The sequence below is a fragment of the Amblyomma maculatum genome, chromosome 7 (assembly GCF_055883805.1).
Source record: "Amblyomma maculatum isolate TAMU_Amacu chromosome 7, ASM5588380v1, whole genome shotgun sequence".
NCBI classification, from domain to species: domain Eukaryota; kingdom Metazoa; phylum Arthropoda; class Arachnida; order Ixodida; family Ixodidae; genus Amblyomma; species Amblyomma maculatum.
The window spans coordinates 109,429,466-109,717,823 of NC_139350.1; the positions used below are offsets into that span (position 1 = coordinate 109,429,466).

The following is a 288,358-nucleotide window of genomic DNA, read 5'->3' on the forward strand; positions in this document are numbered from 1 at the left end:
ACTATCAGTTTGCTCAAAAAGACGGTTCGTTTTATTTTCTCAAGTAAAGGCGAAAATTACTTTTGGACGTTACATTTATAATCAATAAAACACACAAAAAAGTATACTTGACACATAAACGACAGAGGAACGGGTAACTTAATGAATGGCATAACTTTGCTGCTTTTCATATTGAACAACCCTACGCAGACCGTGAGGGTTAACTTTTTCATATTTGCGCTATGTAAAGCAAGGCGAGGGTCGTGGATGAGCAAACAGGTCAGTGCGTTGAAAAGAAACAGGTAGAAAGGTGGTGAAATGAATTGAAAAAAAAAAAAAGAAAAAAAAAAAACACGGCAGGTATAGAAAGCACGTTAAATCCTAGGACACTTAATGTATGTTAGCACGAAGAGGGAAATGGAGGTAGGGCGTGGTTAGCGGAATATCGGGAAGGAATACGGGACCTCTACAAAGAACGTGCGCAAAAAAAAAGACAAGGAAAAAAGTTCGAAAGAAAAAGCCCGGAAAAGAGTAAAAAAAAGAAAAAACTGCTGAGAGGGCGAGGATTGTAGCCGTGACGCAGGTTCAACGTTACCCTTGTCAAGTGATAGTCCCGTGGCACACTACTACAATGCGATCGGAGTCCGTGACGCCACTTGCGAGACTCACGGGAATGGTTTCTTGCCGGAAACGCGCGAATCGCTGGGACTTTCTCCGGTACGAACTGCTTGGGGGCACGAACTCTGCACGCTCAATCGCTCAATACGCTGCAGTGCATTGCCGCAGTAGAGGAATGCGAGAAGTTGGAAGGCTGGTGAGGTGGCGCCACCACCCGTTAAACATGTCTATTAGCAACACTGAGACATACGCCAGCGTGTTGTGCGAGTTTGTAGCCTATTTTGTGCACATATAATGGTCAGTAGGCTTCTACAAAATAGTTTTGAATTAACAGCTTGAGAGTTCGCAAGAAAACATTTGTTATTCTCCGGGTGGACAAGCAACACGGAGCAGGGAGAGGCACGTTCTTTTATTTCCCAACGGTCGTAACTTGAGCAGAAGGCGGTGTCTCTGTAGGTTGCCTCCGCGGCAGAGACGTCGTCCAAGCATACTTACCTGGTGCCGAGGCTACCGTGATCAGCAAGGCGGTGCCTCCAGGGAGAGGTGCGGGCATTGCACTACGCTCGTGCTGACCCCTGCCACTACCCCAAACTGGGGCAGATGGGGCATGCAATTTTTGGTAGTGGGGGACTGCGTTCGCGCTTTCCCCCTCGCTATACCATCAAAAGTCAGATTTTATAACTCATCGGCGGCTGTTTTGGTGCTGCTCCGTTGCAGGCACTTCGGTAATGCGAGGTCGTTCGCTTAAGGAGAGTTTAGTTACGTAATAATTCAGATCATAAATAGACAAACCTCGTGGAATGCACAGGTTTGCTTAGTAAGAAATGACCTTCAGCAGTCTATTTCGGATATTAAGTATCAGGGGAATCCCTCCTCTCCTCTATCATTTGCCTCTTATCGGCGTTAATTAGTCGCACTTTATCCGCCTAGAGCAAGTTTGTAGGTACACCATCGCTACTGTCGCTGGAAGAAAAAGGCGCAGTATCTGTCACACTTGCTCTGTGTGACAGATAATAATAATGAGATTCTTGTTGAGGGGGGAAGAGAAGGGGGGGGATTACACGGCCCTATAACTGTCTCCTGTACTTGCAGGGATACACCGCTACGGGGCCGAGTAGAGGGTAAGGGGGAATGAAAGAGGGGAGAGGAAGGGGGAGCGAAAGCGTTGTCGTTGGTAGTCAATGTCGAGGACCCCTGGAGAAAAATGCCAAACATGGAAGGGCAAACACTCGTACAACAAGGATTGGTGGATTTTGAAGCGGGGACGTGCCGCGCAAAGGAGAAAGCCTTCATGACATATGTAGAGATAATTATGAGGTTTAAAGAAAGGGAAAAAAAAAAAAAAGAAAATCTGATAGGGAGATTTGGAATGTCATGGATGCTTATGCTAGCAGTTGGATGCGCGCGGTGGGAGGAGTGGGGCCTTGCAGAAGGGGCAAAGAGCCTTGTGGGATAATATAGGAGGAGATAAGATAATAATAATAATAAAAAATAATAATAATAATAATAAAAAAGTAGTCTGAGGGCATATTTGAAATGCGACAGATAGGCTGGGAAGGAAGGGCCTTTGCAGAGGTTGCATGGGACCTTATGGGATATATAAAGGAAGAATTGATGATAATAAACACCACAAAAAAAAAAAAAAAGAAGAGGGAGAAAAAAAAAAAGTCTGAGGGGATTATTTGAAATGCAGGAGATAGGGCCTTTGCAGAAGGTGGATGGGACCTTATGGAATATGTAACGGAGCAATTGATGATACTAAACAGACAAAAGAAAAAAAAAAAAAGAAGAGAGGGAAAAAAAAAGTAGTCTGAGGGCATTAGTTGAAATGCAACAGATAGGCTGTGAAGGAAGGGCCTTTGCAGAGGGTGGATGGGACCTTATGGGATATATAAAGGAAGAATTGATGATAATAAACACCACAAAAAAAAAAAAAAAGAAGAGGGAGAAAAAAAAAAAGTCTGAGGGGATTATTTGAAATGCAGGAGATAGGGCCTTTGCAGAAGGTGGATGGGACCTTATGGAATATGTAACGGAGCAATTGATGATACTAAACAGACAAAAGAAAAAAAAAAAAGAAGAGAGGGAAAAAAAAAAGTAGTCTGAGGGCATTAGTTGAAATGCAACAGATAGGCTGTGAAGGAAGGGCCTTTGCAGAGGGTGGATGGGACCTTATGGGATATATAAAGGAAGAATTGATGATAATAAACACCACAAAAAAAAAAATAATAATAAGTGGAGGGAGAAAAAAAAAAAAAAGTAGTCTGAGGGGATTATTTGAGATGGAGGAGATAGGGCCTTTGCAGAAGGTGGATGGGACCTTATGGAATATGTAACGGAGCAATTGATGATACTAAACAGACAAAAGAAAAAAAAAAAAAGAAGAGAGGGAAAAAAAAAGTAGTCTGAGGGCATTAGTTGAAATGCAACAGATAGGCTGTGAAGGAAGGGCCTTTGCAGAGGGTGGATGGGACCTTATGGGATATATAAAGGAAGAATTGATGATAATAAACACCACAAAAAAAAAAAAAATAATAAGTGGAGGGAGAAAAAAAAAAAAAAGTAGTCTGAGGGGATTATTTGAGATGGAGGAGATAGGGCCTTTGCAGAAGGTGGATGGGACCTTATGGAATATGTAACGGAGCAATTGATGATACTAAACAGACAAAAGAAAAAAAAAAAAAGAAGAGAGGGAAAAAAAAAGTAGTCTGAGGGCATTAGTTGAAATGCAACAGATAGGCTGTGAAGGAAGGGCCTTTGCAGAGGGTGGATGGGACCTTATGGGATATATAAAGGAAGAATTGATGATAATAAACACCACAAAAAAAAAAAAAAATAATAAGTGGAGGGAGAAAAAAAAAAAAAAGTAGTCTGAGGGGATTATTTGAGATGGAGGAGATAGGGCCTTTGCAGAAGGTGCATGGGACCTTATGGAATATGTAACGGAGGAATTGATAATGATAAACACACACACACAGAAAAAAAAAAAAAAAGATTCTGTGGGCATTACATAAATTGGTAGAGATAAAAGTTAGACGATTTGCGGGCAGTTGGTTGCGCGCAGGAGTGAGAGAAGGTCCTTGTGCAAAAAGGCCTTATAGGACTTAAAGAAAAAAAAAAAACACAAACAGAATAATGATAATAAAAAAAAAAAAAATGGAACTGGTGCTATGCGGGGAATAGCGCGGGAGTGGCACACTGAATTGGTGAGAGTTGCTGGCAATAATTTGCGCACTAGGGGAAGATGGAAAGTGTTCACAGTTTTGCACTTATAGTCCACTGTCCCGTAGGAATAACAGGAGCACTTTTAGGGCACTTTGCACTTTGTGGGGAGGGCCAGACGGGTGAAGGATCTCACATGTGTTAGCACAGGGAAGTCCAAGATTTCGGTAACCTTCCCGAAGGAGGTGTCGCGGTTGCGAGTACACAGGGCACATACACAGAACGTGTTCGAGTGTTTCTGCGTCACCGCACGACGCATACAGGGGAGACATTCCTCGTAGTCGGCTAGCGCGCACACCGGTCCAAACACATCCGATGCGGAGGCGCAACAGCAGAACATAGTCTCTCCGGGCGAAGAGGCGAGTATTAACTGCACGGAAGGGGTGGCCGCTGGCGATGCGAGGGTCAGGGTGGTGGGAAATGGTGTGTCGCGCGATTGCAAGACGAGCACAGTCATATGTAGTGTTGTCCGCGCACATGGGAACGGACGGGTGGTGGGCTGATCGAGCGAGCTCATCAGCAAGTTCGTTGCCCCCTATCCCACAGTGCGATGGGATCCATTGTAGGACTGTATCGCAGCCGGATTCGGCGAGGCGTTGGAAGTTGCGTGCGCATACTTGCAGTAGGCGAGGTCCTTTGCTAGGCTGCGCAAGGGCCTGAAGCGCTGCCCTCGAATCGGTGAGAATGGCAGCATTTTTAATTTCAGGGCTTTCCAGGAGCAGGGTGGCTGCCAGATTGAGTGCAGCTATCTCAGCTGTTTGTGACGAGGAAGGGAAGTGTAGCCTGCATAATTTAGAGGTGTCCAAGTCGGGAATCACACATGCGGCAGCTGCGGATTTTTCTTGCTGACGGACTGACCCATCAGTAAAGATGAGGGTTCGGTGACGAAAATCCGTGTGAATTTTGGATGCGGCCTCTTGCTGAAGGGCGCATACGGGCGTGTTTCGTTTGCTCTTCACCCCTGGGAGACCCTGATAGATGCGGGGCGGGCAGATTTCATGTGGGGGTTGTGGAGCAGCAAGGGGCGGTGGAGAGGGGCCCAGTATCTCACGGAAGAGGCACATGACACGACCGATGCGTGTGTTAGGTTTGGCTGAAATTCTGCGAAGAAGTTCAGAGCCATCTTGTGCTCGGTGAAGCCGCTCGATGTGGTTGAGGGCAGTTTTGAGTGCTCTTAGTGAGAGGGGGATGTTGCGGGTTTCTGCATAGGTCGCTGCCACCTGAGATCCGTTGGGGAGACCATATATGTGTCGTATGGCGTTCCTATGGCATGTGTCCAGCCTTTTCCATTGGAGTGGGCTGAGGCTGAGCAGGGGAAGGGCATACAATGCTCTGGCTGAGGCGATCGCTTCATGGATTCTTGCACAGAGCGGGGGAGAGGCTCCTTCACCTTTGGCAAGGAGACGAAGCGCTAGTTTACCTATGCGCTTGGTGTCTGCGCACACTTTATCCACCGCAAGGCGCCAGGTGATGCGGGCATCAATTTTGAGGCCGAGGTAAACAACCGTTGTGCGCCAAGGCAGGGGGGTTCCGTCCAGGCGAAGAGGGCGTGTTTTGTTGCGGGCTGCAGCACCACGGGGATGGTAGAGCAGGGCTTCAGTTTTTTCGGCCGACACTGCGAGGCCGACACTGCGAATAAACGCGGTGACAGCATCGAGCGCACGCTGAAGGTCGCGAAGCGATGAGGCGTTGCTGCGGGTTGTTGATGAGGCGAACAGGGCAACATCGTCCGCATATACACACACACGCGCAAACTCGCGCTCAGCACGGGGGAGACACAAGGGTAGTTGGGCCAGCACGATGTTGAATAGGAAAGGGCTCAGCACACTTCCCTGAGGGACACCGCATGGCACTGGACGGGGGGCACTACAGGTGTTGCCCACCTTCACGGAGAGTGTTCGCTCGCTGAGGAACGCACTGACGAAGTTCAGGAGGCGGCCGGTGGCACCAATGTTTTTTAGCGCGTCGATCACTGCCCAGTGAGGAAGACAATCGAAGGCGCTTCTGATGTCGAGCAGGATGAGGTATCCCACTTGGCTGGTGTTGCGGGCGTTTTCAAGGGTGCTGACAACATCCGCAATGCAGTCAGCAGTTGCTCGTAAGGGGCGAAAACCACTCTGCTGAGGCGCCAAGCACCCGCTTTCCGTAGCAAGCCACTCCAGTCTGCGAACTCTCTGAACTCTCGCGAATACTCTGACTCTGAACCGCGCCGTAAGGGAAGGGAGGAAGGTGGGAGTGAAAGTGGAATGAGAGAAAGGGGAGCCGTTGTGGAGGGCTACGGAGTAATTTCGACCACCTGAGGATCTTTAACGTGCGCTGACATCGCACCAGCACACGGACGCCACTTCGTTTTGCCTCCATCGAAAAACGCAGCCGCCGTGGTCGGGTTCGGACCCGGGAACTCCGGCACAGTAGTCGGGCGCGTCTTACCACTGCATCACTCACTCACGGCGGGGGCCGTCTACGCCACGTGGTTTATTAGATTTGTTTAAACTGATAGGAATTATATTCGGAGCGAAGCGAAATACACGCAGATTTGCATGTGCTTTTTGTTAAATTGCCGAAATTAGGGTACTGTTTAGTATAGTACGAGAGACGCAGAATGCTCTAATTTCATTCGAAATAGTAATTGTCGTCTAAGCCAAGTGGTTTATAAGGAAAAACAAAAAACAAGTAAGCACGTATGCGTGCCACCTCCACAAGCTGCGTTGCCTGCTCGATTTCTGACGCTGCTTTCCCCACGTAGTCTTTGTACACTGTCTCCGAGTATGAAAGGGAACTATCAGTTTGCTCAAAAAGACGGTTCGTTTTATTTTCTCAAGTAAAGGCGAAAATTACTTTTGGACGTTACATTTATAATCAATAAAACACACAAAAAAGTATACTTGACACATAAACGACAGAGGAACGGGTAACTTAATGAATGGCATAACTTTGCTGCTTTTCATATTGAACAACCCTACGCAGACCGTGAGGGTTAACTTTTTCATATTTGCGCTATGTAAAGCAAGGCGAGGGTCGTGGATGAGCAAACAGGTCAGTGCGTTGAAAAGAAACAGGTAGAAAGGTGGTGAAATGAATTGAAAAAAAAAAAAAGAAAAAAAAAAACACGGCAGGTATAGAAAGCACGTTAAATCCTAGGACACTTAATGTATGTTAGCACGAAGAGGGAAATGGAGGTAGGGCGTGGTTAGCGGAATATCGGGAAGGAATACGGGACCTCTACAAAGAACGTGCGCAAAAAAAAAGACAAGGAAAAAAGTTCGAAAGAAAAAGCCCGGAAAAGAGTAAAAAAAAGAAAAAACTGCTGAGAGGGCGAGGATTGTAGCCGTGACGCAGGTTCAACGTTACCCTTGTCAAGTGATAGTCCCGTGGCACACTACTACAATGCGATCGGAGTCCGTGACGCCACTTGCGAGACTCACGGGAATGGTTTATTGCCGGAAACGCGCGAATCGCTGGGACTTTCTCCGGTACGAACTGCTTGGGGGCACGAACTCTGCACGCTCAATCGCTCAATACGCTGCAGTGCATTGCCGCAGTAGAGGAATGCGAGAAGTTGGAAGGCTGGTGAGGTGGCGCCACCACCCGTTAAACATGTCTATTAGCAACACTGAGACATACGCCAGCGTGTTGTGCGAGTTTGTAGCCTATTTTGTGCACATATAATGGTCAGTAGGCTTCTACAAAATAGTTTTGAATTAACAGCTTGAGAGTTCGCAAGAAAACATTTGTTATTCTCCGGGTGGACAAGCAACACGGAGCAGGGAGAGGCACGTTCTTTTATTTCCCAACGGTCGTAACTTGAGCAGAAGGCGGTGTCTCTGTAGGTTGCCTCCGCGGCAGAGACGTCGTCCAAGCATACTTACCTGGTGCCGAGGCTACCGTGATCAGCAAGGCGGTGCCTCCAGGGAGAGGTGCGGGCATTGCACTACGCTCGTGCTGACCCCTGCCACTACCCCAAACTGGGGCAGATGGGGCATGCAATTTTTGGTAGTGGGGGACTGCGTTCGCGCTTTCCCCCTCGCTATACCATCAAAAGTCAGATTTTATAACTCATCGGCGGCTGTTTTGGTGCTGCTCCGTTGCAGGCACTTCGGTAATGCGAGGTCGTTCGCTTAAGGAGAGTTTAGTTACGTAATAATTCAGATCATAAATAGACAAACCTCGTGGAATGCACAGGTTTGCTTAGTAAGAAATGACCTTCAGCAGTCTATTTCGGATATTAAGTATCAGGGGAATCCCTCCTCTCCTCTATCATTTGCCTCTTATCGGCGTTAATTAGTCGCACTTTATCCGCCTAGAGCAAGTTTGTAGGTACACCATCGCTACTGTCGCTGGAAGAAAAAGGCGCAGTATCTGTCACACTTGCTCTGTGTGACAGATAATAATAATGAGATTCTTGTTGAGGGGGGAAGAGAAGGGGGGGGATTACACGGCCCTATAACTGTCTCCTGTACTTGCAGGGATACACCGCTACGGGGCCGAGTAGAGGGTAAGGGGGAATGAAAGAGGGGAGAGGAAGGGGGAGCGAAAGCGTTGTCGTTGGTAGTCAATGTCGAGGACCCCTGGAGAAAAATGCCAAACATGGAAGGGCAAACACTCGTACAACAAGGATTGGTGGATTTTGAAGCGGGGACGTGCCGCGCAAAGGAGAAAGCCTTCATGACATATGTAGAGATAATTATGAGGTTTAAAGAAAGGGAAAAAAAAAAAAAAGAAAATCTGATAGGGAGATTTGGAATGTCATGGATGCTTATGCTAGCAGTTGGATGCGCGCGGTGGGAGGAGTGGGGCCTTGCAGAAGGGGCAAAGAGCCTTGTGGGATAATATAGGAGGAGATAAGATAATAATAATAATAAAAAATAATAATAATAATAATAAAAAAGTAGTCTGAGGGCATATTTGAAATGCGACAGATAGGCTGGGAAGGAAGGGCCTTTGCAGAGGTTGCATGGGACCTTATGGGATATATAAAGGAAGAATTGATGATAATAAACACCACAAAAAAAAAAAAAAAGAAGAGGGAGAAAAAAAAAAAGTCTGAGGGGATTATTTGAAATGCAGGAGATAGGGCCTTTGCAGAAGGTGGATGGGACCTTATGGAATATGTAACGGAGCAATTGATGATACTAAACAGACAAAAGAAAAAAAAAAAAGAAGAGAGGGAAAAAAAAAAGTAGTCTGAGGGCATTAGTTGAAATGCAACAGATAGGCTGTGAAGGAAGGGCCTTTGCAGAGGGTGGATGGGACCTTATGGGATATATAAAGGAAGAATTGATGATAATAAACACCACAAAAAAAAAAATAATAATAAGTGGAGGGAGAAAAAAAAAAAAAAGTAGTCTGAGGGGATTATTTGAGATGGAGGAGATAGGGCCTTTGCAGAAGGTGGATGGGACCTTATGGAATATGTAACGGAGCAATTGATGATACTAAACAGACAAAAGAAAAAAAAAAAAAGAAGAGAGGGAAAAAAAAAGTAGTCTGAGGGCATTAGTTGAAATGCAACAGATAGGCTGTGAAGGAAGGGCCTTTGCAGAGGGTGGATGGGACCTTATGGGATATATAAAGGAAGAATTGATGATAATAAACACCACAAAAAAAAAAAAAATAATAAGTGGAGGGAGAAAAAAAAAAAAAAGTAGTCTGAGGGGATTATTTGAGATGGAGGAGATAGGGCCTTTGCAGAAGGTGGATGGGACCTTATGGAATATGTAACGGAGCAATTGATGATACTAAACAGACAAAAGAAAAAAAAAAAAAGAAGAGAGGGAAAAAAAAAGTAGTCTGAGGGCATTAGTTGAAATGCAACAGATAGGCTGTGAAGGAAGGGCCTTTGCAGAGGGTGGATGGGACCTTATGGGATATATAAAGGAAGAATTGATGATAATAAACACCACAAAAAAAAAAAAAAATAATAAGTGGAGGGAGAAAAAAAAAAAAAAGTAGTCTGAGGGGATTATTTGAGATGGAGGAGATAGGGCCTTTGCAGAAGGTGCATGGGACCTTATGGAATATGTAACGGAGGAATTGATAATGATAAACACACACACACAGAAAAAAAAAAAAAAAGATTCTGTGGGCATTACATAAATTGGTAGAGATAAAAGTTAGACGATTTGCGGGCAGTTGGTTGCGCGCAGGAGTGAGAGAAGGTCCTTGTGCAAAAAGGCCTTATAGGACTTAAAGAAAAAAAAAAAACACAAACAGAATAATGATAATAAAAAAAAAAAAAATGGAACTGGTGCTATGCGGGGAATAGCGCGGGAGTGGCACACTGAATTGGTGAGAGTTGCTGGCAATAATTTGCGCACTAGGGGAAGATGGAAAGTGTTCACAGTTTTGCACTTATAGTCCACTGTCCCGTAGGAATAACAGGAGCACTTTTAGGGCACTTTGCACTTTGTGGGGAGGGCCAGACGGGTGAAGGATCTCACATGTGTTAGCACAGGGAAGTCCAAGATTTCGGTAACCTTCCCGAAGGAGGTGTCGCGGTTGCGAGTACACAGGGCACATACACAGAACGTGTTCGAGTGTTTCTGCGTCACCGCACGACGCATACAGGGGAGACATTCCTCGTAGTCGGCTAGCGCGCACACCGGTCCAAACACATCCGATGCGGAGGCGCAACAGCAGAACATAGTCTCTCCGGGCGAAGAGGCGAGTATTAACTGCACGGAAGGGGTGGCCGCTGGCGATGCGAGGGTCAGGGTGGTGGGAAATGGTGTGTCGCGCGATTGCAAGACGAGCACAGTCATATGTAGTGTTGTCCGCGCACATGGGAACGGACGGGTGGTGGGCTGATCGAGCGAGCTCATCAGCAAGTTCGTTGCCCCCTATCCCACAGTGCGATGGGATCCATTGTAGGACTGTATCGCAGCCGGATTCGGCGAGGCGTTGGAAGTTGCGTGCGCATACTTGCAGTAGGCGAGGTCCTTTGCTAGGCTGCGCAAGGGCCTGAAGCGCTGCCCTCGAATCGGTGAGAATGGCAGCATTTTTAATTTCAGGGCTTTCCAGGAGCAGGGTGGCTGCCAGATTGAGTGCAGCTATCTCAGCTGTTTGTGACGAGGAAGGGAAGTGTAGCCTGCATAATTTAGAGGTGTCCAAGTCGGGAATCACACATGCGGCAGCTGCGGATTTTTCTTGCTGACGGACTGACCCATCAGTAAAGATGAGGGTTCGGTGACGAAAATCCGTGTGAATTTTGGATGCGGCCTCTTGCTGAAGGGCGCATACGGGCGTGTTTCGTTTGCTCTTCACCCCTGGGAGACCCTGATAGATGCGGGGCGGGCAGATTTCATGTGGGGGTTGTGGAGCAGCAAGGGGCGGTGGAGAGGGGCCCAGTATCTCACGGAAGAGGCACATGACACGACCGATGCGTGTGTTAGGTTTGGCTGAAATTCTGCGAAGAAGTTCAGAGCCATCTTGTGCTCGGTGAAGCCGCTCGATGTGGTTGAGGGCAGTTTTGAGTGCTCTTAGTGAGAGGGGGATGTTGCGGGTTTCTGCATAGGTCGCTGCCACCTGAGATCCGTTGGGGAGACCATATATGTGTCGTATGGCGTTCCTATGGCATGTGTCCAGCCTTTTCCATTGGAGTGGGCTGAGGCTGAGCAGGGGAAGGGCATACAATGCTCTGGCTGAGGCGATCGCTTCATGGATTCTTGCACAGAGCGGGGGAGAGGCTCCTTCACCTTTGGCAAGGAGACGAAGCGCTAGTTTACCTATGCGCTTGGTGTCTGCGCACACTTTATCCACCGCAAGGCGCCAGGTGATGCGGGCATCAATTTTGAGGCCGAGGTAAACAACCGTTGTGCGCCAAGGCAGGGGGGTTCCGTCCAGGCGAAGAGGGCGTGTTTTGTTGCGGGCTGCAGCACCACGGGGATGGTAGAGCAGGGCTTCAGTTTTTTCGGCCGACACTGCGAGGCCGACACTGCGAATAAACGCGGTGACAGCATCGAGCGCACGCTGAAGGTCGCGAAGCGATGAGGCGTTGCTGCGGGTTGTTGATGAGGCGAACAGGGCAACATCGTCCGCATATACACACACACGCGCAAACTCGCGCTCAGCACGGGGGAGACACAAGGGTAGTTGGGCCAGCACGATGTTGAATAGGAAAGGGCTCAGCACACTTCCCTGAGGGACACCGCATGGCACTGGACGGGGGGCACTACAGGTGTTGCCCACCTTCACGGAGAGTGTTCGCTCGCTGAGGAACGCACTGACGAAGTTCAGGAGGCGGCCGGTGGCACCAATGTTTTTTAGCGCGTCGATCACTGCCCAGTGAGGAAGACAATCGAAGGCGCTTCTGATGTCGAGCAGGATGAGGTATCCCACTTGGCTGGTGTTGCGGGCGTTTTCAAGGGTGCTGACAACATCCGCAATGCAGTCAGCAGTTGCTCGTAAGGGGCGAAAACCACTCTGCTGAGGCGCCAAGCACCCGCTTTCCGTAGCAAGCCACTCCAGTCTGCGAACTCTCTGAACTCTCGCGAATACTCTGACTCTGAACCGCGCCGTAAGGGAAGGGAGGAAGGTGGGAGTGAAAGTGGAATGAGAGAAAGGGGAGCCGTTGTGGAGGGCTACGGAGTAATTTCGACCACCTGAGGATCTTTAACGTGCGCTGACATCGCACCAGCACACGGACGCCACTTCGTTTTGCCTCCATCGAAAAACGCAGCCGCCGTGGTCGGGTTCGGACCCGGGAACTCCGGCACAGTAGTCGGGCGCGTCTTACCACTGCATCACTCACTCACGGCGGGGGCCGTCTACGCCACGTGGTTTATTAGATTTGTTTAAACTGATAGGAATTATATTCGGAGCGAAGCGAAATACACGCAGATTTGCATGTGCTTTTTGTTAAATTGCCGAAATTAGGGTACTGTTTAGTATAGTACGAGAGACGCAGAATGCTCTAATTTCATTCGAAATAGTAATTGTCGTCTAAGCCAAGTGGTTTATAAGGAAAAACAAAAAACAAGTAAGCACGTATGCGTGCCACCTCCACAAGCTGCGTTGCCTGCTCGATTTCTGACGCTGCTTTCCCCACGTAGTCTTTGTACACTGTCTCCGAGTATGAAAGGGAACTATCAGTTTGCTCAAAAAGACGGTTCGTTTTATTTTCTCAAGTAAAGGCGAAAATTACTTTTGGACGTTACATTTATAATCAATAAAACACACAAAAAAGTATACTTGACACATAAACGACAGAGGAACGGGTAACTTAATGAATGGCATAACTTTGCTGCTTTTCATATTGAACAACCCTACGCAGACCGTGAGGGTTAACTTTTTCATATTTGCGCTATGTAAAGCAAGGCGAGGGTCGTGGATGAGCAAACAGGTCAGTGCGTTGAAAAGAAACAGGTAGAAAGGTGGTGAAATGAATTGAAAAAAAAAAAAAGAAAAAAAAAACACGGCAGGTATAGAAAGCACGTTAAATCCTAGGACACTTAATGTATGTTAGCACGAAGAGGGAAATGGAGGTAGGGCGTGGTTAGCGGAATATCGGGAAGGAATACGGGACCTCTACAAAGAACGTGCGCAAAAAAAAAGACAAGGAAAAAAGTTCGAAAGAAAAAGCCCGGAAAAGAGTAAAAAAAAGAAAAAACTGCTGAGAGGGCGAGGATTGTAGCCGTGACGCAGGTTCAACGTTACCCTTGTCAAGTGATAGTCCCGTGGCACACTACTACAATGCGATCGGAGTCCGTGACGCCACTTGCGAGACTCACGGGAATGGTTTATTGCCGGAAACGCGCGAATCGCTGGGACTTTCTCCGGTACGAACTGCTTGGGGGCACGAACTCTGCACGCTCAATCGCTCAATACGCTGCAGTGCATTGCCGCAGTAGAGGAATGCGAGAAGTTGGAAGGCTGGTGAGGTGGCGCCACCACCCGTTAAACATGTCTATTAGCAACACTGAGACATACGCCAGCGTGTTGTGCGAGTTTGTAGCCTATTTTGTGCACATATAATGGTCAGTAGGCTTCTACAAAATAGTTTTGAATTAACAGCTTGAGAGTTCGCAAGAAAACATTTGTTATTCTCCGGGTGGACAAGCAACACGGAGCAGGGAGAGGCACGTTCTTTTATTTCCCAACGGTCGTAACTTGAGCAGAAGGCGGTGTCTCTGTAGGTTGCCTCCGCGGCAGAGACGTCGTCCAAGCATACTTACCTGGTGCCGAGGCTACCGTGATCAGCAAGGCGGTGCCTCCAGGGAGAGGTGCGGGCATTGCACTACGCTCGTGCTGACCCCTGCCACTACCCCAAACTGGGGCAGATGGGGCATGCAATTTTAGGTAGTGGGGGACTGCGTTCGCGCTTTCCCCCTCGCTATACCATCAAAAGTCAGATTTTATAACTCATCGGCGGCTGTTTTGGTGCTGCTCCGTTGCAGGCACTTCGGTAATGCGAGGTCGTTCGCTTAAGGAGAGTTTAGTTACGTAATAATTCAGATCATAAATAGACAAACCTCGTGGAATGCACAGGTTTGCTTAGTAAGAAATGACCTTCAGCAGTCTATTTCGGATATTAAGTATCAGGGGAATCCCTCCTCTCCTCTATCATTTGCCTCTTATCGGCGTTAATTAGTCGCACTTTATCCGCCTAGAGCAAGTTTGTAGGTACACCATCGCTACTGTCGCTGGAAGAAAAAGGCGCAGTATCTGTCACACTTGCTCTGTGTGACAGATAATAATAATGAGATTCTTGTTGAGGGGGGAAGAGAAGGGGGGGGATTACACGGCCCTATAACTGTCTCCTGTACTTGCAGGGATACACCGCTACGGGGCCGAGTAGAGGGTAAGGGGGAATGAAAGAGGGGAGAGGAAGGGGGAGCGAAAGCGTTGTCGTTGGTAGTCAATGTCGAGGACCCCTGGAGAAAAATGCCAAACATGGAAGGGCAAACACTCGTACAACAAGGATTGGTGGATTTTGAAGCGGGGACGTGCCGCGCAAAGGAGAAAGCCTTCATGACATATGTAGAGATAATTATGAGGTTTAAAGAAAGGGAAAAAAAAAAAAAAGAAAATCTGATAGGGAGATTTGGAATGTCATGGATGCTTATGCTAGCAGTTGGATGCGCGCGGTGGGAGGAGTGGGGCCTTGCAGAAGGGGCAAAGAGCCTTGTGGGATAATATAGGAGGAGATAAGATAATAATAATAATAAAAAATAATAATAATAATAATAAAAAAGTAGTCTGAGGGCATATTTGAAATGCGACAGATAGGCTGGGAAGGAAGGGCCTTTGCAGAGGTTGCATGGGACCTTATGGGATATATAAAGGAAGAATTGATGATAATAAACACCACAAAAAAAAAAAAAAGAAGAGGGAGAAAAAAAAAAAAGTCTGAGGGGATTATTTGAAATGCAGGAGATAGGGCCTTTGCAGAAGGTGGATGGGACCTTATGGAATATGTAACGGAGCAATTGATGATACTAAACAGACAAAAGAAAAAAAAAAAAGAAGAGAGGGAAAAAAAAAAGTAGTCTGAGGGCATTAGTTGAAATGCAACAGATAGGCTGTGAAGGAAGGGCCTTTGCAGAGGGTGGATGGGACCTTATGGGATATATAAAGGAAGAATTGATGATAATAAACACCACAAAAAAAAAAATAATAATAAGTGGAGGGAGAAAAAAAAAAAAAAGTAGTCTGAGGGGATTATTTGAGATGGAGGAGATAGGGCCTTTGCAGAAGGTGGATGGGACCTTATGGAATATGTAACGGAGCAATTGATGATACTAAACAGACAAAAGAAAAAAAAAAAAAGAAGAGAGGGAAAAAAAAAGTAGTCTGAGGGCATTAGTTGAAATGCAACAGATAGGCTGTGAAGGAAGGGCCTTTGCAGAGGGTGGATGGGACCTTATGGGATATATAAAGGAAGAATTGATGATAATAAACACCACAAAAAAAAAAAAAAAGAAGAGGGAGAAAAAAAAAAAGTCTGAGGGGATTATTTGAAATGCAGGAGATAGGGCCTTTGCAGAAGGTGGATGGGACCTTATGGAATATGTAACGGAGCAATTGATGATACTAAACAGACAAAAGAAAAAAAAAAAAAGAAGAGAGGGAAAAAAAAAGTAGTCTGAGGGCATTAGTTGAAATGCAACAGATAGGCTGTGAAGGAAGGGCCTTTGCAGAGGGTGGATGGGACCTTATGGGATATATAAAGGAAGAATTGATGATAATAAACACCACAAAAAAAAAAAAAAATAATAAGTGGAGGGAGAAAAAAAAAAAAAAGTAGTCTGAGGGGATTATTTGAGATGGAGGAGATAGGGCCTTTGCAGAAGGTGCATGGGACCTTATGGAATATGTAACGGAGGAATTGATAATGATAAACACACACACACAGAAAAAAAAAAAAAAAGATTCTGTGGGCATTACATAAATTGGTAGAGATAAAAGTTAGACGATTTGCGGGCAGTTGGTTGCGCGCAGGAGTGAGAGAAGGTCCTTGTGCAAAAAGGCCTTATAGGACTTAAAGAAAAAAAAAAAACACAAACAGAATAATGATAATAAAAAAAAAAAAAATGGAACTGGTGCTATGCGGGGAATAGCGCGGGAGTGGCACACTGAATTGGTGAGAGTTGCTGGCAATAATTTGCGCACTAGGGGAAGATGGAAAGTGTTCACAGTTTTGCACTTATAGTCCACTGTCCCGTAGGAATAACAGGAGCACTTTTAGGGCACTTTGCACTTTGTGGGGAGGGCCAGACGGGTGAAGGATCTCACATGTGTTAGCACAGGGAAGTCCAAGATTTCGGTAACCTTCCCGAAGGAGGTGTCGCGGTTGCGAGTACACAGGGCACATACACAGAACGTGTTCGAGTGTTTCTGCGTCACCGCACGACGCATACAGGGGAGACATTCCTCGTAGTCGGCTAGCGCGCACACCGGTCCAAACACATCCGATGCGGAGGCGCAACAGCAGAACATAGTCTCTCCGGGCGAAGAGGCGAGTATTAACTGCACGGAAGGGGTGGCCGCTGGCGATGCGAGGGTCAGGGTGGTGGGAAATGGTGTGTCGCGCGATTGCAAGACGAGCACAGTCATATGTAGTGTTGTCCGCGCACATGGGAACGGACGGGTGGTGGGCTGATCGAGCGAGCTCATCAGCAAGTTCGTTGCCCCCTATCCCACAGTGCGATGGGATCCATTGTAGGACTGTATCGCAGCCGGATTCGGCGAGGCGTTGGAAGTTGCGTGCGCATACTTGCAGTAGGCGAGGTCCTTTGCTAGGCTGCGCAAGGGCCTGAAGCGCTGCCCTCGAATCGGTGAGAATGGCAGCATTTTTAATTTCAGGGCTTTCCAGGAGCAGGGTGGCTGCCAGATTGAGTGCAGCTATCTCAGCTGTTTGTGACGAGGAAGGGAAGTGTAGCCTGCATAATTTAGAGGTGTCCAAGTCGGGAATCACACATGCGGCAGCTGCGGATTTTTCTTGCTGACGGACTGACCCATCAGTAAAGATGAGGGTTCGGTGACGAAAATCCGTGTGAATTTTGGATGCGGCCTCTTGCTGAAGGGCGCATACGGGCGTGTTTCGTTTGCTCTTCACCCCTGGGAGACCCTGATAGATGCGGGGCGGGCAGATTTCATGTGGGGGTTGTGGAGCAGCAAGGGGCGGTGGAGAGGGGCCCAGTATCTCACGGAAGAGGCACATGACACGACCGATGCGTGTGTTAGGTTTGGCTGAAATTCTGCGAAGAAGTTCAGAGCCATCTTGTGCTCGGTGAAGCCGCTCGATGTGGTTGAGGGCAGTTTTGAGTGCTCTTAGTGAGAGGGGGATGTTGCGGGTTTCTGCATAGGTCGCTGCCACCTGAGATCCGTTGGGGAGACCATATATGTGTCGTATGGCGTTCCTATGGCATGTGTCCAGCCTTTTCCATTGGAGTGGGCTGAGGCTGAGCAGGGGAAGGGCATACAATGCTCTGGCTGAGGCGATCGCTTCATGGATTCTTGCACAGAGCGGGGGAGAGGCTCCTTCACCTTTGGCAAGGAGACGAAGCGCTAGTTTACCTATGCGCTTGGTGTCTGCGCACACTTTATCCACCGCAAGGCGCCAGGTGATGCGGGCATCAATTTTGAGGCCGAGGTAAACAACCGTTGTGCGCCAAGGCAGGGGGGTTCCGTCCAGGCGAAGAGGGCGTGTTTTGTTGCGGGCTGCAGCACCACGGGGATGGTAGAGCAGGGCTTCAGTTTTTTCGGCCGACACTGCGAGGCCGACACTGCGAATAAACGCGGTGACAGCATCGAGCGCACGCTGAAGGTCGCGAAGCGATGAGGCGTTGCTGCGGGTTGTTGATGAGGCGAACAGGGCAACATCGTCCGCATATACACACACACGCGCAAACTCGCGCTCAGCACGGGGGAGACACAAGGGTAGTTGGGCCAGCACGATGTTGAATAGGAAAGGGCTCAGCACACTTCCCTGAGGGACACCGCATGGCACTGGACGGGGGGCACTACAGGTGTTGCCCACCTTCACGGAGAGTGTTCGCTCGCTGAGGAACGCACTGACGAAGTTCAGGAGGCGGCCGGTGGCACCAATGTTTTTTAGCGCGTCGATCACTGCCCAGTGAGGAAGACAATCGAAGGCGCTTCTGATGTCGAGCAGGATGAGGTATCCCACTTGGCTGGTGTTGCGGGCGTTTTCAAGGGTGCTGACAACATCCGCAATGCAGTCAGCAGTTGCTCGTAAGGGGCGAAAACCACTCTGCTGAGGCGCCAAGCACCCGCTTTCCGTAGCAAGCCACTCCAGTCTGCGAACTCTCTGAACTCTCGCGAATACTCTGACTCTGAACCGCGCCGTAAGGGAAGGGAGGAAGGTGGGAGTGAAAGTGGAATGAGAGAAAGGGGAGCCGTTGTGGAGGGCTACGGAGTAATTTCGACCACCTGAGGATCTTTAACGTGCGCTGACATCGCACCAGCACACGGACGCCACTTCGTTTTGCCTCCATCGAAAAACGCAGCCGCCGTGGTCGGGTTCGGACCCGGGAACTCCGGCACAGTAGTCGGGCGCGTCTTACCACTGCATCACTCACTCACGGCGGGGGCCGTCTACGCCACGTGGTTTATTAGATTTGTTTAAACTGATAGGAATTATATTCGGAGCGAAGCGAAATACACGCAGATTTGCATGTGCTTTTTGTTAAATTGCCGAAATTAGGGTACTGTTTAGTATAGTACGAGAGACGCAGAATGCTCTAATTTCATTCGAAATAGTAATTGTCGTCTAAGCCAAGTGGTTTATAAGGAAAAACAAAAAACAAGTAAGCACGTATGCGTGCCACCTCCACAAGCTGCGTTGCCTGCTCGATTTCTGACGCTGCTTTCCCCACGTAGTCTTTGTACACTGTCTCCGAGTATGAAAGGGAACTATCAGTTTGCTCAAAAAGACGGTTCGTTTTATTTTCTCAAGTAAAGGCGAAAATTACTTTTGGACGTTACATTTATAATCAATAAAACACACAAAAAAGTATACTTGACACATAAACGACAGAGGAACGGGTAACTTAATGAATGGCATAACTTTGCTGCTTTTCATATTGAACAACCCTACGCAGACCGTGAGGGTTAACTTTTTCATATTTGCGCTATGTAAAGCAAGGCGAGGGTCGTGGATGAGCAAACAGGTCAGTGCGTTGAAAAGAAACAGGTAGAAAGGTGGTGAAATGAATTGAAAAAAAAAAAAAGAAAAAAAAAAAACACGGCAGGTATAGAAAGCACGTTAAATCCTAGGACACTTAATGTATGTTAGCACGAAGAGGGAAATGGAGGTAGGGCGTGGTTAGCGGAATATCGGGAAGGAATACGGGACCTCTACAAAGAACGTGCGCAAAAAAAAAGACAAGGAAAAAAGTTCGAAAGAAAAAGCCCGGAAAAGAGTAAAAAAAAGAAAAAACTGCTGAGAGGGCGAGGATTGTAGCCGTGACGCAGGTTCAACGTTACCCTTGTCAAGTGATAGTCCCGTGGCACACTACTACAATGCGATCGGAGTCCGTGACGCCACTTGCGAGACTCACGGGAATGGTTTCTTGCCGGAAACGCGCGAATCGCTGGGACTTTCTCCGGTACGAACTGCTTGGGGGCACGAACTCTGCACGCTCAATCGCTCAATACGCTGCAGTGCATTGCCGCAGTAGAGGAATGCGAGAAGTTGGAAGGCTGGTGAGGTGGCGCCACCACCCGTTAAACATGTCTATTAGCAACACTGAGACATACGCCAGCGTGTTGTGCGAGTTTGTAGCCTATTTTGTGCACATATAATGGTCAGTAGGCTTCTACAAAATAGTTTTGAATTAACAGCTTGAGAGTTCGCAAGAAAACATTTGTTATTCTCCGGGTGGACAAGCAACACGGAGCAGGGAGAGGCACGTTCTTTTATTTCCCAACGGTCGTAACTTGAGCAGAAGGCGGTGTCTCTGTAGGTTGCCTCCGCGGCAGAGACGTCGTCCAAGCATACTTACCTGGTGCCGAGGCTACCGTGATCAGCAAGGCGGTGCCTCCAGGGAGAGGTGCGGGCATTGCACTACGCTCGTGCTGACCCCTGCCACTACCCCAAACTGGGGCAGATGGGGCATGCAATTTTTGGTAGTGGGGGACTGCGTTCGCGCTTTCCCCCTCGCTATACCATCAAAAGTCAGATTTTATAACTCATCGGCGGCTGTTTTGGTGCTGCTCCGTTGCAGGCACTTCGGTAATGCGAGGTCGTTCGCTTAAGGAGAGTTTAGTTACGTAATAATTCAGATCATAAATAGACAAACCTCGTGGAATGCACAGGTTTGCTTAGTAAGAAATGACCTTCAGCAGTCTATTTCGGATATTAAGTATCAGGGGAATCCCTCCTCTCCTCTATCATTTGCCTCTTATCGGCGTTAATTAGTCGCACTTTATCCGCCTAGAGCAAGTTTGTAGGTACACCATCGCTACTGTCGCTGGAAGAAAAAGGCGCAGTATCTGTCACACTTGCTCTGTGTGACAGATAATAATAATGAGATTCTTGTTGAGGGGGGAAGAGAAGGGGGGGGATTACACGGCCCTATAACTGTCTCCTGTACTTGCAGGGATACACCGCTACGGGGCCGAGTAGAGGGTAAGGGGGAATGAAAGAGGGGAGAGGAAGGGGGAGCGAAAGCGTTGTCGTTGGTAGTCAATGTCGAGGACCCCTGGAGAAAAATGCCAAACATGGAAGGGCAAACACTCGTACAACAAGGATTGGTGGATTTTGAAGCGGGGACGTGCCGCGCAAAGGAGAAAGCCTTCATGACATATGTAGAGATAATTATGAGGTTTAAAGAAAGGGAAAAAAAAAAAAAAGAAAATCTGATAGGGAGATTTGGAATGTCATGGATGCTTATGCTAGCAGTTGGATGCGCGCGGTGGGAGGAGTGGGGCCTTGCAGAAGGGGCAAAGAGCCTTGTGGGATAATATAGGAGGAGATAAGATAATAATAATAATAAAAAATAATAATAATAATAATAAAAAAGTAGTCTGAGGGCATATTTGAAATGCGACAGATAGGCTGGGAAGGAAGGGCCTTTGCAGAGGTTGCATGGGACCTTATGGGATATATAAAGGAAGAATTGATGATAATAAACACCACAAAAAAAAAAAAAAAGAAGAGGGAGAAAAAAAAAAAGTCTGAGGGGATTATTTGAAATGCAGGAGATAGGGCCTTTGCAGAAGGTGGATGGGACCTTATGGAATATGTAACGGAGCAATTGATGATACTAAACAGACAAAAGAAAAAAAAAAAAAGAAGAGAGGGAAAAAAAAAGTAGTCTGAGGGCATTAGTTGAAATGCAACAGATAGGCTGTGAAGGAAGGGCCTTTGCAGAGGGTGGATGGGACCTTATGGGATATATAAAGGAAGAATTGATGATAATAAACACCACAAAAAAAAAAAAAAAAGAAGAGGGAGAAAAAAAAAAAGTCTGAGGGGATTATTTGAAATGCAGGAGATAGGGCCTTTGCAGAAGGTGGATGGGACCTTATGGAATATGTAACGGAGCAATTGATGATACTAAACAGACAAAAGAAAAAAAAAAAAGAAGAGAGGGAAAAAAAAAAGTAGTCTGAGGGCATTAGTTGAAATGCAACAGATAGGCTGTGAAGGAAGGGCCTTTGCAGAGGGTGGATGGGACCTTATGGGATATATAAAGGAAGAATTGATGATAATAAACACCACAAAAAAAAAAATAATAATAAGTGGAGGGAGAAAAAAAAAAAAAAGTAGTCTGAGGGGATTATTTGAGATGGAGGAGATAGGGCCTTTGCAGAAGGTGGATGGGACCTTATGGAATATGTAACGGAGCAATTGATGATACTAAACAGACAAAAGAAAAAAAAAAAAAGAAGAGAGGGAAAAAAAAAGTAGTCTGAGGGCATTAGTTGAAATGCAACAGATAGGCTGTGAAGGAAGGGCCTTTGCAGAGGGTGGATGGGACCTTATGGGATATATAAAGGAAGAATTGATGATAATAAACACCACAAAAAAAAAAAAAAAGAAGAGGGAGAAAAAAAAAAAGTCTGAGGGGATTATTTGAAATGCAGGAGATAGGGCCTTTGCAGAAGGTGGATGGGACCTTATGGAATATGTAACGGAGCAATTGATGATACTAAACAGACAAAAGAAAAAAAAAAAAAGAAGAGAGGGAAAAAAAAAGTAGTCTGAGGGCATTAGTTGAAATGCAACAGATAGGCTGTGAAGGAAGGGCCTTTGCAGAGGGTGGATGGGACCTTATGGGATATATAAAGGAAGAATTGATGATAATAAACACCACAAAAAAAAAAAAAAATAATAAGTGGAGGGAGAAAAAAAAAAAAAAGTAGTCTGAGGGGATTATTTGAGATGGAGGAGATAGGGCCTTTGCAGAAGGTGCATGGGACCTTATGGAATATGTAACGGAGGAATTGATAATGATAAACACACACACACAGAAAAAAAAAAAAAAAGATTCTGTGGGCATTACATAAATTGGTAGAGATAAAAGTTAGACGATTTGCGGGCAGTTGGTTGCGCGCAGGAGTGAGAGAAGGTCCTTGTGCAAAAAGGCCTTATAGGACTTAAAGAAAAAAAAAAAACACAAACAGAATAATGATAATAAAAAAAAAAAAAATGGAACTGGTGCTATGCGGGGAATAGCGCGGGAGTGGCACACTGAATTGGTGAGAGTTGCTGGCAATAATTTGCGCACTAGGGGAAGATGGAAAGTGTTCACAGTTTTGCACTTATAGTCCACTGTCCCGTAGGAATAACAGGAGCACTTTTAGGGCACTTTGCACTTTGTGGGGAGGGCCAGACGGGTGAAGGATCTCACATGTGTTAGCACAGGGAAGTCCAAGATTTCGGTAACCTTCCCGAAGGAGGTGTCGCGGTTGCGAGTACACAGGGCACATACACAGAACGTGTTCGAGTGTTTCTGCGTCACCGCACGACGCATACAGGGGAGACATTCCTCGTAGTCGGCTAGCGCGCACACCGGTCCAAACACATCCGATGCGGAGGCGCAACAGCAGAACATAGTCTCTCCGGGCGAAGAGGCGAGTATTAACTGCACGGAAGGGGTGGCCGCTGGCGATGCGAGGGTCAGGGTGGTGGGAAATGGTGTGTCGCGCGATTGCAAGACGAGCACAGTCATATGTAGTGTTGTCCGCGCACATGGGAACGGACGGGTGGTGGGCTGATCGAGCGAGCTCATCAGCAAGTTCGTTGCCCCCTATCCCACAGTGCGATGGGATCCATTGTAGGACTGTATCGCAGCCGGATTCGGCGAGGCGTTGGAAGTTGCGTGCGCATACTTGCAGTAGGCGAGGTCCTTTGCTAGGCTGCGCAAGGGCCTGAAGCGCTGCCCTCGAATCGGTGAGAATGGCAGCATTTTTAATTTCAGGGCTTTCCAGGAGCAGGGTGGCTGCCAGATTGAGTGCAGCTATCTCAGCTGTTTGTGACGAGGAAGGGAAGTGTAGCCTGCATAATTTAGAGGTGTCCAAGTCGGGAATCACACATGCGGCAGCTGCGGATTTTTCTTGCTGACGGACTGACCCATCAGTAAAGATGAGGGTTCGGTGACGAAAATCCGTGTGAATTTTGGATGCGGCCTCTTGCTGAAGGGCGCATACGGGCGTGTTTCGTTTGCTCTTCACCCCTGGGAGACCCTGATAGATGCGGGGCGGGCAGATTTCATGTGGGGGTTGTGGAGCAGCAAGGGGCGGTGGAGAGGGGCCCAGTATCTCACGGAAGAGGCACATGACACGACCGATGCGTGTGTTAGGTTTGGCTGAAATTCTGCGAAGAAGTTCAGAGCCATCTTGTGCTCGGTGAAGCCGCTCGATGTGGTTGAGGGCAGTTTTGAGTGCTCTTAGTGAGAGGGGGATGTTGCGGGTTTCTGCATAGGTCGCTGCCACCTGAGATCCGTTGGGGAGACCATATATGTGTCGTATGGCGTTCCTATGGCATGTGTCCAGCCTTTTCCATTGGAGTGGGCTGAGGCTGAGCAGGGGAAGGGCATACAATGCTCTGGCTGAGGCGATCGCTTCATGGATTCTTGCACAGAGCGGGGGAGAGGCTCCTTCACCTTTGGCAAGGAGACGAAGCGCTAGTTTACCTATGCGCTTGGTGTCTGCGCACACTTTATCCACCGCAAGGCGCCAGGTGATGCGGGCATCAATTTTGAGGCCGAGGTAAACAACCGTTGTGCGCCAAGGCAGGGGGGTTCCGTCCAGGCGAAGAGGGCGTGTTTTGTTGCGGGCTGCAGCACCACGGGGATGGTAGAGCAGGGCTTCAGTTTTTTCGGCCGACACTGCGAGGCCGACACTGCGAATAAACGCGGTGACAGCATCGAGCGCACGCTGAAGGTCGCGAAGCGATGAGGCGTTGCTGCGGGTTGTTGATGAGGCGAACAGGGCAACATCGTCCGCATATACACACACACGCGCAAACTCGCGCTCAGCACGGGGGAGACACAAGGGTAGTTGGGCCAGCACGATGTTGAATAGGAAAGGGCTCAGCACACTTCCCTGAGGGACACCGCATGGCACTGGACGGGGGGCACTACAGGTGTTGCCCACCTTCACGGAGAGTGTTCGCTCGCTGAGGAACGCACTGACGAAGTTCAGGAGGCGGCCGGTGGCACCAATGTTTTTTAGCGCGTCGATCACTGCCCAGTGAGGAAGACAATCGAAGGCGCTTCTGATGTCGAGCAGGATGAGGTATCCCACTTGGCTGGTGTTGCGGGCGTTTTCAAGGGTGCTGACAACATCCGCAATGCAGTCAGCAGTTGCTCGTAAGGGGCGAAAACCACTCTGCTGAGGCGCCAAGCACCCGCTTTCCGTAGCAAGCCACTCCAGTCTGCGAACTCTCTGAACTCTCGCGAATACTCTGACTCTGAACCGCGCCGTAAGGGAAGGGAGGAAGGTGGGAGTGAAAGTGGAATGAGAGAAAGGGGAGCCGTTGTGGAGGGCTACGGAGTAATTTCGACCACCTGAGGATCTTTAACGTGCGCTGACATCGCACCAGCACACGGACGCCACTTCGTTTTGCCTCCATCGAAAAACGCAGCCGCCGTGGTCGGGTTCGGACCCGGGAACTCCGGCACAGTAGTCGGGCGCGTCTTACCACTGCATCACTCACTCACGGCGGGGGCCGTCTACGCCACGTGGTTTATTAGATTTGTTTAAACTGATAGGAATTATATTCGGAGCGAAGCGAAATACACGCAGATTTGCATGTGCTTTTTGTTAAATTGCCGAAATTAGGGTACTGTTTAGTATAGTACGAGAGACGCAGAATGCTCTAATTTCATTCGAAATAGTAATTGTCGTCTAAGCCAAGTGGTTTATAAGGAAAAACAAAAAACAAGTAAGCACGTATGCGTGCCACCTCCACAAGCTGCGTTGCCTGCTCGATTTCTGACGCTGCTTTCCCCACGTAGTCTTTGTACACTGTCTCCGAGTATGAAAGGGAACTATCAGTTTGCTCAAAAAGACGGTTCGTTTTATTTTCTCAAGTAAAGGCGAAAATTACTTTTGGACGTTACATTTATAATCAATAAAACACACAAAAAAGTATACTTGACACATAAACGACAGAGGAACGGGTAACTTAATGAATGGCATAACTTTGCTGCTTTTCATATTGAACAACCCTACGCAGACCGTGAGGGTTAACTTTTTCATATTTGCGCTATGTAAAGCAAGGCGAGGGTCGTGGATGAGCAAACAGGTCAGTGCGTTGAAAAGAAACAGGTAGAAAGGTGGTGAAATGAATTGAAAAAAAAAAAAAGAAAAAAAAAAAACACGGCAGGTATAGAAAGCACGTTAAATCCTAGGACACTTAATGTATGTTAGCACGAAGAGGGAAATGGAGGTAGGGCGTGGTTAGCGGAATATCGGGAAGGAATACGGGACCTCTACAAAGAACGTGCGCAAAAAAAAAGACAAGGAAAAAAGTTCGAAAGAAAAAGCCCGGAAAAGAGTAAAAAAAAGAAAAAACTGCTGAGAGGGCGAGGATTGTAGCCGTGACGCAGGTTCAACGTTACCCTTGTCAAGTGATAGTCCCGTGGCACACTACTACAATGCGATCGGAGTCCGTGACGCCACTTGCGAGACTCACGGGAATGGTTTCTTGCCGGAAACGCGCGAATCGCTGGGACTTTCTCCGGTACGAACTGCTTGGGGGCACGAACTCTGCACGCTCAATCGCTCAATACGCTGCAGTGCATTGCCGCAGTAGAGGAATGCGAGAAGTTGGAAGGCTGGTGAGGTGGCGCCACCACCCGTTAAACATGTCTATTAGCAACACTGAGACATACGCCAGCGTGTTGTGCGAGTTTGTAGCCTATTTTGTGCACATATAATGGTCAGTAGGCTTCTACAAAATAGTTTTGAATTAACAGCTTGAGAGTTCGCAAGAAAACATTTGTTATTCTCCGGGTGGACAAGCAACACGGAGCAGGGAGAGGCACGTTCTTTTATTTCCCAACGGTCGTAACTTGAGCAGAAGGCGGTGTCTCTGTAGGTTGCCTCCGCGGCAGAGACGTCGTCCAAGCATACTTACCTGGTGCCGAGGCTACCGTGATCAGCAAGGCGGTGCCTCCAGGGAGAGGTGCGGGCATTGCACTACGCTCGTGCTGACCCCTGCCACTACCCCAAACTGGGGCAGATGGGGCATGCAATTTTTGGTAGTGGGGGACTGCGTTCGCGCTTTCCCCCTCGCTATACCATCAAAAGTCAGATTTTATAACTCATCGGCGGCTGTTTTGGTGCTGCTCCGTTGCAGGCACTTCGGTAATGCGAGGTCGTTCGCTTAAGGAGAGTTTAGTTACGTAATAATTCAGATCATAAATAGACAAACCTCGTGGAATGCACAGGTTTGCTTAGTAAGAAATGACCTTCAGCAGTCTATTTCGGATATTAAGTATCAGGGGAATCCCTCCTCTCCTCTATCATTTGCCTCTTATCGGCGTTAATTAGTCGCACTTTATCCGCCTAGAGCAAGTTTGTAGGTACACCATCGCTACTGTCGCTGGAAGAAAAAGGCGCAGTATCTGTCACACTTGCTCTGTGTGACAGATAATAATAATGAGATTCTTGTTGAGGGGGGAAGAGAAGGGGGGGGATTACACGGCCCTATAACTGTCTCCTGTACTTGCAGGGATACACCGCTACGGGGCCGAGTAGAGGGTAAGGGGGAATGAAAGAGGGGAGAGGAAGGGGGAGCGAAAGCGTTGTCGTTGGTAGTCAATGTCGAGGACCCCTGGAGAAAAATGCCAAACATGGAAGGGCAAACACTCGTACAACAAGGATTGGTGGATTTTGAAGCGGGGACGTGCCGCGCAAAGGAGAAAGCCTTCATGACATATGTAGAGATAATTATGAGGTTTAAAGAAAGGGAAAAAAAAAAAAAAGAAAATCTGATAGGGAGATTTGGAATGTCATGGATGCTTATGCTAGCAGTTGGATGCGCGCGGTGGGAGGAGTGGGGCCTTGCAGAAGGGGCAAAGAGCCTTGTGGGATAATATAGGAGGAGATAAGATAATAATAATAATAAAAAATAATAATAATAATAATAAAAAAGTAGTCTGAGGGCATATTTGAAATGCGACAGATAGGCTGGGAAGGAAGGGCCTTTGCAGAGGTTGCATGGGACCTTATGGGATATATAAAGGAAGAATTGATGATAATAAACACCACAAAAAAAAAAAAAAAGAAGAGGGAGAAAAAAAAAAAGTCTGAGGGGATTATTTGAAATGCAGGAGATAGGGCCTTTGCAGAAGGTGGATGGGACCTTATGGAATATGTAACGGAGCAATTGATGATACTAAACAGACAAAAGAAAAAAAAAAAAAGAAGAGAGGGAAAAAAAAAGTAGTCTGAGGGCATTAGTTGAAATGCAACAGATAGGCTGTGAAGGAAGGGCCTTTGCAGAGGGTGGATGGGACCTTATGGGATATATAAAGGAAGAATTGATGATAATAAACACCACAAAAAAAAAAAAAAAAGAAGAGGGAGAAAAAAAAAAAGTCTGAGGGGATTATTTGAAATGCAGGAGATAGGGCCTTTGCAGAAGGTGGATGGGACCTTATGGAATATGTAACGGAGCAATTGATGATACTAAACAGACAAAAGAAAAAAAAAAAAGAAGAGAGGGAAAAAAAAAAGTAGTCTGAGGGCATTAGTTGAAATGCAACAGATAGGCTGTGAAGGAAGGGCCTTTGCAGAGGGTGGATGGGACCTTATGGGATATATAAAGGAAGAATTGATGATAATAAACACCACAAAAAAAAAAATAATAATAAGTGGAGGGAGAAAAAAAAAAAAAAGTAGTCTGAGGGGATTATTTGAGATGGAGGAGATAGGGCCTTTGCAGAAGGTGGATGGGACCTTATGGAATATGTAACGGAGCAATTGATGATACTAAACAGACAAAAGAAAAAAAAAAAAAGAAGAGAGGGAAAAAAAAAGTAGTCTGAGGGCATTAGTTGAAATGCAACAGATAGGCTGTGAAGGAAGGGCCTTTGCAGAGGGTGGATGGGACCTTATGGGATATATAAAGGAAGAATTGATGATAATAAACACCACAAAAAAAAAAAAAAAGAAGAGGGAGAAAAAAAAAAAGTCTGAGGGGATTATTTGAAATGCAGGAGATAGGGCCTTTGCAGAAGGTGGATGGGACCTTATGGAATATGTAACGGAGCAATTGATGATACTAAACAGACAAAAGAAAAAAAAAAAAAGAAGAGAGGGAAAAAAAAAGTAGTCTGAGGGCATTAGTTGAAATGCAACAGATAGGCTGTGAAGGAAGGGCCTTTGCAGAGGGTGGATGGGACCTTATGGGATATATAAAGGAAGAATTGATGATAATAAACACCACAAAAAAAAAAAAAAATAATAAGTGGAGGGAGAAAAAAAAAAAAAAGTAGTCTGAGGGGATTATTTGAGATGGAGGAGATAGGGCCTTTGCAGAAGGTGCATGGGACCTTATGGAATATGTAACGGAGGAATTGATAATGATAAACACACACACACAGAAAAAAAAAAAAAAAGATTCTGTGGGCATTACATAAATTGGTAGAGATAAAAGTTAGACGATTTGCGGGCAGTTGGTTGCGCGCAGGAGTGAGAGAAGGTCCTTGTGCAAAAAGGCCTTATAGGACTTAAAGAAAAAAAAAAAACACAAACAGAATAATGATAATAAAAAAAAAAAAAATGGAACTGGTGCTATGCGGGGAATAGCGCGGGAGTGGCACACTGAATTGGTGAGAGTTGCTGGCAATAATTTGCGCACTAGGGGAAGATGGAAAGTGTTCACAGTTTTGCACTTATAGTCCACTGTCCCGTAGGAATAACAGGAGCACTTTTAGGGCACTTTGCACTTTGTGGGGAGGGCCAGACGGGTGAAGGATCTCACATGTGTTAGCACAGGGAAGTCCAAGATTTCGGTAACCTTCCCGAAGGAGGTGTCGCGGTTGCGAGTACACAGGGCACATACACAGAACGTGTTCGAGTGTTTCTGCGTCACCGCACGACGCATACAGGGGAGACATTCCTCGTAGTCGGCTAGCGCGCACACCGGTCCAAACACATCCGATGCGGAGGCGCAACAGCAGAACATAGTCTCTCCGGGCGAAGAGGCGAGTATTAACTGCACGGAAGGGGTGGCCGCTGGCGATGCGAGGGTCAGGGTGGTGGGAAATGGTGTGTCGCGCGATTGCAAGACGAGCACAGTCATATGTAGTGTTGTCCGCGCACATGGGAACGGACGGGTGGTGGGCTGATCGAGCGAGCTCATCAGCAAGTTCGTTGCCCCCTATCCCACAGTGCGATGGGATCCATTGTAGGACTGTATCGCAGCCGGATTCGGCGAGGCGTTGGAAGTTGCGTGCGCATACTTGCAGTAGGCGAGGTCCTTTGCTAGGCTGCGCAAGGGCCTGAAGCGCTGCCCTCGAATCGGTGAGAATGGCAGCATTTTTAATTTCAGGGCTTTCCAGGAGCAGGGTGGCTGCCAGATTGAGTGCAGCTATCTCAGCTGTTTGTGACGAGGAAGGGAAGTGTAGCCTGCATAATTTAGAGGTGTCCAAGTCGGGAATCACACATGCGGCAGCTGCGGATTTTTCTTGCTGACGGACTGACCCATCAGTAAAGATGAGGGTTCGGTGACGAAAATCCGTGTGAATTTTGGATGCGGCCTCTTGCTGAAGGGCGCATACGGGCGTGTTTCGTTTGCTCTTCACCCCTGGGAGACCCTGATAGATGCGGGGCGGGCAGATTTCATGTGGGGGTTGTGGAGCAGCAAGGGGCGGTGGAGAGGGGCCCAGTATCTCACGGAAGAGGCACATGACACGACCGATGCGTGTGTTAGGTTTGGCTGAAATTCTGCGAAGAAGTTCAGAGCCATCTTGTGCTCGGTGAAGCCGCTCGATGTGGTTGAGGGCAGTTTTGAGTGCTCTTAGTGAGAGGGGGATGTTGCGGGTTTCTGCATAGGTCGCTGCCACCTGAGATCCGTTGGGGAGACCATATATGTGTCGTATGGCGTTCCTATGGCATGTGTCCAGCCTTTTCCATTGGAGTGGGCTGAGGCTGAGCAGGGGAAGGGCATACAATGCTCTGGCTGAGGCGATCGCTTCATGGATTCTTGCACAGAGCGGGGGAGAGGCTCCTTCACCTTTGGCAAGGAGACGAAGCGCTAGTTTACCTATGCGCTTGGTGTCTGCGCACACTTTATCCACCGCAAGGCGCCAGGTGATGCGGGCATCAATTTTGAGGCCGAGGTAAACAACCGTTGTGCGCCAAGGCAGGGGGGTTCCGTCCAGGCGAAGAGGGCGTGTTTTGTTGCGGGCTGCAGCACCACGGGGATGGTAGAGCAGGGCTTCAGTTTTTTCGGCCGACACTGCGAGGCCGACACTGCGAATAAACGCGGTGACAGCATCGAGCGCACGCTGAAGGTCGCGAAGCGATGAGGCGTTGCTGCGGGTTGTTGATGAGGCGAACAGGGCAACATCGTCCGCATATACACACACACGCGCAAACTCGCGCTCAGCACGGGGGAGACACAAGGGTAGTTGGGCCAGCACGATGTTGAATAGGAAAGGGCTCAGCACACTTCCCTGAGGGACACCGCATGGCACTGGACGGGGGGCACTACAGGTGTTGCCCACCTTCACGGAGAGTGTTCGCTCGCTGAGGAACGCACTGACGAAGTTCAGGAGGCGGCCGGTGGCACCAATGTTTTTTAGCGCGTCGATCACTGCCCAGTGAGGAAGACAATCGAAGGCGCTTCTGATGTCGAGCAGGATGAGGTATCCCACTTGGCTGGTGTTGCGGGCGTTTTCAAGGGTGCTGACAACATCCGCAATGCAGTCAGCAGTTGCTCGTAAGGGGCGAAAACCACTCTGCTGAGGCGCCAAGCACCCGCTTTCCGTAGCAAGCCACTCCAGTCTGCGAACTCTCTGAACTCTCGCGAATACTCTGACTCTGAACCGCGCCGTAAGGGAAGGGAGGAAGGTGGGAGTGAAAGTGGAATGAGAGAAAGGGGAGCCGTTGTGGAGGGCTACGGAGTAATTTCGACCACCTGAGGATCTTTAACGTGCGCTGACATCGCACCAGCACACGGACGCCACTTCGTTTTGCCTCCATCGAAAAACGCAGCCGCCGTGGTCGGGTTCGGACCCGGGAACTCCGGCACAGTAGTCGGGCGCGTCTTACCACTGCATCACTCACTCACGGCGGGGGCCGTCTACGCCACGTGGTTTATTAGATTTGTTTAAACTGATAGGAATTATATTCGGAGCGAAGCGAAATACACGCAGATTTGCATGTGCTTTTTGTTAAATTGCCGAAATTAGGGTACTGTTTAGTATAGTACGAGAGACGCAGAATGCTCTAATTTCATTCGAAATAGTAATTGTCGTCTAAGCCAAGTGGTTTATAAGGAAAAACAAAAAACAAGTAAGCACGTATGCGTGCCACCTCCACAAGCTGCGTTGCCTGCTCGATTTCTGACGCTGCTTTCCCCACGTAGTCTTTGTACACTGTCTCCGAGTATGAAAGGGAACTATCAGTTTGCTCAAAAAGACGGTTCGTTTTATTTTCTCAAGTAAAGGCGAAAATTACTTTTGGACGTTACATTTATAATCAATAAAACACACAAAAAAGTATACTTGACACATAAACGACAGAGGAACGGGTAACTTAATGAATGGCATAACTTTGCTGCTTTTCATATTGAACAACCCTACGCAGACCGTGAGGGTTAACTTTTTCATATTTGCGCTATGTAAAGCAAGGCGAGGGTCGTGGATGAGCAAACAGGTCAGTGCGTTGAAAAGAAACAGGTAGAAAGGTGGTGAAATGAATTGAAAAAAAAAAAAAGAAAAAAAAAAAACACGGCAGGTATAGAAAGCACGTTAAATCCTAGGACACTTAATGTATGTTAGCACGAAGAGGGAAATGGAGGTAGGGCGTGGTTAGCGGAATATCGGGAAGGAATACGGGACCTCTACAAAGAACGTGCGCAAAAAAAAAGACAAGGAAAAAAGTTCGAAAGAAAAAGCCCGGAAAAGAGTAAAAAAAAGAAAAAACTGCTGAGAGGGCGAGGATTGTAGCCGTGACGCAGGTTCAACGTTACCCTTGTCAAGTGATAGTCCCGTGGCACACTACTACAATGCGATCGGAGTCCGTGACGCCACTTGCGAGACTCACGGGAATGGTTTCTTGCCGGAAACGCGCGAATCGCTGGGACTTTCTCCGGTACGAACTGCTTGGGGGCACGAACTCTGCACGCTCAATCGCTCAATACGCTGCAGTGCATTGCCGCAGTAGAGGAATGCGAGAAGTTGGAAGGCTGGTGAGGTGGCGCCACCACCCGTTAAACATGTCTATTAGCAACACTGAGACATACGCCAGCGTGTTGTGCGAGTTTGTAGCCTATTTTGTGCACATATAATGGTCAGTAGGCTTCTACAAAATAGTTTTGAATTAACAGCTTGAGAGTTCGCAAGAAAACATTTGTTATTCTCCGGGTGGACAAGCAACACGGAGCAGGGAGAGGCACGTTCTTTTATTTCCCAACGGTCGTAACTTGAGCAGAAGGCGGTGTCTCTGTAGGTTGCCTCCGCGGCAGAGACGTCGTCCAAGCATACTTACCTGGTGCCGAGGCTACCGTGATCAGCAAGGCGGTGCCTCCAGGGAGAGGTGCGGGCATTGCACTACGCTCGTGCTGACCCCTGCCACTACCCCAAACTGGGGCAGATGGGGCATGCAATTTTTGGTAGTGGGGGACTGCGTTCGCGCTTTCCCCCTCGCTATACCATCAAAAGTCAGATTTTATAACTCATCGGCGGCTGTTTTGGTGCTGCTCCGTTGCAGGCACTTCGGTAATGCGAGGTCGTTCGCTTAAGGAGAGTTTAGTTACGTAATAATTCAGATCATAAATAGACAAACCTCGTGGAATGCACAGGTTTGCTTAGTAAGAAATGACCTTCAGCAGTCTATTTCGGATATTAAGTATCAGGGGAATCCCTCCTCTCCTCTATCATTTGCCTCTTATCGGCGTTAATTAGTCGCACTTTATCCGCCTAGAGCAAGTTTGTAGGTACACCATCGCTACTGTCGCTGGAAGAAAAAGGCGCAGTATCTGTCACACTTGCTCTGTGTGACAGATAATAATAATGAGATTCTTGTTGAGGGGGGAAGAGAAGGGGGGGGATTACACGGCCCTATAACTGTCTCCTGTACTTGCAGGGATACACCGCTACGGGGCCGAGTAGAGGGTAAGGGGGAATGAAAGAGGGGAGAGGAAGGGGGAGCGAAAGCGTTGTCGTTGGTAGTCAATGTCGAGGACCCCTGGAGAAAAATGCCAAACATGGAAGGGCAAACACTCGTACAACAAGGATTGGTGGATTTTGAAGCGGGGACGTGCCGCGCAAAGGAGAAAGCCTTCATGACATATGTAGAGATAATTATGAGGTTTAAAGAAAGGGAAAAAAAAAAAAAAGAAAATCTGATAGGGAGATTTGGAATGTCATGGATGCTTATGCTAGCAGTTGGATGCGCGCGGTGGGAGGAGTGGGGCCTTGCAGAAGGGGCAAAGAGCCTTGTGGGATAATATAGGAGGAGATAAGATAATAATAATAATAAAAAATAATAATAATAATAATAAAAAAGTAGTCTGAGGGCATATTTGAAATGCGACAGATAGGCTGGGAAGGAAGGGCCTTTGCAGAGGTTGCATGGGACCTTATGGGATATATAAAGGAAGAATTGATGATAATAAACACCACAAAAAAAAAAAAAAAGAAGAGGGAGAAAAAAAAAAAGTCTGAGGGGATTATTTGAAATGCAGGAGATAGGGCCTTTGCAGAAGGTGGATGGGACCTTATGGAATATGTAACGGAGCAATTGATGATACTAAACAGACAAAAGAAAAAAAAAAAAAGAAGAGAGGGAAAAAAAAAGTAGTCTGAGGGCATTAGTTGAAATGCAACAGATAGGCTGTGAAGGAAGGGCCTTTGCAGAGGGTGGATGGGACCTTATGGGATATATAAAGGAAGAATTGATGATAATAAACACCACAAAAAAAAAAAAAAAAGAAGAGGGAGAAAAAAAAAAAGTCTGAGGGGATTATTTGAAATGCAGGAGATAGGGCCTTTGCAGAAGGTGGATGGGACCTTATGGAATATGTAACGGAGCAATTGATGATACTAAACAGACAAAAGAAAAAAAAAAAAGAAGAGAGGGAAAAAAAAAAGTAGTCTGAGGGCATTAGTTGAAATGCAACAGATAGGCTGTGAAGGAAGGGCCTTTGCAGAGGGTGGATGGGACCTTATGGGATATATAAAGGAAGAATTGATGATAATAAACACCACAAAAAAAAAAATAATAATAAGTGGAGGGAGAAAAAAAAAAAAAAGTAGTCTGAGGGGATTATTTGAGATGGAGGAGATAGGGCCTTTGCAGAAGGTGGATGGGACCTTATGGAATATGTAACGGAGCAATTGATGATACTAAACAGACAAAAGAAAAAAAAAAAAAGAAGAGAGGGAAAAAAAAAGTAGTCTGAGGGCATTAGTTGAAATGCAACAGATAGGCTGTGAAGGAAGGGCCTTTGCAGAGGGTGGATGGGACCTTATGGGATATATAAAGGAAGAATTGATGATAATAAACACCACAAAAAAAAAAAAAAAGAAGAGGGAGAAAAAAAAAAAGTCTGAGGGGATTATTTGAAATGCAGGAGATAGGGCCTTTGCAGAAGGTGGATGGGACCTTATGGAATATGTAACGGAGCAATTGATGATACTAAACAGACAAAAGAAAAAAAAAAAAAGAAGAGAGGGAAAAAAAAAGTAGTCTGAGGGCATTAGTTGAAATGCAACAGATAGGCTGTGAAGGAAGGGCCTTTGCAGAGGGTGGATGGGACCTTATGGGATATATAAAGGAAGAATTGATGATAATAAACACCACAAAAAAAAAAAAAAATAATAAGTGGAGGGAGAAAAAAAAAAAAAAGTAGTCTGAGGGGATTATTTGAGATGGAGGAGATAGGGCCTTTGCAGAAGGTGCATGGGACCTTATGGAATATGTAACGGAGGAATTGATAATGATAAACACACACACACAGAAAAAAAAAAAAAAAGATTCTGTGGGCATTACATAAATTGGTAGAGATAAAAGTTAGACGATTTGCGGGCAGTTGGTTGCGCGCAGGAGTGAGAGAAGGTCCTTGTGCAAAAAGGCCTTATAGGACTTAAAGAAAAAAAAAAAACACAAACAGAATAATGATAATAAAAAAAAAAAAAATGGAACTGGTGCTATGCGGGGAATAGCGCGGGAGTGGCACACTGAATTGGTGAGAGTTGCTGGCAATAATTTGCGCACTAGGGGAAGATGGAAAGTGTTCACAGTTTTGCACTTATAGTCCACTGTCCCGTAGGAATAACAGGAGCACTTTTAGGGCACTTTGCACTTTGTGGGGAGGGCCAGACGGGTGAAGGATCTCACATGTGTTAGCACAGGGAAGTCCAAGATTTCGGTAACCTTCCCGAAGGAGGTGTCGCGGTTGCGAGTACACAGGGCACATACACAGAACGTGTTCGAGTGTTTCTGCGTCACCGCACGACGCATACAGGGGAGACATTCCTCGTAGTCGGCTAGCGCGCACACCGGTCCAAACACATCCGATGCGGAGGCGCAACAGCAGAACATAGTCTCTCCGGGCGAAGAGGCGAGTATTAACTGCACGGAAGGGGTGGCCGCTGGCGATGCGAGGGTCAGGGTGGTGGGAAATGGTGTGTCGCGCGATTGCAAGACGAGCACAGTCATATGTAGTGTTGTCCGCGCACATGGGAACGGACGGGTGGTGGGCTGATCGAGCGAGCTCATCAGCAAGTTCGTTGCCCCCTATCCCACAGTGCGATGGGATCCATTGTAGGACTGTATCGCAGCCGGATTCGGCGAGGCGTTGGAAGTTGCGTGCGCATACTTGCAGTAGGCGAGGTCCTTTGCTAGGCTGCGCAAGGGCCTGAAGCGCTGCCCTCGAATCGGTGAGAATGGCAGCATTTTTAATTTCAGGGCTTTCCAGGAGCAGGGTGGCTGCCAGATTGAGTGCAGCTATCTCAGCTGTTTGTGACGAGGAAGGGAAGTGTAGCCTGCATAATTTAGAGGTGTCCAAGTCGGGAATCACACATGCGGCAGCTGCGGATTTTTCTTGCTGACGGACTGACCCATCAGTAAAGATGAGGGTTCGGTGACGAAAATCCGTGTGAATTTTGGATGCGGCCTCTTGCTGAAGGGCGCATACGGGCGTGTTTCGTTTGCTCTTCACCCCTGGGAGACCCTGATAGATGCGGGGCGGGCAGATTTCATGTGGGGGTTGTGGAGCAGCAAGGGGCGGTGGAGAGGGGCCCAGTATCTCACGGAAGAGGCACATGACACGACCGATGCGTGTGTTAGGTTTGGCTGAAATTCTGCGAAGAAGTTCAGAGCCATCTTGTGCTCGGTGAAGCCGCTCGATGTGGTTGAGGGCAGTTTTGAGTGCTCTTAGTGAGAGGGGGATGTTGCGGGTTTCTGCATAGGTCGCTGCCACCTGAGATCCGTTGGGGAGACCATATATGTGTCGTATGGCGTTCCTATGGCATGTGTCCAGCCTTTTCCATTGGAGTGGGCTGAGGCTGAGCAGGGGAAGGGCATACAATGCTCTGGCTGAGGCGATCGCTTCATGGATTCTTGCACAGAGCGGGGGAGAGGCTCCTTCACCTTTGGCAAGGAGACGAAGCGCTAGTTTACCTATGCGCTTGGTGTCTGCGCACACTTTATCCACCGCAAGGCGCCAGGTGATGCGGGCATCAATTTTGAGGCCGAGGTAAACAACCGTTGTGCGCCAAGGCAGGGGGGTTCCGTCCAGGCGAAGAGGGCGTGTTTTGTTGCGGGCTGCAGCACCACGGGGATGGTAGAGCAGGGCTTCAGTTTTTTCGGCCGACACTGCGAGGCCGACACTGCGAATAAACGCGGTGACAGCATCGAGCGCACGCTGAAGGTCGCGAAGCGATGAGGCGTTGCTGCGGGTTGTTGATGAGGCGAACAGGGCAACATCGTCCGCATATACACACACACGCGCAAACTCGCGCTCAGCACGGGGGAGACACAAGGGTAGTTGGGCCAGCACGATGTTGAATAGGAAAGGGCTCAGCACACTTCCCTGAGGGACACCGCATGGCACTGGACGGGGGGCACTACAGGTGTTGCCCACCTTCACGGAGAGTGTTTGCTGCTGCTGCTGCTGCTGCTGCTGCTGCTGCTGCTGCTGCTGCTGCTGCTGCTGCTGCTGCTGCTGCTGCTGCTGCTGCTGCTGCTGCTGCTGCTGCTGCTGCTGCTGCTGCTGCTGCTGCTGCTGCTGCTGCTGCTGCTGCTGCTGCTGCTGCTGCTGCTGCTGCTGCTGCTGCTGCTGCTGCTGCTGCTGCTGCTGCTGCTGCTGCTGCTGCTGCTGCTGCTGCTGCTGCTGCTGCTGCTGCTGCTGCTGCTGCTGCTGCTGCTGCTGCTGCTGCTGCTGCTGCTGCTGCTGCTGCTGCTGCTGCTGCTGCTGCTGCTGCTGCTGCTGCTGCTGCTGCTGCTGCTGCTGCTGCTGCTGCTGCTGCTGCTGCTGCTGCTGCTGCTGCTGCTGCTGCTGCTGCTGCTGCTGCTGCTGCTGCTGCTGCTGCTGCTGCTGCTGCTGCTGCTGCTGCTGCTGCTGCTGCTGCTGCTGCTGCTGCTGCTGCTGCTGCTGCTGCTGCTGCTGCTGCTGCTGCTGCTGCTGCTGCTGCTGCTGCTGCTGCTGCTGCTGCTGCTGCTGCTGCTGCTGCTGCTGCTGCTGCTGCTGCTGCTGCTGCTGCTGCTGCTGCTGCTGCTGCTGCTGCTGCTGCTGCTGCTGCTGCTGCTGCTGCTGCTGCTGCTGCTGCTGCTGCTGCTGCTGCTGCTGCTGCTGCTGCTGCTGCTGCTGCTGCTGCTGCTGCTGCTGCTGCTGCTGCTGCTGCTGCTGCTGCTGCTGCTGCTGCTGCTGCTGCTGCTGCTGCTGCTGCTGCTGCTGCTGCTGCTGCTGCTGCTGCTGCTGCTGCTGCTGCTGCTGCTGCTGCTGCTGCTGCTGCTGCTGCTGCTGCTGCTGCTGCTGCTGCTGCTGCTGCTGCTGCTGCTGCTGCTGCTGCTGCTGCTGCTGCTGCTGCTGCTGCTGCTGCTGCTGCTGCTGCTGCTGCTGCTGCTGCTGCTGCTGCTGCTGCTGCTGCTGCTGCTGCTGCTGCTGCTGCTGCTGCTGCTGCTGCTGCTGCTGCTGCTGCTGCTGCTGCTGCTGCTGCTGCTGCTGCTGCTGCTGCTGCTGCTGCTGCTGCTGCTGCTGCTGCTGCTGCTGCTGCTGCTGCTGCTGCTGCTGCTGCTGCTGCTGCTGCTGCTGCTGCTGCTGCTGCTGCTGCTGCTGCTGCTGCTGCTGCTGCTGCTGCTGCTGCTGCTGCTGCTGCTGCTGCTGCTGCTGCTGCTGCTGCTGCTGCTGCTGCTGCTGCTGCTGCTGCTGCTGCTGCTGCTGCTGCTGCTGCTGCTGCTGCTGCTGCTGCTGCTGCTGCTGCTGCTGCTGCTGCTGCTGCTGCTGCTGCTGCTGCTGCTGCTGCTGCTGCTGCTGCTGCTGCTGCTGCTGCTGCTGCTGCTGCTGCTGCTGCTGCTGCTGCTGCTGCTGCTGCTGCTGCTGCTGCTGCTGCTGCTGCTGCTGCTGCTGCTGCTGCTGCTGCTGCTGCTGCTGCTGCTGCTGCTGCTGCTGCTGCTGCTGCTGCTGCTGCTGCTGCTGCTGCTGCTGCTGCTGCTGCTGCTGCTGCTGCTGCTGCTGCTGCTGCTGCTGCTGCTGCTGCTGCTGCTGCTGCTGCTGCTGCTGCTGCTGCTGCTGCTGCTGCTGCTGCTGCTGCTGCTGCTGCTGCTGCTGCTGCTGCTGCTGCTGCTGCTGCTGCTGCTGCTGCTGCTGCTGCTGCTGCTGCTGCTGCTGCTGCTGCTGCTGCTGCTGCTGCTGCTGCTGCTGCTGCTGCTGCTGCTGCTGCTGCTGCTGCTGCTGCTGCTGCTGCTGCTGCTGCTGCTGCTGCTGCTGCTGCTGCTGCTGCTGCTGCTGCTGCTGCTGCTGCTGCTGCTGCTGCTGCTGCTGCTGCTGCTGCTGCTGCTGCTGCTGCTGCTGCTGCTGCTGCTGCTGCTGCTGCTGCTGCTGCTGCTGCTGCTGCTGCTGCTGCTGCTGCTGCTGCTGCTGCTGCTGCTGCTGCTGCTGCTGCTGCTGCTGCTGCTGCTGCTGCTGCTGCTGCTGCTGCTGCTGCTGCTGCTGCTGCTGCTGCTGCTGCTGCTGCTGCTGCTGCTGCTGCTGCTGCTGCTGCTGCTGCTGCTGCTGCTGCTGCTGCTGCTGCTGCTGCTGCTGCTGCTGCTGCTGCTGCTGCTGCTGCTGCTGCTGCTGCTGCTGCTGCTGCTGCTGCTGCTGCTGCTGCTGCTGCTGCTGCTGCTGCTGCTGCTGCTGCTGCTGCTGCTGCTGCTGCTGCTGCTGCTGCTGCTGCTGCTGCTGCTGCTGCTGCTGCTGCTGCTGCTGCTGCTGCTGCTGCTGCTGCTGCTGCTGCTGCTGCTGCTGCTGCTGCTGCTGCTGCTGCTGCTGCTGCTGCTGCTGCTGCTGCTGCTGCTGCTGCTGCTGCTGCTGCTGCTGCTGCTGCTGCTGCTGCTGCTGCTGCTGCTGCTGCTGCTGCTGCTGCTGCTGCTGCTGCTGCTGCTGCTGCTGCTGCTGCTGCTGCTGCTGCTGCTGCTGCTGCTGCTGCTGCTGCTGCTGCTGCTGCTGCTGCTGCTGCTGCTGCTGCTGCTGCTGCTGCTGCTGCTGCTGCTGCTGCTGCTGCTGCTGCTGCTGCTGCTGCTGCTGCTGCTGCTGCTGCTGCTGCTGCTGCTGCTGCTGCTGCTGCTGCTGCTGCTGCTGCTGCTGCTGCTGCTGCTGCTGCTGCTGCTGCTGCTGCTGCTGCTGCTGCTGCTGCTGCTGCTGCTGCTGCTGCTGCTGCTGCTGCTGCTGCTGCTGCTGCTGCTGCTGCTGCTGCTGCTGCTGCTGCTGCTGCTGCTGCTGCTGCTGCTGCTGCTGCTGCTGCTGCTGCTGCTGCTGCTGCTGCTGCTGCTGCTGCTGCTGCTGCTGCTGCTGCTGCTGCTGCTGCTGCTGCTGCTGCTGCTGCTGCTGCTGCTGCTGCTGCTGCTGCTGCTGCTGCTGCTGCTGCTGCTGCTGCTGCTGCTGCTGCTGCTGCTGCTGCTGCTGCTGCTGCTGCTGCTGCTGCTGCTGCTGCTTTTGAGTGTTGTTTTCTCTATACTGAATTAAGATTATTATTTAAATGCCAGAATAAAAAGGAACACTCAAAACATATTAGAATTGTGAAATATTAACACCTTGAAATAACCTAGGCTCTGAACAAAACTGCATTAGATAGCTCCACATAAAACTACCTGGGGTTCTTTAATTGGAGTTTATTAGATTGAATATATTTACAAAGTGCATAAAAATACAAACGAGGGTCCCATAGTCGCGACTGCACTGGTACCCTCGTGTGCTCACTTTGCACAGAACACTGGTGTCTTATTAGCCTCCTTCGAAATACACCTATCACCAGCCAGGATCAAATCCAATGCCTCTGAATGAGCAAGTGAATACCAAAACTACTGATAGACTGTGTTGGGTCCACAGGAGGCATGTTACTACAATAAACTGTATTGGCTGTTTCAGAACCCTATCTGCAAACTTAGTGTGTAGGGGTTGCAATAGTGGGGATAAATGCGTTTTACCTGGTTAGTCACGGCTGGCAGTCCAATCTGCTGACCCACGCAGTGATCGCGTGCGCTACGGAGTGCGCGTCGACCACAGAGCCATGCTCTTGGTAACAAAGGACCAACACGTGCCTATAACAAATAGGCATTTATTGTTGCAATAACTGCAACACCAGCTAGCAATAAAACATGCTAATGAATCTAGATTGTCCGACTCAGCAGCAAGGTTATCGGCGAATGTTCACCCATGCTAGGGCAGAGAATATACTTCGAGGCCGGATAGGACGGGGAAGTGGGAAAAGTTGCCGGTGACTGCGGAGTGCCACGAGGATGCGTCTTCTCACGACCCATTCCCGATGCCGAAGCCTTAACTTCCCCCCATGTGCAGGGACGCGGCCTTCCTTGGTGCTCGTGCTGCGTGCTACTGGCGCCATCTCTCGATAGGGGGATAGGAGAATAGTGTTTGTCTAATGCCCGCACCACACCATTCTAGCGAGAAATTCCCTATACTCCGTTTCATACATCAATTGCAACACTGCCAATGCTACAGCCCTTGTTTGCGCTCTCCGCATCCGCGATAAAAAATAGTGCCTACTCTTGACGAGAGCAAATAATAGTTATTTTGTCTGCAAGCTTAATACGTCTTACATTTGCGATCAACTTCATAAAGAGCATCTTTTTTAAGGAGAAAGGATCGGATTCACTGAATTTTTATGTTTTTATGTCGTTTGCGTTCGTGTCGCGTTTTCGCTGCCCCGCAACCTTGCCAGCTGTGCCACTAGATGGCGCTGACTGTGCCCTCTGCGCTGCGCATTTCGTTTTGAGAAAATGGTTCTTCGGTGCGCATTTTTTCTATAAGATCTGCACTGCGAAGATGTCTAAGCACGTGAAGCAAGTTATTGCAAACTTGTATGCTCGGAATACAGTCCGTTTCCGCAAGAACCACTCTACCACAAAACGAGCGTGTAGTGATACGCCTCCATTTTTTTTTCTTGCGGACTACTTGCGTAGCTTTCACTGCGTTGCACCTGATGTATGAAACAGAGTATAAAAGTGGTAGCTGTGATGGCATGACCACATGCACTCGCCTCTCTTGGTGCACTCACCACCTCCTCTGTGTTGCGAGCCGCAGCATTGGTGGTGGAGGCTGTTGCCGCAGTTATGCTATCAATGTGATCATGAAGAGTTTCTCTGCATACATGACTTTGAGTAATACGGGATTTACAGCATATTTTCATGCTTTCTGCTTTTAAAATCAGATGTATGCGGTAAGGGGCAAGGCGGGCAATGTCATCAGGAATATGGACAAGATAGTCAAAGTAGCTGACGAGTTCTATACTGATCTCTACAGTAGCCAAAGTAGTCAGAACTGTAATGAGATTGGCGGTAGGGAAGAAGTCAGACGGCCACCAGTGACGAAGGACGAGGTCAAGAAAGCAATAAAAACTATGAAAAGGGGGAAAGCAGCTGGAGAGGATCAAATAACTAGATTTGTTGAAGGACAGGGGGGATATCGTGCTAGAAAAACTGGCCACCCTGTATACGCAGTGCCTGGTGTCATCGACAGTACCGGAACCATGGAAGAACGTGAACATGATCCTCATTCATAAGAAAGGGGATGCTAAGGTCCTTAAAAATTACACCAATCAGCTTACTGCATTATGTATCAGGTATTTACTACGGTAATCGCTAATAGAATCAGGACCACCTTAGACAACCATCAAGCAAAGGATCAAGCAGGGTTTCGGAAACGGTACTCTACTATCCATCATATCCATACCATCAATTAGGTGATAGAAAAATGCTCGGAATATAACCAGCCCTTATACATAGCATTCATTGATTATGAAAAAGCATTTGACTCAGTAGAAACTTCGGCAGTGATGCAGGCATTGCGAAATCACGGGGTAGACGAGCCGTACGTGAAAGTACTGGAAGATATATACAGTGGCTGCCGAGCAACCATAGTTCTGCATAAAGAAAGTAACAAAATTCCCATAAAGAAAGGTGTTAGGCAAAGGAGACACGATCTCCTCAGTACTATTCACAGCTTGCTTAGAGGAAGTATTCAGACTTGGAATGGGAGCGGTTAGGGATAAGGGTAGGTGGAGAGAATACCTCAGTGATCTACGATTTGCTGATGACATTGTCTTGATAAGTAACTCAGGAGACGAACTGCAAATAATGATTGGTGACCTAGACAGGAAAAGTAGAAAGGTAGGCTTGAAAATCAATATACAGAAGACTAAGGTAATGTTCAACAGCCTCGGGAAGGAACAGCAGTTTACGATTGGTAGCGAAGCACTGGAAGTAGTAAGCGAATATGTCTACTTAGGACAGGTAGTAACCGCAGATCCGGACCATGAAAAGGAAATAAGAAGAATAAGATTGGGATGGAGCACATTTGGCAAGCACTCTCAGATTATGACGCAGCTTATCGGTATCACTCAAGAGGAAAGTATGCAACAGTTGCATCTTACCTGTACTCGCCTATGGGGCTGAAATGTGTAGGCTAACCAAGAGGGTACTACTTAAGTTAAGGGCAACGCAGAGGGCCATGAAACGAAAAATGGTAGGGGTAACATTAAAAGATAGGAAACTTGCAGAGTGGGTCAGAAAAATAACTCAAGTTACTGACATTCTATTGGAAACAAAGAAGAAGAAATGGGTATGGGCAGGACATAAGCGAAGAGAGGATAACCGATGGTCACTTAGGGTAACAAACTGGATTCCAAGCGAAGGAAAGTGTAGCAGGGGGCGGCAGAGAATTAGGTGGGCAGGTGAGATTAAGAAGTTTGCAGGGGTCAAGTGGATGCAGCTAGCACAGAACCGGGTTAATTGGAGAAATATGGGAGAGGCCTTCGTCCTGCAGTGGGTATAGTCAGGCTGATGATGATATTTTCATGGTAGTTTCACCTACACGCATCCTTATTTTGGCTTACATTCTGTGTTGTCCTTTCGAGTCTTCACGTGAAACAGCACAAAACAAAATCCTGGAATGAACAGAAAGTCGTGGACTGGAGCATTTTAAGTAGCATCAGGATTATTTCGTGCAAAAATAGATAATGCTGCCACAAAAATTAAGTGCCACAATGAGCGCTCATCATGGTGAAGAAATTATTTTGGAAAAAAGAACAAAAATTTTGCCGCAATGTGCGGTACTACCTGACGCTCTGTAATTCATAAAATTCCAAGTACAAACAGTCGTCATGCACTGCTTCCGGCTTCTAAGTTTAGAGGAATCATAGCAGAGGTGGTGATGGTGGAAGACTTAAGCCAAGAGGATAGACATTTAAACAAAGGCACGATGCTTGCTTTAAATGGCAGCTCCTGGTGCAGCACTGGCAATGCAGCAGCAGTCTTCATTTATGACAGCTTATATAATACAAATTCAATGCAGTCATAACAGAAGTATAAAAGTAGAGAGCATAAAAGTGTGGGTAGGTAGGTGGGTGGGGGGAAGCGTGCTCCTAAGCCATGTAATGGGTTCCTTCTAGTATCTGAACAGTCAGAGGGGGTTAATATGAGAGTTCCCCTTGCCTTCAAGAGATGTGTTATGAAGAGCCACTCTGCATGGCCCACAGGGAAATTCCCTGGGCTCTTCATTTTCGAAATGGCCACACCAAAGCTCAAGTTGTGACTGCTTGATGTAGTATAACTTACCGCATATGCATTTCAGTATAGGTTTCGGTCTGCATAAATCTGTAGAAGTCCATGTTTCTATCTTAGGACAGGACATAAAGACCATGCAAATCAAAAAGCCAAACCCAATCCCACCAAGGGAGCACACTTATTGCATAGCACTTATTGCTGTCCACGATCTGATTGGTAACATTCGTTTATTGCCCCTGTAGATAACAGCTCCATATGCAGTTCCAAGTCCCACCTCACACTTGAATCACTCTCTCAGTTATAACACTATTCACATATTACAGTCCTCCGGTTACAGAACCCGACCATCTTGGCAACAGGTTGCAGGCTTCCCACCTGAGTTGGCTACACTTGAATATATGCCACTCCACTGGTCAGCAGTTTGAGCATCAAAAAGACCAATCCTCCTATTCAGGCCGAGATGAACAGGCCCCTGCGGAACATGAGCCAGGCGAAGACCACCCACAGTGCAGTGCCCCACAGGTTCATGAAGAGGTAGCACCAATGAGATTCTGGGCACTGCCATGCCCATGGGAATGTGCCATGCATCACCTCGTGGCCCACATACACGACAAGGGAGTTCATGCCTGCATGCAAAAGTGATTTGGCTTAACAAGTCTCAAAGCAATTAAAGTTGTGAGAGATGCTGTAGTGGAGGGGTCGAAATAATTTCGACCCTCTAGGGCTCTTTAATGTGCACTGGCGTAGCATTTGGCCTCTATCAAGATGCAACTACAGCTCAATAAGGCAACAAGCTACAAGTAGTTACTGCCACACTCATAGAAACTAGGCCAGATTTCTTGACTGAGCATGAGGTATTCTTTTTAAATTCAGAGAACTTGTTTTCTTCACAGCAGAATATTTCAATACTGGTATTTATCATCACCATCATTTTATTATATGCTCATGGTAGGGTAAATGGGTCATCATGGTTTCTGCTTTACATCTCAACCACCACTGCACATTTCAAGGTGAAATTTTATATTCACTGGGGATGCTTTTAATCTTAATGTGGTGTAATGTTTATACTGCAGCCTTTTCTAGTTAGTTTTTTTAGTGTTAGAGAGGCTTTAGCAACTTTTTGTTGTTCCAAGGCAGATAATAGAGAATTTTCCTCGAATTTTGCAATGAAGCTCAGAGGACCTAGCTCATGCTTACAACTATGAAATTAATGATGCTCTAAAGCAATACACTGGTGCTAATGTGACCTTTAACAGTGCCCACATAACATTGTTGTCAACAGTGTTCTCGAACCATATATGTACCAAACAATTGAAGAAATTCGCATTGATTCCTCTTTTTGTTCACACAGGAAAGCTTACTGTCCTCATGCTGCCTTGTGACAATGGGATTTGGCAATTATCACATCAGGTTTGGTTGCAAAAAAAAATATATTAACAGCTTCATTTAATACAAATACAGCCCTAATCATGTCATATTTACAAAATGCATTAATTAGAAAACACAGCAAAACTTCACTAAATAGTTTAAGAAAAAAAACTAAATAGGAAAAAGGCACATTACACAGCAAATTATCATCCAAAGCCACTAACATTTCCAACACAGTGACAAGAAATTTCTGACAGTTTTGCTGGTTAAAATGCTAGTAAGTGAGACATAAGGTCTAAAAAGCTTTCTCACTTCGCCACTTTATCTGGAAATGCATTGCCTTAATAATTCCCAGTCTGGAGACTGCAAGGGCAATACAGTCAAACCTCGTTATAACAAAGTCTCATTTTGCGCGGAAATTTGTTCGTTATATCTGATATTCGTTGTAAAAGTACACACAAATTCCTACAAAAAAAATTCTGTTCATAAACCCAAGTAAAGGCTACTCTGAATGCTGAAAAAAAAAAGCATTTTTTTTCTTTAAGCTACATACCACAGCAAAAATTATGGTTCTACCTCCATTGAAGGCAGAGATTTCGCTTCTGCAAATAAGCAAGAAGTCAAGAATCGGTGTTTTGAGAAAACGAGAAAAAAGAGATTGGCTCTCTTTTAATCAAAAATGTAGAGAAAATATTGCAATATTTTGCAATGTAAGTGACTAGAAGGCACCAGAGATGGCCACCCAAATGGTGCTTTCTGAAAGCGTGCTGCATGTCCGCAGTGGTCTTGCACTTGTTTGCAGATGCCACTGCTCGGCGGTGGTCTTTCTCTGCCATGCACTTCATGCTTGGCGTCCCAGGGTTGAGGTGCAGCTCTTTCAATATTGCTGCAGAGGAGTTTTGGCAACCAGCATTAAATCTTATAACAGCCTCAGCCACAGCAGCTTGCACCGTGAACAGTGAGGCATGCTGTTCTGCGGTGATGAGGTTCCGCAATCTCTTGCCCATCCGTTTCTGTACATGGTTGATACAGTCTTCTTTCTCAACTGAAATGTCACCATACAGCCGGGCATCCTGCAGCGCAAGAAAAGCGCGGCTGTCACCATCTGAGAGTAGGGTGGTGTATCTCAGTTTGTGCCGTTGCAGTGATCTCTGAAAGAGGGTGAGAGCAGCTTCAACTTCCATTTTACTAGCCTTCTTGGTGGTGTTTTTCTGGCATGCATGGGTCTCCTTCTAAGCCTTGTATGCCGGGTCATCTTCGCTTGGGGCCTACTCGCAACCAGCACAAAAATTACTCAGGACCACATAATCGAGAACCAGTCCTGTAAACAGCTCGATGAACGTGCCGACGCCGATATGGGACGAGTGGCCGCGCGTCATCCAGGAACCGTCGTATGACACAGCAATGTTTCCAGGATTCGCAACCTGCAACTCATCATATAGATCCTGGACCGATTGCACGCAGAGAAGTTTGCTTCTCGGCATCAAGAGCTGCCGCAGGCGCCAGCTTCTTCTTCACGTACCTTTGCCAAGTTTTGTTATGGAGGCCACGGTGCAAATTTTCATGGTCGCAAAAACATCATTGAGTGCCGTTTGTCGATTCCTGGTAGCCTGCATCGCGCGTGCAGCAAGGACGTTCACAATAAACGGGTTGCACTTCTCTTTTCCGTTCACACGGGGCAAGCTCCACGCCGACGCAACATCACCGCAGCACGCGCACTCAATAATAATCTTTATGACGAGGCCATATTCACGTTCACCTTCCCCTATCGTCACGCTACCGTCGCACACCTTGCACTTCACAAATGACATCAACGCGTTCACTGAGTCCAAACTGATGACAACGAAACCAGTCTCGATGTCCGATGGCGCAGCCGCAACATCGTCAGCGCGAGTGAAAAAATCCATCTTTCACTTGGTGGCCGGTGTTGACAAAAGAACTTGTAGCTTTTCTTGGGCTTCCATTTCTCTCTGCAACCAACTCCGTACGCTGCAATATTTCGGTGTCGCGCCGAATGCGGCTGCTGTCCGGAATGCATTCACTCGTCGGTGATCCGGTTAGGCCTAAGTCCACTTTGGTACTGTCCGCGGCTTCGACATCACTTGCTGTTGGCGGCGGACTATTCTCGACGCCGGCCGAAGGAACTGAGCGCTTCTTGAAGTTGTAGGTCGATCGTTTTTTCTTTTTGTCAAACTTGTGACTTGGCAAACTTCGGCGTTGCTTCCGACATCGTGCCGCACTCGTCACAACCCTACGACTGAACAAGGAGAGACGCGTTGCCTGTGGAAGAGCAGACGACGGGAACTTTGTACGGCCAATCACGTGTGCTAGCTCGACGAATAGAACCGCGCGTTTGGACTTTTTTTATGCTCGGATCTCAACGTCACCAGTAAGCCGGTAGAGGCACTTGTGGCGGGAAATGGGAAAAGAAAAGCCGCTCTTCCAAAGAGACCAAGATGGCTGCGATCGCGCGTGTAGAAAACGACCTATGTGCCTCGGAAAAAAACGTTTTTGCGCGGATTTCAGCTGAGAGTGATGCTATAAATTGATTCTGTGGCCCAAATACTGCACCGCGAGATATAAAACCTGGCGAATTTAAAGAATAATAGCTACAGATTCTGAAAATGTCAATTTCAAAAAATCGATTTTTTCGTCTCAAAGAGTCGTGTCCCTTAAGACAAGCTTCTGATAAATGAAATTTCCTGGTCCCTTCATGTTTGTCTTAAAAGCAGTCCATCTTACCAGCGTGAGCTGCTTTGTGACATGGTGCCTTATTTCCCGTGGCATTCTGCCATCTAATGTTCAAAATCGCATTCGAGAAAAATGCGAATGATGGAACCCATGTTGCCATCTATGTTTTATGCGGTAAAGTACCGTTTGACGAGCTGGGCTCGCCAAAAGCCCCTTGAAACATTGCGGAAAAGCCATGACGACCACAGCTCATCATAAGCAAAAAAGTGCCGGTCGCTTGCGACAAGCTAAGCTCGTCATAAGCCCTTAAGGGGTTACCCTCAATACCGCTGCTTGCCAATTCTTGGGCACTTCTAGGTAACAAGAAAATGAAGAAGAAACGAGCCTTTCGCTAAACTTCAAAACTCAAACAGATGTTTCCATTTGCCGCAAAGGTGTCAACAATGTGCTAGACATGTGGCAGTATAGCAGTGACTATCAGTTTCAAAAACTAGCTTACAGCATCTTCCAGCAGCTTTGCTAGCAAAAGAGGCCATCTTGCACCACATCAAGGAAAACAAGAGTTGTTCTTCATTGGAATGTGCAGAGTATACTACGAGCCCACCTGGGTAAGTGAGTGGTGCCCCCGACCACCATCCACGCACATCAATCAGGTAGTAGAGGATGACCAGAAGAAAGAAGGCCGTGCTGGCTGTAGACATGATGAATGACACCGACCTATGGTGCGGAAAAAAAGACACATTGCTCACCCTTGTGCCATGCAATTACATGATGCAACTACACTGCAAAGGCCTACGAAGAATGTAATATAAAGAACATAAAAAGCAAACAAGTGCACACATGCCGACTGTGCATAGAAAGTAGCTCGGTAATTACACGACATCTACAGTCGAACCTCGATATATCAAACAGCGCGGTGATTGCAAAATAGTTCGATATAGCCGGAATTCGATATACAAAATCACGTAGAAAACGCATCAAAAACTAGTACAAATCAATCAATGAACCAATCGTGGCACAGTGGCGCAATAAATACTCACTTGAAGTTTCAAACAAAGTATTTATTCCTTTGGCTTAAAGTACTGTAGCAGCGTAGCTTGCTTCAAATTGGCAACCGCGTGCTTAACCACGGCGTCCTCAACGTAGTCTAAACGGTCCACAAGCGATAGTCCAGCGCCTTCTATTGCGCCGCAGTAGCGGCGTACAAGGTCCAAAGCAACTACAGCCTCAGTTGCAGTCGGGAGCGGGGCAGCGCTTACGGGATCAACCTCGGCAGCGTCTTCGTTTGGCCGCTCAGCAATAACTTCCGCCGCAATCTCTACATCTGTCAACTCCGCCACTGTTCCGGTGCTGTCATCACCGCCAACGAAGTCATCAATGCACATGCTGTGTGGCTCAGCACCGACAAAGCGCTCCAACTGGCTCCAGGTTTCTTCGAGCTGGCATTCTTCCTCTGTGCCGTCGTCCAACGCTGATTCTTCATTTGCTTGCTCGGAAGCTTCTTCAATGCGGCTTACAAAACCCGCATGCCGAAAGCAGTGAACTACTGTCGACTGCTTGACGCTGTCCCACGAGGCTTTCAGCATTTGAATGGCACCCAAAAGGTCTATCTTTAGCTCTTGGCCCATCCGCAGCTTGAGAAGCAAAATGTCAATCAGCCGACGTTTATAAATGGATTTGAAAGAGCGAATAATGCCCTGGTCCAATGGTTGCAGCTTCGACGTCGTGTTCGGCGGCAAAAACTTAATTTCAATGTTGCTCAGCTGGACATCAGTGTGGTGTGCTGTGCAATTGTCAACGATGAGGCAAACCGTCCGGCCTTGACGCGCCAGCTCAGAGTCCCATGCCTTCAACCATTTTTGGAATATCTCCCGAGTCATCCACGATTTCTTGTTCCATGCGTATGTCACCGGAACACTGGGGCAGTTGCGCATGCATCTCGGGGTTTGGAACTTGCCTATGACAAGTGGCCGCAGCTTCGTGCTGCCGTCCATATTCGCAGCCAACAGAACTGTAATACGAGCCTTGCCTTGCTTGCCGCCGTGGCACTTGTCTCCGCGCGTGTAGAGCGTTTGTCGCGGAAGCATTTGCCAGAACAGGCCAGTCTCGTCAGCATTGAATATCTGATTGGGCTCATACTTGACGAGAATCTTAGGCCACTCTTCTTCAAGCCACTTCTTGATCTCGCCTTCATTGGCGTCCTCACTTTCCCCCGAGACTGTCTTCCCGACAATGTTAAAGCGGGCCTTAAAACGTTGCAGCCAACCACTGCTGGCATTGAAGTTCTCGGCACCGAGAATGAACGCAAAGTTCTCGGCCTTCTGTTGTATCATCGGTCCCGATACAGGAATATTCCGGGCCCTTGCGTCGATGAACCATTTGTGCAGCGCCTTCTCAACGTCTTCAAAGGCAGCTTTGCGCATCCGCCGCGCGCCTGAGTGCAGGTTTTGTTCCGCCTTGGCCTTTATGTCACTCTTGTTTTTCAGCAGAGTGCTCAAAGTGCTCCTTGGTATGCTGAAAGCTTCGGCGACGCTTGACTTTTTTTCACCATTTTCAACGCGGCGGATCACTTTCAATTTCGCAGCAAATGTCAGGGTCGTCCGCTTCTTCGCGTTTGCGGCCATTACAACACCGACCACGCCGTGACAGGCCTAGGCTGCCTAGGCCACACACGATAACGACTGGCGCAGCACAAGTGGCGGCGCCGAGACGCGGTTAGTCGTTGACAAACTACTAAATCAGGCTAGCCACCCTAGCCCGGCCAAGCTGCCGCGTGCATACGCCGTTACGTTCAAATGGCGCCCTCGGCGCGACCGATGTATGCAGCGATCGTGCGCAGCAGTCGGGAACGCCCATCGCGCCGCCGCTATCTTCGAGGGAAAGCTCGCCTCCTGTCAACAGAGTGCACATGGTTTGGGGTGGCGGAGTTTGATTTATCCATTTGGCAACCGACGCCATTCGAAATAAAAAATTAAAAATGCATGCGATTTTCCGCGTGATATAGAAAGCGTTCGATATATTCAATAATTCGATATATCCGTGTTCGATATATCAAGGTTCGACTGTAAATTCAACTCAGAAATGACACTTCCGATAGGGTTCATTCAATACATCCAGCCTCACTGCCACCATTTACCTCCAAACGTTCAATAAAAAAAGAAAAATTACAAAACCACTGGAGCACCACTTAACGGGTGTGACAAGCTGCAACACATTTCCCATGAGTTGTAGCTACAGTAGAACCTGGGTGATATGAACCTCACGGGGTCGCGAAAAAATTCGTATCGTCAGAATATTCGTATCAGCAAAACAAAAAAAAGAAGCATTAGAGGGTCTCTTAGATGTCTCTTAAGAGGAGAATGACGAAAGCCTATCCTTCCTCTCCTATCATTGCCTCTCATTGTTTGCCTTCTGTCGGCGTTCGTTGGAGTGCTACATAAAATTATAATTGGTTTAGAGGAAAGGAAAGGTGCATTATCTGTCACGCTTTCTCCGACAAGTGTGCGTTTGGAAAGTACACCATCACTCCTGTCGCGTGGCATTCCTTGGCGGGCGTTCAAGTGTGCGATTGCAGATGGCAGGAACGCTAGACAAGATGAGACTTCTGGTTGGTCGCTTCTAATTTGGCGGATGGTGATGTCACTTCTCTGTCAACCAATCAGGTGGTCGAAATTTCCAGAGTCCTCCACTACGGCGTCTCTCATAACCTGAGTCGCTTTGGGACGTTAAACCCCACAAACCAAACCAATCAGGCGCGCCGCTCGCACGAACAGCTTTTGTCGACGACAGTATGAGCCATTAAAGGCTTTTGCCTTATACCCCTGCCACACGGCAAATTTAATGCCATTTCCATCGAATGACATTTGTTCAAAATGACATTTGTTTGCTGCCACACGGGGAAATGTAATGACATTCGATGAAAACGACATTAGGCACCGAATGAGTTTGAGGAACTCATTCGAATGCGACTAACAAGGGCATGTGTTATCTCAACACCAGACTCAGTGAGAATATGTACCCAAAATAAACTGCAAATGTGCCGCAGGCATTATAATACTACTGTGCATCTACAATTCTGTAGCTAGTCATTAAATTATGTGAAACATGCCAAATAGCATCGCGAAAAAATAAATCGACCCTCGCTACCAGCCAACCAGCCACCGTACTCAGCGCGAGCGGCAATGGCCGCGGCTGCCGAAGTCCATGGGCGCAGGCACAGCAGTTCCGTTTAGCCACCGTCAGAAAACATGTCAAAATCTGCTGACCTTAAATCATACACGGTTAGATAAAGGAACCTCAAAAATACCCTTGGATGAGGATCGGTGATAAGTAACCAGAGCGATTTTCTGCCCACAGCCCCGTAGCAGCCGCAGCGCCGGTGTGAGGCAGCTCATCCGATCTCGTGCTGTACTAATACGTAGCTCCAATGCTAATGCGTCGCCGAAATTACACCTTCCGTTTGCCGTCAGAAAATTTATGACACCATTGAAATTACAGTAAGCAGCTCCACGAATAGGAAACTGACTATTCCCAACGGGCTGTCCGCTGTGGCTTCGATGCGAAACCGTTTAGGCCTATTGACGACCAGGGCGTAGCGCACGGCCAGAGCACCGTCGTCCACCGCTCTCGCGGCCAGCACCGTTTCGGTAAGGTCGCGGGATCCGGCGCAGCAAGTGATGCTATTTTGTGTCTGCTTTCTTGATGAGGCTGGGGTCCGGCATTTTTCGACGGGCATTTATGCCAAGCAAACCATCTTGCGATGACGAGACTCGACGGGGCTGTGGTGTGCTATGCCGTCGGGCAATACTCGAAAATTCAATAAAAGCGTTGTCGGTCAATACATTAGCCGCTGCCTATTTTACATGTTGCACTTGGAGTGTGCAAAATGTACGTTGTTGAAACAATTCGTCCGCTTTCCACACCCAGGCACCGACGCGCGCACGTTCCCTCCTTTCGTAAACAAACGCAACCGGCGCAGTCGCTAACTTCGTAATGGGTAGTCGTAATCAACAGGTTGGTTACGAGTCATGCAAGACATAAATATGATTTTAAAGGCTGCTTTCGTTCACAGCGCTCATCATTCTCGCAAAGGCGCATCAACATTTGTGTATCTATCGCAATTGCCATCATTTGCAAATGACATTAGTTTTGGTCATGCAGCAGCGCGTCGAAAAAATGACATTAAACTGAACGAATGTCATTCGGTGGAAATGACATTAATTTTCCCGTGTGGCATGGGTATTAATAAGTATGCAGAGGCATGAAAAAGGCAGTCGTGCCAATCTGTTTAGGTCCGAGAAGGTTTATTATGGTCATGCAGTCACAGCTCGTCAATCGCGGCGCACACAGCACGGCTGGCTATCGCGACGTCGGCGACATGCGAGCCGCGTGCCTCCACAAACTTCTCGCGGCGCCGCCGACTGCTCGCGATGTGTACAGCGTGACTGGCAGTCATGTAGTCTACGATGTGCAGCCCCTGCACGCCCGCTGCTGACTACTACTCATGGCCGTGCGCTGCTGCAAACTTTTCGCGGCGTTCAAAATGATCGCGATGCCAGCAATGTACGGTCCGCCCGCCTCCGCTTACTTCTCGCGGCGCAGAGATGGCGACATGCGAGCTGCGCGGCGCCGCAAACTGCCCGCGGAGCCAGCGATGTGTGGTCTGCGTGCGCCCACCACATACGCTGCCACCAGCTTCTGCGGTTGCGACGTCTGCGGTTTCCACGTGCCGTTGAAAGCTTTCCACGGCGTGAGCCCGACAATTGTGACGTCGGTGAGGTGTAGTCCATGCTGCTCATGGTGTGTACATACAGAGCGGCTGGCGATTGCGGTGCCAATGATGTGCGGGCAGTGTGTACATAGTGCTCAAGGTTTGGTTGCAGTTCGCGTGTTCGTATCATCTGTAGTGGTGCGGGAGAGAGTTCGGAGCATCCGAAATTTTGCACATTGTACACAATGCACTCTGGCCAGGGAATTTTGCGAATTCGTATCATCTCGAAAGTCGTATCAACTGGATTCGTATCACCGAGATTTTACTGTATTAGAAAAGCAGCCCTTTTGCAAATGATATGCCATGACCAAAAGGCTCCCCTCATGTGATTCAAGTGCACAGGACCAGCAGAAGGCAGCATAAAAGTGCGAATGCCTCAGTGATGCTTCCTTTTTCTTGTAGGGGGTTACAGTGGCAATGTGCACAGCTGGTGCACTTCTCTGGAAATTTGCTGCAATTCATGAATGGCTGAGAAATAAACTCTCGAAGCCGCTAATAGCCAACTGGGTACAGATGCCGTCATTTCAGAAGTAGGCATCCCGCACCTCATGAACTACTAGAAGCATAATCATCTGGCAGGTGCTGCCAACTCGGGGCTCTCCTTTCATATGGGAGGATAATTTTACAATCAGTCTACCAGGATCCTTGCATTCTGAATGAAACACATTACGCCTAAGCCACACACACATTTATATGGCTTGGTTAAAGCGGGGCTCTATATGTTGCGTGGTAGTAGCCTATGCTATCACAGAGTTGGAGTTAGACTTCGATATTTTGAAAAGAGAAAATGGTCGAATACTTAGGGGAATCCCCCAAGGTGGAGTAGATTTGTAATAAGGGAGTAATTACTCACTGACATCCGCCCATGCGCAGCCATAAGGCTACAAAAGAAAGGGCTTTCTCAGAAACTTTGTGGTTCTGAAAAATTCGTCTTAGTCTAAGAACTGAACCCAGGACCCCCGCCTTTCCGGGACAGTTGCTCTAGCAAGTCACTTAACCAGGAAGGCCTTATCCCCGGACCAGGATGAATTTTTTGTAACTACAAAGTTTCTGAGAAAGCTGTATAGCTTTCCTTTGTAGCCGAATGACTTGCACTTAGGTGGATGTCAATGAGTAATTACTCCCTTATTAGTTTAATGCCTCAACGTGCCAAAAATATGATTTTTATAAAACCAGAACACCAACTTTTTCATAATTTGTTTTGGCATTTGAAGACCTGTGTCTTCCCTTAATAAGGCCCGACTGTAATTCAAGACACAGGAAGAGTTGAAGTTGTCCACCTCCTGCTCTTGAACGAAGAGGCCTGGACAGAATAACTGAGCATTGTGGGGACTGCGCCAGCCACATTTAAAGGCCGCGCCACATCCCAGCATTCCCTGTGCGCTGCCCGTTTTCCTCTCGTTCTGGGATAACCGGTCCCGCGCGAGGGTGATAAAGGAAGGCGCACGCCGTCGCCTCTTCTCTCTTCACTCCTGGACGACCCGCTGGCTGCTCGCTGCCTGCCCTCCCAGACGACGACCCCGCTGAACTCCCGCACCACCATGGACGAACCCTTTCTGAAGTGAGATAAAGATGTTTCTCACACGGCCCGCTGTGTGTATGTGTCTTGCGTATCCCTCGGGCAGAGAATCGCCCACAGCGTGAAAAGTAGGAGGCATGCAAACAGTGCATTTTGTGTGCAGTCAATTCTTTCGTGCACATTTTCAATCTTGTGAGCCTCAGAGATCACTAGTGGCCCAATGTCATACACCTCTTCTGATCAAGGTATTTCTGCATTGCAAAACATTAGAAAGCCCTGCATTCATTATTTCCCTAACAGCGCCATCATTTACCATTTGCAGCATCAATTCTTAAGCTTCCTTAACATGAACAAGGTGTGCTAAATATAACAAAGCACCACAGTTTAGCTACAAACCCTATTGCTATAGTATTCTATACTGTAATGACTAAAAAACTGACCATGTGCCAGGATAACAGTATCACAAACCACAAGCTAAAGGAGCTGTTATTTGGATAAAAGAAGAAAAGCCCTGCAAAAAGGAAAAAAAAAGGAACGATACTGTGACACCAGGTTCTGCTTACCACAAGTTCTTGTTGACAGGAATCCAACCTTCCTCTTTTGAGAACTTGCACAGCACGCCAGCCACAACACCCTGAGAAGAAATAGCAAAGTATTGAACCTTATAGCCTCTACACAACACAACATTAAATGAGCAAGAGTTGAAGAATATTAAAAAATTTAAACATATTTCTATCTTGAGTCTTTGCCTTCTACTGTGCTGAAGTCTTGGTACGTTGATGCTTACCCCCCCCCCCCTTTTCAATGTACGAACTCCCCGATCACTCATATATACTAAATTTCACAATGAGTCAACCATCTACTGGCCTGACCATGCCACATCAACACCATGCCATATTTACTTCATTGATTCATTCGAAGAAGCAATATATTTATAATATCAAGCTATGAACAGCACATCACAGGTTCAAGCATCAAACCATCTCTCAACTTGACTTCACAGTTAAATGATTGTGAAATTGCATAACTCCAACCTTTTCATAACCTCTATTACAATTCCTCCCAAATATGCAACACACTTCTACTTGTGTCCCTCTTAACGCTGTACTGCCCGCTTTAAATCAGTTCAGTGTTAATGTGAACAAACTGAACGTGACTGCACAAGCACCTTCAATACAGTGCAGTCCACTTACAACGATACCAGATATAACAATCTATCACTTATAGTGATCAAATTCGTGGGATTTATCAGTTTTCTCATTGCCCCTACGTAAAAATAAATCAGACATAATGATCGATTATAGGCGGTACATCGGGTACGACAGCTTTATCACCGCCCGGTAGATGCTTACCACAAAAATTGTCTCATTGTTTGATAAAGAATAAAATACTAAGAGAACATGAAAACTCCACATAAGGAGCGAAAATGGACTGGTGTGAAGAAATCCACAAGGACCATTACATGCGGTTAGGAAATGAGTGGCTATCATCATCATAACCACTGCCTGTCACCGCGCAAAGGCTGTGGATGTATCGTCATTGCCATTGCCGATTGTAGGTCCGCGTGGCAGATGGCACCGACCACAATGGTGCGATAGCCCTCAAGATGAAACAGCAGATTCATTAGGATTTCTGGCAGTGTTTCACGGCTGGAAACCTTGTGAAAAAATATGAGCATTTGCACTCTACGATTTTAATGATCATTTAGGTTGCGGATGTCCTGCAGTTCATCCAGTCGCTGATCGGTTTTGTGCCCGCAAAAAGAACTGCCGCCAGTGTATGCACTACTGGAAGTGATACAGCGATTGTCAAGCTTCAGCTGCCGCTCAAGCGAGCGCGAATTTCCGACTTTTTTTAAGTATACGCAAGTTATTTCATGGCTATTGCAGGATCTATAATAAAGCGTTTAGTGCTTTACGATAATTAGCATTATTCAACCCGATTCACTCATCGCTGGTGCATAAGTGAGTAAGAAAATATGTAGGTGTGTGCTTTTTTTTGTTTGTTTTTCCTCTTTTCTTTTCACCTGTCCACAGGTATAACTATAATCAGTTATAACGATTGAATTTTCAGGTTTTCTCAATATCGTTATATGTAGACTGCACTGTATATTCTTTTCGCCCTCTGCCACAGAACCATGAAATGAGCCACCATTAGCCACTTGAAAGGGTTAACAATTGATAGTCAACACTAGTACAGTAGAACCCCTTTATAGTAAATTCACTGAGACCGGCAAAAATCTTTACTATATCTGGGTCTTTACTGTATCAGTGGTTGGTGATAACATGATTGTGCAGTTGCCGTTTGGTAACTAAATGGCTACTTACTGAACACATCATCTTGCTTAATGAAAAAAACACTCTCAAATAGCTTTCATCTCTCTTTTATCATCTCTTCGCCCAATTTTTTTCAGTTACAAGAATTTTTTGTTTACATTCTGTGGAAGTACTTCTTAAGCATGAGGGCAACGTGGCTATGACTACAACTGCGTTTGATTTCATGTGAAAACCAAAGCCTTGCATGAACATGGCATCATCGTTTGCTGTTTCTGTCGGTAAGAAGGCAATAGATGAGAAATGCGTGCGGCAGTCAAGTGCTGCAAAACCGCACATGCCATACCTCCAGTTCTTGCCACTGCTGTCTTGTGCTGCACAGTGGTGTAAATGTTAGGTCGTTTCTTCCCTTCCCTATTTGTCGCTGCACTTTTACTCTCCTTTACTTTCTGAAATGGACCACACTGCCTTCTTTCCATGCTTGTAGACAGCTTTACTTTTCTTTTTTTCCTATGCGCTGCATGCTTTCTCTCGTGGCTCCAAGGCTAATATAAAGTTGGCTTCTCCCGAGTCCCGAGTGCTACTAAGCCCACAGGTAAAGCCATTTAAAAGTACACTGTGTTTTTGTTTTTAATTGCTTTGCTATAGTGCCTAGAATATACTGGCTAGTGTGCCGAGGGCGCGCGCTTGCGTAGTCCCCGCAATGATGCCTTTCCGCCGCCACCGCGGGGCGGCGCTACCAATAGCTAAGGTGCCATCGCTCCACGTTCGCGGCCTTGCCAGCATGGGCGGCATAGGTCCGGATAGTCAGGCGCTGCACTTTTCACTGCGAAACCTGTCTCTTGATGGTTTGAGTGCACTTTTTGTCCAAAAACAGTCTTGGTAAACCGTCCTAGTACTGTGCGGAGAAAATCATACGCTGAAATAGCGCTCGAGGAAGCGTTTAACAAATACTGTCGGGTCCAGTCAGCTATATTTTACTGTTTTATTTATTTTGCTGAACTGGAGAAGGTCTTAAGTAGAACACATATTGACTGCCTGATATCCAGCGAGACAAACAATTTGAAACAACCACCTAAAGTTGACACGTTGGTTGCAATACTTTGTTTTGATTAAATGATAGAGTCCGGGCCGGGTTCAATATGAAATATTCCGATAACGATTTTATCTGGAGCCAGTCGGTTGAGATCCACGCATCGCGATCGCGGATGTAGGGTATCGATGCATCTTTCTTCTGAGTGAGCGCTCAGTCAGCTCATATTCCAGGTGGTTGGCCCGAGTTATGGCAACTACTAATTGCGATCTAACCCGGAATGGACCGACGACGACTGTTATTGGTCGTGTGACAGGTATCAGAAAATACCCTTAATATTTTTACACTGTTCATTAATCCAATTTTGAATTTCATTTGCTCTTTGGTCTTTTTTTATGGTCCATGGTATATCGATGCCGCAGTCAAGTGCTACGGACGTCAATACGGGCCTCATGCTTTCAGATAGGTTAAGTCGACGTTTCTGCAATTCAGTCATGCTTATCGCTAAGGTGATATATATCAGGTTGCTGACATTCCACAGCGTCACATATATGCCACAGAAAAGCAGGGCAATCTTGCTTTTTCGTAACATGTGGCACGCGCATGTTTTCAAAGATCGCATGCGACAATAAACACAAGCAGTCTGAATCGGACTCTTCAGTTTTTGTTAGTACTCTTTATTCATGTGTTTTATTAAGAAGTCACTTGTTGCTTCATACATAAATGATTACAGTAAAACCTTGTTAATTTGAACTCGGTTAATTCGAACTTACGGTTAATTCGAACTGACGCTCGGGTCCCGGCATGGCCCTATGTATTTCAATAGGAGAAAACGCCCGATAATTCGAACATGCCAGTATCCACAACGGTTAATTCGAACTAGGAGCCCGTGGCTCACACAGCTCCTTGCAGACAGAAGTCGGCCCATACCGTGTACAATGCGCAGAAAGATGACTAAAGACTCAAAAAACAAAATCTTTCAAATCTGCCCGCGCGCGCGAGACGAGGTGCGCACTCGACAGTCACAGCGAGCATTCTGGTGCATGCCGTAGCAGGTTTTCGCTGCCGGATGCCGCCAGGCTCCGTCACACCAACGGTCCGGCGCAAGTCGTTGCAGGTTTTGGCTGCACCGCGGTTGCTGGGTGCGCTTTTGACAAGCCTTTTTTCTTTTTGTCCTGCGGTCACGTTGTGTGCACAACGCAGTTGTCGGTGTCGTGCATTTGTTTGTGCCGCGATGGTCCAAGTTTTGCCATTTTCGTTGCCTCACCGCTTTGCCAGCGACGACTCATCGATTGTGACAACCATGGCAAAAAGCGGTAAATACACGGCAAAGGACCTCAAGACGAAAATGGAGATTTTGAGTGAGGTGGAATGTGGTGTCCTATCCAAGACGGATATAGCCAAAAAGTATGACATCAAGAAGAGCACGCTGTCAACGTATCTTAGGAACAAGGAATCGATCAGTGCTGCCTTTCGTAAAGACGTTATGGAGCCCTCTCGCAAAAGGCTACGGACGTCGGCCCATCCCGAAGTGGAGAGTGCCGTAATGGCATGGATAAAAGAAGTTCGCAGCCAGAACATTCCATTAAGCAGGCCCATAATTGCTGCGAAGGCTGCAGTCTTTGCCAGCCAAATGGGCATCGGCGAGTTCGGCGCGTCGGAAGGCTGGCTGTCGCGTTTCAAGGCGAGTCACAGGCTGACATTTAGAAACGTTTGTGGGGAGTCAGCTGAAGTCGACAAGGAAACGTGTGAACAGTGGGTCTCCAGTGAACTGAAGGAACTGCTCGCTGATTATGCGCTCAGCGATGTATTTAATGCTGACGAGACGGCGCTGTATTTCAAATTGCTCCCCAACAAGACCGTCACTTACAAAGGCGACACTTGTGCTGGTGGAAAGAGAAGCAAAGAAAGAATCACCGTCATGATGTGCGCAAATGCGACGGGCACGGAATGGTGCCGCTTGCTGGTGATCGGCAAGGCAGAGAAGCCTCGCTGTTTTAAAGGCATTAAGACGCTTCCTGCTGATTACACCGCAAACAAAAAGTCGTGGATGACACGGGAAATTTTCACCGACTGGCTGGGCAAGCTAGACAGGAAATTCACTGCACAGAACAGGAATGTTCTCATGTTCGTGGACAACTGTACAGCTCATTGTGACATGAGTGGACTGACAGCAATCCGCTTGGCATTTTTGCCTAAAAACACGACTTCTGTGCTCCAGCCTATGGATCTTGGAGTTATTCAGAACTTAAAAACGCTTTACAGGCGTCACCTCCTAAAGAGACTTCTTTGTTTGGACAGTGGCAGGTTGTACGCTATCGATTTGCTTGGAGCTGTCCACATGCTGGCATCATCGTGGAATACCGTCAAGCCGGAAACTATCAAAAATTGTTTCCGCAAGTGTGGCTTCGGTGACGCCCCAGAAGCATGCAGCGCGGAGGTAGCGGAGGCTTTGTCTGATGATGACTCCATCGTGCTCGACTGTGGCTACGCGGCTTTGTCAGAGGGTGTCGCCTTTGAAGCCTACGTTGACGTTGACAATGGTGTGGAGACGTCTGGGCCCTTGAGTGATGAGGATATAATCGCGGCTGCATGTGCTCCACAGGGCTCATGGGTGGCGAACACAGCTGAAAGCGATGAAGAGTCCGACGAAGGCGACGATCCGGTGCCACCCCCTAGTGCATGTGAAGTAGCATCGGCGCTCGATCTCGCTGCACGATACTTCTCCGCCGTTGAGAATTCGGATCCTGCGCTGGAGCTCTTGGGCAAGCTGCAGTCGATGCTTGTGGAGTCGCGGCACAAGAAACGCAAGCAGACGCACATTACCGATTATTTTTCCGTGTAAATAAACATGTTTTGTAGCTCGCTACTCACACGAATGCATTCCGGTTCTTGTTTGCAGCGCATGACTGACCGATTAGTCCCGTTCATTCGCCGTTGCGGCTCGATTGCAAAAATTATCGGAATCGCCCTCCGTAAACATGCAGTAGCGCTAGCCCTTTTTACTCATGGTAATGAGTCAACATGTGGGCTCGGCCAGCACGGTGGGCCATGATGGCGCTCATTCCAGTGCCCAACTGTTAATTCGAACTCCGCTTAATTCGAACAACTTTCTCGGCCCCTTTGAGTTTGAATTAACGAGCTTTTACTGTATTATGCGGTGTGCTTCTGCTTGTAACAGAAGGAAAGGCAAGAAACAAAAGTGGTGATTGTATCATTGATTCTTTATTTTTACAAAGTCTACAATACAGTAAAATTTGCAAAACCGCACAGCAAAAAGCAAGAAGCAAAAAGGCGCAGCAACAATCAACAAGTAAAAATGTAGAAATGCACTGCTAAAAGTTTTTAACAAAGGCCACACATGACACCGCAATAATTTTAAAGTAGTATAGAGACCAATTTTTGGTGGTATTTTTCTTGCTAATGATGCGCAAGATATTCCTGTATAAGTATCTCCATGTGGTTTTTCGCCTACTACCGCTAAGTAATTTATAATTGATGTTACTTTCTTCATCAGTTTCGGCTTTAGTTTCAGCAGTCGAACGGTTGATGTACGGTCACAATCAAGTCTATGTCACGCGCGGGATTTAAAACAAAGCTTCAATCGCAGACTCACTTAGCGCCTCATTTTGTGCCTTCATTAGAGCCACTTGCTTCTACACTTCAGCCAGTGTTCTCTTCGCTCTTCTGAGAGCGCGAGAAATGTTGCTGCATTTCTTTGGCTGGTTGCATGCTTTTTTCTTTTTCCTGCGCATCGTAATTGTTCTGTGTAAGCCTCCGCTGGTATTTGCATTGAGCGCAGCTATCCCCTTCAGAGTCGACGGTCAAGCAACACTTTTCTGCAAAATACATTCCCATGAATGATATGTGTTTTCCTGAATCAGGTTTCAGGCCACATCCGGAACAAAGACCCTCCAGTGCACTCTGCCTAATGAGCTCTTCAGCCTTAGCTGTTGTTGTTAATGTACGTGCTTCTTTCTTTTGCGAGAATATACACTGTAGCGTCCCCAGAACTGCGTTCAGGCATCAAGCTTCCAAAAGTTACAATTTTTTATATGTAAAAAGTGGGAAAGATTTTTTTTTTCTTCGGCTAGATAATGCGCGTAGGCTACAGAGCCAGCAGGTGCTTCGGTTAATTTGGTCCAAATTGCAGGGATTAAAATTGAGTCAAACGGATGCTAAGGTTCAAAACTGCATGTCTGCTGCTGCGGGCATGAGTTCTCGCTCAGCTCTTCAGCTGCTGCCAGCTCCTCCGAAGCATTATCAAACATCCTTGACGGTCCATGGCTCCAGTCTGCACCGGCAGACATTACCGGCTCTGCACTTTTGTCATTTAGCGGCCGGTTGGTCACAGAGGTTCCTCGCCTTCCTTTTTGATGTCTTCTTAGGCAGAAGATGGTTTGAATAATGGTCGAATACCATTGGCACGGCTTTGGGTTTAAGGCGTGGTCTATCTCTAGCGAGCTCTTTGACGATGCCATTCACCGTCACTTTGAACGTTCTCTCGATGTAGCGCTCCTCAAAATGTTTTTCGCAGACAACCCACGTTGGAGTCAACTTGCGGTCCTGTCTTTTAATCAGCCGCTTCCACTCTGCAAGCTGCGCAGGGTCCGATGGCACACCGAACATAGAAACCTTGTCCTGATTCGAGTGGTAGCCACTCTGGCAGAGTGGCAAGAAACAAGTCTTTTCCCTGCCCTGACGCCTTATTTTTAGCACCATTAGTCGTTGCAAGTTTAATTCCCTCACATGAATGAAAGGAACAGAACGACTAAAACAAAAGAACTGCATAGACACGTCCAAAGCGCTTCAAACCACTGAAGACACGGCCAGCACAACTGCGGCAAATCAAGGGCGCGCCGTCGGCCGACGGCACCTTTACGATGAGCAGCGCCCCTGGCGGCCAAAGTTGGAAGGCATCGCCGGCGCGGCCACCTGCTCCCATTGGGAGACCCCTCCACATGGCACACTAGCAAGTATATTCTAGGCACTACAGCTTCGCGAATCTAGGTAGCGCGCATGCAGCGATGTCATTTTGTGGGAAGGCGTCGCCGTGCCGGATAAAAGGGGGGAAAATGTACAGTCGTCTATGGAAGACGAATTGGGACTTCAGTTTCACTTTACTGTAACCAAGTTTTTACTATATCAGAGTTTACTACAGCGGGGTTCTACTGTATTTAAGACCAATAAAAATGAAAACAGAACTGCAGCTTGCAATGCGTAGAAGACAAGAGTTGCTGGGGCTAAATAAGCTTCAAGCTTTTCTCTGACTGGGGTTAAGATTTCAAGTATGCAGGGGGTGTCCATTGTACTGCCGATGTACACAATACAGCTGAGCCCACTTACAACAAACTTGACAGCCGCACAGATTCTGTTTGCTGCATCCGAAGTTCGTATTAAGTCGACTGGCGCCATTTTAGTGAAAATATGCGAAGTTTGGCCAAGGTGGCATTTATTTCTTGAAAACGTCTCTTTGGGGCGCCGCTTTCTTCAAAGCAGACAACGCCAAGCCCCGTTCATACCTCTCCAGCGTGATACACTGCTCCTGACCGAGACACTTTTGCGATAATAGAAACAGCTATTGAGGCTTTCACGGCATCTAGTGGTAGGACATCCAATGGTAGTATTCTGTACAAAGAAGCAATAGAAAGCTATCATCATGGCGCATGTGCACACAAGATACACTACATGTCAGCTGCCTGTGCACTGCCTCCATGTGGCAATAGCGCAGAAGGCAGAGATCAGACTCTGCCAGTGACAAACATCCCTGACCGGGCCAGCGAGCCAAACCTCGTGACCAGTGTTGTGACAGTGGTTGATCACTGGCCATGTGCAGCAGTTTCCCTTTCAACGCTGCCTCTCTGTCGCACTTCTCTTTTGCAAACAGCAGAGCGTTAGGAGTTATGAAGCGACCGTAATAAGCAGGTACTGTGAAACCTCGTTGATATGTTCCCGGTTCATACGATTTCCTGTTTCATATGTTTAAAATCGAAGGAGTAATGCATCTGCCATAGAGTTACACTATTTTTCTCTCGGTTAATACGTTCTCAGAAAACACGATTTCTCAGTTACTATGTTCAAAATTTCGACAAACCATAGTCGTATAATACGTCCGCGATCAACCGGACATAACCTAACGAGCACTCGAGACGTGAAAAACTTGCTTGAAGTTGCTTTCCTGCAGTGCATAGGTGCAGTGGGGCGAAACACCAAAGAACGCCAACAAGCCAAAATACGAGGCGCCCGTTTCCGCAGAAACATGACTTCATGAGGAGAAACTATATTTCTTTTGCGGTTCCTTAGGGGCATATGGATGAACCATTTGATAAATACAACTACAGTGAAAGCTCGTTAATTCGAACCTTGATAATTTAAACTGCGAAATTCAAAAGGGTAAACACACCTTGATAACATGTTATTGCTGCGCAGCATCTTGGTGATTACCAAGAAATTTGCGGTGAATGCGATAGTGACGGCGTAAAACAGAGAGTGCGCTAACAAACGTTGTTTTCTTTCCCTTTCTTTTTTTTTCCTTAAAACCTTCACTGGCAAAATTTTTGGGGAAGGGGGGTGAAAGTCTCAGTTCTAAATGCCTTTGTACATTTAAACCTCGATATAACGAAGTCAGTAAAAACGGCACTTGAATTCGTTACATTGAAATTTCATTACATCGAACTTATGCTCTTAACATACAAATAAAATTCTCAAATGGTGTTGATGGTGCAAAGCACACACGGAATAACTTTTATTTGTGGGTAAAGTAGTCCGTCACTTTCTTTTGAGTCTTCTTTGCATTCAACAACGGCATTACAATAGGCCCACAATGACCGCATAGCCTCTTCCTCTCCTGTAGAGCCCGCAAAGCGCCTCAGTACGTCAATCGCATTGACTACTTCGTCGTCAACGAGTGAGAACGTCGTCACACTCGTTCCGATTTTCCATTTCGCCGTCACTCTCACCTTGCAATTCTTGAACCACAACGTTCAAGATGAATTCAGTGGTCACCTCTTCTGTCACGAGGACACAGGAATCACCAAGAACAAAATCGTCGATCTCAATGTCCTCCGGCACAGCACCACTGCTGCGAAGGCGCTCCCAAGACTCCTGGAGTGCCTGCGCTTCTGTTGTTTCAAGCGTGGACAAACCACCTTCAGGTCAAGCTGCAGCGAACGCGTCTGCTCCAAGGCCTGCTTTTCGAGTTTTCTATGATTGTCTTCGCCGTTACTTTCCAGGATGCGGACAGCATCTCGAGCGCTTGAAACAAATCAACGTTTATTGACCGTTCCAGCCGAATGTCGAGGAGCAGCTTGTCAATTAATCTTCGGCGATAGGCACATTTCAAACTGTTAATTATGCCCTGATCGAGCGGCTGTATGAGGGATGTGCAGTTGGGTGGGATAAACCTTAGCTCCACATGTGCATGCTCCAAGTTGTCAATGTGATGCGCGGAGCAGTTGTTGAGGGTGAGGCACACGTGGCATCCGGATTCTTTTATGTCCTCTTCAAGATCTTGCAACCAACTGCAGAAAATACTGCGGGTCATCCATGTTTTTTTTGTTCGATGTATAGAAAATCTCGAGCTGTCGCGAATTCTTAAAACAGTGTGGTTTTTGCTGCGCCCGATCACAAGCGGCAAATGCTTGTCACTTCCATCCATGTTGGCGCACAGGAGGACTGTGATCCATAGCTTGCCATGCTTGCCGCCGTGGCAACGATCACCTTTCAAAGCCAGTGTGCGATTAGGCAGCATCTGATAAAACAATGCCGTCTCGTCCGCGTTATAGATGTCTGCCGGATCGTAGCGCTCGAAGATATCTGGCACTGCGTTTGTAATCTAAGCGGCCGATTCTGTTGCATCAGCCGATGACGACTCACCACTCAGGCTTTTGCCAACGATCAAGTGTCGAGCCTTAAACCTATGCAGCCAGCCGCTGCTGGCCTGGAAGTCGTCGCGACCAAGCAGGCATGCGAAATCCTTTGCTTTTTGTTGTAGGACCGTGCCACCAATGGGAATGTTTTGCGCCCGGGTTGACATGAACTACATGAAAACGGCTTTATCCACGTCATCATAGGCCGTTGCCTTCAACCTTTTCCGCTGGCTGCTTGTCCCCTTTTTTAAGGAGTCGATAATGGATTCCTTGGAGCTCAAAATAATGGAGAGTGAACTTTGTGGTATCCCGAACTTTGCAGCGACATCTTTCTTCTTTTCGCCCTACATGACGGCTTCCAGTATGCTGGCCTTCACTTCTAGAGAGCACTTTTCGTATGCCACTCATGCTGCTGGAACGGAGCCACCAGACAAGCGTCATGACTACGACGACGCAAAGAGACAGGTCACCAGTCACGTGACAATGCGATAACAAACGCTGCACACCCAGTGCGCTGCGCAAGAAATAGGCATAAACTGGGTAGAGAGCTTGTATGCTGCACTGCGGCGCCTAAACTGGGCCGATGCTCGTGCCGCCTAGTAGAGTTGCTCAACACTATGTTTGCGCCTCCCGCGCACTAGTACATCAGATGGTGCAGCAAATGTCACGTCGTATCATCATCATCATCATCACATTTTTAAGTGTGTTCGGCTCTGCGGCGCCAAGGTCGACCTACCTTAGCAGCGCTGCGCTTGTTTTCAGGCTGCGTGCACTTTGGTGGGCGCTGCTCTCAACCGCTCATGTTCGGCTCTGCGGCGCCAAGGTCGACCTACCTTAGCAGCGCTGCGCTTGTTTTCAGGCTGCGTGCACTTTGGTGGGCGCTGCTCTCAACCGCTTATGTTCACAGTACACCTTTATTCAAGCATTGAGCCTTCAACTAAATTTCATTACATTGAAAGTTCGGTGAAATTTACTTCGTTATAGGGGGTTAAAAATACATTGTGTTCTATGCGCCCAAAGTTACAGAAACTGAACTACTTCGTTCATTGGAGATTTCGTTACATCGAGGTTGTACTGTATCTCATTCAGTAGTTCATTTTTTTTTTATATATTATTTTACTGTATAACACGGCTTCTCGAGTGTCTGTACGATGCTCTGCCAATATGGTCACAAATTTGTGAAGGGAGCGAAAGGTTGGTAATGAAATATACTCTATTTTAAATCTTGACCTTTCCCACAATCGATAATACACGTAAGCACAAAATGAGTTTATTACTGGAGTAACATACCAGATGCGCCTGAGCACTTAACTGTGTGTTTTTTTGTTTGTTTCTTTTCTTTTTTTTTTTTCATTTTGCACTGTTGACCTGTAACATGTCATGCTGATGGATGATGCCACGAGGCTTGTGGTGTTTAATTTCGAAGCTTCATTTAGGTTCAATTTCGTGTTCTCCTTCATTAAGGTACCAAGGTCACCGGCGGTGTTCCAACAGCGGGAGCTAAAAACATTTCATTCTTCATTCATTTCATGGTGTTGAAAGTACACATATATGGTACCGTGCATATATGATACTGTATGTACATGATATAATACAGCACGATATGCGGGGTTTAACATTCCAGATCAACTCAGGCTATGAGAGATGCCATATTGGGAGGCTCTGGATAATTTCCACCACCTCGGGTTTTTTAGCATGCACTGGCATCGCACAGCATAAAGTTACCTTGAGTTTCACCCTGTTCAAACCTGGGTATGCTGGCTCAATAGCCAAGTGCCTAACCAATAAGCCACTGTGATGAGTCTGCTACTGGACACATCAGCATGCTCACACATACTTTTTGGGGCACTTCTATAAAACAAATACATTTTTATGGTTCCCTGAAGTACAGCTCAAAAGTAATCCACTGTAACAGCCAATTACACATTCAATTTCAGCAGTCGAGTGTACTTTGTTCCGTTGCGAGTGTAAGTTTGGTTGGTTTGGTTTGTGGGGTTTAACATCCCAAAGCAACTCGGGCTATGAGAGATGCTGTAGTGGAGGACTCTGGAAATTTCAACCACCTGGGGTTTTTTAACATGCACTGATATCGCACAGCACACTGGCGCCTTGCTTTTCGCCTCAACGAAAAGTGGCCGCCGAGGCCGGTGTATCATATCAGTGCCGGTGCCCGTTTGTTATCACCAGCTCATGTGAAACGTGCTACACTGCCTCCTCTCTTCCTAACCCTGCCTTCTCTCCCCACAGTCCTATATATGCACGAGCCGTAATAAAGCTGGTGGTTGTTCCCTGACGGTCCCGTTCGTCATTCCGGTCGACTGCTCGATACAGCCGGGATTCGATCCCACATCCTTGGAACAGTAGTCGAGTGCCGTAACCACTGCGCCACCCCGGCGGGGTGCGAGTGAAAGTGCTATAATAAAGAAACAAAATCTGTTGCTCACACAAGCCAGGCCCCAGCAGCACCAACGAATAACCCGAGGCTTCCACTCGGTGAACGTTAGCAAAATTTTGCCAGCCTGCAACAGAAAGTAGGAGTCATTAAGGTGCTACACATGAGACAATCTTCAGCAAGCAAAAACTTGAAATCAGCGAGGAGTTTCAGAATGCCTCAAAGCAAGGCAAAACAGCCGCTGTATGATCCACACGAGTGCTTAGTGCAAGGTGTCCTCCGATTCAAAAAGCTTTGCTGGCCAGCATATACCAAGATGCAATAAAGCGCCGCAATGACAGTACATTTTCACATGCCATTTTCTACACTATGCATATTACAGCTTTACATCTTTTTGTTACGTTTTGTTAATATGCTATTCATCTTGAAAGTTATTTTTTTATACTTCTGGAAGTGCAAAAGAGATAGAGCTAAAAGACACTTGCACACATGACCACGTGCACTCACACCTGTCTACTGCAAAATGAATATCAGCGAGGAAGAAAACTGAAACCTAAAACATGCAACTGCAAAATCACGAAGGCTGAACTAAGCAAAAAAAAAATAATAATAAATAAACACTGAAGAGTATTCACTCAATGCATTTCTTGGACTGGGGTTCCAATGCAACATTTATGGATGGTAAAAATTTGTATTGCAATGCAACATATACAAAACTGCCAATCTGGCAAAGGTAATAGGCGAGTTTAATGTTCCCTAGTGACACATGAACTATGTGAGACGGTGGTGCTCAGGATTGATTTAGACAGTCTCGGATTCGCTGATATTCACTAACATTGCACAATCCAGGGGCCGTCGGAATGCAGCTGCGGCAGCTGCATTTAGGTTCCACAACCTTTGGCAAGAAAGAAAAAAGGCAGCCAAAGTGGCTATTTTGGCACCTCCAAAAAGTGCTTAATGAATTCAATACCACCACCTAGCTTCACCAAAAATGAACACCAAAGCTATTATGCAGATCAAATGGCATTGACATTCCTGCATGCTGACACATGGCGACCATGTAATGCACATTTTGGTCATTGCCTCAGGTCCCTCATCCACAAGGTAAGCAGTTAAACAGGTGTACACTAGGATAACCAACTGAAAAAAAAAAAAAAAAAAACCACGCAGCCCTTAGAAGTGAACATGAGACTAAATGCCCTTTGATTTTGATCAAAACTAATGATGGCAGCAATAGCTAACTGACGCTTCCGTTCCCTTTGCCTCGTCCATGTCCCAAAACGTAAACAACAAAAGGCTTCAACTTCCAGGCTCAGCTCGGTGCCTAAATTTGGAAAATATATGCTACTTGGAACTATGCAGGGCGAGGGAAATAAAGGATTACAAACCCGATGCATGGTGAAAAAATGTCATGTCTCAATTTTTTCAGCCTCCCAAACTCAGTAAATACAAATGACATCCATATTCAAGATTATCAACTAACTAGCCCTAGTTTCAGCAACGCCAAGCACCAGCAGCCTTACTACAAAAGTGATTGCCATTGCAGTGGTCATGCTGCAAGCTTAGGTATTTTTTTTTTTTGTCTTCACCTTACCACCATGGACCCTTCGTATAGCGGAAACTCTGTACTTCTCCCAGTGGTGCGTTCACCTTCCCATCAACTTTACCCAAGCACGCCCGCTCGTTGATAACAGTGCAGTGGAGAATGGATGACAGCAGCTGTCACGCTGTTATCTGATAGGGCTGATATGTGAGAATGTGATAAAAATTATCAACCACATCTGCTGCAGCAATAGCAGGAGGCTGAAACGAAAGTTTACTCCGCTGCACTGTTTTTTTGTTTGTTTGTTTGTTTGTTTTCTTTCTTACTGGGTCTGCGAGATCAGACAATCTATGATGTCTCACTAAGCGCCAGTATATTATTGGAGCACAACATGATAAGGTTGCAATGCAAAGGAATAGAACTGGTGTTAAAACAGCAAACCCCCCCAAAGCTCACCAATTTGCGGAAATAAACGTTCCGGAACTACCTAGCCCAATTTGTTGCTTTCCTGGAAAGATATCACAAAATTTCCCATTTCAGCGAAATTACTTTAATATAGTAAACTTTGCCTTTGAATTGAACTAATATCTTTTTTTCAAGTGCAAGGAACCTTAGTTTGAATGGAACATGAACTGGTTTTTCATAAATTGAAGCCAAGAAAGGAATTAGGTAATGACAATTTAACACACAGAGCTTCACATAGCTGTACCCAGTGAAAAACATACCACATTATGAAACACATCAGCTTACTGAATGCAGTCATGAAAGGAAGTAAGCTGCTGAACATGTTCTGCCCTTTACGTTTCCTTCAAGCAAAACGCCTCCAGCCATGCCACCTTTCCTCTTTCCTAGGCTATTCAGAACAAGACCAAAAATATTGGCTAGTAAATAAAGGTATCAATCAATCGTCTCCTTGAGAACTTAAAGATGGCAGTGGTTGGAGATGCCAGTAATAGTGGACAGTGCTACTCCTTGCTGAAGTGGGGATGTAAGCGGTTGCCACCGGAGGGATGGACCACAGGTAAAATGCTGCAGTGTGAGTGGAACTGCTCTTTCCATGCTGCCTAGCAATGCCCCAATGATGAGCAAATGCATACCCGCAAACAAGAGCAAATCTGCGAGCACAGAGTGTCAAGCAGCTCGCATCCCTTCATGACAACATTCAGAAAGCTAATAAGTCATAAAAAGCAGTATCATTTCATATTTTTTATGTAGTTTTCTGTGCCAAAGTATTCCTCTGAGCTACCATGAGCATTCCTCTGAGCTACCTGAGCTACACAATCATATAGCATGCTGTACGAAAGTAACACTAGCACATATAAGCTGCATAAATCTCCTTCATTCTCTGTTAATTTTTTTCTTCCTAATCTTTTCCACTCACCCGACTGGGTACCAGAAAATCTTATGGGTTCCCTGCAAATGCCTCGCATTTTAAAACATTTGCTATGCAATAAATCTTTTTTTTTTCGTTAGATTTTTTTTTTTTTAAACAAAAGAGCACTTGTTATATCCGCTAACATCGTTGATATCTTTGAGTGGCAAGTAGTATTTACTGTTCATGCTCATTTCTCAATCAAACATATGATAGAGTCAACTAACTAAACTACTTACTTAATTTCAACATACCATTTATCTAAGTGGACACTGAATCTTTTAATACAGCATGCAATCTGTTCCCCATGAATTTAAAACACTGAGTGTTAACTGTACTTCACACCTCTAATAAAAATTCACCTGACAAGGGCAATTCACATGGTAAGACAGAACCTGACCTAAACATGCAGTACAGATCAGTGAGCTGCAAAGGACCAGCTTTAAGAAAATGTTTACCATGGAAGAAAAACAAATACTACCCGCCCATACATTTATTCACTCATTTACACAGCTATATACCTGCAGACCCAAGAAGACAAGGAAGATGGATGTGAGGCATCCCAGTGCACCCTCAGGGTCATAAGGCTGATGTGTGTGGTAGATGTGCTGCAAGAAGCATGAGGTCACGTTGTAATTAAAAGCACAGAGAACTTCCTGTTGGCCTAAAAAACTAATTACTGCACCTCAGGCATTACAAATAACAACAAAAATGAGAATCTTGTTGGCATGCACAGAAGCAATTAATTCCAATTACAAATTAACAACCAGCACACAACCTGCAGCTGTACTTGAAGAAAGCACTGCCCTTTTGACATTCAGGTGCAGAGGTGCTACTGGCAGGTCATGTGCAAACACCACAAAGTGCCTTGGTGCCTGATCGTTACAGTCTACAATTAGGAATGGAAAGTTGCTTTCTACCTCCTGTTTCATCGATCTTTTTTCTGTATATGCTATTCAATTAACTTTCCTTACTGTGCTTCTCTTTATCTGCTATTCACAAAGCCCTGCTTACCCGTAAGGCTATCTATCCTTTGCATTATCTGTAGTCCTTCACAACTGATACCACTGTTTCTGTGTGGAAAAGATCATAAAACTAATCAACAGTGTTTCTGAACTCATTCGAATAATGGCCAGAAAGAAAAATTGCATATCTAATAACCTACCAAAGAAGTGCCCCAAAAAGCCAGACATCTCACATGCACGTCAAATGATCTTCACAAAGGTGCCTAGACGATCAGCCTGATGCAAATGAAAAAAGTAATAAACGCCCCTACTTTGGAACTCCCATGTGTTCTGAGGCTTGCGATACAATTATGCAAACAAAGGATAAATTCACGTTCAATATGAATCACCCAGTCTCGTGGCTCTTCATTCGCTTTGGTTTGGCAGTCAATCTGCATTGCCACTGCCGGTGTAACTGAGCGAAACAGATTCGCCAGCCAAAGAGAATTTCTCAGAAGAGAAACTTGTTCGTGCCTGTTCTTTCTTTTCTTCTGAGGAATTTCCTTCGGCTCAGCAGTTGAGCCGTGTTGCCATTGGTGCCATTGCCGGTGGAACCGAGCAAAAGAGAGTCACGGGCCACGAGAGAATTTTGAGTGCTTTGTAACTGTACGCACATACATACAAGCACCTCTCAAATTCTTAGCTTCAATGTATTACAAAAGCACTTAGTACACTGTGCGTAAATGTGGTTACTCGTTTGCCATGGTGCATGAATGTCTCGCTCCTCTTAGTTCCTAGAGGCTATCACTATCGATATCTCCGACAGTGTAAGGGCACTGCCCCATTTGGTGGAGCTGCGAGGAGCAGTCAATGCTAAGCAAACGTCACACAAATTTCACATTCAGGTGGAGCACACTTCCACTGATCCAAGCCTGAGAACATAAGCAAGAACAGTTTGAATTGAAGACACACTGCACTACACAGACACGGTTGAGCAATCAATAGCATTACCAGATGGTGCCACGATAAATGCTACAGTTTTCACCCTATCCAGCTAATGCACTGCACAATAAACGCAAGCCTCAGGTATTGGCACAGATTTGTGCAGTGCTCAGTTACCCGCATGTCAGGCATCTGATAGATGTGCTCATTGCCAAAGATGGTCCGGTCAATGTAGCCAGCTGCACCCCCTGTGCAGTTGGTGAAGCTGCTGTTCAGGTGCAACCCACCAGGACCCAGGTAGCCCCTACATAGATGAAGTGAACATTACTGATGTCCTCACCATTTTTCAAGCACAAAAGCAACAAGTCACAATAAACACAATGGCAAAAGCAAAAGGTTCTAAGTAGCAGTGAAAAGTAAAAAAGTGGAGGCCACATTGGTAATGGGCCCCACTCTAGAAAGAGGCAACAGTTGGGGTTATGCAGACGAATGTATGTACAAAATGAATTGCACATCAACATTCAATAGCATCTTAGCTTCAAGAATAAGCACTCTAAAAGCAACAACAGCTAAGCAGCAAATTCTCCATGGTTACATCGATACCACAGCCTACCATGTTCCCCGATAGGTCTATTGATGCTATTCCCTGCACTAAGCAATTTGCAAATAGCACAGCAAATTAAGCAGGCAACACATGCTGATGCAAAACGACACTGGATCCTCAATTCTGTGTTGGTGCATATCGTGCGAAACTCACCTTTACAGTGCTGTAGCCTGAGCAGCACAGCTTTTTCCTTCATCACCACCACCATTATTATCAAAACCTTCACCCGCAATGGCGGCTTGGGGAATCGACTCAAGACCACAAATTTTGGCGGAAAAGAAATGCAAGAACACCTTCGTGCTGTGAAATGTCAGCATGCACTACAGAACCTCAGATAGTTGAAATTACTGCAGAAACCCTCACTACGGTGTACCTCATATCCCATGTATAAGCTTCACGATGTTAAACGTCGCATATCATACCTACCATAATGGCTGCCATCCCAGCCGTCCCTCCCCACGCTATGTAAATTGCATTAAAAAAGCCTTACACTGACCCCCACTTAAGCAAGGCACAGCCTTATTTATACTAGCTGTTGGTGGGGAAAAAAGGAATCAGTTGTGGTCCGTTTCCCATCCTTGAGTTGCTTTGCCACAAAGTAAGTGTGCATGTTTGATAGGCTCAAAATGAAATTCTGCACCTCCTTCGTGCTCAAAACAGTGCTGTAAAAGTACAACTACATTTCTATCTTCATTGTCTGGCACTGCACTAGGCATACTAGTCCTAACACTCATCACTGCAGGAGAGCCGATCCTCGGCTTGCACTCCAGTGCTCCTTTCCTCGCTATGGGTGGTCACGTTTGCATCCACTGCCTCATAGTCCTATCGCGAGAGAGAAGCAGAGGGCACTTTTTGACTGAATATAGTGTCGACTTCAGTATTGTCAATAGTAACTGCCTCTTCATAGGATATGGGTTTGTGTGCTTCAAAGCCTGCATGGTAAAAGTACCTTCTCACAGTTGCCACCTGCGACTGTTCCCAGGCAGGGGCCAAAACATGTACAGCCGACAGTGAGTCACTGCTGTAATCCTTCCCGCTGTCAGTACACAGCAGCATTCAGTGAAGCAACTGGTGGCAGCAATGGACCTTGACATTCTGGACTATCCTTTGATCCACTGATTAGATGACTGCTGTGGCATCGGTGGGCAGGTAGTATTCACAACTGATTGACATCAATTCTTTCACCTGGCCATGGGAAGGAGAATCATCCACAGTGAAGAATGTGCTCCTTACTGTATTTACCACCTGTACAGGCTTTGGCTTTGCAGATGCAAGCATTTGATGAAAGTGCCTCATAAAATGGCCCATCTCATCGACATTCACGATGCCTTGTGACTCGTAGCGGCTTAAAACCTCCAGCGGTGCCCCTGTAGCCAGTTGGTGCAGATGTCTCTGTTCACTGCAGCCCATTCACCAGAGATCATCTATAAGACTAAGCCATGGCAACCATCCAGGCTCAACCATCCATCATCGACGCTGAAATTTCTTGCTCCCACTTGGAGGGCTACTTTCCATGCCTTCTGCTCCTAAACGGGACCACTTATTTTAAAGGGACACTAAGACACCCAAATATGCTATAAAAATCTAATAAACGGCCTTTGGTGACACTGTCGGCGCATATCCGGCAGCAAAAAATCGAATTATTGCTGAGATATTGCGATAAGAAGTTGAGGTTTTTTTTGTTCTCGCCGGTCGAATTCAAACTGTTTTCTCTTACTACGCAGTCGGGTAGGATGACGTACACTATGATGCAAGAGGAGACTCCGTGATTGCCGCCGCGCGGGGAGCGGAGAATACTGCGTAGGTGTGTGCCGAGAGGCGCATCTGCTGCTCTGAGCTCGTATTTAAGGCGTCGCAGGCCCAAACCAAACTATCTGAGCACGCACGAAGTGCTTGAGCCGGAACATAACCGCAACTGAAGTGGACGCCTGTAGTGCCCGTAGCACCGAGTTAGCTTAGTGTTCCTGACTAACGGCATCTACCGACAAGCGGAGGAAATGAGTGTATTTTTATATTTGCCTTGCAACATTTATGTTGTCTTTTCGCCATCATTTACGTGTGATAGAAGCATGTTATTATATTCGAGACAAAACCGACTACCGCATTAAAACGGTCAACGTAATTCGCATTTGTCAGCCTCCGGGATCCCTTGCGTGTCACGTGATTTGTAGTTGCGAGCCTTGGCGGCGATACCTGTATTCCTATTCTTCCTCTTTACTACCTTATAACAGCTCTGTTATCAGTAAGAGTGGCTTTTTTGTAACCAGTAACTGGCATTCTATCAATGCAAGCCCACTTCATTTTTCTATTTAGTGTCCCTTTAAAGTTGGCAAAGTTGGAAAACAAAATTGGAAAACAAGTCTTGGAGAGACTTGCTTCTGGCTTAGACTTCTGTAAATTATTCAATTCTACAGCAACGAAGATGCTAGTGAGGGCATTTCGGCGGCCACCGCGGCAGAGCAACGAGTGTCTTCCCCCCCCCCCCCCCCCCCCCTCCCTCTCAACCTTGGACAGCTCTTCTAAGAACCGGTACTTTTTGGTTTTAACCAATTTTGCAATTTTTTTACCGGCGAATGTTTATCAAGTGTTTTTTGGTTAAAAGCAGAAAGTAGGCAGCCTAAATATAAGCGAGTGCACCTGCACACACTCTGCTAATAATTTAAGACCTCCTTATTTTTCAACAGCTCAGACAGTTCGAACAGCTTGAACTTAATGAATAAAGAATTTAACAGTACTTTATCGATAAAAAAATACTAAAAGCAAACTAGAGTACACCAACCGACTGGACAATGATAATGGCAGCACATTTTTATGTTTCTTATACTTCGTCTACCTACTGTTTACTTTAGAAATGCTTTTAGCACCCTAATTCAACCGTATATTGTGAAAGAGACCATTTTCAAATATATATTCAATTTAACTTTGGAAGCACCCTTCGCAATGCTACAAAAGTGGGCATGCATTCTAGTCAGGCCTGGTGCTGCAAGATTATCGAACTCCCTTTCAAAAAAGTGCCCTCTGTAGATCGTGTCCTCTGTGGAGAGTCTCGAGAAGATGTTTGCCTGATGTGACATGACTCACTTACCGGGGACAGTGAGGCACAGGCAGAAAAAAGGTGAGCGCCAGGTGGAGCCCCAGAATGGGAATGGACAGCAGCCACTCCGGCCAGTAGGCTAGCACGTCTCGCACAGGGGCCCACACCTGCACATCAGGTTATTTGTCAGAGAACACTTTTGCAGAGACATCCACAGGAGTGGGATGGCCAAAACATGTGCTTTGGAGCAGCTAAGGAGCAGAAAATGAAAGGAGATGACATGTAGTCAATTTATAGCAGCAATACCAGTATTTTGGAGAAACTTGAAAGCATGAGGTCAAATCTTCATTAAAACTGCAAAGGCCTGCGTTAGCCTCTTCGCAATGCAACGCAGTAGAAATGGTGCTGCTTACAAATGGCCCTGTCGCGTTTTGAGAACACTTCCCTGTACTGACTGTAAACAGCACACAGTTTAAGCATACTAGAAGCAGCACATGGAAGCAAGCCAAGAGAATATGCGTAGGTGCTACAACATGTGACGCCGTCCACAGCTAAAATTAAAAGACTACTGTAAGTCGACACTATCGGAAAAGTGGAGGGGCCACTATTTCGGAACTGCACTGAAATTCAAAATCAGTGCAACAAATTTTTCCGCCAGAAAAAAAAAAAAAAAATAAATAGAATATAGAGCGCAGTGAACATAAAAAATTCATTTCTCTGATCAGGCTTGGAGGTGGCCACTGGGACATCCCTGCGCTGCCGCCAGTGTTCTCATTAAGCGGCCACCGTCATTTCTTTTCGGCGTGATTCAAATACGTTAGCGATCGTCTTATAACTTATTTTGCCGCTAGCTCTCACCTAGACAATGGCCATTAACTCTGGCGAGAGAAGGTCTTCTCTCGCTCGCGGGGGTCAACACACTCTCCATCAGCCTTAGGGATTTGTGCATGTGCGCATCTGGACACAAGTTGGCATTGTCAGGGTGCCGCTTTTGAGAGTTGCAAGTGGATTCTTGGATTCCCTTATTAATAATCCACTGCACCCTAGGGGATTCCCCTAAATGTTAAAGATGTTGAATGTTTATGCTTAAAATTGAACCTATTTGGGCATGTTTTCTTATTGTATGCAGTATATAGACCACCAGAGTCGATTCCCGACCTTCTAATAAAGCTCAGAGATCATATGAGGGATTACAGTAAACACAAGATGATATTGGTTGGTGATTTCAACCTTCCGTGCATTCATTGGAACCGCTTGTTTTCCAGGCCCGACTCTGAAAATGAAGCCAGTGCTATGTTCGATATCATGTTTGAAAATAATCTCGTTCAAATTGTCAATGAGCCTACGCGTGTAGACGGTTCGTCTAGTTCTGTCCTTGATTTGGTTTTTCTTGATCGTTGTTTTGATGATTATGTTGTGTCGGTCGATTCAGGCTTATCCGATCATAAAATAGTATCTGTTTGCTTGGAATTTGTTTCCAAACGTGTAAAAAATAATCCAGTGGTTAGAACGGTGAAGGATTTTGAACGTGCCGATGATGATGCCATTTTAGATTACTTAGAATCGCAGATTACTGACTTCTCTCAAGATGATGCTGCTGTTCTTTGGATCAAATTTAAGAAGATATGCCACTTTTGCTTGAGCAATTTTGTGCCTGATAGAACAAAGAAAACAGGCAAATACACACCATGGATGAATAGACATATAATACATTTAAAACGAAAGGCCAAACGCCTACGAAAGAAAAGAACAGCATCTCATGCTTTCAGCGAAGCTCGCGCAGCTCTGTCTGCTGCCATTGTACGTGCAAAGTCTTTTTATTTTAATACTACTCTCCCGAACTTTATTTCTGAGGATCCTCAAAGGTTCTGGAACTTTATGAAGGAAAACAAAAGGAGTGTACAACAAATATCTCATAACGGTGCAGTTTTAACTAATCCTAAGATTATTGCACAAAACTTTAACCAATACTTCCACAGTGTCTTCTCTACTTCAGCTGGACCTTCACTTTCTACTTTCCCCTCGCATTTCCTCAATGTTACCGACTTGATTTCAAACGAAGGGGTATTGAACATGCTGCTTAGACTAAAAGTTAAATCTTCTCCAGGACCTGATGGTATACCAGGCGCATTCCTTCGCCGTTTTGCTGAAACACTGTGCAAGTTTCTCGATTTGATATTTCGAGCTTCTATTAGAACTGCATCCATACCTGAAGACTGGAAGACTGCGCGTGTGGTGCCCGTCCTGAAGAAGGGGGACCCACTTTTATTATCTAACTACCGACCCATATCTATATTATGCTCTTCTTGTAAATTCATGGAGCATATCGTAGCCGACCTCATTTCTAAATTTCTCCAAGATAATAACATTTTGTCGGAACACCAGCATGGCTTCAGGAAAGGGTTTTCTACGGTCACACAGTTAGTCACTTTATTTCACTTTCTTGCTTCCGTCGTGGATAGGACCGGCCAGGTAGACTTAATTTTTTTGGATTACAGCAAGGCGTTCGACCTAGTACCGCATAACAAACTAATAGAGAAACTTCAAATGATAGGATTGCCCGATTTCCTAGTTGCCTGGGTTTCTATGTATTTATTGCAACGCAAACAGTATGTTACAATTAACGGAGAAAGTTCTTGTGCTCTTCCGGTTACATCTGGTGTCCCTCAGGGCAGTGTTCTTGGGCCGCTGCTGTTTTTGATATATTGCAATGATATTGTCAATATAGTTAATGAGCCTGTGCAGATCCGCATGTATGCTGATGACTGCATTATTTTTAATGAGATCCGGTCAGTTGACGACCAGGTAGCACTAAACATGACCCTTAACAACATATTCACATGGTGTTGTAAATGGGGAATGAAACTAAACTCGGAAAAGACGGTGTTACTACGTGTTACAAGAAAACATAATCCATTAAAATACTCTTTTTCTTTAGATTCAGGTCTAATAGCTGAAGTTAACGAATTTAAATATCTTGGTGTGACATTAACAAGCAACTTAAACTGGAATACTCATATCTCTAACACTTGCTCGTCTGCATTTCGAAAACTTTGCTTGTTGCGCCATAAGCTAAAGGATGCCCCTCTCAAAGTTAAAAGATTAGCATACGAAACTTTTATAAGGACTAAATTAGAGTATGCCTGTATTGTATGGGACCCGTATACTGTCACCAACATAAACGCTCTAGAGCGGATCCAAAGGAAAGCCGTCCGTTTCATGTTTTCGCAGTACTGTCGAACAATCTCTGTCTCTACACTGATGCAATCGAATTCAATACCTACCCTTCAATCCCGGCGAAAATTCCTTCGACTGAAATTTTTATACTTATTGTTTAACCATAAACTTGGAATAGATTCTTCACCGTACCTGCTAGTATCGAACACCAGACAAACCCGACACTCTCACCCCCTTTCTCTTACCCCGTACTTTGCTAAGACTAGGTTATTTCAACACTCTTTCTTTCCGCAGACCATCAGTGATTGGAATAACTTGCCAGCTACCTGCCTACAGTCTCTTGACCTGATTTATGACCATGTTTAGCTCTGGTTATGCTGTGCCATTATCTTTTTCATTTACTGCTGTTTGTGCTTTGTTTTGTTCGCATCTTGGTATTATTGCTCACTCGTAATAACTGTTTGTAATCCACTCCTGCTTGGGCCTCACGGCCTGCAGTATGTACTAAATAAATAAATAAATAAATAAATAAATATTGGACCAAATGTGAAATTAGCAGTGCAGTTAAAAAAGTGGGAGGGGTGGGGCTTGCACGGGTGGAGGTGCTTGCCCGGAATTTGACAGTAGTGATGCGCCAAGCAGCATCTGAAATGGCAAGACTGGCCGATGCGTGCGCCTGACCACAGTCGTGGAATGGCGTGAAGTTAAACCGAACCTATGGCACTGCACTGTCCTTTGGAAGTGGGGGACTCTAATCATTGTTGTACCTGCCTGCAATTACACACACAGGTTCCTGTACACCAATTCCATTATAATCATATTCGGGAGGACTATATCAATGATCATGGGCCATACCTCGATGCAACCCCCTCCTCCTCCCCATCGTCCAAATCTTCGCCGTTCCATTGCCACTCGCTGATTATGCTGTGGCTCGGCACCATGACGTGCCATGCTGCACCACATCACCCACGATGTGACAGAGTTGTGAAATGCTGCACCCAGTGAACGCCGTTTGGAATCTGCGATGACTGGCCACAAGTTCAGACGCATAAAAAATCTCGTAAATTCTGAACATTCACACTGGTTGAATATATACACAAGTGAGGTGCAAATGGCATAGCAATTGCTATAGCAAGCCATTCCAAATGTTTCTGACACCTCTGGGAGCTGCAACATGTGAGTAAAAATATATATATATATGTTGCCGCATTTGCCTGGCATCTTTGGCGCAAGTTGGTGCAATTTCGGTCAGTTTATTGGTTTTGGTGCAGCATGGCACAGAAAATTCCATTTGTATCAAAATGGTGCAACTGGCGCAGCTGTCCCACCCCTGCATCCAATTAACACTCTCTCAACTGTGATGCTGTACTAGGTCACAAGAGGAAGGGATGAGCACAGCACATAGCATTATTCATCAGCTTCCAGTGGTTCTAGTACCTCATTCTCAAGTTTCCTGTCCAAAAAAAGAAAATGTAATACATAACTGCTACCCAATGAGCACACTAAAAAAAGAAATGAAAACTACTTTTATTTGGCTAATGGCGGCTAAATTTTAATCTATAAAACCACTTACTCTTACTACTCAACTTCACATTACAAGTGCAGTTTAAAGTTTGGTGGGCACGAACCTTGAAAAAAAAGAAATCTCAAAAGAGAGGAAACTGTACATTTCAAGGATGAGAAGCAATTAGAGATACACTAAGAAAAAATTGATATTGCCCAGTATCAATCCCCAACCACATTCTAAAAATGATGAGCCTACTTATATTGTATGCACATCTTTGGCTAAGCAAAATAAAAGAAGTCACTGCCGTCGCACACCGTTCCAGTAAACTCAGGAGAGTGACTTCCATGCATTTTCTTGTTTTTGTTTGGAGATCTCTGAAACTAATCAACACCTCCATCCACATCCAGAGGATGGTCACAAAGTACTTTTCATCATCAAGGCCACATGTTAAAATCAAACTTGAATGAGCTAGCCTTTCCATGCCGAAAAAACAACACAGCCACAAAAAGCCAGACGATTTTGCCAAGACAAATAATTAGACGCAGTCTCCCCGTAACTTCAAACTAGGAACAGAGGTGCCGTCTACAGCAAGCATAGCAACAAACGTAACTCAGTCGCATAGTTTTGGTTTCACTTTCCTTAACTTCACGCCATCTCATGGCTGCAATCAGGCGCGCATACCAGCCAGTTGCATCGTATTGGTCACTGCTGGCACGTCACCATGCTTTTATTTTTATTTTGGGATGGTGTCAGATGTTTTAACATCTACGCATATATCCCTCAAGTGCACTCACATGCTACTTCCAGTACGCTGAAACTGTTCACTGATAGCATATAGCTGCACCGCTCTGCGCGCTTCACTGCAATGTGTCACCACGTGAACTGTTGAGTGGAGCACCAAAATGCAATGGCGCCATTTGCGAAGAGACATTACTGCTACTGCGTCGATGATCTCAGAGCAATTCTTCCAACATTCTTGACAACATGTGCAAAGCAAAGCAACTGAAAATCCGAAAAAAAAAACCCAATCTTAAGTTTCATCTCAAATCAACACAAATTTCTCACAGGTGTTCACCAGAAAAAATTTCTGTGATGCAAATGGTTTTTGTCAGTCTTTTTGAACTTCTGGCTAGTTCGACCAAATTGGAGGCCAAATTAAGGAGACTTCATTTACTGTAGTGGCGCTGTATATATGGCGCTGTATATTTTACAAGTACAATATGCCAAACAAGTATTGCTTTGGTTTAATTTATAGAGTTAATGTTCCAAAGTAACTCAGGATATGAGGAACGGCATAGTGGAAGGCTCTGGATACTTCAACCACTTGGGGTTCTTTAATGTGCACTGGCATCACGCAGTAGATGGGTCCCCTTTTCACTTATATTGAAAAGCAGCCGAAGCGGCCAGGCCTACTGAACACGGACAAAACATTAACTAGCCCAAGTACTTGTTCTTCTTGCCATGATTTCAAGTTCGCAGAGCTAAAGCTAAGTGTTCCAAACCCTACCACCTGTCCCTGAATTGTATCACCACACCAAATCGCTACCTAAGAAAGATCGCACATCAATGCAATGCTGTTAAATAAGGCATTTGCTTTCCCGCAATTCCGTGAAAAAAGTTTGGATCTAAGCATTTTTCGTGAAGTTGTCCGTCAGCAACAATATTCATTTTTTGTGCTGCTATTATGGACATCAGCAGGAACAACAGAACAATGGGAGAATGACTAATTTGCCTTATTTGTGTGAATATGACGTGATGGAGGAGTTTAAGAACTCGGAGCATTTTAAAAGAAATATTGTTATGATTATAAAACAATCTCAAACTGTTCAAGCCAACTACGACCGAGAGCCCTTCTCGAAGGAACGGCACGCTAAAATACAGAATCATCAGATACATCCACACTGTCTGAAATGCAATGCATCAGATGCCTGCTTGATAACACAGTCAAGTGAAGCAAAGTCTTGCAGGTGGCAAGCAACAGTGGCCTCTGTCACAGTTATGACCCAGTGTTTAGAGTTGGCCAGTCCTGCTCCCCTTTGCCCCTCTTCCATTGCTCTACCCCCTTCAACTCTTTCAGTGCCTTCATTATCTCGACATCCCATACCGCCTTCTTTTCATATTCACAGCCATTTTCTTTGCAGCTGGATTGCCACATGCTTAACCCAAGACCATTGATAACCTGCCTTCTTATAGTGGCTTGCAAGCCCAGTGGCAAAAGTCACTTTAGTCGCCTTGAACAGCTGGTATCTATATGCATGCCAAGGTTCTGAACATAATGCAAGAAGCATTCTGAAGCACTTGATGTCTTCCAGGGAACACTGCAGATTCTTTATTTCCAGTTTGTGGGATTTGAAATTTTCCACTCAAAAAGAAATCTTACCCTTTCCAATGCCAAGAATGCCGGCGGTTGTCAGAACATCTTAGAGAATCTGCAGCATACTTAAAGCAGAAATCTGGCAGCAAGTTAGACTGAATCTCAACTCAACAATGCAAAATCACATCTCAGCTTGAAGAGAACAATTGGACAATTTTTGCTTCCATGTTCGGAAAGAAAAGGTTTAATAAGCAGAGCGGCCAGGGCACCAACAACCTTTGGAAGATAACTTAGTACTACTTAGTGGCTTACTGTTGATACTTGAACAACCAGTACTCGATTGATAATGAAATGAAAAGCCACGGAATGAATTAATCTAACCAGCATAGCAAGATCTCTGTCTTAGTGCATTGTTTGCTTGCTTGCTTATTTAATACGTTTTCACGAACTTTCTGGCTTGCTTACAAATTTAGTGCCACAAAGGCATTATTGCAAAAACCAGAAAAAGCAAGGAATGCAAATGTATAACAATATACGGTAGAGACAACACCAAAGTTTCCAGAGATACTTGTGACGATCAATGCCATAGTGGATAGGAAAGAGAGATAGACGCCTGCATCCTTGAAGACCTAACAGGCCACACCTCTCGAATGCGGTGTGCACAAAGTGAGAACTTGTGATGCTAGGTAAGGGACAAATCAAACTGATTTATAAAACAAAGTTTCTTCGCTAAAGATGAACTTCATAAAATGATAATGCCTGTAAGCTGGTTTCCGCTACTTGCTACCTGTTGCAAAATTGAAGCTACTTCTCTATGAGCTGCAAATTTGAAGGTCACAAAAGATGTCGTTTTACCTTTAAACTGGAGAAGCGACTTGGTGTCATACCACGTGACTTGCTGCAGCTGCAATAGTCGCCACCGCTTCGCTCCGCCACTTGCCTTATTACGTCGCTAACCATGTTTTAACCAAGTGATGCGCCGCCACTTCATGGGTCGCCGCAGCTGCCACTTCACCATCGTCACGGCACCGCCAGCGCAGTATATAAGCGCAACAGCTAAGCCAGTACCCTGTCCGCACAGCCATGGAGGCCGGGCTTAGCGAGAGAACGGTTCAGTACAGAAACCAGGCCAAACAATGTGCAACCTAGCTTAACTAGAGCTCCCGCTCGTCTCACTAGGCACTATAACAGAGCTAAACAGCTGCCAAATTTTTTTCTGCACTCTGCACAAATGGTGAAGTGACCGCCTATTAATTGGTGGTCACGTTTAGACACCACACCAACAACAAAAGTTATTTTTGTAGTTTGAAAGGTTTGTATGTGTAATACACCCATGGGCTCTGTTCAAAACTCTTCAGCTTCGCTCTGAAGCAGGAGAAAACAGTGCCTGTTTCTATAAAGGCAGTGTCCAGAGTACTGTAAAAAGGTGCTCTTACTCAGCACTAAAGCACCGACCACCGTTCATTGAAAGCCATTCTTTTTGATGACCCGGACATGATTGCACTTAAGTGCTTCTTGTTAGCTTATTATCTTTTTATTTATCCACAACAGAAAGTCCTGATATGGCAACTGACTACACGACCTACTTCGGTAATATATATTTTTTTGAAGCTCCACTAATTATGTCACCAATAATGTACCGTAAAAAACCACATATAATACGAGGTTTTTTTTTCCCCGATTTTATTGTCTAATTTCCGCCTCGTGTGAAATGCAAATCTGAACAAATTTCAGCCTAAATTCACAGTTCCGGCCTAGTTATTAATCAGCGCCAGCAGCATAAGGCTTCCAGCGAGAGCAGGCACCATCTAGCGGTGGCGTCAGCTGACCATTTCGATGGTCTCAGTTTCAACCCGCTGACCCCGCGATTCTCGCGGCCATGGTGTCCACGACACACATGTGACCGGAAGAAGGCTGATCGCACCTCGCACGATGTAGGGATAGCAAAAGGGTCACTCGGTACATTGCACGGGTCCCTCACGGGCCTCTCCTGCCATGCTGGCCACGCCTTACTGCCAAATTGGGGACACTTGACCATCAATTCCAAGGAGCTTCAGCCATGCCTTCGAGAAATGCGGGATACCAAGCCCTTTTAACGGTAATGAAGAGAAAGATGTCTTTGGCAAGCAACTCCCGCCAAACGATACACCGGATTACAACAATTGCAAAAACCCTGAATCTGAGAACGCTTCCTGGGCGTATACTCCACATGCCTGCGCGCGGTGCTAGATGCAAAGAGACGCGAACACAGTGCATGATGGCCGGAAGCTCGAGCTCTGCTGCCCCGTGTCCAAGCTGGAAGCAACCTGCTGGTTTTAGAACAATAGAAGCTGCAACTGGCAGGGTGAATGTGAGCAGCTCTTCTCATGAGTGAAATTCTCCAATCTAGCATGTCAGCGCTTAAAGAGAACCAAACCAGCACTGGCATACAAAGGTTATATGAAGGTTTGTGGCACTGTTCTGAGCCTGGAGCGGGGTAACGCTGAACGCGAAAGCGCGGAGAACATACGCCTCGTGGGGCAACCGTGAAATGTAGTGAAAATAAATACTTTCCTTGCGCAGATGAAAACAATTTTTTTTCCCTTTCTTTCTATCCTCAAATTACACCTCGTGTTATATGCGGGGATTTATGGCAATTAATTTATTATTATACATTTGCATTCCGTACTTCTAGTGTAATTCTCGTTTCTGCAATAATGCCACTGTGACAATAAGTTTGTTAAGCCAGTGACTAGGTTTGCGACTGAACACACTGAGAAAAAGCTAGATTAATTAATTCCACGACTTTTCATTCACCTGCCCTTAAGACAAGTAAAGAACATGAACAAAGGTAAATGCAACTCCCTCAGACCCAAGGAAGCAGCAACATGTCTAGTGGTTTGCACAAGCTAAGTGACGAGCAAGTCATTTTTTAATCTTGATTATCAGAAGGAACACTTGCTGCCCACAACCCAAATGCACAGAAGCTGGAACTAGTTGCAAAAGTATCACCAGCGAGCACAAAGCCAGCAGTGCTGCCATCCGAAAGAATTCCACAAAGCCTGCACATGCAAAGTGAAGACTAGAGTGCTAAGATGATCATCGGCAGTTGCAGGCACTGTCTCAACTTAAGTACTGTTTATCTTGTGCCTATTGTTGGTGGGCACGCACGTGTCCATCCAGGCACAGTTGATATGTGAAGTTATCCCACACTATGCCTCTAAGGTAACCCGAGACACTTGAAAAGGCAAACAAATGCTTCGAGCTTCAATAAAATGTCCGATATATGCCACTGACACAATCCCACCTGGTTGATATGGCACATGACAATGAACTAAAATGATGCTCATCAGAAGATGCTTTTGGTTGACGCTGTTTCATTCCTCCCTTTGAGAGTACTATGTGCAAACTAGCAAACTGGCTTTTTTTTTTTACGCCCTCAATATCCACTACTGCCACAGCTATTGTTTGTTTTTCTAAATGTTCTTTAGAATAGTGAACTTTCCATGCTATCCTACTGCTGCACTGAGAACGAGGGATAAGGGAGAGCCTATTATACTAAGCAAGGCTTGACAGCAGGCAGGCCAAGTTCCAATTTTACCTTGGTGGAGCTTGGAGGTCATCTCGATGCAGCGATGCATTTTACGGGCTTGTGCCCGAAGTAGTAGAGCTATCAATATCAAATTATTGCTCACCAGCTGCCCTTCATGTGGTTTCGCAAACAGAAGATGGATTGTGGAGGCAACCAGGTAGGTGAAGGCAAGACGCTGCAGCACGCCAGGAATGCGCAGAGTACTCAGGTCATCTGCATGCAGAGGAATGCATGACTGCACAGCATGGGCAATCATAGATGGCATGTATTCCAACCAGGGTTCTTCCCTGAAAATTTTGAGAGCTGGAAATTTGAAGAATGAGGAGGGGAAGGGGGGGGGGGGGGGCAGCAGTACAAACCGAACAATTCGAATACTCGTTACTTTGGCCCTCATGAAAAATGTTCGAATTACTGAACAGCCCTAAAAAACTGCCTAAAACCCTTATCCCAACGGCCATTTTATATAATAAACGCCTGAAATATGAGTGTGTATACGGTTTGAGATGAAAGCTATGCGACGATTTTTCGTGAATTCGTCAAGTGCACACTATCGAGAATGTCGAAGAACTGCTGCAAAATCACAAGTACCACTTTGCAGTGCGATGCCGAAACAGTGGTGCCTCGTTACAAATGGCCTCTTTGCGTCATGGAGATGCTTCACTGCATAGACAGACACTCGTGCGGTGAACCACCCTCAAAATGCAACGGTTCAGCGTATTCGAGGAGAAGAGGCAGCGCAGGAATTTAAAAAAGAAAATACAAGTAGGCGTTAGAATGGCGTGATGCCGTCTCGAAATAAAACTAAAAGACCAGTGACATGCACTGCAGCATATGAGTGGTATGACTGGTCACATTATAGTCATAGAAAGTTGTGAAAGTATCGCAAACCTGAAGCTAAAGAGGTGGGTGGTGGTGGGTGGGTAGTCGGAAAGGTGGGCGGCAAAACCACTGCCACCAACCGTGGGAAGAACCTTGATTCCAATCCATGTTTTTGTTCATTAGCAAATAGGAACACACTTCAGCAATGATTTGATATATCTATCTACAGCTCTCACACAGCTGCCATACCTTACCCACCACTATGACACGTCCAATGACTGAGAGACTACATCAGATATCACAGATCAAGAGAGGAAGTTATGGCGGCTCTGCCCTCACAGCTTTGTAGGCCTGACTACTTAAAACCAGAGCTTTTAGATCATACTGGTTTGATTCTATAGGGTTTAACCTCCCATGCAGTAAGGTAGCGCTCCGAAAATTTTGACCGCCTGCACTGACATTGAACAGGGCTTGGTTGGGTGCCATGCTTTTCGCTTCCATCGAAAAGTGGTTGCCGTGGCTGGGATTCAGTCCCGCATACTAGAGTACAACAGTCCAGTGCCCTAACCACTGCACCACCACGGCGGAACCTTAGATCATATCAGTTGGAAACTGTTTCAAGTAATGAATAGCCCCAGGGCCAACTTTGTGGGGCTTACAAATGGTGGCACCATCTGGAAATACAGTATATGTATAGTATACAGAGTTCAATATCTTAAAACAACACCAGCTTGAGGAACACTGTTGTGGAGGGCCCCTGTAATTTTTGACTATCCAGGGTTTTTTAATGCGCACTAACATCGCACAGTACACAGGCGCCTTGCCTTTTACCTCTACCAAAAGGGGGTCACCGTAACCAAAGACAAACTTGCCTCCTCGAGCTCGGCAATCGAAAGCCCCTACCGCCAAGCCACCGCAAAAGGAGCCATATGGAAGTGACCAATACAAGCTATCGCCATTATCTTCTAAACAGCATTTTTGTTTTTTTGCGTGTTTTACTCATTGCTCAGGCTCACTGTTTGTTTTTGCCAGAAGGTTGTTTGTTCAACAAAACTTCCGAAGGTTTGCAACTTCTGTCAACTTCTGTCAACCACTTCTGTCAAAGATGTTCACTTTTGCTACATCAGCCAATCAGTGGGTGTCCAAGGATCAGCCCTCATGTGCCTTTAAGTCACCATGTGGGCCTGATCAAGAACTTAATACAGCACACAAAACTTGGCATTAGAAGTTTCAAATTACACACCAGTACCAAAACTTGCTCAGCCTGAAAAGCCAAAGCTATGAATTTCTTGATGGTCACCACGTTAAGTGATACACAATTCCATCTACTCCTATGCTAGAAAAAGACCACGCCTGGAAACGTTGGGTGTCATGCGAAGAACAAGTCAGTGCACAATAACCGCAAGTGAGGGGCAAGCAGTCATAACTCACTGGCACCAAACAGTGTGTTTGTCATGATGCCAAGCCCAAAGAGGATCAGGGTTCGCTTGACAATACGCAGGAGTATGTGGCCCCTAGTGACAGACTTTCGAAGCAGCGACCGTATGGTCATGGCCATCGAAACACCCATGATCCACACAAACCTGCACAGTTCAAAGCAGAGAATGCGGCACTTTAATCACAAACGTGCCTTAATGCCGTCCAGTGATAGTTGCGTGCTGCCCATCTGTAAGTGTCAGAGAAGCACAAAGAAAACTGGAGAGGAAAGCCTAGAATATTGATGCAGCCAAGAACATGCATTACAACACATACTAATTGCTTGCATATACATGCACATGAATATCCACTCAAAACAGAAATGTGAAAATGGTCCACAAACTCAAAACAAAAAAGCTGAAAGCTGAGTTGGCAACCATAGAGCTCACGAGCAAGAGCTTAGTTGACAGTCTCTCTTTGACTAGCGGTCTAGCATATGGGCTTTTCCACATTTTGCACGCTTCCTTACCAAAATGCAGGAAAACTAATCTGTAGTAGAGAGCTTAATAAAAATTCCTTTTTTAGTTAGAACTGAAGAAGCTGCGACTAAGCAACACTGTCACACATGAGAGTTTAAAGGAGACTGTATTAAAGTGAAAACTTGGTTATTTTCTTTTCCCCTATGGGAACACAGAACAAAATATTAATAAAAAAGTCTATAACCGACAACAGTGGCATAAAAAATATGACGTGCACTGAACAGTTACAAGTGAGCTAGCAAAAGAAAGAAAGCTGAACATCAATCTTCAATCTGCTACAATTACAAAAAGCCGGGTGCATGTGCATCGAAGCCCGTGCTTTCGGGCACACCTAACTGGTCCACAGATAACCGTGATGGCTGAGCAAGACAATATCATAATGCCATGTTGAAAATCGCAGTGCGCTGATACTTACCATTTATTCGTTCTATAGCGTGCATTTACTACATACTGTTTTGCTAAGCTTACAGTTGTACCACCCATTGTATGGACTACAGTGGAATTTCGTTGACGCAATTCTTATGGGGACTGAAAATTATAACACATTATCCAAAACGGGTCCCAAAAGGTCACAAATGAAACACTCGGTAAACAACTTACTTTTATTACTGTGTTTTGAAAAACCCGTCATTTTCTGCCGGACTCGTTTCTCAGAGTCCAGAACCAAGCTGTTCTGAAACTACTAGTAAAAATAATTCGCAGTTTTATTGCTTAGCTCTGCCCCTGTAGAAAAGAGCGTCTAAAATTTGGCGCTCTCACTGAGAGCGTCACCCCTGCGGGTGATCTCGACAAGGGACAAACGCGTGGAGGCGGTGTGCAGCATCATGGCAGGCTGCCAAGGTCAGTGCTGTGGAATGTGACAGGAAGGGTGCAAAACTGAGGAACCAACTAAGAAAATGTGAAAAAAAAAAAAAAAAAAAGGAAATTCTCAATTCAAAAGGTGGGCGGGGAGGTTAATTGCACAAGCAAATAAATAGTACAGAAACATCAGCCATGAGTGTTATCATTATTGCGACTACTATCACCCCTGCTACCATTTTTTCACTACCTCTTGGAGGGAAATTGAAAACCATGAGAGTCTTTAATATATTTTGGCGATCACATAATCCAAACCCGTATGAAAATACAATCATATTAGCCGTACAGAAATGCATTGCTTCCACAAAAATCATATTATGCTGAAAAATATGTCAAGTGGAATCAAATCAAAGACATTTCACTGTATTTGTTCCTTAAACATTGGTATGATGCCACTGTGAGAAAAATGTTGATCCGATGGAATGAAACTCCATTTACTACAGTGGATTGCTAGGCATGCACATCATTAATATCAGGAGTGGGTATGATGCCTCAAAAAGTATGCTCAGTAATTTTTAAACATAATGGCTTTGAAAAGCACTAAACTTCTCTCCCATGCCAACAGTGATAATAGTATAACAGTATACTGCTCTGTTTTTTATGCAGGTCAATCTATTTATTACCCGTGTAATGAATTAGAATAAAGAGTCTAAGAAAAGAAGTCCAGTCTACAGGCAATTTGTCTACTGTACACTGTACTCAAAAGAGGCATTTGGTCTCTCTGAATAAAAGGGTAGTTTGATTATTCTTGAAACTGCAACAGTAATTACAATTTTGAACCTGAAAATTGAGCAACAAATAATGGCACTTAAAAAACTGTGTTGGTAACACAAAAAAAAAGTTAAAAATAGAAATCAAGAGAGTCTGAAATTTCAGAAAACTGAAATTATAAATTGGTTGGTGACGCATACAAATGAGACATGGTTTAACAGTGCGAACAAGCAGGGCAGAAGTGGGACAGCACGGCACTGTGGAGACACATCACCGTGTTGTCTCACTTCTACCCTGCTTGTCTGGTTGGCGATTTCATGCACTTTCAAACTATGCCAGTGCTTTAGGAGTATGACTGTAAATAAATTGCACAGATAACTCAACAGGCCATGACAGCCAATATGGAGGACACAGGCAAAGACTAAGGCTATGCCTGGAAAAGACTGCAAACGAGTGACCACAAATACCTGCTGCGATAAGTTATTTGAACTGAGACAACACTGCTCCCGGTTCAACAATACTGCGTGCTTTTAACAAATCAGCCAAACCATGCGAGTAAAAATATGCAAGTATGAAACCGAGAATAAGCAATTGGCTTAGATGGTGCATAAGTATGAAGAATACTAACTAACCACATTAAATAATGTTCCTTACAAAACAGCACATGAATGCGGGACTAAGAAGAGGGAAAAGACACACACAGCACTGATATACAACTTAGAAACTGACATATGATAGCATCCGCACTGACCATGGGAAGACTAGGTCAGCTAGGGTGAGCCCATTCCAAGGGCTATGGTGGAAAAACCAGTACTTGCCCCCACCATAGTTGACAAACACCATCAGCACCAGTGAAAGCCTGCACACAGAACAGAGCACCACAAAGGCAGTATCAGCACCGTGACTGCACTACCAGGGCACGTTACACACAAAATAGAGGGAACACGGGAGCACGTGGCCTCCACGCTTTCAATGGCGCTGTCACCGACATGTGATAAGAATCAGCGGTAAAGGTACATACAAAGTAAGCTCGGTCGGCTGCTCTTTCCGAGCCTACCCCTGGTGCCACCCATTTCTCGTCTTGTGCTGGTGGCAGCGCTTTCCGAAATGAGAAGGCCACGCGCTTCTGTGTTCCCTCTCATATTGCTTCTAGCTGTACTTGAAAAGGCCAAAATAAAAAGCTATGACTAGGATAAACACTGATTCTCCAATTTTTTTGTAGCGAAAGCTACACTGGCCCCTAATTTGCGATTTCGCTGTGGCGGTACTCCGAGAAGGCATAGAATGACTTTGAGAATTGGCATAGCAACCAGTGTAGCTGGCAGACGCTGGCGCTCGCCGCCGCCGCCGTTTGGTATGACGTCATACCGCTTGCTTCAACTTTGCGTTCGCCTTTGCTCACTTCGCCAGCTGTGTCGCATGCTTGATAACCAATTCTAATTAGTGACGCCATCACATGGTGATATCATGACGGGATGTGACACCATCATGACGACACATCCAGCCATGTCTAAAAACCGGAAGTGATAATGACGTCACATCTGCTCATGATGTCACAACTAATGACGATGTCACCAGGCGATTCACGCATATACGAAGCTGACCCCACCAGGCGTTCGACCCAGGCGTTCGACCCAGGCATCCGTGCGGCGCCTTTCATTTGGCGCTTCCTCAAACGCTGCACCACAGGGCATGCAGAAATAGACGCAGTACAGCAGGCATCAGCGGTGTTTCAAATTGGTTGACAGCAAAGAAAAGGTGCAGTATCTGTCACAATTCTCCACGGGCACCTTAACCGGGCTGTAAAGAAAAGTAGAAAGGTGGCAGTGAAAACAGAGAAAGAGGTATTGTAGTGGAAGGCTTCGAACTACTTCGCCACAGACGCGCTTCATCGCACTTTAGTAGTCCAAAGTGCCCCTAGAATTGTTTTTCTTACTGTACTAAGGTTTCTCCTAATAATCAAGTGCAGTGTGAAATTACACTCAAATGCACAGCTGGGCAGAGACTGCACTTTCATTTACAAGACATGCAACCTGAGCAAAACTTGCATCATTGGAACCCTTTACAATGACGAAACTTTGTAAGTAAGTACAAGGCTACTCACACAAAGGAAATGTTGCTGATTACTGCAATCAACTATGCACATTATACTGGGTGCCTTAGCAACCACTTTCAAAAATTCAGGAACATATGCTTTGCCAAGGCAGACGTTCACTGTAATAACTTTTAATTAAAACCCAATTCACTACAATTCGCTGACTTTTTTGCAATCCAGTTTGGTGGTTAGTGCTATTGGAAAATTTGAAGCTGTGAACAAGACGATACCATACCATTTAAAAAAAGAAGGATTCATTTGCCGAAGCCCTGAAGCGCTAAGAAATCTGGTGCTCCTTTCTGCACAAAACCGCATTAGACATGCAGGGACATGGCATGCTACAGTTACTATGCGCAAAATTTGATTTGTCTGGCCCACTGTATCTGTCATGGACTTTTTTTGCTCCCTCAGTCTGAAACATAGGCACTTAGACATGGCTGTATTTTTCCTTGCATCAAGTGGCAAAACACAGGAATGTGCATGATGTGGTGCAATAACACATGCGGTTTGAATTGGGCACCAGAGGCACTATAGAACATCATCGAAAGACTTCTCGTTCATACGGAGCTTAGGCATTTAAGCTTGTATAAGCGCCCCATTCCCACACGTGCACAGCTTTACTGAATAAGTTTCTCTTTAAATCAAAAACAAATATCCCATCATCTTGTCCAGAGATTTGAACTGCCCGCTGGCACTAACCCCCAGTTCAGTTAAGAAGATTGGTTTGGTTTGTGGGGTTTAACGTCCCAAAGTGACTCAGACTATGAGAGACGCCGTAGTGGAGGACTCTGGAAATTTCGACCACCTGGGGTTCTTTAACGTGCACTGACATCGCACAGCACATGGACACCACTCTGTTTCGCCTCCATCGAAACGCAGCCACCGAAGCCCGGATTCGATCCCGCTTCCTAGGGCACAGCAGTCAAGCGCCGTAACCACTGTGCCACCCCGGCGGGGCAGTTAAGAAGATTCATTACTGAATATTAGCAAAATTAGCTAAGTAATTGACATCTTCTACATAAAATATGTCCAACTTGACAGAGCATTTAAAGGAGCCAACAGTCTACCAGTCCAACGCAAACATTCTGGATTATTTTTTTTTAAGTTTTGTTGTTGGTATTGACAAGAATTAGTCTTATGATGATTTTAGGGATAAACAAAAGTAAATGCAAAGCAGAAAGAAAAACAATGTGCTGCTTTTGCATTTAATATTCTTAATCCCTAAAATCATCATAAGACTAATTCTTGCCATTCCAACAACAAAACCTTAAAAGAAAAAAAAAAAAAAACTTCCCGAACGTTTGCCTTGGACTCTTAGTCTGTCGGCTCCTTTAAGTTCTATAATAATGAGCCCCTCATTTCCCCTTCAATTGTCTGCTTAATTGGCTGAGAGTACGTTACTGAAAATTGTTTTTTTTCTCTCTCAAACTTTGTACATTAAGGAATTTTTGAGAGTGTTTGCTAAAACAACCAGTATATGGCTCACAACAGGTGAACTGACCGACCACGTCTTGGAGCACACCTGGGAGAAGGAAAAACTGCCATTTGCAGTAGGTTTGGAGCAGGCAAAATGAAGTACTGAGGCACCTAAAATGACGACTTATCGAGTTTAAATAAGCACAAACTGCATGTTAGAGCAGTATAGACCCCCTCATCTGTTCAAAATGAACCGTCAGCTTTATAAAACCTACAACATGTGTTGCCATTCCTAGCTACTTCCTCAAAATACGTTTTTACCTCAACCAAAGTACCCCCAGCAATGATGTCGAGCCCCCTGCAGCTTGAACGATGATGGTAGCCTTGACAGCACACAGAGAAGAGGACATGAGTACACCACACGGCCTGTCCTCTCATCTTCTGTATGCTGTCTTAATACTACATTCATTGTTAGAACATTACGCCTCATTAACTGGCTCCTCAATATGCACAACACAGCCTAGAAATGATGCTAGCACATAGAAGCACCCACAAAGGGCAGGCATAAGTACAAAGTTTAGTACAGTAAAAGCTCGTTAATTCAAACTTCATGACGTCAGAAAAAAAAAAAAAAGTAAAATTGGCTTTGCCTTTAAGAGTTCAATGTGACAGCATTATCGGGCCCTGTTTGCATTAACTTCTCAAGTTCTTCAGCCTCACAAAGGCATACTTCTCATGACACACCATTTTTGTTTTGTATTTAGTGCACTATGTATTTAAAACCCAATACTTTGAAGATGATGGAGGGATGTGTAAGGCTTTGAATCAGGCAACGGCGAGCACCATCTGTTGCAGCAGCACCGTATGATCGAAGAGATTTTCCAGTGAGCGCCGCATCGCATAAGCAAAGTGAAAATGTTCTTTACTACTTGCTTAACTATTACTTCCGTAATTGGTTTCTTTCTAATGACGTACCTAAACGTTAGCTGACAGTCGTAAGGCAATGCACACATTAGGTTCACCTTTTTTCGGAAAGAAGCAATGTGGTTCTGTGGTGGACTGATTGCGTGCTCGCCTTGCATTGTGAAGCAACCGTGTTTGAATATGCAGGGGTTTCCACTAAACGTTCATTTTTTCCTTACTTTCTTTTGATTTTAGTGCTAAAACCACAACACTGACACTGGCGTTTCTGCAAAAACAAAGTCCTAAATGCTATTGCACTAAAGGTTGAATTATCTTAAGTTCGAATCATTGAATGGTCTAAAAAAAAAATGAAAAATTACTTGCATACGGTAAATTTATTTTGTGAAAGATTGGGGAACAGTCCCTGCTTTTCGGACGAGAACAGTGCGACAATGACTATTTTTGGCATTTCTATCAATGTTCTATTTAGTCAAGGCAGAACTGCTTGCAAATGGCAAATGCCTTCCTGGCATCAGTCATGACGCAACGCGGTAGTCTCAGTTGCTTTGGGACATTAAACCCAACAAATCAAGCCACAGTGTAAAATGCATGGCATAGAAAAGAGCAGCAAAGCCAATTGGCTGTTATGAGATAGGGCTGAAAAGATTGCCCTCACGAAAAATGGTCGAATAGTTTTTCCCGGAATGATTTGCGGTCAGTGCATGATACAATGGTGTTGAGCAGGGCATTCCATAGTGCTATTGCATGCGGAAAAAATGAAGAATTTAGTGCAAACGTGTGGGAGTAGCTGTGAGCAATGTTATAATTATGGTTTAGGCACCTAGATTTTGAGGGGGTGGTGGTAGATTTTGAGGGGGTGGTGGTAGTATTCATTGAGTGTCTTATGCGCAGGTAATAATAGAAATGATGCAGCAGAAGCCGTGACATGAACGATGGAATGGAGACGGACTGTTCCAGTGCTGCTATACTGGTCTTTCTTGAATAGCAAGATGTTACAAATCAGATCTGATTGGTGTGATTCTGTACTGCTTCAAGGTCAGCAGCAAAATAAGCTTGTGATAGGTACCAGATGGATGATGCATATTCTAATTTAGGGTGAATAACAGTTATACCTACAGCGTCGTAGGTAATCGAGTGTGCGTGAGGCCTCAGCGCAGAAGGTTTGAATGTGAGTTATCCATGATAGTGACAGCGTTAGGTGCAGCAAGATTGTAGGATGATGCTGCGTCAACAAAAAGTAGGCCAATACAATAATGATGCAGATACACAGTGCGTTTCCTCATGAACAGCATTGATTTGCACTTTTTAAAGTCCATGGGAAAGGGGGACTTATTGCACCAAGAGGCTAATGTGTTAACCCTTTCGCTGTCACGAACGTACCGGTACGTTTTTGTGCTTTCCCTCCATGGTGTCACCGACGTACAGGTACATTCTCTATTGCGCGTTAAAAACTTTGCGCCTGAGCGCGAAGCTGCCGCACTTGGGCAGGCTGCGTCATCTGTAATATCTTTCTACAAGTTCATATTTTCGACCCACATTGTGTTGATACGTATATACTGAAGAGTATGGAGTGACCGCACCCACCCCCGCCACCTTCTTTGCTGAGCGGGCGCGGTCGCTCCGTGCGCGCTACTCTATCGCGCTAAGCAATCATGCCGCGCGCGTTTCGCGGTGCGTGCCTGCGGTTACGGGTTCAAGGGTTGTTCTGCCATCTGCCGCAAGTTTGCAGGTTTTGATTTTTGTTCAGTTGGCATGTCTGCTATGACGCGTCATGCTCAGGGGCTCGCAATAGCACTAGCTTGCGTCGGAACGGAAGCTAAGTTCGTAATTACCAAAACAAACTGCCATCCAAAATTTTGGAAAAGGAAGGATATCGCCAGAGGCAGCCAAAATCCTTACCCAATGAACGCTGAACAGAAAAATTCAGTTAATTCGGACACCCGCTCACGCTGCCGTCCCTGGTAACGAGGCAGCTCACAGGCCAGCCCAAGCACTCTACTTCCGGGTTGCCGTCGAGCCCCCCGAAAACTGGGCATACGACAAGCGTCTGCAAATTTACGGGGAAATCGGTTCGGTTCAGTTCGGTTCAGTTCGGTTTGTTTTGGTTTAATGTCCCAAAGCAACTCAGGCTATGAGAGACGTCGTAGTGGAGGACTCCGGAAATTTCGACCACCTGGAGTTCTTTAACGTGCACTGACATCGCACAGCACACGGGCGCCTTGCTTTTCGCCTCCATCGAAAAGCGGCCGCCGAGGCCGGGATTCGATCCCGCATCCTTGGGAACAGCAGTCGAGCGCCTTAACCACTGCGCCACCCCGGCGGGTTTACGGGGAAATCATCGGCCATTATAAATTGGGACGTAGACTGGTACCCTAGCCAGATGATAGCCTAAATAATAAAGAAGCTGTCGCGTGGAGGCGGCTACAAACTAATACCTTCATAAACCCGGTCTGGGCGTTTCACGCGCTATCAGGCCTTAGGGAGAATGATCTGAGCAAACACTGTGGGGTGAGAGGGACCCTCGATCATATAATTTGGGAGTGCCCACAATCCCCAGGAATAGGACTAAATATAACATATAGAGAAGCCTGGGATAACCTGCTGCGAAACGCGGACCCTGCGATCCAGCACCGCACCGTCCATCTAGCGGAAGAGGCCTCAATAAGCCAAGGGCTACCTGCCAGCCTCTAATCCGCGGGTGCACGGCTCCCCGTCTTCCCCAGCAGACGTGCCGGGGACGGGGACGAAAACGGCCATCTCCAATGGAAATGAAAGTTATGCAACCCAACCAACCATTGCGCCGTTGCCTCTTCAATAGATCGACACATGACTCAATTGCTGCTTTCGCTCTCTCTTACCGTGCCCTTGCTTGCGGCTAGCAGCAACAAAGAAGGTTGTTTTAGCCTCTTTCCACCTCCCTCCGTCATGTTGATTACACAATGTGCCATTTCTTTTCGTTGTGCGGGCCACCGGATGTGCACCCTCCGTGCGCGCGGTTACTTTCGAACGGCTGTCCGCGTGAGGCCTTCAACTGCGAACTGAAGTGATGGCTCTATTTATTATAAATATGAGCCGAGCTCGGAATCGAACTCTCAAAAAGTATCAAGAAGTTTTTCCTTATATTATCCTGATTTATCTCATTTATAATCAGGCTGATGATGATGATGATGTTAATTAACAATACCTGCAGAACACTGAAATGCGCATATTCCAATGACTATGTTAATTGTATAGCAATCAAAATAAACAGCTATGTTCGTTCCCTGAAACCAAGCCGACACTGGGGGTGCGTCACGACCACAAACGCATGACAGTGAAAAGGTTAAGATCTGATTAAAGCAAAGATGAACCGTTCGTCACCCTAATCAGTTTGTACATGATGCAATTGTCCTCAAAAAGCTGTAGCTTTAACTTCATGTTACAGGGAAGGTCATTAATGTAAATTAGAACATATATTGGGAAATATATTACAGATTAGAAAATATATTATCAATACAATGTACTTGTTACTGAAGCCACAATGTAAGAATAATTATTACACTGCGATTCCAACAAACTGCCAAATCTCAACATTAGAAAGTTAAAAAAAAAGAAGAAACAGTTTTTTCGATTATAACAAATTAGCTAAGTACATCGGGTTACAGGAAGCTTCCACCGATGGTACCAGTTACTCCAGACATAAAGTGAAGCTATTGCAGAGAAGGTATACAGAATGTTTTATCTAAGATTTTACCTATTTTTTAAAAATAGGAAAATTAAGTTTTATTGTCGATTCTTCTTTTAGCTGTTGTATTAAGAGTAGAGAAAAATCTGGAGCCTTAAAGGGTACTAATTAGCTTAATAATTAACTAAGAGTAACTAACTTTTTCTTTATACCAGCTAGAAGCTACTTTCAAATTGCAACAGCGAGCTACCGGTGTGAGAATGCCAAATGGTATTTTAAACGACAGGAAACGTGCATTTCTTAAGGACTGCAGCACTGGCAATTCTGGCCACTTTCGACGCACGAAAATGAAACCTAGCAGACGAAGCGCGGAATTGTACGCGCCCACGAGTGACGCAGTCGTGACGTCGCCGGGCGAATCAAGCCGTCTGAAGGCGGCTGCTGCCGCTCGTGAAATACTCGTCTGGCGCTGCGTCATCACATCCAGTGTGCGATATCTGTGCATGTACTGCTTTTCTTTTTATTTCACCCTCTGGGAGCCAAAGCTTGTAGTCAAAAAGGAGGGCTGATTTGACCATACCATCAGCGCTACGCCCGCACCATGACAAGCTTCGCCCGCAATGCGTTGGTGATATCTCAAGATCCTACCAGATCATGACGCAGCTCCAGGCGCGTGTTTCGCGGGCGGCAGTGGCCGCCTCCAGACGGCTTGTTTCTCTCGGTGACGTCACGGCTGCGTCACTCATGGGCGTGCATAAGTGCGCGCCTCGACTGCTAGGTTTCGTTTTCGTGCGCCGAAAACGGCCAGAATAGAGGGTTTACAAAAGTAAGTCTGGCAACCATGAGTGGCACGCTGATCCCGCGCTGGCAGCCATATTTTGTTCGCTCCGTCCGTTCGCTTTGGTTCGCTTCGTGTCCGTCCGTCAGCGCGTAACCTAGTGTGCTGTGTTTGGACCTCTCTTCTGTCCCTGGTGGTGTCTGTTAGCGAAGCCAAGGAGCGTATTTTGACAGCCGAGGCGTAGCGGTTAAAAACTGCTGTACGAGTCGTGCATGGGCCCCTCGTAGATCCGCTCAGCGTCATCCGTATCCAGGTACAGTATCTAGAGTTTTGTAATGTGCAGATTTTTTTTGTCTGTGTGCCTTCGCTATTTACTTTAATGACTATGAGAGACGATCACGAGTTTGCTTGGTTTGCGCATCACCGTCGCTCATCCCACTGCTATCAGTGGGATACTTGTTGGTGAAATGAGCGAGGATGCAATTTGTTTTGAAATGAAAGAATCGTGCGTAATTTGACATAAGTCGGAGTGGCGCTTAGCACTTTCCTGCCTATGGCGTCGACGCAGTTATTGGCACGGGCCTTGCAAATAATCGAGGGCTGCGTAAAAAAAAAACAAAAAATGTGTCATGGTAATGTCTGCTTCCAGTGAGTGAAGATCGATTGGTGTGCAATAGGCGATGATGAGATAAAATATTTGTAATTAATTGACCAATTGATGAAATAAAGCAAGAAAAAGAAAAAAAATTGAAATTGAGGGTTTAAAGATGACAAAATGCTCAGAAGGAAAAACCAGTACTTGGTGATGCTAATGAAGAAAATTTAGAATGTGTAATTGATTAACTGAAATAATTGAAGAATGTGTTGAAAGGTGTCAAATTGCTCAGAATGGAAAGGCGATTGTTGCTGACCCTGAGTATTGGTGTATAAAAATATAAAACATTAAATAATGTAAAGAAACAAATAGTCGAAATATAAAATAAATAAAAGCTAAAAATTCAAAAAGGGAAGAAAGAAAATGTGTGTGTGAGAGAGAGAGAGAGAGACGCTATCGCGTCACACCCTTAACGGCGAAGCTTAAGTGTCCCCCTAATGTTTTATAACAGTATTATGTAATATAAATCTGACTTTATGAACACAGCCAGTTGCACCAAGCACTGACACTTCGCAGTAATGTGAGTTGACTTTTCAAATTTCTTTTCATTTCAGCCGAGTTCATCTTCCTCAGAGTTCCTCGAAGCTTCCCATGACAGCACTTTCATATGAGGTTAAGGCTTCAAATGTCTGCTATCTGACAGAGGGAATAAACAAGAAATCGGCATATTTAAAAAATCAACTGAATTTCAGGCGGCTGTCAGTTAGCGAACCATCGGGCGACTCGATAAAACGCACAAAAGTGAAAAGCAAACTTCGTTATTTTATTGGCCACACTGGCAGGTATGAAGGCACAGAATGCAAACCTGAGCTGCGCGCTCTGGACGCGGACCGGACTTCGCATGCATTATTACGTGATAACATCTTTCGAAACGGGATGGATGTGAGCATATTACAACACACTAGTGGGATGTCATCTTCTCCTGCTTTACTAGATGCCGCGGGTTTGGCAGCCGCTTTTGCAGCGTGAAACACGCACCTCGGGCGCACAAGACAGCCGTATTGCTCTCTGCACCAAGCACTATAATTTCGTACAACTGTGAAAAGTGCTTTCGGTAATCATGCCCTTGTCTTAAATCAAATACGCAACCTACGTACAAAAGGTTTCAAAGAACGTATTTGAACTATAGCGTTCGGTATACGTGCATTGCTCCTTCTCCCGTGTTCTCCATCGAAGCATAAGCTTATCCTTCAAGTTAACAAGGCTTCATAGCACGCAAGACAACCTTGCTGTTTTAGGTGATAGCACGTTCTTTGAGCTAGCTCCCAGTCAGAGGGACGTGTAGTAATGCTTTACATGATGCAAATGACACTTTCAAAGCCGATCAGGATTGCAAACGAGCGGTCGCATACACGCGTATACCTTGTTTCCGTGTGCATCTACGACGGTGCGCTTGCTGCAGAAGAGTACGCAGCAACATGCTGGCATCATTCCGAATAGAGCTTGGTGCTAGGAGCGACTACTGTGATATTAAAAAATGAAACACTCGCTTGTGATCATTACAATGCGCCTTGCGGTGCAAGCACGGGTTTTACGAAGGCGCACGTTGACAGCGTACTCGATGGGAGGCGCGGGCGGACTGAACAAAACATGGCAGCCGCGCACAGTTTCTGTCTCTTTCACTAGATGGCGCTAACTTTTGTAAAGCCTCTATTGCAGCGCTGCAGTCCTTAAGAAATGCGCGTTTCTTGTCGTTTAAAATACTATTTGGCATTCTCACACCGGTAGCTCACTGTTGCAATTTGAAAGCAGCTCCAAGCTGGTATAAATAAAATGTTAATTAGGTAATCTTAGTTAATTATTAAGCTAATTAGTACCCTTTAAGGCTCCTGATTTTTCTCTACTCTTAATACAACAGCTAAAAGAATAATCGACAATAAAACTTAATTTTCCTATTTTTAAAAAATAGGTAAAATCTTAGGTGAAACACCCTGTATATTAAGTGACCAGGTGCACCTTGGGTTTGGTTCATATATTGATTCGTAGGGGTTTTTTTAATGTCCCAAAGCGACTGAGGCTATAAGGGGTGCCGTAGTAGAGGGCTCCAGAAATTCAATTTCCTGGGGTTCTTTTAGCGTGCACTGACATTGCACAGCACATGGGTGCCTCTGCATTTCGCCTCCATAGAAAAGTGGCCACCGCAGCCAGGATCAAACCTGGGTCCTTGAGCACAGCAGTGGAGCAGTGCCCTAACCACTCGGTCATCAGGACAGGCCTTTGGTGAATCCATTTGGCAGAATGACACAGTTACAAAGTACTACTTGGTGCCTGTAGCCTTCCCTCTAGAGCCAATAAATGCTGCTGCTAAAGTAACTGTCGTGTCACTTCCCAGTTTTATTATTATTAGTACTTTATAATTTCATCTCCCTGTCAGACATCTGGCAATGTTTGGCTAATTGCTGGAGCAATTTTATGTAAAGTTGCAAGCAGCAATTACTGTAGCATTCGTACCAGCAGTAACAATGCCTCTTATATCCATCAGCTGTTTGGCTGACATCTACGATAAGATTCACAATTCTTAATGATTTCAGAAACAAATGTCTAAATATCAGTCTTCTTTAGTAATCCTTCTCTGAAGTTTTCTCGAAACACAGAACACTAGTCAGAATAGTTCAGCAAACAGAAAGAGAACATCCCCTGGAAGCCTGGAGGTTTCATCATTTGTCTTGTGACATACCCTCTGAAGGCATCCAGAGAGCGCAACCGTTTCTTAGGGGGTGCTGCAGGTGCTGCCTGGCCATCTTCAACTCCAACAGCAGTGCCCAGCATTCCTTGCTGCAAGAAACCCATTGTAGTCGATTCAGTCTTCAGTCTCAAGACTGGTTTCACAAGCAACTGTGCTATGCCACCACAGCCACAATAGAAGCTTCCAGGTAAGTGCACCTTGGTATGCAAAATGAATGACTGCAAGGAGATGCTGGTGACGCATCCTGAGCGCCTCTTGTGGCAGCTGAAGTTTTGGGCTCATTTTATTCTAACCATATATGCATCCACCACAGCATCACTGCCAGTAGCGAAGCCACCGAGTGTCCTATTCGGACACTCGATGTCATTTATTTACGCAAGCCCCATAGACCATTGTTAGGTGCTGGCAGTAAGGCACATTCCCACAAAGCAGAGCCATAACAGAAAAAAAAAAATGGATATGTAATAGAGAATAATGAGAACACTGACGCCTAACTGCGCTGCTGTTTGGATTTCTTGTCATGGCCCTTGTGCATGGCCAGTAACAGAACCACGCCACAGTCATCCATGATTGTATTATAAACTGCAGTCACTGACCTGGCTCAAGCGTGATAAAAAAAAAAAGATATGCAAATAGTGGACCACATAGTCACCACGCTGTTCGCATTTCGGTTTATTACTCCTGAGCATTGGAATCTAGTCACTTTAATTCGACAGAAAAAAAAAAAAAAAATAGGCAGCATATGAACTAAAAGGAAGCCCTATTCAATAAAAAGGGTGGATTCTTTGCGGTTTGGCACACAAACTGCACTCAACACATGCGATCATGAGCCGGTGTAATCAGCATTGCAATGAGCAGTATTTCAGTATGACTGTGCTGAATTATAATGAGAAGATTAAAGACTTCAATATTATTACAAAAAAAAAATCCGAGCAATAATAAAATGTCGACACTCTTGCACAGAATCACTACTCCCTCTCACTTGTCTAAAAAACCTGTATCAGCTGCTATTTTCTGAAGCTTCATACCTGAGAATCAGAGAGAGAGCGGCTAGGCTGACTGAAAGCTGAGCCCAACCTGCAAACATTAAAAACGTTAGAGAGGTCTAAGCATAAGTTTCACGACTGCAATCCAGTGACAAATGCAATGCAACTGATTACACCAAACTGAACCCCACATCAACAGCATAGTATAGTGCGATTTGAAGGTTAACACATTTGTCACGGCGAAATGGACCAAATGTTTTTTTTTGCGCCGTCACCTCCGTTTACTCTGCAACAAACATGATGGTGCAAGATAAAGGAATCATTTGGCTAGCTAAGCCCACCCACTGGCTGTTCGGTTCTCGTGAAATGAATAGTGTTCGAGCAGTTTAATCTGAGTAGATTAGCCCAAAAGTGATCACCTTCAAATCGCTACTCTACTAACACAAAATACTCAGTTTAAAAGAGTAAGAACTCTCAGATCAGCTTAGATTCGAAGGTATATGAATGTAAATCACAATACACAAATAACATCTGCATTCGTAGCTGTTGTTTTCAATTTTCTCATTTTTTGGTCAGCTTCCGTTCAGAAACTTTTTTTTTTCTTTTGGCCTTCACCTTTTAGGTGTCGGCTTAGAACTGACGGCGGCCTAGATTCGATTATATATGGTGGCAAAAATTTGCAGGATGCACATTCATGAGAAAAGGAATTTACTACAGGACTACCTCGCAACATAGTCGCTTGGAATTATTAGCAGCTGATGGAGTCTGCATGCTCCCTCATATTTCAGACCAACAGGCAAATGATTTAGGTGCATTATTGCAGTAGATTTTTTTCCCACACTCTTGTATCCTGCAAAATTTCGCTGCCAAGAGTACTATCTAAACATGACAGTCAGCACAGACAAATTCAAGACTGCATGTATTTGGAGTAAGTTTGAAAGGCAATGACCATATGCCAGGTGAGAAGCTGCGTATGAAAAAACAAAAGGAAGGGGGGGGGGGGGGAAGGGGAGACGAAGCTATGCAACTGCCTAAAAAAATGCTTATGAATAAAATGCCAATTTCAGGTCACTATGAAAGCTGATGCAAATGGAAAAACATGATACAAAAACATGTTCTGGCAATGTAAAATCCTTTTCCTTCTCAGCCAGCACGACTGGGTAATGTGTTAAATTACTGCTTGACACTAAAGCCTGCCAGCCCAAGGCCATTTTACAGCTACTGATCTATGTACTACAGTGAAAGTTCGTTAATTCACAACTCGTTAATTCGAAATTTTGGATAATTCGAAATAGTCATCGTGGTCCGGTCCGCAGTGCATAGAAGTCTATGCGCGTAACAGCTCGTTAATTCACTCAAAAATTGGCGCTGCCACCCATAGTTCGAACTGCGCGCCGCCAAGCGGCGCTGTTAAAAACCATCGTTGGAAGCTTTCACGGCAGAATGATAGATGGCACAACCACCGGGGCGCCGCTAGGGTGCTGGAACAAGTACTAAACAGTCTTTCCTGCCGCGACTCCTTCGAGGAACGACGTTTTAGTGTTATCGACCACGGTTTTGTGTTGCATTTCGTGAGCCCTCGTTTTGCACGCCGCTTGTTGTGAGCTTGTGTCCGCGAGATGTGTTCGCGTGGGAAATACTGTGCCAAGACGGTGAAGGAGAAAGTGGCTATTTTACGCGAGGTGGATGAACGGAAGGCCAGCAAAGTGGAAATCGCGAAAAAGCACGGGATTCCACCAAGCACGTTGTCGACGTACGTCCGAAATAGGAAGGCCATCGAGGATGCCTATGAAGCCGAAGATTTCGCCAGCAACAGAAAAAGGCTTCGGTTAGCCAAGTATCCGGAAATTGAGACCGCTGTGATCACGTGGGTGAAAGAAATGAGAAGCGCTGACATTCCACTGAGCGGCCCAATTATCATGGCGAAGGCGGCCGATTTCGCCCTGCGCTTGAATGTGGAAGATTTTGTCGCCTCCGAAGGATGGTTTCACCGCTTTAGAGACAGACATAATCTTGTCTTCCGGGTGTTGTCTGGAGAAGCCAAAGAAGTGGATGCAGAAACTTGTGCCACGTGGCGAAGCGGTGCTCTGCAGCAGTACTTAGAAAGCTACTCGGCACATGATATATTCAATGCTGATGAGACGGCTTTGTTTTATAAGCTCCAGCCCGACAGAACAGTAACATTTAAAGGGGACAGCTGCGCTGGCGGCAAGCGAAGCAAAGAGCGGATTACTGTTCTGGTCGCCGCTAATATGACCGGGACGGAGAAGGTCCCTCTTTTTGTTGTCGGCAAGGCACATAAGCCTAGATGTTTCAAGAACATTAGGACGCTGCCGACGGAATACTCCGCCAACAGCAAGGCGTGGATGACGGGCGAATTGTTTAAAAAATGGCTCTTGAAATTCGATCGGAGGATGGAGCTAGGGAAGCGTCAAGTTCTCCTCATTGTGGATAACTGCTCGGCACACAAAGTCGACGCCGAGCTGAAAGCCACAAGGCTCGTCTTTTTGCCCGCCAACACGACTGCGGCCTTGCAGCCGATGGATCAGGGGGCGATCAGAAACATCAAATGTTTCTATAGGCGCCACATGATCGAGCGCATGACTTTGTGCACTGGAAACCAGAAGACCAGCACCATCACAGCATTGCTCACAGCAATGCACATGTTGGTGCGTGCATGGGAGCAGGTCACGCCGTCCACAATTGCAAACTACTTCCACCACTGTGGCTTTGCTGCCGGAAGTATGAAAGAAAGTGGCGACGATGGGAGTCCGGAGCCTCTGCCTGCGGCTGTGCGTGCTGTGCTGCAGGACGTCAGTTTTGATGATTACGTTGGAGTAGACAGCGATGCAGCAGTGTGCGGTGCCCTAAGTGATGAGGACATTGTCGCTGAAATTGTTGGGGAGCAGTCTGTCCCAGAAGAGGCAGAAGACGAGGACGACGACGAGGAGCAAGAGCCCGTGCGTCCATCCGCGGCAGAAGTTATGGGAGCGCTGAATGTCGCGCGCCTTTTCTTCAGCTTTGAAGAGGGGAAAGAAGACTCCCTGCGTCGCATTCGCATGCTAGAAGACCGAGTGAGTACGGTAGCCCTCAGAGAGAAGAAGCAGAAGATGATAACAGACTTTTTTGCTAAATAAATGTTTTTCGTGCCCTCCGGGCATCAAATGCCTTTATTTTTGCTCACTTTCATTAGTTCGAATTTTGGTTAATTCGAACTGGCCTGGCGGCCCCGTGGAATTTGAATTAACGAGCTTTTACTGTATAACATCACGCTGCTGTCCCACATCAAAGACAGGCAGCAGGCCGCTACACGTGTATGCAGGTAGAGCACCGTCTACTTACTGCAACATCTTCATAGGCATCTGCCAGCAGTGGTTTCTTGGTTTGAAATAAATGATAATTTCCTTGAAATAACTACAGGCTTCTCTTCACAGTGTACCTAAAGAAACCGAGCGAGGAATGCCGATGAAATGCTTTAAAGACAGACATAAGCGCTCTATCCGTCTCTTCGTTCATGTTTCATCCACGTTCCTCATTTTGTTACTTCAGATATGCAGCACCGCCTAGCCCAACACCTCGCTCTTGTGAAGTCTCCTGACAGCTGATGTTCTGCCGAGAAACTTGGTTATTACGTCCAGCTGATATAGGCTTTAAACTTCTAGTGTCTCTGCATAACCATTTCATCAAATATTGCAAAGCAACGTTGTGGGCTATACCTTTGATGATAATCGACTTCTTCTAAGCAAGTGTTTCTACACAGGAAGTTAACGAACCCCTCAATATGCTGTCATCATGGGCATTTGTCAGGGGCCGTGTGTCTGTGTGCTGCTTTTTGCACGCCTGCCAGGCAGGAAAAGACACGCAGGAATCCTCGACAGCTTCAGGAAGTCACTGAGGTTCCCCAAACACCCCCTGCACGCTAGATCAGACCTGTCCTCTCCTAGTGGCGCTTTCAAAGCCCATTAGGCACAAATTTTGAGCTAGCAGAACAATGCTAAGAACAAATGGAATCACTATACAGATGCCATCTTGTGGCCTCTCTGTGTGTATATTGGCTATGGAGGCCACAGTAACATTTGCGAACTGGCTCAAAACATCATATAATGTGCTAGCAGTTGCTTCCCCATGAGGGCGGATGCCTTGTGTTGTGTTGGCAACTGCAGCAGACACATGCTAGAGAACACTAAGCCTTTTCATGAGTATACGGCCACTCAGCACACAGCACGCGGGCTCAGCATCTGATTGCCATCGTGGTTGGTAGGCAACAACTAGCAAGTTTAAACCTATCAGCCATCATTTTTTCTTTTTAGGGGTTGTTGTGTTCTATGCTCAACGCTCGGCGTTCCTTTGCATTTGCCCTACCTATGCTTGGCTCCTGCCACAGGTCGGCCATCTGTGGCGTAAGGGGTGAAATAAGCCCCCTTCTGGGGCTGACCGCTGCTTTACAGTGCCTGTGGAAAAGCACGGGGTGCTTTTCTGTATAGTAATCAAACCTGACAAATGACAGAGAAGTTTTTTTAACCTTCTTACTTTACACTTATACTTTAAATTCGCACCGCTGCAATGTTGGCCACTGCTAGTTTTCGTATAGATGCCATCAGCTGCTGTTTTTCCTAAGACATGCTGGCAATTTTCTCCATTTTGTGTTGTTAACATCGATACTTCCAGGTTCTAGAAGAAAAAAACTGAATGCTGTCTGTTCATTGGTACTGAAATATATGCTGGATTTACAGGTGAATCAGTGCACACTAACAGACAACCTACATAAAATCCTCATTGCCACCAGGTAGCTAATCAACGGGAGCATGTTCAGGCAGGAAAAGTATTAAATGTTAATTAATGCTAGGGTATTAAATAAATGCATGAAAAATAGAAATGACTGAGACTGCCCACCTTTTGACGCAGACCACCACTTTCCAGAGTAGAGCCAGACAGAGGAACCCCGTTGCTGCAGCAATAAGAGCTGCCACAAAAGAGAAAACGGAGCAGGGTGACAGTCTGGTTAGGAACAACACTATACAACAAGCGAGAGCACTGCTCAATCATGAAATGAATCCATCCACTTCCAAAACTATTAACCATCAAAAATTTAGACTCTCCTCCCTTTTGCAACATGTCATCACGCATTACTCTTAAGGGGCCATACAGCTGGTATCTGAATATAAACTGATTATTGCACTTTGCTCCGCATGCACCAAATTACGATAGCTCGAAATTCGAGCTCATTCCGTGCAGTAGATACTTTTAAAATGAATTCCTTCCGAAACAGCTTGCTGGTCTACCAACTGCTGATCGCTGACATCGCATTTCATATCAATCCCATGTTGACTGTTATCCATTGCTCGCTGCATTGATGTGCTCGCAAGCACGCCTTGGACGGTGGCTTTAAATGAAAAAGAACTTATCTGCATTTCTTTCTTTTTTTGAAGTATAACACAAGAGTTTAGTGATCCTTGGAGAATTGTAGAGGAAGCTGAAATGATAATTAATAATAATAATTGGTCATTAATTATTATTATTTCAGCTTCCTGTACAATTCCACAAGGATCACTAAACTCTTGTGTTATGCTAAGACTTCAAACAAAGGAATAAATGCAGATAAGTTCTGTTTCGATTAATAAAACTTCCTGAGCAGCCATCGTCCAAGGCATGCTTAAAAACACCTCAATGCAGCAAACAATGAATAACAGTCGACATGGGATTGATATAAAATTGTGATGGCAGCGATCAGCAGTTGGTAGATCAGCAAGCTGTTTCTGAAGGAATTCATTTTAAAAATATCTACTGCACAGAACGAGCTTGAATTTCGAGCTATCATAATTTGGCGCAAGTGGAGTCTTTAGCATAACACGAGAGTTTAGTGATCCTCTTGGAATTGTACAGAAAGCTGCAAATTTCAAACAGCAGTGACAATGACGTTAAAGCATCACCTATGTACCCCTCAAAATGATAATAATATTCTTTCATTTTTTTTTCATTGAGCCAATGGAGATGGCTGTGGGTAATAGCTGCTCAAAAAGAGACAGCTTGACACAAGTCCCTTCTACAAGGCGACAGCAGCGAAACATGAAAGCACAACAAAACTTTGCACATGAGCAACCTAAAAATAAAACTGCCAATAGAATCAACAGCTGAAAAAACAAAATGAAGAATACAAACAATTCAGTGCAATATAATAAATGAAGGAATAAATACACAGCAAAAAATCTTATTGATGTGATCCCTTTTCAGCACGGTACTTTTTTTTTTTTTTTTTCTCAGCCGATACCCTATAGAGGTATACATTTTCATGCGGCTGACAAGGTTCCATTTCCACGCGAGTTTGAATATAATGCGATTATGAAAATGCATAAAAAACTCGGGTGATTTTCAGATTTTTCTCCAAGACTCAGCAAACAAGTAGGAGAAGGGGGGGAGGGGGTTGAGAGTAGAGCAGATAGTATGTTATTCCATTTCGCCTATCTTTACCACAGGTGGAATAACATATAGTTCTCTTTGCCAGCAGTAATAATTCATGCCAGCTCACAGTGCTCTTTTAGTCCATGCCTGAAAGTAAGCATCGTTATTGCAGCGTGTAGCCGGACAAGGACAAAGCGCGGAGGAACAAGTAGGACACACAGGCGCTGAACTGCTACTTTATTTTGGTAATCCGCCAGCCACATCATATATACCCACAAAAACAACGCCCACGAGGGGAACAATAAACATGTGGCGAAAAAACCGGCGCAACAAAAGCAAGGCGTCCCCAGTCCTCCTCAATGACCTTTACCTCGCTATGCATGACAGAGCTCTTCAGGAATGCTTTGATCACTCACACGTTCTAAAGATGTTCCGGTTCATGGATTATTACTTAGTGATCTTAGATTGCCATAGTGAAACTATATTACGTCAGGTACCTCAAGTCCTGACCATGTTTGCGAATACAATGGCACCACTCGAATTGACACACGAAGTGCCAGACAATAATACCATTCGTTTTCTCGAGCTAAGACTTTTTTTCACTCCTTATCATGTTTGCTGGGCATTCGAGCCAAGGAGCAAGAAACCCATTTTAGCTTGTGGTTCTGCTCACTCAATGTTGGTAAAAAGGAATATTGTACAATCTAGTTTTAGTAACGCCTTGACGAAGTCATGTGAGCTCAAACTTCAGGATAGTTTTTCAGCTCAAGTGTGTAGGCTAACGCAGTCGGGATACCCGCAGAAACTTCTTTCTTCTGTCTATAAAAAAGAATTCCAAAGGAAAAAAGAAAGACCCTTCAGCTGCAGTCCAACAGCGAAACAAGGTAGCAATTATACCTTATATCCCATAACCTCAAGAAGATTGACAAGAAGGCGATGTGTTCACATGGTCTTTTCGGCCCTGCACCGCCTATCTAGACTTTGTCGCATGGTGAACGAAACGACAAAGAGAGACAATGGCTGCACCACATGGCACAAGAATCCCCCTACCTTGTAGCAAGGCATACATCGGCCAAACTGGCCGATGTAATATCAATAAACGTTTAATGGAGCACAGCAGTGATTTTTCACAGTCATCGTCCAGAAACCTACCAGTGCATTGTCGCACATGCGACAGCAATGGAAAATGTTCCCGTCATTGAAAAGACAACTATTCTAAAAAGATGCCATAACAAGCTTACACGCGAAATAGTGGAAACTGCTTTGATCACGAAGTACAAGGATGAATGCATCAGCCCACCCTCTGCTTGATTTTATCTGATTTTATTAGCACTCTTTACATGCAATCATTATATACATTTTATATTTTGAATTGTAGTCTGGTTTTTCACTCTTTTAGATTTTAACCTTTCACTTCCATGGCTCCTTAATTCCTGCTTTTTTTTTAGGCTGTGGCTAAACGTACGTCGGACGGACCCGATCGATGGTCTTAAAGGTACGTCCGACGGACCCGGTGCATTTTTCTTCGGGATACGACGGACGGATCCGGGAAATATTTTTCAGAGGTACAGCGGACGGACCCGATCAGTAGGGTTCTTCCGACGGACCCAACGCATTTTTCTCCGATATGGGCCTTGGGATCCGTCGGGAAAGCCGGACGGATCCGAGATCCCCTGATGTGGTTGTAGCAACTAGTAACGTTGGTAGCAACAACATGGTAGCCATATGTAGCCAAATCGAAGTTGGTATGAGGTGTACGTGCGAGGTGCAAGAAGTATGTACTACATACTGCATGCGTGAAATGTGAAATTACAAAGAATAGTACAGTGGCAAGAATAGTGCCTAGAATGGGTGATATACTACGTGATGGCATGATGATAGGTTTACGTGAGTTGGACCGCGGCAGGGTGGTAAGCACGACCAGAGCGCAAGCGCATGTAATCGCGGTGTTGACGGCCAGCCCGCGACCCGCACGCCCGCTCATTTGGTCCTCGTTATGTGGATTAACGTCTACGACGGTCGTTATGTAGTTATGTAGTTTTGATTCTTCAAAGTTTCGTCATTTCCATCTGTGATGAGATGCGTCACGTAACGCATTGCTTTCTGCTCGCATTGAGGTTTGGTGCTGCAAGTTCTAGTAGTACATATACGAGCGGCGCTGAAAAAGCTGGGTGCCGCCGGCGTGTCTCTAGCCCAAGCATCGCGTCATTCGTGTTTGTTGGAGGTGTGGTTTGTGCTTACCGTGAGATGCTGTGATGTACGGATTACGTCCTACTAGAGTGCTGTGTGAGACTACGAAGAGTGCTGTCATGAGTGTGCCGATGTCCGGACGGACATCAGTGTGTCCGTTTATGATCGGCGATGTTGCACGTGCATGTCAGTGTTTATTAGATGCAGTGGTAATTTATTTACACGCGCTGTGCAACAATCAGACGAAAATAAGTCATCGACAATTTGTTAGCCTGCACCACAGAGCTCAAAACTCGGAAAATGGGAATGCACATGATGCAGTTTTCGCATGTTGGAGTGGACCGAAAAATAAGTGCCCAGCCCACACCGCCGGGATGTGCATTACTACAGGCGAAATGGTTCAGGTTTCTGTAAAATAGCTGCCTGGCACAGCACCTTCCTAAATGTTCAGGCTTTGTACTATTGTTGAAGGCCACTTTATCATTAATAAAGGAATTAATATGCTATATGTGTTAATGACTAGTGCTTTTTCAACATATGTTCATTTTTTTTTTTTTTCCTTAGTTTCCTTTGTTTTTCATGCTAGACAAATACAAATAGTACACTTTTAAACTTGTCAGTCCAAAGCTGAACAGGAATATCTGCCATGCATGTGACAGCTTTAATGCTAGAAAGGTTGACGTGTATAGCATGTACGTAGACGCTGCGACAGCTTAGTGGCACGTTCGGCTACTTGCCCCAAGGTCATGATGTTTAATGCCAGTGATGGCAGTCGCACTTTGGTGCAGGTAAAATGCAAATGCTTCTGTTTCCTGCAAGATGTCAACGCAAAGTACAAAGCCCAGGCAGTCAAATTAATCGGGAGCTCTCCACTATGGTATTTTTCATAGCTACATATGTCACTTTAGGATGTGAAACCCTACACACCACAGGTAGGCTGCATTGTTTTTTATATTTTGTAACCTCTCATCTATGTTTTGCAACATTTGGCTAATTTTAGTTCTCAAACAGTTGTTAACGATGAAACTGAAGCAGTTCTTGGCATGGTTTCCTGCTTGGATTAATTTGCTAATTGCAGTTCTTTGAAACTTGCATCAATGCTGGACAGTTCAAATAGGCAGTTGAATTACAGAAATGATGTGGATCGTGCATTTCAGTTCTGACAAATAGAAAGTAACGGTCCCCTCCTTGCATGCATAGGTGCCCTTAGACAAATACATACTCGGGTGTGTGATTGTGACGCATATCAAGGGTCAACAGAAGGCCATGGTTTGGTTTGGTTTGTGGGGTTTAACGTCCCAAAGCGACTAAGGCTATGAGAGACGCCGTAGTGGAGGACTCCGGAAATTTCGACCATCTGGGGTTCTTTAACGTGCACTGACATCGCACAGCACACGGGCACCTTGCTTTTCGCCTCCATCGAAAAGCGGCCGCCGAGGCCGGGATTCGATCCCGCGTCCTTGGGAACAGTAGTCGAGCGCCGTAACCACTGCGCCACCCCGGCGGGGCCAACAGAAGGCCATGTGGAGCCAGTGTGATATTCTTCATGAAGGCTAAAGTAAAATTGTACAACAGCTGCTGTACCATGCAGAAAAAAATTTATCATTTAGTGTATGATTAACTGACCATGAATAGCATCTTACTCAGAGTATGATGTGATATATATCTGGTTTAGCATCCCAAAATAACTACGGCTATGAGGAACACAATAGTTGAGGGCTCCAGCATAATTTCGACCATCTGGGGTTCTTTTACATGCACTGACACCGCACGGTGCATGACGGCCTATTGTTTCGCCTCTATTGAAATGCCCCTGCTGTGGCTGGAACCAAATCTGCATCTTTCGGTTCAGCAGCTAAGCACTCTTACTGAGCCAGCACAACGAAGCCAAGTATCAAAATGCATGCCATTACATTTCCTTCTAGCCGGTGGTTTTCTTCACAGAACTAATGTATACAAGGAAAAGTAAATAGCAAGAAAACACTAGTTTTATTGCACATTATATTCACATTTCAGCAAACATTCTCTAGGAAAAAATTTCTCATAATGTTTGTATGGAAACCATGAACATCTTACAAAAACAAAACAATGCACTTACTCCACTCCAATTATTAATGGGCAAGGTTGCATCTATGCTACTACGCTGCACTTATCACAAAACCACAAGCCCCATCTGCTTTGGCCAATCACTTAATGAAACTAACGGAGACAGATGTCACACACCACAGACTGGTCGTCTCGCAACGTATCTCTGCATATGTTGCATTTCAATTTCATGCCTTTCCACTTAGCTTCAACTGTTGCCAGCATTACTAGTCACCCATCTTTTCTGAAGTTCCTTTTTACGCTGTTGGGATCAGCATCCTTGTTAACGATGGTCTCTGGAATTTTCGATGCTATCATTTTCACATCTTCCTCATCTGGAAGGATGAAGAAAATGACAAGCTTTGAGCAGAAAAAAAATTAGGGAGACTCCTAATCTCCACCTGTAAGGGTATGGTGTGCCAGCGTTAATCGTTCTTGTCTGCAGATCCCACTATGGATTCCCGTTAATTTACATGCCCTTTGCTACAAACATAATTACTAATTCCTTAATTCATGTCTCTGTTATCTCAGATATACTCATTAGCATACGGTCGTAGGCTGCCCTGTTAGGTGATAGACAACCTGGCATAGACCTCTGTAAGCCTCAACCTTTCTTAATTGGAGCTGAAACCTCCCAGAACATATTTAAAATATAACTTTGTAAGCTTGACTTAACAGCTCCTGCCATGTCGTGTGGCCTCGTGACATTTGGCTTGTGGCACTTTTGGCTTGTGCACAGGGGTCATCTGTTAAATACTGGTTAACATGCATGAAAAATACATTTTCACACAAACTGGTGGCAAATGGTCAAGTGGTGCAGTGCAGATTCTGAAATGTATACCTATATGCATGCAAGGATCGCATAATCACATAACATGATCAAGAGTTCTATCAGTACCTGTAGTTACATAACATTTCAATGCCCATTAAAGGACCACCTCAGACAATGGTTGTTGTTACTACAAGACCTGTTCTAACAGCGTACTGACACCATTCCACTGAGCGATGGACATGTATATGCACACCCTAGATAACTCATGATTGTGGATCTCATTTATTTCTATGACTTCCAAGGAGTTCCTGTCGTCAGAAACCCTACACTTTATGAAATTGGGACAGTTGTCTTGAAAGGTGATGAAAAGAAATAACCAGGTTACCTTGACGCAATGCTAAATTACAGAGGGTGAATATGCTGCATGAAGATACCAAGAAGCTTGTACAAAGAAAAGTGAGAGTGAAATGGCAGGATTTTTGAAACATTGAAATAAACTACAAACTATACTTGTCAAACCTGTCATTAAGGAATGGAAATCATGCAGTAATCAAAACCACAACATGGAGGCCATTTTAGGTCATCTTCACAAAACACATACCCACACCTCACACACAGCTTCATACTTATGAAAGAGGACAAACCAATATGCAAGGAGTGTGGAGATGAACTAACAATAAACCATACCTTACACGTGCGCCAGAGTCGAGAAAATAAGAGGAAACATTTTGTACAATTTTGCAACAGATCCCTTTCCATTCCAGCATGATCCTAGGAGAGACGTGCAAATTTACTGCATTTTTGGTTTCCTAAAATGTTCCTAAACAAGCTACATCCTAAAGAACATTTTAGTCATTACACACAAAATAAACACATTAAGGGGGATGCGGCTTTCAATTCGCGGAAAATGGTCAAAAAAGCGATTTTTTGAAATATTTATTTTCTGCTTTTACAAGTCATACTTAGTGTAATTATAAATTTTCATCGTCGAAAACCATCAAGAAGTACATCAAATCATCGTTTTGATGATCAGGGGTGGCGGAAAATTTCTTCCAAGTCGCGAAAAAACGGCGTTTTTCAAGCCCCGATCTCTCGGCAACCGCCGAACGTAGCGCGGCCATCTTGGTCTCTATGGAAAGCGCGTTCCTCCGACTTCAAATTTCCCGCTCCAGCGGTCTCCTCAGCGCGGAAACAAACGCATAAAAAGCAAAAGTTTCAAGCTTGCACGGTAATTTCCGATTGGCTGTGCGCGCCACGTGACAGCAGCGCGCTGCGCAATTGGTCTCCTTGGTGGGTGCGTCGTCTGCTTCGCGCGCCTCTTGACTCGGCGACTCCACTGCTCGCCATGCTCGCGGCGCTAGCGGGGCTGTCATTTGCGCACAGATCATAGGCTCGACCTGTCTCTCTTGCGCAGAGCATAGTTTCGAAAACGGATTACGTGGCCGCCATGTTTGTCAGTACGCGCGGAGCATAGTTTCCGATACGGCTTTCACTGGCGATCATGGGTCGGCGACCTCTGAAGTACAAGACGGCACGTGCCTATGGCACCCGTAAGCGAAAATCGCCGATGGTGAAGAAGTCTTCTGCTTCAAGTACTTCTGATGTGCAGCACACTGACGAAGTTACGGCTGCGCAGGAGAGTACTTCGTGCGCAGCTACGAGTGTTGGTGGCGCCGTTCCCGAGCCGCTGCCGAGCACTTCACACGCGGACGAAACATCGTGTGTGAGCACGGGGTCCACTTCTGAACTTTCTACGCCGCGCTCTGCATCGCCGGAAGCATAAAGTGATGAAGGCACCGCGCACGTCGCGGGTTCTCTTGGCACTTCGTGCGACGACGCCACGCCGTCCACGAGCACCGGGCGCACGAGTTTGTTGTTGTACAAGTCACGGCCCTAAATGCGCTTCTCGGCAATGCCAAGTGCCAGCAGTGCTCTCAACCAAGACTTTCGGTTCAGCTGGGAACAAGGTTTGGGTTGGCAGCACAATTGGAGTTAACATGCGTTTTCTGCGGTACAGTCGCAAAGGAGTGGTCATCACCGCGCAGGAAAAAAGGGCGCAGAATTTTCTATGTTAACTTGAGGGCTATACAAGCTGTAAAAAGCATTGGCAAAGGGGCAACAGCTTTGAACGACTTCTGGTTGATAATGAATGTCTCGCACAGAGGGTTACACCACAAGACATTTCAAAAACATCTCAAATCTGAATTCCGACCGGCCAGTGAGACAGCTGCTGCCAAAATTTTTTCTGATGCTGCAGCAGCTGTGCGCGCTGTTTACAGCGAGATGGACCCCACCTTTCATAATAATATTACAGTTGTCTATGATGGGACATGGTTGACACGTGGCCACACGTCCCACATAGGTGTTGGTACGGTCATTGAGTTCTACACGGGACTGGTGCTCGATTGTGTCGTACTTTCAAATCGGTGCCACGGATGCACGGTGGGCCCCAAAGAAGGAGATGACGGTTATGAAGAGTGGAAAGCATCCCACATCTGCCAAAAAAACACTGATGTTAAATCTGGCAGAATGGAAGTTGAAGCGGCCTTAATCTTATTTAGAAGGTCCCTTCAAAAGCATGGTTTGCGTTACACAAACATTGTTTGTGATGGGGACAGCAGAACCTTCTTAGCACTCTGCGAAGATAAGACATATGGTTTTATCCCCTTCACAAAGGAGGATTGTATCAATCATGTCAAGAAAAGGATGGGCACAGCCCTGCGTGCTCTTGTCACAAAAAGCAAAAAGGGTCGGCCTATTGGTGGGAAAGGTGGCCTCACTCAGGTTTTAATTAAGAAGTTAACAAATTACTATGGCAAGTCCCTGCACGATCATGACAACGTTGAGGAGATGCAGAAAGCTGTAATGGCAACTTTTTACCACGTAACATCTGCCGATGAGCACCCACATCACGAACTTTGCCCCCAAGGACCACAGAGTTGGTGCAAACACCAGGCTGCAGAAGCAGAGGGCAAACCTCTGCCCTCCCACAACTACCAGCTTGCAAGGCATGTCGCAGATGCATTGCTGCCTGTTTATCAGCGGCTATCTGATGTCCAGCTCCTCAGCCGATGTCTTGGGAAAAAAACCCAGAATGCGGCTGAAAGCCTTCATTCAGTAATTTGGTCGCTGCTGCCAAAAGATAAAAATGCATCTTTGACTGCAACAGAGACGGCTCTCAACGAAGCAGTTTGCAAGTTCAATGCAGGGACCCGCCATGCTTACACAGAGTACTGTGCGACACTTGGGCTGCAAACTGGCCAGCAGAGCAGCGGAAAAGGACATCTTGCGAAAAAGAAAAGCAGCAAAATCACTTCAATCTCAAGGCAAGGCATCCAAGAAGCCTCGTGTTAAAAAAGGACACAAAAGACTATAACCCTGGTGCCTTTTGATGATTGAAAGAGAAGGTGCAACTTCGGAAGCCATTTTCTCAGTAATGTTTTTTTTTTGTCACTTGCTCTGATTGTTCCGCTGATTTCTTCGTGACCGTTGAAGCTATTTTGATGCGGTTTTTTTCACTGCATTCCTTGAGAAATGGTTCAGGTCGTGACAGTCTTTGTTTTCCAGTACACCATTTGCTGACTTACTGATTCGACTAGTTGTTCACTGTCTAGATGCCTGTAGCACAGTCTGCTCATAAAATATGAAAACTAAAAACTTTTACATTGTAAATAAAAAAATCTAAGAATGTCACCTCATCCATTCATGCTGGAATGCAGTGCATTTTGAACAAGTCTTCTATCTCATTTTGTAAATTGCTCAAGCCTGGTACAAGATGAAAAGGAGGAACATTTTATAAATAAAAACGTTGTTGAGATACCAGTTTGAAATTTTTATGGTGATATCACAGAGGCATTACCAGTAACCCTGCCAATTTTTATCAGAATCCATGAAGAAATAGGAAAGTTGATCCCGAATGCCACGTCCCCCCTTAAACCTTGTTCTTGGTGCATGGCAGCATTAGTCGCTTATGCACCATAAAAATCAACACAATGCTGTAAGGTATACCTTGGTTAGCTATGTTATATGAGACAAGCTTTCGGTCTGGTGTGGTCCTTATTCACGTGACAGCGCTGTCATGAAGGTCTATGTCCCAGCGATCGGAAAGTGACCTATTCCAATAATTTTACAAACTGAAGGCGATTCTACAGATTCCTAGACTGGAGTGCTCAAATGTTTTATCAACGTCCGCCTGCTTTGGCAGCCTGGAGTGAAACTGTTGAAGAGAATACATTTTTGAACATTTAACGCGTTTCTGAAGGCGTTGCTTTAAATTACGGGGCCTACAAAAAGCAGCTGAATGTCAAACGCCGCCTAGGTAGGCTTTCTAGCAAGACAGCGGTGTAGCGTGGAAAATCGCTCCGCCGGTCCATCGCTGGCGCCGCTGACTTGACAGGCGAACTGTTCAAACTTATAGCTACTGACCACACCTGAAACACTGAATTGCGCATGATCAAGGCAGAATTTCTCTAACACTGAGCACTGGTAGCTATCGATTTCGCGCCCAATATTGTGAAAAATCTGTCCTCTCTTCGATCATTGATACGTCCACGGTTGAACATCTATGCGCCTCGGGGTAGGCCAGCCGTTGGAACATGGATGTGTGGTTGTAGCAACGATCACTTGCATGGCACACTCTGCAAAATTCCAAGAGCCAGCTTCTGCAACGAAATGTGCAGCGCACATTTTCTACCGCGTACCTAAGTCCGGCGATGCATGCATATCGACCCCGATCGTTTCAAAGCTGCGCGGCCGTTCAGTCGGGTCACGCTAACCTCGAGCATGCGGGGGTTTAAACTGCATGTACGCAAAATTCAACAACAAGAAAAAGATGCAGGCTAAGCACTTTAGTCTAGTCTTCCCCTAAATACCAAAGAACATTGCTGTTCACAGGGAATTCGGATCATTCGCGCTTCCGGCTTTCCGGTTGTGCACTCTTGCGGTGCGGTGCAGTAGGTCTTCGCCTCGACGAGTCGATGTGCAGCTCGCCGCAGTAGCAGCGCAGGCCTCTAGTAGATTCGCCATGTCTTCTGCCATGGCTCTGAGGTAGAATTTAAACAAAGAATTTAGCTAGAAACATCCTGTTTCCTCGGTCTGCATGTGAGGAATGAGCATAATGCCATTTCACATACATACTTTGGACTGCCGAATGTTCTGCATGGCGAGGTGTGTGTGTGTTGTGCCGGCGCTAGATCTTCGGAGGTCGATGCAGGACCTAAGACAGCGTAAATGCTAGGAATAGCTTGCTCGCATTATGGGCAGATCGAGGTGATAGTTTAGTGCGACGCGAAAGCTGCTCGTGAATGTGCGTATCTCGATGCCAGCTGGTGGAGCTGGTGCAGTACGTACATCACCTGCAGCTATATGCTTGACAGCGATGCTTGCCGTACACAACCTTAAGTGAAGACCGTGATCTATGTTAGAACGGATGCACTCTTCGTAGTACCTCATCGAGAGGCGCGGCTAGCTGATATCATAGAGGATAAGATTCATTCACGCGTAGCAAGCGGAATGTGGCCGCGTTCGACGTGCATATAGCCATGAGCCTGTATATCGACGTCCGCCGTATCTTTACGAGAATCGAATGGATACGTCGGACGTACCTTTAGACACTTCGTTTTTTTATCATTTTCTTTCATTCTACATGCCCATGTCAGTCGCATTGTTTAATTTATCCTTGGTTTTTGTTTTGCCGTGTTAACAGTTGGCTTTCAAGTTTTTTCGAACATTTGCATCACTCCATTTTTTTCATGTATCACTCATTTTCTGACTATCTCATGTATTCATCTGCGGTTTTAAACAAGTTCTTATATAAAAAGTATTCTTTGCACATTTACCTTCTTAGCCAATGAAGCTTGTTAAGGACTGGGAATTTTTGTTAATTTTCACGCACTTTCGCCACGGCTATTATCAGGACTTACGTCATGTAGCTTTCTCATGTTGCTTTTTCTGTTAATCGTTTGTTAGGTTTATCAATTTATCGGTATATAAACTTGTTGTGGTTTGTTCAACTGGACGCCTTGCCTTTATTGCGCCAGTTTTTTCGCCACGTGTTTAGTTGTTCCCCCATGGGCGTCTTTTTTGCGGGTATATATAATGTGGTTGGCGGATTATTAAAATAAAGTTGCAGTTCAGCGCCTGTGTGTTTTACTTGTTCCTCCGTACTTTGCCCTTGTCTTGCTAGGCGCTGCAAAACTATGGAAAACCAACTAGCCCGAGAGCTTGTCCTCTGAAAGTAAGCATTGGCTTATACTTACTATACAGATCTAACACTTGAATTATGTTCAAGTTGTGAAAAAATAAAGATTGCGCATGGCTGTTATATCTAGGGTTGTTCGTTTTCGGGTAAAACCACATTTCACCCAGTTTTTGCACCCCGAACATGTTCCTAAGCAACCGGGCAAAATCCGATTTTTCACGGTTTCTAGAACAACTGCGCCCACGGAACTTGTTGAAAGCTTGTATGAAAGCACCAAAGCAGAAGCTATTTGAGCGATACTTTCTGGTAAGGATGTTTTTTTGCGAAGGCAGTCTGAATGAGAGATGCACTCGAGCCTCTTTCAGATGTCCAGAAAGCGATTGAAAACGGAAAACTTCAGATTCCAAGCTTCGATCACCTCGTAAACGTCAAGCTACAGCAGAATGTCAACGAGTTTTCCACGGATCGGTAAAAGCGATCGAGCAAAAGGTCTTTTGTCTATGTTACCTAAGAGCACTGTCACATTAGTAAAAAAACTTGTGACGAGTTTTTCGCGAAAATCTCCACAAAATGGGCTTGTACTCTGAATCTGAATGCCCCAGACAAAGAAAAAAAAACTAGTTGACAATGTGAAAACTGGGTGCCTTACTCGATCCATTCCAGAAGCGGCTGCTGAGTCAGTCGTTTGATGACTACTGACCTCTCTTTATTTCCGTGATGGGCGATGTAGGCTCGCTTTGCAGGGAGTTAAACCAGTACTTGCTGAAAGCAATCCTCACAAATGAAAGTGTTCAACTGATGGACTATTTGAACGACGCAACTGTGTGCTACCCCAGGCTAGAAAATGCAGTGTTGACATTGTTTTATTTACCTAATGGCAGCTGTGATGTTGAGCGAACATTCTCTCAGCTAAGATACCTCCAGAGACCAGACAGGTCTCGGATGGAAAGAGAAATGTTGCACATGCAGATTATTATGCATGTTAATAAGGGCGTAAAAAACATCGATGGCCAGCTCACATGAATAAAATGCTTCTTGTCCTAAAAAATTGTAATTATTACGACAGAAACGGCGAATTATGAAATACTTTTTTGAAAGCAGACCAAAACATAACACTAATTGTTACCCGCCAGTTAGAGATATCGAATAAATTTTTAGTTTGTAAATTTAACCCGATAAAACCTGAATTTTGGAGTGTTTTCACAAACAATCCGATTTCTCCCCTATTATCAAATCGAAAAAATAACGCCCGAGTTTTACCCCCCAAATTTGAAAAGTATAAGACCCGAAAACGAATAACCCTAGTTATACGACAGATTAAGAGGGAATGTAGGTAAGATATACAAATAAAGTTGTTTTCCAATTTTGGCATAAAATAAAAAGTATGGCATTTCAAGAACATCTGCCCAACCATGGCCCAAAACAAGCATCAAAAGCAGTTTAAAGTGCTTGCCAAACATACCTACCCCTTTAAATATGGAGATGTGACTCACAGCATATTTGTCTCCACTCTAAACTGAATGAGAACTCATTAATTCTAACCCCAATAATTCGAATTTCTAGACAATTCAAACTGAACTGCTTGGCCTAGCCAAGCTCCATAAGACACTATGCATAAAAAGTTCCGTTAATTCAAACACATGTCTGTTCTGTCATGGATAATTCAAACTATGCGCCACTGCATCTAGGTTGCCTGGCATCATGCACATGGCCAGAGAAAAGTCCCAGTGACAAGGTGGCAGTCACGAGAAACAGGTAAAAAAAAAAAACATAGAAGAATGGAATTCAGCAGGTGCCATCACCAACACGGTGGCTGTCTGCTCTCTGTTCCACATGACCTCAGAGACTTGAAACTAAAAACTTGTTAATTCGACCCACATAAATTCCGAAACGATGCAAATAAGTCTCTCTGGCAGTGCAGTTCCAGCCAATGGCAATATAAGGCTATGGCGCTGGACAGATGATGCAGGTCACATGTTTGTCAGGCTGCATCCAGGTACAATTGGCACACTAAGCGATCGTAAAAACAGCTCTACTCAAACCTGAACTGCATGCTGCAGAGTCGACTGTGCATCCCTGACATGACTAAAAACAAATGGCCTTCTTTCCAAGAGTAGGCAGATTACTCATTTTCAGTTTGGCTTTTAAGAGCATCAAGTGCTGGCAAGAATGTTTCCGAATATTCGAAACACCCCTCTGTGAAGCAGAAAGTCGTTCCATAATCGAAAGTCGGCTTCTTGGCAGAGTTCTGAGCAATACAATGTTTCTCGAGCAGGAAGGCACTGAAATCTCCTTTGCATCAAAATGGCTCATTTAGCACAGGTGTCCCACACACTGATAAATCCGCAGAACAACATTGAAAGAAAACTAGCCATTCTGCAAAACCCCACTGCGTTTAAAAATTAAAATGCTTCTTCCATATGGCACAGAAACCAAGGTGCTTAGATGCTTGGCAAAAAGTCACAAGCATCAATTCCGTCAGTGGCAGCCATATTTCAATATGGAATGAATGCCATGTGCTGATAATATGCCTCATCACTTTCTTGCAGCAGTGCGGAATCTAAGACTCCTGTTCAACCAAACACAAGGAAGCATTAAGCACGCTCCTCCGTGCCGTGCCGTCTTCACGTCGTGTGGTTGCGGCGTATGCAGGTGCGGTTGTAAAAGAGTATAAACAGATGCTGTTTACATACAAAATATTGAAAAACATTCGAAAGATTCAGAATAATGTTTTGAATAATGTTAAGTTGTATGTCACATCCACACATTTAGCTTATTGTACGCAAAAAGAGACGTGGCGATAACTACAGCCTAGTGGCACCATCTGGTTATCCAAAACTGAAACCACATTTGTCATCGAACCAACTTTTATTCTTACGCCTGCGTGAGACAAAATCATCGTCTGAAATAAAAAAATAAAGGTAATTTAGTACTCACAGATGTTGCTGTAGGTGAGACGGGGTCAAATAAAGGCCGACGCGTCATTTGTGACCAATGAACAAACCAAAAAACCCAGTAACAACGATAATTTGACTGCAAAGCGAGACTGCAGCCTGCTTCGAAGTGCGCCATCATGTTGAAAAGGTGATTTTAGGAGACGCAAGAGTCGCAAACTTGGGAGAAAGTGTAATGTAAGTCCAGTTTACATTAGAGGTCAATTTGAAATAGTGATTCACGAATGCACGCCTTAAAGCCTGTGATTCCATACACTTATTATAGCTTTGGTTATGTTGCAAGAAACTACTGAGGTAAAGAATATATCTTAGCCCATGCTTTCCTTTTGCACACAGCTTAAATCAGTCTCAACCTGCCCAGAGCCACTCCATCGTGATCTTGCCACAATGCTTAAAACCCCAATAACGCAAACATTAACATCTAGAACGCCACGTTTAGCAGCACCTCAAACTCCACCAGGACCAGCCCGGTATATGCTAATAAGAACTTACGGTAGTAAATGTTGACCGGCTCCTCAACCACGTTCCAGCTGCACTGGCCCTCATGGGAGACACTAAGCAGGTAGGAACCATGCTCGCCAAGGTGCCTGTGGTAACTGCAAGTTCAGAGAGCATGTGTTAATGCCTCTGACAGCCAGGAAAGGCACACAGAGGAACTAATAACAAATACACTTGCACCCACTGACCACCCGTACCAGCTATGTGTACTTACTCTTCATATAAGAAACAAGTGTGTTACAGCATGACTTAAGGCAGGCAGTGCATACGTGCAACTGCAAAACACCTAGAGACTCATACATCACAAGGAATGCTTTAAAAGCATTCAGCACAAATTATTTAAAAAGGCAGGCTTTTCCTAAACCACAGCAGTTCATCTTCTAGCGTGCAACACTTACCAATATGTTTGTTTCGTGAGAGATCACTACGAGAATTTAAAAAATATGCAAGTTAAAAAAAAAAAAAAGGAAGGTAGGTCAGGCCAAAAGTTCTTATTGTGCTCTATTTGGCATTCACGCACTTACATCCTGTGCAAATCCAATGACCTATGCCAAAGAAGCGAAAGTTTATAAAATTAAAAGTTGCTGAAGGAAGGGGCATTTAAATTTGTGAGGAGATATTTTTGTAATATAGGGTTTTAACTGTAAAACCCTTCCCAGAGAAGCTTTCATTTTTGTTGTACCTTTAACTGGCGTTGTCAACTTATGTACAAAATTTGTTAATTCCTTCTTAGGCCGTTGAAAGTGTGGTGGACACAGAGATTTATTTCAGATTAAAAAAAAAGAAAAAGTATTCAAAGGATTTAGCTAGAAGACTACAAAGCCCAAATTACTTAATGCTTTCAAATGCCACTGAAATGACATTTCGAGAAAATCTTGGCCTGGTTAGTACTTGCTGAATTAGAAGCACAGATTTGCTGAAACTGACTGTTGGTCCGATGAATATAAGACACTTAAAAGCCTACAGCACATAGTGGATGAAAATAGAGAACGGAAATGATGACTCCACTTATGAAATTCCCAATACAACCAACACATGCCTTTAGCTTTGTTTTTCATGTGAGGAGAAGGCGAACAAGCACTAATGCACGATTATTATTTGCAATGTCATAAAGCATGATGTAATCCAAAAAAATCACTGTACTCAGGCCATAAAAATGGTACACATTAATATATATTTTAGCAGGCATAGAGTGACACACGGCTGACAGTCTTGGCACAAATCGCCCAGACAGGGTGGAAAGCCTACAGTTTCTATGAAATATGAGTCTCGAAAAAAAAAAAAAAACCTCCCAGAGCTGCCTTTTATGAATCTGCCTTGTATTCAGCAGTGCTGGCTCATAGGAGGGAGGTTCACGTGCACTGGTGGGTGCCACACTTTCCAGGCTTGTACCCAGACACCCGGTGATACTGATACCCTGACACGCACGTGCAGTTGGCCAGGGGCTGCTCACTGCGATGCAACCGCAGCTGCAGCTCCGTTGGATAGATACTGCCCAGGACAACGCTGAAATTGTCATGGCGGTGGCGGTGACCTCGTGGAGCTACTGGCTGGAGTGAACACTGCACACATCAAAAACAAGCAAAATCTTTGCTCAGGCAAACTGCCCTTCTCACTCAAGTTCAAGTACACTGTCTCACAAGACCTCTGCAGTTTATTCTAATTTATTTGCCAACATATTTCTTTTACAGTGATAGGTGTTTAAGAAATTGATAAACCGCAGAGGATGTCCACATGCACCATGGAGTAGATGTTATAAAAAAAACCATGCCATCTGTGGTCCACTCACACGACATGTTGAGGAGGGCAAAGGCAATTTTCTTTATTAAAATAACATTTCCCATGAATGCTGCCCTAGATTCATACTGGGCGTGAGTGCCACCACCGGAGCAAATGGCGCTAGTGTCGACCTATGGGAGCAAGTGGGATCACGCGACTCCGCTTACTGCTGCTGAACCAGACGCTCGATTGAATTTGTGCATTTTAGAAGCTAACAGTCATGTTTATTTCTGTAGTTTTGGTTGATAAGGAATGTCAGCCTTGCACTTTTTAATTTTGCATCGTTACTGAAGTTGCTGAAGTTTATTTAAGCTGTTGCTACGAATCGTTACTACTCTGTACACTGACGTAAGCGAGGGAACAAGCTCCCGTTGCTACCCGAAACATAAGCTCACAGAATATTCCTTAATCAAGATTTGAATGGGAAAAGAAGAGAGTGATAATTCTCATGTGTGCAGACATTTCAGCGAGCAAGATTTCGTCCATGAAGTTGGCACTAAACAGTTCAATGAGCGGCAGAAGGAACGGCGAGCACGTTTTTGTTTGCGCTTGTCACTTGTGAAGCCAATGATAACACTGCTGGAAGATTGGAAAAAATGTTGGCTTCTTCATAGAGCAGTATGCTCCTAAAGAAAGGAAGGATCGTGCGAAAGCCAGAAGGTCTCAAATTATTCTAAATGAGCACATTGACATGGTAGTTTCACTGAAGGGAACTAGAAAATTCTGCCGTCTCGGGCAGAAGTATGAATAGTGAGTTGTCTCAAGCAGCGTCTCCAGTACTGTAGTAGTTTCAAATGACAGAGTCTGTGAACAAACGATAGGGCATTGGATATATGTTGTGATATTGATGTGCTGATCGAGGTCTGCGTAAAAAAAAAAGTTACTGTGCGCGGGGAAAACAAATATTCACTCTAACCAAGAGTGCCAATGGCAGTATTCAGTGCACAAGAATTCGCTGCGTGGAATGCACATCTTCACACTTGCTAAAAAATTAATTCATGTCATATCCACAGTCAAAGTTGTTTGTTCTACTATGTTCAATGGAGCAGACGAACGGTGCCACTTCCGCCGGTGCTATGTGAAGGCGCTCAGCATCTGTCAGGCTCCTGACTGTCCTCTGCTCTTGCAGAGGAATCCTATTGCCTGTTCAGTGACCGCTTGCATCTGACTGGTTGTTCGGCAGCTTCAGTTGCTTTCTTTTTTTTTTTTTTTCATAAAAGCAGCAATGCTGCAGCTGGTGCGCATCGTCGTAGCACTAAAGCTCGCCAGCTTCAATAACTCCGGATTCGGTGAAGTGCTTTCTTGCCGAATGAGTGGGTCTAATACATACATTTATCTTATACAAACCAAGATGAAAGTGTATATTAAAGAAATAAATGAATGTGATGCTAACGCGCAACCTAACGGCCTAGGAAAGCATCCTACATCCTACAGCAGCAGTTCAATGTGTGTTATCCCACTTAGTTCGTCACACGGACGCTTCTGAGAGGTGGCGCCACAGTATGTCCTCGCCCCCAATACCCTAAGACAAAAAGTTTCGTTGTGGCTCGTAACAGCCATTTCGTCTCCTTTAAAAGGAAGCCTACCAAATATTATGGCCCACATTTTCTTTGAAGAAACTGAAAACTCCATGCCCCGACAGTCCACCACCTGAGCAATGAAGGGCATGACATCAACTGAGGGGCACGTTTTCTCAAAAACTAGAATTTAAAAACCTAGATGTTCAAATGATCACTGAAGTAAAGCATGCCACCAAATATGTGGCCTTAAAGCTGCACATGAGTCATGAAAGACACTGGTGTGGATGGTTCCAGAATAACTCTGACTGCCTGGAAATCTTTGATGTGCACCAAGATTGCATAAAATGCAGGTATTTTCGCATTTCCCCTTAAGAGACACATAGCTGCTACAGCCAGGGTTGGAACCCATGTCCCGGAGGCTCAGCAGCTGAATGCCTCAGCCACTGAAGCCATTGAGAAAGGTGAATACCAACAAAATAAGACTAGCGAGCTTTGCTAGTAGCAGCACAGCAGCTCAGCCATGTCTGCATTTTCAAAACACTTTAGAAAGTAACTAAAAAGCTGGACTTAACCATTCCAATTGCGGCAACTAATTGCAATATAAAAAAAATTAGATGCCTGAAGTTTCCTCCAGCAAAAAATTTAACCCTCAGCATTGCACTCAGTAAATCGCAGAATGTAGCACATGGCCACTCGAGGTTAGTGCACTGGCCAAACACCAAAGTTTGGAGACAACATTTTGCCACTTGCGGGCTTGGCCCCACTTATTACTGACTTGTAATACCATGCAGCAAGGCCCATCAAAATGTACGCCAACATTTTTTTTCACATCTTCAAAAGAGTTAACGATATCATAGCAGGTATCAAGAGAACCACTCAAGTAGAACAAACAATGGAGAGAAAATTCTAAAACCTTTAACCTCGGGTGCCATGATTTTTTTGGCAACACTTCACTGAAAAAACTGTCAGATAGATGATAAGTGCAAATGCATGTGATATGATTTGCATTGCCTTTTCATATGCATTATTATCTTCTTGTTTGGAACCCTTGCTCTGCAATGCTGAAAGGCAGGCATGTGGGCATGAGATAAGTAATAGCCATATAAATTTAGGCTGTCAAGAGACACAGTATATTCTGAGGCTAGTTGGTCAGACGATATGCTCAACGGAAACATAGCGAAAAGACTGGACAAACAAAGGTGAGGACAGGAAGTGTTCACCCATTTGTTAGCGTAGCGAAGGGGCATGTTCACCTATCCTTACGTTTAGGCACCTGCCCGCTTGCCCAATGTATGCGCTCCTACAGTGGAGAGGAAACTGATAGACAATCCCAGTAGCACATGAGATGAGCAGCATCCTGTGTTTTGCCACTGGGATTGTCTATGAGATTGTCTATGGGACGTCTTTTAGTTTTTTGCGGTTCAATTTCATTCAATCTTGGAAGCATTTGGTTTCAGCACGCATCTGTTACGCTTGTAATTGCTTCATTCTCCATTAAGCTAATTAATAACAACAAAAACTCAGGCTTCTTTGCTTGTTTTGTGGGATAGCGTGACCTCCAGCAGTAAACAAATTTTGAAGTGAAAGTTGCTTCATATGTGGTTTAAAAATTCGAAGCCTAAACAATAAGAATGAAAACTGTCTTATCTGATGACATTATTTTCAAGAAATTTGTATCCAAGGAATGTAAAACAAGGTGCTTTCTTTGGACAAGAAAAAAACAAAAACCAATGCTACCAGAAGTAGGAACTGAATTTCACTTTACTGCTCTAAAAACAAATGACTTTTGTCATGGGAATTCAAAGTAAAAATGTCTGCACGAGTGAAATGCATTAGCTTTTTTGTTTTTTTGGGGGGCCTCAGCCAGCCTCAGTCTACTTAAGAGGCTGGACTGGGTAGGTCAGAATTTCCTCAGGCTCAGGTTGGGCCCGGGATTATATTGGAGAAACCGGGCCAGGCTCAAGCAGGTAACAGAAAAGGCAGTCGCATCTGGGCTGGGTACAGGCCAATAATTACAGCCCACGCAGTGCTCTATACTTGATGTTTTGACGGAGGCAAAACATAAAAGATGCCCTTCTGCTATGTGATGTCAGTGCAAGTTTAGAGACTACAAGACAGTTGAAATTAATCCAGAGCTCACCATTATGGCCGCCTCTTTCTCTCTTCCTATTACTCCCCTTTTCATCTCTTCCCTACAGTGCGGCTGCAGTGTCCACTGAGAAGTGAGGCAACAACTACATCTTTCTTTTCCTCAACAAAAAAAAATTTCAATTACTGCAAAAATCTGCATGCGCGCCCCATGCATTCTGAAATGCAGTGCAGGTGGCAGCTGCTACTAAAGGCTTAATACATATAGCGGGTGCTTGTCACTTTATGAGCAGCACCCACTGTGTGTGAATCATGCTTGACCGGCTTGCCCAACAGTGCACTCTCTTATATTAAAGGTCTACTCAGATAAATGCAACTCTTCTTTGTCTGTTTACCTGACAGTGACTACAACAATGTGCGCCCTCAGAAGCCAAGCTTTTGATTACTGTATCCAGTCACAAAATGAGAGTAGAACCTGAGAAGAAGGCAGACCACAGAGGGTCCCATCACTGTCTGCGATTCAAAAGCGAAAAAGACTCTTGACCATCCAGCACTAGAAAGTGGGAACCATTTTTCTAACCTGAAAATGCAACAGTTTCAAACCATAAAACTGTCCAAGGATACTACACTGCGGTGGTGAGCAGTGACTGCAGACAAACACAGATGTGACACCTAGATTCGCAGAGTATGTCCACAAACATGCTGCCCAGGTAGCATCAAAAATTAGGATGCTTAAGCCTCGCCTCAAGAGTAGACACGACAGCCCTTTGACACAGCCTTTTTCATTTTGTCCATTTCTGGTGCTGAGAGACGGGCATAAAGTTGGGCAAGGTGTAAAACGTCTTTAGCTGGTTTGTTTTCTGGGGAAAGGAAGGCTTGGTGGATACCTACGCTTACTATGAACCGCATACAATTGGAGGTACATAGTAGCTAGCTCAAACCCCTACAGCAAAACAGCCTCCAATCCGACTGGCCGATGGATAAATGAAAAGCGAAATGATACAGCACCACCCTGAATGCTGTACAAAAAAACACTTGCATCACAATTCTGGTATGAAATCATGCGCATAATATCTCAATTCTGACATGTTTCTCAAAACTAGGGTAAGGCAACGGCTTTCTGGCCCAACGAGCCCATTACGCTATCGCGTAAATACAATGGTGCTGCATTTTGTCTTTCACCCTGAATGCATAATGCAGGGTAAACAAAACATGATGCACGAGTCAGAGGTCTATACACCTTGCAACCCAGTTACCAGAGAGGCCAGCTGCATTTTGCCTTTCCCCCTGAATGCATAATGCAGGGTAAACAAAACATCATGCATGTGTCCCTAGGTACTACAGAGGTCTTTATCAGCATATTCAATCTGAGTGCAGATGCCTCGCATCCTTCACACCAAAAGAGCATTTCCTCTTGTGTGCCAGCAGCACTCAGAATTCAGGCCAGTGCATCTCATATCCTCTTCTGGGCTCACCAAGTTACCCAGAAAGTGCACCCCTGCAGCAAGAATGTTCGGTGCTTGAGACAAATTTTATACTTTCTAAAAGGCTGCACTCCAAGTACAACATACGCCCACCGGCATCTGCAGATGGCCTCTCAGAAAGCAAACATCCCGACGTCATGGGCCTATTTTAAGCATGTTTGAGCAAAAGAAAACTTAGGCGTGTCACTAAAGCCAAAATAACATACCCAGAAATACTACAACCTGTGAACAAGTCTTGCTGTCATGACGGCTGGTACTCACTGGTGCTGGGAGCACTAAAATACATAATAATTTTAATGAAGCCTGGCATTGATGGAAGCCCTTCTATTGCATGCCACAAATAATGTGTAACCTATCCCCTGACCAACCTCATTTTTTGAGCTACTGATAACCATCACCGCTGAAAAAAAAATATAGCCTTTTAGACCAGGAGGTCTCTAACTCATACTGCAATGCGGGCTGCATAAAAAGAATTTCGTGCCCAGAAGCGGGAAAATAAAAAAAAATAAATACAAATAAATTTAAAGAAAATTATTCAAACTAAAGTAAATAACAATCAACAGAAACGTCTTATTCTAAAATCACCCCCTCTCATTCGTCATTAAAAAAAAAAAAAAAAAAAAAACAACGCACGCTCCATTTTGCCGAAACGCTGAATTGGCCCCACTTCAGAATGGCTCGGAGAGAGCTACTGAACATGTACAACGGCTAATAAATACTGCAGTCGTTTACTCTCAAAATAAAAAAATGCAGACTCAGAGTTGAAAGAGCGTGTGGATTGTTGAAGCCTTGCTCTTGATGGCAGCTGTCTGTCCAAATTTCAGGCAGATAAAGGGAGCCAATGCCTCTGTTCATCTCCACAAAAAAAATGTGCACCATTTGAGGATGATGCTTTTTGATTAATTTTAGTTGAAAAAAGAGCATGGTGGTAACAATGACTCATAAAGCTGGCACATACTTTTGAAACTAAGGCTGGAATTTTTGGCCGCGTCACACAGCTTCACAGGCCACATACAGGCCGTGTGTTTGAGACCCTTGCTTTAGAGGATTTCTTAGGAGAACTGCCCCTGTCAAACAGCTTGCAAACTTGACCCTAAAGAACTTTCTCAACAAGCCAGCAAACTTCCCAACCAGCACAGTTTTAGGCAAAAACTTTCCACGATAATGCAACTCTTAGAAACAATGGACGATTTTGCCAGGTCATTGGGCAACAGGGGTCAGGTTGACACAATTTGTCTCGACTTGTCCATGGCCTTTGACAGAGTGACTCACCCTGACCTTATTGCAAAACTAAAACTAATAGGAATCACTCCTAACCTGATACAGTGAATAGCCGTATACCTATCAAACAGACCTCAATATGTTGAGATTAACGGTCATAAGTCAGAATGCTTAAGCGTAACTTCCGGCGTCTCGCAAGGATCTGTCCTGGGGCCAGTTTTATTCTTAATCTAGATTAACGATATCACTGCTAATATTCACAAAAGGTTACTGTATGTCTTTCCGCTGATGATTATTTACTTTATCGAGAAATAAAGACCAAGGCAGATCAAGACAAGTGATACCCTGATTGCAGTTAAAAACTAGTGTGATCAGTGGAAAATGAAAATTAATAAGGCAAAAAAAGCCGTCCTAAGAATCACTAACAAGACTAAGCAAGCACTTGATTATAGTTTCATGATGGGCACCATGGAACTAAAAATGGTTACTGAAGCAAAGTATTTGGGATTAACAATTACAAGTGACTTGAGCTGGAATGCCCACATTAACCACATTAACCACATTTGTTCATCTGCCGAAAAGAAACTGTGGTTCTTGCGTCGAAAATTAAAACTCACAACACAATCTTCTAAACTGACAGCTCATGATGGTCAACACATCTTGATTGGCCAATAATAATTTTGTCTACAAAACCAGCAATGCAATGCATAGTGGCAGAGTGGTGCTTCAGTTTTGACCCATTTCTGACTGGCCAATTCTCAGTGCTTTATCCATGTCACACGGTCGTGACCGCATAGTTTGTGCTGCAATATCTGAACAAGGCACCCGGGTTTCACAAGTCACTTGTGCTAGCAATGAATGGAGAAAGTGATTGGCTGCTATCACAGAGATAAGGAAACAATAGAATGAATGTCTGCACGCCAAAAGTACACTGCTTCCTTCAGCAGAGATATGGCTCCTAAGTTGCCATGCAAGAGGCGGAAACATTATTGCATTCAAGACTGCAAAAGCACAATTAAACGAGGTAGCAACTCTGCCAGCACAAACAACTTCCACAGAACCTAAGTTGCCAGGCCTATGTCCAGATATTTGCCGACGTAAAGTGAATTATGCTGAAACCCATTTCTTTTATTCACTCAGCCAAGAGCATAGTCAGTCAGTCATGAACTTGGCCAGAGCAGGCAATGGAAGGAAAATGCAGTAAGGGTGGCTGAGAATTGCATGGAGCAGTGAGCATAGAAAATCTGCAGAGATGGGTCATCCACGGCTGGCATAGCACAGAGTTATTTGGAGACCACTGGAAAATGATTTGGTACTACAACAGAGTTAGCTAAGCTAGATTATCAAACTTACAAAGATGCTATGGCTTGCATTCTACTAATACATCTCTTTCTGGTCCTCAGACTAAATTAATTTCGATAGTATCCTTGCCTTTATTGAATCCACCATCTCAGTAACAGAACAAAAAATGGGCCCCACTGTCTTCAATCTTGTGCCACAAGCTCTTTAGACTTCATAATCTGTCTTGTATAAAGGGACACCAAGGACAAACTGCTGTTGTATGGATGGGCTACTGCATTCCAATGACAAAGAGGCTACCTCAAATAAAGATGGAGCAATCTAGAAAAACGTAGCAGGACTACTGCCAATGTTGGCTGCTTTTGCAAGCAACCGGATGTCCAGATAACCTTGCGCAAATTGCAGCCTGTGCACAATACAGAAGCAATCGATCACTCTTGGTCAATCACTCATGGTCAGCTCCCTTCCCTGTAAACCCAAAAATTGTAGAAAATGAAATGTAAAACTCAAAACCAAAGTGCCCTAAATAAAAAACAGACCCATGAATTCTGAAAGAACCAATATGTACAACTTGGAGAGGTATGAATGAACTTCCCTCAGCATTTACGGCTTCTGACAAGTCCAGCTCACGATTCTGTGGCACTCTGTGTGTCCAGCTTGCAGCGGGTAGGGCTCATTCAACACATATGTTCGTTCAGCCAACAGATGGTGATACGGATATGAAAAGGTCAATCTGGCTCAAATTTCAATAAAAAATATGTCTGCTAAGGTGTATATTTCTATTCAAAGAGCATTTGCAAGGTAAGAAAAAGTTGCTGAACAGCACTTTGACGAGCTCCCGCCTCCCTTGTTTACATAGGAAAGAGGACCATAGTTATGCTTACGTATACAGATCAACAAATACAGAAAATATTCAGTGAATATTTTGTACATTACTAAAATAATGAAGGCAAGAAATTTAAGAAATGCACAAACATAACATGAAGTGTAAGCGTAAACAGCTTTCCATATTTTAATTCTAGAACAGCAGTGATAAAAGACCAGACTGAGCGATTGACAAGTACTTTAAATATGGTTTGGTTCGTCTTTGTTTGTGGGGTTTAATGTCCCAAAAGCGACTCGGGCTATGAGAGACACCATACTTTAAATATGAAGACCCTATCTGTTAAACATCTTTTATAAAAAGTAGTGCATAGCCATTACATCTGTTCTATTTACAAAAGGAAAGCATTGTGCAGAAAGCAATTTTTTTTTTTTTGTCAATAGAACAGATGCAATGGCTGTGCACTGCCTTTTACAAAACATGTTTTACAGATATGATCTTCATATTTAAAGTACTTGTCAATCCCTTAGTTTGGTATTTTTATGTTGGCTGTTTACCTTCATGTTAAAAAGGAATTACTTTTTCTGCACAATATTAACCCCGCTGGGGTGTTGCAGTGGTTACGGCACTCGACTGCTGTTCCCAAGGATGCGGTATCGAATCCGGCCTCGGCGACTGCTTTTCGATGGTGGCGAAAAGCAAGGCGCCGTGTACTGTGCGACGTCAGTGCACATTAAGAACCCTCCACTACGGTGTCTCTCATAGCCTGAGTCGCTTCGGGACGTTAAACCCTGCACACCAAACCAAACTTTTCCGCACAATGCTGTTTCTGAACATCTAAAGGAATAAATACTTCAACTCTGTATTCAAAACACTAACCAGGTCTAACATCACTTTTTTTTTTTTTTCAAAAATACCTAGTACTGTGTCATAAAATTTGCTTGCCATAATTGGTGTGGCTATATCACACTGCCCAATGCTCAGGATGTCTTGCATAATAGTGCGGGTTTGTTTGCAATTTTGTCAGATCAGTCGACCTTTTTTTTCTCACCTCTCAACCTTTCGAAAGCGATAATTATACATGTTCTCTATATCAATCAAAACCTCCTTAGCAAGACCTATGTTAAGCAGCCTTGTGGTGCATTTTCAATTATCCCGATGACCTTACTTTGCATTAAAGTTTTCTTATGCTGTCTTGTACTAAAAAACAGCAGCTTATGGGTGATAAAAAAAGTGAAGAATTATTCAACTACTAAAAATGTCACATTTCTAAGTATTAAATAAGATGAAGGTGAAGCTCTACAGGGCACCAAAGTAATTTAAGTGAGGAGGTGCCATTGTTCACTGATACACATGGCATGCTATTACTCAATGATTCAATTATGATTCAGTTAGTTTCAAGGCAATACCACAAATCCTAAATATTTCAGCAAAACACTCCAATTAAGGGAATAAAATGCTTTTTGTAAAGTTTAAAGAGACATCTACTTGTATGGTATCTTTTTTTTTTAATTCTCTTCACTTTATTTTTTCTCTTTGATGGTGTCGGGCCAGCTAAGTGGAACAGTTTATTCTGAAACTATATTGAGATTCAGTTAGCATTTAGGTTTACCTGTAAATGAAAATAGATGCCGGGACCAGGTGCTTTGTAATCTTTTGTGATTATGATTGTGAACATTACCATTTTGTCAGCAAGGCCGCCTAACATTTCTTTCACGGTGGTGTCGAGGAAGTCCGAGTAAAATATTATGCTGCGGATGGTATTTGAGAGGGATATGGTAGGGCAAATGGGTACTGCTGGTTTCAGCTTTATATCACAAAATCTACAGCATAATCTAATTTGAAATTTTTCACATTTACTATAGTAATGCTTGCGACCTTTAGGACACATTGCAGCTTTGTTTTTCCTTCAGAGACTTCAAAGATAAAGCGAAGCTATAGAATCAAATGCATCTTTTCTCAGTAACGGCAATTAGTGTGCCCACGAAACTTTTTAACATGAATTTCACATTCACAGCATTAAACTGAACCTAAAGAAACAATTTGTCGCTACCAGCACAGTGCAGAAAACAAAACATATTTTCACTTGGCATCAACCACTAGGAGAGAATTTTAAACCTACTAACTTTTTTTTTCACACTAACAATTCCCTCAAGTTATAAGTTAAAAATATTGGCAACAGGCAGTACAATAATCTGGGAAATTATCGGCATAGTCAGATGAACCATTTTTAAGAAAAGGGCGCACTAAGCTGAAAATTGTTTTCTAATTTTATTTTGAGAAAACTGCAGGTTCATGTTTCCATGTTTACAGCAGTGGTTCAAAGAGCATCAGGGGAATAACAGATTCTTTTTCTTTCCTTGTTATCTGCCTAGAACATCTAATAATTTTTACTCTCTGAGGAGCTACAGAACTCTGCCTTCTGAAGATGCTTCTTATCGAGGCAGTTGACAGAAATTGCACAAAATATACCTCCTGCTATGAAACAGCCCGAAACTGGAATGGCCTTCTATCCAAAGTGGCTACCATCATCAACTTTAGCAACTACAAAACCACCATCGAAGATCATCTGTATTAATGTTAACTGCATTCCATCGCCCACCCCTGATGTAATGTTCCCGGAACTTTGAGGAATAAATAAATAATCTTAATGCTTTCTTCTGACTGCTGTAGTAAGGAACAGGCCTTCATGTGGCAATTTTTTCAGTGCGGCCTCAAAAAATGCTTTAGGGTAGCGGCAGCAGTTCAGTTGTTTCATTGATTCATTGGTAGTCTGTGTCATGTCACAGAGAAACATCCCCAAAAGGCCAGAGAACCACAAAACCTGAAACACTACTACACTTAGAACTGTAGTTGGGCAACTGTTTTCACGGGAATATGCCTCAGGATTACCCTTACTAAGTCTATGGTTGCATCAACGCCACTCTTAGGGACAAGGCTTCCCATTCTTATCTCACTCCACAAATTGTTTGCCGTTGTATCACAGTTTCGAGATTGAAACTTACTCGCCTCAAGAGAGTGTTTTATTCAGAGCGCGCCGTCTTAAATATACACTAGCACCGCTAATAGTGCTCCCTTGAGGCGAGCAAGTTTTGGTTTCGAAACCGAAACCACAATACAACATTTGCCACACAACTTAACCTTCCTAATCCACTATATAACTGTTGCTGCCAAGATAACATAAAGGAACAGCCTTAAAAAGAGACAGCAGGCTATAGAAATGGTCCAAACAAGCAACAACTTGACCTCAGTGCTCCATAAAAATGACCCCCAATAGAAAAAGTTGCATCTTCTAACGCGCATATCAGGAATGAAACAATTTTACATGGGCATTTTGTAAAAAGCATGCAAGCAAATGCTCACAAGTGCAAACTTTTTAAAAACACGATTCATAGCATTTGAAATCATTTTCAAATGGCTAGCGCTCCTCCGAACCCATTGCTGCACTGGTTTCCTCCTCACGTTTTGTATTACTTCGCAATGAAACCAAAAAATCAATTTTCTTGGTTGGTTTGCCCTACCACACCCTCATATGGATCGGTGTACAGAGACAGTGACAGGAATGTTCCCAACAGGCTGAAAATTTGTGAGTTTTGCATACTGCTCTCCATCAATCAGACTGTGTAGTAGTTCTCCACAGGATATTGTATAAGGCATATGTCAAACATTTCGCTGCTAGGAATGAGGACAGGATTCTGGCTGGTCTTTCTCCCATCTGGAGTATCAAGTGAATTTTGCATAGCTGTCCTTTGCTTCTTTCATTTTTGCAAAAATTCTGTTGCTGCTTCAGTCTGCCTTCATTTGCTAGGGCGATTGGCTCTTCAGAAATGAGAAGCCATAGGACGTGTGTTTTTCAGCTATGGTGCCAGCCACCCATCATGAAGACCAACATGTAGACGGGACAGGAACTTGGAAGCAAGTCCTGCCGACACCAGCTGACCACCATAATTATAACCCTATATGGTGCACAGAGTAATTATCCACACGAACTCTCACCCCTTGGGAAAAGGAAAAAAGCAGAAAGGTTTGGTTTAGATTTATGGGGTTTAACATTCTAAACCAACTCCAACCATGACACGCTGCAATTGAGGGGTCGGAAATTTGAACCCCTGGGGTTTTTTGACGTGCACTGACATCGCACAGCACACGGGCGACTTGCTTTCAGCCTCCATCGAAAAGTAGCCGCCGCAACCGGGATTCAATCCTGCATCCTTGGGCACAGTAGTCGAGTGCCCTGTCTACAGGAAACGGGGGATCTACTGAGGGACACTCAGCATGTGCTCAACCACCAAGATCACCTTTCCCGGGCACAGCTAAGCATGGATGCTCAAATTCATGGTGTCACAAAACACATACAAACAGCTGCTTTAGCAGAAGCCTCCCTCCCTGATCAAACTTTAATGTATGTACGTGGCCCTCTTTTTATGGGACGAGAACTGTCACAAAACATTCTGTGCCAGCTCTGCACTGTGGCGCACGCTACAATTTTCGGAAACGGCGAACATTTCACTTCACGAACATTTGTAGTCACAAAGAAACATAATTAACATGAAAACTCGGGCAGTAACTACGTAACCTTTGGTTTTGCAATACCGCGCTTCCCATGGGGTGCACCACGAATAGCTGTCGTAAGACCAGCGTTGTTGGGTCAACACAGCAAAGAACGACCCCACAGCGTTCAGACCTGGAAGTACGGACACACCACTGCTCTCGAGTGCAGTGCAGTAGGAAATTGAACCCTGCAATATATATTATCGCATGATTATAGTGCTTGCGACACCAGCAGAAAAAACAGTCGGAAGTTTTCAGATGTGTTCTCTGCTTGTTTGCTGTACTGCGTCGTCGTGATTTTTGGCTGTCTCAACCGACCGACATAAGTTGCGGATATAATGTTGAAAAGCGCTGGGAACTTGGCCAGTGAATAAAAGGATGAAACACATTTTGAAGACCCGACTTGACAAGAAAGTTGCCATCAGTTTTCAACGGGGCTTGTCGCGAGCTTCCAGTGGTTTCGTCTTCACACATACCTGCAATCGTTCCCCGGCTGCAGAAAGTGGGAATGGTAGCGAATCGCGCTAGCTAATGCAAGTATGACACACTTGAAAGCGCTTTAAAACAACACAGGCGAACAAAGACGAGCGCTAAGGTTTTAAAAAAAAGAAGGGGAACAAAAAAAAAAAAAAAAAAAAAAAAGCGGGAGTGTTTTACTCACCCCGTAGCATTCCGACGTTTGCGCGTAGACATCAAGGCGTTGCGGGTAAGCGGAATGGACGGTGAGGCAAGCCTGATTGACTTTGAGCTGGTCGCACATGCTTCAAGCAGCGCGCGACCGATGTTCGTCAACTGACAGCGTTGACTCAGTTGACTGCCGCGGAGAGTTGGAGGGTTGGAGTGGTTGGAGTCAGACCCGCGGCTGTCGCGCGCGCGCAGCAAGTCACCGGACTGAACGGAGCGCTGGACCACGTGACTATAGTGAGAGTGGGTCGAGGGTCGAGAGAAGCAAGGAGAGAAAGACCAAGGTACCCAAGTGAAGGACTGCTGCGCTGGCGTCGCGCATGAAGGGCAGCCGAAATCTCGGGCCGCCGCGAGGAGGCGCTGCTTGCGCCCTCTGATACGATATGTCACAACACCTCACACAACACATGTCGCAGACATACGAATCCCCCCTGCCTCTGGACCCTATGACACGCCACGAACGCTCAGCCCAGCCGGCCCCCAACGAGCCCAAAGGAGGATCCGAGCCTGGGTGGAAGGTCACGCGAGCGGCCTTAGACCGCGCTATATTACGCATTGGAGCGCACACCGCGCAGGGACTCGACGGCATCCCGGCAGGTGTGGTTAAGTGTTTCGGCGATGCTGCGCGGGATATCCTGGCATCCATATTCACCGGAATAATAGATGGCGACCCGATCCCGTCGGGCTGGCAGTGTGGCAGAGTTAGCCTCGTACCAAAGAAAGGAGGCGATGCGGGGCTCTTGCGAGACTACCGACCGCTCACCGTAACGAGCGTACTCTACCGGCTGTTCGCCCACATTTTGAAAGGGTGGATGAGTGGATGGGCAGAGAATGCGAGTGTGCTTACTGAACTTCAGAATGGATTCCGCCCAGGACGACGCCTAGAGGACAACCTCTTTGTGCTTAGCCAGACGATGGAAATTGCTCGAAAAGAAGCTCGGGGCCTGGTGGGCTGCTTCCTGGACGTCGCCAAGGCATACGATAGCGTCCCCCATGAGCCATTGTTCCATCGTCTGGGAGAGTTGGAAATGCCACCGGTGTGGATAAATCTACTGCGCCGGCTGTACTCCGAGAACACGGTTGTGGCCTGCTTTGGTGGCGCCCGCTCGGAGCCCGTGCCCGTTACGAGGGGCCTCAAACAGGGCTGCCCACTCTCACCGCTCCTATATGCGCTTTATGTTGCAAGCCTTGAGCAAACCCTGCTTGAGTCAGGGCTGGGCTTCCCGTTTCCCCATATGTACGAGGGAATGCCGGAAGTGTGGGTTCTGCCAGGCCTTGCATACGCCGACGACCTGGTGCTGCTGGCAGAGAATGTGGACACCCTCCAGCAACTGGTCACCCTGGCCGCCACCTGTGTGCACCGACTGGGCCTTCAATTCAACGCCAGGAAGTCCGCAGTGCTGCAATTCTCGAGCCCGCCCAGTGGGGCTGAGGTGACCCTGCCCAACGGTGACACCATACCCCGGGCTACCGAGTACCGGTACCTAGGTGTACTCATCGGATCGGCGCCTGTGCCTTTGGAGGCTCACGAAGACCACGTTCGGCAGTCCAGCCGCAGGGCGGGCAACATGTTACGCCGACGCTGCCTGTGGGGCTGCAATAGGTATATGCTGGTCCGCGAACTATGGAAAGCTGTTCATGTGCCTGCATTAACTTTTGCAAATGCGGTTCTCTGCTTATCGGCCAAAACCCGATCATGGTTGGAACGTGGCCAGCGTGAAGTGGGCAGAGTGGCACTGGGCTGCCATGGCCGGGTTGCAGTCGAGGCCATACAGGGCGAACTCGGCTGGTCTTCGTTTGAGGCACGCGAGGCGCGCAGTAAGCTTGCCTATGAGGGCCGCCTGAGGACTATGCCCGACTGCAGGTGGGCACGCCGAATATTCCGCTACCTGTATCTCAAAGGTATCCGCACAACCTGGACTGCGCGCCTACACACGCTGAGCCGCAAGTTTGGCCTCCTGAGGCAACCGGTGCAGGAGGCAAGCGAGCGGAAGTGGTCCAGGGAGGTACAGGAGCGCGTCCGAGAAGAGGAGACGGAGCAGTGGCGCGCAGCAATGTGCGCGAAGTCAACACTGCTTCTCTACCGCACACACAAGACCGCCCCGGCCCCGGAGAAGCTGTACGACAACGGCAGTGGGAGCGCCCTTTTCCTCGAGGCGCGTACTGGGGCGCTGCGCACTCTGTTGTACCGGCAGAGGTTCGACAAGTCTCCGGTGGTTCAGGCGGGACGCTGCCAAACGTGCGGTGGGGAGCAGGAGAACATAGAGCATCTGGTCCTCCACTGCCCGCAATTGGCACCGCGACACCCAGAGGGCACCACCCTACTGCAGGCGCTGGGTTTCGCCGCCTCTGACGGTGACACTCCGCACGCGGCGGTGGCGGCAACAAAAAGCCGACTTCGACAGTGGTGGGGGTCGACTCAGCAGCGCAAGCCGAAGGCGAACTCGGTGACTCCAGCGAACGCACCCCCCGACTGTGTTTAAGTGGTCTGTGTGTGGCTGTGTGTGTGTATATGCTAAGACTTATGTCATGTAAACGGCTAGGGTGCACATCGTGCGCCCCCCCGATGCAAAGGGATTGCCACATAATCATCATCATCATCATCAAAGTGCCCACGGCAAAACCACAAAGGAAGCGGTACAGGGAGATATGGGCTGGGCATCTTTCGAAGTGCGGGAAGCCGGGAAGCTCAGAGTAAAATATTATATGAGGAACGCCTGAGGAAATCGGACAGTAACAGATGGGCAGCTAAAGTATTTAAATACCTGTACTTAAAAAGCGTTGACTCACAATGGAGGAAAAGAACTAGGAAACTAACTAGTAAGTATGCTAGTTACAAGGACGGAGAAATAGAGCATTAAGCAACAGGTGAAAAACACAGAAGGTAAAAATTGGATAAATTCGATGGAGAAGAAACAGAGTGTGGAATTATACCGAAAGTGGAAAATGCAAATCAGGAAGGAAGCTTTCTAATTGATAACTCAAGAGGCAGTGCCCTACTTTTTGAGGCTAGATTAGGGTGCCTTAGAACACGCAGCTACAAAAAGAAATTTAACAATGAAGATGACGCATGCGCTATATGTGATAACTCCATTAAGAAATAGAATAATGGTTTAGTTAACCAATCTAAATCAATAATTAAGATATAGGGAGAAAAATGAGCATGGTAGCTACATGCTACCACCCGTTTCGAAGGGGACGCTCCTATATTCCATCCATCCACCCAAAGCCCCACGCCAGCCCCCGCTCTGGCAGCGCGTGCGATTCCGGCATTCGGTTCGTGGATCCCTATGGGATTTTTATAGAGCATGAGTTAGGGTCCCTAGTATAGCTATAGTGCCTAGAATAGCATATTCTAGGCACTGTGGTATAGCCATGGTATAGCTGCGGCGCGTTCGGCCACCGAGGCGCTCGAGGCTGGCGGGTCTGCGCGTTTACGTGGATGCGCTTTCTGCACGTCGATCGGTTCTGTACATTGGGCGGAATGACGCGTCGATAATGGTTACGATCTGTGGGAAGCCACTGCCAAATTAAATGGAGGAAGGAAGCATGGCAAACAAGATGAGACTGAAATTGGTTTATTTCGTTACAATTAATGGTCGAAAATAGTGATTCAAGGCTTATTCGGAGAGGCAGCCGAGTACGAACTGCCACTGGGGCGGTTTTTTTTTTTTTAATGCTGCGCTAGAAAATTTAATTACAGAATATGTTGCAGCGCTGGAGAACTGCATGCCAAACGCATAAAAATGCATCTTTTGCGTTTTCATAAAAACATTTAATTCTGAATTCTAAGCCATTTTGTATTCGAATACAATGGCACTTTTCATGACGTTCGTGCTGCTAGCTTATTCAAATGCCAGCTACATATGAAACGTTTTTGGGCTTCACCAGATGATAAAAACTGTTTGCCTTCCATAAATATCTGGCGTAAGCCTATGCACCAGGATAGAGAGCCTAAAATATTAAAGAGCACTGCAGAATCTGCATTGGAGTAATGCGAAAGAACAGATGCTGCATGGTTGCTTCTATAGTTGCTTAATTCACTTGTTAACTAATTTCAGCGCCAATCCCGAATTTATATGCCCTAGCTCTTTCGACTCTACTTCCGGTTCCGTGACGTCACATCTTTGACGTCACCCTAATTGACTGATTTAATTAACAGTGTTAGTATATTTGATACATTCAACTGTGGCGCCAATACATTCGCTAATATGAGACCCTTTTTGCCTCTAATTACCTAATTAACCTATTGGAATAATTATTTCGGACACAACATATTACGTCACCCTCTATCGATTGACACCACCCATTAATCTGATCTACCACTTTTCAATTATCCACAACTGCTGTGGACAACTTTTACATTTTTTGCCTGTGATTAATTACGTAATTAACTTATTGGCCTAATTAATTTTTCTGCAGCAACATTACGCAATCAGCCTCTATCGATTGACACTACTCATTAACCTCTACCACTTCTCAATTACCCGCAACTGCTGCGGACACGATTTTGCTGACGCGGTCTGCGGACAGGAATCTGTGAACATAACGAAGTAACGCTTTCGCGTTAGTAATTTGTGCATTTCTGTCAGATGATCCAAGGACTCGTTCAGCTGCTGCGAACGCGTCCCATGCAGGTGATGACAGCGGTGCCCCTGTCGTAGGAAAAGAAAGAAGGAAAACACAACACAGCAAAGAGTACACAGCACACATCAAATACTATAAACAAAGGCTTGCACACTGAACCAGGAGGCATTGACCATATACTGAACCTCCAGTCGGAGAGTCTCTTTTTGGCTGCCTGCACAGCGGCTGTTCTAGAGGCGACACTCGTGCCTCCACCGGAAGGATCGTCACGTCTAGCCAACGCCTGCGCGAGTGTGGAGTCCTGCAGCTGCATTGGTCAGATACTTGCGAAGTACTTATGTGCTTGCGTCACTTGCGCACCGCACTATACACAATGTCACAATGTGTTCGACTGTGCACGAGATCGTTGCGTCGTGCCGGCTTCGACATGTCAGCTTTCTGAGAGCTCCCGCTCTAAACTCAAATAACAGGCGCTGACCGATGCTCTGCGGTGGCCTTCTCTTTCATACTTGTGCACCACATCAGCCTTGGCTACCCATTCGCGCACCTCGGCAGCCCATTTGCCAGCCGTGTCTGCAGCGATGGGGTTCTAACCCCTTTTCAAGTTGGTAAATTCGGGCCGTCCAGCTCGTCCTGAAGCAAGCCACCACACACCCGTGACATCAGTTCGAAAGCGCGCGCGCGATTTCGCGCGCGCGCGCGTGCGTGCTCCAAAACAAGGATGACGAGGCTAAAGTGAGCTTTAACGAGGCTAGCAGGCTAGCTACGCGAGTAGCTGCTGCGTTACGGCAGTTTTCTGACAGGGACACTTTTTGCGCTTAAATTGCGTCTCAAGATTGAATAAAATGTCAATTTGGCCGTTAAATTAGCGTGAAAATATATTAGTGTTCATTTTCAAAGTATGACGTCACGAAGGGCTCGGGTAACGAGCTTGCCGCGAAAAAGCATTCACGTGCAAGTTGCTAGCGTCAGTTCACAGTCTGAGAGAAAATAAACTAACAGGGAATGATCTGGGCTTTCTAACAAAACCGTAAGTATTAACAGTAAGTATTTTTGCGGCTTAATTCACACGCTGTCTGCAGAGAGACATAATTTCCGGCCATGCATGGCTTCATCATCGTCCAGTCGCTAAAAATCCGTTCAGCAACGTTGCTTGCGTCCGCCTGTTCGAAATTGCTTGTGCTGCATATATTTTAGGGATCGAAGTCTGCAGTCTTAACCAATCTGATGGTGCTCCACATGTTATGTCAGATCGGCAAGCGTGAAATGTGAGAACGCTGTCCGGCTGTGTAAAAAGCGATAACAACGAGCTGATAGCGTAATTCGTAAGTTACTTGCTCTTTTCATCTTAGAAACGTGTACATACTTGCAGTAGGCTTTCTTTCTTGTAGTAATCGTTCGCTGAAAGCCGAGTGGTGTGGGCTTCCTCCGCTCTGCGCAAGCGCTGCGAAAACACGGGGCGTAGCGTCGTGCTGTGACCATAGCTGTGACCGCTTTCGCGGTTGCGTTCTGCATGCGTTCCACGAGGGGTACACGGGCGTCGTGAGACGCGCGTCGACTCGTCGATGGATGCCCGCCGAAATGCAGCTCGCTCCTAGCGAAAATGGTTTCGTTTGATTTATAGGGTTTAACGACCCAAACCGAATTAGGCTATGAGGGCCACCGTAGTCGAGGGCTTCGGAGTCTTTTACCACCTGGGGTTCTTTAACGTTCACTGACATCGCACGGCGCGCGGGCGCCTTTCTTTTCGCCTTCATCGAAAAGCGGCCGCCGCGTCCGGAATTCGATCCCGCAAGCGAAAAAAACTTGCGAAATTAGCGCGTAATAATTGGACCCTTGTTATACGATTGTCATTTTGAGTGTTGCTGCGAGCACGCGCTTAACCGCGAATTATTCAGTGATTGCATGAACTGTCGTAGTTCTAAGTATCATTTTTGTGAAAGGTTGGCAGGTAACAAGAGATGAGTTTCGAGCACTTTATTTTCTTGAAATGAAAAGCAGCAAATGGGATGTCTTTTGAAGTGAATCGCACTTGTGGAAGGTGGACACGCACGCGGTAGTGCTTATGTATCGGCGCTGAAAGCTCAGGGGTGGAAGTGCTGCTCCATTTGCTTCATTCTGCCCCAAACTGCTTTCCCTGCTCCAGTGTGAAACATTGCTCCGAAACTGCTTCAAACCCTAATGTTTTGCCGTCAAATTTAGCAGAACCCGGTATTTTTTATTTTCAGTGGACCTAGGAAACTTTTATGTCTGCAATGAACTATGTGAGTCATTCTAATGATTCTGCTGTGAAAACAAGCACATACTTCACCATCGAGCCTATTTGTTAAGAACAAATGTGCCAAACCTACGAGGCAAAATCACACTTGAAGTGTTATAGGGCGATGCCACGAATATGCGTATCACTATAAACTTTCTCAGGAGGAGTTGGAAAGCCATACAGGGCATATGTTAACATGTTGAACTTAAGGTAGCCTCAGCGTCACTAAGGCAAGAACATGAGGAGCCACTGGCAGAAAATTACGAATAATCTTGAGGGGAGAAAAGGCTACCTATGAGTGCTGTCGATCCTCCTTGCAGGCAGCACTGACCAGTGCTCAGAAATTTATAGACCCAAGCATAGGATCGAAAAGGATGTGCACAAGATAGCATAAATGTGATGTTCATCGATGTGAATTTCAAACTAGTGGTGCTTGAGTGCATCAATGTACTTTGGTGAATTCCACGTTTGAATCTATCAAGTGGTCAAAAGCTTTTATAAAAACTTGATTTACAGACGTGAAGCGTTTAAAAAAGCATTCCATAAGCTAGTGTTCCAAATTATTGCTCAGGTCAGCTGTGATATTTTAAGCATCTGTACATATTTTGACTGTCTTGTCTTGTCAGATTGTCAGAGATGCATGTACAGTCAAGCCGAGCATTGAACTTGGAAAAAAAAAAGTTTGTGTATGTCAGGAATAGAAAATTGCAGTTATTAAAAGCGTTCAATCCTAAAAACATGCTCCAAAACTCTTCTTTTACTGCTCCAAAATGGCATTATTACTACTCCCTTGGCTGCTCCAAAATGCTGAAGCCTGCTTCCACTCCGGAAAGCTTGAGCCACCGCTCAAGCTTAGCCTGGAGCATGCAGTGTCCCTCTGCTTCAAAGCCACTAGGCTCTCTGAGACAGATTCGAAAGTTATGGTTGCGAGTATTTGCATAACTACTGGCGTGTTATGGTACAAAATGATTTTGATGGTGGATTGAGTGGTTTCAGTCGAGTAATCAATAGTTATATTGATAATGTGGGGAGTCACTTGTATAAAAGCAGAATTGTGACAATAAATGTGCTTCTTAAAACACATTTATCGTTTAAACCACTTGCAGATTCATGCTCATATTCATTGGACAGATAGCATGCAACCATCTATGATTTTTTTGGATAATGTATTTGCCTGATTCAATCAGAAGTGCTCGATTGCGTCGGCGCATGATAGCTTTAGTTCTTGTGAGCCATAAAACCCTACACGAGACAGCACAAAAGCTGCATTGTCTGCAACATTGGCGACCCAATAGGCCGCCGATGCTGCAGACCACTCGGAGAAGTATCAGACTGTACAGATGCATGACCTGCCTGCCTTTTCTCCTGTGTTCATCATTCAGGCTTTCACTGTTTGTTTTTAATTTAAGCTGTGGACCAACTAGCCCAGCAGCATGCTCTGTCAGTGTTAAATGCATGTGTATTTCTATTCTAACCTTTTGTCATCCAGTTTTGTGTGCAGTCTTTATGCCTTCATGATATGACCAGCTGGACTCCTCATAGATCTAAATGTGCTGTATCCACATATGTGGGCGAGACCCAAATTTTATTATATCTTTACACAGAATGCGAATTTCTGCCTTTGAATTTGGCACCCGTAACATTTGGACCTGCCCTGTTGAGTATGTGGCGCCATCTCTTGTTGCTACAGCGAAATGTGTTTGTAAACAGCAAGTGAAGATGGAGGGCGCCAGGTTTCGACATGAAGTCTAGCAGGGCATTAAGATTGTGTTTGACGTTGGTAACCGCACCTAACCCACCCCCTTCCCCTCTAAGCTTCAGGTCACACTCATGAATAAAGGTTTATGAATGAATAAAGATGGAATTTGACACCGTAAAATTTGGACCCGCTATGTTGAGTATGTGACGCCATCTCTTGTTGCTACAGTGAAATGTTTGTAAACAGCAAGTAAAGGTGGATGTCGCAGCGTTTTATGGCCGGACGAATCAGTAGCTCTTAATTTTGCATGCCTCTTTCTAAACCGACACCTAATAATACTATTTATTGCAATGAATGTGTCAGTAATGGAATGTACATGTTGCATGCCATTATCTTAAACAAGAAAAAGTGCTTCAGTGGACTTTCAGAGTTTCGCGTCCACATATGTGGACACGGCGTCTTAATGCCGAAATTGTTAAAGTGGCACATTCTGCTTGCGGAGCTTCGTTATTTTGTGCAAGAACAGTGCGTAATACGCTGATTGCGTGCAGATGTCCCAATCATGAAGGTATCAAGGCATTCTTAAAGGATAACATTTAGTCATGCTTAATGTTAGAAAATGCTAAAAATGTTGCAATGCTTTCATTTATGTAGCAACTTTGAGGCGCCATGTCCACATATGTGGATGTGAATAAAATATAAACAGTTTTGCATAATCTTTAATACTGACCATGCATGTTGCAAAAAAATGTTTCCTTTCAGAAAACTTAATTGGGGCCTGAAGGGGATAAGGTAATATGGTGCATTAGCACGAATGTCCTTGTGCAACAGGCCAGTTTTGCTTTTATTCTGTTAATTTCGTAAAATATTCCAAGGTAGTCTAATTATGCTCTCTGTATTACTACTCACTGAAGTGACTTCTAATGGCTACTTGGTGATATATGTGTTAACATTGTTGCTGGAATGAAAGATCGTAACTTTAGCCCAAGCTGAGGGTCGAGTCTGGCTGGTTGGTTCACGTTGGACGGGACAAAGAGAAGTGCGTGTATCTATCTTCTCTCCCGTTCTATTGATTTTGTCATTCCACCCAATACAGCATTTGAATGACGAAGATTAAAAAAAGTGTGGCAGTATGATATGAGTGAGGGGTCTTGAGGGAGACGGGGGAAGGGGTGAAGCCATCAGCTTTTTTTGCAGCCCTTTTTGTCTATAACAATTGCTAGTAGAAAAAAAATTAACATAGCTTTTCATGTTCAGCAATCATTGTACACTTTCTTGTGAATGGCACATATTTTATTAATGGTTTGCATTCTGTTTTCTTGGTGGTTTCAAAAAGTGATCATAATTATTGTAGTTTCATTGCGGTCTCATTAATTGTGTAGCGGTATTGACTCTAGCAGTGGCCGATGCTGATATGGTTTCTTTTCAGTTGATTTCACTGGAAACAATGTGGCTTCACTCCTGTTTGCTTGCAGATGCCGAGGCGTTTCACGGGCAAGCTTTTCCACTTTCTCTTCACTCACCTGGAGTTGGGAACCTTTGGTGAACGGCTTCGTTGGCTCGACCGAGGGTCAGGAACTTTCCAACTGCTATGGAAGCATGGCAATGGCAGCTCTAGGACACCTGAAGAAGACGTTGCACTTTTTATGGTATACCATCACTGGTCATTGCAGTAGAAGCACAGTGAAGCCACTGTATCTCCTTTGAGGAGCCACGGTTTCAAAGCATTCTGCAACATGTTGACTGCCTCTTTTTGGCAGTCAGCAGTGTGGAGTTTGGCTTGAGTGCTGCCTTACTGGACTGCGTGGCTGCTTGAATTTTGGACAAGTTCATTGCATGGTGCCATACTTTCCTGGCAACATCAGGCTTTTTTCACTTGCCTCTGCATTGCCGTCGTGGTAACTGATGCATCACAGGCACAGTTTTTCTCTTTTCTTACTGCTTGGAACCTCTTCTCTTAAACAGCTGCTCCTCTTGTCCGTGTGATCTGACATTTCCACATGGACATCTGGAAGGCCGTCTGATGTTACTTTGTTTTACATTGTGAAATCCCGGCTGGTGAAATCCTTGTGGTATTGGCCCCTCAAAGTTTCCACTGATGACTCAAGCAGTCGGCAACAATGTGAAACTGGCACAGTGTGTGCCAGGTTTGGCCTCAAGGATCATCATCATGTGTGCTGCTACCAACGTGCGCAAATTTCAGTGGTTGCATTGCTTCCTACATAATGACATTTTTGAAGCATCTGCTCATCAAGTCAAAGCTGCTTAGGCTTCACTGCAGTTGTGTAGCAGCTATGAGCAACAGCTGAGACCAAAAGTCTAGCCCCCTTCTGAATATGTACAAATGTATTTTTGCACATAATTTCATATATGTAGAGATGGTGGTTATATTGGCCCGTTCAACTTTATTTTTGTCTACTCTGTTCATTTCTGTCTACTGCAGTTTCAGTTCGGAGTAGTGGTTTGCAGAACTGCTGTGAGGTTGAGGCCTTTTATTCTTCTATGCCAGTGGTACGGCTGCATCACTGGACTTCTTATTGCAACCAAGCACCATATCTACTTCTGCTTTCTTTTTCAGCCACTCAATGAATGCTGAAGGTGTTAATGTACCTTGAAGAATTCGAGTTAAAATGTGAAATGGTGTAGTGTGATGCAGGTGAAGGATGCTTGACTTAAAGGAGCACCAAGGGCAACACCATCCAGTTGTTGTTCTTGGTAAAAATCTTTGGTTGATACATGTTTGGTAGCAAAAGCTGCATACTTTGCAGAGAGAAGTGGATTGAAAAATTTTTCTACCACTTGCATAAATATCTTGATGTCAAGAGCAACAAGGACACCCATGATCACCATTTGGATGTGAATGGCAATGCAGTAGAGCCTTGGAGGTCTACACACAAAAACTCTTCGCGCACCGGTATGGAAATGGCCGATAGTGGCAGTACCTGCCGCCATCGGCCATCGAAACCTGGGAATCATAATCACACCTCACCTTAGTTGGAACCAGCATATAGACTACATTAAAAATAAAGCAATGCAGCGACTGGGATATCTAAGAAGAACCCTCGGAAAGTCCCTGCCTGAAATAAAACTACTAGTATACAAAACTTGCATCAGACCAATTTTGGAATACGCAGCCACTGTATAGGACCCCTTCACAAAAACAAACAGCAAAACTAGAAAATGTTCAGTGCAAATCCGCGAGGTTTATCTACAACTGCTATAGTTGGCGCATGTCCCCCGCTTGTCTCTTGCAGGCTGCTTAGAAACACTGGAATCACTCCGATACTGTAAAAGAAGTTCTATTACTTACCGCACAATTAAAAAATACGAATAGACAAAAACAAATACGTTCAACCCGTAAATGCGCATACTACTCGATCATTCCTTAGCAAAAAGGTCAAGGATTTCACTTCTAAAACCAACATGTTCAAAAACTCCCCCCCCCCCCCCCCCCCCCCCTCAGAACGACATGCAACTGGAATGCACTGGATGGCCAAACTTTTGAATGCTCCACTCTTGATGCGTTCACAGACGCACTTCTGACTAAAAATTATAGTGTGTTGTAATATGCTGTCAACCTGTTACCAGTTACACCCATGACACATCTTGTTTTTCTTTCCAGTCACAATTGCGCATTGAGAAACGAACCATATGAATTTTGTCTTTGTGATCATCTGTTAATTTGATATGCACTTGCTTGCCATATCTACGCATTCTGTATGGTCATGACCACCCACTCCTGCCCAAGACCGTGTATAAGGCTGACAGTACTAGTAAAGTAAAATAAATTGCCTGTTTCGTCGTTAGAAGGCAGTAACTTGTCTATGCAGGCGAACTTTTTCTCGGTGTTCCTTCAGGAACCGTGATGAAAAGCCATAGTGAACATCATTGGTGCAAGTAAAAACTGTTGTGCTGCCATCAGGAGGTCAGAGCCACATGTCAGCAAAACTGCCATAAGCAGGAGCGCTATCTCGGTTGGGGCCATTGGGAGCAGGAAGGCACGTCAGCGGCAACTGCTTGCCTGTGACGTGGCGACAGCACAGAGGTAGACGCGTGGAAGACGGGCAAGGCCCAGAAAGTGTTACTCGTACATATGCATCCTGATGGCTTTATTTGCAGTTTTGTGTTTCATCCAATCACTGCTGGCATATATTCTGAAGTCCGTAACCTTTCTGCAGGCCTGGCATCAGGAAAAGAAGCGGCGGAAGCCATGCGATAGTACAGAAGCAAAGCAGAGGTTTCGTGCGGCGGCAAACAAGATGCGGCTTGAAGTGGTGGAGAGCTGGCAAGGTGTTCTGCCCGAGAAGAACTTCCGGTTCAGGCGGTTTCCCAAAGACGACTTGGGTAGTTACTTTTTGCTAACTTATGTCCAGTCTCTGCTTTTCTTAGGAATTAATTTTAACAAAGAAGTAGGCATGAAGTGTTTGCTTGACACAGGTGTGACATGGTGTCTTCACTGTGGTTCAGTGCACAGTAGTGTTGAAAAGAAGGGAATTTTTATTTTACGACATTTGTTTGTTTTTCTTTTGCTTTCTTTTTTGGTTACCAATTGTGGCGTCCAGGCTGTGAAGCCGTTACAGCGATGAATACAATAAAGATGTCATGGGGGATGGAAATAATGCGAACAGAAGGGGCTCGGAAATTAAAACATGTTACCGGCAAGCTACCATTTTCAAATGAACAACACTGTTTGCTCCTTCAGAATTAAACTGTCTATATAAACATACAAGTTGCATTTTGTTTTTGCGAGACAACTTGATATTACTTTTGAGTTCTTTCGAAATGCAGCTACTGTGCATGGCAGAAAATGGCGCACAGTTGTGGCGTGTAATTTTCCAGCCCGGGCGCATGCCTGCACCGCCCACCCGATAGTTTACCATGTATATTGTTGGGTTTAACATATGGGCTATGAGTTATGGGCTCCGAAATAATCACGGTCTTTTAACGTCCGTTGACATCGTGCCGCGAACTGATACCTTTTCGGGCACGGGCCAGGCGTGGCCACCGCGACCCGGATTTCTTTCATACATAAGTTGCACCGGTGGATAAGACTCACTGACAAAATTAAAAAAAAAAAGTGACATAATTTGGAAATATGGTACCCACAGGTCGATTCAAATTGTTGACATTCTTACCAACATGGACGAGTTGCCATTCATCAGATGGGAGTGAGTGGTAGTGGAGTGTAACTGCTGATATCCACTGAAAAAAAAAAAAAAAATATAAAAGCAGCCGCTCGTTGCTGCACCTGTGCCTTGTTCTTTAGCATTTTCCAACGGCTCCATTTTCAGTTGTCCCGGGACCAGAGATTAGAACATGTGACCCTTTTAATGCAGGACAATGTGTATGTTCATGACTTGATATTGGAACGACTTGCTAGCTTCATCTTGTGCATGGTGACGGACACCTTCTTCGCGTTATAATCTTATGCCATCAGACAAAAAATTAGAAACCTGAATAATTTTTTTGCCGAATTAGTTTTAATTTCACTGTATTACTTTTAGGCAGCCTCACCATAGTATATGTATCACAGAAACAGGCACATTATTTTTTATTTTTTGATGGCCTCACCATACCATATATATAACAGAGAATTTCTACTTTTCCATTCAGTCTACTCGTACAGGGCACATTCACTGATGTATCAGTGATATCTTTCAAATAGCCGTCTATTTTCTAATGAGAAAAGAATTGCTATGTAGGTACATGGTATGGGACGGGGGGTGGAGCAGCTGCTACCATAGCTCTGTTGGTAGAAAATGCAGAGCAGAGTGGTACTAAATGAGATATGGTACTAAATGCAGATTGTTTGGGGTCTTTCCGGCAGCATGTGGTTGTTTTTCCTACTTTCGTAAATTATGCCATTTGTCACTTTTAAATTGAGCGTCTGATGTCCCGATGATCAGCAATACAATGAAGAAGCATACTTTTATGCTTTCCTCTGTATGTATGTTGTAAAATCTTCAACCCCGTCAATTTCAATATTTGGGTAAATCAAACTAGGAGCGCTACCCTGCCCACACTCGTTAATTCGGAAGGGGGGAATTGCATCATGATATGACCCCCCAACCAGCAATCACCCAAATAGACCCCCTAGGACCCTAGGAAACAGTGGTGACCTTGGTGACTATGCACGCACTTGCCATTTCAGAAATATAACTTAGTTGCATAACTTTTTTTTTTTTTTTGTAACTTCACACTATCCCTTGGCTACAATGAGGCGCGCGGCGTCTCGAACGCTTCTTGGTGCTAAGTGTTTTTATTTTTATTTCAAGATGGTATCATGGGGTTCTAATGCCTACGCATGTGCCCCTATGACATGTGTCCATATGCTGCTTGGTTCCAGTATGCTGAAACTGCGTGCTGGTCGTGTGCAGTTTCCTTGCACATCAAGCTCCATCGTGGTGCTTTACCACATTGACAGAGCAGTGGAGCATCATCAAAACGGGATGGGGCTGTTTTGTGAAGCACATGATGCAAAAAGAGTAGTGGCGACCTTTATGTTTTTGAAACACTTCTTCAGTGTTCCTGACAGTACGTGCAAAACAAAGTACGAAACTGGGAGAAACCGTCGTTCTTAAGTTTCACCTCTAATGCAGACAACCGTCATATGGGTATTCATTCGACGAAGTTACTGTAATGGAAATAATTTTGGGCAGTTTTTTCAGGTCTATTCGATAATTCGAGCTTTCAGTTAATTAGAAAATTTATTTTTCTTGTTTCATGAAGGCGAAATTAATGAGAGTTTACTGTCCTGCTCTGTTGCCTTGTTCAGCCTGAAACTCCTGGCAGTGCCGAGCAGTCATTGGTCACATTTGACTGAGAAGTGAGGTTATTTCCTTGCATTGCATCCTTGGTCCCAGATACAATTAAACCTCTATGCAACGAACCTCCATGTTGTGGATTCTTTGAGATTGCGAAGTTTTTCAATTCCCCAACGCCACCCCCATTGAAGTGCATGCATTTGAAAAGTCTATGTAACGAACATGTTGCGGCGGTTGACCTTGATATAACGAACTCGCGGCGCTGACTGTTTCCTAGCTAGTGCCGAACTATTGGAAATTTAGCAAGAACCTCCCAAGTTTCAGGACGATAAAACACGAACTGAAGTGAGAAGAATGCCTGCTATAGCATCGAGTGACCGCAGTTCATATAATGCGCCGTGTTTCAGTGCCGACGTCGCATTTCCTTGGCAGACGCAGCAGTCGCTGCTTCTTTCGCTGTCAGAACATGGCACTACAATAGTTCATGCTTAAAAGCGGCAAAAAATAACAAAAAAGACACGAAGCGAGCAGCACACGTCCATCGCTGCCACGCGGTTGCTCGCGGGCTCCCGTGTGCCGGTAGTGGGAACCAACGTTTATAGATATACATTAGTTTCGAAACTCCCTTGCCGGAGCCGGGCGCGACTTGCGCCTAGGGAGTGTGAGGGCGCTGCAGTCGACGCTTGCGCCAACGTTTGGCTTGCGTTATGTGTGCGGGTGGTTGCGTTGCTGCAGTTTTTTTCAGTAGCTCAGCTGTCCCAGCTTTGTTTTTATTTTATTTCATGCCTGTGGATGTGCGAATACTTCGTGACTTTCGTTAGACATTGACTGTTTTCCTGCGAAGTCGTAAACTTTCTCGGTCGGCTGCCGCGGGCCAGTCGGGACACCAATTGAGCTCCATCGACTTTCCAGCATGCCGATCTGCTTCGTGCTTAGCTGTGCGAGCGGGTACCGAAGTAGCCACGAAAAGAGGCGCTTTTTTTGCTCCACCATCGCACCCGCAGCTTCTTGAGAGGTGGGCTAGAGTGATCCCCTGCACTGACAAGCTACTCATCAAAACATGCAAAGTGTGCCACGTTCATTTCCAGCCGTCAGATATAAACATAACGCATAAGCACGCCATAAACGCCTGTGGCTTGTCAGTCCCCTCATGAAGAGTCACAGGAGGTTCCGAATGATTTTGATACTGACAAAGCATAATCGAGAATGGTACGTCGCTGCAACTGCCTCGAAACTGGCAATTTTCAGTTGTGCGAGAGGAGCCTGTAGACCCTCGGCAAGCGGTTTTTTTATGAAGCAGGCATGATAACAGGTGTGTTATCCATCCTCAAAAGCATCGTGATAAGGGAGGACCTTACATACCTAATTTCAGGGAATGGAAATTCTGCTACAAAGATCGCTTATCGAAGTGCTGATGCGCGTGCTAAAACACATGGAAGCGATAGTGCAAATTGTTCACAACATGAGGTTTTGCCTTGGATGTGCCCAGAGTGATGTCAGTGGTTCCAGAAACTCTTCAAACAGAACTGGAACTAGAGTGTCTGTAAACACTGTAAAGAATACCATAAGCAAAGCCAGCAAACTAGCTGTATTTGGCGACCTTTTCTGTAAGGTATTGGACAGGATAACTGAAACTGGAACGAATAGGGTTGGCTACTCACAGATTAATATAGAGCCGAAGTAATACATTTTTATTTAGTCACTCGCATGCACTTTTTTGCACGTGTAAAGTGCCAAGAGAACAACTGTGCAATGATGGCACAACACAAAAGAAGGCAAAGCTTGTGTGACAGTTCTCCTTTTTTTTTCTTCAAGCTTTTCATTTCGAACATAATTCACCCTATTCTTGGTACATTACACACATTATTTTAGTGTTATAAAGCGTGGAAAAAGGCTGCACAGTAAAGGCTACAGAATGAAGGTGGGCTGCGGAGAACGTCAGCTGCAAAGCATTCCACCTCCGACTTCTACCTTGCCTTGAGGTGCGCTTGCGGTCAGTGCAAGCGACCACAACCAGCGCGCTGGATGTTAGTATGAAATTCTCGGGCATTTTGTCATGCTAGAATGGATATAGCAAGTATCGCATTTGCAAATAATATAATTTGAGGCGTGTCGCTAGCCACAAGAGCAGAACTTTAAACATTATAGGAACGAAAACGGACGCAGTCAAGTCCGCCACCCTACACAGGCGTGACACGCTAAATCAGCCGCACGGTTTTCGCAAAGAAACATAAGCTTTCTGCGGCTTTGAAGCCGCTGCTTGAAGCACAATTGTTCTACATGATGCCACAATGTGCATCATCACACGCTTGTATAAAAGTGCAGTTTCAAAAGTCACCACGCTGAAAAACACACCGAGCGCTCTTCACTACGATGGAAGCTGGTAAATGTGAATATGTACTTCTTCCAGCGAAGACAGCAAAGTTTGAACTTTTCGCCGCATGATAAAATTACCATAAGTCGAAAAGGTTAGCAAACAAAATTCAGTCGTACAAGCGATCTAGGAGCTCCCTGTGTAAGCGAAAGGCTGGGTACTAGCAGATGACGTCTGCTTCCATAGCTCAAACCTCGACAGCAGCGCCGCCGGCTGGCCGGCTCTTCCTTATGGGCGCGGCGGAGAGTTTTGAAACTCAAGTATGTATATTTATAAACGTTGGTGGGAACAGCGGAGCGCGCTGGGGACGCGAGGCAGAGTGGGTTTACTGGGGCAACGGTGGTGGACAAGTGCACGCGCGGCGGCGGCGCCAACGATGCGCGCACTCTACCCCAGACTGATTCCTCTTCCACCCCACTCCCTCGTAGACGCGTCACGTGAGCTGCAGAGAAGGAGGAGGCTGCCGCCGCAGTTGCACCGTGCTACCAGCGCGATTGCGATACATTTCACAGCTTCTATGACTTTAAATAATTTTTATTTGCTGTAAACACTTTCAAGGTGGTTTCCCTTGCATCAGTTCTTAATCTGGCTTTCGTTCTACATTTTCCTTTTTTCAGGCAAAAACTACATGTAACGAAAACCTGGACGTAATGAAAAATCGCGGACATTTTACAATTTCGTTATAACCAGGTTTAACAGTATTCTGACTCTGCAGCTATGAAGCTCTTCAGATGTTGCAACCATTTGTACAGCTAGTTTAACACCTGACTTACCTAATGTTGTTGCTGTCATAATCTTATGGTTCACTGTACAAATATCTTGCTTTCCTTGAATGCATTTGTTGATGCTTCTTGTGTTTAATTTTGCACTTCTTTTGGTTGATCTCGGTTCTACAGTTAGTGCTCACATCAAATGAAATTACATGTCAGGTTGAAGAGCCACAGGTAGCATTTACTACACGGATATGCATGATGTGCTAAGCATGTCGGCTAGACCAAAGCAACCCTGATTGAAGTTGTAGCACAAGACATGGCTGAAAGTGTTGTTAATGCAGCAAACTTGAGTAGCTGCAACAAACTGAACAGGCTGCACACAGGATCAGCATTATATTTGCATGCAGGAATGCTTTCTTTTTTTTCCTTGTCATTGAATCAAAGAGTGGCTCATTTTTTCAATGCATCTTGTTCAGAGTATCTACTGAGGCATGCAGACTTGGATCAGGATGTCCCTTGGTACAGTACTGATGGCCCATCATCTGGTGAAATGATTCTTTCAACGATGGAGCCGGAAGAAGGATTGTTCTTGAGCGCAGTGAGTTCATGCCTGCTGCAACCCTCTCGATTCGCCCTGGAGGTGCATCGTAATTGCTAGAATCATTGTCAATAGCTGCACTAGCACCATTGGCTAAGCAGCCGGTCAAAGACAAATCTAGCCAAAGTTTGTACGGCTCGTTGCATTTTATGTTTGCTGTTGTAGTTGCTTGTATGTGCATTTAGGGTGGTTATTTCTCCTGTATGCGGCACGCAGTATAAACTTATAAATTCTCGCGGGCTTAGACTCGTGGCATTATCAAAGCACAAAAGAGAGTTTTGAGACAATTTTGCAATACAGTGAGAGCTTGTTAATTCGAACCTCGATAATTCGAACTACACTACTTGGTCCGACCAAGCTCCATAGAGATCTGTGTATAAAAAAAGCCCATTATATCAGACGCGAGTGGGTTCCGCTACGGAAAATTCGAACTATGCGCTGCCGCGGCGGGGCAGCTTGGCACACAGTATGTGCCCTCCCCCCCCCCCCCCCCCCCCCCCCAAAAAAAAAAAAATAAAATATCACCTCCGCGAAAGAGCGGCATAGTTTGAGCCTGTGCATGTCCAAATGGGGACAGAAGATGGAACCAGGTAAAACCACGTACAGGTGGGTAAAGCCTAAATGGTGCCATGACCGACGCGGCGGCCGGCTGACGCCGGAGGGTACGGGCTGGCGGCCACGGAGTTGGCTGCCTACTCTCTCTTCCACGCAACCTCTGAAAATCGCAACTAAATACTCGTTTATTTAAGCCCTGCTAATTCCGAAATACGGATAAGTATCGTCGGTGCGGTCCCAGCCAACGCCTATGAAAGGCTATGACTTCGGACTGGCGTTACAGGTTACGCAGGAAACTTTTTTTTTTTTTGTTGCAAGAGTCGTTCATGCTTCCACCCATCAGTTGTCAACCGAAGCACAAGCACGCAGTCAGCCGTGATCATGACGCTGGCTTTTAGCATCGTTCACTTCAAAAGGCGTTTTCTGCTATCGTGCGTTTCATTGAGTGGCAGTAGACGTGCCTGCCCCAATCGCCCTTGGCATGAGAACATACTGAAAACAAGGGTTGCACAACTGGACAAGTGTTGGCACCCCCCCTTCCCCCTTCCCCCCCCCCCCTCTCCTCCTAAAGCTAACTTCAAAACACGCAGCTTGGCAGTGCGCCAAGATGCTGATCGTGGACAGTAACCCACCGTGACTGACCGCGCGAAGCGGAGGGAAGTGCTAGCGACTGATGCCTTCCTTTTCTTTCTTTTCTTTTAATGCTTAGTCATGGGGGTGGGTGGATTCATTATGCAAGTGGGCTCGTTAGGCGAGTAAATACCTAAATGATTGTCCGAGGCAATTTGATAATTCGAACATCTTATAATTCTAACCTTTTTTTCCCGGTCCCGTGAAGTTCGAATTAACGAGCTTTTACTATATTATACTTCTGTATTTCAGTGGTTCATAACATTGAAAAAAGGTGAACATTTTACTCTCTCCACAATGTGTGGATGCGACATCAGCGTGTGTCACAGTGGCAAAAGTTACTTGAAAGTGAAGCGAGAACGGAATTCTGCTCCTTAATGTGCTACACAACCCTCCAGCGTTTTCTGCTGTGAAGGGCTACCAATACAGATCTTGCTTTGAGCAAAACTATGCCGATAGATTTTTGAAGCTAGAATAGTCTGCTACTGCAAGGTTCCTGCAAAAGGACTCATTGGATGCTGCCTGAAAGTTTGGTCGAACCCCCCCCCCCCTCTATCATTGAGAATTAATAGCCTTGCCAGGTGGCATGTATGGTAAGGTTTATAAGGTCTACCAGGCAGAAACAAGCATATTGGGGGTTTTTGATCAACAGCAGAATAGCAGCAACATGGACCAAGATATGCCGTTATTAAGGCGATGGTACTAATTATAATGCAATGCAGGGGTGGTGCGGTGCAATGAGGTGGTGGTAGTTTTCTTCAGAGGCTCAGAACTGACATTGTATTTTGTTAATGGACTTCAATGCAGAGGTACAGGGAAAGCAGGCAGGCTGTAGACAACTGTGACCCAAGTGCTAAGGATGATGGGAAAGCTTTTATTTAAGGCTGTGTAAATATTCAAAGTGAGTTGCATGGTATTTGGCTTAGACTTCATCGCAAATAGCAGTGTATTTGGAAACCTAGAATATGTTTTAACTGTTTTGAAGCTTGAGGGTTCCAGCTTGGCTCTCTGAAGTCAGCAGCACAATAGCGTAAAAGTTACAGAAACTGCCATGCCAGAGCATACATCATCTACCTCCTTAGGAAGATGAGGCGTCCTTTCGAGAGGCAGTGTGTAGTTTCTGTGCGACTGGCTGGCTGTCATAAGTTGAATTACATAGTCAGGTTTCATTTCGAGAAAAGGCAGCATTTGGCGTTAATGTCATTTTGGTCAGAAGTTTTTTTTTTTGCTGAATAGAGATTCAAGAGCCTAAATGAGATAAACCTGGAGTGGGGTACCTGGGGCTGACGGTGGTATGATGGCAGGAGAGGAAAGAGAGAGCCCAGTGGGACGATGGTGCAGCCAGTTCATGGTGATCCCTTCACATGTGGGGTGCAATCAGCAGTCACATAGGTTGCATTGCTGTCTAGCAACATGGTCATATACAATACGGTCGCCCATTGATGGCACATCGGACCTTTGTCGGGTCCATTGTTTGGGTTGATTTGGCCACAGATGAGAAGCAGGAGGCGTCATGATGCAGGAATGCCATGGGAGTTTAACTGATGCGGATGATTAGCAGCAAGGACTGTAGGAGAAATTGGAACACTAATAAATGGCAGGTAGCCTCGTACGGAATTAATAAAAGACAGAGCAACACAAAAGGTGTTGTGCCCTGTGGCACGGCTTGACTTTGAGTTGGTTAGTTGGCTGGTTTGTGAGGTTTAACGTCCCAAAGCGACTCAGGCTATGAGAGGCGCCGACTTTGAGTTGGATATAAGCACTGAATAACAGATATGTTTGATTCAGTACTTTGAACGTTCATATGCCCCTAATTTTTGGTAGAATAAGTCGTGTTAGATTTCAGTAAGTGCAGTATTTGTGGAGTGTTTATTTCATAGAATTATGCGAGTTATTTTCAAGTGCAAACGCCTTCACTAGAGTTATGTGGATTTGGAAAGAGTAACTGTTTTCACAGCAAAAATGAAAATGACTTTGTTCTCCTTCCTCTTCAAATCGCAAGTCTGCTTCTGCCGAGACGTCAGATGAAGACGGAGCGACTTCTGACCAGCAAGGCCCTCCTCTACGTGTTCCCAAGTTGTATCTTTCCGAGGAGCATGAAGTCAAAATATCTTCTGAAGATCAGGCTTCCACAGCACCCTCTGCACCTGAGATATTGTGTCATATCAAAGTTGAGAACACTTGTGACGATGAAGTTCAAGACTCTACTGTCTTCACTCCGACATTGGCGTCTCCCAGGGAGATGCAGGAAAGCAGAGCATCTGGGCTTCAAGCCAACAAGGATGCTGTGCTGCACCGCCTTCAATCCACTTCACGTCACAAGGTAATAATATCTGCACTCTAGAAAAAAAACAAAACATTACTGCTATATTTCGCATTGTGCAGGACTTGGCACCCCTGACACCATAAATTTTTAACTATTTTAGTTTTATCCAGCATGAAGCTGGGTGGAAAATTATCAGGTAACTTTCGTTAAAAGGAGTATAATATGTATATATATTTTTTTTCTTACTACTTGTTCAGATCCTGTTGCTGATGCAGTGGTCGATACCTTCTTTGTATTGACTATTGCTGTGTCAGGTGTGTCAAACTACACCAAATGGCAAATTGTGGTGCGTGTGGCTACAAAAATAGTTCTTGCTCATTTTTGCTTCGCACCTATGCCAGAAGGTCATTAAAAAGCTTTGGCAAGGGCGAAACCAAACTGAGGCCGGTGCTTTCAAATGTTGACAGTTCACTTCCACAAGTGTGTCACAGAAAGGATGGGTATGGAAATGTTAGGAATTTTGACTAGTTTTAATGAATGCGCATTTTCATTTCAAGTGCAAATAATATCTGAAAAGTCATGGATGTTCCCGCTCTCCAAAACTCGCGGTCGAAAATTGTGGCATTTCTGAGCAATGCTCATGTGACATGGCCAGTCGCCAGCACACAGCAGAATCACGTGCATAATAATGTGAATTGCACTGTCTAAGCTCTTTGGGAGCGCACAAGATCCATATCTACTGATACGAATTCCTCAAAAGATTCTGGTATCTCAACAGTCTCTTGGATGCTCGCCCAAGCTTCATCTTCAAGGTCCACGGAAACGGCCCCCAAGAAACCACTGATAAACGTGTTCAGTGTGTAGAACACATCCTTTTGAGCATTAACGCAAAGTATAACTCCTTGGAACAAAGCCAGCGATTTATTATTAATTTTTAAAAACAGCGTTTTTTGAAATTCGCGGGCAGAGGAAATGTCGCTTGGCGGTGTCGCATGGAACTATTTCCTAATCCCGTGACATCACGGGTCGGTTGACTGGCAAGGCTTGCTAGAAGATGCCATTCGCTGCGGTCTCTGCAACCATGACGTCACGAACACACTTCCGGTAGCTGCGAAAGTCGTCTGCTCGTGCGCTGCTCGTGCGCTGCTCGTGCGCTGCTCGTGCGCTGCTCGAACTCTGTGCGGGCTGTTACAGCTCGCCGCCCTTATCGGTTAGGTGGCCATTGCCCATTAAGTGCAACAACCGAAGCGACGCAGGGATCGGCAGAACGAAGCTGCATTTACAAATATCTTACTTATATAACGTGGTTTCAGGAGTATCGGAGTGTCGTCCGACGAGGCGTCAACAGCACGGTCAAGCACCGCACGATGGCAGCACCTCCTTGACCGCCGTAAACATCACCGCTGTGGCCCCTCCTCCCGCATACCGTTCGCAAACCACACGGCAGATCGTTAGCACCGATGTCCGAAATAAAGCGTGCTAAAATTTGTTGGCGTCTGGAATACTGAGCCGAATATCAAGTATGAAGCCCTCGTGAGGATCGCTGACCAGCAGCAAATTGCTGGTAAGAGCGATAGCCGTGATACAAGCTAGTTTCTGCTCAAGCCAGCTGCCGCTGGTGCATTTCGGCTGATCCGATCTGCTCGTACTAGCTCTGCGATTAATGCGTCGGCAGAGTTAATCCTATAATTATTTTACTATGGCAGGATAGGAATCACTATAAGGCAGTTTCATAAGTAGACGATTTACGACAGCGTTGATCATGTTCCAAAGCGTCGACCGCCGCGGCTTCGAAGCGAAACAATAGGCCTAGCGACGACTAGGGACGGTCACGCACGGCGCCGGCGTTCGCCGCGCTCGCACGTTCCACCCCCGCGGTAATTGTGTAACGTACCTCAGCCTGCACGCGGCATCCCATGCTGCAAGCGTTGCAAACTCGTGTACTTTCATAGCTAAGGCCGCATATTTTTTGCCGTTCTGCTCAGCAACAAGCCGTTCAAACGATACTGTAGGCACGACAAGGCTTCAGTAAGCAGTCGCTGCGCTGTCGGCCGTAATCGAAGACGTCGGGCGGCACCATAATCTATACATCGATCTTTAAACGTGATACAGTGGGCAAATGAATAACTTTGTGAAGCAGACCCGCTCGTACGTTTCGCACACTCGGGCGCCGACGAGTAGCTTCCGTCAACAGACGCCGTCATAACCTCGGTTAACGACGCAAACCGAGGTCGTCAAGCTCGGTTTGCGGTAACCGCGGTTAGTGGTGCAACCATGGTTTGGTCCGCCGTGTAACATAGGATAACCACGGGTTCGCGGTTACACTAACCGTCGCTGCGCGAAGTGGCGAACTCCTCAGGCGTGTGCGAGCGAGGACGGGTTGGCGCGAGTACGCCAGCGAGCGAGCGCGCGGCAACCGGAAGTTCGTCGAAGTGACGTATGTCTGGGCGGAGCTTTGAACTTGCTTGTATTCTTTGTTTTTTTATGGTTCCCTTCAGCGTACGAGTTGAGGGGGAAAATTGGAAGGGTCATTTTTAATCGCCGATATCTCTGGTGTTGCAGAAGCTAGATCGAAAATTTTTGCGGGAGAATGATGGATGGTTCAATAACTATCAGTGTTATGGCGTTGTTTACCCTTCTTGGTGACCCCTTTCTGGGGACCTTTCAAGGAAGCTCCCCTCAGTATCCATGTCAGCAAGCAAACAGTTTTGTGTATGGCAAAAATTTTCATGTGACACTTTAGAAAACTGCCGAAGCGGTTCAGGTCAGTTCTTGATTTGCTGTTAGTAAAGTATTGCTTCAGTGTCACTTGAATGCTTATCTTTCAAATGTGGCAACATAGGGGTGAGTACGACAGAACCCATTACTATGTTAGCAGTGAACACGGTGCATCCTGCTGTGAAATCGGCATTTTCATGGAATTCCTTTGCCCGAGTGTTGCTAGAGAATTCATGAGAGATGGTGCCGCTTGCATTGTAGACCGAGCTGTCACTTCTCGTTCATCTCATGAGGGGCCTTGCAGCATTTCACCAGTGGTGCACCATTTCGTGCCCGTTTTGAGCCATAAAAGAAAAAGAAGTGCTTTCCGGCGGCTTTACTTTCAGTATCATTCCTAGATTTGGGTGTAGAGTTTTTTCTTTCTGTTCCGAGCAGAAATCTGAACTTACCATATACAGTCGAACCCGGATATATCGAAGTTCGGTTATATCGAACTCGCGGAATATCCCCTTGAAAATCCCATGTAAAAGTATAGGAAAGCCGCGTCATATATCGAACTCAGTTTCACCAGTTCGATATATCGAACTCCGCACCACGCACTGGAAAGCGTGTCGTTCCCAAAGACGATCGCATCACCCTCGGCCGTTTGCCGCGTGACGTTTTCAAGCCGCGCGCAGAAGTAATGAGAGGGGACAGTTCGGCTAGGGCAGCGCCGCGCCCATTCCCTAAAGGCGTGCGCATTTGCGGTTATCGTTTGCCGCGCGCCAGCACGTGACAAGTTTGCAAGCTATATGCGTGAATGAACCAGAGAGAACCGGTGGCAATGAGAGGGGAAAAGCGCGATAGAGCGAAGCGCGAGGGTATGCCCATTCTTTTGCCGAGTTATCTCTCTCCCTCTTTCCCGGCCTTCGTTCGCAGTAGATTTCATTTTTCCTGTGTGATATATCAGTGACGTTAGAGAAGTTAAGAGAGTTAAAATTAATACGGAGCTCCCCACTACTGCGTCCCTCATATCCTGAGTCGTTCTGAGACCTCAAACCCTATGAGCCAAACCAATCTGCTTCGTTCAATTCTGTAGTTATTCATTTTTTGAAGGTTTAGAATGGCCATTACATTACTAGAGCGGTAGGCTAAAAGGAGGTATTAATACAAATACACGACGGTCTGTATTAGTAGCTTTGAAGTAACTGAGGCTGATGCCGGTGTAGCCTTGACGGATTTGACATCATTGTATTCCCTGGCTTTTGCGATGAAAAATGGCTGGTAATATGTTTCTGGGCTGATTTCCATAGGCTAGACGGAATTGGGGTGATTGCTAACGGAAAGCAGGAATTGCACGCGTGTTAGGTGTAGCATGCTGATTAACAGTATCATAAAATTTGATGACTTATTTTCTTATGATATACCAATGTAGGCAGAAGCAGCTGCAATTTCAGTGTGTAAATGCTAGCGTTCTACAAATAGTCAAATGAAATTCAGGGCGGACACAATCCACTCCTTCCCCATTGGCATGAATAAGATCTATCAATCTTTAGTATTGTTTTTAATAGGTATGGTTTCTGTTCCCGTGTAAAAACGTTAATTGGCACTTGGCGATGTCTGCCAGCATTCTTTAAAAATCAGGTTCGTCCTTTTTCTTCAGTCCATATGTCCCACTGGACCATTTGTACTATACAATGGGACTGACACATCAGATCCAATTGACTTAGAGCTGAGAGTACAGTTTTAAAACTCTGTGTTGGTTTCAGTTTGTGCTAGTTTGAAATTTCAAATTTGTGCCGATTGCTTTTTGACTGATTAAAATGCACGACCTCAGCCCTGAGTTGGCAGTGTGAACTGTTAGTCATGATTAAATGGGGAAAATATACTTGATCACCATACTGTGTCCCCATATCTGGCAGCTGAGCTCTATGTCCAGATGTGGCAGGGGCTGAGACTATTGACATTTTTTAGCACTAGAACTTGCGGCTTGCTTTTCTGAGGGTGAGGTGAAATCTACTGCAGCATGTTTGATCTTTTAGACATGCCCAGCATCTTTTCTCTACCACTTTCTGTGGAGACTATTTGATATGAGAACTACGCAGTTTGCATTGGAGCATCACACCTGGCTCCTGCGGAGTTGTCAGGCCTGCAGTGATGGTTGGTTGGTTTGTGGGGTTTAACGTCCCAAAGTGACTCAGGCTACGAGAGACGCCATAGTGGAGGGCTCCAGAAATTTCAACCACCTAGGATTCTTTACTGTGCACTGACATTGCACAGCACATGGGCACCTTACTTTTCACCTCCATCGAAAAGCGGCCGGGATTCTATCTCTTAAGGCCGACCCACATAGAGCGATTTTCCCGCGGCAAACCTTGCGAACTGCCGCCCGGCGGCCGTTCGCCGGCTATCAAGCCGGGCCAGATATTTTTGCCAGCGGCCGGGCGAACGGCCGCTCCTGGTGCGACCACCGTGAGATGGCAACACTTGCCGCCATTCCTCGCCGGCTGCAGCTCCGAGTCGTGCGCGCCGATGATACGAAAAACTTCAGAAAAGTGTGCTAAAGTTTGTTGTTCCTGTAAATAATAAGTCAAATGTCAATACTGAATCGTTCCTGAGGATCGCTGAGCTGCACCGAGTGGCTGATGTAGAAGCGACAGATGCGATGCAAGCAAGGTTCTGCTCACAACCATCTGCCGCCGTTGCGGCACGACTGCTCCGTTCCGCTTGCACGCTGCCTCGGCTAAAAAGTGGGCCGAAATTAATCATATTTTGCTTTTATTGTTAGAGAATAAGGTTGCGAGTTAGGCAGTTTTATAAGTAGACCATTTACTATAGACCCTTTACAGCGCGAGCGCATGGGCGCTGCCATATTTGATCACGTGACCCTTCCGCCATCGCCGGCCTTCTGGCCTTCTGGTTTGACGGCTTCCGGCACGCTGGTACTCGGCTGCACGGCGCGGCGTACAAGCTTTCGCTGGGGACAACGAGCTTGTAGACAGGCAATAAACTTCATGTGAATGTCTATAGTATGTGAAGGTGCTAAAAAATGTTTAATTTAACCACGTAGTTCATTTATTGCGTCCTCCTAAATGTCTGCATTGGCTAGAACGTTTCGACAAACCCATCAGCCGTCGACTCGTTTTTTGTTTTGCTTTTTTTTTATCAATTCCCTCTCTAGTGCTCTTTGTGGAAAACGTGACTTTCTGTAAAACTGAATAGATTACAAACTGATTATTCCCTCAAACGTATTTTTTTTTTATTTTCTTGCGCAAAGGGCGATCGCATGCTCAGACTATGCTGGCTGAGACGCATTATGAATGTTCATTTAACATTGTGCACAATACTTACTGCTCAATATGGACGCGCGTGTAATCCCCGAAAATTGATAAGATATAATTTTATCTCCTGTAAACGACCTGGCTACAAAAGACTATTACGCTGCTTGAAGGCTGCATCAGGCGCTCAGCGGCGTTCATCTGCGCTCGGGCGAAGGTGACTGAAAACTGCACTGTAATTCAGAACGCACGGTACGCAGCCGAAGCAAGCGGGGATATAAAAAAATCTTATCATGGTAAATTTCATCATTGGCCCATGCATTAGTTTCATAAAAGCAGCAGTTATTAGATGTATTTCAGCAGTACTTGTCTAATTAAAATTTGGTTTTGTTTGTGCGGTGTTACGTCCCAAAGCGACTCAGGCTATGAGTGGAGGACTGCGGAAATTCCCATCCCCTTGGGATTCTTTAATGTGCACTGATATCGCACAAAACACGGGCGCCTGGGTTTTTGGATCCCGCATATCCTAGGGAATAGTACCTAATTAAAGCAAACAGATTCACTTACATGCCCACACTAACTTTCCGTCTCTGCGCAATCAATTCGTATAACTGCATAGACATTAATAGCAACGTGAAGGTACCTCTTAACGCCTTGCGAAAAAAACTCGGCAGCAGTGCAAAGACTCAATATCCAATTCCTGAGAAAACGTCACGGTCGTTCTCGCATTCCCATGGCTACTGCCGGTGCTAAAATGAGCTGGGGCGTGAGGTATAGCCATTCTCTGGAATTCACAGGCGCTTTCTTGTCCCAGAAAGGAACATGAACTCGCGATACATCTCCCAGAAAAACGGTTGCCTAGGCCATGATGTGCACCTTATGTAGAAAGCGTCTTCTGTTCTTCCGCCAGTAAACAACAGGGTCATTAGCTCTACTTCCTCACAGAATACTTCGACAATACAGATGTCACCTGCATCAAAGCAGCGCTGTTTAAAAGTCAGCTGGTATTCTTACACAAGATACACAGCAGCAGTTAGCACTGCGCGCCGATGCGTTCCGAAGGCCAGCAATGACGGCCGTCCTAGTGGCGCCACCTGTTACGGAAGAGTGGAACTACTCGCTGTAAACGGTCTATAGCATGAAGGAATAGAGGCTTTACAAAAGTTAGCGCCATCTAGTGAAAGAAACAGAAACTGTGCGCGGCGGCCATGTTTTGCTCAGTCCGCCCGCGCCTCCCATCGAGTACGCTGTCAACGTGCGCCTTCGTAGAACCCGTGCATGCACCGAAAGGTGCATTAGTATGCTCACAAGCGATTGTTTCATTTTTTAACATCACAGCAGTCGCTGTTAGCTCCAAGCTCTATTCGGAATGATGCCAGCATGTTGTTGCGTGCCCTTCTGCAGCCAGCACGCCGTCATAGACGCGCACGGAATCAAGGTATACGCGTGTATGCGACCGTTCGTTTGCAGTCCTAATCGGCTTTACAAGGGTCACTTGCATCATGTAAAGCATTACTGCCCGTCCCTCTGACTGGGAGCTAGCTCACAGAATGTGCTACCACCTAAAACAGCAAGGTTAATTGTTTTGCGCGCTATGGAGCCTTGTGAACTTGAAGGATAAACTTATGCTGCGATGGAGGACACAGGAGAAGAAGCAATGCATGTGTAACGAATGCTATTGTGCAGATACGTTCTTTGAAACATTTTGTACGTAGGTTATACATTTACCATTGTGTATTTGATTTAAGACATGGGCATGATTACCGAAGCTACTTTTTACAGTCGTACGAAATGGTAGTGCTTGGTGCAGAGAGCAATACGGTTGTCTAGTGCACCCGAGGTGCATGTTTCACGCTGCAAAAGCAAGCGGCTGCCAAACCCGCGGCGTCTAGAAAAGCAGGAAAAGATGACATTCCACTAGTGTGTTGTAACATGCTCACGTACAGCCCGTTTCGACCGGCTCACGTCCAGAGCGCGCAGCTCAGGTTTTATACCTGCCAGCGCGGCCGATAAAATAACGAAGCGTGCGCTTCATTTCTGTGTTTTTTCGAGTCAACCGATGGATCGCTAATTCACAGCTACCTGAAATTCACTGGAATTTTTAAATATGTCGATTTCTTGTTTATTCCCTCTGTCAGAAAGTAAACATTTGAAGCCGTAATCTCATATGAAAGCGCTGACATTGGAAGCTTCGAGGAACTCGGGGGAGGAAGAACTCGGCTGAAACGAAAAGAAATTTGAAAAGTCAACTCACATTGCTGCGAAGTGTTTGTGATTTGTGCAACTAGCTGTGTTCATAAAATCAGATTTATATTATATCATATCGTTATAGAAAAATTAGGGGGTCACTTAAGCTCCGCCGTTAAAGGTATAACGCGATAGTGTCTCTCATCGCACACTGTTTTTTTTTTCTTCGCGTGTTATATTTTAGCTCTTTTATTTATTTATTTATTTTATTTACCAAATACTGCAGGCCCTAACTGGGCCCTAGCAGGAGGGGCGAAAAGAATACAATGCAGTGAAATATGAATTCATCAAAAGTAACGTACTACACACAAGTGTAGTAGGTTATATGTTGTTATGTATGTTATATTTCTATGTTATGTATGCTTATTTTATTTGACGTTTTATATTTTTATACACCAATACGCATGCGTCAGCAACAACCGGCTTTCCATTCTGAGCAATTTGACACTTTTGAACACATTCAATTATTTCAATTAATCAATTACACATTCTATATTAAGCCCTTACTTTCAAATTTTTCCTTTTTTGGTTTTTTTATTTCATCAATTGATCAATTAATTACAGATTTTTTTAACTCGTCATCGCCCATCGCACACCAATCAATATTCAATCACTGGAAGCACAAATTACCATGGCACTTATTTTTTTACGCAGCCCCCGATTATTTCCGAGACTAATGCAAACTACTGCGTCGACGGCATAGGAAGGAAAGTGCTAAGCGCCAGTCCAACTTACGTCAAATTACGCATGATCCTTTTATAATAAAATAAAATGCATCCTAGCTCATTTCACCTACCAAGTATCTTCCAGTGGGATGAGCGACGGTGATTGCACAAACCAAGCAAACAAACTCGCGATGATCTCTCATAGGCATTTAAGTAAATAGCAAAGGCGCACAGACAAAAAAAAATCCACATTACAGAACTCTGGATACTGTACCTGGATAGGGATGACGCTGCGGATTGCCGAGGGAGGAGCGGGGGGGTGGGGGCATGCACGACTCGTAGAGCAATTTGTAACTGCGCTCGGCAACGCAGCCGGTGGGCCCCGCCACGTCTCGGCTGTCAAAATACGCTTCTAGGCGTCTCTAACAGAAACCGCCAGGGACCGAACAGAGGTCCAAGTACAGCACACTAGGTTAAAACGTGAAAAGCGCGAAGAGAATGGCGAGCGCTGATGGACGGACACGAAGCGAACGGATGGAGCGAACAAAATATGGCGGCCAGCGCGCGATCAGGGTGCCGCTCACGGTTGCCAGACATACTTTTGTAAACCCTCTATTTCATAGCGCCGTTTCATGTATCATAGATGCGAAACAAAATAGGCCTAGCGACGACTAGGGAGCAGTGCACGACAAAGCAGTGTCGTCCGCTGCGCCAGCGGGTGGCACCACCTTGGTAAGTTCTCGCCATAAGGTGCTGTAAGCGTTGCGATTTTGCCTACTCTGATGATACAGCTGAAGCGGAACCTTTTTCGACATTCCGCTCAACACTGGCTCAAACTCTGCTTCAGAGAGACACGTCTGCAGTACGCTGTTGCTGCGGCGTCAAACGTATACTCTGAGGCTGTATACAAGCGCTGTCGGATGCAATTTGAGATGCTGCACCTATTTTGGGTGCTGCTCTTGAAATTTCGTTTAGTGTGAAAAGTGAGTTGTTGAAGGAGGCCCAGGTTTTCTCACTCGGGCGCCGGCGCTGCCGACGGCGCCAGTTTTTCGCTGCGTGTGGTTCGGCACGGCGACGGTGCATCGGCTTTCCGCCGTGCCGCATGAAGTTCGTAGGGAAGTTTGCTCCATGTGGTTGGCCCTTTATCCTTGGGCGTAGCATTCGAGCACCCTAACCACAGCTCCAGCACAGCTGGGCAGGCCTGAAGTAGTAAGACAAGAAGATATGTTGATGATTTGAGCTTTCCTGTACATATTTTCTTTATTGTCCCATATTTGACTCGGGGAGTCGTGGCTCAGGAAGCCAGGTGGCCTGGGGGCCGTAAGTGCCACAGTGAGCATGCTTGTTGCAGCTTATTGCAGTTAGGCACTGGGTGCTCGGCACAGTTCAATACGGGCGGCCACTAATCACTCAGAAGCTGCTTCATGTAGTAAGCAGGTTAGGACCATCCCATAGAGCTAATGCCTCCTTGCTACTTCATGCATGTGCCATTTCCGGGTCTTTTTGCCTTTGTGGTGGTGGCAGTCAGACAGAGTGGCAGTCAAGCATAAGGCTTTCGGAGCTACCTGCACCACACTGGAAGATGCACTACCAGGACCATGGTATGGCGGTAAGGGGGGGAGGCATGTTGCCTTACATTCATTCTCATTCAACTGAGCAGTCTTGTCGATATAAAGGACGAACTTTATTGATGAACTTGGTTTTTGATCAGCCATCAGACTTATTTTGCAAGCAGGTTCCACACTGCTCAGTGTGATTGCCCATTGATCGTCCCGCGGCCTGCATTCAAAACATGCAGAGAGAATTTCAGCAAACCCGCATGTTCATGTTTTGAAGTGGAGCTTAACGAGAGAGACTCCGAAAGGAGACATGAGACAAGTGCTTCATCTCCAAAACGTGTTACCAACTGGGCTAAACTTCCAGTTTGCTGCAGACTCATTAAAGCCACTCAGGTGTACTGTCCTGCACATGTCTTGTGGCCACCTGCTGCCAAGAAACCCTGCACAAGCTTCTTTTGCTTTCACCACCTTGTAATGTTATCTCTACGAATCCCGGTGCAGTTCTAGACCTCTGTTTGGTGGACCTCTATTGTGGGAATGTCGACCTCAGTGTACCCTGGAAAAACCTTCACACTGCTTTCGGTTCACCACAGACCAGTCTTATGAGCGTATGCAAAGGACATGAGTGAGCGGACAGAATCAGTGCAACCTCTGTGGCAAGACCTGCCTCCATGTTCACGAAGCGGATGCGTCTATGGCATGTAGACATGTAGGCCTACATACTATCCCTCCTCTTTCCTCAGGGGTCCATTTCCCTTCGGTGTCCTCCTTAGTTACCGTAACTATCTGGCCACTTGTACCTGTGCCACAGATTGCGTGATTATTGTGGTTGCTGAAGAAACGGGTTTTTCTCTCTTCAGCTTCAGCAAGTCGAAGCATTTAGACATTTTGGCATGGGTTCCGTTCTCTTCCAGTAGGATAGGGCTTTGTGGGAACATGGCCTCTGAGCTCATTCTGGCCGTCTTGGGGGCATCTCCCCTACTCTAGCATGGGCGAATGCTGAATCGTAACCCTGCTGGTGATTTGGACGTCCTGGATTGCTTAGAGTGTTCTGTTACTTTCCAGAGTTTTGGTTGCGTCAGTAATCAATGACATTTGTGTTGGCAAATCTTGTTCCCAACAGCATGGCCTACCATGGTCGACAGTCTGAACTGTAAGCGACAGATAAAAGGGGGAACATATTTATCACCCTGCTGCCATCAGACAGTGCAAGTGTCTATGCCTTGATAAAGCTACACTTAGCCTACATCTGTACCTGGTTAGGAAAACCAAGACGAAATGAGTCAGGCATGTACATCCTGTTGCTCAGAATATGGCTTCACCTTCATTGCAGCCCCAAGAGCTGTTGGTAATGGCTTTAACTTACTCATTGGAGCATCTGCAGCACAGGATTTGTATAGTAGAACCAACAAGTTGGCTTGTGGTACTTCAGCTGAGCCATATAACGACTGCATTTTTATCTTGCTTCTGCATATGATATATTGGGCCCAAAGAGAAACATGTTCGCTATATGGCTGTCTCCATCTACCAGGCGCCACGTTCATTATTGCTGCTGCTTGATGCGAGAGCATTATACGTGTGCATCTTCTTTTTTTTTTTTTTTTTTTTTTTTTTTGCATTCAGCACCTAAGTCACAATCTCCACTTGTGCGTTTATTCTGATTGGTCCTTTGCATGAGGCAGCACGAGGAAAGTGTAGCACGAGATTGCCTGATGGGCACTGCCAGTCCTCTTGACCGTGGTGCTGCCACCATTAGGCATGACGTTACAGCATGCACAGGGTGTGAGCTGAGTTATGCTTATGAAATGTCAGAAATGTGAGCGAATGTATGTACACCTGGGTAATCATCCGGTAACAGCGCAGGTCTGGTTCTTTCTTCACTTTGTCCTGTTTTTATTCATTGTCCCTTTGAAAGCAGTCTCCTATATTGCCGATATTACAGAATTTTTGCTATTGCTTCGGGTTAAAAACTCCGCTTGAGCTGTTTCTCGCTCCAAATATCAAGGTTGCTTGCTGTGTTGAGTGCTGCATCAAAGCACAGTTGCTTAATGCATGCCCACCGGCTTTCTGAAGTTTGGTGTAACCATGCGATGCATTGGTTCAGAAGTGCTGGTGACATTTTTTTTTCAATGTTTCTTCAGCCCATATATTACATATTCGCAAAATTGAGCAACGAGACTGCCCATTACAATCAATCTTTACCAGAGAAACTGTCATTTTTTGCTTTGTCGCATGACTTTCTAAACTTGTCTGTGTGCTTTAATAAAGTCTCGTCTTGATCCAACAGCAGCAGACAGTGCCTCATCAGCGGTTGGCAAGCCGCTGTGGCAGGAAAAGCTGGAAGAAAGTGATGCACCAGCGTTGGTTGCTGAGACCGGTCCGTCACACAACGCCGTGTCAACGGTCAAAGTGCTGTTGAATGACTGGACAGCTGTTGACGCTGCTCTAGGTGAGTGTGTCGGGCTTAGCTTGAATGCCAGCTTCAGTGCTCACTTCGGTAAGCTTCTCTGCCGAATGCTAGTGTCAAAGCATGGTTCATTGTAAAACTGGAAAGCTGGTGCAGTTCATAATATGCGCATGAGGGAAGGCTTGTCGGTGTAATAAAACTTACTATTGTTCTAACAGATTTCTTTTGCATCCTGTATGTTCTTACTGGACTTGAGGAACAGCAAAGAATGTCTGTAGTTGAAGCTAAATATTGGTGAATGTTCACTAGTCGAAGTGACTGTATTATCTATGTATAGTGAAGGATCTATTTACTAGTGTAGGACCAAATGTGTGCCTTCTTCCAGTGCTCCTTGGACACAGGGTTTTACACAAGATGCGCAGTTTCTAAAAACGGCCTCTTCCTGGCAGTGCTGTACATGTGCTGTAAGAATGCTTGCAATTCTAAACTCTAATTCAGCACTTGTAAATTTAATTTTTGCTGCACACTGCTCAAACCAACACATCATAGGGAGGGCCGACCATAGACAGTGGGCACTGCCTTGTGTGCTGCGTCTTTCAGTGGTGGAACTGCTGCGCCAATTGTGCCAAACTGCGCCAAATCAGAAATCCTGCTACATGCCGATACAAAATCGATTTTTTGCCTACTTCTGTGCCACACCTGCGCCAAAAGTCGCTGAGTAACTCTGCTGACAGCGAAACCGAACTGGCAACACTGCTGGCAACACTGTGCAAGGCAGAAGCGGCAGAATAATATTTTTGCAGGTCTTGGGTGGGCAATCACGTGGCACAAAATTGGTGTTTGTCTACGTTACTTCTGCATCTCCAGCCGGTGTTTTTTTTTTTTCTTCTAATCTACTGGGACGGAGGGAGAGGGCGTTGCAAGATATATCTCAAGTACTCTCAAATCCCATGCGCAGGAAGGGTGAAAGGAGGGGCTGGCAATCTGGCTGTCGAAGGATCGAAGCACATTTAAACACATGATGCCTCGAGCTGCCCTGGGCGGTCGCATTCTAGTAACATTGTGTGTGTGCGCGCGCAAAGGATGGGCGAGGAGGCTGGCCAACACAGACGGCGCGGTTTCAAATTAGTGACTGTTTGTAACTGCAAAGCACAGCTGGAGCAGTATGCGCGCTTGTTCCCTTTTTTTTTTCGTACCAGTGAGGTATGGGCTGCGATGGCCAGAGTAGCAGCGGAGGGAGCGCTAAGGATTTGACTGCTTCTGTGCGTGGGCACTGAACTCTGTTGGCTGCTTTTGTACCTTAAGGGTACGGACACGCTGGCGGAAGAACGCGCGCGGCGTGCCGTCAGCGGCAGGACGCCCGCGCGGCAGAGAGGCCACATCGGTTTCGCGCGGCGATCGCCGTGGAGGTCACGTGACAGCGATCTCGCGTTGTGTCCGACAACGTGAGCTGATCTACGATTCTTTTTTTCGGCCAGCAGACCTCATTCCAGCTTCTCCTTGTCCCTCATCATCTACCGTGACGATCGTGTTTGCTCCGCAGCACACCGCTCGAGCATTCGAAACAAATTTACTGTCCTGTTCACATTTTCCCCGACGTGAACGTTCAGCGGGCACTCAAGTATGAAAACTATTCTAGTTCACTATAATGAAAACAACTCTCCTGCGAGATCGAATGCTTTGCCGATGATCGCTCATCGGTTGATTTTCGCGTAAAAGGGGGAATAACCAAGCAGCCTCAAGAAAGTGTTCCATTATTCTCTCACTGAGGCGAAGTTTTCAACACGGAGGCACAAAAGGAGAATGCTCGCTTCGTCGTTGATTGCACGGAGCGCTTCGGTAGCAGGCACGAGATGGCGACACTGACGCGCACGTCGCTGAGCCGGACGTCTCTCATTGGCTCTTCTGATTCGCGGCACGCGGCAAGCCGCCGAAAATGGCTCTTCGACCCATTCGGCGTGCGGCAGGTCTACCCGCCGCCGCTGCAGGTTTTGCGGCAAACTACTTGCCGCCGGCGGCATGCCGCACGCGTCTTCCCGCTAGTGTGTCCCTACCCTAAGTTCAACCCCTTATGAGGAACATGTTGTATAATTTCACAGCTTAATTCCAAATGTCAACATTCACGTGCCCTTTAGAAGATTATCTCAGTCTTGACAGTTATTTTTTTTCCGCCATTACAAAACTGCATGTGTGTGGGTGCACACGTATGCAAATAACTCATGCAGAGCCCTGCACACAGTCTGCAAGTACCCATGGACGTTTTCATTACAATGAAGAAAGCATACGCACAATCCCTGCAGTGCGCTGCAAAGAAGCGGACTCGCGACTCTGAGCCCCTGCGTCGCTTTGATTAACCAGCTATCCCACAAAACCACCGAAAGAAAAAGAATGAAAGCACGAAAAAAATGGAATCGGCGTTCGCTACATCCCAGCGCATTGCGCCTTTTGACTGAGCAGCGCCAGCAGCCCGACTCTCTTGAGGAAAAAAAAGAATCTCCACCCAGGACCTGCAAAAATAATCTTCCTTTCCCCCTTTCCCTCCAATTAACATGGGTCTTAAAGGAAAAAGGTGTCTCGACGTTACTCTGATGTACAAGACAAGGACACCCAGAAAAAGAGGTCAGAATCAGGAAAAGGTATGGGAAGAGATCTGGCTGGCCAGGAATATGAGCACCAATGCTGAGCTGCTTTTCTCAAAAAGCGTAAAAAATTTTGCAGACGTTGAGAGTCGACGAGCCCTTCTGATGAATGAACAGGAAAGACTCGCAGTGGCACTGTTCAAGCTGGAGTCTTATCAAGGCAAGAGAGGAAATAGTGCCTTAAAGTTGCAGCCCTGAGAAGCGGAGTTTTTATATGAAGACAGCTAGCTATACCTTCTTTTCAAGGCTACAGTGTTTATAGTGTTGTTGCATACCTCGTTATGCCTTCCTTCTGAGTAGAAATGGCTTTGGTTGGAGCAATACCTCCTATTTGCTTAATTTGGGGCTTTTTAAGTAAAGAACAGCACTTTAGGCTGCATTTGAGCTTGAAGCTTGTGGAGGGCTAAGGAGTAATTTCGACCACCTGGGGATCATTAACGTGTGCTGACATCGCACAGCAAATGGACGCTTCTCCGTTTCGCCTCCATTGAACGCAGCCGCTGGTGGTCGGGACCGAACCCGTGTACTCCAGCAGAGTAGCCGGGCATCTTACCACTGCACCACCGCAACGGGCCTAGAAGCTTTTATCCGTGTTATTTTTGAGCCGGGCATCACCTACTACACTGACTGTAGAGCTGCTGCTAACCAACCCCCGCAGACTTCTTAATCTGAACTGCCCACCTAACTTTCTGCCACCCCTGCTATTCTTGCCTTCCCTTGGAATTTAGTCTATAACCCTTAACAACCATTGGCCATCTTGCCTTTGCATTGCCAACGTGCTACTTAACAGATGTTAACATCTCCAAGAGCATTTGTGACATGCAGGTTTGGTAAGCTGCAACAGCCCAGATTGTTGAGCACATATGGGCTTGTCCCACCACATCTAGCCATGCATGTCATTTGGCTGTGTCTAGGGGAAAGGCATGGTTGAGCTTGTGCCAAGCATTCAGACCTTTCAGGTCCCTTGGTGGAGGCACCACTTTGGCCTCAACTTCCCATTAACTAGCATTTTTTTCCCTGACCCACTCTGCTTGCTTCCTGTCTCTCTTATTTCCCATCCATAGCTTGCTGTGTTTTCTTTAATTATTCTGAACCTTGTGGGGTTGTGCTAGCTGAGCTACCCTGAGCACATGGTTGCTGCTGCTCTGAACATTCAAGATCGCCGCTGGGGTCACTGTTAAAGGAAGGGGATGGCAGTCATGCTACTGGCCCCTTTCGAAGCTTTCCTTGCAGCCTGTTTGACCTCTGGTTGTTGCTTCAGCGGGAAGACTAACATTAACTAGGGCAGCAGCGCACAGTGCATAGAGTTTTCCTCCCTCTTCCCTGCTTTTTGCCAAGGGGACCAATAAGGATGCAGGTGGTGAAGTGCGGACGTAGAGAGTGGACATTTCCTTGGAGCCCAGTGTCCCAGTTGACTATAGCGCACCAAACAGTAGGAGGGTGTACCAGGGGGCTACTTCCGTTTTGGTTTTAATCGCCAGCAGTTTGAATGCCACCATGCGCTATGCACTGCCATGAGCAGCACTCCGATGGGCATTATTTTTATTCTTTATGGTCTTCTATTGTTTTTATTATGGTTACTGTTGGGGGCTGGTAAAAAGTGCAAATAAATTGAATTCTGAATACTCCTTACCGGCCATTAACACAGCTGCGCCACAGCCATTGTCTAGTTGCAGTAGCATCGCAAGAAAGAGGCACTAGATGCTTTGTAATCTGAACAGTTTACTGGCACAAGGAGCGGTCTACCCACTGCTCACCTAAACCTACCTGCGCTTCTTGTATAGACCAACCGCCCCATTTCGGAAGGTGGTTTTTCTTAAAAAAGAGCTAGGCTTATATGTGGCGGTACGTGAAGTGGTCAGAGATGCCATTACCAAACCCTCCACACTGTGGCACACCACTCAAAGAAACGTTGCAGGTTGTCTTTGCTTACGGTCAACTCGTAGGGGCACAAAGCCAGAATAGTCATGTCACAGAACACTCACTATGCTTTTGAAAAGCTTTTGAACCTGCTTTGCCAAAGCTGCTCTTCAATTAGTGTGCTAGGGTGAGTATCTGCAGAGAGACAAGAAATGCAGACTGTGAAGAAAGTGTACTTTGTCTTCATAGTCAACATCCGCTTGTCTCTCTCGTGAGTCACCGTTGTAGCGGACCAGTTGAGCAGAATGTACCACTAATCAGCTCCAATTGCTGCTTTGCTTAAAACTGTACCGTTGGATGGCTCTCAGTTTGGCAGAAAGGATGCTTGCACTGCATGACCGCTTTCATTTTTCACCACTGCAATTTCTGTCTCGGTTATGCCCTCTATCCTGCATTTCATCTTTGAGAAATGCCCCGGATGCTCTCACCATGCCTGTAGCCACCTCCTGTGCAGTGTATGCCTTATTCTTTTAAAATGTTCAGTATTGTACTAGCCTACTTTGCGAAAGCTATTCCTTCACTTCTGTTATAGCATGCTAGAATAAATAGCAAATGTAAGGGAGAGAGAGAAAAAAAAAAAAAGAAACCACAGAGATGAAGTGAGTCCTGTATGAGAAATATATTGCCACAGGGCATCAGAGGGGAAATGTGGTGAAGGATGAAGAAGTGATTAAATTAATTGGAAAAGTTTGGCTGATTTTGCAAAGTCCAGGAGTGAGCGATGATGATGTCCCACCGCCCAGACAATACTCTATGAAAAAACATGATTTCTTGGCGAAAGAGCCGCTACCGTCGGATGTCGGATTCTGGTAGGTGTCAGTGCAGAGTAGTCCCGCAGCAAGTGGTGAATGTCGGCTGCAATATTTTTGCAGTTGCATATCGAACCCCTTGGGCAGGAATATAAATGTTGGAATTGAGGCCATGTGAGCTTCTATGTGGGGTCCATTTTTTTTCCTCCTCTAGCATTGTTCTAGCAAGCTCTGCTCACTGGCAACTTACCTTTCTAATGAGGAAAGTGATGAGGGTGAAGTGTAGCATATTATTCCATCAAATAATTCAGCTCCACTGCAGGATGTGGCACACCTGGCTGCCTAGCACATTGCTGCAATCCTTTGCTAGTGGTCTCTCTGTAGCTATGTGTCCAGAAGGTTCATTGTAATCAGAGCAAAACGTTTTGCCATGACTGTTGCATTTAAAATTGTGAGCTCTGCTTAAAACTCTAATTACAGTAGAACCCCATTATAGTAAATGCGGATATAATAAATTGAAACTGAAGTCCTAGTCCATTTTTCATAGACGCCTGTACATTTTTCCCCCTTTATAGTGAAGACATTTTTGGTTAAGTGCGTCTGACCATAGCGACAACTTTCCAAGAAATGACACCGCCGGATGGGCGCTACCTATGATCGTGAGGCAATTGCGTTTTTTTTTTTAAATGGCTTTACTACCAGGCTTAGCACCACTCAGGAAAAGCCAACTTTACGTATGCCTTGGAGCCGACAGGGAAAGCATGCAGCGCGTAGGGAAAAAAGCAGTAAAACTCTACAAACATGGAAAGAAGGCGGTGCGGTATGTTTAGAAAGTAAAAGAGGCTAAAAGTGCTGCAATAATTAGGGAAGGAAAGGAGGAAGAAACGGCCGACATTCGCTGCACTGAGCAGTGCAAGCAGCGGTGGCAAGAAGGGAAAGCGCGGCGTGTGCGGTTTAGAAGTTCTTGACTGCCGCACTCATTCTCATCTATTGCCTTTTAAAAGACAGACAGCGGAAGGTGACGCTGTGTTCATGAAAGGCTTTGGTTTTCCCATAAACTCAAACTTGCTTACGCTGCCCTCATGCTTAAGAGGAGGTACTTCCACAAAATTTAAAAAAAAATCTAATAACTGAAAAAGTCACGAAGCGATAAAAGAGAGGTGGAAGGCATTTAATGTTTTTTTTTTTTTTTCCCCTTTTTCATTAAGCTGCAGGACGTGTTTCGTAAGTGGGCAATTAATTAGACAGCATATTCAGGAACATGTCATCACCAACAACTGATATAGTAAAGATTTTTGGCACTCTCAGTGACTTTACTATAAAGGGGTTCTACTGTGATGAGTTTTACCAACATACTGTGATCTAAACGAAAGGTTTTCAACTGAGGACTATATTCTGCTGCATAGTACAAGGTGTGTTTCTGCACTGTAGCCTTAGCTCCGTTGTCAAGAAAAGTTGTCGCTGAGTGTAATTGAACAGAATGTAAGGGCTGTTTTGTACTGGGAGCATGCGGCCTCCTCACATCATGAAGCTCTGCTGCCTATAACTTTACAGAATCGGCAGAAACAGAATGTGCACTGCAAGCACAGCTGGCTGCTTGTTCCACGCAAGCCTTTGTGGCCACCTCTTTGTGATAGCCTTCAGTGGCTGTGGTTCTCAAAGCGCAGCGCCTACATGCTCCCAGCTTCCCTCTAGGTGTGAACCAGGTTGTACAGTTAATTAGCACCATTTGCTGCTGTGCTTAAAGCTGTGCCACTGCATGGCTCTTCGTTACTGTGTGGCCGCATTCATTTTCCACCGCTGCAATGTCGGCTTCGCAGTGCACGTTGTCTTGCATTCCATCTGTGTAAAATGCACCGCATGCTCTTGTCATGCCTGTTGTTACTGCTACAATGTACACCATGACTGATTCTTTCAAAGGTTGGGCATTGTGCTGCTGAAGTGCTTGCAAGCCTATGCCAAAGCTATGCTCTCTATTCAGTAAGTGAGCTTTGTTTTCTTCTGTTCTTTTTTGCCCTTTTGTAAATCGCCATTGTAGCATGCTAATCGAGTGGACTGTACAACCAACTCGCTCCTTTTCCTGCTTTGCTTAAGGCTGTGTCATTGTATGGCTCTTGGCATGGGAAGTAGGGTGGTTGCACTGCATGACCACCACTGCAGTTGGTGGCTCACAAGTGCACTTGCGTTCCAGCTGTGCAAACTGCACCAGTTTTTGCCTGTAGTGTGCAGCCATGACTGATTCTTTTGAAGATTAAAACATTGTCCTTCTGAAAACCTTGCAAGTCTACTTTGCTAAAGCTGTGCCTTCTAATCAGTAAGTGTGCTACAGTGGTTTCTCACAGGTGGACGAAATGCGGGTGGCTGCGAAGACAAAGTGCACTTTTGTTTTCATGGTCTCCATTTTTTTTCCCCCTCACGCCACCATTTTAGCATACTAACTGAGCAGAACATGCAGCCAGCAAACCCCAATTGCTTCTTTGCTCAAAGCTGTGCCATTGCATGTCTCTTGGTTTGGCAAGGGGGGTGGTTACACTGCATGGACTACTTTCATTTTAGACCACTGCAAGTGGTGCCTCACAGGTGCACATTGTCTTACATGTCATCTGTGTAAAACTCACTGTGTTCCCTTGTCGCACCTGTATCACTACCCATGACTGGTTCTTTCAAGATCATAGTGGGTGGAACAGCACGAAAAGACGAAACACACAAGAAGAGAAGCACAACAGACGAGCACTATTGTGCTTCTCTTCTTGTGTGTTTCGTATTTTCACGCTGTTCCACTCACTATGCAATTGTACCAACTTGCCCAACTGTCCATCCTACTTCTTTTAAGATCATACATCGTGCTGCTGAAAAAAATGAAAGTCTAGTTTGCCTGAGCTGTGGCTATTACCATGTGCATGCCAGTGGCTGCGCTGCCGGTGAAGTGTTGTAGGGCTGTGTCTGCTGTGTTGCCCTGCTCTTTCCTCGGCACTTTTTCAACGTGCTACAGATATCCACTTAACAGATGTTACATCTGCAAAGGAATTTGTGGCATTCAGGTTTTGATAAGCTGCAACAGCCCAGATTCTTGAGCGCATAAGGGCTTGTCCCACCACATCTAGCCATGTATGTCATTTGGCTGTGTCTAGGGAAAATGCATGGTTGAGCTTCCGCCATGCATTCAGACCTTTAGGGCCCCTTGGTGGAGACACCACTCTGGCCTCAACTTCCCATTAAGAACACCTCTTGGCTGAGCTTAGGGGAAAATTGGCTGCCACCTTTTCATGTTCTCTTGTCCTTCATTCACTTTTTCTTCCTTTTTCCCCAACTTCCCTGTCTCTTCATTACTAGGTTCATTACATTTGATTACAGCTGAAGTGTACAGCTGGCATGGCTAGGTCTTGCTTGCAATCTTCTCTCCCATCTACTTGCTAGGTTTCATGGTGGGCAACTAGCGCTATACATCCAAAAAGCGTTCAACTTCTCTGTCCTTCTTTCGTCCCGTCTTTCGTAACGCTGTCTTACTTTTCTCCAACATGTACCTACCATCCCGTATTCACCCTTTTCTGAGAAGAGGGTTGTTTGGTGTAACCCTGTAGGTTCTCCGGAAAAGCAGTGAAGTTTCCATTGGTGTTGCATAGTGAAAATAAGACAAAAATCTGCTACAGTTATCTTCCGATTGATTGTTGAAACATGACAGATACCTTGGGCGCATGTATGCAAGGTCGAAAAAAGGGCCGTTGGAAGCGTCGTGGCTAAACTCGGAAAGTGATGTGCAGTGCACAAAACCCCCAGAATTGTTCTCATTAGGGACACCCCTGTCTTCATCGCTGCCCTGCAATCTCTTGGGTGAGATCGAGCTATAATTTCAGAAAACAATTTCCTACACCTCACCAATGAGAAGAATTGAGGAAGCACATGTCACATTTGCCTCCAGCACTTATCGAAGTTGGCTACCTAAGTGTCGATGCTAGATTCTACGCGCCGAACTCACACCATGTTTAAAATGCCAGAACTTTGACCACAGCTCATAAAATTTTCATGGCCTCCAAGTGTGTAAAATGGGCCTCCTAGGATCATTCTTCCGCAAACTAAATCTTTACTGAACTGCACTAACTGAAAGAAACATCCTGCATGCTGTAGGCTTCATCCAACGTGTAACGAAGAAAAATAGATCCTCATGCTCAAGAGAAAAGACAACATATAATTTAGAGATAAGAAAAGTGCTACCATTTGCCATAAATACATTATCTCTTGCTGCTGAAACAGGATGGTGCACCATATTGTGCACCGTCCACTGCCCTGTCACAGCCTCTGGTCTCCAGAACTGCCTATGCCCCAGGCACAAACAGCGAAGTCTGCCCGTTCATTGGTCCCACTGTCCCATGGGCGACCAGGCTTCTCTCTGTTGGAGAAGGCCCCAATTCTACACACCTTTGGTTTGTCCTTGGGCCTCCAGGGACACAAGCCCCAGCACGTGAGCAGATTCAGTGTTGGCAGGGTAGCACAGCTCTCATGAGCATGCAAAGGAACGGAGCCAAAATAATGGATCCAAAGAAAGATAACTTCAGATAGCTTTTTCTTTGACATGCAAATAACATAAGCATGGTGTTTTTATTGAGCAGAGCTCTAGAGCTCTGTTGAAAAAGTGCATTGACACTACCTACATATTATAATTATTGTTACCTGCAGCTTTGTCTGCACAAAAGCAGTCTAGGTTCACAATGCGCATATATTATGAAGCATTATGAAACCTTGAGCAGGCTAATATACTTCCCGGATACATCAAACTTAGATGTGCTAGTCATTAATATCATAGCTACAAAACAGTAATGATATGTTCTGTATACAAGCAACCTCACATCATATTCAGTCCTGGATCTAGAAGGTATTTTGTACGTTTGCTACATATGGAAATGGCAGGCTCGTTCCGAAGTTCATACAGAGGGAGCAAACAGCCACCAACATGTAGAGAAATTCTTTGTGTAGTTTTGATCAGTGTGAAATTAATCAGTTTATAACTAACAGTTAATTACAAGATAGAAGAAAGAAGTCACATGCTGCCGATGAGATCTGAACTCATGGCCTCTGAATTACACTTCCATAGCTCTAACAATGGAACCGCAGCAACGGCTGTTCAGTCTACTTTCATAGGTGTTTATGTTGCGTGTAACCTATTCCTGGGGGTGCTCGCCAGTGCCACCCGTGTCCATAGCGGTGGACATAGTACATCCAGGATTACTGCGTCACAGGTAATGTGATCTTATAGGGAGCATGGGAGCAGTGCACGGACCCTCTTACGCCACCGATGACATTGAGGCTGCCAGAATTGAGACCTTTATTGGGCTATTCACCAGACAAACATGAGGGGGCTTATTATACACACAAAGGGAGCCTACAGCCACCAACAGCAAAGAATGCATAGTGAAATTTTTATTGTGTGTTGTTGATCAATGTGGAATTAATGCTATTGTTTTATAGCTAAAAGGTAATCGATTAGAACATGAAAAAAATAATAAACGCATGCAGCTGGTGCGATCTGAGCTCACAACCTGACATGCTGAAAAGAAATAAAAGTTATGGTCGGCACAAGGTATGCAAAACAACAAGATAGGCCTGAGTTCGCAGATTCTGCTGAATGCAATGTCAGGCAACCCTACGTCCAGTCAGTGCATGGCCATGTCAGCCTTTTGTCAGTGCCGTGCTCAAGATTTTTCGCTCGCAACAGCAACGCTGAATTGTTGGTGAACAGGGCCTTTAACGCTGTCGTGTTATAATTTGGACTGTCTTGTGCACAACAGAGACCTTGTTATTTTTCTGAGTGCAAGGGCTAAAGCTTAATATATCAGAAGAAATGTGCAATCTTCATAGCAAAAATGTGTTCAGTAAAACAGCTCAGTGTATCAGAGAAACTGGGAACAGGTATAAGGATCAGTGGCATACAGTTAATGCGTGCAGTGAATGTGAAAGCATTAGAAGAATGTTTCGGTCCAGTCCTCAATTTTGGAGGTGGACCACCCAGCATGCATCCTGAATACAAGACACGCTCATCCTCATGCCGCGGCATGGAATGCAGTTTTCGGGCATCCACTCTAGCAGATGCAGTAGGGAAGTCCAAATGGCAGAAGTCTGGACTTTTATCTTGCTTACTGTGGGGATTGCTATCCACCTCGTTGTCTGGCGGGGTCGCGCCTACCTACGAGTCTTCCTTCCTGGGAGGCGGCGGCATGCATCTGCTTAGGCGGGGCTAACTTGACACTTTAATAGTGGCCCACAAAAGACTTGAGTTAGGCCCAAAAATTGTTTCTCGGGTTGATCTGGGTCACCCTGAAATTTCAAGGGTGACCCCCGATTTCTGGTTTCAAGGGCCAACTCTTTTGGTAGGTTTTTAGGTGGACCAAGGGGCCCCTTCAAATTTGGTGGCTCCTGGATGGTCCTCGGTGGGGGTGGGACTTCATAGTCCTGTTTGACTCACCTGAGGGATGCAACTTTTTTGGCAACTGTGCATTTTCATTGCAGTGGGCTTTTTAATGCTTTCTAAAGCATTGGAAATGGCATTATCTGCACCAACTACTTTAGTGTAGTCACAGTGCCACTCTTCGTAAATGGAGTAAAGCACTTGTTAGGACATATTATACGTAATGTAATCACAGCCAAGACGCAAAGATGTGTAAGTTTTCCTGGGTACTTAGCCTTATTAGAGTCGCTGGCACAGAGAGAGCTGGTGCATGTGTTGTAGTAGCAGCGCATAATGACACTGAAATACAGCAACTAAATATGCGGCATAAGGGTTGTATGAAATTCACTAAAAAAAAACAATGAAATGGCAGGCTTCATTGGATAACAAAGTAAACAATAAACTCCATCTAGTGGAGCTGATCATTGAGAACCAGAAATGATGTGGTAGTCAAAAAGGTCTCACTGGAGTAATTTGTCAGAATAGCAGCTTGGGCTTGTTGGTTTTCCATCCTGATTTAGCAGCGTAAAACGTGGACGGAAACACAAGACGAGAAGACGACACAAGGAGCGCTCGTGTCATCATCTTGTCTTGTGCTTCCGTTCACGTAATGCACTGTTACAACAGGAATGATTTTGTATCGGGTAGCCACATCTGATACACAGCGTTAGTTTCCTGAAGCAAAATAAATCTGCAAAGGATGGGTAGATGAGCCTAAGGAAAAAATATTTGACACAATAAACTGACACAATACCTTGAGGGTATTGAAATAAATAAATAAATAGATCTCTCTTCACCCTTGCCTGTTGCTAGGAGATAATGCACTTGTCAAACTATCTTGTGGTTTTAGTTTCTTAACAAGAGCAATGCTCCTAAACAATTCGTAATACTTTAAAAACGTCTTTGTCGATATTCACGAAGGAAACTCTTAAAAATTAGGGGAAGACTTAAGCTCTGCTGTTAAGGGTATGACGCAATAACGTTTCACAAACACGGATAATATATTCTCAAATTTTAATTTTGTTTTTATTTGCATTCTTTTAGTTCAAAAAAAAAACTTAGCATCAGCGAACATTGGCTCTCCATCCTGAGCAGTTTGATACCTTTGAATGCAATTTTGATTTTTTTTTCAATATTTTCAAATAATGACAATCAATTATGCTCTCTAAATTTTTTAAATTAGCATCATCAAGTATTGGCTTCCCATTTGAGCGTTTGGACGCTTTTGAACCCATTTCTTCTTTCAATAATTCATCAAGTAATTACAATGATTTCATCAACCCATATCCCATCACGCACCAATCAGTCACTAGAACCACAGATTGCCATGATACAATTTCTTTCTTTCTTTTTTTTTTTTTTTACGCAGCCGTCAATTATTTTCGACATGCAATGCTGATTACTGCTGCCATGCTGGCGGCTTTTTGACCGAACGAGCTGTATAAGGTATCACTTAGAGCCTTGCATTTAGGACCTGATAGCCGTAGTTGCTTATGGGCCACAAACGGCGCCAAACAGAAATCCTCGTCTGATAGGAAGGTGCATTGTCAACTCTATTTGCCAGGATCGGGCCACTTCCCAGGCCTGGTTATCTGATAGAATAGAGAGTTGGACAATCTGGTACAGTGTTGCACATAAAACCTGCATATGGGGCACGGACTTAGTGGTGAGCAAAAAAGCACAGCGCCGTGCTGTGTGGTTAACTGCCTGTGTCCCTTCCTCTACTTTTATGTAACTGATCCAACATCAGCACTAATATTTTATTTTTTTACATTGCATTCTCCCATTGCCTTTTGGCAGCATTCTTTCAAAACTCTGTTGCTAGGCAAATATAGTGTTGCATGTGTGCCAGACATGCATGGTAAGAGTGCATTGTCTTTTTCATTGCATGGCCTGGCAGGCACCTGTGACTTGCTACTGCACAGCAACTCGGCATATGGAATTGTTGTTTAATTTGGTTCTTTTATTGTATTTTATTGACGACAAACATAAATGGAACATCAAAATTACCATAACCAGTCTGAGAGGACTAAGACTGGGACATGATGGGTTAATTAAGGCACTCATTTGAAGGAGGCTAGCAGTCACAGTCCAGTCTTAATGGCAGTACAGTTAAAACTCGATATAACAAAGTTGTGAGGAGCCGCAAAATATTTAGTTAAATCGGGAACTTCGTTAAATCGAGAGAGGCATTTTTCAGTCACCTAATCCGATGCAATTGATTATTATATGGTGTCGTGGCATCAAGGAAGTACCGCGACATGATATTTGGGGAGCGTAAATGCGCTGAAAATGAAATCGCATTTTGAAAGGACCCAACAGCCCAACCTACACAAAATCCAAGGGAATCTGTATTGTTATGTCATCTTTAAATACAACACCAACTTGTCCACAATGCTATGTTGCTACAATAAATTTGTGGCTCGAGCAACCGTCGACACCAATAAGGCGTGTGAAAAGAAGCAACGAAAATTTTACCTCGGCAAGAAGGGACCCAGGGACAATTTCTTTCCCAGCAGACGTCGCTGATCTTTGCTTGCTTGCGGTTTGTAAGCAACTTCTGCCCGGATTTTTCGTGCGTTTTCCCCTCATGTGTTCCGACGAACTGTCCCAGCAGATTAAGGGCAACCATAATGCTGCACCGCTGCCGACACCGGGGTCGACTGGCTGGGTTTGTATTGCTGGCAAAATCGCGTCAATTAAAATCAATATAACTCGCGTATCGCACCTCGCAGTTTGGCAAAAGCAGGATGTATTTGCTGCATGATGTTACCTTTGTTTCGCAGTAAATGTATTTTTGGGCATTTTTTATAAAATAGACCAAAAATACTTTTTCAGCTTCCTTTTTAGCAAATAATTCGTTAAATTGCAACGGATAGCGGTATTAATTTCGTTATTTTGAATTACTCAAAGCATTGGACCATATGGGCATTTGAGGGGAAATTGGCATATCTTCGTTAAATCGAGACTTTTGTTAAATTGAGTTTTGACTGTATATAGTCTTTTTTTTTTACCATTGGTATTAATAAAAAATTAAAAGGAAAACATTCCCATGTGTCTCCCTTGAATTGTATGTCATAATGAGCCCCTTGTGTCCCCACCCTTGCCTGTTCGATGGGTTAATGAGGGCCTTGGTTCTGGCAGTGTTGATGCTTTAGGAAGCATCAGAGGGTTCTTACAAAGCTACTGCCCGCACCATTTGATCATGTCCTGCGTGACACTTATGGTGTTACGGGGCCAGACATTAATACAGGGGCAGACATAGAAGCATCCACCTGTATGAACGAGGGTGGCACTGGAGAACAGTCTCAAGGTGACGTTAAACGCATCACGGACATGCTTGAAAGTAGAAGATTGCACAGCTGCCGCCAAAGCTCCAACTGGTAGAGTGCTGTGCATACCATATGGGAGTTTTACGTTTTGATCCCATTGGTGGCATCTGTTTTTTTTTTTTTCTACTTAATTGGCTATTTGTCACATAAATGATTGCACTGCTGCGTGTGACGGATTCGTGGTCTTTGACAGGGTAATCAAGCAGTCTGCAGAATTTGTGAACCCCAAAAAATCACTTTCTTGCGGGGAAAAAAAAAAAGGCCACGGTAATTGAAAATCTTGCCATTTTCGACGTTTTGTTTGTAAATGATAGTATTAGATTGTATTTTAGCCAGAGGCATGTATTCGTCATGGCCACACCACCCCGCACTGCAATGCATACCCCGCACTACTCTATGTATGCTACATGAAGTGAGGGCAGAATTTGATTTACGGGGCAGCAGTGGTCATGAAGAACAAAAGGTGGAACCCAAGTGCTTCCAACTGTGCCCCACGCCACGTGCCGCTCACCTGCCCTTCATCACAGGCGGCATTACCTAAATTATACCAGATGCTGCCACTGTCCTGTTTCCAGTGCTGCAGCGTGCCCTGGCTCAAGTAGTCTTCTTTCCAGCCCACCAGGGGCAAATAGTTAAGCCTATTTAAGCCAGTCTGACTCCATTTAAATCTAAGGAGGTACCTGTTACAGCAGAAAAGGCGTTTTGTTGCGAGAGTGGTGCCCAGCATCTTGTGGGCTGCAAAAACAATTTCGGTCTAAAAACTAAAAGAAAAAAAAATCATCTCCATAATATTGCTTGCATCTATCTTAAAAATGTCAGTCTTTCAGACTACACAAGATCTGAAACTCCAATTGTGAATTGGTACAGCCTGTTGCAAAAGTTTACAGTCTGCTTCACTGTTAAAGCAACAGGTGCAGTGGTCTGTAAATTTTGTCGCAAGTTGGTACATATTCCTTTGAGGCGTTTTATGTTTCCTGAAGTCCACACTATTTTGCAAGCCTAGTCCAATAAATCGGTCACCTAGTGTTAATTGTCCATTGATCAGGATCAGAAATTGAACAAAACGCATATTCCTCTATGCTTTCTTTAGTTTCCTTCAAAGAAAACCAGTCTTTGTTGGCTTTAATTGGTTTTATCAACCACTCTTGCCTTTTTGACACAAAGCGTTTGCTAATATTTCATCTTAGTAGTGAAATTTAAATCTAAATACCAGGTTCCTGTCTGCACAGTAGGAAGCTTTAAGCTGCTTGAATTCCAAAATTGTGCTAAAGACCTAAGGAGAGTCTAAATCTTGCTTTTTCTTGCAAGTTTCTTAATCTCAGCGATTCGATTTACATTGTTAGTTTTGAGCGGAGCTTGGTGTCTTAGGCATTAATGCATGTAATGCGCAGAATTCATGGGTCACACTTGTTTGGCATAGTTTCTAAATCAGGCCCCTTCTGAAGACAAATCGTAATTGGTTTACATAGGTGGGGTACCATGTTTTAATTGCAAAGCAAAATACACCTGTTGCCATCGCAGGCTAATTTCGCAGGGAAAATGCATGCGTCAGCACCAATTTTTGGCACGAATTTGAAAGGCTGTGGCGTACTGCCATTCACTTCAAAACGACGGTAACCCTTCCTTTTTTGGTGATCATATCATGAATTTGAATTGATTGGCAGGAATGTTTTTGAATTAGGCTCTCTTGCTGATTAATATCCTTTTTGGGACAAATGTCAACGTATCCAGAGAATTGGTGTTCACTGATATCAATTGAATGCAGTTTCCCCAAGTTCTGCAATGCTCATTTTTGATTTGCCTTGAGTTTAACCTTCCACTGCTTTTCTCACAGACTTGCATGCCGTATGATTGTGTATATCTTTTGCAGAGCCAATGCCTGCGGAGGAGTTCCTACAGTAACGCATGGAGAGCCAGATTGCGAGTGGCCCAGCATAACGAACGCTCTTCACACAAGAATGTGCTGGCAACTTCAGTTACCCACCAGGGTGGGACCACACCAAGGGCACCGAGCCCACGTGCTATCCAGGTGCTTATCTCAGGGCACCAATTATATTAGACACATTAAACTTCCACTTTAACTTTGTTGCTCTGCAGTTTTGTTATCGTAACTTCTAACAGGTACAGTTTTGCTTTTGTAACTTCTAGCAAGGACCTTGTATGGCTACAGAGGCTGCTTGGTTCTTGACAGTGTCAGCTGCTTGGCTTTGACTCATGAGTGTGCTCTTGTGAGGAAACATTACTTCTACATTGTTATAAAGGTTACTCTTTGCACAGCCAGTAGCAGAAAGTTGCAGGAGAAGTTGATGCTCACCAAGCGGGAACATAATTCTATGCTGTAAACCTGTTGTCAGCACTTTACTATCGCGCTCAGTAAGAACAGCAGCGTGAAAGATGTAGCTCAGGCCCAAAAGCAGCGCACGCCACGCATTGCTAGAAATAGACCTTTCCGCAAATTGCAGCGCCGCGCCATCCCCTGGCATATCCGCAAAAAGCATGATAGGAGAATGAAGTGATCACCTCCTGCATCGGCTGCTGCCAAACGTGTTGGCGTGCTGCGCCGCTTTGTCTTCATGCATCTTCTCGTGCGTGTTGTTGGTGCTTCCTTGCAAAATGCAGCAAGCACCGGATTGCTTTGATGATTAGCTGCTAGTCTGTGTGCAATTTTGTTATGACTTTTGAGGCGAAAGCTCGCCACCATGCGTGTTATAAGCCGCTACAGCAGATGTGCCTTAACTATGGCAACGAGCTGCACCCTTCCACAGGTTTTCTGCTGCTGGGCTCAGTACAAAGAGGAGGAGGAGGGAAGCGGCATCCCAGCAAATGCGCTCGTCGGCACAGAGAGGAGAGGGGTTGTTTCCGTTCCACGCATGTGCACGCCGCCACAGAGTGCTGCAGTGGGCAAACGCTGCTGTTTTCGTGTTGGCTGATGATCCACAGATTTAGAACACAATACCCAATTGTGCAACGTGATGCAAAGGAATGGTGGGTCAGAAAATGGTGGGAAGCAGCTCGGTAACGATGCTGAGACGGCAGAGAAAGATCCGCTTGAGAACCGGCAGAGTCTGAGAGTCGTGAGTAACATGAGCACGGCGGCACTTCATGTTCCCAGGGTACCTTGTGCGGCCGCTCAGTGGTGTGGCAGAATTACTGGAAAGGTCTATTGATGAAGTTAGTGCAAAGAACAAAGCATGTTTAATGTTTTTGGATTAACATGCATTGTGTAAAGAGGCATAGGTGTACTATGATTGCAGTTGGCTCACGTGCAACTCATTGAAGACCATATTCAGCGCAGTAGTACTTCATAGCACTTGTTTTGAGTGCTCAAGCAGTGCTAGACAGATATTAAAAATTACTTTGAACAGGAGCTGGTAGTGTTCTGGTAAAGCTTTTTAACCCTTTGAGGGTCGAATTGTTTCGAAAAAAACGTTCCCAGATGGTCAAATGAAAGTTCAATATGAGTAAAGTCAAGGAAAAGTTGTAGAAAAATATTAGGAACCGTATTTTGGAGTCAAGGTTGCTCCACACTGCAAACTCTGGAACCTCAGGAAACCACAAGGAGAGCAGAAATACCTCATGAGCAAACAAGCTAACAGCAGCCCCAATAAAGATGGAAATCAGTTTCCATGGCAGCTGCACCAGGAGTGGCCATAAAGATAAAAATCAAGTTTTGGGTTCCTCCATTGCAATCATGGGGAGGGGGTAAGAAACCATGCAAGGGCCTTGTGGCAGACCTAGACTGCAGACTGGGCCACAAGCTGCAGCTAGGAATCAATTCTGTTTATCTTCGCAAGAAAGCAGTGCAATAAATTTTAGGCGCTTCCTGTAAGCCCAAGGAGGTGGCAGCACCTCCTAGTGAGCATGCATTGTCATTAGGGCCATTAGGGCGTGAGATTTCAAAAGGAGGATTGAAACGATACCAGTATTATGGCAAAAACCTTGCCGGACAGAAAGCCGCTGCCCGCCGTACACGTATGTTAAAAACCCTCAAAGAGTTAAGGTGAAAGCTTTTAATGCCTCATTGTTGTCAGCAGGAGCTGTCGGCAGAGGGTGTCACGCTTTTAAGGGAGATAGTTAAAAATAGATAGACCTTGTCTCCACCGGGAATCGAAACCTCCATCCCTTGGATCCCTAGCCGAGCGCTTTACCAACTGCGCCACGCCTTGAATCGTGAAACGTTCATCATAATTCCCCTTGTTTACCGTGAGGATAATGGGATTCCGCGAGTGACAGATACTGCGCCTTTAATTTCCTGTAAACGAATTATAGAACACCGGTGAATTTTGATGCGTTCAATGGAATGTTGGTTGTGTTCGACAAGCGGTGCGCCATGTCCCGTCACGATTGGTCATAACGTCACCAGGCGATTCGTTTCATGCATATGCGAAGCTGACCCCACCGGGCATTCGATCCAGGCGTCCGTGCAGCGCCTTTCATTTTGCGCTTCCTCGAACGCCGCACCATACAGCAAACAGAAGCAGACCCAGATGTCAGGAGGCATTAGTTCGGCAGGCATCAGTGGCATATCAAATTAATTTACAGGATAGAAAAGGTGCACTAATCTGTCACAATTCTCCACGGACACATGTACCACGCCGTAAAGGAAGGGAGGAAGGTGGGAGTGAAAGAAGAGAGGGAGATAGAGGTTCTGGAGTGGAGGGCTACGATCCACCGTGCTATAATGGCTTTTGCCTCATCGCACTTTAGTGGTCCAAAGTGCCCTCTACAATTTTGACATGCCTGGCTTTTAGGCATATATGGTAAACTTGCTTGAAAAGTAATTGAGTTACACCAGTTACTGCTCACAGAAAGCATTGACATCGCATTACAGTTATTTCTAGAAAGTAAACCTGGTTATGAATACCTTATTTTTCAAATATACAAAAACTAAACTGGTCATATCTGCGACACGAAATTTCTCACCCTGGCTTCCTGTGCATCGCTTCGCTTTGCAGTGAGCAATGAGAGTTTTGCTGACACACCAGCATTTGTGCCCTAATAATTTCTTGAGTAATATTTCTAATAGTTACCATAAAATTAGTTAAAAAATAATTTGCTATTACTAATTCACCAAATTGGAAAATAGTGATTGCACTACAATAACTTAATTGCCGCCATATCTGCATGTAGGTGTATGTGGCTCTTCCACGCGAGTTTCTGCCTTAGAACCTAGCAGCTGCTGTAGTGTTTCGGTTTGTAGGCCAGTGAATTGCTCGAGCTCTGTACAGGATTTACATTAACTGTACAATCATGCATCCTTTTGTGTCATGCGGGAATGCTTGGCCCATTTTATTCAGTCGTACTTCCACTAAGACAGGTGCAATATCGTGGCTGAATTGTTAACTTGATTTGCTCTTATCGTGAAGGCAGGCAGTGTAAACAGTGAAATCTCACTTTTAATCAGAATATAATTACAATGGAATAAAACTCGTCTGCAATGAAGCTCCATCGAAATGCCCGACTGTCACACATTTTCCTTTGTGGCAGGGAAAGGCTGTGTTCTTAAAGCTTTAATTTTTTAGCTGTGATAAAGTAGCTGAAATTGAGCATTACAATTTTGATGCCTCTGGCTTGCTTACATGAGCAAAGTTTTGGCTGCATTTTAATTCTGGTTAATGATACTTAAGACATTACACAGCTCATCGCATGGTATTCACCTTCGACATCTAAATGTGTTCTAATCAAACTTATTTTTCTCATCTGTTCTGGCTTCAACAGGAGTTTTGGCTATGATGTCAACGTCAAGTCTAGGTCACGTGAGGGAAGAAAAACAGTATATTCTCTGCTGTTTCACTCATTACAATTCTCTTTCTTGAGACAGGCTAACTTTACTGATATGGTGAACCAAAAGAGCGAAGGAACGATATAGTTTTGTGGCGTGAACGGTACTATCTAATATTTTAGGGGGCACACCTGGGAAAGCCCACGTGGCATTTTCTGGCATGTCATCTTGTATCCTGCACATCGATATGGTGCATGCACAGAATGAAATGTTATGGGTGGCGAATTCCTAGTATAGTCTGTACACATTGAAGCCACTCTGGTGTCGTCACAGTGTGACATTGTGCACCACTTGATGGGCGCAGATCAATTGAGCCTGTAACCAAATTTGCTTGGGGAGCCATGCTGCACCGCAGGCAGACACTTCTCAGGCTGCTCTATGTTGTTGCTGAAGGAAAGCGCAAAGATAGGAAAGCTTGCTGCATGTGCTTCGAGCCTTGATATACGGAGCGTTCTACCATTTCGCACCTTTCAGCGGTGATTGGCATACATCGTAAGCATTGGCATAAGCTGAGCTCAACTATTGGGCGCGAGCGCCACCACTGGAGTGAACGGCGCTAGTATCGACCTAGGGGAGAAAGTGGGATCACGTGACTCCTCTTAATGCTGCTGAAGCAGACGCTCGATTGAATTTGTGCGTTTTAGATGGTAGTAGTCGCATTTATTTCTGTAGTTTGGGTTGATATAGAGTGCCGGCCTTGCACCTTTTGATCTTGCATCGTTAATGAGGCTCCTGAAGTTTATTTAAGCTGTTGATACGGTCCTTTACTACTCTGTACCCGGACGTAAGTGGGAGAAATCGGCGCAAGCTCCCATTGCAGTGCTTGTTTTAATTTATGCTTGTATCACTTTTGAGTTCTAAGGATACTATTGCTAGAAAGATGGAAAAGATGCTGGCTTCTGCATGAAGCAGTACCCTCCCAAAAAAAGGAGGGATCGTGCGAAGGCCAGCTCTCAAATTATTGTAAATGAAGACGTTGACACAGAAGTTTCACTGAAGTGAACTAAAAGATTGTGCCTCCTCGGGCAGCGGTGTGCTAGGCGAGGTCTCTGGCAACGTCTTCATTGCTGTAGTAATTTCAAATGACAGAGTCCGTGAATAAACGAAAGATAGAGCATTGCATGCATGTTTTGATGTGATGATCGAGATATGCGCAAAAAAAACTACTGTGCGTGGAAAAACAAATATCCGCTCTAACCAAGAGTGCCGATGACGGTAGTCGGTGCGCAACACTTTGCTTCGTGGAACACATGGCTCACACTTGCTAAAAAATTGATCCATGTTATCACTGCAATCAAACTTGCTTGCTCTACTACGTTCAAGGGAGCAGGCGAATGGTACCGCTTCCGCCGGTGCTATGCGAAGCGCTCAACATCTGTCATGCTCCTGGCAGTCATCTGCTCTTGGGTAGGAATCCCATACCTGTGCACTGACTGCTTACATCTGACTGGTTGTGTGGTAGCTTCAGTGTTTTTTTTTTCATAACAGCAGAAATGCTGCAGATGATACACGTTCTCGTAGTAGTAAAGCTCGCCAACTTCGATAACTCTGATTCGGTGGAGTGCTTTTTAGCCGATTGAGTCGATCTCATACCTCAAAATAAGCTTATACAGGCCCAGACCGAGGTGTAGATTAAATAAATAAATGAACGAACGTAATGCTAACATGCAACTGAACTGCCTAGGAAAGCATCCTACAGCAGCCGTTCAATGTGCATTATCCCACTTCGTCATGCGGGCGCTTCCGAGAGGTGGCGCCACAGTGTGTCCTCGCACCCAATAGCATATTTTTTTTTATCCCTTATGTGACCTAGACTAACTTTGATGTTATAGCCATCATTTGGCTGTTAAAACTGATGAGAAAAGAAGTTTGTTTATAAATTATTCAGTGGCTGTAGATGACCAGCACTTGGTAATTCATGTATGGTAATGTCTTATGCATCAGTACAAGCAATGAAACGCAGCAAAAATTCCTTTGACAGAGTGAAACATTAAAATGTTAATTTTGTTTACCATTATAATTGGTTGGTGATGGAGTAACATGGCATAATACAGACTATTTGTTGTTTCCAATAGCTTTTTTAAGTGCTTAGACACAAGTTCCATTTCATCTGGTGTCCACCCAGCTTCTTGCTAAAAAATATGATTTAGGTTGTTTTACACTAATGTTGCAGAGGAAAAAGAACAAGTGGCCAAGCTTTTCTGTTTTTTTTTTTTTTTTTTTTGTGGCTGTTGAAAGCTGATTATCCAAATAAATGCATGCTCAACTCTGACAAGTATAGACCATTTTAAAACAATTTTTGCTTGCAAATAACTTATTAAATAGGCACCATATGCAAATTTTGGCGCTAGCAGTACAATGCACACGGGTGCTGAAAAATGAAAGACGGCACGAACTTGGACACATGGTAGCCGCCAACAGTGCTACCGCCCAAGACACCTGGTAGCACCTCTGTTAGCATTGTGGCAGCATCAGTTGTGTGTTATCACCTGCCGCGGTGGTGCAGTGGTTAGGACACTCGGCTGCTGTGGCCAAGGATGCGGCATCGAATCCCGGCTGTGGCGGCCACTTTTCGATGGGGGCAGAAAGCAAGGCGCCAGCATCCTGTGCCATATCAGTGCACTTTGAATCGCAAGTGGTCGGAATTTCCGGAGCCCACCACCACAGCACCTCATGGCCCGAGTCGCTTTGGGGCATTAAACCCCATAAAGCAAACCAGTTTGTATTATTTGCATTTTTTATTCATGTTACAGTTCTCACTAAAAGAAAATGTTATTCTATCATGTGACTAGCAATGTGGTCGGTGTTTTTTGTGAACACAGTAAAAATTATGTGACATAGCGAAGCAAGACCTTTGTTACATAAATGCTGCTCACATTTTTTAAGTCAGTCAGTGCTGAGGCGAGAGTGTGCATTACTTGGGCTCTGGTTTTGCCCTTTGCTGCAGATGAAAATGTACATCCATTGTGGCAAGTAGTGAAAAATGGATGGAGGGTCACAGAGGGATGGAGGGCCACAATTCCAGGTGAAGATGGGATTTATTTATTTTTATCTATCATCCTCATGGTAGCCAAGAAGAATTATGATGTGCGCTTCACAATCTTGGGCGTGGTGCAGTGGTTAAAGTGCTCAGCTGAGGATCCAAGGGATGGAGGTTTGATTCCCGGTGAAGACAGGATTCATTTATTTTTAACTCCTCTCTGCAGACAGAAATTATGATGTCCATTTTGGTTGACATCATTTGATTGACAGCTATAGTGGGAGAGAACGCCATGAGTATGAGCCATTAAAGGCTTTCGCCTTTAAAGGTGGCAGCGCATCCTGCAAGCTTCACTACAGCAACAGGTAATGAGAGCCTGCCTGGCACCAATTCACACACTGGTGCAGTGGAGGCTTGCACTTCATCAGGAATGTAAGATAAAATTTCATCCTGAAAAAAAGAACATTGCAGATATCTAGTCTGCAGCCAAGCCATTGAGCATTCCCCCCCCCCTTGTTTGCATATGTGACATCTGAAAGCTACTCCGTGCCATCACACAATGTGTGATGGCGGTATTGAAGTGATAAGCATCTGCTTAAGACCAGATACTGATATATTCAGATTAAAAAAAAGGAGGTTGATGAGTTCAGAGCCTATAAAAGGATAAAGATCTGCATTGTGTAGATTATGATCTAGAAAAGTTATCAATATCTCAAAGGCACCTATAAAGGTGTAATTACATTCCAATTAATGTTGCCTGTCTACAATTCAACTGTCTTTGCTTCTCTACAACGTGCAATGTGAATATAAAATGGACCAAACTACGCACTTTTTGAGACAGACATGGAGTATCACAAAAAGAGCAGTATGTCTCATTTGTTCAAGTGCATAAGATGTGGTAATTGCAAGGCATTTATTTCATTCTCAGTTCTTGATATTGTGAGGGAATGTTTTGAACACTAGGCTAAGGCAACACCAAGATGAAGGCAGATGATAGAAAAGGGATGGAAAAAGATCAAAGTAATCTATCGCAATAACTGAGCACTGGGATGCACTTCTATACAGAGGAGTAGCTTTCATGCTTCAGTAGATATTTTGAGCTCTGCAAAAACTAAAACTTATTTTATGTTACAAGGAATAGAGGACCACTGATGTGCTCAAATTGTTTGCTCATTCCATGCTTCCACACATTCACTTGCATCAAATCTGACAGTGCTAGCCTCATGCCAGAAGGTAAAATATCTGGTTAGATGACCACCCAGGCACCAATTTTGCTGATGTTTGCCTGAAGCCTGCTCTGCCACAGTAGCACAATGGTTAAGATTGACTACTGCTCCAGAGTTCCTGGGTCCGAACCCGACTGCTGGTGAGTGCGTTTTGATGGAAGCAGAATGGAGAGGCATCCGTGTGCTGCGACATCAGCGCACATAAAGATCCCCAAGTGGCCGAAATTCCTGTGCAGCCCTCCACTACAGCACCTCTTCTGCCTTTACTTTCACCTCCCTCCCTTTCCTTACAGCACGGTTCAGGTGTCCACAAAAGAGTGACAGATACTGCCTTTCCTTTGCTGTAAAATAATTGCCTGAAGCCTGACCTTGAAACCCTACCCTCATACCAAACTGAAATGCGACATGCTGCTGCACATGCTTTTGCAATTGGCCAACCTAGCTAAATCGGCAACAGGCTGGCAAAATTTGAGCGCTCACTCACAAAAATGTGTTCAAACAGCGGACTCACTCACTCAGACTTGCAAGACCCAGGCTCACTCACCCATGAACTTACTCATGCAGGCTGGCAACTCATTCATACTCACTCACACTTGTGAACTCACGCAGGCTGGCAACTCAACTCATTTGGGCTCACTTATTTGAACTTACGACTCATCTGGGATCACTCGTTTCTATTCATTATACACCTGGACTTAGTCATTTTGAATCAACTTATGTGAGTTCTCATTTACACTCACCTTTGCTTAATCACTCATCTATTCTCATTAAATGTCTGAACGGGCTTAGGTCACTTGCGAGCTCATTACTTTTGGCTAGGGTTGGGCCTTAGATAGGATATATTTCTCTTGGGTGGGCTGGGCCAGACACAATGATACCGAGTACACATTTTTTTGGCGAAAGTGCGAATATAGCCATAGTTCGTTATGTATCTCAAATGCAGAACATTGTTTTTCTGCATCGTCCCCGTGCGAGAGCGTCTGAGCTCTTTCCCAACGTTGATCCGCCTTTCTGTGCCGCACCTGTCAGCGACTGAGCACAAGATCCGCTAATGAGCTATCGAGTTTCAACTCGGGGCTGCTGCTTGGGTTGCACCGGTGCAAATGTTTAGACGTTCCTTTCGAGATGCGCGTCATCCTGTCGCCTCTCACGAGCATCTCTGTTGTGGCTGCTTTTGACCTCAATTGGTTTCTCAGCGCAGGCAATATAGCAGCAGCACCTTGCCAACGCCATAAAAGGCGTTGGCAAGGCGCTTGCAAAAGCTTGTCACTGACAACGAGGCTCGATGAGTGCCTGCTTGTTCTTAGAACAGAACCATTAGAATAACTCATGCAGTTTTTTCAGTCGGACAAGTTTCCGAACGGCTCACAGTAGTTTGCACTGTCTGCTTCGCTTGCTGCTCTCGCTTCTCTCTCCACTGGCAGTTAAAAAGGCTAAGGGCATTTTTTTTTCGCAAATAATTCCGTTCAGTCGCCTGTGGCTCATACTAAATTTACTTGGAAACAAATATTTAATTATAGTCCATGCTTTCCTCCCTAACAAAAATTTTATTTCTATTAAGCCCAGTGCAAGATGCGATATCTTCCCCCAGTGCTGTGATATTGTTCCCATGTTCTGCTAAATTTGATGGCAGAACATCTGAGGCAGCCAGTTTGGAGCAGTTTTGGAGCAATATTGCATTTTGGAGCAAGATGGGGCACGGAAAGCAGTTTGGAGCAGAATGGAGCAAATGGAGCAGCACTTTCACCCCTGGATATTGCTTGGAGACCTGACCTACTGTCACTTTGGTACAGCTTTCCTTTTGTATGTGACCTCACATGGAACACACTTTCATAAAACACTGACACCACACACAGAGTTTAACATTGAGAAATACTGTGATTACACAGCATTTAATACAGATGCATGGTTTCAAACGAACACTTTGTTAGCAGCGCTGTAGTAGGAGAAAAAAGTAAGACTGCTTCCATGTGCATCAGTATTTACTGCCGAGTGTTATGCAATGTCCTTAACTCTGGAAAAAATAGTCTGGAACAATGTTGAAAACAGTGTAATGTGCACAGACTCCCTCACCGTAATGACGTCACCCCAGAAATGCAACAAAGCTTTTAGTAGGAGACACAGTTGATGGCATAATAACCCAAACACAAGGACTTCAAATTAAAATCTGTTAGGTACCAAGCCATGCAAGAATCAGCAGTAACAAGATAGCCGCAGTGAAAATACCTTACATTGGTACCATAAAATTTGTACAAATAGAACTAAGAGCAAAAATGGCAGGCATCATGGGATGTTAGTAAACAAGTTGCACCTGCCTGCCTTTCTCCACAATGTTCTCGTGTAAAGCCAGAGATCGAGAGACCAAGACACTCCTGCAGTTTTGTTCAGCACCAGCAGCAGGCTCTCCATAAGCAGCATTATGTGCAGCACTCATTTCTCTCATTGCACGCAAGCTATTGCACCATCCTGAATAACCTGACACACTGAAACAGCTGCCTGGCTTAGTTAAACAGCATGCACTAGGTACTGACAGGTACATTCGTGAGCAAAAGTGGTATACAAAACTCCACCAGTGACAGAGCTCGAGAAAATTCCATCAAGCCACAGCGTGACAGCGACAGTAACACATGCATGTGGATAAAACTGAGCACCGCCACCATTGTCTCAATCTTAGACAGCTGTTGCTAGGTGAAGTTGACATGCAGTTTTCTCGACCTCTGCCACCGGCTCAGTTGTATACCACTTTTGCTCACGACTGTACATACTGTCGCTTCAAGACAAGCTTCTGAATATAGATGCCTGTACTCCCTAAGAGCTCTAACTATTGAACAGCCGACATAATATCTGAATCTAAGAGTGGAGACTGCAATTTGAAATGGAGTTTCAATACTTACAAGTAGTTCAGGCAGCATGAAAACTTTTCTGCAGAACCTGCACCATACTTTGAACTGTATTCAGCAAATCGTGTTATTAACGTTCGGAGAATGCCAGTTGTAGGGCTTTGGCAAATGTCTGTACAAGCAGAGGGACATAAACAGTATCCTATGCTATTTTTGCTGTATTCTTGACAGTTGTAATAGGAATATTAAAAATTGCAGGAGGCACTTAATAAGAGCGATGATGTGCAGCCTTGGGGCTAGCTCTACACTTGTGTTCGTTTAACTCAACTGTTGATTTTTTTAAGACACGCTTGGTCGTTCAACGCTCCTGAACTGGATGTCGAGTGCTAGCTCTGTTGATACAGGATAACAATGCTGGATTGAGTGTTTATTTTGATCTCTTTCGTCCATAATTATAGGATCGTCAGAAATGGTGCAGCATCTTCACAGAACTGCCTATGCACTCGTCCCAGCACTAGAATTAGAATCCATTACTATCGATACGATGCAGACAATGTGCTGCCTTATAGTTATGCACATTAAATGACATAGATCAAATACCCTGCAACCCAATGCCCCGTGACGAATTGCAGTTGGTGCTGCGGCCTGCTAATGCACAGGGTTGCCATTACCTTCCTTCTTACCTCTCCGTGGCGGCGTGCGCACCTGGGATCCCTCCTTGCCTGTAATGACGGCGCCACTTTTTGGTCCATCACGTGTCTGCCTGCCTCTGCTGCCAGCACATCTGCCCGTTCATCTTTAATTAGCAGCAGGTGCACGCACTTTACACGCTACATGCAACTATGTTAGTCAAGCCTTATAAATGAAGCAGCATCAGGACAATAAGTTAGTTTCTTATATCTGATATTCATTGTAACAGTTAGTAAACATAATAATTGGCAGCAACAAATTGACTGACAAACTCATCCAAAAATCTGCTACCAACGTGCACTGCTCTACACTTCAAATTGAGTATAAACAAGATAATCCATGCCCGTCTCCTTGCAGCGCTTCAAAAAATAAAGCCAGGACATGGGAAGGTCAAATTGAAGTAATAAAACTTGTTTGGCAAAAGGAAAGTCTATGGTCTCATTTATTTGCAAAAAGTAATCATCTGGTGCCTTTTCACAGCGTTCGTTGACAAAAATTAAAATCTTCCAGTGTGCATGCACGAAAGGGCTTTTTATACCTATAGTTTTAGCTGTCGGGAGTTTTTCAAAGTAGCTTCGAAGCCTTCTAACAATGTGTGTGGCATCTGCACTGCTTGTTTGGCATTTATTCACTTAGGTTGTTTTCACTGCCACTGCTGCTATCCTCCTCAGGCAACACAACACAATCCACAATTTCCTGACCTGTCAGTTTGGGTATTACAACAAATTTTTATCAGCCAAAACAATCTTCAAACAAGTGCCTGGGAGTTTTGTTCAGCTCCACAGGGCAAATGGTACGTTGCTACTGATATGTTGCTGTGCTCCTTCATGATGGTGCTGATGACTGTTGGACAATTTGTGCCACCATTTGTTGTCACATAAGGGTGTGCACTTTTAGAGTTTGTACATTCTGGCGATATGTGGTGCGACCAGATCAAATATCCGCTACATTTTTAAATTAAGAAAAAAAAAAAAGATATATTTGTGAATTGTCTTTCACACACATTTTGTCTTTTCCTGTTTTCCAGTTTTGAGCCCAACGTGAAGCAAATATTTTTTTTACAGCAGACATCAAGGTGGATCTCCCGTTTTTGGTTTTGCCATAAAAGAGTAAAGTGAAATGAAGTATGGCTAACCAAAGTTCGTATTTACTTTGCCAAAACCAATAATTTGCTATATCAATGCTCATTATAAGAAGTTTCATTGTAGTTTTGTGCCGGGAAGGGACATGCCATGAAACACAAAAAGATGGATGCTTATTGAATGGAAAGGAAGAGAAGTTAGCCAGAAAGTTGGACATCTGGCCTGCTACTCTGCACCAGGTAAGGGGAGAAGAAAAAGGGTCGTGATGGGTGACGATGCGACGAGAAGAGGAATGATAAAAATATACAGGTACAGTAATGTCTCGCAAGCGAGAGTCCAGTTCCATGTTGCTCAAGAAATGGCAAAAAAAACCCTCATATTGTCTGCAGAGCTTTCCACTTGTAAATCCTCCGAGAGTGGCCTGCTGTCCAAATGCTTCAAGGAAATAGCTAGCACTATACCTTTGCACATATACAGTATGATATGTTCCCGGTTGATATGATTTCCCCTTTCATAAGTTCAAAATCGCGGGCAGTGAAACAGCTCCCATGAACTTACACTATTTTTCTTCCGGTTAATACACTCCCGGAAAACACGATTTCCCGGATACTACGCTCGAAATTTCGACAAGCTATGGCCGTATAATATGTTTGCGATCAACCGGACATAATCTAACGAATGCTCACGATGTGAAAAACTGATCAGCGGCGCTCCCCCGCAACGGTTGCTCAATTCCTGGAGCAACCGTTACTGCGCTTCAAAAAGCGTTTGCACGATCCTGAATTCTAATGATTGTGTGGCAGTGGACCCTGCCCGCCCCAAACGCGACATGACAAAGTGAAAACGAGGCCTGCGCGACCGAACGAGCGCTGGCACTCTGCCGGCGCTCTGTTCGGCGCTGCAGAGGGCGGCGTGCTGGCGGAGCTCGGCTGAAGCGGTTGCTGTTCAAGGTCAAACAAGGCGTCCGCCCGGGGATACGCTGCAGCTCCAAACCTGGCGCAGTATTGCTATCGCACTAAAAGGAGACGCATGGTATCCACTCTTGAAAGCAGCACAGCTGTTTGGAGGCCACTGCAGTGGGCATGCTTTGCTTCAACATCTGCCTGCTCATTTCCATCGAGCCAGCAGTAGCAGCGATCTATTGAAATATCCTGTCTGTGGTCTTGGGCAGATGTAAGGAGCTCCTTGATTAGTGTGAGAGACTAGTAGCTGGTGTAATGTCATCTTTGAGTCGGTGAATATACACCAGTGTCTCCCCACAAATGTAATAAATCAATTCCCAAAGGACTACAAGCTTGGCAGTGATTGGTGTAGAGTTATAGCCTAAAAGGAACTGGAGAGTCTTCTGGCTTGGTATCACCACAGCTGTAGTTGATGTTTTTGCTGACACAGATTTGTCAGTATAAATGTGAGTACAGTACTGCTATTCTGACCTGATATACCCCAGAGTAAGTTGCTTAAGCCCGTTCATTGGCACCATCGATTTCTTCCGTGCCCCGGGGACATGTAGGCACACCGAATGGCTTATCCATCATCTATGGTGGTTAGGCGGGATGATACAGGGGAGCATAACCTTATAGTAGTTCCGAATGATGTCAGTGGATTGCACTCGAAAAGCTGATGTCCAGCCGCTCATCAAGAATCTTCATCAGCGGGTAGTAACGACGTTGTGTGGGTACGCGTATATACACACGAAGGGGTTCGTGTGAAAAATATATCAATATTGGGAAGGCGCCTGCCTCTTCAATCATACTTTTGTTAGAATTGGACCTTAGCAAGCCAAGGCATAGTTTGAGTGCCTGCGTTTGTATGCTTTGTCAAGTCTGCAAGTAGGAAATGCTCATATTAGAGAGTATTGGGAGGCTGTACTGAATGTAGCCTGTGAACAAGGGAATACAAAATATTGCTAATAGAAACCTAAGTCATCTCATGCCGAGAATACCCATTGCTTGATGCACAGCAACTGAACAGTTTGACATGCATTAAAAAAAACGTTAGACGTGTCCTTCACTCATTTTTCCCATGCCAAGACAGGAGGAATTCAACATTGCATGAACACCCACATTCAGGTAATGAGTAGATGCAGACTCGGGTTACATTAGAACGCCTGATGCATGGTCCTACGCTACATTCATCCTCGCTCACTTCGAATCATGGTAGAATGAAATTCGAGCTAAGCCAAGTAAAATAAGCTGCACTAGGAATGCTCTCGCTCTCATGCTGAGACATTATGTTTAAAAGAAGCATAAGCTGAGCTTTCATTTAGCTTCCATTTAGCTTCCATTTACTTCTTTTAGCCTAGAAAAAAGAAATGCTATGTGTCATCTAAAAGAGGTTGAAAGTGGGTTGCAGAGGCTTCTTGCAAACTTCTAAAAGTCAATTTCTAGTCAGAAAGAGGTTATTTAGCTTCTTGTAGATTTCATTTAAATTTTTGTAGTTTGGTAGGCAAAATTTTGGTTTTGATTTATGAGGTCTGTCCTAAAGCTACTCATTCTGAGTAGCTTTGGGACATTAAATCTCGAAACTAAAATTTTGCCTACCAAGGGAGCAAAAGGAACTGCTTTCTTGTCTTGCTCCAGCTGCCTAGTATTAAGTCTTCTGCACAGAGTCCAGATATGTGCCTTGAGCTACAGGAATAGGGCGAATTGCAGGCAGCAAGTGCAAGCGGCAGCACAACAGCAGTTCTGTTGTACACCTATCTGGAACATCAAAAGTTTCAGACTGTACTAGGCATCTGTAATTTGCTTTCAACTGAGTTCTGATTGGCTGAGAGGGCTGTTTGTGAGGAGCTTTTCATATTGTCTACTGCAAGCATAGCCAAGTGGTGCATGAGATGACTCAGCAGATTTGTCTGCAACAAAATTGTGCACATATTAAAGAGTGCAAAAGAAACTGCTGTCATATCACACACCACCAGGTTCATACTTAGACCTCTGCTCAGCAAAACATTCCTTTAGTAAGGAGTGTCACAAAAGAAGAGAGAGCACAGCAGGAAATTTATCTTGTACTCTTAGTGGACACTTTTTCTACCAAGCATGCAAGACATTTCTATTTTCTCCATAGTGAGTTATCATCCATGAGACAAAGGATTGCCTTTTCATAAAGCACATTTCACAGGTACAATGTGCAAATTTCTGCAATGCCATCTATGAGATGTTGAAGTTCAGACTGTTACTCAGATCCGATCACAAAAGAACTAATGTAAAATTCACAGGCAGTGTTAGCATAAACATAAAGTAACAAATTGATTCAGTTAAAGTAAACATTTTCTTGTCTTAATGAAACTTACCTGCCACTTATGGTTTAAAATAAATAAACACTGAATCAAAGCACATGATATGGCCTCAAGGTAACGAAAAGTCATTTGAAAATAATAGCTGTGGTATTGGCTTTACATGGTAGTCGCCAGATCCATGTTATAGATGAAGACTTCAGCACAAATGTTGCATGCAGCTGCATGCCAGAAAAGGCTTAAAGAAAAACCATGGTCTCTGAGAGAGCAAAAAAATTTATATCAACTGAAGTACTTAGTGCTTAGATTTGACTGCATGCATGTAAGCAGACAAAATACACAGGACTGCCCACAACTAATAACCAATTCTCATGTCCCATTCGTGATTAGTCCCGCCGCGTTAGTGCAGCGGTTAAAGCGTTGGACTCTGTGTCCAAGGATGCGGGATCGAATCCCGGCTGCGGCGGCTGTTTTTCGATGGAAGCGAAAAGCTAGGCACTCATGTGCTGTGTGATGTCAGTGCACATTAAAGAATCCCAGGTTATTGAAATTTCCGGAGACCTCCACTGAGGCGTCTCTCATAGCCCGAGTCGCTTTGGGATGTTAAACCCCATAAAACCAGTCAACCATTCTTGGTTATTATGCAAGCTTCGGATCGAACTCGAGTCCCTCCAGCTCAGTAGCCTATCTTCTTAACCACTGAGCCCCCGTAGCGGGCTCCAGTATTGATGGAAGCAGCAGATGTGGCATGAAATGAACAAAAATTTAAAAATAGTAAAGAGTATATCAAAGTTCAATGTACCACTTTTTCTGCCTAAAATTACATTTGAAAAGTGGCTTCCTGAATGATTTACTGCAATGGCAGAGGTATGCATGCCAGCAGATTACAATTTTTGTAATCTGCTCGCAGGCATACCTGGAACTTTTGCAGTAATTCATTTAGGCACTTCTCTCTTCCAGGAAGCTGGCATACTGTATATTGACCCTGTTTCATGCTACAACTATTTGTTTTCTTCTATTTGTGCTCCCATTCACCAGCTTGCTTATTGCTTTTTAAATAATGAGTGTCCACCACACTTCATATTCAGTGAAGTCTTTTTAAGTATATTCAGCAAAATATGGACACACAACAGAATAACTATTCACCCAAATTCCTGTAGCCCCATATAATGGATGTGCCATGTGCTCTGAGCTCCAGTTTCTCTACAGTGTGCCTTGATTGCTCTGTTTACTTCTGTTCAGCACAAGCTTAAAGTTTTTACGACACTTTCAGCCATGTCATCAGACTCTTTCCAGGAACATGACTTCTTAACAGGCTGGCTTATGTACAATACCTCATCAGCACCTGCTGTAAATTTTAAATACCTAACATCAGTTTTAACCCATTCCCCTTTCTCGCCTATTTTTGTATATCCATGCAGCTTATGTGCTGCTCACTGATTGTTAGAGTCATGTCAAGAAAACGTAAGCCTAATTGAATCATGTAGCTGGAACTCGAAACTCAGACATAAAATCAAGTTCAAGAAATGCACGCTACCGTTCAATCAGGACACGCTGTCCACTGGACCATTGTTCCTTTCATGTGTGCATATTGTAGCGTATGCAACAGCAGCCGCTAGGCAGCTGGACTTGAAGGAGTGGCACCGTGGCGTTCAATTAGAAGAGGCTGAAGTTTGCTGCTGTTTCTCGGTGCTCTGGACCTGCTCTCCTGTGCCTGCTAGACAACCCCCCATTAAAGACCAACCTTCTGGTGATGGGCCTAAACGGCTACGTGACAATATATTGTGTATCAAATGTTCATCTGCAGATTTGAAGGAAGTCGATGGTATTTTGCATAAGGCCAGAAGACATGCCATTCTCAGATAACTCAAGCATGCAGTTTCTCTACACTACTGTAATAAATGTAAAGCATACTGGACGCATGAAGCAATTGGGGTTAAGCATATGATGAGTTGCAACTCGGGCTATACAAAAATCTAAAAATGGTGATTTGAGCGTGCCATGCAAAGTATGAAACTGTGCCGCAATGAAGTGGCTGACAGTACAGTAAGGAGACAAGAAAACTTAAAGCAGGTAGTTATGGGAAAAATAAACAAATGTAATCACAGATCAACTGTAGCACATCAAAAGGAAGTGGCACATTGGTACGACAGAACAAAATGTATGAACAGCTCTACTGTATGCAGTTAAATCTGCTGTGACGAAATTGTAAATTGTCTGCAATTTTTCGTTGCATCACGGTTTTCGTTATATGCAGCGTTCACGTGGATGCTCTGCTCGAAAGGACAATGCAGAGTGAAAACCCGATCAAGAATTGGTTGTAAGGGAAACCATTTTCAAAGTGTTTGCAGTAAATAAGAATTATTCAAGTTATAGAATTAAGTGGTGAAACTTTTCGCGATTACACTGCGGGCGCGACGTGACTGCGGCAGCAGCCTGCATCTCCGTCGCGGCCTCACGACGCGTCTACGAGGGAGGGGGGAATGAGGGTGGCGGAGAAAGCAGTCTGGGGGAGAGCGCCCGCGTTCGCGCCGCCGCCGAGTGAGAAGGCGCTCCTAGGTATCCTAGGTGCCCGCGTCTTGATGCCGACTATCGGCTCTGCAAGCATATATTGCCTGCTCGCCTAGAGTAAAGTTGCTCGCCCACCAAATTTCCCTTAGGAAGCCGACCCTGCCTCGCGTCGCCGGCGCGCGGGATTCCGCGAGAAACCGCATAGCAACCCCCCCCCGCTGCTCTCTCCGTGTCTTCTCTCTTTAATATGCTATTTTACGCTGCTTTTAGCATGAACTGTTCCAACTTTCCAAAAGCGAAAGCAGCTGAGACTGCTGCTTCTGTTGCTTAGATATATGCGCCGTCGGTGCTGAAACGTACGGCACGTTGAATCGACTGCGGTCGCTTGTTGCTATCATAGCTATTCGATCCTCTCATGTCAATTCGTGTTTTATCGTCCTGAAACTTTCGGGGTTTCCAGACTTCCAGTAACTCAGCAATAGCTAGAGAGATAGTCGGCGCCGCGAGTTCGTACATCAAGGTCAGCCGCTGCGACATGTTCTTTCAGATACATTCACGTCAATTTTAATGAAAATGCTGGAAAAAGGCAGTTCCAGCTGGAATGAACCGGAAATCATGTTCAGCTGGATTTTTCAAGTTTCCAGCTGAAAATTGACACCTCCAGTCAAGCTCCAGCTTTAAAATTTCCTGCTGGAGTAACTCCAGCTGGAATCTCATCTCCTTCCAGCTGGAAAATGGCACTCCAGCGGGAAATTCAGCTGGAAATGAGCTTTTCCAGTTGAGATGAGTAAGCCTGAAGAAAGCCTACAAAGTGTATATTTTCATGGGGGAAAGCATGGAAACAATGTCACGGTGCAAGAGGTCATGGGATTTAAAAAAGAAATAATAATCCAAAAGCAAGCAAGAGAGATTAAGCTTCAAAATTCAGAAAAAAGAAGGCAACAGCAGGAGTGTGCAACTGATCAATAAGAAAAAAAGTGCAGATTTTGAATCCCTAATCTGGCACTTCTTTCCACAGTCATCCATTATCTGGTCGCTCTGTAGTATACATCCTGACCAATCTTTCCATAAGAGTTTGAGAGCGGCCTAATTAAATGAAACATATTGTTATGGGGCGGCAAGCTGATGAGCACAGGAGAGCAGGGAGGAGATGGCCGATGACTGTGAGATGATTTAATAAATCATGACGGGCCTATAGTGCGAACGGTCCTGCCCGTGCCACAACCCGCTTCTTCCTCATGCGTAACAATATCAACTTGCACACTGTACTGTCTACTGCATGCTCCTTTGTGCTGTCTTACTGAAACAATAAAACAAATTAAATGGCAAGGAAGAATCCTTGCAAACTGTAGCTGTTGTAAAGGCACGATTTCAGGTCGAACCAGTTGCATGGTATGTGAGACAATGGTGTAATAGCTTGTCCATATATAGAAAAGTATGAAGTTCAGAAATCACTGTTCATACAATGAAGGCTTGCCAAGTATGCAAGAAGTGTCTCTTGAAGAACACTGCTCAACATACTGCACACACATCATCATCATCATCCTGACTACCCATTGCGGAGCGAAGGCCTCCCCAAATTCCTCCTCCAATTAACCCGGTCCTGTGCAAGCTCCAACCACTTGACCCTTGCAAACTTCTTAACTTCATCCATCCATCTAACTTTCTGTCACCCCCTGCTACACTTTCCTTCCCTTGGAATCCAATTTGTTACCCTGAGTGACTATTGGTTATCCTCTCTTCGCACTACATGTCCTGCCCATACCCATTTCTTCTTTATTTCCACTAGAATTTTCAGTAACTTGAGTTCTTTTTTTGACCCACTCTGCATGCTTCCTATCTCTTAATGTTACCTCTACCATTTTTCATTCCATAGCCCTCTGCATTGTCCTCAACTTAAGTAGAACCCTCTTCGTTGGCCTCCACGTTTCAGCCCCATAGGAGAGTACATGCAAGATGCAACAATTGTATATTTTCCTCTTGAGTGATACCGGTAAGCTGCTAGTCATAATCTGCGAGTGCTTGCCAAATGCACTCCATTCCAATCTAATTCGCCTAGTCATTTCCCTTTCATGATCCGGACCTGCGGTTACTACCTGTCCTACTCCTTCCAGTGGTGCTCGATCTAATGTAAACTGCTGTTCCTTCCCGAAACTATTGAAAATTACCTTTGTCTTCTGCATATTGATTGTAAAGCCTACTTTACTACTTTTCCTGACTAGGTCATCAATCATTCTTTGCAGTTCATCCCCAGAGTTACTTAGCAAGGCAATGTCATCAGCAAATTACAGATTGCTGAGGCATTCTCCATCTACCCTTAGCCCTAATTGCTCCCATTCTAAGTCTCTGAATACTTCCTCTAAGCAAGCTGTGAATAGTACTGGGGAGATTGTGTCTCCTTGCCTAACACATTTCTTTATAAGAATTTTGCTATTCTTTACACAGAACTATGGTTGCTGTGCAGCCACTACATATATATCTTCCAGTACTTTCACTTACGACTCGTCTACACCCTGATTTCCCAATGCCTGCATGACCACCGTGGTTTTACCGAGTCAAATGCTTTTTTGTAATCAAAGAATGTTATGTATAAGGGCTGGTAATATTCAGAGAATTTTTTATCACCTAGTTGACGGTATGGATATGATCGATAGTAGAGTACCCTTTCCGAAAACCTGCTTGATCTTTTGCTTGATTGCAGTCTAGGGTTCCCCGCCGGGGTGGTGCAGTGGTAAGACGCCCGACTACTGTGCCGGAGTTCCCGGGTTCGAACCCGACCGCGGCGGCTGCGTTTCGATGGAGGCGAAACGAAGTGGCGTCCGTGTGCTGTGCGATGTCAGCGCACGTTAAAGATCCCCAGGTGGTCGAAATTACTCCGTAGCCCTCCACTACGGCTCCTCTTTCTCTCTTTCCACTTTCATTCCCACCTCCCTCCCTTCCCTTACGGCGTGGTTCGGGTGTCCACAGAGCAAGTGTGACAGTTACTGCGCCTTTCCCTTCCTGTGAACCAATTTAGTCTAGGGTTGTCCCGATTCTATTAGCGATTACCTAAGTAAATACTTTATACGTAACAGGCAGTAAGTTGACTGGTCTGTAATTTTTCAGGTCCTTAGCATCCCCTTAGTTATGAATTAAGATAATATGTTTGCATTCTTCCATGGTTCCGGTACCATTGATGACACCAGGCACTGCGTATACAAGCTGGCAAGTTTTCCTAGCACAATATCCCCCTTGTCCTTCAACAAATCTGCAGTTACCCGATCCTCTCCAGCTGATTTCCCCCATTTCATTATTTCTAACGCTTTGTTAACCTCTTCCTTCATCACTGGTGGAACATCTGACTGCTTTTTCTTACTGCCAACTCATTACTGTCCTTACTATTCTGGCTACTATAGAGATCAGTATAGAACTCCTCAGCTACTTTGACTATCCGCCTTGTCCTTTAGTGCATATATCTGATTTTTACCAATGCCCAATTTCTTCACTGCTTTAAGGCTTCCCCCGTTCTTTACAGCACACTCAATTTTCTGCATGTTATACTTCCATATATTGGCCACTTTAAACTTACCGATTAGCTTTGCTATCTGTGCCAATTCTATCTGGTCTGTTGGATTGGAAGCTTTCATATTGTGGCATTTATTAATCAAATCTTTTGTCTCATTTAAAATCTTTCTAGACAACTTGCTGGTATCCTACCGCCTACTTCTACAGTGCACTCAGTAATATCTCTGGAATTATTGTTCATTGCTTCTAGGCTAATGTCGTCATCCTTGGTTAGAGCTGAATATTTTTTCTGTGGTGAAATCATGAACTCTTCAGCCCTCCCCATCACTGCTAATTTGTTGGACTTCTTTCTTAATCTGTTTCATTCCCCCTTCAGATTTAGGCTAATTTGAGACATTGTCATCCTGTGGTGAACTACATTGCACTTTCACAGTTACCTCTACATTCAACATAATGGCGGGGTTAGAACACCGTATGAAGTCAATTCCAATTTCAGTCGCCCAATTAGGATGCTTCCTTGTCCACTTCTGGCTCTTCCATTTGCTGAAGTTATTCATGATTTTTAGGCTATTGCGCTCTGCAAACTCAACTTGTAATTCCCCCTGCTATTCCTAGAACCAATGTCATAGTCACCCACTGCCTGGTCTCCTGCCTGCTATTTTCCTACCTTGGTATTGAAGCCGCCCACTAATACAGTATACTACTTCTCCTTTTCCGCACCGCCAATTCTACAGCTTCGTAGAAGCTTTCAACTGCCTGGTCATCATGAATACATGTAGGTGCGTAGGCCTGTAAAACCTTCAGTTTATACCACTTATTAAGCTTAATTACAATGCCTGCCACCCTCTGATTTATGCTGTAGAATTCATCTATGTTACCAGCTATATACTTATTGACAAGGAAACCTACTCCTAGTTCTCGCCTCTCCGGTAAACCTCGATAACACAGTGCATGCCCGTCCTTCAGTACAGTATATGCCTCATTCGGCCTCCTAACCTAAGCCCTATGGCATCCCACTTCATACCCTCTAGTTCCTCTAACCTCACTGCTAAACTAGCTTCACTAGCTAGCGTTTTAGCATTCAACATTGCCAGGGTCAGTTTCCAATGGCGGCCTGTCCAGCGGAGCCAGAGATTCTTAGCACCCCCCGCTGTGTCATAGGTCTGACTGCCGCCATGGTCAGTTGCTTTGCAGCTGCTGGTGACTGAGGGCCGGGCACGGGCCGGGGTTTTATAGGACTAATCATAGGAGATTGCGGACAATTACTCCACCAGGGTGGCCAACTCATGTTCTGGTGAGGGAGTGCGTTGCCAGAGGTGTGCTCACCGTCATCAGGATGCACCTCGAACCTGTCTATGCAATTCCATTCACTCCAGATTTTTTTTTTATTCATTAGAGAATTGCATGACACCAGGATTCGAGCCACGGTCTTCTTGCATGCGTGGCGAACGTTTTACCTCTACACCACCACTGCAACAAAAGTACAAAACGGAAGGAAAGTACAAAACGAGGCAAGAACAGTTCCAGCTGCAGTGCTTTGGCTTAGTGAAATATCGAGAAGTCTATGGGGTACAAAGCCTTGTGAAAAACAGTGAACAGTCAAACACATACAGAAAGGCATGAAATGATGCAGCAAACAATGTACAGCATGTAAGAGAGATGCATGACCTGTGGAAAGGAGAAAAGAGGAAATCAGAGACGTCGCGCACTGAAGACGACAAAGCGGATAAAGCTCGGGCTGTCGTGAACGCTGGCAGTCGTAGCTGCTACGAAAAGACAAATATATTGCTGCGCAACCCATCTGAACCACTTCATTACACTTGGTGGAGGTGCTGGGTGGGGGCTTAGTGCAATTCTATTGATTTAGTTGCCCAGGTAATCTCCTTAAAACCCATAAAATTACTCTGTGAATTGAAAAACTCAAATAAATTAAAGATGAACTATGTACCATCAAGCTGTTGCAGGCTAAATTCCAAATGGAAAAATAAAACATATAAATGAATTGTGGGGAAAAAACTGCAAAGAAATGGAATCTTGGAGCAGAGAAGTGACCTGTTTCTCCTATTTTAATAGATGAAAAAGACAAAGCAGCAAACAATGTCAAGTAGTTTGGGGAAGAAAGGAAGCAATAAAGAGCTCCAACAGGCACAGACAGGGAAGTCAAAGAAGGCATACTCCAAAATTGAAGAACCCCTGCATGAATGGCTGAAGCAAAAGCAAAAGGGTGAAGCAAAATTATAAACAATAATACTGATCATATAGAGACTCTGGTAACAAGAAAAAACTTGTGAGAATTACGAGAATTAGATAATACATAGCACTGCCTTGATAGCTCAAGCCCCTACAAATACATACCAGACAAAATAGTTGAAATGTGTGAAAGCAGGTTCAAGCATTTTGGAGAAGGCTAGGAAGCAGTAATAATTTGGAGCATATGTGGAGCAATAATCGAGTTTTTGAGCATTCAAGTTATGCTTTTCAAATGCTCTTAATGATTGCAGTTTTCTCTACCTGGCAGACGAAATAATCCGATTTGATTCTTTTTTACTCAGCATTCGATGCTTTTCTGACTAGCAGAGTTCTCTGATGAGAAAGGACAAACAGCCAAAACATGTACAGATACTTAAAATAACACAACTGAGCTGAGCAACAATTTGGAGCAGACTGTAGCAGTACTTTTACGGTTCCCGACTATTTTGATTTGATAGATTGAAATGTGGAGTAGTATCAATTTGACGTGCTCAAGCACTTCTACTAGTGTGGAGTTAACATTAGAGAGTAGCACATTCCCGCTCACTATCTTGTGCATATTCTTTCTGATCCGAGACCTGCACAATCAATTTCTGGGCACTGGTTAGGAGTGCCTTCAGGGAAGCCAGATGGCACTGAAGGGTAGCCTTTTCCTTCAGCATCTGTATACATCACACTGAGGTGTGACATAACGGGCTGCATCGAGTGGAGCTTCATTGAGTGGGTGGCTGTGGCAGGGAGCGTGCCGAATTGAGATGGGTATGGGAAAGTAGTCAGTCCAGCGAAATTGTAGTGTTGCTAGTTGGAGTGATATGGCAACAGATAAACTCTGCAGTAGACCACAAGATGGAGAGGCACAGATAGCTCTGGATGTCTGCTTAGTGTTTCTTTCAAAGCTGCAAACACGAGAAGCATGGAAGATGACAGGAGAAGGGCATGTAAGAGAAGCCAACGGAAAAGAGCAAAGAAGAGGGGATAAAAATGCGATGAAAGAACTAAAGAAGTATGCAACATTCGTGGTCAACATCCCCTTTCCACGTGTGGTATAATTCCACACAAAGCCAGCCTGTATCGATGAAAAGGAATGAGTTGGAAGAGTATTCCTGTTAAACGAATTTTGTAGAGTGGAGGAGGGAAGAAAAGATTATAAGAAGAATGAAGGGAGAGTGAGTGGAAAAAGAAGGGCCGGAGGATGCCAGCAAAACAAAAAACTTCAGGCAGCCATTTAAAAAAAAAGCCTGAAAACTCAAACGAGGACCAGCTTGAAAGATGAGTGCATCATCCTACACATGACTAATGTACAGTTAGGCGTTCTACATGTATGACCATGCACTATAACGATACTTCCTGCATAAGCAGCATTATCCAGAAACAAACCAAGTTAAAGGTTTGTGGCCAACTGAAGCAGTAGATTATGTTGAAACAGCGCTAGGAACACGGGAAGATAGGAATACAAGCATACACTGCGCAGAACAGTACTGAACCCAAAAATTAAAACTGTCTCGGAGCTCTCCACATGAGCCTAGAAGGCTAGAGAGCTTTGAAACACTCCATGCAGCAGATACAATGTTAAGACCTGTAAAAAATTGGCTGTAGTTTTGGTAACGGCTGCATGGCTACGCTTATGGTCAGATGAAGAGTTGGATGCATAAGCTCACTCACTGGTGTTAGATCATTTTTATGCCACAGCTGATCGCACACAGAACACACACTTCCAAAGGGGTTGTTCATGAAGCCGCGGTGAAACTCTAGTGTGGTCGACTCATGCTTGCCCACTCTGTGCAAAGTCTGCGTGCCGACCACCTTCGACGTCTCCAGGCTCAACGATTAAACCGACCAAAGCACTCTTCCTTCTTTTCTCGAGACGTGCAGTGCGCTCTTCATCCGTTTGTTCTGCACGGCGTCTCCTGAGGGTTTCGTTCCGCCTGCCATTTGTGGCTACGGCAAGTGTGGAGCGAAAGCTTTGGCTGCGGGCGACCGAGCGTTACATCGAACACAACCAGTGTTCCATTGAACGCATCAAATTTCACTAGCTTTTTAGGTGGTGGTGATAAAGGCGTTTATTGAATTTAAATATGGGGGACACTCCACCTTTAAGGGCATGACAGTATGCCATGACATGATAGCATAGGCTACCAGCCCACATATAAAGCCCCTCTTTAACCAAGCCGTATGAGTGTGCCTTCGTGAATACCAGGGTCCTGGCAGGCTGATTCTGACATAAGCGTCCCATGTGAAACGAGACCCAAGTTGGCAGCTCCTTCCATCTGCGGCTATGGCATACGCAACGAGCCGAGCTGGCGTGATGTTGCTTTCACAACAAAAGCAAAATGAATGCCTTATAATCATGGTTATACACAGCTGTGTCCAAGTTTGATGCACTGGAGAAGCTACAGCTACATCAAGCAATCAGTAGTGCTGTGTACTGCATACCTAAATTAACTCTATCATGCAAGAAAGCATGCAGCCCAGTGAGTAGTGGTTACAGGATAATAAGACATGTGTTTCCATAAATTATAAATGGTTAAGAAAAAAAAATTGTGGAGTGAAGAATATTTCCTTAATGGGCTTGTTTTTCTCGTTCACAACCTCAAAAGCCACAGTACACCTCAACACTTCTGCTCTGGTGCCAAAAATTCCGAAATCCTTATTAGCTGAAATGAAAAACTACATACCTTGATCTATTGAAGCTCCACCATTACCTGTCTTCTCAGCCGTTTAAGATCTCGCCCATTCATATACCATTCATATAGAACAAAATTGAAAGTTGAGCATGCATGCAAGCCCAAATTAACGCTTCTAAGAGAAATAACAAATACCATTGCTTCAAGAACTAATCTGAAATGGAAGCTGGGTGATGGTGACAGGCAACTGTCACCACACAGGGATAGCATGGAGGAGCCAAAATTGTTCATGGCGTGCAGTGCAGAAGCGTTTACAGGGGTACCACTGCAGCGGTTGGAACTTGGGCCATCAATCAGCATTTGCTTGGCCTGTAAAGCAAGGCAGCTAAAAGGCACATCGTAGATGCTTGCACATCTGAAGAGAGGATCTGGCAGGATGCATGTTGCAGAATGGCAGCAGATGAGACTTTTGTGTATGGCAGACATTGAATTTATGTAGTAGTCCAATAGGTTTATACAGCGAGTCACTGGAGACTAGAGAGGTGAATACAGAGAGCAGTGTGAAACTGTTGTGAAAGATGTGAAACTTAACCTCATGCAATAATTTGGAATCTGTCCTCTCGCATGCATCTTGCAGAAGACAATTGAGGGTTCTGGCCTTTTCTGGAAAGCGTAAGGTTGCCACTCTTCTTCAGCTCAATTAATCTGTTCTGAAACTGCTAAAGTGGGCGAGTTGAACTTTGGCACAGTTTCAAATGAAACATAATACCTTCAGCTTGGAAAGCACTGAAACTGTCTAATGCTCTAGTTAGCTAATTAGCAAGATGCACTAGGTTTCCATGGTCGTACAAAGTCTTGAAGGAGTGAGCAAAGAAACAAAGGTCCTCGACATAATTTTCATGTCATGCACATAGATGGGCTGGCAAATAAGGTAATAGCAAATCACAGTACAAGAAAATATGCTCATGCCACAGCCCCTGACACTGACTCTGCTGAAAGCTTGCCTCAAGACAATGTGTGTGCACCTTTCGAATAAACTGAAGTTGTAAATCAGGGGCTGTGTTGTTTGTTCCTCTCTTCGTACTGTTTTTGCAGTGTTACCATTTTTAACAAGAAAATATCTTCCTTGCCTAGGACACCTTTCTACGCTATCAGACCAAAGTATAAAACAAAAACTAAATTGAGTATCCTCAAAAACCAAGGTTCTTCAAAGATTGTGGTATACGTGCCAACTCAGTGCAGCAGAAATTCTTCGTCAAGCAAGGACCTTGATATTTCATTTGCTGATGAGGAAGCAGGCGGTAAGATGTTCTGCCTTCAAGGGGGTAAGGTAGGGTGCATGAGCTATCTTGTTTTTAGCTTTATATCTCAACAACTGTTGTATATATTAGCATGAAAATTTGCACATTCAATAGGAATAGCATTGGTCTTAATTTGGTGTAATTTTTTCACTGCAGCCCTTTTCATTTTTTTTTGTAGTTGAGAACCAAATTGTAAGCTATGATGGAAAATAAAATGTACCTTTTATCAGAAACAAAAAAAAAACAGCATGACCGTGAAATTTTGCACAATAATTTTGTATAATAGTGGGTTTAACTGGAACCTTTAAAAAATGCTTTCCCCCATTCACATCACAAGAAAAGAAAAATTATGTCACATGTCTCGTGCCGTGGAGGATCTTTCCAATAATCTTTTTTTTTTTTTTTTTTAAATTATAACTCGGTGATTTTTTCGAACATTTACGTTCAAATTACTTGCAAGGGATGCGAGTATAATCTGGGAAAATTTCAGCTTAATAGGCTGTATAGTTTTCCAGAAAAGGTACATTAAGTTCCGAAAAATTTCAAAAAGTGATATTGAGAAAAACACATTTTTGTGTTTGCACCTGCACTACAAGATCAGAATGCACCAGCAGAGTACACACACTTCCTGGCTTTTTTGGTGTCTTCCCAAAAGCCTTCCTTCATGTTTCTCTTTTCTGCAATGCTCCTTGCTTTCTGATGAGCTTCGGAACTCAGCCCTTTCAACACGCTCCTTGTCAAGCCGGTTCAGACCAACTGTACAGAACACACCTAACTTGATGCCAAGTGTTTCCAAAACAGCGATTCGTGCTTGATTACCGTCATTGTAGTATGTTACAGCATCGCAAGTGGCAAGTTTCAACGTGTCAGTGTCAACAAATTTTTTCGGACAGCGGCACCAAATCAGTTGATTCATTGACTCGTTGGTGTTTTGTGTCCTGCCGTGGAGACACTTGCTCAGAAGGCCTGGTGATGATAAAGAACACTGGCTTGACTGCTTCCAGAACAGCAGTTGGCAGGCTGTTTTTATGGCAATATGCCTCAGTATTACCTTTACTGAGGGCACGGTTGTACCCACACCATGATGACGCTCCTTTGGGTCACGGTTGGGCTCTGCGTCAGTGGATAACTTATGAAAATAGATTGCACACACGGCTTTTCACATGCTTTCTAAGCTATCAGTGTTCTCATGAATGGCCTTGGCGTAGTAAAATTGTAGGGAGCCGATATCTTTTTTTGTAAGATGGCCTCCCAAATAGTGGAAGTCCATCTGACAGCTTCTTACCTTTCAAACTAGTCTTCAGGTTTCTAATCCTGGTTTCCATACGCTTTTGCACATGACCGACATACTCGTGCTTTTCAATGCCTTTGCTATATGGTTTTGCTGCTTTCACAACAAAGTATGCCTTGCTGTCCCCATCACCAATATATTTGGTGTACACCACTCCATGTTTTTCAACAGACCGCGCAAAAATCTTCACAGCACCCGCAGCTTCCACACCTCCGGACGGTCCAATTTGTGTTGCTTTGGCTGCTGTCAGTGTGGAGATTTCGCGAACAGATATCAGAACTCAGTCTCCATTTCGAAGTCTAGCACCTTGTGTGTCAGCTGAAATGAGTGACGAAACCGTGCAGGGATGAATGCCCTCTCTTCATCCAGGCTCCATCCACAGTAGCAGCGATTATGTGGATGAGAAATGCCGAGCATGTCAACCTTCACGTCGTCAACGGTCCGGGTGATGCTTCGTAAAGCAACTGTCGCTGTAGCATGCAGTAGGCGCAGTGTAAGACGTAAATTTTGTAGGCGGCGGAGGCATGTTCATAGCAGCGCATATCACACGGCCAGCCAGCAGTCCGTTTCCACATGTCCGTAGCGCAAAAACATGCCGCTCATTTACCTCAAACAAACCTCTTTGTGATCGCTTAGATGTCTTGAATGAGCTCGTCGCACCGCATTCATCGCAACAGACATTCATGGTGCACGCCAGTCCACTCCTCTCATCAATTTGTTTGTTTAGCTGAAGCTCACCTTTCCCGCATTTCTTGCATAATGCAGACTCTAGAAAGTCTCGAAGGATCTCAATGTCAACGAAACGAAATCAGCTTCTTCCACCTTGCTTCCACGTTGAAAGTGTCACATGGCGCACTCGCCCCCTTATTTTTGAAAAACTAGCACTTCGACGTGCCGGCTCCTCGTTCGTTTCTTTCCATGGAGGAAGTTTTCTTTCCTTGTAAATTGATTGCCGCGAAACTGGCGAAACGGCGAACGAAACTATGCGAAACGGTGAAACGCGAAACTTCCTCTTCCTTGTCCACTTCCCAGCCGTTCTTACCATAATGAGGCAAAATACCCGGCACTTATAAAAAATGCCAAAAAGTGAATATACTTAGCAGATCTAACCATATTTATTGTAAAAATTAAGTAAACACTGAAAAAATGTCGAAAAATAACATATAAGCAAACCCTCCCATCTGTCATTTTTAAATACCAGGAGGCGCAGTTTTTGGCGCCATGCTTAAATGGCTTAGAGTGCTCATACGCGCTCGCCGCTGCACTGTTTTGCTCGCCACAGTATGTATTACTTTTATTGATGAAATCGAAAAATCAACTTTTTGGTCGATTTACCCTGCTATACCCCCATAATTCACAGAAGCAGCGGCTTCTTCAAATAAATGTGGTCTAAAGTAAAATGCATGTGCTGCTGCTGATGATGATGCTGACGCTGATGCGGCCATTCCCCTTTGTATCGGATGATCACAAAGCTCTGGATGTGACTAGACCTACAGGCAAGGATTGAAGGGACATATGTTTTTAGATGATGCTCCTCCTGCGTCTTTTTAGCAAAAGCTCATCCGTTCATAGCTGTGCATCAGTTTCAAGAAAAGTGATGGCTCCATGATTTACAAACTCAACCTCACTTCCCACAGCCAGAGTGCGACTGTCACTAGAGAAAAAGAAAAGAGGGATGAGTAAAAGACTGGACCTAAGGAAATGCTCGCTAATTAGAATTGATTAACGTACAATTAATTAACGCTAATTAGCACGTGGCACTCGAGAGAGAAGAAGAAAAGAGAGTGCAGTGCTATTTTTGAGGGGATGGGGAGGACGACGAAGAAGCCGATAAACGAGGCCAAAGAAGAAGGTGAAGTGCACGTATAAAAGGAGGAGTTGCGACGTGGCCATAGCAGCAACGTTCTGGTGCACACATATGGTGCACGGCCGTCAGCTGCTGCAGGTGTTCGTGAGGCCTACCGACCAGGGTGGTCCCCACTGGCTGATGCGCTGGGCTCGTACGTGGATCAAGACGATGACCTCGTCTTCGGAACGCGGGCCCTATGCCAACGCCTCCGGAACGCCGACTCAGCAAGCGGGGGTTGCTGCTTCCGGGACCTCGTCACCGGTATGAGGACGCTCCAACGCCGGCATCCAGGTAAGGTGACGTGGCAGTGAGGACGAACACCGACATCCAGGTAAGATATGACGTGGCGCAGTACCGACACCCTTCACCTGGTCCTCCTCAACGCTCCTCTGCGGCGTCTCTTGAGACAAGAACCATCCGAGTTTTTATCCGTACTAACGTGCGAACCACCCGCGTTTAATTGGTAACAGGACGTACGGTATGAGTGTGGCTTCGTGGATTACGCGTGAGGATCATTAGTGTGGTAGCACTGCGGTATCTAGCGTTATTTTCGCGAATGTGTATAGTGGGCTGTTTTGTAAGCTTGCACGCACATATAGAATGCTTACCGTACTACACCGTAAGCAGATTTGCGTGCGTGAGACCCGTTTCACATGGTGCGACTGCAGCGAAAATTTTCGGTGCAGTCGGTGACGCCGTAGTGCGATTTCGCACAGCGCTTTCACATGCAGCGAATCCGCGTGCGAATTCGGTGAGAGATACCGTCAGGGTTGTTTGATGTTTTGTAGAAAACGCGTACGCAGAGCGTGTTTGATTTATATACTCGGATGTATTTTTACATTCTAAGCGATAATTCATAGGTATTTATGAAAACGTGCAGTCTTTCAGCGTACAAAAAGCGCGTTGCTGCGCCGAATGAAACCACTCGGACGTGAAAATAGGGGTGTCTCATGGGGGCGCGCGCGCTCTCCTTCGATACTGGGAGTGCCAGCTCGTTTCACGTCACCGTACGTCACATGACGTCGCGACGCTCCTCCGCTCCTCATTGGCCAGTCGCAGAACGATCGCGCCGACGCTGCGACTGAATTCTAAAGGCCGTTTCACATGATGCGATTCTCGCCGCAGCAGTGTGCGATTTCAGCCGCACAGCAACAGAACGGCACGCCGCTGCCGTCGCAGAGCGGCTGCGACAGACTTCCAAGTTCCAACATGTTGGTCGAACGCCGCTCCCGTCGCAGCGATCGTTGCGAACGAGACGGCTGCCAGCCTATGGAATTCAGCCTGATGCGTGGCTTGATTGGCCTGATGCCCTGATGTGACTGTTGTACGTAGTTGCGTACAAAACGAAAAAGTTAAAAATGTCTATTTTGCATAAAGTGTTTTATATTTTGATAAAAAACATAAATTAAATACTACATTTAATTTTACACGTGTTCTACCTTTATTGTTGGTAAAATATGATGGTGCCGCCGCTCGTGCCGCACTGACAGAAATCGCTGGTGCCGCAAGGCCGCAAGCATGTGAAAGGGCTGTTGCTATTTGCGCTGCAACGACACTGCGACTGGACCGAAATTTTTCGTGCGCGTCGCATCATGTGAAACAGCCAGCTGTTGGAAACGCCTCTGCGGCTGGAGCGACGCTCGCTCTGCGGCTAGACCGACGAGAATCGCAGCGTCGCAGGGCAAAATTCGCATCATGTGAAACGGGCTGACAGCCGTATTACGGACCGCTCTGTAATTGAGAGCGCTCTAAAACGCCCGCTCCTATTGGTCGCCGTCGCCATCTTGAAAAGTTGCGTCACGGGATGCTGCGAATGCGTCGCGGAGGCGAAAAAACAGATGACGTCGCGCACCTAATGACGTCGCGCTGAAGCGGCAACGCCGGCGCGAGCAACGACGAAGGGCGGTGTGTGAGAATGCGTTCTACTTGTTCGGCGAGTTGTTCCGACGCCTATTTCGACTTGAAAATGCGAAAGTGGAATGGTGGTGCGATGAATGCGCCGATGAACTGTGATGAAGCTCGCAGTCGACCGCTCTTGACGGTGCGGCTGTCATGCGTGCTTCGATCTTTTTTTGCCTCCGGAGGATTTCGTCTCCACAGGTAGTCGGCCTCTCATAACTGACGGTGAGCAAGTGCGTGCGTCAAATGGCTGAACTCAACTACTGAAAAGTTGGCGCTGAAGGGTGGTTGGGCTCCGCAGTGCGCCAAAAGCAAAAGGCGGAGGCGAAGGCGATATACAGTGCAAAACAAATGAAAACGAGCGAGGTTGGTAGTGTACGCTCAACCGCGTTGCTTTTCCCCGTGCTCGTTCTAACTGAAGCATTTGTGTGTGAGACGTTCGTGTGGACATAAAAGTTTATTTTGCCTGTGCTCCGCGATCGATCTTTCTTTTGTTTCTGTTTTCTAAAGAAAAATAAATAAAGCCCCGATTACACTGCTTTCGATATGATTTCTCCGCGCATTTAGGACCATCACACAGTACCTTGACATCAGACGATGCGCAAAAGCCGGCACTATAGCCGTGGAATCAGCTGTTTTACTGAAAATCACCATTTTTACGGTTTGTTTACCTCTGCCAGCGCGCCCTCGCGGCAAAAGAAGCTACCCACGAGAGCGTTTAATTGCAAAACTGTAGCTGCTTCTTGATTTTTTTATGACATTGAACTTTAAATGCGGCTTCTTGAAAATATAAAACTTTAGTTAATTTATTCACACGTTATATCTATAAAAAAGTTAGCAAACGGCTCCTTGACGTGCGATGTGCTTACTGCGAATGTTCAAATGGCACAAAGCATTTACAGTAAGATTTGGTTTGGTTTGTTGGGTGTAACGTTAACTCAGGCTATTAGAGACACTGTAGTGTAGTGCTCCGCAAATTGTGACCACATTGGGTTCTTCAACGTGCACTGACATCGCACAGCACTTGGGCGCTTAGCTTTTCGCCTGGAGCAAAGCGGCCGCCGAGGCCGGGATGTGATCCCAAATCCTTGGTATGGTGGCTAGAAGGGGGAGGTGACGCCAACGGCGGACGGAAGCCGCTCCTCCATTTCAAGCCGGGTGTAGGTGGCGCTGTTGGCCGTAGTGCGATGTGCGATGCATGGTACGCGCCGCTCGCCTTCAGCCACGGTACTTGAACATACGTATGCCCGCCGTGCGTGCAACGCGTCGGCCTTTCAGTGATGTTGCAGGTAATGGTTTAGCTCATTAAACTCTAGTCGAACCTGATTACGGCTGACAGAATTCAATTTTAAGCCATGGTGGTGCAGTGGTTAGGGCGTTCGACTGTTGTGCCCAAGGACGAGGGATCGCATCCCGGCCGCGGCGACCGCTTTTCTCTGGAGGCGAAAAGCAAGGCGCTCGTGTGCTGTGCGATGTTAGTATAAGTTAAAGAACTCCAGGTGGTCGAAATTCCGGAGTCCTCCACTACGGTGTCTCTCATAGCCCGAGTAATTTTGGCACATGAAACCCAACAAACAAAACGATTAAAATCGATCGGTTGGTACTCCAATACTTCTGGTGCGTAGAATACGGGCGTATCTATCCTTTCAGTTCCAGGAATTGGAGGGTCTTGAATGAGTCCCGTCGGATCGAGATAGTGCATGTCGAAAGTAGAAGACAGACCAAGATAATGAGTCTTCAAGGTATACTGCGCACACACAAAACAAAGACGAGAAATTTGGTACACAACAAGCGCAACACCTGCGCTTAATTGTTGTGTACCTTTCTCCTCCTTGTTTTGTGTGCGCGCAGTATACCTTGAAGATATGTCTGACCGACTCGCCCAACAACGCACTCTTTCAAAAGAATGAGGATGGAAGAATGTTTCGGCTCCGTGCGGTCGCATTTTTTTCCCACAACGTTGTTTGCCCCAAGGCATAAAATAATATGTAAGAAGAAAATTAAAAGGGGTAATAAATGAAAGAAAAAAGGTTGGCTGTTCTTTGGTCGATGTTTTCCACCTCCTTCAGTTTCAAGGATACGAAGCATCAGCATTACGCCTAAAAAATGTGATTGGGGATCCAAACAAGCAAAACAAAGCATAGCAAGCATTTATTGCATATCGTAGTAATAGCAATGTACTGCTCATAATAACATTCAGGGTAATTCAAAATAACAGATACATTTACACATGCTTCTGTGCAATTAGAAAAAAAAACATTAAACATTGATTATCAACACTGCATGCATCGCTTAATTGGCACTAAGAAATGGGGAGCAAGGATATCTCTTCCCGCTAAATAAATAAAAAAAATTACATTCGACCTTGAATAAATATGCAACTTAGAGCACCCTCTTAAGTTTCGGCACTTTCATTCTTCCCTGCTTAGCGTTGCGCTTACAGTTCTGCGCCTTAACATAGAAGTGCTGCCTGGTAAGAACATAAAATTTGATAATTTTGCTTGGGAGGGACATACTGTGATTTTTTTTTTTTGCGCTGGAGTTCATCTGTTCGGCGAAGTTAGGCCCTCACATTAACATGTCAGCAGCGCAACACATCTGGCCATAAACGAGAGATCATGCTGGCAGCCGCGAACAAGCCGCACCGTCCATACACCGCTCGCGAACCTGCACACGCGCGCGATCGCGTGACTGCATCGCCAAGCTGACCGCAGCGCCACCGCGGCCTTCGCGGCAGCGCATGAACCAGAGGATCGCGCTTTCTGGGCGGATACGCCGGCGCTGGCGCCACCTCCCCCTTCTAGCCACCATATCCTTGGGCACAGTAGAAGAGTGCCCTAACCACTTCGCCACCCCGGCGGGGTAAAAATTTAAGGTTGCAGTCATTTCTTTCATTCTGTTTCTATTGCAACATGTCACACAGCCCATGTTTTATAGACCACTCTTTCCCACATGGATGACACTTCACAATGCCAAAGTAGGGCTAGGTTTCCTTGCTGAAGTATTGACGATTTCAACTGTGGAGGTATGTTTTGAAGTGCCCTTGTAATAATGTATGCTTCACAGATCAATTCTAGAGGCTACCGCTTTGCAGCCTCAACTGAGCCAGAAAAAGGCTTAAGTTTGGCAACTCAAATTATACTGTTTGCATTGGTTCTGTCCATATAAAAACTGTACTCACAGGATCGAAAAAGCACAGGTTCAGTATGCTTGATACAGCTGGCAAAGCCTGATATGTAGCGTAGTAAATGGCTGCCACATATTTAATATAAGCACAATTGTTTAAGTCCAAGTCACTAACATGGTAGGTATTGACCATGGCTTGTCATTAAAACTAAACTCACTATAGGGGGTATTCACATGACGTCACAGCTGACATCAGTGTGCAGCCGACGCCATCTTTGTGTCCTGTTCTGACTAGTACTAGTACGGGGCGGCGGTTAGCTGTTCGTGCGCGTCCGTTTGCTTTGTCACTCTGCCTCATTCCAGCACCATTGTTATAAAAACTCAATCGGTATCATGAGTGACAGTTCCATTTATGGGCAAAGTATGCGCGATGCGGACATATACCTGTACGAAACAAAACATTGGTACCGACCCGTGCGCAGTCGATATGCGCAATGCACGGTAAGTGTCGGCCTGTGCACACGCATAAATATGTGCGACATTCATGAATTCCTTGTCCTACTATAGTGCCTAGAATATACTGACTAGTGTGCTGAGCGCGGGCGGCGCGGTGGCACCAGAGTTGATGCCTGCCGGCGGCGGCCGCATAGCGGCGCTGTGGTGCGAGGGGGTGCGAGCCGGTTTCTCGCGCACATTGCGCCGCGCTGCTGGGAGTTGGAAAGGGAACTGCGCGTTGCTTTGGCTCACGTTTAATACTTTGTTTTAGAGCTCTTTCAGGAGCTTAGGATTTATATAACGTTTTAACATGCTAATGTTAATATCGAATTGCTTTGTGCAGATTGCTCGAACTTGAAAGCTCAATCGGTACGTGAGCCACACGCTAACCCGGTAAACGCACATGAGAGCTTTCGCGTTTGGAGGAATTCAAACTCAAAGAATACAAGTCACGAAACACAGATTCGGTTTAATAGAACGAAGGCAGCATGTTTAATCAAAGGTGACAATGCGAGTGGAAGGCAATGCTGGCATGTTCTTCCCACTTGTCCAGATATCCTATGGAGGTCATTACTCGTATCAGGCGATTGATTAGCTTGACGAAGTCTTCTGTTGGTTGCACCCGAGTGTATATAGTCTCCACATGCCGCCGGTGCAAAAGAAGTCCTTTAATAACCTCATCTCCAAAAAGTTGGAATGCAAGGTCAACCTTCATCTTTTCAAAGTTATTGGGTCTTAAGCATAAGGTAGGCTGTCATACACGGAAGGTATCCGCATCCATGTAACCGGAATGAGAATGTCCTCAAACGGATGACGGCCTCCGTGGTGGTTAGGTGTCTGCAGTGTAGCCTGGCTGCCACTCTGTTCACACACAATGCCCGCTTCACTGGAGCCGGAGGAGTCGTTGCAGTCTTGAAAGCCAGCTTCGAGAAAACAGGAGCCCTCGTTGATTTCCGAGCCCGAATCGCGGGGTCCAGTCCCTGCGTCCCGCTTATGGCGTTTACGAGCTGGTTGCTGCTCGCATATGTTTCTTTGCTTCCTTTTTGGTGCCGTCTTGGGCACAAGGTGTGGAGGGTATAATGTTGACGTTTTGAAAATAACGATGTTAAAATAACCATCTTCTACATGCTTCTGTTTCGCACCCCAGTTATGTAACCCCCCTCACATAATACTCCCATCGGAGCCCGTGAGGTATTTGAATAAAAAAATAAATAAAAAAAACAGCAAAACACAAACGAGGAACCTTTACTTACAGCGGCTAATTAAGGTACATCGCGGCCTGCGATTGCACAAGGTTTTGCCGAAGTCACCATCTTTTGAATAAAGAAGCTGACGAAGTTTTTTTTACTCAGATACACAATATGCACGAGACGCGGCCGGTTAATCGCGATGAAGCTCGTTGGTAATGCCACGATTACGGTGAAACATGCGCCTAATATATAACTGCATCCATATGACATATGTGTAGCGCAAAAGGACAATCGAGGGACACAGAAAAGGTACACAACACATGTGCTGTCTGTAGCGCCTGTGTACACTCTTTGTGCTACACACTGCCATGGAGCACCGTTACCGGCTCGCCCAGGTTTGCATCCTTGTGAATATAACTGCATGCTCTAAAAATGTTTCTCGCCAACAAAAGCAGTTGCCGTTTACCTTCCGCCATTTCTATCGATGCTTCGTTCCCATTGTACAGAATGCGTACTTACGTAGCATCAGATAGCGCAGTAATACGTACGCTCCTTGTTCTAGCGGTAGCCCCGTTTGCCAAAAAAGTAAGTCTTCTCTGTGCACCACCGCTTTCTCTTTGGCATTTTTCTCTGCAGTCTAGTGAGAGGCACTAGGGAAACAACAATCGGGAACCACGCTTCACCACTTGCGACACAGTAAAAAAAGAAGGGATACAGGCGAGCACAGAACGCGCGCACAAAACGAGAAGAAAAAAACCGATGCAATCGTCGCCGAGCAGGTAGAAGTGCGGAACGACTCGCATGAGCAAACACCTACACCGTAAATAAACTACTGCACCTTCGTGAAAGCAAAAGACGCGCAGAAGCAAGTTTAACACGCACGCACAACAACAACAGATTGCCGTATTCTGAAGAGAGAAAACTGCGTCGTCTGCTCAGGTGGCACCCTCCCGACAAGCAGCGCCCTCTGCCGCTAACGATTGGCTTTCATTGCAAATAGCGCCATCCTCGCCCATAGGGAAGCGCGGGCGCTCGTCACACTAGCCAGTAGATTCTAGGCACTGTACTACGGACGAGCTTCGTCACAAGAAACCAATCGCAAGCCTACTGGCCATTCGAAGAACGCAACTACGTTACAAGCGGCTGGGTTAAGAGCCGCGGTTGAAGCAGACGAACTCGCTCTTTGTGCAATTACGTGCCTGCTGTCCAACGTTTATACCAACTAAACCGCTGAGTTTTTGTAGCTGATATTCTGCATAGAAATGGCGTTTGGTAGTCAGTATCTTTTATACAAAACTTGCTTGGTGTACTTGCCTCAATCGATCAGAAGAAGTCGGATGTTTGGATCGTCTGTGGAGGTAAGGAAGCAAAAGAAACCGCTGCCACAGGCCACAGCGATGACACCGGTGGCGCCACCTCGTTGCCTTGCGGGCCCGAAATAACTTTTTGTAACAAAACTCTTGAAATACAGTGCAGGTTTGCCCAAGCTAAACTTGATTTATTATTAGAGATAAATAAGTTTATAAAGTTTTTCAAACCTTCTGCAAAACAATTCTGCCCGCCTACGTTCCTTCACCGAATCTGCATGCGGTCTGCTTTGATTAGCAGCCGACATGCACAGACGACGCCAACATTTGGCTTCTGAACGAATGAGGCAAGTACGGCAAACACAAAGTTTAGCGAGCCCTCTTTGAAGGATTTTATTGCAGAACACGACGAAAAGGTGTTGGCGGCGCGCTGCATGCATGCGCATGACTGGAAGCGATACCGCGCTGCTCTTTTACCGGGAATGTGTCTTCCGAGTGCGTGAAGAACAGTCGTGCACGAATAATGACAAGAGCTGGCTGCTAGGGCACATCCGGAAGATTCCAGTCCAGCCCATTTTGACATACATTTCTCATATTCCATGATACTTGTGCGGTTGAGCCGTGCCAGCCATACGTGATGTCGCATCTCGGTGAGGTATCTCGTTCGAGTGGAGTTGTATATGTGTACTTCCGGAACCTTAAAATGCCGAGATCGTTCGCGCAGCTCTTCAGCTTCCGTTGTTTACACTGTGCACGCGTCTATTACAGTCTATGATAGCTCAATAAACAACATATAGCTGCGTATGCCATTGCTTATGTAGAACCGCACGACAGCACTTGATACGCACGTTCGCTCTGTTCGTCCCGTGGACACAAACATGGCTGACTGCACCTCAATTACCCACAATGCACCGCAAACAACGCGTCAGTGAATACCCCCTATATCCATCCTTAATGTTGCTTACTAAAGATGGATTAGCTGTAGTTGTCCAACCCGCATCCCCAGCTAGGTGAAATAGGATACTTTAAGAAACTTGGAATATTTCATAGGATGCTGCACACCTAGCAGCAGTCTGCATTTTTGTCTTTTCTGCAGTTTAAAACTCAAGTACAACTTCAATAATGGAATTAGTATTGATGTGATCATCACCTACTTGCCAACAAAAATGGCAACTGGAACGAGAATGCCCGCTGTTCTGCAGAATACATAATTTGATGCATGGTGTGATTGAAGTAATGGGATCTCATTCTGGACTATACAACACAATGGTCTTTTTATGGATCATTCAGAACTCTGCTCCTCAGCACTGTCCAGTAGTTTAATCAACAGCATAGCTTAGCAGTTCTAGCAGTTCTTTGTTTCAGAGCTCCGCATCAATGGGTACATATTCTCCTGAACAAGAGTTTTATAAGCTAGAAAAATCTCTACAAATGAATACGGGTGTCACCATTACTGGCCATTCCTGTGAGCAAACTGAGGGGCACAGTGATGGCCTAGTAGTTCAAGCATCTGCCTCACGTGCAGAGTTTGATCCCTGGTGCAGTCGGGTACGAACTTATTTCTTTTGAGGGCAAACGATAGTGCACAACGGGGAGGGGGGGGGCGGGGAAAGGGCCTCATACTGTCCCACTTTCAAATTTTATCATGCTGTAAAGCCCATTTGTGGCCCTTAGCAAAGCAGTGGCCTAGGTGGGCCACAAGAAGAAAGTTCTTTGCACACCTTTGAGACTAGGCTACACCACCTTTTACTTTCTTATGGTGATTGTGGAGTCATCAGTTTGGTAGCATAATCTTGAATTGAGTGTCAAAGAAATTTTCAAATCCAATTTATGAGTTTTTTTTCTGCTGCTGGCAAAACATCACTATAGTCAAAAAGAGCCACAAGATTCATTTCAACTAAAAACAAAATTTGGATGGAATTGTCTCATGCCATATTTTCCTAGAATAAATTTATCTCTGATAATACGTAGAAGATAGCAAATTCTGGAGACATTTAAGCTCTTCCTTTAAGCATATCACTATATAGCATCTCCAGCTCCCCTTACAGTTCATTTGCATATATGTAGGCCTTGCTTGCTTATTTACCAATATTTTGATCTGTGCCTCTCATGTATAACACACTCTTATTAGTATACAGTACTAAACTATCACCTCATCCATCTACCAGATGTAGGTGACCATCCAACATGTAAACCCCTGTTTTAACCACGCCGTATGAGCGTGCCTGACTTGGCATCTAAAAACAGTGGAAGGTTGATTCTTATTCCACCTTCCCACCCCAAATGAGCAACCAGAGTTGCCAGCTCCTCCAATCTTTTTGATAAGTGATCTCGTTATGTTGCACTAACTATCGAAGTATCGGTGCTTGGCCATGTCAGCTGCTAGCTAGTACAACCTGCTAGCCCCATGACCATAATTGTTTGTTCACAATGCCGACACAGGATTAGCATCTGTTAGCATCTGCTGCATCACATGCACTGTATGGAGGTAGCCTGTTGAACATCTGCATTTTTCATATACCCTTCTGCAAGCTAGCAAACTGCCACATCAGAATTGGCATAGGTCAACTGCTAGAACTTCACAAAAAAGTCCCAGAGCCAGTTCCAGAAATTTGGGCTTCTGAGCAAAGGAGAGCTACTGCTCTAAGCCTTAGGCCTTCACTTGTCACCAGTTGGACAAGAATGAATCCAAGGAATGTGTGGCGCCAGTTACCAGGAGCAGCTGATTTACATGTGTCCTGAACAGGCGCAAGCTGTCAGCGTGTGAAGGGGCAAGGCTTCGTGCATGCAATCTGAAATCTTGAAATGTTCCCCACAACGCACAAGATACAAAGCATGTGCTCTGTCCTACATAAAAGCTCTTCATTTTCTGTCATGATGAAAAATTATGGGGATTCTGAAGTCACCTTGAGAATAGAATGCGACAGCATTCGAGCAGCGTTGCTTGCTACATATTTGTCATTTCAGCTTGACATGCTCATTGATGCTTTACTTTCAAAAATTTTACCACTTATAGTAGGTTGTGGACTGGGACTTTGAGTTGTTTTTCCACTACAGTAGACATGGGCAGCATTGAAGGTGACTCTATGAGCCAGCCGTTGTTCTTGGCCATACGACTTGACCAGCACACCTTTAAATTTGGCCAGAGGGCTCCATTAGGTTGCGCTTTCTGCACCAGTTGAAAGCATTCTCAAGTACAATATGTCAGTGTGGCTTTGTGCCATCTGCACTTCGATTGGACGCCATGATGCATAAATTCTTGTGCACCAGCCTCTCCGCAAGTCTCCTTCTCTTGTAAATATCTGCTTGACTTGCTCCATTGCAGGCTACTTTGTGGTCATGGCTGTTTTAGTAAGTGTTCCCGTGTTTTCTGCCACACTTTCCATGTGCTAGGTGACTATGGTGGTCACACGTAGTCTAAGTGTGAATGTCAACCAGCTACACCACCAGCTGAACCTAGGCGTAGCCATAGCTATTGCTTTCGCAATTACCAGGCTTAACTAAGCTAAGCCACTGCCAATTTTTTTTGCGTGATACAACATGCAGAGACCCATTTCTTTTTGACAAGGTGTCCTCCGCATCAGCATCAGTGATACCTCCATAGAGTAGCGACTGGTTTTAAGGATGCTAGTAAGCCTATACCTTCGCCCGTTAGTCTGCCCATGCCTGTCAGCAAATCACTCTTCCACCACTACCCGCCAACATAAAGCCCAGGTTGTGGAGTTTAAAAGTTCTCTTTTTAATTGACAGGCAACTGGTGACACATTTCAGATGGGAACAGCAACAGCCTTAAAGCACACACACTGTCTTGGATTCTGCTGTTTTCTCTGATGTACCCACTGACTCGGTAACAGTTTGCCTGCACCACTTTGCACAACGCATAAAAAAGGGCAGAGTCAAATTCATAACTTTTAGAACCGGCATGGAACTTTTGTGAATTAATGCAGATTGCACCCAATCTGGGGAGATCACGTCACATAGTCTTGTGAAATCACTCCTCGCCAACCAATAAGCGCTTGGTCATATACATGATCTGATCTTCTCCACCAAGCAAAAAAATTCCTGCCAACACGTTTTTCTGTTCATATGGACTGTAAGCTATTGCATTAATAAATGAGTTTTCTTATCTTCGGCCTGTCTCTGCATCGGCAACCACTGGCCCACCCAGTCAATGCTACCCCTTGTGTAGACTCCAGCAGTTGGCCTAGCGACACGATTACGATTAGGCACCATCTGTAGGATCCCTAGAATATTGCCTAAAGTTAGTTGTTCTATGCTAATTAGTGTATTGTGAATGGAGGAATACAAAGCACAAAGAACACGTGTCTGTTTTAAATCCTTTTTCTTGCGTCTTGTAGTTTTTCATTCACATACGGTACACTTTCAATACATCCGGCAGCTGCCATGGCGAGAATATTGCATGTGTAATGAAGCGGTTTAGATGATTCGCACATCAAGATATTGGTCTTCTCGTAGCTGCTACGAAGTCCAGCATTCACAGCAACAGCTCAAATGTAGTCAACTTTGTTGTCTTCACAACTTCATCCTCTTTGGGGCGCGACGTCTCTATCTTCCTCTTCTGCTTTTTCACAGGTCAGGCACCTCTCTTACAATCCTTCGCCAGTGTAAAGAGGCCATCCTCGTGGATTAAGCGGATGTCACAATGGCAGGGTCATGGTACGGTTTGAGGTGGTCAAGGTGGACAATTTCACGTCCTCGTCGGCGGTGGTCTGTTGATGGCGTGAGGGGCTCGATAAGGTAATTAACCGGAGAAGTTTGCTTAAGCACACGATATGGTCCCTGGTATCGACTCAGAAACTTGGGCGACTGTCCTGAAGTAGAAGAGGGCACCCATAGCCACACCAATGAGTCTGGACGATAAGCAGGCGGCAGACATTAAGATCCGGCGCGATTGTTCTTCTGATGGTGCTGGTTTCGAGCTGTGATTTGATGTGCGATCTGACGGCATTTTTCGTCATAGGCAGTGGCTTGAGAAATGGGTGTCAATTCGGAGAAGTCGGGACGGTAGGGTAGGATCGTGTCCATTGCGCAAGAAGGGTCGCGGCCGTACAGAAGGAAATAAGGCGAGAAACCGGTAGTCGCTTGCGTAGCAGAATTGTAGGCGTAGGTTATGTCTCCAAGGGTTCGATTAAATCGCTCGACTGTTCTATTTGTCTGCGGATGGTAGGAAGACGTCGTACGATGAACAATGCACACCTGAAAAAGGGTTTCTTCGACATCGGACAAAAATACGTGACCACGGTCACTAAGTAATTCCTGTGGCGCACCGTGATGCATGATAAGGTTCTCAAGGATGAAACCAGCGATATCACGAGCAGTTGCAGCTGGTAAAGCGGCAGTTTCAGTATATCTGGTGAGGTGGTCGTTGGCAACAATGATTCATCTGTTGCCGGCAGAACAGCAGCGAAGAGGCCTGTAAAGGCCTCTGTACGGTTGCTTTTTAGACCCGCTCCGCACGTATGCGGGCGCACGTTTTCTGTCCGCTTGCAGACATGGTGCGGAAGGGGTGTTGTACGATCGTTTTGCTGACTGCCGTTCAGCCGGACGGTTCCAGCGTCTCAATTTGCGCGTTCGGACATCGCCTTCTGTCCAATAGCATGCTCCTTCAAATGACATTCAAAGCTGGCGCGCAACCCGTGCTGCGGGGTGCTACCGATTTCGGCACCTCGGCGCTGTTCGCTTGCGTCGGGATCACCATGGCGTGCTTTTTTCTGTGATCATGGGCTCTTGTCAGCTGCCAAATGAGTAGCGCTTCACTACAGTTCTTGAGTGCTTACATGGCCACCACCGTAAATTTGAATTGGCTTTTGCTAGCACGGTTCGTAGCTGCCGCCGCATCGTCTGTCCACTTTTCTGACTTTTCTAGTATGCCTTCGCTGATCTATTTAGATATGTTTCAACGCCGAATTTAAATTGAGCCCTGTCGAATCAACGTGCATTCATAGTTCGACGACCGATGAGCACGATTGCTACTATTGACGAAGTCGTTTTGTTTTGTGGGCCCAAGTCAGCCCAATATATATATATATATTGGGCTGACTTGGGCCCAATATATATATATATATATATATATATATATATATATATATATATATATATATATATATATATTTATATATATATATATATATATATATATTGGGCTGACTTGGGCCCAATATATATATATATATATATATATATATATATATATATATATAGTTGCTAAAGTGGCACGCACCGGCCCGTTGATGCCAATGTATATGTGTGCAGTGAAGATAAAAGACGAGAATTTGCAATGGCGACATTCACTAGGCGTTAAAATCACGAATGGTGAAAGAAACATTCAAAAAGGAATGATATGACGGTTCGGGCATGTAAACAATACAGAAAAGGGCTACAAAAAATCTAGTGGAGCTTAAAATAGCGCAACCCGGGAAAGATAACAATTATGGAAGAGGTTTTACCAATGGTTAGCCTCAAACAAATGCAAGCTCTTTTGCCTTCTACCACATTCCCCTAAAGGAAAATTAAAATGAAACATGGGACAGATGTGTGAAAAGGAAATGGAGACTCAACGGCATTACCTGAAGAGAAAAACAGCTCACTCACAACTGATTAATTTCGGCATGAAATATGTGTAGTTACTGCTATGTGGGACAAGAGCCAGGGTAATTATTGCCTATGATGACAGTTAAGGTATTTACATTAGCTGCAGTTCGCCCTGTTGTTACTACATGTTTGTTCCACAGGGCTCTCTTTGTGCTGCTGCTTTATTAAAGCATTGATGTGTGCAATAGAATACATTCCTTTAATCCTAGAGTTCCAGAAACCAAATCCTAGCATATTGTGTTATGTACTTAAAACAGAAGGTGGCTGTGACATTCAAACAACTAAAAATAAAAGACCATGCAGTGTGTTATATACCAGGTGTCCTAGCTTTCAGAAAATCGATGTGCCCTAGCCAAGTGAATTAATCCAGCTGCGGGCTGTTGAGAATTGCCTGGCCTAGGCTGGTGTTTCATTATTTAACCTTATAATGTATAAGGCTATATAGTTAACATTTAAATTATTGGCTTCAAGAACAATTAGTATCAATTAGCAAGTAGTAAACTGTTTTCCAAAACAGCTGACAGAAATGTTTGCACCAAGGTGCCTTCTATTTTGCATTTTTTTCTCTGTCTTGAACGGCAACAAACTCAATAAAGTGTCTGCATGACAGCAATTCCTCTTCAATGTCTTGAAACGTGACTCGGACAACAAAATCAGCTTTTGTCGGATGTGCTCTCCATGGTGTGGCTTTGCATGACGTGGGTGAGAAATATGTGTGAGCAGCTAGTCATATGGTAGCTCGATTTAGAAGCCAGCTATGGAAATCATACCATGAAGCAAACATTGCGGGTAGCTGTTTTTCAGCACTATCTACAACTTTAGAACTGATGCTTTGCTTCTGGGGTCAATAAATAAGTCACTAATTAGTTTTTACTACCTGTAGAAAAACCACGGTAAATGGAAAGCCACTGGAGACTAGGGCAATCAACTCTGAATAGTTCTAGGTTGGTTTCACTAGCCTAGACCACTCTACCTAATTTAGGATTTGTATAAATTTAGCCAGGATACTTGGTATGCATGGTTTGCTGGCATCTCTTGGGGTCAGCTTCAAGTGAAACGGTTGTGACGCAGCTGTGGTCTTAACTGATATGCTGGAAGCTGTCTCGTAGTCTCTTATCAGATGCTTTGTATTGGAAGGGGGTGCATGCTTCTGGGATCATGATGAGAATAAGCAGCACTTTGAGGCCAATGGTTTTATTTGGTTTGTGGGGTTTAACGTTTAAAGCAACTCGGGCTATGAGAGACGCCATAGAGGAGGACTCCGGAAATTTAGACCTCGTGGGGTTCTTTAAAGTGCACTGATATCGCACAGAACACATGCGCCTTGCTTTTCGCCTCCACCCAAAAGCGGCCGCCAAGGCCGGGATTCGATCCTGCATCCTTGGGAACAGCAGTCGAGCGCCGTAATCACTGCGCCACCCCAGCGGTGACTTGGAGGCCAATGCATATGAGATGGCTAACTATAATGTGCATTACAAGTACACATACACACTGCTTCCTGTACTTTCTCCTGTCGTGACTTTGAGTAAATTCTAAAGGGCTTGATCCCAGTGCACTGTAGGGATAGCTTGTGGGAAATGAAAAGAGGAAACTGCATAAAGAAACAAGAACAAGAATTGCTACATAGTACAATTGCATTTATTCTTTCTTACTGTCCTTGTTCTTTGCCAGCTCCACAAGACCCATTTTAATGTGTTGTGTAAAAGTTTTAAGAGCAAGTTAAGCAGACATATTTTCCACTGAAGAAATTTTTGTTCCATGAAACTTGCACACTTTCCAAAGAGAAATGTCTTTCTTGAGTACCACAGTTTAAAAACACACAGCCTGGCTGTTTGTGCCATTACCGTACCTAAAAAAGAAATAAGTTCACATATACAGCTACACCTCGTTAAAATGTATTTTTGTGACCCATGTATTTTTCATTAATAAGCACAGCAATGCTTGCAAACAAAACTCCCACTGTGGTACTGAGGTTTATATTATAGTGTGTGAGGGCTTTTAAGGCTCTTTGTATTTGCATAGGAAAGTAAAACAGACTGAATTACATGGTTGTTACTCTGTGAAACTGCCATCATACCGTTCATTGCACTGTGTACAATATTTTTGTGAATTCATGAATTGTGAAGCACACTGAGACCTTCAGCTCACACACTCTGCTTCCCAAATAACTTTTTATTATGTTAAAATAGTTAGCAGTAAGTCACCACTGCAAGGCTTGCAGCTCATTTGCTAGTCATTGCACAAAATGAATTAAGCTGCCCGCTTAGATTGTAACCATTCTGTTATTACCTTATCCTGCAAAGATAAGGTAACACTCGAGGTGCAAAGCAGAGTAGTGAATCTGTGAATGCAAACAGCAAATCCAAGTATCACCAGCTGTAGAGCACCAAATCGACACTTCAAGTTTAGCTGCAAGCCTGTGTCGCTCAGACATCGAAGAACACTCTTGAGGCGAAGGTGAGATGGAAATTCCTTCGAGAAGACGACATAATCTAGGTAGCAGAGACATATCTGCCGCTTCAGCCCGCGTAGGATGTTGTCCATCATGCGCAAAAATGTGGCTGGAGCATTGTACAAACCAAAAGGCATGACATTAAATTCATATAGACCGTTTGGAGTTATGAATGCAGTTTTCTGGCGGTCGGATTCAGCCATTGGCACCTGCCAATAGTCAGAGCGGAGGTATAGCGGAGAAAAGTATTCAGCTCCCTGCAAATAGTCAAGGGCGTCGTCGATGCATGGGAGGGGATGAAAGTCCTTCCGAGTAATCTTGTTGCGCCGACGGTAGTCGACGCAGAACCGAATGGAGCCGTCCTTTTTCTTGACTAGCACGGCGAGTGAAGCCCACGGGCTGTGAAAAGGCTGGATCACTCCGCGCTCGAGCCTGTCCTTCACTTGGTCATCGATGACGCGGCGTTCAGCGGCTGAGACTCGGTAGGGGCGTTGGCGCAGTGGTGCGTGGAGGCCGGTGTCGATATGATAGCGAACCGTGGTGATACGTCCCAACGAAGTCCGGTGAGAGTTGAAGAAGGTGCTGAATCGTTGAAGCAAGGCAATGAGCTCGTCGCGCTGGGTAGGCGGCAAATATATGTCGACAGAACGTTCGAAAATGTAAGATGTGGTCGAGTCGGTGACTCCAGGGAGAGGAGTGAGGGCAGTAACATGATGCACTACAGGGTCTTCAATAGCACTAGAGACGTCGGCGGAATCAATGATATCGACAGTGCCAAGTGATTCTCGAAGTAATTTTGCTGGAAAAGGCAATGGGTTGGCGACGTACAAAGCGCTAATACCACCAGAAATTGTTGGCGCGGCATGCGGGAGCAGCACATATTTGCGGTGAGTACAACGGACGGACGGTGTGTACATTACTGCAGCATCATTGATGGCGTCAAATTTCACAGGCGCAAGAACAGTAGAGGAAGCAAGGACAGCGACGTCATCGGCAGCGAAGATGGGCGCAGCTGGAGCATGGGTTGTGTCTACGAGAGTGTCACAAAGCGGCAACAAATCAATATGAGCACGTGCACAGTCGATGATGGCATGATGCTTGGACAAAAAGTCCCAGCCGAGAATGATGATGATTTCATGAGAAGAGGGAGCTAGAACGATGAATTCAATAATGTAGGAGAGGCCTTGTATGATGAGCCGTGTGGTGCACGCAGCAACTTGTCGAATCTTTTCGGCGCTCGCGGTTCGCAATGAAATATGGGGGATCGGCGTCGTCACTTTTTGTTTGCGGCACAGGTTGCAACTAATCACGGACACCGCAGCACCAGTGTCAGTAAGCGCATCAACAGCAACGCCTTCGACGAAAATCTCAATAATGTTTACAGGGCTTAACACAGTTACTGGGGACGCAGTTCTTGCCTCCGGAACTGCGGCGCCTAGTTTTCCGGCACAAGGGGTGGTGATCGGCGGGTCATAGGAGAGTGGGACCGACGGCGGGGAGATGGCGACCTGTGGGCATATGAAGCGGAACGTGTCGAAAAAGTGATGCGACGGCGGACGACCGGACTCAGGCTCGGAAAAGGTACGTCGTAGGCTGGAGCGCGCCCGTAGTCATAAAAACGGGATCCACGTGCACGGCACCACCATGCCACATGGCCAGCTACACTGCAGGCGTAGCATATCGGCAACCTGCTGCTGGATGACATGCTGTGAGGCGACAGAGATGAAGAATCGGGTTGGCAGGTAACCAAGGACCACTGTCGAGCCACCTCTTCCCGCACAAACAGTTTTATTTGCTGGAGAAGCGCTTGGTGATCCTGAATGGCACCGGGAAGATCTAGTGTCGATAGTGCTTCATCTGATTAAATGGTACGGTGCGTAATGAGACGCTGTTTGCGGAGCTCGTCATAACTCTGGCACAAAGAAATGACATCAGAAACGGTTTGAGTGTTTTTGACGTCGAGCATGTGGAATGCGTCCACTTCAATTCCTTTGAGTATGTGCTTGATCTGTGCTTCAGTGGTCGACCATATCCTCAATGTAGCTCGTGAAATTTTCGCCTTTCTGCTGGAGGCGAGAACTCAACCGTTGCTCGACGCGAAGTTTCTGAACAGCGGGGCGGCCGAACACCTCCGTGAGACTAGTTTTGAGGGCTGCACAGGTTGAAATATCAGCTTCGTGGTTTCGGAACCACAAGCTGGCGACATCATTTAAATAGAAGATGACGTTGGTGAGCTTAACATGGTCATCCCACTTATTGTAAGCACTCGCATGCTCGTATGAAGTCAGCCGGTCCTCAACGTCGGTGTCGTCTGTGCCGGTTAAGATAGGTGGGTCGCGCTGCCGCACAGATCCCGGATGGTAGAGCCGGGCAAGGTGCGACTGCGGAGCTCCAGGTTGGGAACAGGAGACACTCCACCAAGTGTAATGAAGCAGTTTAGGTGGTTCGCACAGCAATATATTGGTGTTCTCGTAGCTGCTACGAAGGCCAGCATTCATAGCGACAGCTCAAGCGTCGTCCATTTTGTCGTCTTCACAGCTTCATCCTCTTTGTGGCGCGACGTCTCTATCTTCCTTTTCTTTCTGCTTTTTCACAGGTCAGACATCTCTTACACATGCCATTCTATGTGTTCATTCTTGCAGTAGAACAGTGGTAGGGCTATGCCGTCAACTCACTTGCAGCATTGGCATTGGCTGTAATATACAGTGTACAAACCAATATGGCTGGCACATAAGCCTGAACTTTATAAAGCCACAATCACTCCTAGGAAATTCGGTACGCAGCATCTTTTTGCGTAAGGCAACAAAAGTAACACATTAGCTGAAAGCTGATGTGGCAGTGGAGGCACTATTCTGCTGCCACTCTAACTTCAAGAAAACACCACAGTGAAAAACGGAGGACAAAGGAGAATTTTGCTATGAATGGCCAACTTTCAAATGAAACTTTATTCAAGCTTTCATCCAGATAAAAAACATGTGCATGCACTGCCCTCTCTATGCAGACCAGGCCAGGTACCCACGTAGCAACACAAATCATGGCCTGTCTCGATGGAAAGCACGTTTCTTATGGCCTCCCCAATGGGGTCTGTTTCCACATCTCGGTAGGGTCGCCACCACCTCACCGCTACGCTTCAGCTAGCGCCGTTCACGCGCAAGGAAAGCACGTACCCACTCCATGCCCCACTCCCATCACTTGCAACCTGCAAGTCTTCACATTTCAATCTTTATAGTTCATACAAAGACTGCGCAGCCAGCGTCGAGAGATTTGTGATCTATGGGATATAAAATGCAGATAAATCCCGTGCACAGGCGCTCCTCTCAGTGCGATTGCATGGTTGTATGAACCTTCTGATCTACTGTCATCATAGCTTTCTGCCCCTAAATTTTGAGCAAACACGAAATTTATATGTCATGCAGTGTGCGGAATTATATACTCGAAACGTTTGCTTGGCTTCTGAAGTTCAAATATCCTGGAATCTCAATCGATGCCGTTCTCATTTAGCCAGCTAAAAAGCGGCATTAACAATCATTCCTGGCGCTTCACAGATTGAGATTAAAGAGCAAAAATTTATTTAGAGTTGAAATTGCGGCTGTGCAATGCAGTGAACTCTTCTTTAAGTTCCGCATACGTTACATTCAGAACAATATCAATTGTCTGAAAGAGTATGTAGTCTCGCGACTGACGCAACAACTTTTGATCAGGACGTCGGGCGTGAATATTTGTTCTGCAGAAGTAGGGAGAGCGGCGGACAAGAGAATTCTCCTTTAAAGCTGACCCTTATTTAAGGAAATATAAGGAAGGAGAAAATTATACTCCCCTTCAAAAAACTGAATATTCCTTTATAGCTCTGTCCATTATTTTACTTAAGTATGATCTGTGGCAGGACGTCATGTGCGCACGGGTGTGCGTTTTTTTTGGGGGGGGAGGGGGATTGCTACCAGCGTTGTTGCAACCATAATTAATTACATAGTGCTTCAAAAGCAGCTCGCCTGCGGGGAGAGTCGGCGCCGAGCACCTGACTGTGCTGGAGATCTTTTAATGCGCCAGTAGCGTCTCCATATGGGCATAAGGGATTTATTGAACGTAAAACATCTAAATAAACACATCTGCCACTGGAGAAACCGCATTTCCAGTTCTAAACAGAAGACGCATGTTAGTCTCAGAGGCACTTCATTTTCTAAATTATTTGCTATTTCTACAAGTTATTCGAAAGAGTTATTTTCGAATGAGCTATGCGCAACTCACAAAAAATGTGGTGCCCACAAAAATTAGGTCAACTTTGACAGCAATTGCCAGCATGCATATTAGAGAATATAAAGTTACGACTGGTGTCAATAAAACCGAAATTTGCTGGCCGTAGTCGTCCTAGATGTCTTTACAGGGCGATATCTAGGTGTGCAAGCTTGAAAAGCTTCGGTTTTCATTTCTCTCAGGATTGATCCCAGCAGCGGTGACCACATCTCAATGGAAGTGATATCGTCAAGGCATCCACCTTCTGCACAATACAGTGCACATTAAAGAACACCAAGTGATCGAAATTTCCAGGACCTCCTCTGCGGCGCCTCTCATAGCCAGACCTTCTTTGGGACGTTAAACCACATAGACATGCCACCTAGCTAACCTGGCATTAACAAGCTTACTTATAGTACTTGTCAGCCCAGTATGAATATTTGCAAAGAATGAATCAATACATCATCTTCTGCATTTAAGAGAGCAGTATCTGTCATATATGCACGTCATATTTTTTAAAAATGATTAGTCTTTTTGGTGATTCTAACTGGCAGATTTTGTTATAAGACTTCATTCACATGTGGAATACACCGGAGACGTGCTGCTAAAGCAATTACACTAGGCTTTCTTTTATTTCGGTGTTGCGCATTCTACGAAACCAGTGGATGACAGCGCGAAATCAGGCAGAAACCACCCGCTGCTGTTGCAACAGGTGCAGAGCAAACGGTGAGCACGTCGCGCAACTTACGGCGGCGAAAGCGTAATTAAAAGAGAACCGCTTCCGTTGCTTTTGCGGCGATTGAGAAGACCACAGGAAAGAGCGTATGCTCGCCTCGAGACTGGCTGTGCACAAGTATAGTACTTACCAAAAATAGAAAATGCACACATTGACATGAATTTATTCAATGAAATGGCCCAAGTCATTAAGGAATTATATGCATGAAGTGCACAACATAACAAAAAGGGGTCTGCACTACAGTAAAAAAAGAAATACAATTCACATTGTTCCAAGCCATTTGAAATTAGTGAACACGAGTCATTTTTTTTAGGCAGATGTACCAATATCACACTAATGCGTAAATCTGAATGCACAACAAATGGTAGAAAGGTGCAGACTCTGTACAGGCTGGACTGAAGCCACTTTTTCTAAGAATCATGAACGCTCTGCACAACATGTTAGAAAGTCAACTGCAGTGATGCGAGTGCTATGCTAAACTGAGTCACAAAGCTTACCTTGCCCCATGCTGCCACATTATGAAATTTGAGCAATTTGGGCCAAGCCGGTACCAAAATATAAAAAAAAAACTTGGGTGCCATGTGTTGTATGGTATACGCTACTTTACAAAACACTTATCATCATGGCTCACACATGCGCCAGCAGTCACAGCATAGTTAGCAACTGCTGTTTTGTTAAGTTGCATCCTACTATGGCACGCTCTAATCTGCATACGCAGTTACAAAGTATATAGGCATGAGAGAGTGCCAAGAGAAGGCTCACTACAATCGCCCTTTCAAATAGCATGTCGCAGCTACGTAGATTGAAATGACAATTTTAGTTCAACAAACACTGCAAGTAGCTGCTAGGGTTCGTTTCCGTACACTGAAATAGCACAGCAACAGGGCGCCTTGCTTTTTTTTCCGCCGTCGAAAAGCGGCTGCAGCGGCCAGGATTCGATTCTGGGTCCTTTGGTTCAGCAGTCGAGCGCTTTAACCAGGATTTCACCTTATTGAAATCTTGCTGAAAGCTTCCTGAAAGTGCAGAGATAAACTTATTTATGTCACTAAAAGCAGCCAGAACTGAAAATGTGTGTAGTCATGCATTCGGGTAAATGCAATGCTAGTGCAATCAAATGCCTTTGTAATTAAGTGGTTTCGACCTCAAAAATAATTCGTAATACAGGTCACTTCATTGTAAAAGTCATGCGCAGAGCACTGTATCACATGAAATAGAGCACAGTAAGAATGTCTTACAAAAGAAAATCATTATTTATTATCAACTGAAGAACTATGTCATGAAACAATTTGTTAATTTCCTTCTAGCTGTGCAATTCTTCCAACAATGTGCACCTGTAGCTGATCCTTATCATATACAAGCTCATGGCATGCTCCATGGTGAAATCCAAGAGCAACACAAAAGTACAAGCAGAGAGAAGGGAAATGCCGGCAAGTGCTCATTAAAGTGTCGTTTTGTCACCTTCGGACTGGATCGATGCGAAACGGCCGGCTACATCCGCCGGCTCCGTCGGCATGTTCGCACTTGCTGTTCAGTTTTCCAGTGCCCACCAGCAAGTGGGAGCATAAAGATTGCTTTGCCTAGTTTTACTTTTGTTGGTAGCAGGTAGTGCCAGTGTCACTCGTCAAGATTTTAATTTTAAATTAAAGGTGAATGACTCCAACCAACCAACCAACCAACCAACCAATCAACCAAGAACTTGGTTGGAGCCTTTACCTTAAAACTAAAATATAATTCCTCAACCAAGCTCCTATATGCACCCCAGCTCAGTGGGCGGCAATCACAGTCCCGCAGCTATTACATCACTGCTTTTGTATGACTCATGTGACTCCAACTCTCAACTCATGTGACAAAAAAAGGGGGGGGGCACTCCAGCTCGGCCTTTAAAGGTATGCCACGACAGCATTAATGGCTCCCATTTGCCAGCACCTCCTACGGATCCTCGTTCGCGTCCATTCACTCTGCTACTTGCCTAATCAGTAGTGTTATTTGTGCACTTATTATCCCATGTACACTCATTACCCCAGAGTTGCAAAATATCCCATCGCATATCTGCCAACTTGGCGAGATCAAAAATCGGGAGATCTTTTATTTGCGCTAAGGTGGGGTGGGGGCGGCACGTTCAGAACGCAGTGTCCAGTGAGTGCTAATCAAAACACAAGCAGCACGAAAGGTGAGTCCTAGAGACGTCTGCACGCCAGCGCCGAATGATCTCGCTATGCCTCCACAGCTGGTCGACGCAAACTGATCGGCGAGGCGCCATTGCCGTTTTCTCTCGATGTCATCGGCGCACAGTTTTAGTTTAATGCGAAACCATTATTAATCCCTTCACACGCAATTCTGCCCGCGACCGTTGTTGGTCGTGATGGTTCCGAAAGAAGAGCTGTCATGCCATCGACAGGCATAGCGTAAGTCAGTAACATGAGACACGCGGCCGAGCACAATATGTGAGGATCAGATGGCGTGATGTTTGGGCAAAGCTGCAGAAATAACCCTGCCCCGCTAAGTGCGCTAAGAGGCCGCCCTTTAGTTGAGATAGAAGGCGAGGCCAGCTAACTTCTACATCTACTGCGGCTGCTAGCCGCCGCCGAATTCGCTGCCTACAAGGACGTCGCCACGAGTCCAAACCGATGAAGCCTTCTTACGCAGGCAGAAACCACTTGTTGGATGATTTAAAGCAATGATTGTGTTTTCGGAAAGTTAAGTCAAACATCGAGTCTTCTGTGAAAACCGGAAGGGTTGGAAGGTATGCGATCATTTGGCAGGCCATCCGACGCAGACATAAGTCCCCTTTTTAAATGAGCCATATACGAGCATGCCGGTGTGGTTTAAGGTGGGCGTGTGTCTAACTTGAGATCAAAGGAACTTGGAAAGCTGCAGTTCAATCTCGCCCTCCGACCTCAAAGGTAAAAGCGCGAGTTGGCAGCACCTGCCAATTCAGTCGTATCATGTTGCCTCATAGCGTCACACAACCCAACAACTAATCAGTGCACGACCATGTCACCGGACATCTAGCACCAGCCAGAGCCATGCCCGTGATTTTTAACTAACAATGCCGATACCAGATTTTCTGTATAACAGGGCTTTTGATGCTATTGCATTAAACTATGTAATTTACTGCACTTGGGCTCGCTACAGTTACCCGTGAAAAGGAACTCCACAGTCACCAAACCCAACCGGTACTCTCGAACAGGCACGGGAAATAAGATGACCATCTGCTGACAATTCTGAGGGATGAACTGCAGGAAGATAAAAAAAGCAGCATGAAGCAACACAATCGAAACGTTAATACTGGGACAGTGTAAATGTTGAGTGATTTATTAGGTCATTTCACATGACACTGAATTGAAAAGAAGCAAAATACAGGATACAGCACATAACTTCAAGGAAAAATTACTTGTCATAATCTGTTGTGGGAAAGCTGAATGCAGCAAAGTAGAATATTTCAAGTAATGGACTGGGCAACAAGCACAAAAAATCAAAGCAGCTGCATTTTTATTCCAGCAATTATTTCCCACAAATAAACTTCCTCTTATTTCCCTCTGTAAATGAAATGATCATGGTAATTGCACTGCTCTTTGAAGCATTGTCCTTCTAGGCATTTCCAGTTTTCATAGTTTGCCTTGGATAGTTGGATACAATTGTTATCTTCTAGTCAAGTATATGTTTTGGCAAAGTAATACAGGCATCCTGTGAATGTGCATCAGAAAACGAGTTTCCAGCCTGGCTTGCACATGAAGTAGCAACAAAACTTTTAGGTGATGCCCACTTTGAAGTGATACACTTGATTATTGAAGCACCGTGACCTTCAAAAGTGAGACTACAAGCCACCCATAGAAGCAATCAGTAGTTGGTATGACTTAGCGGGACTGAATCTTTAGCCTACATTCGTCAGATAGCTCCAAGACCTAATTCGGCATTTCGTGTAGCTATATGCACTAGCAAATACTAGGTAGCAGTTAGAATATCAAACTATTTTGCTCAGGAAGCATGTGATTTATTTAAGGCAGTTGGGCCAGTCATGAAAGCAGGCCAACACTGAGCCAATTTTTTTAGAGCAATAAAAAGCTTGCTTTCTGAGGTCTTCGATTGATTCCGCAATAGTTTTATATTGTGTTCTGCATTTTTTTTGCAGATTATTTTTCGATTAGAGCATCAGCCCTTTTTACATATCCTGATGCTGGAAACTATGATCAGTGTGTGTAATGTCGATTGCAAGATTTCTTAACACTGCGGGAGACAGTCCGCTCATACCGCTAGTTCTAGGCGAGATTGTAGCACTGCTGCCAGCATATGCATTCATGCTGTACAGCTTTCTTGGATTACATTTGCGACCAGTTGGCAGTTTAAACAGCATTTAAACTTCGCCTTCAGAATTAGGCTGGAATAAATAAGATGGGAATAATTGTCTCTATTCACATAATGTTCCCTGTTTACATTTCATAATGTTTAGGTACTGCACATGCGTCTAACTTCTGCGTTAAACCAGAACAGCATCAGCAAGGAGAAAGCAAATTCGGCCTGCTCGAAGAAGGGGTTTTGATTGGAAGCATACCTGTACTAGTTCAGTTCAGTTCAGTTCAGTTCAGTCGTTCAGTCGTGTCCGACTCTTCGTGACCCTATGGACCATATCATGCCACGCTTTCCGGTCTCTCACTATCTTCCTAACATCACATACCTTTGTTTGCAGCGCCTCGAGGATGCCATCTAACCATCACGCTCGCTGCCTACCCCTTCTCCGGTGACCCTCAACCTTTACCAACATCAAATCTTTCTCCAGCGACTCCTCTCTTCTCATCAGATGACCAAAGGAGCTGAGCTTTAACTTTTTAGAATTTGACCCTCCAATGAGTAGTCAGGGTTTATGGTAGACGATATCGACTGATTTGATCTTCTGGCAGTCCAAGGAACTCTCAAGAGTCTCCGCCAGCACCACAATTCAAACGCGTCAATTCTTCGGCGGTCAGCCTTCACAGTCCAACTCTCAAATCCATACATCACAACTGGAAAGACCATAGCACGAAAGAGAAGAGACATCTGGGCGAGTTGGTATGGTGACATGATAGAAAAACAGCGCAAAAGACGTGCACGGAGGAGAAGAACGGACAGGACAGCGCTTGTCCTGTCCGTTCTTCTCCTCCGTGCACGTCTTTTGCGCTGTTTTTCTATCATGCCATAGCACGAGTTATACGGATCTTGGTTGGCAGACTAATGTCTCTGCTCTTTACTAGGCGGTCAAGGCTAGCCATGGCTCTCTTTCCCAGAAGCAGGCGTCTCCTAATTTCATGGCTGCAGTCTCCTTCCGGGGTAATCTTGGAGTCCAAGAAGAGAAAATCTGTCACAGCTTTCACTTCTTGTCTATTGATGCTCCTGGACTTGATAGGGCAAGACGCCATGATATTTGTCTTTTTAACGTTCAGTTTAAGCCCAAACTTCTCGCTCTCTTATACGCGCATCAGAAGACTCTTGAGTTCCACTTCACTTTCTGCCATTAAAGCGGTATCATCCGCATATCTAAGGTTGTTATGTTTTCCAGCAATCTTCACTCCAGCTGAAGACTCGTCCAGACCGGCCTTCCTCATGATGCACTCAGCATATAGGTTAAATATGCAGGACGACAGTATGCAGCCTTGTCTCACTCCTTTCTCAATCGGAAACCAATCAGTAAGACCATGCCCCGTTCTGACTGTGGCCTCTTGCCCTTCATACAGGTTCCTGAGGAGACAGATGAGGTGAATTGGAACTCCCATCTCTTGGAGAGCTTTCCACAATCTACTGTGATCTACGCAGTCAAACGCTTTCGCATAATCAGTAAAACAGAAGTAGATTGGTTTCTGGAACTCTCTTGCCTTTTACATGATCCAGCGAAGGTTGGCAATCTGGTCTCTAGTTCCTCTGCCCTTGAGAAACCCAGCTTGCACGTCCGGAAGCTCCCGATCCACATACTGCTGCAGCCTACCTAGGAGGATTTTCAATATCACCTTGCTAGCATGCGAAATAAGCGCGATCATGCGATAGTTGGAACAATCTTTGGCACTGGCTTTCTTTGTAATGGGGATGTAAATTGATCTCCTCCAATCCTGTGACCACTGCAGAGTTGTCAAAATTTGCTGACATAATGTATACAGAACGTTAACAGCGTCATGATTGAGGTTTTGAAGCAACTCAACTGGAATGCCATCAATTCCGCTAGCTTTGTTCTTAGCAAGGCTGGCTAAGGCCCATTCAACTTCACTCTTCAGGATGCCCGGCTCGATATCAGTAATCACAACCGTCTTATGTTGGGCTTGCACATCCGGGTCCTTGTACAGTTCTGTGTGTTCCTGCCACCTCTCGTTTATTTCTGAGGCTTCAGTGAGGTCCTTGCCTCGTTTGTCCTTTATCACGCCCAGCTTAGCACAGAAGCTTCCTTTGATATTTTTGATTGTCTTATACAGAGCTCTTGCGTTCCTCAGTTGGCTGTTGTCCTTAACTGCTTGGTACTGTATGTTCAGGAAGACATTCTTATCGCTCCTCGCTATTTTCTGAAAATCCGCATTGAGAACCTTGTATCTTTCTCTTTCCCCCATAACCTTTGTATCCTCCTTTCCTCAGCTATTTGCAAAACCTCTTCAGATAATCAGTTTGCTTTCTTGCATTTCTTTTGCTTTGAAACTACCTTAGTAGCAATTTGTATTATATCACGAACATCAGTCCACATCTCTTCAGGCTCTGTCTTCTAGATATAATTCTTGAAATCAATTCCTCACTTCCACAGCATATTCTGATGGAATTTGATCCAGATCATGCCTGAAAGGCCTTCTAGTTTTCTGTGTTTTTCTCAATCGAAGCTTAAACTTGGCAACAAGCTGATGATTGGTGCTACAATCGGCCCCAATCCTTGTTTTTACTGCTTGTATAGCGCTTCTCCATCTCTGCCGGCAAAGAATATAATCAATCTTTTTCCTGTACAGACCGTCCGGTGAAGTCCATGTGTACAGGCGCCCCTTGTTTTCTTGACAAAACTACTAGCCTCTGCCCAGCTTCATTTGGTTCACAAATACCGAACTTACCTGTAATTCCGGATATTTCTTCACTCCCCACCTTAGCATTCCAGTCTTCTATTAAAAAGGACGTCTGATGATGGAGTGCGGTCTAAAAGGCACTGCAGGTCAGCATAAAATCTCTCAACGTCAGCTTCTTGAGAAGTAGTGGTTAGTGCATAGAAACTGTTATGTTGAAAGGGTGACCTTGATCCGAAGTGGAATCATTTGGTCGTTCGTTTTTAGGATTGTACCCTAGCGCTGCTTTGCCCATTCTTCTGTTTACTATGAGAGCGACCCCATTCCTTCTGGATTCGTGCCCACAATAAAATACATAATGGTCACCGGAATTAAATTCTCCCATTCCGGTCCACTTGAGCTCGATGATACCGAAGATATCAATGTTTAATCTGTCCATTTCTCGCTTGACGACATCCAGTTTGCCTTGCGTCACAGATCTTAGATTCCATGTTGCTCCTTGCAACATCGGACTTTCCGGTCGCTCCCCGACATATCCACGACTGAGTGTCCTTTTGGCTTTAGCCCAGCCGCTTCATTCGTCCTGGAGCTACTAGGAATCGCCCTTTGTTCATCCCGAGTAACATGTGGGATGCCTTCCAACCTGGGGGGCTCATCTTCCGGCGCCATATCATTATTGCTATTGTGACTGGCCATAGGGTTTTCTTGGCAGGAAATACTGGAGTGAGTTGCCATTACCTTCTCCAGTGAAGCACATTTTGTCAGAACTCTCTGCCGTGACCTGTCTATCTTGGGTGGTCCTACACAGTAGAGTTCATGACTTCATCGAGTTTCGCGAGCCCCTCTGCCACGACAAGGCAGTGATCCGTGACGGGGCCGTACTAGTACAGCCCCTTCATGTACTAGTTCACTTCATCTCAAAATAAAGCACAGATTCCACGGCTGTTCCAGCTGATGAGGGTATCTATTGCAGTTGGACAGGCAGCGATTTTTCACGTGTACCTATTTCCATTACGGGCACTGCCGACTCTGCAACTACACAAATATCGCTAATTTGCATTTGAAACTTCCATTACTTAGTCTTGATAGTCCTTCAGCCATCCTTTCCTAAATTTCTGCGCAAACGTCACAGGTTCTAGTAAAGTCAGACCGAAAGCTCGGCAGCAGCAGACTAGACTATTGCATTAGAAATGCCACAAAAACCAATTCAAGGTGTATTGGGCCACCTTGACATCGCAGTAACCACGCTCTTGCAGCAGTTTTCCTGCAGAAATGAATATCATTTAAAAAAACAGCGACTGTTCAAAACAAAAACTGTAGGGCCACCAAACACCACCCATAAAGAAGCCAACAGGACTTACAAATCACTAAAAACCTACCTCATGCAATGCAACATTTTTGTCTGCTAAACAGTGTTAAAACGAGTTAAAGTTAGTGGGAAAAGCACTAACTAGGTAACATTGGTCAACACTAACAGCCCTTTAAGTGGTATCCTTAGGATCACCTCCTAAGCTATGCATCCTTGTTCTCTGTGTGGTAACTTGTCTTGGAAGGTGTTCAATTTTGGACCTCATCTGTCCGAGGACAAGTGGGATCGTTATACGGCCACGGCTATGCTCTAACTAAACCGCCATTGCATTGACAGCTGAACTGAATGATTTGCAGATAAATAATTTCATGACAGCCCAGCCACACATTCCAAAGATCGTGCCTATTGTACCCTCAAATGATGCTGGTGGTAGCACTTCTACCTTGCATACAAAAGACGCCTTCACATTCCACAGCTACATAAAAAGCTTGTTAGGGCTAGGACTAGCAGTTTTCTTTGGTGGATAATTTTAAATTATGCAAATTTCGAGCAAATAATTTGAGCACCTAATAAATATAATGCTTATAAAACATATAAACTTAATTATCAAAGAAATATCAAAATTCTGCAAATGCACAGGTATCATCATAAGGCACTTTGCGGGACAATCTCCAGCCTACATTCATCACACAGCTCCAAGACAAAGTCGGCATTTCGTGTAGCTTTATGCATTAGCAACTGTATGCTATTTCCATACTGAGAGCATGATTACAAAGAACGCACGAGAAATTGTGCTTGTTTTTTAATACTAGGCATTCGTTTGCTGAATGCTCTTAATGTATTTCCTTTCATATTCAAAGTAACTTTACATGCATTAGAACTGCAGACGGCTGTTGAAATCGGATAGTGCTTCTCTTGGCTTGAACAGTGATGCTTGTTTGACGCAATGCCCCTACAGTGACTGAAAGGCCTCTGATATTCAGATGCAAAATCGCACCCCTGCCGCTTACTCTCGCTCCTTGGTCGCCCTCCTAGATGCTAGGCACTGCTTTCTACGAGAATTTTCTGTCCCTACTACTAATACTGCTATTGAAAGGCACCAGTATCGCGACCTTCTGCGTAGAAGGGTGGGAATGGCTGTCGCCAAAGTAGCCGCGTACGCTTGCTTCAGTGCACTTGGGAACAGGCATTGCAAAACATCACCAAAATTTTATCCTGTACCGTATTTTATCATTTACAGTAGCAACAGTATTCAGGCAAACTCTGGTGAAAGCTGAGAACCGCAGCGATCTCTATGAGGCTGAAATGCTTGGAACTCACCTGAGTGCTTCCTAAAAGGCGCTACGCACCGTCACCACTTCACTTATGCCAATCCTTGGTTTTCAATTATTGATGCGCAAAACATTCCGAAGCAACCTAACCTTACATTAAACCTGTGGCGAAGTTGTGTACGTGGCCGAACCACTTGAAGTGGGCACAAGCTACGGACTACGGTGTTACACATACTAACACAATTCACCCGCTCAGGACAGCGCCATGACACAAAGAGTTGAGCTTATGATGATAATCACTATGGACAAGACGTTTGCTTGTTTTGAACACAACTTTTTTGAAACTTTAATGAGCACAAATAAATTCACCTCACGCTGAACTTATTACCTTTACAGTAAAACGGAAGTAAAATATGAATACCGGTAGCGAAAACCGTCAACGCATTGGCGCTCAAGCCCACCGCAGAGGGCGCGCCCTACTGTAGGTCGTCTGCTACTGCTGCCGAGCCTCCATTTGCTCGCGATGAAAGTTCTAGCCACAAGCTACGGGTAATCATTTTGCCTATTCCAGCTATAATACACCACATGGAAGTACCTTGCGTCCATGATGCCACGGCCAGAAACTACCACAGCGAACAGAGACGAGAAATTTGCAGTTCACAAAAAGACAAAGGAAATGGCATGCTCTCAAATTTACTGAAACAATATTCGGTATGTGTGCGCCAAAATCAACTTATATGCAAGACTTTCTGGTTGAATGATGAGCAAGCAGTGAAACTGCAATATATGTGTGAGATGTGACACCAGTAAAAGGCGCTTATAAAAAATAGTGTATTTTTATCCAGTTGTTTGTGATTATAAAGATTTAAATTGGTTGCAAAAATGTCCATTCTCAGGTGGGGATATTCAGACAAGTTGTCTAATTATACATGATTATCATAATTCCCTCACAAATATGCCATTTATGTTATTGCATATACTGTATTCAAAAGAAACGGAGCAATTAGAACAAGCGAAGGAGGACCTGCGCTCTAGCGCTTCCTAGATCTTGACATACAAGAGATTCTTATAAAGATACACCAATTCAGGATACGTTCGCAAGGTTAAGGCAATCATTCAAAACCAACAAGAATTGGTATTTATGTACTAATAATGTAATAATTGATAATGACTTCATAGTACGTACCATGCAGCAGCCATCATGAATTATTCCGAGGCAATAGTCTGAACATTGAAAGATATAAGCCTAATGTGTCACAAGTGTACTATTGGTCGAATTTGTGAAACATAACTGGTCGCAGTATTTTTAAAATCAACTGCTGATCAAGACATACATGTCCACCATAAAGAAGGTAAGGTCGTGAGCACCTGCTTTATTGCGTGCCTAAAATCTCTAAAATAGCGTGCCTCAGAATGAAATTACAGCATATCATACGCCCAAATGCACCAGTACTGTAAGCTACCTAGCTGGCGCCGGCTGACCTAGGTACCAGGCAGGCTACCGAGGTGTGTTCTGCAAGTATCAAGCTGTTGAGCACAAAGCCTTTGAAAGCTTCTTCCTTAACAGCTCAGAGTTAGCACCTGCCACAAGCTCTTGTCCAGCTGGCACTGGAGGACAAGTACCTTATGACTAGATTTTTTCAGCCGACAGGAAGAAGTCAGGAGGACTAGCCCCTTACTGTTCCATCTTCACCCCTATCTCAGCACAAGGGTTGGCCATGCAGTGAGGTGCTAGCTGCAGTGACAGAGACAAAGTTCCAGAGCCCAAGGACGCGGGATCGAATCCCGGCCTCGGCGGCAGCTTTTCGGTGGAGGCGAAAAGCAAGGCGTCCGTGTGCTGTGCGATGTCAGTGCACGTTAAAGAACCCCAGGTGGTCGAAATTTCCGGAGTCCTCCACTACGGCGTCTCTCATAGCCTGAGTTGCTTTGGGACGTTAAACCCCACAAACCAACCAACCAAAGTTCCAGAGCCAGTCCTTGAACGAAGTCTGGAATCGTGGCGAAGGTAGTGCACAAAGCAAGCATGAAAGCGAGAAGGCAACACAAAAATTTCCACCTAATAACAAATCTGGAAGTCTAGTTATATTTGGGTGCTATCTCCACCTGGCTTATAAGCAAACAGCACAATCCAAACAAACTTAAAAACGTAAGGTTCCAGACATGCTCACCAACACTGAGTGATATCTGCATGCTCTGGAACAGCATTCCAGACAATGTTGCTATAATCACTTGTTCACATCACTTCGTCGCAGATGTAAAAGCTTTCCTGTAACTGTGGATGTGTATTTTTTAATTCTACTATACCCTTTTAAGGTCTTTAATGAAATGAATCTAGTACTGCACACCAACAGAAGATTATATACATTGAAGTAGATAATGGTTTCTAGCTTATCTTCCCATAAACTCCGTCTCCTATTAGAAGCCATTCGAGCAAAGAAAGCAGCAGATTCCTTCGCGATTCCTTGACATCTGCACTCAAAATTATGAATACTTTTACGACCCTCCGGATGCCTCATTTTCAGCTGCAGCAAAGCCACACCTTTCCGTCTGTTTACAACAAAACGCGAAAAATAGGAGGAAAGGAGTTGTAATGCTGTGCCCACAGAGTCAGCAAAAATCCTCGGAAATGTTTCAATTTGTACCGGCATGTCCTACTGTTTTCTCTTTGTGCTGACGGAAAAGGGTTGGGATTATGGTCACAAGGACGAATATGACGACCGAAGCACATATTTCTTTGGAAGCAGCTGTCAGAGAGCATAGAGAATCGGTTGAGACGCAGCTCCCCCTTTCACTGTGTCTTTTCCCTAGATGTCGGCCGGAATCTGTTGGCTTCCGACGGTGGCCTGGGCTTGGTAGAGGACTTGTTTTTGGATTTGGTCTTCCTGGCTGTGAAGGCAGAATTCCCATGTCTCTATCTCCATGTATCTCGTTTAGCGCTGGGCAAGCCCAGAACATATCATTGACGTCTCAAGGGTGCGTCACGGCTCCGTAATTTTGACGTAACACTCACAAACCTGTGAGCGGAGTCATAATTCGGCCCCTGAACTCTCTGTAGCATCCATACTTTTAACCGCGCTTTTCGTAGAAATGTCCACACAACTCATTCGATCTTTATTGTGCATCTCCTTTCCCTGGTCCAGCTGTATTTGTTTGTTGAGTTATGTCTTTAACCTCGTTGTTTTTAAAGTTCTTCACAAGAAGTTGCACTTGAATGGCAACGCCCATGGTGAAGCATCATCTGCTTTTTCTGCTTGTAGCACTTCTCACAGTGACCACAAACGTAGGTGACACCATGACTCAAGGACATGCGTCGAAAATAGTCTAACGGTTGCATGTAAGCATGGTTGCACAGACTGCATATGTGCATAGCATTGGCACCCTGCAGTACCATGTCTTCTTTAAAGGGAGGCTCACCAGGGTTGGCGGCGTCAGTCACATCTTGCAAAATGACATCATGGCATTGTTTGTCCACTGCACTGCTGCAGCACCAGCTGTAAAACAAACGCATTTGTGATCAACAGCCGAGGCGTTCTTCTCATAGCACAGATCCACATGCATAATGTGGCGGTCGATACTTGCTTAGCTTGTACCACGAAACAAAGTGTGACAGTCTACAATGTGCGAAAACAGGTCACTCACAGAGCCTTTTGTGAACCGCACACATCTAGGACAGTCAAAACCAGAATCTTGAGAATGTTCTCCAGCAATGTGTTGCAAAAATAGCTTATCATAACACAACACAGCACTGCACTTGCACCTAAACTCCGATAATTCGGAGCATGGAGTAAATGAACTTTCTCATTGTCTTGCATTGGTACACAATCCTTTGCAGGCATTTCGATTTCCAGTTTCATCTGTGGATTACTGTCCACAGAACTTTCTCCTAATTCATTTATAGGCCCGCGGCCCGCTGGAAGGCGTGGTGCGAGACAGGTAGAAAGGTCTGGTTTTTCTAGTTCTTTTAGTTTTATGAAAGACTTGGGAATTTCTTCATCACGGCAAAAAATACGGTAGGGCTTATCGAATGGCAGTTGCTCACATGGATGACAACATCGCAATCTATGTTGCTTCCAAAAGGGAAATAAATGCAATGAAATAAAAACCACGCATTTCTGTGTAATGGTTGATGACATCATCTGGACAGTGCATTTCTTTCTAGTAAATGTAACATGAACAATGGCGGAGCCCATGGTGAGATGTTGATAGGTGCTGAGAGAGAGAGAGAGAGAGCGCTTTATTTGCACCCGTCAGAGAGTATGGATGATCGGTTGAGGTGCAGCTCCCCCTTTCACCGCGTCTCCCCCCACTGTCGGCCGCAATCAGGTGGCTTCCGACGGCGGCCTGGGCTTGGTAGATGACTTGTTTTTGGATTTGTTCTTCCTGGATATGAAGGCAGAATTCCCACGTCTCCATTTTCATGTATCCTGTTTAGCGCTGGGCAAGCCCAGAACATATGATTGACGTCTTAAGGCTGCGTCACGGCTCCGTAACTTTGACGTCACAATCACAAACCCGTGAGCGGAGTCCGTAATTCGGCCTTTGAAATCTCTGTAGCATCTGTACCTTTAACCGCGCTTGTCGTAGCAATGTCCACCTACTCATTCCATCTTTATTGTGCATCTTCTTTTCTGGTCCCACTGTATTTGTTGAGTTATGTCTTCAACCTCGTTGTTTTCAAAGCTCTTCACAAAAAGTTGCAGACTCGATTGGCAACGCCCATGGTGAAGCATCATCTGCTTTTTCTGTTTGTAGAACTTCTCACAGCGACCACAAAAGTAGTTTACACCATGAGTCAAGGACATGTGTCGAAAATAGTCTAACGGTTGCATGTAAGCATGGTTGCACAGACTGCATATGTGCATAGCATTGGCACCACGCAGTACCATGTTTTCTTCAAAGGGAGCTTCACCAGGGGTGGCGGTGTCAGTCACATCTTGCAAAGTGACATCAAGGCACTGTGTCCACTTTAGCTGCTACAGCACCAGCTGTAGAACAAACTCATTTGTGATCAACAGCCGAGGCGTTCTCCTCATAGCACAGATCCACATGCACAATGTGGCTGTGGATACGTGCTTAGCTTGTACGACAAAAAGTGTGAGTCATACTACAATATGCAAAAACAAGTCACTCACAGCCTGCACACATCTAGGAAAGTCAAAACCAGAATCTTGAGGATTTTCTTCAGCAATGTGTTGCAACAATATCTCATCATAACACAACACAGCACTGCACTTGCACCTAAACTCCGATAATTCAGAGCCTGGAGGGAATGAGCTTTCTTGATTGTCTTGCATTGGTACACAATTCTTTTCAGGCATTTCAATTTCCAATTTCACCTGTGGATTACTGTCTGCAGGAGTTTCTCCTAATTCATTTATATTCTCACGGCTGGCTGGAAGGCGTGGTGCGAGACTGGTAGAAAGGTCTGGTTTTTCTAGTTCTTGTAGTTTTATGACACTTGGGAATTTCTTCGTCACGGGAAAAATACGGTAGGTTTTATAGAATGGCAGTTGCTCACATGAATGACAACATCGCAATCTATGTTGCTTCCAAAAGGGCAATAAATGCAATGAAATAAAAACCATGAATTTCTGTGTTATAGCTGATGACATCATCTGGACAGTGCAGTTCTTTCTAGCAAATGTAACATGAACAATGGCGGAGTCCTAGATGAGACGTTGAGAGGTGCTGAAAGAGAGAGAAAGCACTTTTTTGGACCCGTCAGAGAGTGTGGATGATCGGTTGAGACGCAGCTCCGCCTTTCACCGTGTCTTCCCCCTAGATGTCGGCCGCAATCAGGTGGCTTCCGACGGCGGCCTGGGCTTGGTAGATGACTTGTTTTTGGATTTGTTTTTCCTGGCTGTGAAGGCAGAATTCCCATGTCTCTATTTTCATGTATCCCGTTTAGAGCTCGGCAAGCCCAGAACATATGATTGACGTCTTAAGGCTGCGTCACGGCGCCGTAATTTTGACGTCACAATCACAAACCTGTGAGCGGAGTCCGTAATTCGGCCTTTGAAATCTCTGTAGCATCTGTACCTTTAACCGCGCTTGTCGTATCAATGTCCACCCTACTCATTCCATCTTTATTGTGCATCTTCTTTTCTGGTCCAGCTGTATTTGTTGAGTTATGTCTTTAACCTCGTTGCTTTCAAAGCTGGTCACTAGAAGTTTCAGACTTGAATGGCAACGCTCATGCTGAAGCATTATCTGCTTTTAATGCTTGTAGCACTTCTCACAGTGACCACAAAAGTAGTTTACACCATGACGCAAGGACATGTGTTGAAAATAGTCTAACGGTTGCATGTAAGCATGGTTGCACAGGCTGCATATGTGCATAGCATTGGCACCACGCAGTACCATGTTTTCTTCAAAGGGAGCCTCACCAGGGGTGGCGGTTTCAGTCACATCTTGCAAAGTGACATCAAGGCACTGTTTGTCCACTTCAGCTGCTACAGCACCAGCTGTAGAACAAACTCCTTTGTGATCAACAGCCGAGGCGTTCTCCTCATTGCACAGATACACATGCACAAGGTGGCTGTCGATACTTGCTTAGCTTGTACGACAAAAAAAGGTGCGAGCTATACTACAGTGACAAGTCACTCACAGGCTGCACGCATCTAGGACAGTCAAAACCAGAATTTTTAGAATGTTCTCCAGCAATGTGTTGCAAAATTATCTCATCACAACACAACACAGCACCGCACTTGCACCTAAACTTCGATAATTCAGAGCTTGGAGTGAAGGAGCTTTCTTCATTGTCTTGCATTGGTGCACAATTCCTTGCAGGCACTTCAATTTCCAGTTTAACCTGTGGATTACTGTCTGCAGAAGTTTCTCCTAATTCATTTATATTCTCACGGCTGGCTGGAAGGCGTGGTGCGAGACTGGTAGAAAGGTCTGGTTTTTCTTGTTTTAGTTTTATGGAAGACTTGGGAATTTCTTCATCACGCAAAAAATACGGAAGGGCTTGTCGAATGGCAGTTGGTCACTTGGATGACAACATCGCAATCTATGTTGCTTCCAAAAGGGCAATAAATGCAATGAAATAAAAACCACGCATTTCTGTGTAATGGTTGATGACATCATCTGGACAGTGCATTTCTTTCTAGTAAATGTAACATGAACAATGGTGGAGTCCATGATGAGATGCCAAGATGTGCTGAGAAAGAGAGAGAGAGAGAAAGCACTCTATTTGCACCCATCAGAGAGTACGGATGATCGGTTGAGACGCAGCTCCCGCTTTCACCGTGTCTCCCCAATAGATGTCGGCCGCAATCAGGTGGCTTCCGACGGCGGCCAGGGTTTGGTAGATGACTTGTTTTCGGATTTGTTCTTCCTGGCTATGAAGGCAGAATTCCCATGTCTCTATTTTCATGTATCCCGTTTAGCGCTGGGCAAGCCCAGAACATATGATTGACGTTTTAAGGCTGCGTAACGGCTGCGTAATTTTGACGTCGCAATCACAAATTTGTGAGCGGAGTCCGTAATTCGGCCTTTGAAACTCTTTGTAGCATCTATACCTTTAATCGCGCTTGTAGTAGCAATGTCCACACTACTCATTCCATCTTTATTGTGCATCTACTTTTTTGGTCCAGCTGTATTTGTTGAGTTATGTTTTTAACCTCGTTGTTTTCAAAGCTCTTTCAAAAGAAGTTGCAGACTTAAATGGCAACGCCCATGGTGAAGCATCACCTTCTTTTCATGCTTGTAGCACTTCTCAGAGCGACCACAAAAGTAGTTTACACCATGACTAAAGGACATGTGTCGAAAACAGTCTAACGGTTGCATGTAAGCATGGTTGCACGGATTCCATATGTGCATAGCATTGGCACCACGCAGTACCATGTTTTCTTCAAAGGGAGCCTCACCAGGGGCGGTGGTGTCAGTCAGATCTTGCAAATTGACATCAAGGCACTGTTTGTCTACTTCAGCTGCTACAGCACCAGGTGTAGAACAAACTCCTTTGTGATCAACAGCCGAGGCGTTCTGCTCATAAGAGAGATACTCATGCAAAATGTGGCTGTCGATACTTGCTTAGCTTGTACGACGAAAAAAAGATGTGTCATACTACAATGTGCTAAAACAAGTCACTCGCAGGCTGCACACATCTAGGAAAGTCAAAACTAGAATTTTGAGAATGTTCTGCAGCAATGTGTTGCAAAAATATCTCATCATAACACAACACAACACCTCACTTGCACCTAAACTCCGATACTTCAGAGCCTGGAGTGAATGAGCTTTCTTCATTGTCTTGCATTGGTACACAATTCTTTGCAGGCATTTCAATTTCCAATTTCACCTGTGGATTCCTGTCTGCAGAAGTTTCTCCTAATTCATTTATATTTTCACGGCTGGCTGGAAGGCGTGGTGCGAGACTGGCAGAAAAGTGTGGTTTTTCTAGTTTTTATTTTTATAAAAGACTTGGGAATTTCTTTAACACGGCAAAAAATATGGAAGGGCCTATCGAATGGCAGTTGCTCACATGGATGACAACATCGCAATCTATGTTGCTTCCAAGAGGGCAATAAATGCAATGAAATAAAAACCATGCATTTCTGTGTAATGGTTGATGACATCATCTGGACAGTGCAGTTCTTTCTAGCAAATGTAACATGAACAATGGTGGAGTCCTAGATGAGATGTGGAGAGGTGCTGAGAGAGAGAGAGAGAGAAAGCACTTTTTTTTGCACCCGTCAGAGAGTATGGATGATCGGTTGAGACGCAGCTCCCCCTTTCGTCGTGTCTCACCCCTAGATGTCGGCCGGAATCAGGTGGCTTCCGACGGCGGCCTGGGCTTGGTAGAAAACATGTTTTTGGATTTTGTTCTTCCTGGCTGTGAAGGTAGAATTTCCATGTCTCTATTTTCATGTATCCCGATTAGCGCTGGGCAAGACCAGAACATAAGATTGACGTCTCAAGGCTGCGTCACGGCTCCGAAATTTTGATGTTACACTCACAAACTTGTGAGCGGAGTCCGTTTTCGGCCCCTGAGCTCTCTGTAGCATCTATACCTTTAACCACGCTTGTCGTAGCAATGTCCACACTACTCATTCCATCTTTAGTGTGTATCTCTTTTTCGGGTCCAGCTGTAGTTTTTGAGTTCTGTCTTTAACCTCGTTGTTTTCAAAGGTCTTAACAAGAAGTTCAGACTTGAATGGCAACGCCCATGATGAAGCATCATCTGCTTTTTCCGCTTGAAGCACTTCTCACAGTGACCACAAAAGTAGTTTACACCATGATTCAATGACATGTGTCGAAAATAGTCTAACGGTTGCATGTAAGCATGGTTGCACAGACTGCATATGTGCATAGCATTGGCACCAGGCAGTACCATGTCTTCTTCAAAGGGAGCCTCACCAGGCGTGGCGGTGTCAGTCAAATCTTGCAAAGAGACATCAAGGCACTGTTTGTCCACTTCAGCTGCTACAGCACCAGCAGTAGAAAAAACTCCTTAGTGATCAACAACCGAGCCGTTCTCCTCATAGCACAGATCTAGATGCATAATGTGGCTGTCGGCACTTGCTTAGCTTGTGCCACGAAAAAAAAGTGTGACAGTCTACAATGTGCGAAAACAGGTCACTCACAGAGCCATTTGTGAACTGCACACATCTAGGACAGTCAAAACCAGAATCTTGAGAATGTTCTCCAGCAATGTGTTGCAAAAATATCTTATCATAACACAACTCAGCACCGCACTTGCACCTAAACTCTGATAATTCGGAGCCTGGAGTAAATGAACTTACTTCATTGTCTTGCATTGGTACACAATCCTTTGCTGGCATTTCGATTTCCAGTTTTACCTGTGGATTACTGTCTACAGAATTTTCTCCTAATTCATTTATAGGCTCGCGGCTCGCTGGAAGGCATGGTGCGAGACTGGTAGAAAGCTCTGGTTTTTCAAGTTCTTTTAGTTTTATGAAAGACTTGGGAATTTCTTCATCACGGCCAAAAATCTGGAAGGGCTTATCGAATGGCAGTTGCTCACATGGATGACAACATTCCAATCTATGTTGGTTCCAAAAGGGCAATAAATGCAATGAAATAAAAACCTTGCATTTCTGTGTAATGGTTGATGAGATCATCTGGACAGTGCATATCTTTCTAGCAAATGTAACATGAACAATGGTGGAGTCCTTGATGAGGTGTTGAGAGGTGCTGAGAGAGAGAGATAATGGATGATTGGTTGAGACGCAGCTGCCCCTTTCACCGTGTCTCCCCGTTAGATGTCGGTTGGAATCGGGTGGCTTCCGACGGTGGCCTGGGCTTGGTAGATGACTTGTTTTTGGATTTGTTCTTCCTGGCTGTGAATGCAGAATTCCCATGTCTCTATTTCCATGTATCTCGTAAAGTGCTGGGCAAGCTCAGAACATATGATTGACGTCTCAAGGCTGCATCACGGCTCCGTAATTTTGACGTCATACTCACAAACTTGTGAGCGGATTTCGTAATTCGGCCCCTGAACTCTTTGTACCATCTATACCTTTAACCGTGCTTGTCGTAGCAATGTCCACACTACTCATTCCATCTGTAGTGTGCATCTCCTTTTCGGGTCCAGCTGTAGTTTTTGAGTTATGTCTTTAACCTCGTTGCTTTCAAAGCTGGTCACTAGAAGTTTCAGACTTGAATGGCAACGCTCATGCTGAAGCATTATCTGCTTTTAATGCTTGTAGCACTTCTCACAGTGACCACAAAAGTAGTTTACACCATGACGCAAGGACATGTGTTGAAAATAGTCTAACGGTTGCATGTAAGCATGGTTGCACAGGCTGCATATGTGCATAGCATTGGCACCACGCAGTACCATGTTTTCTTCAAAGGGAGCCTCACCAGGGGTGGCGGTTTCAGTCACATCTTGCAAAGTGACATCAAGGCACTGTTTGTCCACTTCAGCTGCTACAGCACCAGCTGTAGAACAAACTCCTTTGTGATCAACAGCCGAGGCGTTCTCCTCATTGCACAGATACACATGCACAAGGTGGCTGTCGATACTTGCTTAGCTTGTACGACAAAAAAAGGTGCGAGCTATACTACAGTGACAAGTCACTCACAGGCTGCACGCATCTAGGACAGTCAAAACCAGAATTTTTAGAATGTTCTCCAGCAATGTGTTGCAAAATTATCTCATCACAACACAACACAGCACCGCACTTGCACCTAAACTTCGATAATTCAGAGCTTGGAGTGAAGGAGCTTTCTTCATTGTCTTGCATTGGTGCACAATTCCTTGCAGGCACTTCAATTTCCAGTTTAACCTGTGGATTACTGTCTGCAGAAGTTTCTCCTAATTCATTTATATTCTCACGGCTGGCTGGAAGGCGTGGTGCGAGACTGGTAGAAAGGTCTGGTTTTTCTTGTTTTAGTTTTATGGAAGACTTGGGAATTTCTTCATCACGCAAAAAATACGGAAGGGCTTGTCGAATGGCAGTTGGTCACTTGGATGACAACATCGCAATCTATGTTGCTTCCAAAAGGGCAATAAATGCAATGAAATAAAAACCACGCATTTCTGTGTAATGGTTGATGACATCATCTGGACAGTGCATTTCTTTCTAGTAAATGTAACATGAACAATGGTGGAGTCCATGATGAGATGCCAAGATGTGCTGAGAAAGAGAGAGAGAGAGAAAGCACTCTATTTGCACCCATCAGAGAGTACGGATGATCGGTTGAGACGCAGCTCCCGCTTTCACCGTGTCTCCCCAATAGATGTCGGCCGCAATCAGGTGGCTTCCGACGGCGGCCAGGGTTTGGTAGATGACTTGTTTTCGGATTTGTTCTTCCTGGCTATGAAGGCAGAATTCCCATGTCTCTATTTTCATGTATCCCGTTTAGCGCTGGGCAAGCCCAGAACATATGATTGACGTTTTAAGGCTGCGTAACGGCTGCGTAATTTTGACGTCGCAATCACAAATTTGTGAGCGGAGTCCGTAATTCGGCCTTTGAAACTCTTTGTAGCATCTATACCTTTAATCGCGCTTGTAGTAGCAATGTCCACACTACTCATTCCATCTTTATTGTGCATCTACTTTTTTGGTCCAGCTGTATTTGTTGAGTTATGTTTTTAACCTCGTTGTTTTCAAAGCTCTTTCAAAAGAAGTTGCAGACTTAAATGGCAACGCCCATGGTGAAGCATCACCTTCTTTTCATGCTTGTAGCACTTCTCACAGCGACCACAAAAGTAGTTTACACCATGACTAAAGGACATGTGTCGAAAACAGTCTAACGGTTGCATGTAAGCATGGTTGCACGGATTCCATATGTGCATAGCATTGGCACCACGCAGTACCATGTTTTCTTCAAAGGGAGCCTCACCAGGGGCGGTGGTGTCAGTCAGATCTTGCAAATTGACATCAAGGCACTGTTTGTCTACTTCAGCTGCTACAGCACCAGGTGTAGAACAAACTCCTTTGTGATCAACAGCCGAGGCGTTCTGCTCATAAGAGAGATACTCATGCAAAATGTGGCTGTCGATACTTGCTTAGCTTGTACGACGAAAAAAAGATGTGTCATACTACAATGTGCTAAAACAAGTCACTCGCAGGCTGCACACATCTAGGAAAGTCAAAACTAGAATTTTGAGAATGTTCTGCAGCAATGTGTTGCAAAAATATCTCATCATAACACAACACAACACCTCACTTGCACCTAAACTCCGATACTTCAGAGCCTGGAGTGAATGAGCTTTCTTCATTGTCTTGCATTGGTACACAATTCTTTGCAGGCATTTCAGTTTCCAATTTCACCTGTGGATTCCTGTCTGCAGAAGTTTCTCCTAATTCATTTATATTTTCACGGCTGGCTGGAAGGCGTGGTGCGAGACTGGCAGAAAAGTGTGGTTTTTCTAGTTTTTATTTTTATAAAAGACTTGGGAATTTCTTTAACACGGCAAAAAATATGGAAGGGCCTATCGAATGGCAGTTGCTCACATGGATGACAACATCGCAATCTATGTTGCTTCCAAGAGGGCAATAAATGCAATGAAATAAAAACCATGCATTTCTGTGTAATGGTTGATGACATCATCTGGACAGTGCAGTTCTTTCTAGCAAATGTAACATGAACAATGGTGGAGTCCTAGATGAGATGTGGAGAGGTGCTGAGAGAGAGAGAGAGAGAAAGCACTTTTTTTTGCACCCGTCAGAGAGTATGGATGATCGGTTGAGACGCAGCTCCCCCTTTCGTCGTGTCTCACCCCTAGATGTCGGCCGGAATCAGGTGGCTTCCGACGGCGGCCTGGGCTAGGTAGAAAACATGTTTTTGGATTTTGTTCTTCCTGGCTGTGAAGGTAGAATTTCCATGTCTCTATTTTCATGTATCCCGATTAGCGCTGGGCAAGACCAGAACATAAGATTGACGTCTCAAGGCTGCGTCACGGCTCCGAAATTTTGATGTTACACTCACAAACTTGTGAGCGGAGTCCGTTTTCGGCCCCTGAGCTCTCTGTAGCATCTATACCTTTAACCACGCTTGTCGTAGCAATGTCCACACTACTCATTCCATCTTTAGTGTGTATCTCTTTTTCGGGTCCAGCTGTAGTTTTTGAGTTCTGTCTTTAACCTCGTTGTTTTCAAAGGTCTTAACAAGAAGTTGCAGACTTGAATGGCAACGCCCATGATGAAGCATCATCTGCTTTTTCCGCTTGAAGCACTTCTCACAGTGACCACAAAAGTAGTTTACACCATGATTCAATGACATGTGTCGAAAATAGTCTAACGGTTGCATGTAAGCATGGTTGCACAGACTGCATATGTGCATAGCATTGGCACCAGGCAGTACCATGTCTTCTTCAAAGGGAGCCTCACCAGGCGTGGCGGTGTCAGTCAAATCTTGCAAAGAGACATCAAGGCACTGTTTGTCCACTTCAGCTGCTACAGCACCAGCAGTAGAAAAAACTCCTTAGTGATCAACAACCGAGCCGTTCTCCTCATAGCACAGATCTAGATGCATAATGTGGCTGTCGGCACTTGCTTAGCTTGTGCCACGAAAAAAAAGTGTGACAGTCTACAATGTGCGAAAACAGGTCACTCACAGAGCCATTTGTGAACTGCACACATCTAGGACAGTCAAAACCAGAATCTTGAGAATGTTCTCCAGCAATGTGTTGCAAAAATATCTTATCATAACACAACTCAGCACCGCACTTGCACCTAAACTCTGATAATTCGGAGCCTGGAGTAAATGAACTTACTTCATTGTCTTGCATTGGTACACAATCCTTTGCTGGCATTTCGATTTCCAGTTTTACCTGTGGATTACTGTCTACAGAATTTTCTCCTAATTCATTTATAGGCTCGCGGCTCGCTGGAAGGCATGGTGCGAGACTGGTAGAAAGCTCTGGTTTTTCAAGTTCTTTTAGTTTTATGAAAGACTTGGGAATTTCTTCATCACGGCCAAAAATCTGGAAGGGCTTATCGAATGGCAGTTGCTCACATGGATGACAACATTCCAATCTATGTTGGTTCCAAAAGGGCAATAAATGCAATGAAATAAAAACCTTGCATTTCTGTGTAATGGTTGATGAGATCATCTGGACAGTGCATATCTTTCTAGCAAATGTAACATGAACAATGGCGGAGTCCTTGATGAGGTGTTGAGAGGTGCTGAGAGAGAGAGATAATGGATGATTGGTTGAGACGCAGCTGCCCCTTTCACCGTGTCTCCCCGTTAGATGTCGGTTGGAATCGGGTGGCTTCCGACGGTGGCCTGGGCTTGGTAGATGACTTGTTTTTGGATTTGTTCTTCCTGGCTGTGAATGCAGAATTCCCATGTCTCTATTTCCATGTATCTCGTAAAGTGCTGGGCAAGCTCAGAACATATGATTGACGTCTCAAGGCTGCATCACGGCTCCGTAATTTTGACGTCATACTCACAAACTTGTGAGCGGATTTCGTAATTCGGCCCCTGAACTCTTTGTACCATCTATACCTTTAACCGTGCTTGTCGTAGCAATGTCCACACTACTCATTCCATCTGTAGTGTGCATCTCCTTTTCGGGTCCAGCTGTAGTTTTTGAGTTATGTCTTTAACATCGTTGTTTTGAAAGCTCTTCACAAGAAGTTGCAGACTTGAATGGCAACGCCCATGGTGAAGCATCACCTGCTTTTTCTTCTTGTAGCACTTCTCACAGTGACCACAAAAGTAGTTTACACCATGACTCAAGGACATGTGTCGAAAATATTCTAACGGTGACATGTAAGCATGGTTGCACAGACTGCATATGTGCATAGCATTGTCACCCTGCAGTACCATGTCTTCGTCAAAGAGAGGCTCACCAGGGGTGGTGGCATCAGTCACATCTCTCAAAGTGACATCAAGGCACTGTTTGTCCACTGCAGTGCTGAAGCACCAGCTGTAGAACAAACGCCTTTGTGAACAACAGCCAAGGCGTTCTCCTCATAGCACAGATCCACATGCATAATGCGGCTGTCGGTACTTGCTTATCTTGTGCCACGAAAAAAAAGTGCGACAGTCTACAGTGTGCGAAAACAGGCCACTCACAGAGCCATTTGTGAACTGCACACATCTAGGACAGTCAAAACCAGAATCTTGAGAATGTTCTCCTGCAATGTGTTGCAAAAATATCTTATCATAACACAACTCAGCACCGCACTTGCACCTAAACTCCGATAATTCGGAGCCAGGAGTAAATGATTTTCTTCATTGTCTTGCATTGGTACACAATCCTTTGCAGGCATTTCGATTTCCAGTTTTACCTGTGGATTACTGTCTACAGAATTTTCGCCTAATTCATTTATAGGCTCGCGGCCCGCTGGAAGGCATGGTGCGAGACTGGTAGAAAGGTCTGCTTTTTCAAGTTCTTTCAGTTTTATGACACTTGGGAATTTCTTCATCACGGCAAAAATATGGAAAGGCTTATCGAATGGCAGTTGTTCACATGGATGACAACATTCCAATCTATGTTGCTTCCAAAAGGGCAAAATGCAATGAAAAAAAAAAAACCTTGCATTTCTGTGCAATGGTTGATGAGATCATCTGGACAGTGCATATATTTCTAGCAAATGTAACATGAACATTGGCGGAGTCCTTGATGAGATGTTGAGAGGTGCTGAGATAGAGAAAAAGCACTTTATTTGCACCCCTCAGAGAGTATGGAGGATCGGTTGAGACGCAGCTCCCCCTTTCACTGTGTCTTCCCCCTAGATGTCGGCCGGAATCAGTTGGCTTACGCCGGTGGCCTGGGCTTGGTAGAGGACTTGTTTTTGGATTTGTTCTTCCTGGTTGTGAATGCAGAATTCCCATGTCTCTATTTCCATGTATCTCGTTTAGCGGTGGGCAAGCTCAGAACATATGATTGACGGCTCAAGGCTGCATCGCGGCTCCGTAATTTTGACGCCACACGCACAAACTTGTGAGCGGATTCCGTAATTCGGCCCCTGAACTCTTTGTAGCATCTATACCTTTAACCGTGCTTGTCGTAGCAATGTCCACACTACTCATTCCATCTTTAGTGTGCATCTCCTTTTCGGGTCCAGCTGTAGTTTTTGAGTTATGTCTTTAACCTCATTGTTTTCAAAGCTCTTCACAAGCAGTTGCGGACCTGGATGCCAACGCCCATGGTGAAGCATCATCTGCTTTTTCTGCTTGTAGCACTTCTCACAGTGACCACAAAAGTAGTTTACACCATGACTCAAGGACATGTGTCGAAAATAGTCTAACGGTTACATGTAAGCATGGTTGCACAGACTGCATATGTGCATAGCATTGGCACCACACAGTACCATGTCTTCTTCAAAGGGAGTCTCATCAGGGGTGGCGGTGTCAGTCACATCTTGCAAAGTGACATCAAGGCACTGTTTGTCCACTTCAGCTGCTACAGCACCAGCTTTAGAACAAGCTCCTTTGTGATCAACAGCCGAGGCGTTCTCATAGCACATATACACATGCACAATGTGGCTGTCGATACTTGCTTAGCTTGTACGACGAAAAAAAGGTGTGAGCTATACTACAGTGTGCAAAACAAGTCACGCACAGGTTGCACACATCTAGGACAGTCAAAACCAGAATTTTGAGAATGTTCTCCAGCAATGTGTTGCAAAAATATCTCATCATAACGCAACACAACACCTCACTTGCACCTAAACTCCGATAATTCAGAGCCTGGAGTGAATGAGCTTTCTTCATTGTCTTGCATTGGTACACAATCCTTTGCTGGCATTTCGATTTCCAGTTTTACCTGTGGATTACTGTCTACAGAATTTTCTACTAATTCATTTATAGGATCGCGGCCCGCTAGAAGGCATGGTACGAGACTGGTAGAAAGGTCTGGTATTTCAAGTTGTTTGAGCTTCTTGACACGTGGGAATTTCTTCATCACGACAAATAATATGGAAGGGCTTATCGAATGGCAGTCTCACATGGTTGACAACATCGCAATCTATGTAGCTTCCAAAATGGCAATAAATGCAATGAAATAGAAACCTTGCATTTCTGTGTAATGGTTGATGAGATCTGGACAGTGCATTTCATTCTAGCAAATGTAACATCAAAAATGGCGGAGTGCTTGATAAGATGTTGAGAGGTGCTGAGAGAGAGGGAGAAAGCACTTTATTTACACCCATCAGAGAGTATGGAGGATCGGTTGAGACGCAGCTCCCCCTTTCAATGTGTCTTCCCCCTAGATGTCGGCCGTAATCAGTTGGCTTACGCCGGTGGCCTGGGCTTGGTAGAGGACTTGTTTTTGGATTTGTTCTTCCTGGTTGTGAAGGCAGAATTCCCATGTCTCTATTTCCATGTATCTCGTTTAGCGCTGGGCAAGCTCAGAACATATGATTGACGTCTCAAGGCTGCATCACGGCTCCGTAATTTTGACGTCACACTCGCATACTTGTGAGCGGATTCCGTAATTCGCCCCCTGAACTCTTTGTAGCATCTACGCCTTTAACCGCGCTTGTCGTAGCAATGTCCACACTACTCATTCCATCTTTAGTGTCCATCTCCTTTTCGGGTCCAGCTGTGGTTTTTGAGTTGTCTTTAACCTCATTGTTTTCAAAGCTGTTCACGAGCAGTTGCAGACTTGAATGGCAACGCCCATGGTGAAGCATCATCTGCTTTTTTTACTTGTAGCACTTCTCACAGTGACCACAAAAGTAGTTTAGACCATGACTCAAGGACATGAGTCGAAAATAGTCTAATGGTTGCTTGTAAACATGGTTGCACCGACTGCATATGTGCATAGCATTGGCACCAAGCAGTACCATGTCTTCTTCAAATGAGTCTCATCATGGGTGGCGGTGTCAGTCACATCTTGCAAAGTGACATCAAGGCACTGTTTGTCCACTTCAGCTGCTAAAGCACCGGCTGTAGAACAAGCTCCTTTGTGATCAACAGCCGAGGCGTTCTCATAGCACATATACACATGCACAATGTGGCTGTCGATACCTGCTTAGCTTGTACGACGAAAAAAAGGTGTGAGCTATACTACAGTGTGCAAAACAAGTCACGCACAGGTTGCACACATCAGGGACAGTCAAAACCAGAATTTTGAGAATGTTCTCCAGCAATGTGTTGGAAAAATATCTCATCATAATGCAACACAACACCTCACTTGCACCTAAACTCCGATAATTCAGAGCCTGGAGTGAATGAGCTTTCTTTATTGTCTTGCATTGGTACACAATCCTTTGCTGGCATTTCGATTTCCAGTTTTACCTGTGGATTACTGTCAACAGAATTTTCTCATAATTCATTTATATGCTCATGGCCCGCTGGAAGGTGTGGTGGGAGACTGGTAGAAAGGTCTGGTTTTTCTAGTTCTTTTAGTTTTATGAAAGACTTGGGAATTTCTTCATCACGGCCTAAAATCTGGAAGGGCTTATCGAATGGCAGTTGTTCACATGGATGACAACATTCCAATCTATGTTGCTTCCAAAAGGGCAATAAATGCAATGAAATAAAAACCATGCATTTCTGTGTAATGGTTGATGAGATCATCTGGACAGTGCATTTCTTTCTAGCAAGTGTAACATGAAAAATGGCGGAGTCCTTGATGAGATCTTGAGAGGTACTGAGAGAGAGAGAGAAAGCACTTTATTTGCACCCGTAAGAGCGTATGGAGGATCGGTCTAGACGCAGCTCCCACTTTCACTGTGTCTTCCCCCTAGATGTCGGCCGGAATCAGTTGGCTTACGCCGGTGGCCTGGGCTTGGTAGATTACTTGTTTTTGGATTTCTTCTTCTTGGCTGTGAAGGCAGAATTCCCATGTCTCTATTTCCATGTATCTCGTTTAGGGCTGGGCAAGCCCAGAACATATGATTGACGTCTCAAGGCTGCGTCACGGCTCCGTAAATTTGACGTCACACTCACAAACCTGTGAGTGGAGTCCGTGATTCGGCCCCTGAACTCTCTGTAGACTCTGACTTTAACCGCGCTTGTCGTAGCAATGTCCACACTACTCATTCCATCTTTATTGTGCATCTCCCTTTCTGGTCCAGCAGTATTTGTTGAGTTATGTCTTTAACCTCGTTGTTTTCAAAGCTCTTCACAAGAAGTTGCTGACTTGAATGGCAACGCCCATGGTGAAGCATCATCTGCTTTTCTGCTTGTATCACTTCTCACAGTGACCACAAAAGTAGTTTACACCATGACTCAAGGACATGTGTCGAAACTAGACTGACGGTCATGTAAGCATGGTTGCACAGACTGCATATGTGTATAGCTTTGGCGCCATGCAGTACCATGTCTTTTACAAAGGGAGCCTCACCAGGGGTGGTGGTGTCAGTCATATCTTGCAAAGTGACATCAAGGCACTGTTTGTCCACTTCAGCTGCTACAGCACCAGCTGTAGAACAAGCTCCTTTGTGATCAACAGCCGAGGCGTTCTCCTCATAGCACATATACACATGCACGACGTGGCTGTCGATACTGGCTTACCTTGTACGACGAAAAAAGTTCACTCACAGGCGTAAAACATCTAGGACAGTCAAAACCAGAATTTTGAGAATGTTCTCCAGCAATGTGTTGCAAAAATATCTTATCATAACACAACACAACACCTCACTTGCACCTAAACTCTGATAATTAAGAGCCTGGAGTGAATGAGCTTTTTTCATTGTCTTGAATTGGTACACAATTCTTTGCAGGCATTTGGACTTCCAGTTTCACCTATGGATTACTATCTGCAGAAGGTTCTCTTAATTCATTTATATGCTCATGGCCCCCCGGAAGGTGTGGTGCGAGACAAGTAGAAAGGTCTGGTTTTTCTAGCTATTTTAGTTTTATGAAAGACTTGGGAATTTCTTGATCACGGCCAAAAATCTGGAAGGGCTTATCGAATGGAAGTTGCTCACATGGATGACAACATTCCAATCTATGTTGCTTCCAAAAGGGCGAAATGCGATGAAAAAAAACCCTTGCATTTCTGTGCAATGGTTGATGAGATCATCTGGACAGTGCATTTCTTTCTAGCAAATGTAACATGAACAGTGGCGGAGTCCTTGATGAGATGTTGAGAGGTGCTGACATAGAGAGAAAGCACTTTATTTGCTCCCGTCAGAGAGTATGGAGGATCCGTTGAGACGCAGCTCCCCCTTTCACTGTGTCTTCCCCCTAGATATCGGCCGGAATCAGTTGGCTTACGCCGGTGGCCTGGGCTTGGTAGAGGACTTGTTTTTGGATTTGTTATTCCTGGTTGTGAATGCAGAATTCTCATGTCTCTATTTCCATGTATATCGTTTAGTGGTGGGCAAGCTCAGAACATATGATTGACGGCTCAAGGCTGCATCACGGCTCCGTATTTTGGACGCCACATGCACAAACTTGTGAGCGGATTCCGTAATTCGGCCCCTGACCTCTTTGTAGCATCTATACCTTTAACCACGCTTGTCGTAGCAATGTCCACACTACTCATTCCATCTTTAGTGTGTATCTCCTTTTCGGGTCCAGCTGTAGTTTTTGAGTTCTGTCTTTAACCTCGTTGTTTTCAAAGCTCTTCACAAGAAGCTGCAGACTTGAATGGCAGCGCCCATGATGAAGCATCATCTGCTTTTTCTGCTTGAAGCACTTCTCACAGTGACCACAAAAGTAGTTTACACCATGATTCAAGGACATGTGTCGAAAATAGTCTAACGGTTGCATGTAAGCATGGTTGCACAGACTGCATATGTGCATAGCATTGGCACCAGGCAGTACCATGTCTTCTTCAAAGGGAGCCTCACCAGGCGTGGCGGTGTCAGTCAAATCTTGCAAAGAGACATCAAGGCACTGTTTGTCCACTTCAGCTGCTACAGCACCAGCAGTAGAAAAAACTCCTTTGTGATCAACAACCGAGCCGTTCTCCTCATAGCACAGATCCAGATGCATAATGTAGCTTTCGGTACTTGCTTAGCTTGTGCCACGAAAAAAAAGTGTGACAGTCTACAATGTGCGAAAACAGGTCACTCACAGAGCCATTTGTGAACTGCACACATCTAGGACAGTCAAAACCAGAATCTTGAGAATGTTCTCCAGCAATGTGTTGCAAAAATATCTTATCATAACACAACTCAGCACCGCACTTGCACCTAAACTCTGATAATTCGGAGCCTGGAGTAAATGAACTTAATTCATTGTCTTGCATTGGTACACAATCCTTTGCTGGCATTTCGATTTCCAGTTTTACCTGTGGATTACTGTCTACAGAATTTTCTCCTAATTCATTTATAGGTTCGCGGCTCGCTGGAAGGCATGGTGAGAGACTGGTAGAAAGGTCTGGTTTTTCAAGTTCTAATAGTTTTATGAAAGACTTGGGAATTTCTTCATCACGGCCAAAAATCTGGAAGGGCTTATCGAATGTGCATTCTCATAGCACGTATACACATGCAGAATGTGGCTGTCGATACTTGCTTAGCTTGTACGACGAAAAAAAGGTGTGAGCTATACTACAGTGTGCAAAACAAGTCACGCACAGGTTGCACACATCTAGGACAGTCAAAACGAGAATTTTGAGAATGTTCTCCAGCAATGTGTTGCAAAAATATCTCATCATAACGCAACACAACACCTCACTTGCACCTAAACTCCGATAATACAGAGCCTGGAGTGAATGAGCTTTCTTCATTGTCTTGCATTGGTACACAATCCTTGGCTGGCATTTCGATTTCCAGTTTTACCTGTGGATTACTGTCTACAGAATTTTCTAGTAATTCATTTATAGGATCGCGGCCCTCTAGAAGGCATGGTGCGAGACTGGTAGAAAGGTCTGGTTGTTCTAGTTCTTTTAGTTTTTATTAAAGACTTGGGAATTTCTTCATCACGGCCAAAAATCTGGAAGGGCTTATCGAATGGCAGTTGCTCACATGGATGACAACATTCCAATCTATGTTGCTTTCAGAAGGGCAATAAATGCAATGAAATAAAAACCTTGCATTTCTGTGTAATGGTTGATGAGATCATCTGGACAGTGCATTTCTTTCTAGCAAATGTAACATGAAAAATGGCGGAGTCCTTGATGAGATGTTGAGAGGCACTGAGAGAGAGAAAGCACTTTATTTGCACCCGTAAGAGCGTATGGTGGATCGGTCTAGACGCAGCTCCCACTTTCACTGTGTCTTCCCCCTAGATGTCGGCCGGAATCAGTTGGCTTACGCCGGTGGCCTGGGCTTGGTAGAGGACTTGTTTTTGGATTTCTTCTTCTTGGCTGTGAAGGCAGAATTCCCATGTCTCTATTTCCATGTATCTCGTTTAGGGCTGGGCAAGCCCAGAACATATGATTGACGTCTCAAGGCTGCGTCACGGCTCCGTAATTTTGACGTCACACTCACAAACCTGTGAGTGGAGTTCGTAATTCGTCCCCTGAACTCTCTGTAGACTCTATGCCTTTAACCGCGCTTGTCGTAGCAATGTCCACACTACTCATTCCATCTTTATTGTGCATCTCCCTTTCTGGTCCAGCAGTATTTGTTGAGTTATGTCTTTAACCTCGTTGTTTTCAAAGCACTTCACAAGAAGTTGCAGACTTGAATGGCAACGCCCATGGTGAAGCATCATCTACTTTTCTGCTTGTATCACTTCTCACAGTGACCACAAAAGTAGTTTACACCAAGACTCAAGGACATGTGTCGAAAATAGACTGACGGTCATGTAAGCATGGTTGCACAGACAGCATATGTGTATAGCATTGGCACCATGCAGTACCATGTCTTTTACAAAGGGAGCCTCATCAGGGGTGGCGGTGTCAGTCACATCTTGCAAAGTGACATCAAGGCACTGTTTGTCCACTTCAGCTGCTACAGCACCAGCTGTAGAACAAGCTCCTTTGTGATCAACAGCCGAGGCGTTCTCCTCATAGCACATATACACATGCACGATGTGGCTGTCGATACTTGTTTAGCTTGTACGACGAAAAAAGGTGTGAGCTATACTACAATGTGCAAAAACAAGTCACTCACAGGCGTAAAACATCTAGGACAGTCAAAACCAGAATTTTGAGAATGTCTCCAGCAATGTGTTGCAAAAATATCTTATCATAACACAAGACAACACCTCACTTGCACCTAAACTCTGATAATTCAGAGCCTGGAGTGAATGAGCTTTCTTCATTGTCTTGAATTGGTACACAATTCTTTGCAGGTATTTCGACTTCCAGTTTCACCTATGGATTACTATCTGCAGAAGGTTCTCTTAATTCATTTATATGCTCATGGCCCCCTGGAAGGTGTGGTGCGAGACAGGTAGAAAGGTCTGGTTTTTCTAGTTATTTTAGTTTTATGAAAGACTTGGGAATTTCTTCATCACGGCCAAAAATCTGGAAGGGCTTATCGAATGGAAGTTGCTCACATGGATGACAACATTCCAATCTATGTTGCTTCCAAAAGGGCAAAATGCGATGAAAAAAAAACCTTGCATTTCTCTGCAATGGTTGATGAGATCATCTGGACAGTGCATTTCTTTCTAGCAAATGTAACATGAACAGTGGCGGAGTCCTTGATGAGATGTTGAGAGGTGCTGAGATAGAGAGAAAGCACTTTATTTGCTCCCGTCAGAGAGTATGGAGGATCGGTTGAGACGCAGCTCCCCCTTTCACTGTGTCTTCCCCCTAGATATCGGCCGTAATCAGTTGGCTTACGCCGGTGGCCTGGGCTTGGTAGAGGACTTGTTTTTGGATTTGTTATTCCTGGTTGTGAATGCAGAATTCCCATGTCTCTATTTCCATGTATATCGTTTAGTGGTGGGTAAGCTCAGAACATATGATTGACGGCTCAAGGCTGCATCACGGCTCCGTAATTTTGACGTCACACTCACAAACCTGTGAGCGGAGTCCGTAATTCGGCCGCTGAACTTTCTGTAGCCTCTATGCCTTTAACCGCGCTTGTCGTAGCAATGTCCACACTACTCATTCCATCATTAATGTGCATCTCCCTTTCTGGTCCAGCTGTATTTGCTGAGTTATGTCTTTAACCTCGTTGTTTTCAAAGCTCTTCACAAGAAGTTGCAGACTTGAAAGGCAACGCCCATGGTGAAGCATCATCTGCTTTTTCTGCTTGTAGCACTTCTCACAGTGACCACAAAAGCAGTTTGCACCATCACTCAAGGAAATGTGTCGAAAATAGTCTAACGGCTACATGTAAGCATGGTTGCACAGACTGCATATGTGCATAGCATTGGCACCACGCAGTACCATGCCTTCCTCAAAGGGAGGTTCAGCAGGGGTGGCGGCATCAGTCACATCTTGCAAAGTGACATCAAGGCACTGTTTGCCCACTTCAGCTGCTACAGCACCAGCTGTAGAACAAGCTCCTTTGTGATCAACAGCCGAGGCGTTCTCCTCATAGCACATATACACATGCACGATGTGGCTGTCGATACTTGCTTAGCTTGTACGACGAAAAAAGGTGTGAGCTATACTACAATGTGCAAAAACAAGTCACTCACAGGCGTAAAACATCTAGGACAGTCAAAACCAGAATTTTGAGAATGTTCTCCAGCAATGTGTTGCAAAAATATCTTATCATAACACAACACAACACCTCACTTGCACCTAAACTCTGATAATTCAGAGCCTGTAGTGAATGAGCTTTCTTCATTGTCTTGAATTGGTACACAATTCTTTGCAGGCATTTCGACTTCCAGTTTCACCTATGGATTACTATCTGCAGAAGGTTCTCTTAATTCATTTATATGCTCATGGCCCCCTGGAAGGTGTGGTGCGAGACAGGTAGAAAGGTCTGGTTTTTCTAGTTATTTCAGTTTTATGAAAGACTTGGGAATTTCTTCATCACGGCCAAAAATCTGGAAGGGCTTATCGAATGGAAGTTGCTCACATAGATGACAACATTCCAATCTATGTTGCATCCAAAAGGGCAAAATGCGATGAAAAAAAAACCTTGCATTTCTCTGCAATGGTTGATGAGATCATCTGGACAGTGCATTTCTTTCTAGCAAATGTAACATGAACAGTGGCGGAGTCCTTGATGAGATGTTGAGAGGTGCTGAGATAGAGAAAAAGCACTTTATTTGCTCCCGTCAGAGAGTATGGAGGATCGGTTGAGACGCAGCTCCCCCTTTCACTGTGTCTTCCCCCTAGATATCGGCCGGAATCAGTTGGCTTACGCCGGTGGCCTGGGCTTGGTAGAGGACTTGTTTTTGGATTTGTTATTCCTGGTTTTGAATGCAGAATTTCCATGTCTCTATTTCCATGTATATCGTTTAGTGGTGGGCAAGCTCAGAACATATGATTGACGGCTCAAGGCTGCATCACGGCTCCGTAATTTTGACGCCACCCGCACAAACTTGTGAGCGGATTCCGTAATTCGGCCCCTGAACTCTTTGTAGTATCTGTACCTTTAACCGGGCTTGTCGTAGCAATGTCCACACTACTCATTCCATCTTTAGTGTGCATCTCCTTTTCAGGTCCAGCTGTAGTTTTTGAGTTATGTCTTTAACCTCGTTGTTTTCAAAGCTCTTCACAAGCAGTTGCAGACTTGAATGGCAATGCCCATGGTGAAGCATCATCTGCCTTTTCTGCTTGTAGCACTTCTCACAGTGACCACAAAAGTAGTTTACACCCTGGCTCAAGGACATGTGTCGAAAATAGTCTAACGGTTACATGTAAGCATGGTTGCACAGACTGCATATGTGCATAGCATTGGCACCACGCAGTACCATGTCTTCTTCAAATGAGTCTCATCAGTGGTGGCGGTGTCAGTCACATCTTGCAAAGTGACATCAAGGCACTGTTTGTCCACTTCAGCTGCTACAGCACCAGCTGTAGAACAAGCTCCTTTGTGATCAACAGCCGAGGCGTTCTCATAGCACGTATACACATGCAAAATGTGGCTGTCGATACTTGCTTAGCTTGTACGACGAAAAAAAGGTGTGAGCTATACTACAGTGTGCAAAACAAGTCACGCACAGGTTGCACACATCTAGGACAGTCAAAACGAGTATTTTGAGAATGTTCTCCAGCAATGTGTTGCAAAAATATCTCATCATAACGCAACACAACACCTCACTTGCTCCTAAACTCCGATAGTTCAGAGCCTGGAGTGAATGAGCTTTCTTCATTGTCTTGCATTTTTACACAATCCTTTGCTGGCATTTCGATTTCCGTTTTTACCTCTGGATTACTGTCTACAGAATTTTCTAGTAATTCATTTATAGGATCGCGGCCCTCTAGAAGGCATGGTGCGAGACTGGTAGAAAGGTCTGGTTGTTCTAGTTCTTTTAGTTTTTATTAAAGACTTGGGAATTTCTTCATCACGGCCAAAAATCTGGAAGGGCTTATCGAATGGCAGTTGCTCACATGGATGACAACATTCCAATCTATGTTGCTTTCAATAGGCCAATAAATGCAATGAAATAAAAACCTTGCATTTCTGTGTAATGCTTGATAAGATCATCTGGACAGTGCATTTCTTTCTAGCAAATGTAACATGAAAAATGGGGCAACTTAGTTCTGCCCCAAGGAAAACGCGTAGCGTAAGCAGAAATAAAGATATAATAAAAAAAACAAAATGGCGGAGTCCTTGATGAGATGTTGAGAGGTGCTGAGAGAGAAAGAAGGCACTTTATTTGCACCCGTCAGAGAGTATGGAGGACCGGTTGAAACGCAGCGCCCCCTTTCACTGTGTCTTCCCCATAGATGTCGGCCGGAATCAGTTGGCTTACGACGGTGGCGTGGGCTTGGTAGATGACTTGTTTTTGAATTTGTTCTTCCTGGTGGTGAAGGCTGACTTCCCATGTCTCTATCTCCATGTATCTCTTTTAGCGCTGGGCAAGCTCAGAACATATGATTGACGTCTCAAGGCTGCGTCACGGCTCCGTAATTTTGACGTCACACTCACAAACCTGTGAGCGGAGTCCGTAATTCGGCCGCTGAACTTTCTGTAGCCTCTATGCCTTTAACCGCGCTTGTCGTAGCAATGTCCACACTACTCATTCCATCTTTAATGTGCATCTCCCTTTCTGGTCCAGCTGTATTTGCTGAGTTATGTCTTTAACCTCGTTGTTTTCAAAGCTCTTCACAAGAAGTTGCAGACTTGAAAGGCAACGCCCATGGTGAAGCATCATCTGCTTTTTCTGCTTGTAGCACTTCTCACAGTGACCACAAAAGCAGTTTGCACCATCACTCAAGGAAATGTGTCGAAAATAGTCTAACGGCTACATGTAAGCATGGTTGCACAGACTGCATATGTGCATAGCATTGGCACCACGCAGTACCATGCCTTCCTCAATGGGAGGTTCACCAGGGGTGGCGGCATCAGTCACATCTTGCAAAGTGACATCAAGGCACTGTTTGCCCACTTCAGCTGCTACAGCACCAGCTGTAGAACAAGCTCCTTTGTGATCAACAGCCGAGGCGTTCTCCTCATAGCACATATACACATGCACGATGTGGCTGTCGATACTTGCTTAGCTTGTACGACGAAAAAAGGTGTGAGCTTTACTACAATGTGCAAAAACAAGTCACTCACAGGCGTAAAACATCTAGGACAGTCAAAACCAGAATTTTGAGAATGTTCTCCAGCAATGTGTTGCAAAAATATCTTATCATAACACAACACAACACCTCACTTGCACCTAAACTCTGATAATTCAGAGCCTGGAGTGAATGAGCTTTCTTCATTGTCTTGAATTGGTACACAATTCTTTGCAGGCATTTCGACTTCCAGTTTCACCTATGGATTACTATCTGCAGAAGGTTCTCTTAATTCATTTATATGCTCATGGCCCCCTGGAAGGTGTGGTGCGAGACAGGTAGAAAGGTCTGGTTTTTCTAGTTATTTTAGTTTTATGAAAGACTTGGGAATTTCTTCATCACGGCCAAAAATCTGGAAGGGCTTATCGAATGGAAGTTGCTCACATGGATGACAACATTCCAATCTATGTTGCTTCCAAAAGGGCAAAATGCGATGAAAAAAAAACCTTGCATTTCTCTGGAATGGTTGATGAGATCATCTGGACAGAGCATTTCTTTCTAGCAAATGTAACATGAACAGTGGCGGAGTCCTTGATGAGATGTTGAGAGGTGCTGAGATAGAGAGAAAGCACTTTATTTGCACCCGTAAGAGCGTATGGTGGATCGGTTGAGACGCAGCTCCCCCTTTCACTGTGTCTTCCCCATAGATGTCGGCCGGAATCAGTTGGCTTACGCCGGTGGCCTGGGCTTGGTAGAGGACTTGTTTTTGGATTTGTTATTCCTGGTTGTGAATGCAGAATTCCCATGTCTCTATTTCAATGTATATCGTTTAGTGGTGGGCAAGCTCAGAACATATGATTGACGGCTCAAGGCTGCATCACGGCTCCGTAATTTTGACGCCACCCGCACAAACTTGTGAGCGGATTCCGTAATTCGGCCCCTGAACTCTTTGTAGTATCTGTACCTTTAACCGTGCTTGTCGTAGCAATGTCCACACTACTCATTCCATCTTTAGTGTGCATCTCCTTTTCGGGTCCAGCTGTAGTTTTTGAGTTATGTCTTTAACCTCGTTGTTTTCAAAGCTCTTCACAAGCAGTTGCAGACTTGAATGGCAATGCCCATGGTGAAGCATCATCTGCCTTTTCTGCTTGTAGCACTTCTCACAGTGACCACAAAAGTAGTTTACACCCTGGCTCAAGGACATGTGTCGAAAATAGTCTAACGGTTACATGTAAGCATGGTTGCACAGACTGCATATGTGCATAACATTGGCACCACGCAGTACCATGTCTTCTTCAAAGGGAGTCTCATCAGTGGTGGCGGTGTCAGTCACATCTTGCAAAGTGACATCAAGGCACTGTTTGTCCACTTCAGCTGCTACAGCACCAGCTGTAGAACAAGCTCCTTTGTTATCAACAGCCGAGGCGTTCTCCTCATAGCACATATACACATGCACGATGTGGCTGTCGATACTTGCTTAGCTTGTACGACGAAAAAAGGTGTGAGCTATACTACAATGTGCAAAAACAAGTCACTCACAGGCGTAAAACATCTAGGACAGTCAAAACCAGAATTTTGAGAATGTTCTCCAGCAATGTGTTGCAAAAATATCTTATCATAACACAACACAACACCTCACTTGCTCCTAAACTCCGATAATTCAGAGCCTGGAGTGAATGAGCTTTCTTCATTGTCTTGCATTGGTACATAATCCTTTGCTGGCATTTCGATTTCCAGTTTTACATGTGGATTACTGTCTACAGAATTTTCTAGTAATTCATTTATAGGATCGCGGCCCTCTAGAAGGCATGGTGCGAGACTGGTAGAAAGGTCTGGTTGTTCTAGTTCTTTTAGTTTTTATTAAAGACTTGGTAATTTCTTCATCACGGCCAAAAATCTGAAGGGCTTATCGAATGGCAGTTGCTCACATGGATGACAACATTCCAATCTATGTTGCTTTCAATAGGGCAATAAATGCAATGAAATAAAAATCTTGCATTTCTGTGTAATGCTTGATAAGATCATCTGGACAGTGCATTTCTTTCTAGCAAATGTAACATGAAAAATGGCGCAACTTAGTTCTGCCGCAAGGAAAACGCGTAGCGTAAGCAGAAATAAAGATATAAT

General features: G+C 45.3%; 3 protein-coding genes, 6 non-coding genes and 1 pseudogene across 12 annotated transcripts; 8 read left to right on the top strand and 2 right to left on the bottom strand.

The window, feature by feature from the left end:
* The first annotated feature begins 1,084 nt into the window (after positions 1–1,084).
* On the top strand, positions 1,085–1,248 carry LOC146184409 (U1 spliceosomal RNA). The gene has a single exon (XR_014708965.1). It is a non-coding gene; the product is annotated as a U1 spliceosomal RNA (small nuclear RNA).
* Positions 1,249–7,680: 6,432 nt separating this feature from the next.
* On the top strand, positions 7,681–7,844 carry LOC146184410 (U1 spliceosomal RNA). The gene has a single exon (XR_014708966.1). It is a non-coding gene; the product is annotated as a U1 spliceosomal RNA (small nuclear RNA).
* Positions 7,845–13,983: 6,139 nt separating this feature from the next.
* Positions 13,984–14,147, top strand: LOC146184411 (U1 spliceosomal RNA). The gene has a single exon (XR_014708976.1). It is a non-coding gene; the product is annotated as a U1 spliceosomal RNA (small nuclear RNA).
* Positions 14,148–20,277: 6,130 nt separating this feature from the next.
* Positions 20,278–20,441, top strand: LOC146184412 (U1 spliceosomal RNA). The gene has a single exon (XR_014708967.1). It is a non-coding gene; the product is annotated as a U1 spliceosomal RNA (small nuclear RNA).
* Positions 20,442–26,864: 6,423 nt separating this feature from the next.
* LOC146184413 (U1 spliceosomal RNA) lies at positions 26,865–27,028 on the top strand. Its single transcript, XR_014708968.1, has one exon. It is a non-coding gene; the product is annotated as a U1 spliceosomal RNA (small nuclear RNA).
* Positions 27,029–33,451: 6,423 nt separating this feature from the next.
* LOC146184414 (U1 spliceosomal RNA) lies at positions 33,452–33,615 on the top strand. The gene has a single exon (XR_014708969.1). It is a non-coding gene; the product is annotated as a U1 spliceosomal RNA (small nuclear RNA).
* An 11,788-nt stretch (positions 33,616–45,403) lies between these two features.
* Positions 45,404–143,508, bottom strand: Hgsnat (Heparan-alpha-glucosaminide N-acetyltransferase). Its single transcript, XM_084609377.1, has 16 exons — positions 143,188–143,508; positions 129,190–129,323; positions 127,756–127,859; positions 111,558–111,627; positions 106,707–106,755; positions 105,670–105,767; positions 94,212–94,319; positions 91,368–91,519; positions 89,221–89,330; positions 78,600–78,715; positions 75,088–75,214; positions 73,546–73,632; positions 70,162–70,236; positions 57,107–57,177; positions 49,859–49,971; positions 45,404–45,821 (listed from the first exon to the last, which is right to left on the bottom strand). The coding sequence occupies exons 1-16, from the start codon at positions 143,284–143,286 to the stop codon at positions 45,646–45,648; spliced, it is 1,689 nt and encodes a 562-aa protein (XP_084465503.1). The 5' UTR covers positions 143,287–143,508; the 3' UTR covers positions 45,404–45,645.
* Positions 120,193–121,577, top strand: LOC146184416 (uncharacterized; annotated as a pseudogene).
* A 5,064-nt stretch (positions 143,509–148,572) lies between the features above and the next one.
* LOC146184417 (uncharacterized) lies at positions 148,573–195,676 on the top strand. Of its 4 annotated transcripts, XM_084609378.1 has the most exons (8): positions 148,573–148,827; positions 150,026–150,061; positions 153,232–153,405; positions 155,935–156,100; positions 162,084–162,205; positions 165,393–165,713; positions 178,390–178,551; positions 195,459–195,676. In XM_084609378.1, exons 2-7 carry the CDS (start codon positions 150,044–150,046, stop codon positions 178,519–178,521), a joined length of 933 nt encoding a protein of 310 aa, XP_084465504.1. In that variant the 5' UTR covers positions 148,573–148,827; positions 150,026–150,043; the 3' UTR covers positions 178,522–178,551; positions 195,459–195,676. The 4 variants fall into 4 exon arrangements, with proteins under 4 accessions (XP_084465504.1, XP_084465507.1, XP_084465505.1 ...); XM_084609381.1 differs by lacking the exon at positions 150,026–150,061 and having other exon boundaries at positions 148,573–148,840; XM_084609379.1 differs by lacking the exon at positions 150,026–150,061 and having other exon boundaries at positions 148,575–148,827.
* Positions 195,677–224,140: 28,464 nt separating this feature from the next.
* On the bottom strand, positions 224,141–225,179 carry LOC146184418 (uncharacterized). The gene is made up of 2 exons (XM_084609382.1): positions 224,896–225,179; positions 224,141–224,723 (listed from the first exon to the last, which is right to left on the bottom strand). Exons 1-2 carry the CDS (start codon positions 224,933–224,935, stop codon positions 224,200–224,202), a joined length of 564 nt encoding a protein of 187 aa, XP_084465508.1. The 5' UTR covers positions 224,936–225,179; the 3' UTR covers positions 224,141–224,199.
* Between the last annotated feature and the right edge of the window lie 63,179 nt (positions 225,180–288,358).

Coding starts and splice junctions, on each gene's coding strand:
- LOC146184418 (XM_084609382.1), bottom strand. CDS start 224,935: ATGGAAACCAGGATTAGAAACCTGAAGACTAGTTTGAAAG. Junction 224,724..224,895: donor CCTGAAGACTAGTTTGAAAG/GTAAGAAGCTGT, acceptor CCACTGACGCAG/AGCCCAACCGTGACCCAAAG.
- Hgsnat (XM_084609377.1), bottom strand. CDS start 143,286: ATGTGCGACCAGCTCAAAGTCAATCAGGCTTGCCTCACCGTCCATTCC. Junction 129,324..143,187: donor AAACGTCGGAATGCTACGGG/GTGAGTAAAACA, acceptor TGATGTGTGCAG/TGTTCACTCCAGCCAGTAGC. Junction 75,215..78,599: donor CCTGTGCCTCACTGTCCCCG/GTAAGTGAGTCA, acceptor TCATCTATGTAG/GGGCTACCTGGGTCCTGGTG.
- LOC146184417 (XM_084609378.1), top strand. Junction 156,101..162,083: donor GTTTCCCAAAGACGACTTGG/GTAGTTACTTTT, acceptor CATCTTGTTCAG/AGTATCTACTGAGGCATGCA. Junction 162,206..165,392: donor AAGGATTGTTCTTGAGCGCA/GTGAGTTCATGC, acceptor TCAAATCGCAAG/TCTGCTTCTGCCGAGACGTC.